This window comes from Taudactylus pleione, unplaced genomic scaffold, assembly GCF_031769625.1.
Source record: "Taudactylus pleione unplaced genomic scaffold, aTauple2 ptg000530l, whole genome shotgun sequence".
NCBI lineage: Eukaryota > Metazoa > Chordata > Amphibia > Anura > Myobatrachidae > Taudactylus > Taudactylus pleione.
Window position 1 is genome coordinate 512481 of NW_028284932.1, and position 288358 is coordinate 800838.

Below are 288358 nucleotides of genomic sequence, written 5' to 3' on the forward strand. Positions count from 1 at the left end.
TGTCGGAAATCCTGTCTTCCAAAAATTCGACCTGTGAGAAAGACAGTTCCATTAGTTTCTTCTGCCATTCCCAAGGAATATCAGATGTTCGCCGACGTTTTCTCTGAACAACAAGCAAATATCTTACCCCCTCATAGGGAATGGGACTGTCCAATTGAATTGATACCTGATAAGATACCACCTCGTGGTCGTACCTATCCGCTGTCCTTGCCTGAGACTCAAGCCATGACAGAGTACATCCAGGACAACCTGGCAAAGGGGTTCATTCGCCCCTCTACTTCACCTGCCGGAGCTGGGTTTTTCTTTGTTCGCAAGAAGGACGGTGGTCTAAGACCATGTATCGATTATCGAGGCCTTAATGACATTACTGTAAAGAATCGATACCCTCTTCCCCTGATTACTGAGTTGTTTGATAGGGTCAAGGGCTCTGCCATTTTTTCGAAATTAGATCTAAGAGGGGCTTACAACCTCATTCGTATCCGAGCTGGCGATGAATTGAAGACCGCTTTTAATACCAGAGATGGACATTTCGAGTATTTAGTAATGCCTTTTGGATTGTGTAACACCCCTGCTGTCTTTCAAAGTTTCGTTAATGAGATTTTCCGGGATCTGTTATATGTTTCGGTTGTTGTCTATCTGGATGACATACTGATTTTTTCACCCTCTGTGGCTAAACATCAAGAACATGTTAAAGAAGTTCTGACCCGTTTGAGAGAAAACCACCTTTACTGCAAACTGGAGAAGTGCGTCTTTGGAGTGCCCAGTGTACCTTTTCTCGGCTATGTAATATCTGGCTCCAGTTTAGAAATGGACCCCAAGAAGGTACAGGCAATTCTGGATTGGACCCGACCTCAGACACTGAAGGCCATCCAGAGATTGTTGGGCTTCGCAAATTATTATAGACTCTTCATTAAGGGATTTTCTACACTGCTGGCTCCCATTACAGCCTTGATCCGCAAAGGTGCTAATCCTGCCCAATGGTCACCTGAGGCAGAGTCTGCCTTTCATCTTCTAAAACAGGCCTTTATCTCAGCACCAGTTCTTCGACAACCAGATCTGGACAGGCCTTTTTTGTTGGAAGTAGACGCATCATCTGAAGCTGTGGGAGCAGTCTTGTCTCAACGTTATGAGGACAACTGAGTCCATCCGTGTGGGTTCTTTTCTAAAAAATTCTCTCCTGCCGAAAGGAACTACGCCATAGGTGAGCAAGAACTACTAGCTGTAAAGTTGGCGTTGAAGGAATGGAGATATTTGCTAGAAGGCGCCAAGTTTCCATTTACTGTATTTACGGACCATAGAAATCTCCTATTTCTCAAAAACCTCCAATGTGTGAGTCCTCGTTTGGCCCGCTGGGCAATATTCTTTGCCAGGTTTCAGTTCACCCTGACCTTCCGGTCTGGAGCACTTAATCAGAAGGCTGATGCCCTATCGAGATCTCTTCTCTGTGATGATCAATCTGAAAATCAAAGCAATACCCCTGTCTTGGAATCAAGAGTTTTCGCCACATTACAACTTCAGCCTCCTACGGGAAAATCATTTGTGGCCCCGGAATTAAGGAAGCAGCTTCTCACTTGGGCACATTCCTCTCGCTTTGCAGGGCACTCAGGCACTCGGAAGACCTTGGAGTTCCTGAAAAGACACTATTGGTGGCCTTCTATGAAGGCAGATATAATGGAGTTTATCTCTTCCTGCTCCTTCTGTGCCCAGCATAAATCATCACGACAAGCTCCAGCTGGGGAATTGCTTCCATTACCTACTCCATCACGTCCATGGACGCATCTCTCCATGGATTTCGTCACAGACCTGCCAGTCTCTCAAGGTTTCAACGCTATCTGGGTTGTAATAGACTAATTTTCTAAGATGGTCCACTATATAACAATGAAGAAGTTACCTTCTGCCCCTGACCTGGCACAGTTGCTTGTCCAACACATATTTCGTCTACATGGCCTTCCTGCTGAAATTGTCTCTGACCGTGGTGTGCAGTTTACTGCAAAATTCTGGAGGGCTTTGTGTTCTGTTCTTCAAGTGAAGTTAAACTTTTCCACGGCCTACCATCCGCAAAGCAACGGCTCCACCGAGAAAGTTGATCAAGATCTAGAGACTTTCTTAAGAATTTTTATGTCATCTTCCCAGGACAATTGGGCTGCCTTGCTGCCGTGGGCTGAGTTTGCACATAATGCTTCCTACCACTCGTCAACTAACCAAACGCCATTTCAGGTTGTATATGGCCTTCATCCTCGTGTTCCTGAATTCCGAAGCCTGCCTGTTTTCGATGTTCCGGCCGTGGAGGACACGTTGCGGAATTTTGCTGCCATCTGGACTCAAGTACGGTCTGATTTGTTGAAGGCATCCTCTCGCTATAAGACCCAGGCCTATAAGAAGCGTAGAATAGTTCCACGCATGCAAGTAGGAAACCAGGTCTGGTGGTCTACTCGGAACCTTCGTCTAAGAGTTCCGTCTATGAAATTCGCACCCTGCTTCATCGGTCCCTTCACCATAACAGAAGTCATTAATCCAGTGGCCTACCGTTTACAGTTACCCCATACCTAAAAATTCCCAATTCCTTCCATGTTTCCTTATTAAAGCCCCTAGTCCTGAATAAGTTCCATAATGCTCTACCTGCTTCTCCTCGAGTCCAGACAGAGAGAGGAGTTGAGTTTGAAGTCGCCCAGATCTTGGACTCTCGTCTGCGCAGAAGTCATCTTCAGTATTTGTTGGACTGGAAAGGTTACGGTCCAGAGGAACGTTGCTGGACCGATGCTCGTGATGTCCATGCTCCCATGCTCATCAGGAGATTCCATTCTGCCCATCCGGAGAAGCCTGGTGAGTGTCCTGAGGCCACCCCAAAAGGGGGGGTACTGTCATGGCCAGGGTATTTCAGCATGGCGCTAGGCGGGTGTTACCTGTGAGGTCATTGTGGCGCGGGCTGTCTGGTGGCGGAGCTGGTGTCTGGCGGGGGGCTTTGGCTGCGAGCGTTGTTGTGCGGCCCTGTTGTTACTCTGCGCTGGTGAGGCCTGGCGGCGTCTCCGTTCCGTTTGGAATGGGCGCCGCCATCTTGCCTTCTGGCCATGTGATGCGGCTGGCCAATCCTGGTGAGTCACATGTTCCCTCTGGCCAGTAACAGCACGGCATGGGGTATTTAGGAAGGGTCAGTGCCTTCCTTCTTTGCCAGTGCAACGTGTATCTCAGCCTAGCTGAGAGGGAGTTCTGTGCTTTCCTGTTCCTGTGAATTCGTTGTCTGCCAGTCTGCCTGTCAGCTCCATGTTCCCACTGGACAAACCCGCTTCCTCCATCACCCTTGCCCATACCTGAGTGCCTGAGCCTGCTGACATCCTGCGCTTCAGTTCACTACCTGCAAACCTGGCTTGATTATTTTCAGTTTCACTACCTGCACACCTGGACAGCTCTAATTGTTTCTACTTGGATATTAACCCTTTTGCTCCCACCACAGAACTCTTGTGCACATTTATATATTCCTGGACTTTTATTTACTGCCACATTATATGTCTACTCAAGCACTTATTAAAAATCCTAGTTTTATTTTCAAATCTGCTTCTGTGATCGCTCCTGCTACCACCCCGGGTCCACAATCAACCCAGAACATAACACTCTGTCACTCTGCCTTTCCTGTCTCTGACTTATTCTGGGTTGTCTTTTAATCTCCTGTCTCTGACTCTCTCTCACTCTGCTTCTCCTGTCTCTGATTCTCTCTCACTCTGACTCTCCTTTCTCTGCCTCTCTCTCACTCTGACTCTCCGGTCTCTGACTTATTCTGTGGTTTCTTTCACTCTCCTGTCTCTGACTTTCTCCTACTCTGCCTCTCCTGTCTCTGACTTATTCCGTTGTCTCTTTTGCTCTCCTGTCTCTGATTCTTTCTCACTCTGCCTCTCATTCTGGGGTCTCTTTCACTCTCTTGTCTCTGACTTATTCCTGGATCTCTTTCACTCTCATGTCACTGACTCTCTCTCACTCTGCATCTCCTGTGTCTGACTTTTTATGGGGTCTATTTCGCTCTCCTGTCTCTGACTCTCTCTCACTCTGCCTCTCCTGTGCTGACTCTCTCTCACTCTACCTCTCCTGTTTCTGAATCATTCCGGGGTCTCATTCACTCTCCTGTCTCTGAATCTATCACTCTGCCTCTCCTGTCTCTGATTTATTCCTGGATCTCTTTCACTCTCATGTCACTGACTCTCTCTCACTCTGTATCTCCTGTCTCTGACTTATTCCTGGGTTTCTTTCACTCTCCTGTCTCTGACTCTCTCTCACTCTGCCTCTCCTTTCTCTGACTCTCTCTCACTCTGCCTCTCCTTTCTCTCTCTCTCACTCTGCTTCTCCTGTCTCTTCCTGTCTCTCTCACTCTGCCTCTCATTCAGGGGTATATTTCACTCTCCTGGCTCTGACTATCTCTCACTCTTCCTTTCCTTTCTCTGACTCTCTCTCACTCTGCTTCTCCTGTCTCTGAATCTCTCTCACTCTGTATCTCCTGTCTCTGACTTATTCTGGGGTTTCTTTCACTCTCTTGTCTCTGACTATCTCTTACTCTGCCTCTCCTGTCTCTGATTTATTCCTGGATCTCTTTCACTCTCATGTCACTGACTCTCTCTCACTCTGTATCTCCTGTCTCTGACTTATTCCTGGGTTTCTTTCACTCTCCTGTCTCTGACTCTCTCTCACTCTGCCTCTCCTGTCTCTGACTTACTCTGGGGTCTCTTTCGCTCTCCTGTCTCTGACTCTCTCTCACTCTACCTCTCCTGTCTCTGACTTACTCTGGGGTCTCTTTCACTCTCCTGTCTTTGACTCTCTCTCTCTCTGCTTCGTCTGTCTCTGCCTCTCTCTCTCACTCTGCCTCTCCTGTCTCTGATTTATTCCTGGATCTCTTTCACTCTCATGTCACTGACTCTCTCTCACTCTGTATCTCCTGTCTCTGATTTATTCCGGGGTTTCTTTCACTCTCCTCTCTCTGACTCTCTCTCACTCTGCCTCTCCTCTCTCTGACTCTCTCTCACTCTGCCTCTCCTCTCTCTGACTCTCTCTCACTCTGCCTCTCCTCTCTCTGACTTATTCCGGGGTCTTTTTTGCTCTCTCACTCTGCCTCTCATTCTGGGCTATCTTTTGCTCTCCTGTCTCTGACTTTTTCTCACTCTGCCTCTCCTGTCTCTGACTCTCTCTCACTCTGACTCTCCTGTCTCTGACTTATTCTGGGGTCTCTTGCACTCTTCTGTCTCTGACTCTCTCTCTCTCTCTGCCTCTCCTGTCTCCGACTTATTCCGGGGTCTCTTTTGCTCTATCCCTGACCCTTTTCCACTCTGCATCTCCTGTCTTTGACTTTTTCCAGGGTCTCTTGTACTCTCCTGTTTCTGACTCTCTCTAATTGCCTCTCCTGTCTCCGACTTATTCCGTGGTCTCTTTTGCTCTATCCCTGACCCTTTCCCACTCTGCATCTCCTGTCTCTGACTTTTTCCAGGGTCTCTTGTACTCTCCTGTTTCTGACTCTCTCACTGCCTCTCCTGTCTCTGACTTATACCGGGGTCTCTTTCACTCTCCTGTCTGTGTATCTGCTGTTGAGGAGTGGAGCCTATAGCTACACTGGTTGACGCCATCTTCACCTTCTGGAGCTTGGTAAATTAATCAATAAATTTGCCTCCATAGGTCTGTATTAGGGATGAGTAGGTTTGGATTTTTGAAATCCGAACCCCCCTGATCTGAGCCGGGAACCGAGTCCGGCTCACGTTTTCCCGCCTGACTCGAACTGAAATTGAGGCAAAACGTCATCATCTCGCCTTCCGGATCTCGCGGGTTTTGGATACTGTAAAAGGCCCCCGTGTTGGCACCATTTCTCACTCTGGTTGTGGACAGTGAAGAGAGAGGGTGGGAGCTAGGGCTGGCTGGGCTGTTTTGTGCGCTGTTGTCCATAGGGGCTGTGTCCACTCAGTCCATAGGGGCTGGCTGGGCTGTGTTGTGCTGCTGTAATAGGGGCTGGCTGGGCTGTGTTGTGCTGCTGTAATAGGGGCTGGCTGGGCTGTGTTGTGCTGCTGTAATAGGGGCTGGCTGGGCTGTGTTGTGCTGCTGTAATAGGGGCTGGCTGGACTGTGTTGTGCAGTGTCCCATAAAGGCTGTAGTCCTGAAGGGGTGCTGTCCAGTGTTGTCCAGGGGTTGATCTGTCCATCAGGGGTGCTCCCCCAAAGTGCACTAAAAAAATGAATTTTTTTTTTCCCTGTGTTTGTGAATTGTGTGCGCAGTAGCCGCACGTGCATCAACAAAGGAGCGCCAAGCGTGCGCCTGTATCATATATAAAGGGCTGGCTGGCTTGACCGTTAAAGGGTGCTGTAACCCCCAAAGTGCACTCCAAACAAATAAAAAATAATTTTCTGTGTTTGTGAATTGTGTGCACTGTGGCTGCATGAGCATCAACAAAGGAGCAGTGCCAAGCGTGCAACTGTGTCCTATAGGTAAAGGGCCGGCTGGCTCATCTCTTAAAGGGTGGTGTAAAAAAATGTTTTTTCTGTGTTTGTGAATTGTGTGCGCTGTAGCCGCATGTGCATCAACAAAGTAGCGCCAAGCATGCACCTATGTCAAAAATCAAGGGCCAGCTGGCTTGACCATTAAAGGGTGCTGTAACACCCAAAGTACACTCCAAACAAAATAAAAAATTATTTTCTGTGTTTGTGAATTGTGTGCACTGTGGTTGGACGTGCATCAACAAAGGAGAAGCGCCAAGCGTGCGCCTGTGTCCCATAAGTCTGTTAAAGGGTGGTGTAACACCCAAAGCGCACTCCTAAAAAAATTAAAAATTATTATTTTCTGTGTTGTGAATTGTGTGTGCTGTAGCCGCACATCCATCAACGAAGGAGCAGCGCCAAGCGTGCACCTGTGTCATAAATCAAGGGCCGGCCGGCTTGACCATTAAAGGGTGCTGTGACCCACAAAGTGCACTCCAAAAATTTTTTTAAATTCTTCTTTTATGTGTTTGTGTGCTCCTTAGCTGCATGTATATATGAATATAACATAAATGGAGGACCAAACTTTGTCCCCTAAAAATAAAATAGGGAAAGATCAAGAACCACTTCCTCCTAGTGCTGAAGCTGCTGCCACTAGTCATGGCATATAAGATAAACTGCCATCAACTCTTCCAGGGAGACCAGCCTCCAGAACGTACAGAGGGACCTGTGGTGGTGGATTCCAGCAGGGACAAATTAATACTCTGTTAGGATGAAGATGTACACAACCCTGAAGAGGGTGAGGAATCGGTGGATGAGGAGGATGAGGATGACATCTTGCTTCCATAGAGTCAGTTTGTGCAGGGACAGATTAATTGCCAGCTTGTTTTGTGGGGGCCCAAACAAACCAATCATTTCAGCCACAGCCATGTGGCAAACCCTGGCGCTGAAATGATTGGTTTGTTAAAGTGTGCATGTCCTGTTTATACATCATAAGGGTGGGAGGGCCCAAGGACAATTCCATCTTGCACCTCTTTTTTTTTCTTTGCATTATGTACTGTTTGCAGCCTAGATTTCAAACTGCCATCCTGTCTGCCACTGCAGTGTCACACCTAGATGGGCCACGTGTTTGTGCCGCCCACTCGTGTCGCTTAGCATAGTCATCCAGCTACCTCGGTGCAACCTTTTGGACATAAAAACACTATTGTGAGGTGTTCAGAATAGACTGGAAATGAGTGGAAATTAAGGTTATTGAGGTTAATAATAGCATAGGAGCAGAAAAACCCACAAATTCTGTAATTTTAGCTGTTTTTATGCTTTTTTTTCAAAAAAATACAGATCCAAAACACAAAACCCAAAACACGGAAGGGTGGTTTTGGCAAAACCAATCCAGATCCAAAACACGAAGAAAGATCCAGATCCAAAACCTTAACACGAAAAGTGGCCGGTGCACACCCCTAGTCTGTAATGGGGCTACTTTAGCATCACAGCAGATATCTCCAATATCCACAGCGGTTCTCCAGAGATACATTTGGGGGATACATATTACTTGTAGATACCCCCTGAAAACATGAAGTCTCAGGGGGTATCCTGCAAATGTTAATTGATAAATAGGCCCTTAATCCTGTCTCTCTCTCCTAATTCTGTCCTGCTTCTCCTGTTTCTGACTCTCCCTGTCTCTCGCTGCCTCTCCACTCTCTGACTTTCCCTGTCTCTCACTGGCTCTCTGCTCTGACTTTCCCTGTCTCTCCGCTCTCTGACTTTCCCTGTCTCTCGCTGGCTTTCTGCTCTGACTTTCCCTGTCTCTCGCTGGCTCTCTGCTCTGACTTTCCCTGTCTCTCGCTGCCTCTCCGCTCTCTGACTTTCCCTGTCTCTCGCTGGCTCTCTGCTCTGAGTCTCCCTGTCTCTCGCTGCCTCTCCGCTCTCTGACTTTCCCTGTCTCTCGCTGGCTCTCTGCTCTGACTTTCCCTGCCTCTCCATTCTCTGACTTTCCCTGTCTCTCGCCGCCTCTCCGCTTTCTGACTTTCCCTGTCTCTTGCCGCTTCGCCGCTCTCTGACTTTCCCTGTCTCTCGCTGCCTCTATGCTTTCTTACTTTCCCTGTCTCTCGCTCCCTCTCCGCTCTCTGACTTTCCCTGTCTCTCGACGCCTCTCCGCTTTCTGACTTTCCCTGTCTCTTGCCGCTTCGCCGCTCTGACTTTCCCTGTCTCTCGCTGTCTCTCTGCTCTCTGACTTTCCCTGTCTCTCGCTGTCTCTCTGCTCTCTGACTTTCCCTGTCTCTCGCTGTCTCTCTGCTCTCTGACTTTCCCTGTCTCTCGCTGTCTCTCTGCTCTCTGACTTTCCCTGTCTCTCGCTGTCTCTCTGCTCTCTGACTTTCCCTGTCTCTCGCTGTCTCTCTGCTCTCTGACTTTCCCTGTCTCTCGCTGCCTCTCTGCTCTCTGAATTTCCCTGTCTAATGCTGCCGCTCCACTCTCTTACTTTCCCTTTCTCTTGCTGCCTCCCCAGTCTCTGACTTTCCCTGTCTAATGTTGCCGCTCCACTCTCTGACTTTCCCTGTCTCTCTCTGCTTTTCGGTGTCTCTCGCTACCTCTCCACTCTCTTTCTTTCCCTGTCTCTTGATGCCTCTCCTCTCTCTGACTTTCCCTGTCTCTCGCTGCCTCCCCACTCTCTGACATTGCCTGTCTCTCGCTGCTTTCGGTGTCTCTCGCTACCTCTCCACTCTCTGACTTTCCCTGTCTATCGCTGCCTTGCTGCTCTCTGACTTTATGGGGCATATTCATTTGAGGGTGAGAATATCAGAAATCCTGCACCTGCGAGGTTTTTCTTGCAGGTGCGGGAAATTTGCTATTCAATTAGGTAAGGGGTTTTTCGGGTTTTGAGAGCCAGGAAGTTTTTTTTCCTCGCACCTCCAGAGCAAGTCTGATTTTACTTAAAATTGTTAATTATAGGAAAAATCAGCAAGTTACTCTGGCGGCACCCCCCCTGAGGACTAATTAAGCAATTGGAAGTTTACAATTAGCTTAATTAGTCTTTAATTAGTCACCTTCTGAAGCGGTGTCTTCTGCATGCAGCATCGGGTCTGCAGCTGCGGTGAGTATGCAGTGTGTGTGAGTGTATGTGTGTATGAGTGTTGTGTATGTGAGCCCCAGTGTGTGTGTGCCCCCCCGGTGTCAGTGTACGCCCCCCATAATGGGCGCTGGAAAAACTACTTCTCCCAGCAGCCCTTGCTCTTCCCACCAGCACCCAGAGCCTCCCAACAGCCCCCTCCCCAGTGGCAAGAAGGAGGGGTGGCCTCTGGGAGCTGCAGAGACTACCGGAAACCCCAAGGCAGATAAATGTCATTTCAAAAAAAAATATGCGGCGCAAAGTTTTCAGAGCTGAAAATGCTGCACCGCTTATTTTTTTGCATACCGCAGATATCGGGAGCGCGCATTCCTGTGGTAATCCAAAATTGAGCACGAGAGGTGAGAGGTTTTATACCTAATTTAACCTTGCGCCCAATTGAATTTGCCCCTCCATTTATTGTCTCTCTCATTCTCTCCTGTACTTCTCTGTCTCTACGTTACCCATCCGTTTCTATTTTCTTGTCGCTGTCTCTCTGCCCTGTCCCGCTATCTGTATATCTCCCAGTTCCTGCCTCTCTCCCCTATATCTGTCTTGGAGCCTGATCCCCTACCGATCGCAACTGCAGTTACACACACACACTGCAGATTGTTGTGTACTGCTCATGCATCGCAGTGCGCGAACCGGAAACTGCAATAGGGACTGCGACCACAGTGACTATGAGAGTGACTATCTCACCTGTATCCTCCCTATCTCCCACCCCCTATCCCTATCTCTCCTGTATCCTCCCTATCTCCCACCCCTATCTCTCAGATGTATCCTCCCTATATCCCACCCCTATCCCTATCTCTCTCACCTGTATCCTCTCTATCTCCCACCCCTATCCCTATCTCTCTCTCCTGTATCCTCCCTATCTCCCACCCCTATCCCTATCTCTCTCTCCTGTAACCTCCCTATCTCTCAGATGTATCCTCCCTATATCCCACCCCTATACCTATCTCTCTCTCACATGTATCCTCTCTATCTCCCACCCCTATCCCTATCTATCTCTCCTGTAACCTCCCTATCTCCCACCCCTATCTCCCTCACCTGTATGCTCCCTGTCTCCCACCCCTATCCCTATCTCTCTCTCCTGTATCCTCCCTATCCCTATCTCTCTCTCCTGTATCCTCCCTATCTCCCACCCCTATCCCTATCTCTCTCTCCTGTATCCTCCCTATCTCCCACCCCTATCCCTATCTCTCTCTCCTGTATCGTCCCTATCTCCCACCCCTATCCCTATCTCTCTCTCCTGTATGCTCCCTATCTCCCACCCCTATCTCTCTCACCTGTATGCTCCCTATCTCCCACTCCTATCCCTATCTCTCTCTCCTGTATCCTCCCTATCTCACACCCCTATCCCTATCTCTCTAGTGTATCCTCTCTATCTCCCACCCCTATCGCTATCTCTCTCTCCTGTATCATCCCTATCTCCCACCCCTATCCCTATCTCTCTCTCCTGTATCCTCTCTATCTCCCACCCCTATCCCTATCTCTCTCTCCTGTATCGTCCCTATCTCCCACCCCTATCCCTATCTCTTTCTCCTGTATCCTCCCTAGCTCCCACCACTATCCCTATCTCCCACCCCTATCCCTGCCTCTCTCTCCTGTATCCTCCCTATCTCCCACCCCTATCTCTCTCTCCTGTATCCTCCCTATCTCCCACCCCTATCCCTATCTCCTGTATCCTCCCTATCTCCCACCCCTATCCATATCTCCTGTATCCTCCCTATCTCCCACCCCTATCCCTATCTCTCTCTCCTGGATCCTTCCTATCTCCCACTCCTATCCCTATCTCCTGTATCCTCCCTATCTCCCACCCCTATCCCTATCTCCTGTATCCTCCCTATCTCCCACCCCTATCCCTATCTCTCTCTCCTGGATCCTTCCTATCTCCCACTCCTATCCCTATCTCTCTCACCTGTATGCTCCCTATCTCCCACCCCTATCCCTATCCCTCTCACCTGTATCCTCCCTATCTCCCACTCCTATCCCTATCTCTCTCACCTGTATGATTCCTATCTCCCACCCCTATCGCTATCTCTCTCTCCTGTATCCTCCCTATCTCCCACCCCTATCGCTATCTCTCTCACCTGTATCCTCCCTATATCCCACCCCTATCCCTATCTCCCACCCCTATCCCTATCTCTCTCGTCTGTATCCTCCCTATCTCCCACCCCTATCCCTGCCTCTCTCACCTGTATCCTCATCTCCCACCCCTATCCCTATCTCTCTCTCCTGTATCCTCTCTATCTCCCACTCCTATCCCTATCTCTCTCACCTGTATCCTCCCTATCTCCCACCCCTATCCCTATATCCCACCCCTATCCTTATCTCCCACCCCTATCCCTATATCTTTCTCCTGTATCCTCCCTAGCTCCCACCACTATCCCTGCCTCTCTATGCTCCCTATCTCCCACCCCTATCCCTCTCTCCTGTATCCTCCCTATCTACAACCCCTATCCCTATCTCTCTCTCTCCTGTATCCTCACTATCTCCCACCCCAATCCCTATCTCTCTATGCTCCCTATCTCCCACCCCTATCCCTCTCCTGTATCCTCCCTAACTCCCACCCCTATCCCTATCTCTCTCTCTCCTGTATCCTCCCTAACTTCCACCCCTATCCCTATCTCTCTCTCTCCTGTATCTTCCATATCTCCCACCCCTATCCCTATCTCTCCTGTATCTTCCATATCTCCCACCCCTATCCCTATCTCTCTCTCCTATATCCTCCCTATCTCCCACCCCTATCCCTATCTCTCTCCTGTATCCTCTGTATCTGCCACCCCTATCCCTATCTCTCTCTCCTGTATCCTCTGTATCTGCCACCCCTATCCCTATCTCTCTCTCCTGTATCCTTCTTATCTCCCATCCCTATCTCTCTCTCCTGTATCTTCCCTATCTCCCACCCCTATCCCTATATCTCTCCTGTATCCTCCCTATCTCCCACCCCTATCCCTATCTCTCTCTCCTGTATCCTCCCTATCTCCCACCCCTATCCCTATCTCTCTCCTGTATCCTCCCTATCTCCCATCCATATCTCTCTCTCCAGTATCCTCTCTATCTCCCACTCCTATCCCTATCTCTCTCACCTGTATCCTCCCTATCTCCCACCACTATCCCTTTCTCTCTCTCCTGTATCCTCCCTATATCCCACCCCTATCCCTATATCTCTCACGTATGCTCACTATCTCCCACCCCTATCCCTCTCTCCTGTATCCTCCCTATCTCCCACCCCTATCCCTATCTCCCACCCCTATCCCTATCTCTCTCTCTCTCCTGTATCCTCCCTATCTCCCACCCCTATCCCTATCTCTCTCTCCTGTATCCTCCCTATCTCCCACCCCTATCCCTATTTCCCACCCCTATCCCTATCTCTCTCCTATATCCTCCCTATCTCCCACCCCTATTCCCATCTCTCTCTCCTGTATCCTCCCTATCTCCCACCACTATCCCAATCTCTCTATCCTGTCTCCTCTCTATCTCCCACCCCTATCCCTGTCTCTCTCACCTGTATCCTCCCTATCTCCCACCCCTATCCCTATCACGCACCCCTATCCCTATCTCTCTCTCCTATATCCTGCCTATCTCCCACCTCTATCCCTCTCTCTCACCTGTATGCTACCTGTCCCCCACCCCTATCCCTATTCTCTCTCCTGTATCCTCCCTATCTCCCACCCCTATCCCTGCCTCTCTCACCTGTATCTTCCCTATCTCCCACCCCTATCCCTATCTCTCCTGTATCCTCCCTATCTCCCACCCCTATCCCTCTCTCCTGTATCCTCCCTAACTCCCACCCCTATCCCTATCTCTCTCACCTGTATCCTCCCTATCTCCCACCCCTATCCCTATCTCTCTATGCTCCCTATCTCCCACCCCTATCCCTCTCTCCTGTATCCTCCCTATCTCCCACCCCATCCCTATCTTTCTCTCCTGTATCCTCCCTATCTCCCCCAGTCCCTGTATCTCTCCCCCAGTCCCTGTATCTCTCCCCCAGTCCCTGTATCTCTCCCCCAGTCCCTGTATCTCTCCCCCAGTCCCTGTATCTCTCCCCCAGTCCCTGTATCTCTCCCCCAGTCCCTGTATCTCTCTCTCAGTCCCTGTATCTCTTTCAGTCACTGTATTTCTCCCCCGTCCCTGTATCTCTCTCTCAGTCCCTGTATCTCTCTCTCAGTCCCTGTATCTCTCTCTCAGTCCCTGTATCTCTCTCTCAGTCCCTGTATCTCTCTCTCAGTCCCTGTATCTCTCTCTCAGTCCCTGTATGTCTCCCCCAGTCCCTGTATCTCTCCCTTGTCCCTGTCTTTCCCTCCTGCCTCCCTGACAGTGTGACGTCCGAGACTACCGTGTAACCGGTCGGAGCCACCTTAAGACAGTGACGTCAGGTCGCCATGGAGACGGATTACGCTACAAGGGCTGAGCCGGGATCTGGGCGGCCGCTGCTTCAGCACCACACTCTCCGCGGACAGCTCCGGAGCCAGCGCTGCTGCCTGAGCGATCCCCGCTGCTCCTCTCTGGCCGGGGGAGGAGGAGGGAGACAGGGGGCGCCCAGCACAGGTGAGAGGGGATATACAGGTACATATACAGCACATAAATATTATATATAGTATAGGTAATCACTGCCCAGGGGGAGGAGAGGGGAGACAGGAGGCGTCCGGCACAGGTGAGAGGGGATATACAGGTACATATACAGGTACAGCACATATATATTATATATAGTATAGGTAATCACTGCCCGGGGGGAGGAGAGGGGAGACAGGGGGCGTCCAGCACAGGTGAGAGGGGCTATACAGGTACATATACAGGTACAGCACATATATATTATACATAGTATAGGTAATCACTGCCCGGGGGGAGGAGAGGGGAGACAGGGGGCGCCCAGCACAGGTGAGAGGGGATATACAGGTACATATACAGCACATAAATATTATATATAGTATAGGTAATCACTGCCCAGGGGGAGGAGAGGGGAGACAGGAGGCGTCCGGCACAGGTGAGAGGGGATATACAGGTACATATACAGGTACAGCACATATATATTATACATAGTATAGGTAATCACTGCCCAGGGGGAGGAGAGGGGAGACAGGGGGCGTCCAGCACAGGTGAGAGGGGATATACAGGTACATATACAGGTACAGCACATATATATTATATATAGTATAGGTAATCACTGCCCGGGGGGAGGAGAGGGGAGACAGGGGGCGCCCAGCACAGGTCAGAGGGGCTATACAGGTACATATACAGGTACAGCACATATATATTATACATAGTATAGGTAATCACTGCCCGGGGGGAGGAGAGGGGAGACAGGGGGCGCCCAGCACAGGTGAGAGGGGATATACAGGTACATATACAGCACATAAATATTATATATAGTATAGGTAATCACTGCCCAGGGGGAGGAGAGGGGAGACAGGAGGCGTCCGGCACAGGTGAGAGGGGATATACAGGTACATATACAGGTACAGCACATATATATTATATATAGTATAGGTAATCACTGCCCGGGGGGAGGAGAGGGGAGACAGGGGGCGTCCAGCACAGGTGAGAGGGGCTATACAGGTACATATACAGGTACAGCACATATATATTATACATAGTATAGGTAATCACTGCCCGGGGGGAAGAGAGGGGAGACAGGGGGCGCCCAGCACAGGTGAGAGGGGCTATACAGGTACATATACAGCACATAAATATTATATATAGTATAGGTAATCACTGCCCAGGGGGAGGAGAGGGGAGACAGGAGGCGTCCGGCACAGGTGAGAGGGGCTATACAGGTACATATACAGGTACAGCACATATATATTATACATAGTATAGGTAATCACTGCCCGGGGGGAGGAGAGGGGAGACAGGGGGCGCCCAGCACAGGTGAGAGGGGATATACAGGTACATATACAGCACATAAATATTATATATAGTATAGGTAATCACTGCCCAGGGGGAGGAGAGGGGAGACAGGAGGCGTCCGGCACAGGTGAGAGGGGATATACAGGTACATATACAGGTACAGCACATATATATTATACATAGTATAGGTAATCACTGCCCAGGGGGAGGAGAGGGGAGACAGGGGGCGTCCAGCACAGGTGAGAGGGGATATACAGGTACATATACAGGTACAGCACATATATATTATATATAGTATAGGTAATCACTGCCCGGGGGGAGGAGAGGGGAGACAGGGGGCGCCCAGCACAGGTCAGAGGGGCTATACAGGTACATATACAGGTACAGCACATATATATTATACATAGTATAGGTAATCACTGCCCGGGGGGAGGAGAGGGGAGACAGGGGGCGCCCAGCACAGGTGAGAGGGGATATACAGGTACATATACAGCACATAAATATTATATATAGTATAGGTAATCACTGCCCAGGGGGAGGAGAGGGGAGACAGGAGGCGTCCGGCACAGGTGAGAGGGGATATACAGGTACATATACAGGTACAGCACATATATATTATACATAGTATAGGTAATCACTGCCCGGGGGGAGGAGAGGGGAGACAGGGGGCGCCCAGCACAGGTGAGAGGGGATATACAGGTACATATACAGCACATAAATATTATATATAGTATAGGTAATCACTGCCCAGGGGGAGGAGAGGGGAGACAGGAGGCGTCCGGCACAGGTGAGAGGGGATATACAGGTACATATACAGGTACAGCACATATATATTATACATAGTATAGGTAATCACTGCCCAGGGGGAGGAGAGGGGAGACAGGGGGCGTCCAGCACAGGTGAGAGGGGATATACAGGTACATATACAGGTACAGCACATATATATTATATATAGTATAGGTAATCACTGCCCGGGGGGAGGAGAGGGGAGACAGGGGGCGCCCAGCACAGGTCAGAGGGGCTATACAGGTACATATACAGGTACAGCACATATATATTATACATAGTATAGGTAATCACTGCCCGGGGGGAGGAGAGGGGAGACAGGGGGCGCCCAGCACAGGTGAGAGGGGATATACAGGTACATATACAGCACATAAATATTATATATAGTATAGGTAATCACTGCCCAGGGGGAGGAGAGGGGAGACAGGAGGCGTCCGGCACAGGTGAGAGGGGATATACAGGTACATATACAGGTACAGCACATATATATTATATATAGTATAGGTAATCACTGCCCGGGGGGAGGAGAGGGGAGACAGGGGGCGTCCAGCACAGGTGAGAGGGGCTATACAGGTACATATACAGGTACAGCACATATATATTATACATAGTATAGGTAATCACTGCCCGGGGGGAAGAGAGGGGAGACAGGGGGCGCCCAGCACAGGTGAGAGGGGCTATACAGGTACATATACAGCACATAAATATTATATATAGTATAGGTAATCACTGCCCAGGGGGAGGAGAGGGGAGACAGGAGGCGTCCGGCACAGGTGAGAGGGGCTATACAGGTACATATACAGGTACAGCACATATATATTATACATAGTATAGGTAATCACTGCCCGGGGGGAGGAGAGGGGAGACAGGGGGCGCCCAGCACAGGTGAGAGGGGATATACAGGTACATATACAGGTACAGCACATATATATTATATATAGTATAGGTAATCACTGCCCGGGGGGAGGAGAGGGGAGACAGGGGGCGTCCAGCACAGGTGAGAGGGGCTATACAGGTACATATACAGGTACAGCACATATATATTATACATAGTATAGGTAATCACTGCCCGGGGGGAGGAGAGGGGAGACAGGGGGCGCCCAGCACAGGTGAGAGGGGCTATACAGGTACATATACAGCACATATATATTATATATAGTATAGGTAATCACTGCCCGGGGGGAGGAGAGGGGAGACAGGGGGCGCCCAGCACAGGTCAGAGGGGCTATACAGGTACATATACAGGTACAGCACATATATATTATATATAGTATAGGTAATCACTGCCCGGGGGGAGGAGGAGGGAGACAGGGGGCGTCCAGCACAGGTGAGAGGGGCTATACAGGTACATATACAGGTACAGCACATATATATTATATATAGTATAGGTAATCACTGCCCGGGGGGAGGAGGGGGGAGACAGGGGGTGTCCAGCACAGGTGAGAGGGTATATACAGGTACATATACAGGTACAGCACATATATATTATATATAGTATAGGTAATCACTGCCCGGGGGGAGGAGGGGGGAGACAGGGGGCGTCCAGCACAGGTGAGAGGGGCTATACAGGTACAGCACATACATATTATATATAGTATAGGTAATCACTGCCCGGCGGGAGGAGAGGGGAGACAGGGGGCGTCCAGCACAGGTGAGAGGGGATATACAGGTACATATACAGCACATATATATTATATATAGTATAGGTAATCACTGCCCGGGGGGAGGAGAGGGGAGACAGGGGGCGCCCAGCACAGGTGAGAGGGGCTATACAGGTACATATACAGGTACAGCACATATATATTATATATAGTATAGGTAATCACTGCCCGGGGGGAGGAGGAGGGAGAAAGGGGGCGCCCAGCACAGGTGAGAGGGGATATACAGGTACATATACAGCACATAAATATTATATATAGTATAGGTAATCACTGTCCGGGGGGAGGAGGAGGGAGACAGGGGGCGCCCAGCACAGGTGAGAGGGGATATACAGGTACATATACAGCACATATATATTATATATAGTATAGGTAATCACTGCCCAGGGGGAGCAGAGGGGAGACAGGGGGCGTCCAGCACAGGTGAGAGGGGATATACAGGTACATATACAGCACATATATATAATATATATAGTATAGTTAATCACTGCCCGGGGGGAGGAGAGGGGAGACAGGGGGCGTCCAGCACAGGTGAGAGGGGCTATACAGGTACATATACAGGTACAGCACATATATATTATACATAGTATAGGTAATCACTGCCCGGGGGGAAGAGAGGGGAAACAGGGGGCGCCCAGCACAGGTGAGAGGGGATATACAGGTACATATACAGGTACAGCACATATATATTATATATAGTATAGGTAATCACTGCCCGGGGGGAGGAGAGGGGAGACAGGGGGCGTCCAGCACAGGTGAGAGGGGCTATACAGGTACATATACAGCACATATATATTATATATAGTATAGGTAATCACTGCCCGGGGGGAGGAGAGGGGAGACAGGGGGCATCCAGCACAGGTGAGAGGGGCTATACAGGTACATATACAGCACATATATATTATATATAGTATAGGTAATCACTGCCCGGGGGGAGGAGAGGGGAGACAGGGGGCGTCCAGCACAGGTGAGAGGGGCTATATACAGGTACAGCACATATATATTATATATAGTATAGGTAATCACTGCCCGGCGGGAGGAGAGGGGAGACAGGGGGCGTCCAGCACAGGTGAGAGGGGATATACAGGTACAGCACATATATATTATATATAGTATAGGTAATCACTGCCCGGCGGGAGGAGAGGGGAGACAGGGGGCGTCCAGCACAGGTGAGAGGGGCTATACAGGTCCATATACAGCACATATATATTATATATAGTATAGGTAATCACTGCCCGGGGGGAGGAGAGGGGAGACAGGGGGCGTCCAGCACAGGTGAGAGGGGATATACAGGTACATATACAGCACATATATATTATATATAGTATAGGTAATCACTGCCCGGGGGGAGGAGAGGGGAGACAGGGGGCGCCCAGCACAGGTGAGAGGACCTATACAGGTACATATACAGCACATATATATTATATATAGTATAGGTAATCACTGCCCGGGGGGAGGAGGAGGGAGACAGGGGGCGCCCAGCACAGGTGAGAGGGGATATACAGGTACATATACAGCACATATATATTATATATAGTATAGGTAATCACTGCCCGGGGGGAGGAGAGGGGAGACAGGGGGCGTCCAGCACAGGTGAGAGGGGCTATATACAGGTACAGCACATATATATTATATATAGTATAGGTAATCACTGCCCGGCGGGAGGAGAGGGGAGACAGGGGGCGTCCAGCACAGGTGAGAGGGGATATACAGGTACATATACAGCACATATATATTATATATAGTATAGGTAATCACTGCCCGGGGGGAGGAGAGGGGAGACAGGGGGCGCCCAGCACAGGTGAGAGGGCCTATACAGGTACATATACAGCACACATATATTATATATGGTATAGGTAATCACTGCCCGGGGGGAGGAGGAGGGAGACAGGGGGCGCCCAGCGCAGGTGAGAGGGGATATACAGGTACATATACAGCACATATATATTATATATAGTATAGGTAATCACTGCCCGGGGGGAGGAGAGGGGAGACAGGGGCCGCCCAGCACAGGTGAGAGGGGCTATACAGGTACATATACAGGTACAGCACATATATATTATATATAGTATAGGTAATCACTGCCCGGGGGGAGGAGGAGGGAGACAGGGGGCGCCCAGCACAGGTGAGAGGGGATATACAGGTACATATACAGCACATAAATATTATATATAGTATAGGTAATCACTGCCCGGGGGGAGGAGGAGGGAGACAGGGGGCGTCCAGCACAGGTGAGAGGGGATATACAGGTACATATACAGCACATATATATTATATATAGTATAGGTAATCACTGCCCAGGGGGAGGAGAGGGGAGACAGGAGGCGTCCGGCACAGGTGAGAGGGGATATACAGGTACATATACAGCACATATATATAATATATATAGTATAGGTAATCACTGCCTGGGGGGAGGAGAGGGGACACAGGGGGCGTCCAGCACAGGTGAGAGGGGCTATACAGGTACATATACAGGTACAGCACATATATATTATACATAGTATAGGTAATCACTGCCCGGGGGGAAGAGAGGGGAGACAGGGGGCGCCCAGCACAGGTGAGAGGGGATATACAGGTACATATACAGGTACAGCACATATATATTATATATAGTATAGGTAATCACTGCCCGGGGGGAGGAGAGGGGAGACAGGGGGCGTCCAGCACAGGTGAGAGGGGCTATACAGGTACATATACAGGTACAGCACATATATATTATACATAGTATAGGTAATCACTGCCCGGGGGGAGGAGAGGGGAGACAGGGGGCGCCCAGCACAGGTGAGAGGGGCTATACAGGTACATATACAGCACATATATATTATATATAGTATAGGTAATCACTGCCCGGGGGGAGGAGAGGGGAGACAGGGGGCGCCCAGCACAGGTCAGAGGGGCTATACAGGTACATATACAGGTACAGCACATATATATTATATATAGTATAGGTAATCACTGCCCGGGGGGGAGGAGGAGGGAGACAGGGGGCGTCCAGCACAGGTGAGAGGGGCTATACAGGTACATATACAGGTACAGCACATATATATTATATATAGTATAGGTAATCACTGCCCGGGGGGAGGAGGGGGGAGACAGGGGGTGTCCAGCACAGGTGAGAGGGTATATACAGGTACATATACAGGTACAGCACATATATATTATATATAGTATAGGTAATCACTGCCCGGGGGGAGGAGGGGGGAGACAGGGGGCGTCCAGCACAGGTGAGAGGGGCTATACAGGTACAGCACATATATATTATATATAGTATAGGTAATCACTGCCCGGCGGGAGGAGAGGGGAGACAGGGGCCGTCCAGCACAGGTGAGAGGGGATATACAGGTACATATACAGCACATATATATTATATATAGTATAGGTAATCACTGCCCGGGGGGAGGAGAGGGGAGACAGGGGGCGCCCAGCACAGGTGAGAGGGGCTATACAGGTACATATACAGCACATATATTATATATAGTATAGGTAATCACTGCCCGGGGGGAGGTGAGGGGAGACAGGTGGCGCCCAGCACAGGTGAGAGGGGCTATACAGGTACATATACAGGTACAGCACATATATATTATATATAGTATAGGTAATCACTGCCCGGGGGGAGGAGGAGGGAGAAAGGGGGCGCCCAGCACAGGTGAGAGGGGATATACAGGTACATATACAGCACATAAATATTATATATAGTATAGGTAATCACTGTCCGGGGGGAGGAGGAGGGAGACAGGGGGCGCCCAGCACAGGTGAGAGGGGATATACAGGTACATATACAGCACATATATATTATATATAGTATAGGTAATCACTGCCCAGGGGGAGGAGAGGGGAGACAGGGGGCGTCCAGCACAGGTGAGAGGGGATATACAGGTACATATACAGCACATATATATAATATATATAGTATAGTTAATCACTGCCCGGGGGGAGGAGAGGGGAGACAGGGGGCGTCCAGCACAGGTGAGAGGGGCTATACAGGTACATATACAGGTACAGCACATATATATTATACATAGTATAGGTAATCACTGCCCGGGGGGAAGAGAGGGGAGACAGGGGGCGCCCAGCACAGGTGAGAGGGGATATACAGGTACATATACAGGTACAGCACATATATATTATATATAGTATAGGTAATCACTGCCCGGGGGAGGAGAGGGGAGACAGGGGGCGTCCAGCACAGGTGAGAGGGGCTATACAGGTACATATACAGGTACAGCACATATATATTATACATAGTATAGGTAATCACTGCCCGGGGGGAGGAGAGGGGAGACAGGGGGCGCCCAGCACAGGTGAGAGGGGCTATACAGGTACATATACAGCACATATATATTATATATTGTATAGGTAATCACTGCCCGGGGGGAGGAGAGGGGAGACAGGGGGCGTCCAGCACAGGTGAGAGGGGCTATACAGGTACATATACAGGTACAGCACATATATATTATATATAGTATAGGTAATCACTGCCCGGGGGGAGGAGAGGGGAGACAGGGGGCGTCCAGCACAGGTGAGAGGGGCTATACAGGTACATATACAGGTACAGCACATATATATTATACATAGTATAGGTAATCACTGCCCGGGGGGAGGAGAGGGGAGACAGGGGGCGTCCAGCACAGGTGAGAGGGGCTATACAGGTACATATACAGCACATATATATTATATATAGTATAGGTAATCACTGCCCGGGGGGAGGAGAGGGGAGACAGGGGGCGTCCAGCACAGGTGAGAGGGGCTATACAGGTACATATACAGGTACAGCACATATATATTATACATAGTATAGGTAATCACTGCCCGGGGGGAGGAGAGGGGAGACAGGGGGCGCCCAGCACAGGTGAGAGGGGCTATACAGGTACATATACAGCACATATATATTCTATATAGTATAGGTAATCACTGCCTGGGGGGAGGAGAGGGGAGACAGGGGGCGTCCAGCACAGGTGAGAGGGGCTATACAGGTACATATACAGGTACAGCACATATATATTATATATAGTATAGGTAATCACTGCCCAGGGGGAGGAGAGGGGAGACAGGGGGCGTCCAGCACAGGTGAGAGGGGATATACAGGTACATATACAACACATATATATAATATATATAGTATAGTTAATCACTGCCTGGGGGGAGGAGAGGGGAGACAGGGGGCGTCCAGCACAGGTGAGAGGGGCTATACAGGTACATATACAGGTACAGCACATATATATTATACATAGTATAGGTAATCACTGCCCGGGGGGAGGAGAGGGGAGACAGGGGGCGCCCAGCACAGGTGAGAGGGGCTATACAGGTACATATACAGCACATATATATTATATATAGTATAGGTAATCACTGCCCGGGGGGAGGAGAGGGGAGACAGGGGGCGTCCAGCACAGGTGAGAGGGGCTATACAGGTACATATACAGGTACAGCACATATATATTATATATAGTATGGGTAATCACTGCCCGGGGGGAGGAGAGAGGAGACAGGGGGCGTCCAGCACAGGTGAGAGGGGATATACAGGTACATATACAGCACATATATATTATATATAGTATAGGTAATCACTGCCCGGGGGGAGGAGGAGGGAGACAGGAGGCGCCCAGCACAGGTGAGAGGGGCTATACAGGTACATATACAGGTACAGCACATATATATTATATATAGTATAGGTAATCACTGCCCGGGGGGTGGAGGAGGGAGACAGAGGGCGCCCAGCACAGGTGAGAGGGGCTATACAGGTACATATACAGCACATATATATTATATATAGTATAGGTAATCACTGCCCGGGGGGAGGAGAGGGGAGACAGGGGGCGTCCAGCACAGGTGAGAGGGGCTATACAGGTACATATACAGGTACAGCACATATATATTATACATAGTATAGGTAATCACTGCCCGGGGGGAGGAGAGGGGAGACAGGGGGCGCCCAGCACAGGTGAGAGGGGCTATACAGGTACATATACAGCACATATATATTATATATAGTATAGGTAATCACTGCCCGGGGGGAGGAGAGGGGAGACAGGGGGCGTCCAGCACAGGTGAGAGGGGCTATACAGGTACATATACAGGTACAGCACATATATATTATATATAGTATGGGTAATCACTGCCCGGGGGGAGGAGAGGGGAGACAGGGGGCGCCCAGCACAGGTGAGAGGGGCTATACAGGTACATATACAGGTACAGCACATATATATTATACATAGTATAGGTAATCACTGCCCGGGGGGAGGAGAGGGGAGACAGGGGGCGTCCAGCACAGGTGAGAGGGGATATACAGGTACATATACAGCACATATATATTATATATAGTATAGGTAATCACTGCCCGCGGGGAGGAGAGGGGAGACAGGGGGCGCCCAGCACAGGTGAGATGGGCTATACAGGTACATATACAGGTACAGCACATATATATATATTATATATAGTATAGGTAATCACTGCCCAGGGGCGGATGGGGGAGACAGGGGGCGCCCAGCACAGGTGAGAGGGGCTATACAGGTACATATACAGGTACAACACATATATATTATATATAGTATAGGTAATCACTGCCCGGGGGGAGGAGAGGGGAGACAGGGGGCATCCAGCACAGGTGAGAGGGGCTATACAGGTACATATACAGGTACAGCACATATATATTATATATAGTATAGGTAATCACTGCCCGGGGGGAGGAGGAGGGAGAAAGGGGGCGCCCAGCACAGGTGAGAGGGGCTATACAGGTACATATACAGCACATATATATTATATATAGTATAGGTAATCACTGTCCGGGGGGAGGAGGAGGGAGACAGGGGGCGCCCAGCACAGGTGAGAGGGGATATACAGGTACATATACAGCACATATATATTATATATAGTATAGGTAATCACTGCCCAGGGGGAGGAGAGGGGAGACAGGGGGCGTCCAGCACAGGTGAGAGGGGATATACAGGTACATATACAGCACATATATATAATATATATAGTATAGTTAATCACTGCCCGGGGGGAGGAGAGGGGAGACAGGGGGCGTCCAGCACAGGTGAGAGGGGCTATACAGGTACATATACAGGTACAGCACATATATATTATACATAGTATAGGTAATCACTGCCCGGGGGGAAGAGAGGGGAAACAGGGGGCGCCCAGCACAGGTGAGAGGGGATATACAGGTACATATACAGGTACAGCACATATATATTATATATAGTATAGGTAATCACTGCCCGGGGGGAGGAGAGGGGAGACAGGGGGCGTCCAGCACAGGTGAGAGGGGCTATACAGGTACATATACAGCACATATATATTATATATAGTATAGGTAATCACTGCCGGGGGGAGGAGAGGGGAGACAGGGGGCGTCCAGCACAGGTGAGAGGGGCTATACAGGTACATATACAGCACATATATATTATATATAGTATAGGTAATCACTGCCCGGGGGGAGGAGAGGGGAGACAGGGGGCGTCCAGCACAGGTGAGAGGGGCTATATACAGGTACAGCACATATATATTATATATAGTATAGGTAATCACTGCCCGGCGGGAGGAGAGGGGAGACAGGGGGCGTCCAGCACAGGTGAGAGGGGATATACAGGTACAGCACATATATATTATATATAGTATAGGTAATCACTGCCCGGCGGGAGGAGAGGGGAGACAGGGGGCGTCCAGCACAGGTGAGAGGGGCTATACAGGTCCATATACAGCACATATATATTATATATAGTATAGGTAATCACTGCCCGGGGGGAGGAGAGGGGAGACAGGGGGCGTCCAGCACAGGTGAGAGGGGATATACAGGTACATATACAGCACATATATATTATATATAGTATAGGTAATCACTGCCCGGGGGGAGGAGAGGGGAGACAGGGGGCGCCCAGCACAGGTGAGAGGGCCTATACAGGTACATATACAGCACATATATATTATATATAGTATAGGTAATCACTGCCCGGGGGGAGGAGGAGGGAGACAGGGGGCGCCCAGCACAGGTGAGAGGGGATATACAGGTACATATACAGCACATATATATTATATATAGTATAGGTAATCACTGCCCGGGGGGAGGAGAGGGGAGACAGGGGGCGTCCAGCACAGGTGAGAGGGGCTATATACAGGTACAGCACATATATATTATATATAGTATAGGTAATCACTGCCCGGCGGGAGGAGAGGGGAGACAGGGGGCGTCCAGCACAGGTGAGAGGGGATATACAGGTACATATACAGCACATATATATTATATATAGTATAGGTAATCACTGCCCGGGGGGAGGAGAGGGGAGACAGGGGGCGCCCAGCACAGGTGAGAGGGCCTATACAGGTACATATACAGCACACATATATTATATATAGTATAGGTAATCACTGCCCGGGGGGAGGAGGAGGGAGACAGGGGGCGCCCAGCGCAGGTGAGAGGGGATATACAGGTACATATACAGCACATATATATTATATATAGTATAGGTAATCACTGCCCGGGGGGAGGAGAGGGGAGACAGGGGCCGCCCAGCACAGGTGAGAGGGGCTATACAGGTACATATACAGGTACAGCACATATATATTATATATAGTATAGGTAATCACTGCCCGGGGGGAGGAGGAGGGAGACAGGGGGCGCCCAGCACAGGTGAGAGGGGATATACAGGTACATATACAGCACATAAATATTATATATAGTATAGGTAATCACTGCCCGGGGGGAGGAGGAGGGAGACAGGGGGCGTCCAGCACAGGTGAGAGGGGATATACAGGTACATATACAGCACATATATATTATATATAGTATAGGTAATCACTGCCCAGGGGGAGGAGAGGGGAGACAGGAGGCGTCCGGCACAGGTGAGAGGGGATATACAGGTACATATACAGCACATATATATAATATATATAGTATAGGTAATCACTGCCTGGGGGGAGGAGAGGGGACACAGGGGGCGTCCAGCACAGGTGAGAGGGGCTATACAGGTACATATACAGGTACAGCACATATATATTATACATAGTATAGGTAATCACTGCCCGGGGGGAAGAGAGGGGAGACAGGGGGCGCCCAGCACAGGTGAGAGGGGATATACAGGTACATATACAGGTACAGCACATATATATTATACATAGTATAGGTAATCACTGCCCGGGGGGAGGAGAGGGGAGACAGGGGGCGCCCAGCACAGGTGAGAGGGGCTATACAGGTACATATACAGCACATATATATTATATATAGTATAGGTAATCACTGCCCGGGGGGAGGAGAGGGGAGACAGGGGGCGCCCAGCACAGGTCAGAGGGGCTATACAGGTACATATACAGGTACAGCACATATATATTATATATAGTATAGGTAATCACTGCCCGGGGGGAGGAGGAGGGAGACAGGGGGCGTCCAGCACAGGTGAGAGGGGCTATACAGGTACATATACAGGTACAGCACATATATATTATATATAGTATAGGTAATCACTGCCCGGGGGGAGGAGGGGGGAGACAGGGGGTGTCCAGCACAGGTGAGAGGGTATATACAGGTACATATACAGGTACAGCACATATATATTATATATAGTATAGGTAATCACTGCCCGGGGGGAGGAGGGGGGAGACAGGGGGCGTCCAGCACAGGTGAGAGGGGCTATACAGGTACAGCACATATATATTATATATAGTATAGGTAATCACTGCCCGGCGGGAGGAGAGGGGAGACAGGGGGCGTCCAGCACAGGTGAGAGGGGATATACAGGTACATATACAGCACATATATATTATATATAGTATAGGTAATCACTGCCCGGGGGGAGGAGAGGGGAGACAGGGGGCACCCAGCACAGGTGAGAGGGGCTATACAGGTACATATACAGCACATATATATTATATATAGTATAGGTAATCACTGCCCGGGGGGAGGTGAGGGGAGACAGGTGGCGCCCAGCACAGGTGAGAGGGGCTATACAGGTACATATACAGGTACAGCACATATATATTATATATAGTATAGGTAATCACTGCCCGGGGGGAGGAGGAGGGAGACAGGGGGCACCCAGCACAGGTGAGAGGGGATATACAGGTACATATACAGCACATATATATTATATATAGTATAGGTAATCACTGCCCAGGGGGAGGAGAGGGGAGACAGGGGGCGTCCAGCACAGGTGAGAGGGGATATACAGGTACATATACAGCACATATATATAATATATATAGTATAGTTAATCACTGCCCGGGGGGAGGAGAGGGGAGACAGGGGGCGTCCAGCACAGGTGAGAGGGGCTATACAGGTACATATACAGGTACAGCACATATATATTATACATAGTATAGGTAATCACTGCCCGGGGGGAAGAGAGGGGAGACAGGGGGCGCCCAGCACAGGTGAGAGGGGATATACAGGTACATATACAGGTACAGCACATATATATTATATATAGTATAGGTAATCACTGCCCGGGGGAGGAGAGGGGAGACAGGGGGCGTCCAGCACAGGTGAGAGGGGCTATACAGGTACATATACAGGTACAGCACATATATATTATACATAGTATAGGTAATCACTGCCCGGGGGGAGGAGAGGGGAGACAGGGGGCGCCCAGCACAGGTGAGAGGGGCTATACAGGTACATATACAGCACATATATATTATATATAGTATAGGTAATCACTGCCCGGGGGGAGGAGAGGGGAGACAGGGGGCGTCCAGCACAGGTGAGAGGGGCTATACAGGTACATATACAGGTACAGCACATATATATTATATATAGTATAGGTAATCACTGCCCGGGGGGAGGAGAGGGGAGACAGGGGGCGTCCAGCACAGGTGAGAGGGGCTATACAGGTACATATACAGGTACAGCACATATATATTATACATAGTATAGGTAATCACTGCCCGGGGGGAGGAGAGGGGAGACAGGGGGCGTCCAGCACAGGTGAGAGGGGCTATACAGGTACATATACAGCACATATATATTATATATAGTATAGGTAATCACTGCCCGGGGGGAGGAGAGGGGAGACAGGGGGCGTCCAGCACAGGTGAGAGGGGCTATACAGGTACATATACAGGTACAGCACATATATATTATACATAGTATAGGTAATCACTGCCCGGGGGGAGGAGAGGGGAGACAGGGGGCGCCCAGCACAGGTGAGAGGGGCTATACAGGTACATATACAGCACATATATATTCTATATAGTATAGGTAATCACTGCCTGGGGGGAGGAGAGGGGAGACAGGGGGCGTCCAGCACAGGTGAGAGGGGCTATACAGGTACATATACAGGTACAGCACATATATATTATATATAGTATAGGTAATCACTGCCCAGGGGGAGGAGAGGGGAGACAGGGGGCGTCCAGCACAGGTGAGAGGGGATATACAGGTACATATACAACACATATATATAATATATATAGTATAGTTAATCACTGCCTGGGGGGAGGAGAGGGGAGACAGGGGGCGTCCAGCACAGGTGAGAGGGGCTATACAGGTACATATACAGGTACAGCACATATATATTATACATAGTATAGGTAATCACTGCCCGGGGGGAAGAGAGGGGAGACAGGTGGCGCCCAGCACAGGTGAGAGGGGATATACAGGTACATATACAGGTACAGCACATATATATTATATATAGTATAGGTAATCACTGCCCGGGGGAGGAGAGGGGAGACAGGGGGCGTCCAGCACAGGTGAGAGGGGCTATACAGGTACATATACAGGTACAGCACATATATATTATACATAGTATAGGTAATCACTGCCCGGGGGGAGGAGAGGGGAGACAGGGGGCGTCCAGCACAGGTGAGAGGGGCTATACAGGTACATATACAGGTACAGCACATATATATTATACATAGTATAGGTAATCACTGCCCGGGGGGAGGAGAGGGGAGACAGGGGGCGCCCAGCACAGGTGAGAGGGGCTATACAGGTACATATACAGCACATATATATTATATATAGTATAGGTAATCACTGCCCGGGGGGAGGAGAGGGGAGACAGGGGGCGTCCAGCACAGGTGAGAGGGGCTATACAGGTACATATACAGGTACAGCACATATATATTATATATAGTATGGGTAATCACTGCCCGGGGGGAGGAGAGGGGAGACAGGGGGCGTCCAGCACAGGTGAGAGGGGATATACAGGTACATATACAGCACATATATATTATATATAGTATAGGTAATCACTGCCCGGGGGGAGGAGGAGGGAGACAGGAGGCGCCCAGCACAGGTGAGAGGGGCTATACAGGTACATATACAGGTACAGCACATATATATTATATATAGTATAGGTAATCACTGCCCGGGGGGTGGAGGAGGGAGACAGAGGGCGCCCAGCACAGGTGAGAGGGGCTATACAGGTACATATACAGCACATATATATTATATATAGTATAGGTAATCACTGCCCGGGGGGAGGAGAGGGGAGACAGGGGGCGTCCAGCACAGGTGAGAGGGGCTATACAGGTACATATACAGGTACAGCACATATATGTTATACATAGTATAGGTAATCACTGCCCGGGGGGAGGAGAGGGGAGACAGGGGGCGCCCAGCACAGGTGAGAGGGGCTATACAGGTACATATACAGCACATATATATTATATATAGTATAGGAAATCACTGCCCGGGGGGAGGAGAGGGGAGACAGGGGGCGTCCAGCACAGGTGAGAGGGGCTATACAGGTACATATACAGGTACAGCACATATATATTATATATAGTATGGGTAATCACTGCCCGGGGGGAGGAGAGGGGAGACAGGGGGCGCCCAGCACAGGTGAGAGGGGCTATACAGGTACATATACAGGTACAGCACATATATATTATACATAGTATAGGTAATCACTGCCCGGGGGGAGGAGAGGGGAGACAGGGGGAGTCCAGCACAGGTGAGAGGGGATATACAGGTACATATACAGCACATATATATTATATATAGTATAGGTAATCACTGCCCGCGGGGAGGAGAGGGGAGACAGGGGGCGCCCAGCACAGGTGAGATGGGCTATACAGGTACATATACAGGTACAGCACATATATATATATTATATATAGTATAGGTAATCACTGCCCAGGGGCGGATGGGGGAGACAGGGGGCGCCCAGCACAGGTGAGAGGGGCTATACAGGTACATATACAGGTACAACACATATATATTATATATAGTATAGGTAATCACTGCCCGGGGGGAGGAGAGGGGAGACAGGGGGCATCCAGCACAGGTGAGAGGGGCTATACAGGTACATATACAGGTACAGCACATATATATTATATATAGTATAGGTAATCACTGCCCGGGGGGACAAGAGGGGAGACAGGGGGCGCCCAGCACAGGTGAGAGGGGCTATACAGGTACATATACAGGTACAGCACATATATATTATACATAGTATAGGTAATCACTGCCCGGGGGGAGGAGGAGGGAGACAGGGGGTGCCCAGCACAGGTGAGAGGGGCTATACAGGTACATATACAGCACATATATATTATATATAGTATAGGTAATCACTGCCCGGGGGGAGGAGAGGGGAGACAGGGGGTGTCCAGCACAGGTGAGAGGGGATATACAGGTACATATACAGGTACATATATATTATATATAGTATAGGTAATCACTGCCCGGGGGGAGGAGAGGGGAGACAGGGGGCGGCCAGCACAGGTGAGAGGGGATATACAGGTACATATACAGGTACATATATATTATATATAGTATAGGTAATCACTGCCCGGGGGGAGGAGAGGGGAGACAGGGGGCGGCCAGCACAGGTGAGAGGGGCTATACAGGTACATATACAGGTACAGCACATATATATTATATATAGTATAGGTAATCACTGCCCGGGGGGAGGAGGGGGGAGACAGGGGGCGTCCAGCACAGGTGAGAGGGGATATACAGGTACATATACAGGTACAGCACATATATATTATATATAGTATAGGTAATCACTGCCCTCGGGGAGGAGGGGGGAGACAGGGGGCGCCCAGCACAGGTGAGAGGGGCTATACAGGTACATATACAGGTACAGCACATATATATTATATATAGTATAGGTAATCACTACCCGCGGGGAGGAGAGGGGAGACAGGGGGCGTCCAGCACAGGTGAGAGGGGCTATACAGGTACATATATAGCACATATATATTATATATAGTATAGGTAATCACTGCCCGCGGGGAGGAGAGGGGAGACAGGGGGCGTCCAGCACAGGTGAGAGGGGATATACAGGTACATATACAGGTACATATACAGCACATATATATTATATATAGTATAGGTAATCACTGCCCGGGGGGAGGATGGGGGAGACAGGGGGCGCCCAGCACAGGTGAGAGGGACTATACAGATACATATACAGCACATATATATTATATATAGTATAGGTAATCACTGCCCAGGGGAGGATGGGGGAGACAGGGGGCGCCCAGCACAGGTGAGAGGGGCTATACAGGTACATATACAGGTACAGCACATATATATTATATATAGTATAGGTAATCACTGCCCGGGGGGAGGAGAGATGAGACAGGGGGCGCCCAGCACAGGTGAGAGGGGCTATACAGGTACATATACAGGTACAGCACATATATATTATATATAGTATAGGTAATCACTGCCCGGGGGAGGAGGGGGAGACAGGGGGCGCCCAGCACAGGTGAGAGGGGCTATACAGGTACATATACAGGTACAGCACATATATATTATATATAGTATGGGTAATCACTGCCCGGGGGGAGGAGAGGGGAGACAGGGGGCGTCCAGCACAGGTGAGAAGGGCTATACAGGTACATATATAGCACATATATAATATATATAGTATAGGTAATCACTGCCCGGGGGGAGGAGGAGGGAGACAGGGGGCGTCCAGCACAGGTGAGAGGGGCTGACAGGTACATATACAGGTACAGCACATATATATTATATATAGTATAGGTAATCACTGCCCGGGGGGAGGAGGGGGAAGAGAGGGGGCGCCCAGCACAGGTGAGAAGGGCTATACAGGTACATATATAGCACATATATATTATATATAGTATAGGTAATCACTGCCCGGGGGGAGGAGGAGGGAGACAGGGGGCGCCCAGCACAGGTGAGAGAGGCTATACAGGTACATATACAGTACATATATATTATATATATACTATAGGTAATCACTGCCCGGGGGCAGGAGGGGGGAGACAGGGGGCGGCCAGCACAGGTGAAATGGGATATACAGGTACATATACAGCACATATATATTATACAGTATAGGTAATCACTCCCCTGGGGGAGGAGGAGGGAGACAGGGGGCGCCCAGCACAGGTGAAATGGGATATACAGGTACATATACAGCACATATATATTATATATAACTCAGGTAATCACTACCCGGGGGGAGGAGGAGGGAGACAGGGGGCGCCCAGCACATGTGAGAGGGGCTATACAGGTATATATACATTATATACACTATACACACACTGCTATAAATTATATACACTACACAAACACTAATATACATTATATACACTATCCCCCCACTACTATACATTATATACACTATCCACACACTGCTATGCATTATATACACTATACATTATATACACTATACATTATAAACACTATACACACACTGATATACATTATATACATTATACATGCACTGCTATACATTATATACACTATACACACACCGCTATAGATTATATACACTATCAACACACTACCATACAATACATATACTATACACACACACCGCTATACATTATATACACTATACACACACTGTTATACACTGTACACACACCGCTATACATTATATACACTATACGCACACTATACATTATATACACTATACACACACCGCTATACATTATATACACTATACGCACACTACTATACATTATATACACTATACTCTCACCGCTATGCATTATATACACTATATACACACTGCTGTACATTATATACACTATACGCACACTACACATTATATACACAATACACACAATGTTATACATTATATACACTATACATTATATACACTATACACCCACCATACATTATATACACTATATCATACTGCTATACATTCTGTACACTATACGCCCACCATACATTTTATACACTATAACATACTGCTATACATTATATACACTATACACATTACTTTAAATTTTATACGCTATACACACACCGCTATACATTATATACACTATACGCACACTATACATTATATACACTATACATGCACTGTTATACATTATATACACGATACACACACTATACATTATATATACTACACACACTGCTATACTTTATATACACGATACACGTACTACTATACATTATATACATTATACATTCCCCTCCCTCACCTGTGTAGTTACACATTCCCCTCCCTGTGTGGTAATACATTCCCCTTTCTCACCTATGTGGTAACACATTCCCCTCCCATACCTGTCTAGTAACACATTCCCTTCCCACACCTCTATAGTAACTTATTCCCCTCCATCACCTCTATAGTAACACATGCCCCTCTCACTGCGTTAGTAACACATTCCCCTCCCATACCTGTCTAGTAACACATTCCCTTCCCTCACCTCCATAGTAACACGTTCCCCTCCCTCACCTCCATAGTAACACATGTCCTCCTTACTGCTATAGTAACACATTTTCCTCTCTAACCTCTGTAGTAACACATTCCCTTCCCTCACCTCTATAGTAACACAAGTCCCTCTCACTGCTGTAATAACACATGTTCCCCTCTCACCTCTGTAGTAACACATACACTTCCCTCACTATACAAATAGGGGAGCCACACCAACTGCCAGCGATGTTTGGCAGCACTTGGGGTGACAGTTGGTGTTTGAATATCATCTGTGATACAGCCACAACGAATCAGCCAGACAGGACATTGTACAGGGGGAGGAAACATTTTAGCCTATTTCACCCTCTTAGGAGTCGAAATCTGTTCTTTGTGGGCACCTACGTTATGGAAGGAATGTACTCCCTCTTTATGTTTCTAGGTCCAGGGGTTTGGGCTGGGCGTTGATGAGGCAGTAAGTCAGTCAGGATGTCTGATTTTATACATATAGATATAGTAATACCCAGGGGCAGAGGAGGGAGAGAAAGGGGGCGCCCAGCACAGGTGAGCACATGTGAGAGGGGGCTATACAGGTACATATACTGTACAGTACATATATATGGTGCTAGTTGAAGGGTTAATTCTACCCTATTGCTATAGCAGAGTCCATGCTACCAAAAGGGCTCGGTGCCCATCATTCAGTGGGTGAGACGATATCTCCCTCAGGGTACAGCATGTGGGCTCATGATTCATGTTACTACTGTGATGGAAAATGCTAACTGCTCTGATTATTATATACACTATCCACACACTGCTATACATTATATACACTATACACACGCTACTATACATTATATACACTATCCACACACTGCTATACATTATACACACTATACATTATACACACTATACACATGCTACTATACATTATATACACAATCCACACACTGCTATACATTATACACACTATACCTTATATACACTATACACACGCTACTATACATTATATACACTATCCACACACTGCTATACATTATACACACTATACATTATATACACTATACACACGCTACTATACATTATATACACTATCCACACACTGCTATACATTATATACACTATCCACACACCGCTATACATTATACACCCTATACATTATATACACTATCCACACACTGCTATACATTATACACACTATACACATGCTACTATACATTATATACACTATCCACACACTGCTATACATTATACACACTATACATTATATACACTATACACACGCTACTATACATTATATACACTATCCACACACTGCTATACATTATACACACTATACATTATATACACTATACACACGCTACTATACATTATATACACTATCCACACACTGCTATACATTATATACACTATCCACACACCGCTATACATTATACACCCTATACATTATATACACTATCCACACACTGCTATACATTATACACACTATACACATGCTACTATACATTATATACACTATCCACACACTGCTATACATTATACACACTATACACACGCTACTATACATTATATACACTATCCACACACTGCTATACATTATACACACTATACATTATACACACTATACACATGCTACTATACATTATATACACTATCCACACACTGCTATACATTATACACACTATACATTATATACACTATTCACACGCTACTATACATTATATACACTATCCACACACTGCTATACATTAAACACACTATACATTATATACACTATACACATGCTACTATACATTATATACACTATACACACGCTACTATACATTATATACACTATCCACACACTGCTATACATTATACACACACTGCTATACATTATACACACTATCCACACACTGCTATACATTATACACACGCTACTATACATTATACACACTATACACACACTGCTCTGATTATTATATACACTATCCACACACTGCTATACATTATACACACACTGCTATACATTATACACACTATCCACACACTGCTATACATTATACACACGCTACTATACATTATACACACTATACACACACTGCTATACATTATATACACTATACATTATACACACTATACACACGCTACTATACATTATACACACTATACACATGCTACTATACATTATACACACTATACATTATATACACTATACACACACTGCTCTGATTATTATATACACTATCCACACACTGCTATACATTATACACACTATACATTATATACACTATACACATGCTACTATACATTATATACACTATACACACACTGCTCTGATTATTATATACACTATCCACACACTGCTATACATTATATACACTATACACACACTGCTATACATTATACACACTATACACACACTGCTATACATTATACACACTATACATACACTGCTATACATTATATACACTATCCACACACTGCTATACATTATATACACTATACACATGCTACTATACATTATACACACTATACATTATATACACTATACACACACTGCACTGATTATTATATACACTATCCACACACTGCTATACATTATACACAGTATACACACACTGCTCTGATTATTATATACACTATACACACACTGCTATACATTATACACACACCGCTATACATTATATACACTATACACACACTGTTATACACTGTACACACACCGCTATACATTATATACACTATACGCACACTATACATTATATACTCTATACATTATATACACTATACACACACTGCTCTGATTATTATATACACTATCCACACACTGCTATACATTATACACACTATACACACACTGCTCTGATTATTATATACACTATACACACACTGCTATACATTATACACACACCGCTATACATTATATACACTATACACACACTGTTATACACTGTACACACACCGCTATACATTATATACACTATACGCACACTATACATTATATACTCTATACATTATATACACTATACACACACCGCTATACATTATACACACTATACACATGCTACTATACATTATACACACTATACATTATATACACTATACACACACTGCTCTGATTATTATATACACTATCCACACACTGCTATACATTATATACACTATCCACACACTGCTATACATTATACACACTATACACACACCGCTATACATTATACACACTATACACACACCGCTATACATTATACACACTATACACACACTGCTATACATTATACACACTATCCACACACTGCTATACATTATACACACTATACACACTCTACTATACATTATATACACTATCCAGACACCGCTATACATTACATTATATACATTATATACACTATCCACACACAGCTATACATTAATTATATACACTATACACACACTGCTATACATTATATACACTATACGTACACTACTATACATTATATACACTATACACACACCGCTATACATTATACACACGCTACTATACATTATATACACTATCCACACACTGCTATACATTACATTATCTACACTATACATTATATACACTATATACACACTGCTATACATTATATACACTATACACACACTGCTATGCATTATATATACTAGCCACACACTACTGTACATTATATACCCTATACACACACTACTATAGATTATATATACTAGCCACACACTACTATACATTATATACATTATACACACACCACTATACATTATATACACTATCCACACACCACTATACATTATATACACTATACACACACCGCTATACATTATATATACTATCCACACACCACTATACATTATATACATTATCCACACACCGCTACACATTATGTACACTATACACACACCACTATACATTATATACATTATCCACAGACTTCTATACATTATATACATTATACACACACTTCTATACATTATATACACTATACACACACTGCTATACATTATATATACACTAGCCACACACTACTGTACATTATATACCCTATACACACACTACTATACATTATATTTACTAGCCACACACTACTATACGTTATAAACATTATACTCACACCACTATACATCATATACATTATCCACACACTACAATACATTATATACACTATACACACACTTCTATACATTATATACACTATACACACACTGCTGTACATTATATACACTAGCCACACACCGCTATACATTATATACACTATATACACACCGTTATACATTATTTACACTATACATTATATACACTATACACACGCTACTATACATTAAACACACTATACATTATATACACTATACACATGCTACTATACATTATATACACTATACACACCACTAAACATTATATACACTATCCACACACTGCTATACATTATATACACTATACACACACCACTATACATTATCCACACACTGCTATACATTATATACACTAGCCACACACTACTATACATTATATACACTATACACACACAGCTATAGATTGTGTATACTAGTCACACACCACTATACATTATATACACTATACACACACTGCTATACATTATATACACTAGCCACACACTACTATACATTATATACATGATACACACACCACTATACATTATATACTCTATCCACACACTACTATACATTATATACACTATACACACACTGCTATAGATTATGTATACTAGTCTCACACTACTATACATTATATACACTATACACACACTGCTAAACATTATATACACTAGCCACACACTACTATACATTATATACACTATACACACACTGCTATACATTATATACACTAGCCACACACTTCTATACAATATATACATTATACACACACTACTATACATTATATACTCTATCCACACACTACTATACATTATATACACTATACACTCACTGCTATACATTATATACACTAGCCACACACTACTATACATTATATACATTATATACTCTATCCACACACTACTATACATTATATACACTATACACACACTGCTATCGATTATGTATACTAGTCACACACTACTATACATTGTATACACTATCCACACACTACTATACATTATATATACTAGCCACACACTACTATACATTATATACATTATACACACACCACTATACATTATATACTCTATCCACACACTATTATACATTATATACACTATACATTATATACACTATACACACACTGCTATACATTATATACACTAGCCACACACCGCTATACATTATATACATTTTGCACACACTGCTATATATTATATACACTATACACACACCACTATACATTATATACACTATCCACACACCGCTATACATTATATATACTATCCACACACCACTATACATTATATACACTATACACAGACCGCTATACATTATATATACTATCCACACACCACTATACATTATATACATTATCCACACACCGCTACACATTATGTACACTATACACACACCACTATACATTATATACATTATCCACAGACTTCTATACATTATATACATTATACACACACTTCTATACATTATATACACTATACACACACTGCTATACATTATACACACACCGCTATACATTATATACACTATACACACACTGTTATACACTGTACACACACCGCTATACATTATATACACTATACGCACACTATACATTATATACTCTATACATTATATACACTATACACACACCGCTATACATTATACACACTATACACATGCTACTATACATTATACACACTATACATTATATACACTATACACACACTGCTCTGATTATTATATACACTATCCACACACTGCTATACATTATATACACTATCCACACACTGCTATACATTATACACACTATACACACACCGCTATACATTATACACACTATACACACACCGCTATACATTATACACACTATACACACACTGCTATACATTATACACACTATCCACACACTGCTATACATTATACACACTATACACACTCTACTATACATTATATACACTATCCAGACACCGCTATACATTACATTATATACATTATATACACTATCCACACACAGCTATACATTAATTATATACACTATACACACACTGCTATACATTATATACACTATACGTACACTACTATACATTATATACACTATACACACACCGCTATACATTATACACACGCTACTATACATTATATACACTATCCACACACTGCTATACATTACATTATCTACACTATACATTATATACACTATATACACACTGCTATACATTATATACACTATACACACACTGCTATGCATTATATATACTAGCCACACACTACTGTACATTATATACCCTATACACACACTACTATAGATTATATATACTAGCCACACACTACTATACATTATATACATTATACACACACCACTATACATTATATACACTATCCACACACCACTATACATTATATACACTATACACACACCGCTATACATTATATATACTATCCACACACCACTATACATTATATACATTATCCACACACCGCTACACATTATGTACACTATACACACACCACTATACATTATATACATTATCCACAGACTTCTATACATTATATACATTATACAAACACTTCTATACATTATATACACTATACATACACTGCTATACATTATATATACTAGCCACACACTACTGTACATTATATACCCTATACACACACTACTATACATTATATTTACTAGCCACACACTACTATACATTATAAACATTATACTCACACCACTATACATCATATACATTATCCACACACTACAATACATTATATACACTATACACACACTTCTATACATTATATACACTATACACACACTGCTGTACATTATATACACTAGCCACACACCGCTATACATTATATACACTATATACACACCGCTATACATTATTTACACTATACATTATATACACTATACACACGCTACTATACATTAAACACACTATACATTATATACACTATACACATGCTACTATACATTATATACACTATACACACCACTAAACATTATATACACTATCCACACACTGCTATACATTATATACACTATACACACACCACTATACATTATCCACACACTGCTATACATTATATACACTAGCCACACACTACTATACATTATATACACTATACACACACAGCTATAGATTGTGTATACTAGTCACACACCACTATACATTATATACACTATACACACACTGCTATACATTATATACACTAGCCACACACTACTATACATTATATACATGATACACACACCACTATACATTATATACTCTATCCACACACTACTATACATTATATACACTATACACACACTGCTATAGATTATGTATACTAGTCTCACACTACTATACATTATATACACTATACACACACTGCTAAACATTATATACACTAGCCACACACTACTATACATTATATACACTATACACACACTGCTATACATTATATACACTAGCCACACACTTCTATACATTATATACATTATACACACACTACTATACATTATATACTCTATCCACACACTACTATACATTATATACACTCACTGCTATACATTATATACACTAGCCACACACTACTATACATTATATACATTATATACTCTATCCACACACTATTATACATTATATACACTATACATTATATACACTATACACACACTGCTATACATTATATACACTAGCCACACACCGCTATACATTATATACATTATACACACACTGCTATATATTATATACACTATACACACACCACTATACATTATATACACTATCCACACACCGCTATACATTATATACATTATCCACACACTTCTATACATTATATACACTATACACACACTGCTGTACATTATATACACTAGCCACACACCGCTATACATTATATACACTATATACACACCGCTATACATTATTTACACTATACACACACCGCTATACACTGTACACACATCACTATACATTATATAAACTATACACACACCGCTATACATTATATACACACACCACTATATATTATATACACTATACACACTACTATAGATTAGGGGTGAGCGGGTTCGGATTTCTGAAATCCGAACCCCCCCGAGCCCCCCTGATCCGAGTCCGATCCGAGTCAGGCTCGACTTTTCCCGCCTGACTCGGATCTGAAATCGAGGCAAAACGTCATCATCCCGCCTTCCGAGTCTCGCGGGTTTTGGATCCTATATAAGGTACCCGCGTCGGCGCCATTTTCTCACTCGGCTTTGGACAGTGAAGAGGGAGGGTGGGAGTTAGGGCTGTGTAGTGTAGTGTAGTGTAGTGCTGCTGTTGTCCACTACTTCAAAGTCCATAGGGGCTGGCTGTGTTGTGCTGTGCTGCTGTTGTTAATAGGGGCTGTGTCCACTACTTCAAAGTCCATAGGGGCTGGCTGTGTTGTGCTGTGCTGCTGTTGTTAATAGGGGCTGTGTCCACTACTTCAAAGTCCATAGGGGCTGGCTGGACTGTGTTGTGCAGTCAGTTCTCCATAGGGGCTGTGTCCACTCCAAAGTCCTGTGCAGTGTCCCAGTCCTAAAGGGGTGCTGTAGTGTTGTCCAGGGGGTGCTCTGTCCATCAGGGGTGCTCCCCGCAAGTGCTAAAAAAATAATATATTTTCTGTGTTTGTGAATTGTGTGCACAGTAGCCGCACGTGCATCAACAAAGTAGTGCCAAGCGTGCGCCTGTGTCATAAGTAAAGGGCCGGCTGGCTTGACCGTTAAAGGATGCTGTAACCCCCGAAAGTACACTCCAGTCCAAACCAAAAAAAAAATTATTTTCTGTGTTTAGCCGCACGTATATATCAAATCAATATAACATAAATGGAGGACCAAACTTTCTCCGATAAAAATAAAATAGAGAAAGATCAAGAACCACTTCCTCCTAGTGCTGAAGCTGCTGCCACTAGTCATGACATAGACGATAACATGCCATCAACGTCGTCTGCCAAGGCCGATGCCCAATGTCATAGTAGAGGGCACATACAATCCCAAATGGCAAAGTTCAGGAAAATGACCTTGAAAAAGACATTTAAATCAGCTGAAGAGAAACGTAAACTTGCCAATATGCCATTTACGACACGGAGTGGCAAGGAACGGCTAAGGTCGATCCCTAGTATGTTCATGACTAGTGGTTCAGCTTCACATGACGATGGAAGCCCTCCTCCCACTAAAAAAATTAAAAGAGTTAAGCTGACAAAAGCACAGCGAAGAACTGTGCTTTCTAAGAAGATATCACAAATCCCCAAGGAGAGTCCAAGTGTGGTGGTGGTTGCGATGCCTGACCTTCCCAGCACTGGACGGGAAGAGGTGGCTCTTTCCACCATTTGCACGCCCCCTGCAAGTGCTGAAAGGAGCACCCACAGTCCACTTGCTGATATGCAAATTGAAGATGTCACTGTTGAAGTACAACAGGATGAGGATACTGGTGTAGCTGGCGCTGAGGAGGAAGTTGGCGAGGAGGATTCTGATGGTGATGTGGTTTGTTTAAATCAGGCTCCGGGGGAGACAGTTGTTGTCCGTGGGATGAAAAAGCCCATCACGGTCATGCCTGGGCAGAAGACCAAACATTCCACCTCTTTGGTCTGGCAATATTTCTATCCAAATCCGGACAACAACTGTCTTGCCATATGTACCATATGTAAAGGTGAAATAAGTAGGGGTAGGGACGTCAACCACCTAGGAACATCCTCCCTTATACGGCACCTGCAGCGCGTTCATAAAAGTTACTGTCAAGTTCAGAAACTTTGGCTAAGACCGTAAGCAGTCCAGGGACAACTAAATCCCGTTGTCCTGTTGTATCCAAGCGCCTGCAAACCACACCGTCAACTCCCTCCTCGTCAATTTCCTCCTTAGTCAGGATCGGAAGTAGTCCTGCAGGCCATGTCACTGGCATGACTGACTCTCCTATCCGGGATTCCTCCGGAGGATCCTGCATTGCTACGCCTACTGCTGCCGCTGCTGCTGTTGCTGCTGCTGGGAGTCGTTCATCATCCCAGAGAGGAAGTAGGAACACCACTACTTTTACTAAACAATTGACCCTCCAACAGTCCTTAGCGAGGAGGATGAAGTACGACAGCAGTCATCCTGAAGCAAAACGTATAACTGAGGCCTTGACTGCTATGTTGGTGTTAGACGTGCGTCCGGTATCCGCCATTAGTGCAGTGGGATTTAGACAACTGATGGAGGTAGTGTGTCCCCAGTTCCAAATCCCTCTAGATTCCACTTCACTAGGCAGGCGATACCGAGACTGTACAGAAACGTCAGAAAAAGTGTCCTCAGTGTCCTGAAAAATGCCGTTGTACACAATGTCCACTTAACCACGGACATGTGGACAAGTGGAACAGGGCAGACTAAGGACTATATGACTGTGACAGCCCACTGGGTAGATGTATCACCTTACGCAGCAACAGCAGCAGCGTCACCAGTAGCAGCATCTCAGAAACGCCAGCTCGTTACAAGGCAGGCTACGCTGTGTATCACCGGTTTCAGTAAGAGGCACACCGCCGACAACCTCTTAGAGAAACTGAGGGAAATCATCGCCCAGTGGCTTACCCCACTTAGACTCTCCTGGGGATTTGTGATATCTGACAACGCCACCAATATTGTGCGGGCATTACATCTGGGCAAATTCCAGCACGTCCCATGTTTTGCTCACACAATAAACTTGGTGGTGCAGAATTTTCTGAAAAGCGACAGGGGCGTGCAGGAGACGCTTTGGGTGGCCCGAAAAATTTCTGGCCACTTTCGCCATTCAGCGACTGCGTGCCGAAGACTGGAGCGCCAGCAAACACTCTTGAACCTGCCCCGCCATCACCTGAAGCAAGAGGTTGTGACGCGGTGGAACTCAACCCTCTATATGCTTCAGAGGATGGAGGATCAGCAAAAGGCCATACAAGCCTATACATCCACCTATGACATAGGCAAAGGAGGGGGTATGCACCTGACTCAAGCGCAGTGGAGAATGATTTCCGTGTTGTGCAAGGTTCTCCAGCCCTTCGAACTTGCCACACGTGAAGTCAGTTCAGACACAGCCAGCTTGAGTCAGGTCATTCCCCTCATCAGGCTTTTGCAGAAGCAGCTGGAGAAAGTGAAGGAGGAGCTAAGACGGAGCGATTCCGCTCGGCATGTGGGACTTGTGGATGAAGCCCTTCATTCGCTTTGCCAGGATTCCAGGGTGGTCAATCTGTTGAAATCAGACCACTACATTTTGGCCACCGTGCTTGATCCTAGGTTTAAAGCCTATGTGGTGTCTCTCTTTCCGGCCGACACAAGCCTGCAGAGGTGCAAAGACCTGCTGGTGAACACACTGTCAGCTGAAGCGGAACGTGACACGTCAACAGCTCCTTCATTTTCTCCCGCAACTGGGGCTGCCAGGAAAAAACTTAGGTATCCTAAGCAACCCGCTGGCGGTGATGCAGGGCAGGCAGGACCAAGTTTGGACATCTGGTCCGGACTGAAGGACCTGGCAACAATTTCTGACATGTCTACTGTCACTGCATATGATACTGTCACCATTGACAGAATGGTGGAGGATTACATCGGTGACAGCATCCAAGTAGGCATGTCAGACAGTCCATACCTGTACTGGCAGGAAAAAGAGGCAATTTGGAGGCCCCTGTACAAGCTGGCTCTATTTTACCTGAGTTGCCCCCCCTCCAGTGTGTACTCCGAAAGAGTGTTTAGTGCAGCCGGGAACCTTGTCAGCGAAAGGCGTAGGAGGTTGCTTCCACAGAATGTGGAGAAGATGATGTTCATCAAAAAGAATTATCAGCTCTTCCAGGGAGACCAGCCTCCAGAAGGTACAGAGGGACCTGTGGTGGTGGATTCAAGTGGGGACGAGTTAATACTTTGTGAGGATGAGGATGTACACACTGAAGAGGGTGAGGAATCGGTGGATGAGGAGGATGAGGATGACATCTTGCCTCCGTAGAGCCAGTTTGTGCAGGGACACATTAATTGCCAGCTTGTTTTGTGGGGGCCCAAACGAACCAATCATTTCAGCCACAGTTGTGTGGCAGACCCTGGCGCTGAAATGATTGATTTGTTAAAGTGTGCATGTCCTGTTTATACAACATAAGGGTGGGTGGGAGGGCCCAAGGACAATTCCATCTTGCACTTCTTTTTTTTCTTTGCATTATGTACAGTTTGGGGCCTAGTTTTTCTAACTGCCATCCTGTCTGCCACTGCAGTGTCACTCCTAGATGGGTCACGTGTTTGTGCCGCCCACTCGTGTCGCTTAGCATAGTCATCCAGCTACCTCGGTGCAACCTTTTGGACATAAAAACACTATTGTGAGGTGTGAGGTGTTCAGAATAGACTGGAAATGAGTGGAAATTAAGGTTGAGGTTAATAATAGCATAGGAGCAGAAAAACCTACATATTCTGTGATTTTAGCTGTTTTTATGCTTTTTTTAAAAAAAATACAGATCCAAAACACAAAACCCAGAACCCAAAACACGGAAGGGTGGTTTTGGCAAAACCAATCCAGATCCAAAACACGAAGAAAGATCCAGATCCAAAACCAAAACACAAAACACGAAAAGTGGCCGGTGCACACCCCTACTATAGATTATGTACTGTATCCACACTCTGCTATACATTATATATATAATCTACAGACTTCTATACATTATATACACTATCCAGACACTACTATAGATTATACACTGTGGGCCTGATTCAGAGCCGGACGCTATTTGCGAACGGTCGTTCAGAAAAAGGGTCCGGCTATTTAAATTGAGCGCTCGCTCTTTGCGGTCTGTTGACGCCTCTGTCTGAGCAAGTGAACGAAACATGCACTCACTATTTTGTAAAGACGCCCCCTGGCCGCTCGCATCCTACGTCATCTCCACTATTTATTAGATTAATAGAGTACATCGAAAGGCGTCTGAACTGCTCGCAGTGCTTGTGGTAGGTTTTACTTCCCGCAATCATGAGAACAGTACAGGCTAAGAGACAACCAAGTGACGTGGCCGATGACCCTGCTTTTTTAATTATGCACACCCTTAAAACGCCCGTTTTGACCGTTTGGCACGCCTGCGTTCGGATCTCCACTCCCCGTTTTCAAGCACCTTCCCCTGTTACTACCCACAAACGCCTCATCCTGTCACTCAAATTAGCAGGCATTTGCTATATTTCGAGCGCACAATTTCCTACCGCAATGACTGGTTGGTACATGCGCATTACGACCCATACGCATGCGCAGATGTGCGAACATCGCTCGGAGCGAACGAGCGGCCGCTTACGAGCGGCTCTGAATCAGGCCCAGTATCCACACACTACTATACATTATATATATTATCTACAGACTTCAATACATTACATATAGTGTCCACACGGTACTATCCATTGCTTACACTCTCCACACACTGCTAGCGTTCCCGCTAGGCTGTTTTAGCGGGGCGCGGCGCCCTGCCCTCTTTCTGGAAGGCAAAAAGCGCCCTGCCCTAACAGCCTGCAGGAACTGTCTTCACCCGCGGGTCGCAGTGTCCCACAGGTGAAGAAATGTGCGGTGACCCGGTCACCGCCAGAGAATAGACGCCGGGTGCATGTGCCCGGCATCTATTCTCCCTGTCTGCAGGGCTTGGGGACTGCCCGGCGTGTCCGTAAGTGCCGGGCACGCCCCCAAGAGTGACGAAAAGGGGACGCGTCTTATAGACACGCCCCCTTTTCAATGACCACGCCCCCTTCTCGGACGCGCGCGCGCACGAACGTACCCTCTCTAGCTCCGGCGACCTGCCTCGCGCCGGAGCTAGAGTGAACACTACACTGCTATACATTATATACAGTATCTCTATAGGTGATATACTGTATCCACACACTACTATAGACAATGTACTGTATCCACACACCACTGAGCTTTATGTACAGTATCCTCTTATATACATTATATACATTATCCACACACTATTATAGATGATGTGATACACTATACACACACTGCTATACATTATATACACTATCCATACATTACTATACATTATATACACCATACATACACTACTTTACATTATATACACTATACACACACCGCTATACATTACATACACTATACACACACCGCTATACATTATATACTGTACACACCACTATACATTATATACTGTACACACCACTATACACTATATACTGTACACACCACTATACATTATATACACTATCCATACATTACTATACATTATAAACACTATGCACACACCACTATATATATATATATATATATATATATATATATATATACATACATATACATATACACACACACTATCCATACACCACTATACATTATATACACAATCCATACATTACTATACATTATATACACTATACACACACTACTATGCCTAATGTAAATTACCCACACACTATCCATACACCACTATACATTATATACACAATCCATACATTACTATATATTATATACACTATACACACACTGCTATATATTATATACACTATACACACACTGCTATACATTATATACACTATACTACACACTGCTATACATTATACACACTATACACACACTGCTATATATTATATACACTATACTACACACTGCTATATATTATATACACTATACACACACTGCTATATATTATATACACTATACTACACACTGCTATATATTATATACACTATACTACACACTACTATGCCTAATCTAAATTACCCACACACTACTATATATTATATACATACACTATACTACACACTGCTATATATTATATACACTATACTACACACTACTATGCCTAATGTAAATTACCCACACACTACTATATATTATATACACTATACACACACTGCTATATATTATATACACTATACACACACTGCTATACATTATATACACTATACACACACTGCTATACATTATATACACTATACACACGCTGCTATATATTATATACACTATACTACACACTGCTATACATTATATACACTATACACACACTGCTATATATTATATACACTATACTACACACTGCTATATATTATATACACTATACTACACACTGCTATATATTATATACACTATACTACACACTACTATATATTATATACACTATACACACACTACTATATATTATATACACTATACACACACTGCTATACATTATATACACTATACACACACTGCTATACATTATATACACTATACTACACACTGCTATATATTATATACACTATACACACACTGCTATACATTATATACACTATACTACACACTGCTATATATTATATACACTATACTACACACTGCTATATATTATATACACTATACACACACTGCTATACATTATATACACTATACTACACACTGCTATGCCTAATGTAAATTACCCACACACTACTATATATTATATACACTATACTACACACTACTATATATTATATACACTATACTACACACTACTATATATTATATACACTATACACACACTACTATATATTATATACACTATACTACACACTACTATATATTATATACACTATACACACACTGCTATACATTATATACACTATACTACACACTGCTATATATTATATACACTATACACACACTGCTATATATTATATACACTATACACACACTACTATATATTATATACACTATACACACACTGCTATATATTATATACACTATACACACACTGCTATGCCTAATGTAAATTACCCACACACTGCTATATATTATATACACTATACACACACTGCTATATATTATATACACTATACACACACTGCTATATATTATATACACTATACACACACTACTATATATTATATACACTATACACACACTGCTATATATTATATACACTATACACACACTGCTATGCCTAATGTAAATTACTCACACACTACTATATATTATATACACTATACTACACACTACTATATATTATATACACTATACACACACTGCTATACATTATATACACTATACTACACACTACTATATATTATATACACTATACACACACTACTATATATTCTGTTCAGGATGCGGTTAAAATACTAGAGGAGTGGATTCCGGTGGTCAGAATGTCGGCGGCGGAATCCCGAAGGTAAGTATTGGAGTTAGGGGGAGGGGTAGCGTTAGGGGTTAGGGTAAGGCATTAGTGGGAGGATTAGGCACTAGGGGGGAGGGTTATGGTTAGGCATTTGGGGGAGGGTTAGGATTAGGCATTAGGGGGAAGATTAGGCATTTGGGGGAGGGTTACGATTAGGCATTGGGGGAGGGTTAGGATTACGCATTTGGGGGAGGGTTAGGGTTAGGCATTAGGGGGAGGGTTAGGATTAGGCATTTGGGGGAGGGTTAGGGTTAGGCATTTGGGGGAGGGTTAGGATTAGGCATTAGGGGGAGGGTTAGGGTTAGGCATTTGGGGGAGGGTTAGGGTTAGGCATTTGGGGGAGGGTTAGGATTAGGCATTTGGGGGAGGGTTAGGGTTAGGCATTTGGGAGAGGGTTAGGGTTAGGCATTTGGGGGAGGGTTAGGGTTAGGCATTAGGGGGAGGGTTAGGCATTAGGGGGAGGGTTAGGATTAAGCATTTGGGGGAGGGTTAGGATTAGGCATTTCGGGGAGGGTTAGGATTAGGCATTAGGGGGAGGGTTAGGGTTAGGCATTAGCGGGAAGATTAGGCATTTGGGGGAGGGTTAGGATTAGGCATTTGGGGGAGGGTTAGGATTAGGCATTAGGGGGAGGGTTAGGATTAGGCATTAGGGGGAGGGTTAGGATTAGGCATTAGGGGGAGGGTTATGGTTAGTCATTTGGGGGAGGGTTAGGGTTAGGCATTAGGGGGAGGGTTAGGATTAAGCATTTGGGGTAGGGTTAGGATTAGGCATTTGGGGTAGGGTTAGGATTAGGCATTTGGGGGTGGGTTAGGATTAGACATTTGGGGGAGGGTTAGGGTTAGGTATTAGGGAGAGGGTTAGGATTAGGCATTAGGGGGAGGGTTTGGATTAGGCATTTGGGGGAGGGTTAGGGTTTTGCATTAAGGGGAGGGTTAGGGTTAGGCATTAGGGGGAGGGTTAGGGTTAGGCACTAGGGGAGGGTTAGGGTTAGGTATTAGGGGGGGCTAGGGTTAGGCATTGGGTTAGGATTAGGAATTTGGGGGAGGGTTAGATTTAGGCATTTGAGGTAGGGTTAGGCATTAGGGGGAGGGTTAGGATTAGGCATTTGGGGGAGGGTTAGGCATTTGGGGGAGGGTTAGGATTAGGCATTTGGGGGAGGGTTAGGATTAGGCATTTGGGGGAGGGTTAGGGTTAAGCTTTAGGGGGAGGGTTAGGGTTAGGCACTAGGGGAGGGTTAGGATTAGGTATTAGGGAGAGGGTTAGGATTAGGCATTTGGGGGAGGGTTCGGGTTAGGCATTAAGGGTAGGGTTAGGGTTAGGCACTAGGGGAGGGTTAGGGTTAGGCATTAGGGGGGGTTAGGGTTAGGCACTAGGGGGAGGGTTAAGGTTAGGCACTAGGGGGAGGGTTAGGGTTAGGCATTAGGGGGGCTATGGTTAGGCATTAGGGAGGGTTAGGGTCAGGCACTAGGGGGGAGGGTTAGGGTTAGGCACTAGGGGGAGGGTTAGGGTTAGGCATTAGGTGGGGCTAGGTTTAGGCATTAGGGGGGATTAGGCACTAGGGGGAGGGTTAGGGTTAGGCACTAGGGGGAGGGTTAGGGTTAGGCACTAGGGGGAGGGTTAGGGTTAGGCATTAGGGAGGGTTAGGGTCAGGCACTAGTGGGGAGGGTTAGGGTTTGGCACTGGGGGGAGGGTTAGGGTTAGGCATTAGGGGGAGGGTTAGGATTAGGCATTTGGGGGAGGGTTAGGATTAGGCATTTGGGGGAGGGTTAGGGTTAGGCATTAGGGGGAGGGTTAGGATTAGGCATTTTGGGGAGGGTTAGGATTAGGCATTTGGGGGAGGGTTAGGCATTAGGGGGAGGGTTAGGATTAGGCATTTGGGGGAGGGTTAGGATTAGGCATTAGGGGGAGGGTTAGGGTTAGGCACTAGGGGAGGGTTATGGTTATGTCTTATGGAGAGGGTTAGGATTAGGCATTTGGGGGAGAGTTCGGGTTAGGCATTAGGGGAAGGGTTAGGCACTAGGGGTGGGTTAGGGTTAGGCATTAGGGGGGGTTAGGGTTAGGCACTAGGGGGAGGGTTATGGTTAGGCACTAGGGGGAGGGTTAGGCATTAGGGGGGGCTATGGTTAGGGAGGGTTTGGGTCAGGCACTAGGGGTTAGGGTTAGGCACTAGGGGGAGGGTTAGGGTTAGGCATTAGGGGGGCTAGGGTTAGGCATTAGGGCAGGTGAGGTACTAGGGGGAGGGTTAGGGTTAGGCATTAGGGAGGGCTAGGTTTAAGCATTAGGGAGGGTTAGGCATTGAGGGGAGGGTTAGGCATTAGGGGAGGGTTAGGGTTAGGCATTAGGGGGAGGGTTAGGGTTAGGCATTAGGGGAGGGTTAGGATTAGGCACTAGCTAGGGGGTGGGTTAGGCAGTAGGGGGAGGGTTAGGATTATGCATTAGGGAGGGGCTAGGGTTAGGCATTAGGGGGGTGTTAGGGTTAGTCACTAAGTATCGGTATTATAACCCTGTTGGGATACTGACCGCGGGGATCCCGAACTCCAGCATCCCGTATCCATCCCATTATATACAGTGTCCACACACATTAGTATAGGTTATGTGTTATAGGTGATGTATACACACACACACACACACACATATATATATATATATATATATATATATATATTTTTTTTTTATATATAGTATCCACACACCACATATTATGTGCTGTGTCCATCCCTCCTATACATTACCTGCACACTACTGTAGTGTAGATAAAATACACCTATAGATCATACAGTATGTGGGGCACCTAGACAGAACTGTATTCATTGTGCAGCTCAGCTCCTCTCCTCAGTTTAGGCTGGCAGTGCAGGGGTTACCGGGGGGAGGAGTATTGGGGATTCCCCGGAATATCACTTAAGGTATTTTGCAGATACTACAATTTAGGAGCGATACAGATTCTCTTCCTAATCGTCACTAATGTCTCTGTGATCTCTGACTGTCACACATCTGGTAGTAAGTAAGACGTCTCGGCTGGCGCTCATTAATATGTGAATGAATAAAATGAATCCGGCACCTGAGCATAGTGAGGGCCGTGACTGAGGGCAGCGGAGGATCTCTATGCTCGCAGTTATCACCCTGATCAGCCTCAGTGATGGTGAAAGCGGTTATTGTGACGTATATTAGATTGATGAAGGTACATGTTGGTCGATAATCAGTGTCAGGTGTAATAATGATCTAACATAAAGGCATTGTATTATATTCCTACCCATTGTCAGAAGCTGGGAATAAGTATTTCATTTCTCATACCCCCTCCTCCTCTGCTCTTCACACTTGTTTTTCAATAGAAATCCCCTGGGATGAGACAATTATCTGCATTTTCTAAGATCATGTTATTACACTTGGAGGCAGATCACATTACTGTACATAGGGCCTTTCAGATGTGGACGTACAGTAAAAGCCATCACACCTGTGATGTCTCACGGATCGCAATTGCGAAAATATGCTAAAGACTCACCCGCCGTCCATTGCTGAGAGACACCCACTGAAAGCATCTCACATCCGCCATTCATGCACAAAGTGGGAAACATTGATCGCAGATCAGGCGGCCATTAACCTTCTGAGTAAGTCTAAGGTGCAACAGACAGCGGTTTCCAGACACGCAGAGCGCTCAACAAGGACACAGTGGGCCTGATTCAGAGCCGGACGCTCTGGCAGAGCGCTCGCTCTGAATCAGAGCCAGGCCCTCGGGTTTTGCAGAATGGCCTCCTGGCCGCTCGCATAGCTGTGGGTGACCCACAGCTATAGCGAGTGGCCAGGAGGATGGTCGCGATGGTCAAGACCATCGCGACCATCGGGCTTGCGACGAGACCCTGGTGATGAGACCCATCGGGCTTGCGACGAGACACTTGTGATGTCAGTGTGGCCGGCCCCAGACGGTAGGCGTTCCCCTGGGAACGCCTCCGTCTGGGCAGCCACTCCTCTGGCCCGCCCACCAAAGGGGGCGTGCTGTCACTCAACATCGACAGCACGCCCTCTTTGGTACGAGACCCGGAACGACTGTTTGCCCGTCATGGCATCACCTGGGCCCCCTCATGGCGTCACCACTTAATACACATAGTTGCTTTCACATCACATATTATGTTTGTATTTTTTTCATGTAATATTTCACATATATTTTAACCCCTTTTTACAACACTCGTTAATTAGTCTTACACACCTATACTTTACACTGCACTATCACTCAATTTTAAATTTTTCGTGTGATGCCCTGGGGAGGTCCTGGGCTGGACGTTTTTTGGGGTGCACTACGCCCCGGACGTGAACCTCTTAATGTTAGGGACTACTAGTGACAGAGAAGCTGTGACGAGGCCTAGCAGCTGCCCATGTATTTGCAAATGCATGCAACTAATATCTCTGAATTTCTATGACCATATAGTCTTCATATATTGTTGCAATTACTATTCAGTGTCTTGAGGAACAATAGGGGGTGAAATCCCCCTCCTTTTTCAACTGTCTGTATTACATGTGTCCTGAGAGTGAGAGGACACCGGGACTGTCTGTATTACATGAGTCATAATAGTGAGGGGACACCAGGACTGTGTGTATTACATGTGTCATGAGAGTGAGGGGACACCAGGACTGTCTGTATTGCATGTGACTTCAGAGTGAGGGGACACCGGGACTGTCTGTATTGCATGTGACTTCAGAGTGAGGGGACACCGGGACTGTCTGTATTACGTGTGTCCTGAGAGTGAGGGGACACCTGTACTGTCTGTATTGTATGTGACTTCAGAGTGAGGGGACACCGTGACTGTCTGCATTACATGTGTCCTGAGAATGAGGGGACACCGGGACTGTCTGTATTACATGTGTCCTGAGTGTGAGGGGACACCGGGAGTGTCTGTATTACATGTGTCCTGAGAGTGAGGGGACACCAGGACTGTGTGTATTACATGTGTCATGAGAGTGAGGGGACACCAGGACTGTCTGTATTACATGTGTTTTGAGAATGAGGAGACACTGGGACTGTCTGTATTACATGTGTCCTGAGAATGAGGGGACACCGGGACTGTCTGTATTACATGTGTCCTGAGAATGAGGGGACATCGGGACTGTCTGTATTACATGTGTCCTGAGAAAGAGGGAACACCGGAACTGTCTGTATTACATGTGTCCTGAGAGTGAAGGGACACTAGGACTATCTGTATTACATGTGTCCTGAGAATGAGGGGACACCGGGACTGTCTGAATTACATCTGTCCTGAGAATGAGGGGACACCAAGACTGTCTGTATTAAATGTGTCCTGAGAATGAGGGGACACCGGGACTGCCTGTATTACATGTGACCTGAGAGTGAGGGGACACCGGGAGTGTCTGTATTACATGTGTCCTGAGAATGAGGGGACACCTAGACTGTCTGTATTACATGTGTCCTGAGAATGAGGGAACACCGGAACTGTCTGTATAACATGTGTCCTAAGAGTGAAGGGACACTAGGACTCTGTATTACATGTGTCTTGAGAATGAGGGGACACCGGGACTGTCTGAATTACATGTGTCCTGAGAATGAGGGGACACCAAGACTGTCTGTATTACATGTCCTGAGAATGAGGGGACACCTAGACTGTCTGTATCACATGTGTCCTGAGAGTGATGGGACACCGGGACTGCCTGTATTACATGTGACCTGAGAGTGAGGTGACACCGGTAGTGTCTGTATTACATGTGTCCTGAGAATGAGGGGACACCTAGACTGTCTGTATTATGTGTCCTGAGAATGAGGGGACAACGGGACTGTCTGTATTACATGTGTCCTGAGAGTGAGGGGACACCGGGAATGCCTGTATTAAATGTGTCCTGAGAATGAGGGGACACAGGGACTGTCTGTATTACATGTGACTTCAGAGTGAGGGGACACCGGGACTATCTGTATTACATGTGACTTCAGAGTGAGGGGACACCGGGACTGTCTGTATTACATGTGTTCTGAGAGTGAGGGGACACCGGGACTGTCTGTACTACATGTGTCCTGAGAGTGAGAAAACTCCGGCACTGTCTGTATTACATGTGTGCTATGAGTGAGGGGACACCGGGACTGTCTGTATTACATTTGTGCTATGAGTGAGGGGACACCATGACTGTCTATATTACATGTGTCCTGAGAGTGAGGGGACACCGGGACTGTCTGTATTACATTTGTCCTGAGATTGAGGGGACACCGGGACTGTCTGTATTACATGTGTCCTGAGAGTGAGGGGACACCGGGACTGTCTGTATTACATGTGTCCTGAGAGTGAGGGGACACCAGGACTGTCTTTATTACATGTGACTTCAGAGTGAGGGGACACCAGCACTGTCTGTATCACATGTGTCCTGAGAGTGATGGGACACTTGGACTGCCTGTATTACATGTGACCTGCGGGTGAGGGGACTCCGGGACTGTCTGTATTACATGTGTTCTGAGAATGAGGGGACACCGGGACTGTCTGTATTGCATGTAACTTCAGAGTGAGGGGACACTGGGACTGTCTGTATTACATGTGTCCTGAGAGTGCGGGGACACCAGGACTGTCTATTGCATATGACTTCAGAGTGTTGGGACACCGGGACTGTCTGTTTTGCATGTGACTTCAGAATGAGGGGACACCGGGACTGTCTGTATTACATATGTCCTGAGAGTAAGGGGACACCGGGACTGTCTGTATTACATATGTCCTGAGAGTGAGGGGACACCGGGAGTGTCTTTATTACATGTGTCCTGAGAGTGAGGGGACACCGGGAGTGTCTGTATTACATGTGTCCTGAGAGTGAGGGGACACTGGGACTGTCTGTATTACATGTGTCCTGAGAATGAGGGGACACCGGGACTGTGTATTACATGTGTCCTGAGAGTGAGTGGACACCGGGACTGTCTGTATTACATGTGTCCTGAGAGTGAGGGGACACCGGGACTGTCTGTATTGCATGTGACTTCTGAGTGAGGGGACACCAGGACTGTCTGTATTGCATGTGACTTCAGAGTGAGGGGTCACCGTGACTGTCTGTATTACATGTGTCCTGAGAGTGAGGGGACACCGGGACTGTCTATATTACATGTGTCCTGAGAGTGAGGGGAGACAGGGACTGTCTGTATTACATGTGTCCTGAGAGTGAGGGGACATCGGGACTGTCTGTATTACATGTGTCCTGAGAGTGAGGGGACACCGTGACTGTCTGTATTACATGTGTCCTGAGAGTGAGGGGACACCCGTACTGTCTGTATTGCATGTGACTTCAGAGTGAGGGGACACCGGGACTGTCTGTATTACATGTGTCCTGAGAATGAGGGGACACCGAGACTGTCTGTATTACATGTGTCCTGAGAGTGAGGGGACACCGGGACTGTCTGTATTACGTGTGTCCTGAGAGTGAGGGGACACCTGTACTGTCTGTATTGCATGTGACTTCAGAGTGAGGGGACACCGTGACTGTCTGCATTACATGTGTCCTGAGAATGAGGGGACACCGGGACTGTCTGTATTACATGTGTCCTGAGTGTGAGGGGACACCGGGAGTGTCTGTATTACATGTGTCCTGAGAGTGAGGGGACACTGGGACTGTCTGTATTACATGTGTCCTGAGAATGAGGGGACACCGGGACTGTCTGTATTACATGTGTCCTGAGAGTGAGGGGACACCGGGACTGTCTGTATTGCATGTGACTTCAGAGTGAGGGGACACCGTGACTGTCTGTGTTTCTTGTGTCCTCAGAGTGAGGGGACACCGGGACTGTCTGTATTACATGTGTCCCGAGAATGAGGGGACATCGTGACTGTCTGTATTACATGTGTCCTCAAAGTGAGGGGACACCGGGACTGTCTGTATTACATGTGTCCTCAGAGTGAGGGGACATCGGGACTGTCTGTATTACATGTGTCCTCAGAGTGAGGGGACACCGGGACTGTCTGTATTGCATGTGACTTCAGAGTGAGGGGACACCGGGACTGTCTGTATTACGTGTGTCCTGAGAGTGAGGGGACACCTGTACTGTCTGTATTGTATGTGACTTCAGAGTGAGGGGACACCGTGACTGTCTGCATTACATGTGTCCTGAGAATGAGGGGACACCGGGACTGTCTGTATTACATGTGTCCTGAGTGTGAGGGGACACCGGGAGTGTCTGTATTACATGTGTGCTGAGAGTGAGGGGACACTGGGACTGTCTGTATTACATGTGTCCTGAGAATGAGGGGACACCGGGACTGTCTGTATTACATGTGTCCTGAGAGTGAGGGGACACCGGGACTGTCTGTATTGCATGTGACTTCAGAGTGAGGGGACACCGTGACTGTCTGTGTTTCATGTGTCCTCAGAGTGAGGGGACACCGGGACTGTCTGTATTACATGTGTCCCGAGAATGAGGGGACATCGGGACTGTCTGTATTACATGTGTCCTCAGAGTGAGGGGACACCGGGACTGTCTGTATTACATGTGTCCTCAGAGTGAGGGGACACCGGGACTGTCTGTATTACATGTGTCCTCAGAGTGAGGGGACACCGGGACTGTCTGTATTGCATGTGACTTCAGAGTGAGGTGACACCGGTAGTGTCTGTATTACGTGTGTCCTGAGAGTGAGGGGACATCGGTAGTGTCTGTATTACATGTGTCCTGAGAGTGAGGGGACACCGGGAGTGTATGTATTGCATGTGTCCTGAGAGTGAGGAGACACCGGGACTGTCTGTTTTACATGTATCCTGAGAGTGAACAATTGCACATGGCCCACTTGTTTTTTTTAATTAATTGTATAAAATTCAATTATAAATATAAAACCCCTTGTCATAGCAGAAAATACCTAAATACATAGAGGATTTATTCAGTTATTATAAACATTAGTATTGAATGTGCTCTGTATGTAGGCAGCACACCCTGATTATATCACATTACCTATAACTATTATTAAGTAAGGAAGAACATGTTCCAGGCTGTGGAATTCTGCATTGGCGTGCTGTGTGCACATTTCCTGTGTGTTGTTGGCGTGCTGTGTGCACATGTACTGTGTGTTGTTGGCGTGCTGTGTGCACATGTCCTGTGTGTTGTTGGCGTGCTGTGTGCACATGTCCTGTGTGTTGTTGGCGTGCTGTGTGCACATGTCCTGTGTGTTGTTGGCGTGCTGTGTGCACATGCCCTGTGTGTTGTTGGCGTGCTGTGTGCACATGCCCTGTGTGTTGTTGGCGTGCTGTGTGCACATGCCCTGTGTGTTGTTGGTGTGCTGTGTGCACATGTCCTGTGTGTTGTTGGCGTGCTGTGTGCACATGTCCTGTGTGTTGTTGGCGTGCTGTGTGCACATGTCCTGTGTGTTGTTGGCGTGCTGTGTGCACATGTCCTGTGTGTTGTTGGCGTGCTGTGTGCACATGTCCTGTGTGTTGTTGGCGTGCTGTGTGCACATGTCCTGTGTCTTGTTGGCGTGCTGTGTGCACATGTCCTGTGTCTTGTTGGCGTGTATGCTGCTTTTCCTGCTGGCGACTGTGCGGATGACATCTGCTACGTCTGCTCCAGCACTTAATGATGAGAAATGTTGTCACATTCTGTCGCTCTCTCTGTAAATATAATTCTCATTATTGCACCAACAGAGGAATGTGTCCAGAAAATATTGGCTTTGTTACATGGTAATGACAATAGCGCCAGACCGGCTGTGCAGTGATTTACTGTCGTCTGATCTGTATTAAAGTCACTGGGCTGTGAAATGATAGAAAGCTGCCCGGACTCTGGCTGCGCTCGGCCTCACTCTCTGCAGATTGGGAAAACTGAATCTATGTCGGAGTTGTGTTTATTAATGAGCGAAAGTTGTTGTATGATCAGGATAAAGTACTCTTCTAAAAACGTAGAAATGTTCTGTACTGGCACCCAGAGAAGGTAGCTGACTGCATAACTACTGTAGCAATGTAGCCATAGCCATCCCAGACTGATAGCCACACACTGTGATGCATTCCTATGTGCATTTAAAGCAGGGATGGGGACCCTCAGGTCCGGGGGCCGTATAAGACTAGCGGAATCTTTTGGTCTGGCCCTCGGAGCTTTTTCTGCTAGCCTCATCTGGCTAGCAGGGTGCCTGCAGCCAGAATCTATGCAGCAGTGCCACCTGGAGCGTCCTTGGGGTGATTCAGATGGTCACACCGCTGCCCTTACAGCTCCCCAGAGCCTCCTCAGGATGCTCCGGGCATTGCTGTAATCACCGGCGTTTGTGGTCCTGCCCCTGTGTGACATCACACGAAGGGGGTGTGGCCTGCACCCGGCCCGTGAATGTTATATATATCAAAATGGCCCTCAGCAGAAAAAAGGTTCCCCACCCCTGCGCTAGAGTATTATCATACAGACAGATTCAGTAATCCTGACCAGGAGCTGATCAAAGGTTCTGCCCGCCCTAGGCTAATGCATTAGTAGCCCCAACCCAACCCCCCAGGCACATCCTACAAGTGGTGTAGATATAAAATTTGACAGTGCTTGCCATCTTACTAACCACTATACAATAAATAGACCATTTCAGGGAATGCCATACTATACAGACAACGTCAATGTGCCTGCTATACAATACAGGGAGCATCCCTTTGCCTCCTGGCATCTGAAGAAGACAAGAGCCCCCATGGGGAAGAGTTTTATGCAAAGGGTCAAAAATAATACTGACCTCAACCTTTGCATATAATCTTACACCTTGCACAACCCAGACCTAAACATTAGCCTGTCCCAAACGGTTGTGCTTGGTCTAACATGAGCATCTAGATTCTACCTGTAGCACCGTAGGGCCCCTGTAGATGGCGCTGTCACCCTGCTCCTCCATCTGCCCTGTAATAATTTGTAGGTTGTGGGCTCATCTCATTGCCCAATTTGTATAACTGTGTCATTCCCCATTGCCCTATTTAGTAGATCTTTGGGATCCTATGTTCAGGAATCTCCCTGGTCCAGATCTTCGGGATCTCTATTGGCCGCACTCTTCTATGCTTGGTACATGTGGGACCCAAGCAAAAATAAGTAATATTCCTCTTGCAATATGCTGTGTGTTCTGCATAACTGCACCGCAGAGACAGTGGGCATTGGCATGTAGGTACATAGTGATGGTGTGTAGCTGGAAGTAGCTGGGTGACAGTGAGCATTGGCATGTAGGTACATAGTGATGGTGTGTAGCTATGTGACAGTGGTCGTTGGCATGTAGGTACATAGTGATGGTGTGTAGCTGGGTGACAGTGGGTATTGGCATGAAGGTACATAGTGATGGTGTGTGGCTGGGTGACAGTAGGCGTTGACATGTAGCTACATAGTGATGGTGTGTAGCTGGGTGACAGTGAGCATTGGCATGTAGGTACATAGTGATGGTGTGTAGCTGGGTGACAGTGGTCATTGGCATGTAGGTACATAGTGATGGTGTGTAGCTGGGTGACAGTGGGCATTGGCATGTAGGTACATAGTGATGGCATGTAGCTGGGTGACAGTGGGTGTTGGCATATAGGTACATAGTGATGGTGTGTAGCTGGGTGACAGTGGGCGTTGGCATGTAGGTACATAGTTATGGTGTGTAGCTGGGTGACAATGGGCATTGGCATGTAGGTACATAGTGATGGTGTGTAGCTGGGTGACAGTGGGCATTGGCATGTAAGTACATAGTGATGGTGTGTAGCTGGGTGATAGTGGGAGTTGGAATGTAGATACATAGTGATGGTGTGTAGCTGGAAGTAGCTGGGTGACAGTGGACATTGGCATGTAGGTACATAGAGTGTGTGTGTAGCTGGGTGACAGTAGGCGTTGGTATGTAGGTACATAGTGATAATGTGTAGCTGGAAGTAGCTGAGTGACAGTGAGCGTTGGCATGTAGGAACGTAGTGATGGTGTGTAGCTGGAAGTAGCTGCGTGGCAATGGGCGTTGGCATGTAGGTACATAGTGATGGTGTGTAGCTGGGTGACATTGGGCATTGGCATGTAGGTACATAGTGATGGTGTGTAGCTGGGTGACAGTGGGCATTGGCATGTAGGTACATAGAGTGTGTGTGTAGCTGGGTGACAGTGGACGTTGGTATGTAGGTACATAGTGATGGTGTGTAGCTGGGTGACAGTTGGCGTTGGCATGTAGGAACGTAGTGATGGTGTGTAGCTGGAAGTAGCTGCGTGGCAATGGGCGTTGGCATGTAGGTACATAGTGATGGTGTGTAGCTGGGTGACAGTGGGCATTGGCATGTAGGTACATAGTGATGGTGTGTAGCTGGGTGACAGTGGGCATTGGCATGTAGGTACATAGAGTGTGTGTGTAGCTGGGTGACAGTGGACGTTGGTATGTAGGTACATAGTGATGGTGTGTAGCTAGGTGACAGTGGGCATTGGCATGTAGGTACATAGTTATGGTGTGTAGCTGGGTGACAGTGGGCATTGGCATGTAGGTACATAGAGTGTGTGTGTAGCTGGGTGACAGTGGGGGTTGGCATGTAGGTACATAGTAATGGTGTGTAGCTGGGTGACAGTGGGCATTGGAATGTAGATACATAGTTATGGTGTGTAGCTGGGTGACAGTGGGCATTGGCATGTAGGTACATAGTGATGGTGTGTAGCTGGAAATAGCTGGGTGACAGTGGGCGTTGGCATGTAGGTACATAGTGATGGTGTGTAGCTGGGTGACAGTGGGCATTGGCATGTAGGTACATAGTGATGGTGTGTAGCTGGGTGACAGTGGGCGTTGGCATGTAGGTACATAGTGATGGTGTGTAGCTGGGTGACAGTGAGCATTGGCATGTAGGTACATAGTGATGGTGTGTAGCTATGTGACAGTGGTCGTTGGCATGTAGGTACATAGTGATGGTGTGTAGCTGGGTGACAGTGGGTATTGGCATGAAGGTACATAGTGATGGTGTGTGGCTGGGTGACAGTAGGCGTTGACATGTAGCTACATAGTGATGGTGTGTAGCTGGGTGACAGTGAGCATTGGCATGTAGGTACATAGTGATGGTGTGTAGCTGGGTGACAGTGGTCGTTGGCATGTAGGTACATAGTGATGGTGTGTAGCTGGGTGACAGTGGGCATTGGCATGTAGGTACATAGTGATGGCGTGTAGCTGGGTGACAGTGGGTGTTGGCATATAGGTACATAGTGATGGTGTGTAGCTGGGTGACAGTGGGCGTTGGCATGTAGGTACATAGTTATGGTGTGTAGCTGGGTGACAATGGGCATTGGCATGTAGGTACATAGTGATGGTGTGTAGCTGGGTGACAGTGGGCATTGGCATGTAAGTACATAGTGATGGTGTGTAGCTGGGTGATAGTGGGAGTTGGAATGTAGATACATAGTGATGGTGTGTAGCTGGAAGTAGCTGGGTGACAGTGGACATTGGCATGTAGGTACATAGAGTGTGTGTGTAGCTGGGTGACAGTAGGCGTTGGTATGTAGGTACATAGTGATAATGTGTAGCTGGAAGTAGCTGAGTGACAGTGAGCGTTGGCATGTAGGAACGTAGTGATGTTGTGTAGCTGGAAGTAGCTGCGTGGCAATGGGCGTTGGCATGTAGGTACATAGTGATGGTGTGTAGCTGGGTGACAGTGGGCATTGGCATGTAGGTACATAGTGATGGTGTGTAGCTGGGTGACAGTGGGCATTGGCATGTAGGTACATAGAGTGTGTGTGTAGCTGGGTGACAGTGGACGTTGGTATGTAGGTACATAGTGATGGTGTGTAGCTGGGTGACAGTGGGCGTTGGCATGTAGGAACGTATTGATGGTGTGTAGCTGGAAGTAGCTGCGTGGCAATGGGCGTTGGCATGTAGGTACATAGTGATGGTGTGTAGCTGGGTGACAGTGGGCATTGGCATGTAGGTACATAGTGATGGTGTGTAGCTGGGTGACAGTGGGCATTGGCATGTAGGTACATAGAGTGTGTGTGTAGCTGGGTGACAGTGGACGTTGGTATGTAGGTACATAGTGATGGTGTGTAGCTAGGTGACAGTGGGCATTGGCATGTAGGTACATAGTTATGGTGTGTAGCTGGGTGACAGTGGGCATTGGCATGTAGGTACATAGAGTGTGTGTGTAGCTGGGTGACAGTGGGGGTTGGCATGTAGGTACATAGTAATGGTGTGTAGCTGGGTGACAGTGGGCATTGGAATGTAGATACATAGTTATGGTGTGTAGCTGGGTGACAGTGGGCATTGGCATGTAGGTACATAGTGATGGTGTGTAGCTGGAAATAGCTGGGTGACAGTGGGCGTTGGCATGTAGGTACATAGTGATGGTGTGTAGCTGGGTGACAGTGGGCATTGGCATGTAGGTACATAGTGATGGTGTGTAGCTGGGTGACAGTGGGCGTTGGCATGTAGGTACATAGTGATGGTGTGTAGCTGGGTGACAGTGAGCATTGGCATGTAGGTACATAGTGATGGTGTGTAGCTGGGTGACAGTGGTCGTTGGCATGTAGGTACATAGTGATGGTGTGTAGCTGGGTGACAGTGGGCATTGGCATGTAGGTACATAGTGATGGCGTGTAGCTGGGTGACAGTGGGTGTTGGCATATAGGTACATAGTGATGGTGTGTAGCTGGGTGACAGTGGGCATTGGCATGTAGTTACATAGTGATGGTGTGTAGCTGGGTGACAGTGAGCATTGGCATGGAGGTACATAGTGATGGTGTGTAGCTGGGTGACAGTGGTCGTTGGCATGTAGGTACATAGTGATGGTGTGTAGCTGGGTGACAGTGGTCGTTGGCATGTAGGTAAATAGTGATGGTGTGCAGCTGGGTGACAGTGGGTATTGGCATGAAGGTACATGGTGTGTAGCTGGGTGACAGTGGGCATTGGCATGTAGGTACATAGTGATGGTGTGTAGCTGGAAGTAGTTGGGTGACAGTGGGCGTTGACATGTAGGTACATAGTGATGGTGTGTAGCTGGGTGACAGTAGGCATTGACATGTAGGTACATAGTGATGGTGTGTAGCTGGGTGACAGTAGGTGTTGACATGTAGGTACATAGTGATGGTGTGTAGCTGGAAGTAGCTGGGTGACAGTAGGCGTTGACATGTAGGTACATAGTGATGGTTTGTAGCTGGGTGACAGTAGGTGTTGACATGTAGGTACATAGTGATGGTGTGTAGCTGGAAGTAGCTGGGTGACAGTAGGCGTTGACATGTAGGTACATAGTGATGGTGTGTAGCTGGAAGTAGCTGGGTGACAGTAGGCGTTGACATGTAGGTACATAGTGATGGTGGGTAGCTGGGTGACAGTGGGCATTGGCATGTAGGTACATAGTGATGGTGTGGAGCTAGGTGACAGTGGGCATTGGCATGTAGGTACATAGTGATAGTGTGTAGCTGGAAGTAGCTGGGTGACAGTGAGCATTGGCATGTAGGTACATAGTGATGGTGTGTAGCTGGAAGTAGCTGGGTGACAGTAGGCGTTGACATGTAGGTACATAGTGATGGTGTGTAGCTGGAAGTAGCTGGGTGACAGTAGGCGTTGACATGTAGGTACATAGTGATGGTATGTAGCTGGGTGACAGTAGACGTTGACATGTAGGTACATAGTGATGGTGTGTAGCTGGGTGACAGTGGGTGTTGGCATACAGGTACATAGTGATGGTGTGTAGCTGGGTGACAGTGGGTATTGGCATGAAGGTACATAGTGATGGTGTGTAGCTGGGTGACAGTGGGCATTGGTATATAGGTACATTGTGATGGTGTGTAGCTGGGTGACAGTAGGCGTTGACATGTAGCTACATAGTGATGGTGTGTAACTGGGTGACAGTGGGCATTGGCACGTAGGTACATAGTGATGGTGTGTAGCTGGGTGACAGTGGGCATTGGCTTGTAGGTACATAGTTATGGTATGTAGCTGGGTGACAGTAGGCGTTGACATGTAGGTAAATAGTGATGGTGTGTAGCTGGGTGACAGTGGGCATTGGCACGTAGGTACATAGTGATGGTGTGTAGCTGGGTGACAGTGGGCATTGGCTTGTAGGTACATAGTGATGGTGTGTAGCTTGAAGTAGCTGGGTGATAGTGGGCATTGGCATGTAGGTACATAATGATAGTGTGTAGCTGGAAGTAGCTGGGTGACAGTGGGTGTTGGCACGTCGGTACATAGTTATGGTGTGTAGCTGGGTGACAGTGGGCGTTGGCATGTAGGTACATAGTGATGGTGTGTAGCTAGGTGACAGTGGTCATTGGCATGTGGGTACATAGTGATGGTGTGTAGCTGGGTGACAGTGGGTGTTGGCGTATAGGTACATAGTGATGGTGTGTAGCTGCGTGACAGTGGTCGATGGCATGTAGGTACATAGTGATGGTGTGTAGCTGGGTGACAGTGGGTGTTGGCATGTAGGTACATAGTGATGGTGTGTAGCTGGGTGACAATGGGCATTCGCATGTAGGTATATAGTGATAGTGTGTAGCTGGGTGACAGTGGGCATTGGCATGTAAGTACATAGTGATGGTGTGTAGCTGGGTGATAGTGGGAGTTGGCATGTAGGTACATAGTGATAACGTGTAGGTGGAAGTAGCTGGGTGACAGTGGGCATTGGCATGTAGGTACATAGAGTGTGTGTGTAGCTGGGTGACAGTAGGCTTTGGTATGTAGGTACATAGTGATAATGTGTAGCTGGAAGTAGCTGAGTGACAGTGAGCATTGGCATGTAGGTACATAGTTATGGTGTGTAGCTGGGTGACAGTGGGCGTTGGCATGTAGGTACGTAGTGATGGTGTGTAGCTGGAAGTAGCTGGGTGGCAATGGGTGTCGGCATGTAGGTACATAGTGATGGTGTGTGGCTGGGTGACAGTGGGCATTGGCATGTAGGTACATAGGGATGGTGTGTAGCTGGGTGACAGTGGACGTTGGTATGTAGGTACATAGTGATGGTGTGTAGCTGGGTGAAAGTGGGCTTTGGCATGTAGGTACATAGTTATGGTGTGTAGCTTGGTGACAGTGGGCATTGGCATGTAGGTACATAGTGATGGTGTGTAGCTGGAAATAGCTGGGTGACAGTGGGCATTGGCATGAAGGTACATGGTGTGTAGCTGGGTGACAGTAGGCGTTGACATGTAGGTACATAGTGATGGTGTGTAGCTGGGTGACAGTAGGCGTTGACATGTAGGTACATAGTGATGGTGTGTAGCTGGGTGACAGTAGGTGTTGACATGTACGTACATAGTGATGGTGTGTAGCTGGAAGTAGCTGGGTGACAGTAGGCGTTGACATGTAGGTACATAGTGATGGTGTGTAGCTGGAAGTAGCTGGGTGACAGTAGGCGTTGACATGTAGGTACATAGTGATGGTGTGCAGCTGGGTGACAGTGGGCATTGGTATGTAGGTACATAGTGATGGTGGGTAGCTAGGTGACAGTGGGCATTGGCATGTAGGTACATAGTGATGGTGTGTAGCTGGAAGTAGCTGGGTGACAGTGAGCATTGGCATGTAGGTACATAGTGATGGTGTGTAGCTGGGTGACAGTAGGCGTTGACATGTAGGTACATAGTGATGGTGTGTAGCTGGAAGTAGCTGGGTGACAGTAGGCGTTGACATGTAGGTACATAGTGATGGTGTGTAGCTGGGTGACAGTGGCCATTGGAATGTAGGTACATAGTGATGGTGTGTAGCTGGAAGTAGCTGGGTGACAGTGAGCATTGGCATGTAGGTACATAGTGATGGTGTGTAGCTATGTGACAGTGGTCGTTGGCATGAAGGTACATAGTGATGGTGTGTAGCTGGGTGACAGTAGGCGTGGACATGTAGGTACATAGTGATGGTGTGTAGCTGGGTGACAGTGGGCATTGGCACGTAGGTACATAGTGATGGTGTGTAGCTGGCTGACAGTGGGCATTGGCTTGTAGGTACATAGTGATGGTATGTAGCTGGGTGACAGTAGGCGTTGACATATAGGTACATAGTGATGGTGTGTAGCTGGGTGACAGTGGGTGTTGGTATGTAGGTACATAGTGATGGTGTGTAGCTGGGTGACAGTAGGCATTGACATGTAGGTACATAGTGATGGTGTGTAGCTGGAAGTAGCTGGGTGACAGTAGGCGTTGACATGTAGGTACATAGTGATGGTGTGTAGCTGGGTGACAGTGGCCATTGGAATGTAGGTACATAGTGATGGTGTGTAGCTGGAAGTAGCTGGGTGACAGTGAGCATTGGCATGTAGGTACATAGTGATGGTGTGTAGCTATGTGACAGTGGTTGTTGGTATGAAGGTACATAGTGATGGTGTGTAGCTGGGTGACAGTAGGCGTTGGTATATAGGTACATAGTGATGGTGTGTAGCTGGGTGACAGTAGGCGTGGACATGTAGGTACATAGTGATGGTGTGTAGCTGGGTGACAGTGGGCATTGGCACGTGGGTACATAGTGATGGTGTGTAGCTGGCTGACAGTGGGCATTGGCTTGTAGGTACATAGTGATGGTATGTAGCTGGGTGACAGTAGGCGTTGACATCTAGGTACATAGTGATGGTGTGTAGCTGGGTGACAGTGGGTGTTGGTATGTAGGTACATAGTGATGGTGTGTAGCTGGGAGACAGTGGTCGTTGGCATGTAGGTACATAGTGATGGTGTGTAGCTGGGTGACAGTGGGTGTTGGCATATTGGTACATAGTGATGGTGTGTAGCTGGGTGACAGTGGGTATTGGCATGAAGGTACATAGTGATGGTGTGTAGCTGGGAGACAGTGGGCATTGGTATATAGGTACATAGTGATGGCGTGTAGCTGAGTGATAGTAGGCATTGACATGTAGGTACATAGTGATGGTGTGTAGCTGGGTGACAGTGGGCATTGGAATGTAGGTAAATAGTGATGGTGTGTAGCTGGGTGACAGTGGGCATTGGCACGTAGGTACATAGTGATGGTGTGTAGCTGGGTGACAGTGGGCATTGGCATGTAGGTACATAATGATAGTGTGTTGCTGGAAGTAGCTGGGTGACAGTGGGTGTTGGCACGTAGGTACATAGTTAGGGTGTATAGCTGGGTGACAGTGGTCATTGGCATGTGGGTACATAGTGATGGTGTGTAGCTGGTGACAGTGGGCATTGGCATGTAGGTACATAGTGATGGTGTGTAGCTGGAAATAGCTGGGTGACAGTGGGCATTGGCATGCAGGTACATGGTGTGTAGCTGGGTGACAGTAGGCGTTGACATGTAGGTACATAGTGATGGTGTGTAGCTGGGTGACAGTAGGCGTTGACATGTAGGTACATAGTGATGGTGTGTAGCTGGGTGACAGTAGGTGTTGACATGTACGTACATAGTGATGGTGTGTAGCTGGAAGTAGCTGGGTGACAGTAGGCGTTGACATGTAGGTACATAGTGATGGTGTGTAGCTGGAAGTAGCTGGGTGACAGTAGGCGTTGACATGTAGGTACATAGTGATGGTGTGCAGCTGGGTGACAGTGGGCATTGGTATGTAGGTACATAGTGATGGTGGGTAGCTAGGTGACAGTGGGCATTGGCATGTAGGTACATAGTGATGGTGTGTAGCTGGAAGTAGCTGGGTGACAGTGAGCATTGGCATGTAGGTACATAGTGATGGTGTGTAGCTGGGTGACAGTAGGCGTTGACATGTAGGTACATAGTGATGGTGTGTAGCTGGAAGTAGCTGGGTGACAGTAGGCGTTGACATGTAGGTACATAGTGATGGTGTGTAGCTGGGTGACAGTGGCCATTGGAATGTAGGTACATAGTGATGGTGTGTAGCTGGAAGTAGCTGGGTGACAGTGAGCATTGGCATGTAGGTACATAGTGATGGTGTGTAGCTATGTGACAGTGGTCGTTGGCATGAAGGTACATAGTGATGGTGTGTAGCTGGGTGACAGTAGGCGTGGACATGTAGGTACATAGTGATGGTGTGTAGCTGGGTGACAGTGGGCATTGGCACGTAGGTACATAGTGATGGTGTGTAGCTGGCTGACAGTGGGCATTGGCTTGTAGGTACATAGTGATGGTATGTAGCTGGGTGACAGTAGGCGTTGACATATAGGTACATAGTGATGGTGTGTAGCTGGGTGACAGTGGGTGTTGGTATGTAGGTACATAGTGATGGTGTGTAGCTGGGTGACAGTAGGCATTGACATGTAGGTACATAGTGATGGTGTGTAGCTGGAAGTAGCTGGGTGACAGTAGGCGTTGACATGTAGGTACATAGTGATGGTGTGTAGCTGGGTGACAGTGGCCATTGGAATGTAGGTACATAGTGATGGTGTGTAGCTGGAAGTAGCTGGGTGACAGTGAGCATTGGCATGTAGGTACATAGTGATGGTGTGTAGCTATGTGACAGTGGTTGTTGGTATGAAGGTACATAGTGATGGTGTGTAGCTGGGTGACAGTGGGCGTTGGTATATAGGTACATAGTGATGGTGTGTAGCTGGGTGACAGTAGGCGTTGGTATATAGGTACATAGTGATGGTGTGTAGCTGGGTGACAGTAGGCGTGGACATGTAGGTACATAGTGATGGTGTGTAGCTGGGTGACAGTGGGCATTGGCATGTGGGTACATAGTGATGGTGTGTAGCTGGCTGACAGTGGGCATTGGCTTGTAGGTACATAGTGATGGTATGTAGCTGGGTGACAGTAGGCGTTGACATCTAGGTACATAGTGATGGTGTGTAGCTGGGTGACAGTGGGTGTTGGTATGTAGGTACATAGTGATGGTGTGTAGCTGGGAGACAGTGGTCGTTGGCATGTAGGTACATAGTGATGGTGTGTAGCTGGGTGACAGTGGGTGTTGGCATATTGGTACATAGTGATGGTGTGTAGCTGGGTGACAGTGGGTATTGGCATGAAGGTACATAGTGATGGTGTGTAGCTGGGAGACAGTGGGCATTGGTATATAGGTACATAGTGATGGCGTGTAGCTGAGTGACAGTAGGCATTGACATGTAGGTACATAGTGATGGTGTGTAGCTGGGTGACAGTGGGCATTGGAATGTAGGTAAATAGTGATGGTGTGTAGCTGGGTGACAGTGGGCATTGGCACGTAGGTACATAGTGATGGTGTGTAGCTGGGTGACAGTGGGCATTGGCATGTAGGTACATAATGATAGTGTGTAGCTGGAAGTAGCTGGGTGACAGTGGGTGTTGGCACGTAGGTACATAGTTAGGGTGTATAGCTGGGTGACAGTGGTCATTGGCATGTGGGTACATAGTGATGGTGTGTAGCTGGGTGACAGTGGGCATTGGCATGTAGGTACATAGTGATGGTGTGTAGCTATGTGATAGTGGTCGTTGGCATGTAGGTACATAGTGATGGTGTGTAGCTGGGTGACAGTGGGTGTTGGCATATAGGTACATAGTGATGGTGTGTAGCTGGGTGACAGTGGGCATTGGCTTGTAGGTACATAGTGATGGTGTGTAGCTGGGTGACAGTGGGTGTTGGCATGTAGGTACATAATGATGGTGTGTAGCTGGGTGACAGTGGGTGTTGGCATGTAGGTACATAATGATGGTGTGTAGCTGGAAGTAGCTGGGTGACAGTGGGCATTGGCATGTAGGTACATAGTGATGGTGTGTAGCTGGAAGTAGCTGGGTGACAGTGAGCATTGGCATGTAGGTACATAGTGATGGTGTGTAGCTATGTGATAGTGGTCGTTGGCATGTAGGTACATAGTGATGGTGTGTAGCTGGGTGACAGTGGGTGTTGGCATATAGGTACATAGTGATGGTGTGTAGCTGGGTGACCGTGGGCATTGGCACGTAGGTACTTAGTGATGGTGTGTAGCTGGGTGACAGTGGGCATTGGCATGTAGGTACATAGTGTTGGTGTGTAACTGGAAGTAGCTTGGTGACAGTGGGTGTTGGCACGTAGGTACATAGTTATGGTGTGTAGCTGGGTGACAGTGGGCGTTGGCATGTAGGTACATAGTGATGGTGTGTAGCTAGGTGACAGTGGTCATTGGCATGTGGGTACATAGTGATGGTGTGTAGCTTGGTGACAGTGGGTGTTGGCGTATAGGTACATAGTGATGGTGTGTAGCTGGGTGACAGTGGGTGTTGGCATGTAGGTACATAATGATGGTGTGTAGCTGGGTGACAGTGGGTGTTGGTATGTAGATAGATAGTGATGGTGTGTAGCTGGAAGTAGCTGGGTGACAGTGGGCATTGGTATGTAGGTACATAGTGATGGCGTGTAGCTGGGTGACAGTGGGCGTTGGTATGTAGATACATAGTGATGGTGTGTAGCTGGGTGACAATGGGCATTGGCATGTAGGTACATAGTGATGGTGTGTAGCTGGGTGACAGTGGGCATTGGCATGTAAGTACATAGTGATGGTTTGTAGCTGGGTGATAGTGGGAGTTGGCATGTAGGTACATAGTGATAATTTGTAGATGGAAGTAGCTGGGTGACAGTGGGCGTTGGCATGTAGGTACATAGTGATGGTGTGTAGCTGGGTGACAATGGGCATTGGCATGTAGGTACATAGTGATGGTGTGTAGTTGGAAATAGCTGGGTGACAGTGGGCGTTGGTATGTAGATACATAGTGATGGTGTGTAGCTGGGTGACAATGGGCATTGGCATGTAGGTACATAGTGATGGTGTGTAGCTGGGTGACAGTTGGCATTGGCATGTAAGTACATAGTGATGGTGTGTAGCTGGGTGATAGTGGGAGTTGGTATGTAGGTACATAGTGATAATGTGTAGCTGGAAGTAGCTGAGTGACAGTGAGCATTGGCATGTAGGTACATAGTTATGGTGTGTAGCTGGGTGACAGTGGGCGTTGGCATGTAGGTACGTAGTGATGGTGTGTAGCTGGAAGTAGCTGGGTGGCAATGGGCGTTGGCATGTAGGTACATAGTGATGGTGTGTAGCTGGGTGACAGTGGGTATTGGCATGTAGGTACATAGTGATGGTGTGTAGCTGGGTGACAGTGGGCATTGGCATGTAGGTACATAGTGTGTGTGTAGCTGGGTGACAGTGGACTTTGGTATGTAGGTACATAGTGATGGTGTGTAGCTAGGTGACAGTGGGCATTGGCATGTAGGTACATAGTGATGGTGTGTAGCTGGAAATAGCTGGGTGACAGTGGGCGTTGGTATGTAGATACGTAGTGATGGTGTGTAGCTATGTGATAGTGGTCGTTGGCATGTAGGTACATAGTGATGGTGTGTAGCTGGGTGACAGTGGGTGTTGGCATATAGGTACATAGTGATGGTGTGTAGCTGGGTGACAGTGGGCATTGGCATGTAGGTACATAGTGATGGAGTGTAGCTGGAAGTAGCTGTGTGAAAGTGAGCATTGGCATGTAGGTACATAGTGATGGTGTGTAGCTATGTGACAGTGGTCGTTGGCATGTAGGTACATAGTGATGGTGTGTAGCTGGGTGACAGTGGGTGTTGGCATATAGGTACATAGTGATGGTGTGTAGCTGGGTGACAGTGGGTATTGGCATGAAGGTACATAGTGATGGTGTGTAGCTGGGTGACAGTAGGCATTGACATGTAGGTACATAGTGATGGTGTGTATCTGGGTGACAGTGGGCATTGGTACATAGGTACATAGTGATGGTGTGTAGCTGGGTGACAGTGGGTGTTGTAATAAAGGTACATAGTGATGGTGTGTAGCTGGGTGACAGTGGTCGTTGGCATGTAGGTACATAGTGATGGTGTGTAGCTGGGTGACAGTGGGTGTTGGCATATAAGTACATAGTGATGGTGTGTAGCTGGGTGACAGTGGGTATTGGCATGAAGGTACATAGTGATGGTGTGTAGCTGGGTGACAGTGGGCATTGGTATATAGGTACATAGTGATGGTGTGTAGCTGGGTGACAGTAGGCATTGACATGTAGGTACATAGTGATGGTATGTAGCTGTGTGACAGTAGGCATTGACATGTAGGTACATAGTGATGGTGTGTAGCTGGGTGACCGTGGGCATTGGCACGTAGGTACTTAGTGATGGTGTGTAGCTGGGTGACAGTGGGCATTGGCATGTAGGTACATAGTGATGGTATGTAGCTGGGTGACAGTGGGCATTGGAATGTAGGTAAATAGTGATGGTGTGTTGCTTGGTGACAGTGGGCATTGGCTTGTAGGTACATAGTGATGGTGTGTAGCTGGGTGACAGTGGGCATTGGCATGTAGGTACATAGTGTTGGTGTGTAACTGGAAGTAGCTGGGTGACAGTGGGTGTTGGCACTTAGGTACATAGTTATGGTGTGTAGCTGGGTGACAGTGGGCGTTGGCATGTAGGTACATAGTGATGGTGTGTAGCTAGGTGACAGTGGTCATTGGCATGTGGGTACATAGTGATGGTGTGTAGCTGGGTGACAGTGGGTGTTGGCGTATAGGTACATAGTGATGGTGTGTAGCTGGGTGACAGTGGTCGTTGGCATGTAGGTACATAGTGATGGTGTGTAGCTGGGTGACAGTGGGTGTTGGCATGTAGGTACATAATGATGGTGTGTAGCTGGGTGACAGTGGGTGTTGGTATGTAGATAGATAGTGATGGTGTGTAGCTCAAAGTAGCTGGGTGACAGTGGGCATTGGTATGTAGGTACATAGTGATGGCGTGTAGCTGGGTGACAGTGGGCGTTGGTATGTAGATACATAGTGATGGTGTGTAGCTGGGTGACAATGGGCATTGGCATGTAGGTACATAGTGATGGTGTGTAGCTGGGTGACAGTGGGCATTGGCATGTAAGTACATGGTGATGGTGTGTAGCTGGGTGATAGTGGGAGTTGGCATGTAGGTACATAGTGATAATTTGTAGATGGAAGTAGCTGGGTGACAGTGGGCGTTGGCATGTAGGTACATAGTGATGGTGTGTAGCTGGGTGACAATGGGCATTGGCATGTAGGTACATAGTGATGGTGTGTAGCTGGAAATAGCTGGGTGACAGTGGGCGTTGGTATGTAGATACATAGTGATGGTGTGTAGCTGGGTGACAATGGGCATTGGCATGTAGGTACATGGTGATGGTGTGTAGCTGGGTGACAGTTGGCTTTAGCATGTAAGTACATAGTGATGGTGTGTAGCTGGTTGATAGTGGGAGTTGGCATGTAGGTACATAGTGATAATGTGTAGATGGAAGTAGCTGGGTGACAGTGGGCGTTGGCATGTAGGTACATAGTTATGGTGTGTAGCTGGGTGACAATGGGCATTGGCATGTAGGTACATAGTGATGGTGTGTAGCTGGGTGGTAGTGGGAGTTGGTATGTAGATACATAGTGATGGTGTGTAGCTGGAAGTAGCTGGCTGACAGTGGGCATTGGCATGTAGGTACATAGAGTGTGTGTGTGTAGCTGGGTGACAGTAGGCGTTGGTATGTAGGTACATAGTGATAATGTGTAGCTGGAAGTAGCTGAGTGACAGTGAGCGTTGGCATGTAGGTACATAGTTATGGTGTGTAGCTGGGTGACAGTGGGCGTTGGCATGTAGGTACGTAGTGATGGTGTGTAGCTGGAAGTAGCTGGGTGGCAATGGGCGTTGGCATGTAGGTACATAGTGATGGTGTGTAGCTGGGTGACAGTGGGTATTGGCATGTAGGTACATAGTGATGGTGTGTAGCTGGGTGACAGTGGGCATTGGCATGTAGGTACATAGTGTGTGTGTAGCTGGGTGACAGTGGACGTTGGTATGTAGGTACATAGTGATGGTGTGTAGCTAGGTGACAGTGGGCATTGGCATGTAGGTACATAGTGATGGTGTGTAGCTGGAAATAGCTGGGTGACAGTGGGCATTGGTATGTAGATACATAGTTATGGTGTGTAGCTGGGTGACTATGGGCATTGGCATGTAGGTACATAGTGATGGTGTGTAGCTGGGTGACAGTGGGCATTGGCATTTAAGTACATAGTGATGGTGTGTAGCTGGGTGATAGTGGGAGTTGGCATGTAGGTACATAGTGATAATGTGTAGATGGAAGTAGCTGGGTGACAGTGGGCGTTGGCATGTAGGTACATAGTTATGGTGTGTAGCTGGGTGACAATGGGCATTGGCATGTAGGTACATAGTGATGTCGTGTAGCTGGGTGACAGTGGGCATTGGTATGTAGGTACATAGTGATGGTGTGTAGCTAGGTGACAGTGGGCATTGGCATGTAGGTACATAGTGATGGTGTGTAGCTGGAAATAGCTGGGTGACAGTGTGCGTTGGTATGTAGATACATAGTGATGGTGTGTAGCTGGGTGACTATGGGCTTTGGCATGTAGGTACATAGTGATGGTGTGTAGCTGGGTGACAGTGGGCATTGGCATGTAAGTACATAGTGATAATGTGTAGATGGAAGTAGCTGGGTGACAGTGGGCGTTGGCATGTAGGTACATAGTTATGGTGTGTAGCTGGGTGACAATGGGCATTGGTATGTAGGTACATAGTGATGGTGTGTAGCTGGGTGACAGTATGTGTTGACATGTAGGTACATAGTGATGGTGTGTAGCTGGATGTAGCTGGGTGACAGTAGGCGTTGACATGTAGGTACATAGTGATGGTGTGTAGCTGGGTGACAGTAGGCGTTGACATGAAGGTACATAGTGATGGTGTGTAGCTGGGTGACAGTAGGTGTTGACATGTACGTACATAGTGATGGTGTGTAGCTGGAAGTAGCTGGGTGACAGTAGGCGTTGACATGTAGGTACATAGTGATGGTGTGTAGCTGGAAGTAGTTGGGTGACAGTAGGCGTTGACATGTAGGTACATAGTGATGGTGTGTAGCTGGGTGATAGTGGGAGTTGGCATGTAGGTACATAGTGATAATGTGTAGATGGATGTAGCTGGGTTACAGTGGGCGTTGGCATGTAGGTACATAGTTATGGTGTGTAGCTGGGTGACAATGGGCATTGGTATGTAGGTACATAGTGATGGTGTGTAGCTGGGTGACAGTGGGCATTGGCTTGTAAGTACATAGTGATTGTGTGTAGCTGGGTGGTAGTGGGAGTTGGTATGTAGATACATAGTGATGGTGTGTAGCTGGAAGTAGCTGGGTGATAGTGGACATTGGCATGTAGGTACATAGAGTGTGTGTGTAGCTGGGTGACAGTAGGCGTTGGTATGTAGGTACATAGTGATAATGTGTAGCTGGAAGTAGCTGAGTGACAGTGAGCGTTGGCATGTAGGTACATAGTTATGGTGTATAGCTGGGTGACAGTGGGCGTTGGCATGTAGGTACGTAGTGATGGTGTGTAGCTGGAAGTAGCTGCGTGGCAATGGGCGTTGGCATGTAGGTACATAGTGATGGTGTGTAGCTGGGTGACAGTGGGCATTGGCATGTAGGTACATAGTGATGGTGTGTAGCTGGGTGACAGTGGGCATTGGCATGTAGGTACATAGAGTGTGTGTGTAGCTGGGTGACAGTGGGCATTGGCATGTAAGTACATAGTGATGGTGTGTAGCTGGGTGATAGTGGGAGTTGGCATGTAGGTACATAGTGATAACGTGTAGGTGGAAGTAGCTGGGTGACAGTGGGCATTGGCATGTACTTACATAGTTATGGTGTGTAGCTGGGTGACAATGGGCATTGGCATGTAAGTACATAGTGATGGTGTGAAGCTGGGTGATAGTGGGAGTTGGTATGTAGGTACATAGTGATGGTGTGTAGCTGGAAGTAGCTGGGTGACAGTGGGCATTGGTATGTAGGTACATAGAGTGTGTGTGTAGCTGGGTGACAGTAGGCTTTGGTATGTAGGTACATAGTGATAATGTGTAGCTGGAAGTAGCTGAGTGACAGTGAGCGTTGGCATGTAGGTACATAGTTATGGTGTGTAGCTGGGTGACAGTGGGCGTTGGCATGTAGGTACGTAGTGATGGTGTGTAGCTGGAAGTAGCTGGGTGGCAATGGGCGTTGGCATGTAGGTACATAGTGATGGTGTGTAGCTGGGTGACAATGGGCATTGGCATGTAGGTACATAGTGATGGTGTGTAGCTGGGTGACAGTGGACGTTGGTATGTAGGTACATAGAGATGGTGTGTAGCTGGGTGACAGTGGGCATTGGCATGTAGGTACATAGAGTGTGTGTGTAGCTGCGTGACAGTGGACGTTGGTATGTAGGTACATAGTGATGGTGTGTAGCTGGGTGAAAGTGGGCATTGGCATGTAGGTACATAGTAATGGTGTGTAGCTGGGTGACAGTGGGCATTGGCATGTAGGTACATAGTGATGGTGTGTAGCTGGAAATAGCTGGGTGACAGTGGGCATTGGCATGAAGGTACATGGTGTGTAGCTGGGTGACAGTGGGCATTGGCATGTAGGTACATAGTGATGGTGTGTAGCTGGAAGTAGTTGGGTGACAGTGGGCGTTGACATGTAGGTACATAGTGAATGTGTGTAGCTGGGTGACAGTAGGCGTTGACATGTAGGTACATAGTGATGGTGTGTAGCTGGGTGACAGTATGTGTTGACATGTAGGTACATAGTGATGGTGTGTAGCTGGATGTAGCTGGGTGACAGTAGGCGTTGACATGTAGGTACATAGTGATGGTGTGTAGCTGGGTGACAGTAGGCGTTGACATGTAGGTACATAGTGATGGTGTGTAGCTGGGTGACAGTAGGTGTTGACATGTACGTACATAGTGATGGTGTGTAGCTGGAAGTAGCTGGGTGACAGTAGGCGTTGACATGTAGGTACATAGTGATGGTGTGTAGCTGGAAGTAGCTGGGTGACAGTAGGCGTTGACATGTAGGTACATAGTGATGGTGTGTAGCTGGGTGACAGTGGGCATTGGTATGTAGGTACATAGTGATGGTGTGTAGCTAGGTGACAGTGGGCATTGGCCTGTAGGTACATAGTGATGGTGTGTAGCTGGAAGTAGCTGGGTGACAGTGAGCATTGGCATGTAGGTACATAGTGATGGTGTGTAGCTGGAAGTAGCTGGGTGACAGTAGGCGTTGACATGTAGGTACATAGTGATGGTGTGTAGCTGGGTGACAGTAGGCTTTGGTATGTAGGTACATAGTGATAATGTGTAGCTGGAAGTAGCTGAGTGACAGTGAGCATTGGCATGTAGGTACATAGTGATGGTGTGTAGCTGGAAGTAGCTGGGTGACAGTAGGCATTGGCATGTAGGTACATAGAGTGTGTGTGTAGCTGGGTGACAGTAGGCTTTGGTATGTAGGTACATAGTGATAATGTGTAGCTGGAAGTAGCTGAGTGACAGTGAGCGTTGGCATGTAGGTACATAGTTATGGTGTGTAGCTGGGTGACAGTGGGCGTTGGCATGTAGGTACGTAGTGATGGTGTGTAGCTGGAAGTAGCTGGGTGGCAATGGGCGTTGGCATGTAGGTACATAGTGATGGTGTGTAGCTGGGTGACAATGGGCATTGGCATGTAGGTACATAGTGATGGTGTGTAGCTGGGTGACAGTGGACGTTGGTATGTAGGTACATAGAGATGGTGTGTAGCTGGGTGACAGTGGGCATTGGCATGTAGGTACATAGAGTGTGTGTGTAGCTGCGTGACAGTGGACGTTGGTATGTAGGTACATAGTGATGGTGTGTAGCTGGGTGAAAGTGGGCATTGGCATGTAGGTACATAGTAATGGTGTGTAGCTGGGTGACAGTGGGCATTGGCATGTAGGTACATAGTGATGGTGTGTAGCTGGAAATAGCTGGGTGACAGTGGGCATTGGCATGAAGGTACATGGTGTGTAGCTGGGTGACAGTGGGCATTGGCATGTAGGTACATAGTGATGGTGTGTAGCTGGAAGTAGTTGGGTGACAGTGGGCGTTGACATGTAGGTACATAGTGAATGTGTGTAGCTGGGTGACAGTAGGCGTTGACATGTAGGTACATAGTGATGGTGTGTAGCTGGGTGACAGTATGTGTTGACATGTAGGTACATAGTGATGGTGTGTAGCTGGATGTAGCTGGGTGACAGTAGGCGTTGACATGTAGGTACATAGTGATGGTGTGTAGCTGGGTGACAGTAGGCGTTGACATGTAGGTACATAGTGATGGTGTGTAGCTGGGTGACAGTAGGTGTTGACATGTACGTACATAGTGATGGTGTGTAGCTGGAAGTAGCTGGGTGACAGTAGGCGTTGACATGTAGGTACATAGTGATGGTGTGTAGCTGGAAGTAGCTGGGTGACAGTAGGCGTTGACATGTAGGTACATAGTGATGGTGTGTAGCTGGGTGACAGTGGGCATTGGTATGTTGGTACATAGTGATGGTGTGTAGCTAGGTGACAGTGGGCATTGGCATGTAGGTACATAGTGATGGTGTGTAGCTGGAAGTAGCTGGGTGACAGTAGGCGTTGACATGTAGGTACATAGTGATGGTGTGTAGCTGGAAGTGGCTGGGTGACAGTAGGCGTTGACATGTAGGTACATAGTGATGGTGTGTAGCTGGGTGACAGTGGCCATTGGAATGAAGGTACATAGTGATGGTGTGTAGCTGGAAGTAGCTGGGTGACAGTGAGCATTGGCATGAAGGTACATAGTGATGGTGTGTAGCTGGGTGACAGTGGGTGTTGGCATGTAGGTACATAATGATGGTGTGTAGCTTGGTGACAATGGGTGTTGGTATGTAGATAGATAGTGATGGTGTGTAGCTGGAAGTAGCTGGGTGACAGTGGGCATTGGTATGTAGGTACATAGTGATGGCGTGTAGCTGGGTGACAGTGGGCATTGGTATGTAGATACATAGTGATGGTGTGTAGCTGGGTGACAATGGGCATTGGCATGTAGGTACATAGTGATGGTGTGTAGCTGGGTGACAGTTGGCATTGGCATGTAAGTACATAGTGATGGTGTGTAGCTGGGTGACAGTGGGAGTTGGCATGTAGGTACATAGTGATAATGTGTAGATGGAAGTAGCTGGGTGACAGTGGGCGTTGGCATGTAGGTACATAGTGATGGTGTGTAGCTGGGTGACAATGGGCATTGGCATGTAGGTACATAGTGATGGTGTGTAGTTGGAAATAGCTGGGTGACAGTGGGCGTTGGTATGTAGATACATAGTGATGGTGTGTAGCTGGGTGACAATGGGCATTGGCATGTAGGTACATAGTGATGGTGTGTAGCTGGGTGACAGTTGGCATTGGCATGTAAGTACATAGTGATGGTGTGTAGCTGGGTGATAGTGGGAGTTGGCATGTAGGTACATAGTGATAATGTGTAGATGGAAGTAGCTGGGTGACAGTGGGCATTGGCATGTAGGTACATAGTTATGGTGTGTAGCTGGGTGACAATGGGCATTGGCATGAAGGTACATAGTGATGGTGTGTAGCTGGGTGACAGTGGGCATTGGCATGTAGGTACATAGTGATGGTGTGTAGCTGGATGTAGCTGGGTGACAGTAGGCGTTGACATGTAGGTACATAGTGATGGTGTGTAGCTGGGTGACAGTAGGCGTTGACATGTAGGTACATAGTGATGGTGTGTAGCTGGGTGACAGTAGGTGTTGACATGTACGTACATAGTGATGGTGTGTAGCTGGAAGTAGCTGGGTGACAGTAGGCGTTGACATGTAGGTACATAGTGATGGTGTGTAGCTGGAAGTAGTTGGGTGACAGTAGGCGTTGACATGTAGGTACATAGTGATGGTGTGTAGCTGGGTGATAGTGGGAGTTGGCATGTAGGTACATAGTGATAATGTGTAGATGGATGTAGCTGGGTTACAGTGGGCGTTGGCATGTAGGTACATAGTTATGGTGTGTAGCTGGGTGACAATGGGCATTGGTATGTAGGTACATAGTGATGGTGTGTAGCTGGGTGACAGTGGGCATTGGCATGTAAGTACATAGTGATGGTGTGTAGCTGGGTGGTAGTGGGAGTTGGTATGTAGATACATAGTGATGGTGTGTAGCTGGAAGTTGCTGGGTGATAGTGGACATTGGCATGTAGGTACATAGAGTGTGTGTGTAGCTGGGTGACAGTAGGCGTTGGTATGTAGGTACATAGTGATAATGTGTAGCTGGAAGTAGCTGAGTGACAGTGAGCGTTGGCATGTAGGTACATAGTTATGGTGTGTAGCTGGGTGACAGTGGGCGTTGGCATGTAGGTACGTAGTGATGGTGTGTAGCTGGAAGTAGCTGCGTGGCAATGGGCGTTGGCATGTAGGTACATAGTGATGGTGTGTAGCTGGGTGACAGTGGGCATTGGCATGTAGGTACATAGTGATGGTGTGTAGCTGGGTGACAGTGGGCATTGGCATGTAGGTACATAGAGTGTGTGTGTAGCTGGGTGACAGTGGGCATTGGCATGTAAGTACATAGTGATGGTGTGTAGCTGGGTGATAGTGGGAGTTGGTATGTAGGTACATAGTGATAACGTGTAGGTGGAAGTAGCTGGGTGACAGTGGGCATTGGCATGTACTTACATAGTTATGGTGTGTAGCTGGGTGACAATGGGCATTGGCATGTAAGTACATAGTGATGGTGTGAAGCTGGGTGATAGTGGGAGTTGGTATGTAGGTACATAGTGATGGTGTGTAGCTGGAAGTAGCTGGGTGACAGTGGGCATTGGTATGTAGGTACATAGAGTGTGTGTGTAGCTGGGTGACAGTAGGCTTTGGTATGTAGGTACATAGTGATAATGTGTAGCTGGAAGTAGCTGAGTGACAGTGAGCGTTGGCATGTAGGTACATAGTTATGGTGTGTAGCTGGGTGACAGTGGGCGTTGGCATGTAGGTACATAGTGATGGTGTGTAGCTGGAAGTAGCTGGGTGGCAATGGGCGTTGGCATGTAGGTACATAGTGATGGTGTGTAGCTGGGTGACAATGGGCATTGGCATGTAGGTACATAGTGATGGTGTGTAGCTGGGTGACAGTGGACGTTGGTATGTAGGTACATAGAGATGGTGTGTAGCTGGGTGACAGTGGGCATTGGCATGTAGGTACATAGAGTGTGTGTGTAGCTGCGTGACAGTGGACGTTGGTATGTAGGTACATAGTGATGGTGTGTAGCTGGGTGAAAGTGGGCATTGGCATGTAGGTACATAGTAATGGTGTGTAGCTGGGTGACAGTGGGCATTGGCATGTAGGTACATAGTGATGGTGTGTAGCTGGAAATAGCTGGGTGACAGTGGGCATTGGCATGAAGGTACATGGTGTGTAGCTGGGTGACAGTGGGCATTGGCATGTAGGTACATAGTGATGGTGTGTAGCTGGAAGTAGTTGGGTGACAGTGGGCGTTGACATGTAGGTACATAGTGAATGTGTGTAGCTGGGTGACAGTAGGCGTTGACATGTAGGTACATAGTGATGGTGTGTAGCTGGGTGACAGTATGTGTTGACATGTAGGTACATAGTGATGGTGTGTAGCTGGATGTAGCTGGGTGACAGTAGGCGTTGACATGTAAGTACATAGTGATGGTGTGTAGCTGGGTGACAGTAGGCGTTGACATGTAGGTACATAGTGATGGTGTGTAGCTGGGTGACAGTAGGTTTTGACATGTACGTACATAGTGATGGTGTGTAGCTGGAAGTAGCTGGGTGACAGTAGGCGTTGACATGTAGGTACATAGTGATGGTGTGTAGCTGGAAGTAGCTGGGTGACAGTAGGCGTTGACATGTAGGTACATAGTGATGGTGTGTAGCTGGGTGACAGTGGGCATTGGTATGTAGGTACATAGTGATGGTGTGTAGCTAGGTGACAGTGGGCATTGGCCTGTAGGTACATAGTGATGGTGTGTAGCTGGAAGTAGCTGGGTGACAGTGAGCATTGGCATGTAGGTACATAGTGATGGTGTGTAGCTGGAAGTAGCTGGGTGACAGTAGGCGTTGACATGTAGGTACATAGTGATGGTGTGTAGCTGGGTGACAGTAGGCTTTGGTATGTAGGTACATAGTGATAATGTGTAGCTGGAAGTAGCTGAGTGACAGTGAGCATTGGCATGTAGGTACATAGTGATGGTGTGTAGCTGGAAGTAGCTGGGTGACAGTAGGCATTGGCATGTAGGTACATAGAGTGTGTGTGTAGCTGGGTGACAGTAGGCTTTGGTATGTAGGTACATAGTGATAATGTGTAGCTGGAAGTAGCTGAGTGACAGTGAGCGTTGGCATGTAGGTACATAGTTATGGTGTGTAGCTGGGTGACAGTGGGCGTTGGCATGTAGGTACGTAGTGATGGTGTGTAGCTGGAAGTAGCTGGGTGGCAATGGGCGTTGGCATGTAGGTACATAGTGATGGTGTGTAGCTGGGTGACAATGGGCATTGGCATGTAGGTACATAGTGATGGTGTGTAGCTGGGTGACAGTGGACGTTGGTATGTAGGTACATAGAGATGGTGTGTAGCTGGGTGACAGTGGGCATTGGCATGTAGGTACATAGAGTGTGTGTGTAGCTGCGTGACAGTGGACGTTGGTATGTAGGTACATAGTGATGGTGTGTAGCTGGGTGAAAGTGGGCATTGGCATGTAGGTACATAGTAATGGTGTGTAGCTGGGTGACAGTGGGCATTGGCATGTAGGTACATAGTGATGGTGTGTAGCTGGAAATAGCTGGGTGACAGTGGGCATTGGCATGAAGGTACATGGTGTGTAGCTGGGTGACAGTGGGCATTGGCATGTAGGTACATAGTGATGGTGTGTAGCTGGAAGTAGTTGGGTGACAGTGGGCGTTGACATGTAGGTACATAGTGAATGTGTGTAGCTGGGTGACAGTAGGCGTTGACATGTAGGTACATAGTGATGGTGTGTAGCTGGGTGACAGTATGTGTTGACATGTAGGTACATAGTGATGGTGTGTAGCTGGATGTAGCTGGGTGACAGTAGGCGTTGACATGTATGTACATAGTGATGGTGTGTAGCTGGGTGACAGTAGGCGTTGACATGTAGGTACATAGTGATGGTGTGTAGCTGGGTGACAGTAGGTGTTGACATGTACGTACATAGTGATGGTGTGTAGCTGGAAGTAGCTGGGTGACAGTAGGCGTTGACATGTAGGTACATAGTGATGGTGTGTAGCTGGAAGTAGCTGGGTGACAGTAGGCGTTGACATGTAGGTACATAGTGATGGTGTGTAGCTGGGTGACAGTGGGCATTGGTATGTAGGTACATAGTGATGGTGTGTAGCTAGGTGACAGTGGGCATTGGCCTGTAGGTACATAGTGATGGTGTGTAGCTGGGTGACAGTGAGCATTGGCATGTAGGTACATAGTGATGGTGTGTAGCTGGAAGTAGCTGGGTGACAGTAGGCGTTGACATGTAGGTACATAGTGATGGTGTGTAGCTGGAAGTGGCTGGGTGACAGTAGGCGTTGACATGTAGGTACATAGTGATGGTGTGTAGCTGGGTGACAGTGGCCATTGGAATGAAGGTACATAGTGATGGTGTGTAGCTGGAAGTAGCTGGGTGACAGTGAGCATTGGCATGAAGGTACATAGTGATGGTGTGTAGCTGGGTGACAGTGGGTGTTGGCATGTAGGTACATAATGATGGTGTGTAGCTTGGTGACAATGGGTGTTGGTATGTAGATAGATAGTGATGGTGTGTAGCTGGAAGTAGCTGGGTGACAGTGGGCGTTGGTATGTAGGTACATAGTGATGGCGTGTAGCTGGGTGACAGTGGGCGTTGGTATGTAGATACATAGTGATGGTGTGTAGCTGGGTGACAATGGGCATTGGCATGTAGGTACATAGTGATGGTGTGTAGTTGGAAATAGCTGGGTGACAGTGGGCGTTGGTATGTAGATACATAGTGATGGTGTGTAGCTGGGTGACAATGGGCATTGGCATGTAGGTACATAGTGATGGTGTGTAGCTGGGTGACAGTTGGCATTGGCATGTAAGTACATAGTGATGGTGTGTAGCTGGGTGATAGTGGGAGTTGGCATGTAGGTACATAGTGATAATGTGTAGATGGAAGTAGCTGGGTGACAGTGGGCGTTGGCATGTAGGTACATAGTGATGGTGTGTAGCTGGGTGACAATGGGCATTGGCATGTAGGTACATAGTGATGGTGTGTAGTTGGAAATAGCTGGGTGACAGTGGGCGTTGGTATGTAGATACATAGTGATGGTGTGTAGCTGGGTGACAATGGGCATTGGCATGTAGGTACATAGTGATGGTGTGTAGCTGGGTGACAGTTGGCATTGGCATGTAAGTACATAGTGATGGTGTGTAGCTGGGTGATAGTGGGAGTTGGCATGTAGGTACATAGTGATAATGTGTAGATGGAAGTAGCTGGGTGACAGTGGGCATTGGCATGTAGGTACATAGTTATGGTGTGTAGCTGGGTGACAATGGGCATTGGCATGAAGGTACATAGTGATGGTGTGTAGCTGGGTGACAGTGGGCATTGGCATGTAAGTACATAGTGATGGTGTGTAGCTGGGTGGTAGTGGGAGTTGGTATGTAGATACATAGTGATGGTGTGTAGCTGGAAGTAGCTGGGTGACAGTGGGCATTGGCATGTAGGTACATAGAGTGTGTGTGTAGCTGGGTGACAGTAGGCGTTGGTATGTAGGTACATAGTGATAATGTGTAGCTGGAAGTAGCTGAGTGACAGTGAGCGTTGGCATGTAGGTACATAGTTATGGTGTGTAGCTGGGTGACAGTGGGCATTGGCATGTAGGTACGTAGTGATGGTGTGTAGCTGGAAGTAGCTGGGTGGCAATGGGCGTTGGCATGTAGGTACATAGTGATGGTATGTAGCTGGGTGACAGTGGGCATTGGCATGTAGGTACATAGTGATGGTGTGTAGCTGGGTGACAGTGGGCATTGACATGTAGGTACATAGTGTGTGTGTAGCTGGGTGACAGTGGACGTTGGTATGTAGGTACATAGTGATGGTGTGTAGCTAGGTGACAGTGGGCATTGGCATGTAGGTACATAGTGATGGTGTGTAGCTGGAAATAGCTGGGTGACAGTGGGCGTTGGTATGTAGATACATAGTGATGCTGTGTAGCTGGGTGACTATGGGCATTGGCATGTAGGTACATAGTGATGGTGTGTAGCTGGGTGACAGTGGGCATTGGCATGTAAGTACATAGTGATGGTGTGTAGCTGGGTGATAGTGGGAGTTGGCATGTAGGTACATAGTGATAATGTGTAGATGGAAGTAGCTGGGTTACAGTGGGCGTTGGCATGTAGGTACATAGTTATGGTGTGTAGCTGGGTGACAATGGGCATTGGCATGTAGGTACATAGTGATGGTGTGTAGCTGGGTGACAGTGGGCATTGGCATGTAAGTACATAGTGATGGTGTGTAGCTGGGTGGTAGTGGGAGTTGGTATGTAGATACATGGTGATGGTGTGTAGCTGGAAGTAGCTGGGTGACAGTGGACATTGGCATGTAGGTACATAGAGTGTGTGTGTAGCTGGGTGACAGTAGGCGTTTTTTATGTAGGTACATAGTGATGATGTGTAGCTGGAAGTAGCTGAGTGACAGTGAGCGTTGGCATGTAGGTACATAGTTATGGTGTGTAGCTGGGTGACAGTGGGCATTGGCATGTAGGTACATAGTGATGGTGTGTAGCTGGGTGACAGTGGGCATTGGCATGTAGGTACATAGAGTGTGTGTGTAGCTGGGTGACAGTGGGCATTGGCATGTAAGTACATAGTGATGGTGTGTAGCTGGGTGATAGTGGGAGTTGGCATGTAGGTAAATAGTGATAACGTGTAGGTGGAAGTAGCTGGGTGACAGTGGGCATTGGCATGTAGGTACATAGTTATGGTGTGTAGCTGGGTGACAATGGGCATTGGCATGTAAGTACATAGTGATGGTGTGTAGCTGGGTGATAGTGGGAGTTGGTATGTAGGTACATAGTGATGGTGTGTAGCTGGAAGTAGCTGGGTGACAGTGGGCATTGGCATGTAGGTACATAGAGTGTGTGTGTAGCTGGGTGACAGTAGGCTTTGGTATGTAGGTACATAGTGATAATGTGTAGCTGGAAGTAGTTGAGTGACAGTGAGCGTTGGCATGTAGGTACATAGTTATGGTGTGTAGCTGGGTGACAGTGGGCGTTGGCATGTAGGTACGTAGTGATGGTGTGTAGCTGGAAGTAGCTGGGTGGCAATGGGCGTTGGCATGTAGGTACATAGTGATGGTGTGTAGCTGGGTGACAGTGGGCATTGGCATGTAGGTACATAGTGATGGTGTGTAGCTGGGTTACAGTGGACGTTGGTATGTAGGTACATAGTGATGGTGTGTAGCTGGGTGACAGTGGGCATTGGCATGTAGGTACATAGAGTGTGTGTGTAGCTGGGTGACAGTGGACGTTGGTATGTAGGTACATAGTGATGGTGTGTAGCTGGGTGAAAGTGGGCATTGGCATGTAGGTACATAGTTATGGTGTGTAGCTGGGTGACAGTGGGCATTGGCATGTAGGTACATAGTGATGGTGTGTAGCTGGAAATAGCTGGGTGACAGTGGGCATTGGCATGAAGGTACATGGTGTGTAGCTGGGTGACAGTGGGCATTGGCATGTAGGTACATAGTGATGGTGTGTAGCTGGAAGTAGTTGGGTGACAGTGGGCGTTGACATGTAGGTACATAGTGAAGGTGTGTAGCTTGGTGACAGTAGGCGTTGACATGTAGGTACATAGTGATGGTGTGTAGCTGGGTGACAGTATGTGTTGACATGTAGGTACATAGTGATGGTGTGTAGCTGGATGTAGCTGGGTGACAGTAGGCGTTGACATGTAGGTACATAGTGATGGTGTGTAGCTGGGTGACAGTAGGTGTTGACATGTACGTACATAGTGATGGTGTGTAGCTGGAAGTAGCTGGGTGACAGTAGGCGTTGACATGTAGGTACATAGTGATGGTGTGTAGCTGGAAGTAGCTGGGTGACAGTAGGCGTTGACATGTAGGTACATAGTGATGGTGTGTAGCTGGGTGACAGTAGGCGTTGGTATGTAGGTACATAGTGATAATGTGTAGCTGGAAGTAGCTGAGTGACAGTGAGCGTTGGCATGTAGGTACATAGTTATGGTGTGTAGCTGGGTGACAGTGGGCATTGGCATGTAGGTACGTAGTGATGGTGTGTAGCTGGAAGTAGCTGGGTGGCAATGGGCGTTGGCATGTAGGTACATAGTGATGGTATGTAGCTGGGTGACAGTGGGCATTGGCATGTAGGTACATAGTGATGGTGTGTAGCTGGGTGACAGTGGGCATTGGCATGTAGGTACATAGTGTGTGTGTAGCTGGGTGACAGTGGACGTTGGTATGTAGGTACATAGTGATGGTGTGTAGCTAGGTGACAGTGGGCATTGGCATGTAGGTACATAGTGATGGTGTGTAGCTGGAAATAGCTGGGTGACAGTGGGCGTTGGTATGTAGATACATAGTGATGCTGTGTAGCTGGGTGACTATGGGCATTGGCATGTAGGTACATAGTGATGGTGTGTAGCTGGGTGACAGTGGGCATTGGCATGTAAGTACATAGTGATGGTGTGTAGCTGGGTGATAGTGGGAGTTGGCATGTAGGTACATAGTGATAATGTGTAGATGGAAGTAGCTGGGTTACAGTGGGCGTTGGCATGTAGGTACATAGTTATGGTGTGTAGCTGGGTGACAATGGGCATTGGCATGTAGGTACATAGTGATGGTGTGTAGCTGGGTGACAGTGGGCATTGGCATGTAAGTACATAGTGATGGTGTGTAGCTGGGTGGTAGTGGGAGTTGGTATGTAGATACATGGTGATGGTGTGTAGCTGGAAGTAGCTGGGTGACAGTGGACATTGGCATGTAGGTACATAGAGTGTGTGTGTAGCTGGGTGACAGTAGGCGTTGGTATGTAGGTACATAGTGATGATGTGTAGCTGGAAGTAGCTGAGTGACAGTGAGCGTTGGCATGTAGGTACATAGTTATGGTGTGTAGCTGGGTGACAGTGGGCATTGGCATGTAGGTACATAGTGATGGTGTGTAGCTGGGTGACAGTGGGCATTGGCATGTAGGTACATAGAGTGTGTGTGTAGCTGGGTGACAGTGGGCATTGGCATGTAAGTACATAGTGATGGTGTGTAGCTGGGTGATAGTGGGAGTTGGCATGTAGGTAAATAGTGATAACGTGTAGGTGGAAGTAGCTGGGTGACAGTGGGCATTGGCATGTAGGTACATAGTTATGGTGTGTAGCTGGGTGACAATGGGCATTGGCATGTAAGTACATAGTGATGGTGTGTAGCTGGGTGATAGTGGGAGTTGGTATGTAGGTACATAGTGATGGTGTGTAGCTGGAAGTAGCTGGGTGACAGTGGGCATTGGCATGTAGGTACATAGAGTGTGTGTGTAGCTGGGTGACAGTAGGCTTTGGTATGTAGGTACATAGTGATAATGTGTAGCTGGAAGTAGTTGAGTGACAGTGAGCGTTGGCATGTAGGTACATAGTTATGGTGTGTAGCTGGGTGACAGTGGGCGTTGGCATGTAGGTACGTAGTGATGGTGTGTAGCTGGAAGTAGCTGGGTGGCAATGGGCGTTGGCATGTAGGTACATAGTGATGGTGTGTAGCTGGGTGACAGTGGGCATTGGCATGTAGGTACATAGTGATGGTGTGTAGCTGGGTTACAGTGGACGTTGGTATGTAGGTACATAGTGATGGTGTGTAGCTGGGTGACAGTGGGCATTGGCATGTAGGTACATAGAGTGTGTGTGTAGCTGGGTGACAGTGGACGTTGGTATGTAGGTACATAGTGATGGTGTGTAGCTGGGTGAAAGTGGGCATTGGCATGTAGGTACATAGTTATGGTGTGTAGCTGGGTGACAGTGGGCATTGGCATGTAGGTACATAGTGATGGTGTGTAGCTGGAAATAGCTGGGTGACAGTGGGCATTGGCATGAAGGTACATGGTGTGTAGCTGGGTGACAGTGGGCATTGGCATGTAGGTACATAGTGATGGTGTGTAGCTGGAAGTAGTTGGGTGACAGTGGGCGTTGACATGTAGGTACATAGTGAAGGTGTGTAGCTTGGTGACAGTAGGCGTTGACATGTAGGTACATAGTGATGGTGTGTAGCTGGGTGACAGTATGTGTTGACATGTAGGTACATAGTGATGGTGTGTAGCTGGATGTAGCTGGGTGACAGTAGGCGTTGACATGTAGGTACATAGTGATGGTGTGTAGCTGGGTGACAGTAGGTGTTGACATGTACGTACATAGTGATGGTGTGTAGCTGGAAGTAGCTGGGTGACAGTAGGCGTTGACATGTAGGTACATAGTGATGGTGTGTAGCTGGAAGTAGCTGGGTGACAGTAGGCGTTGACATGTAGGTACATAGTGATGGTGTGTAGCTGGGTGACAGTAGGCGTTGGTATGTAGGTACATAGTGATAATGTGTAGCTGGAAGTAGCTGAGTGACAGTGAGCGTTGGCATGTAGGTACATAGTTATGGTGTGTAGCTGGGTGACAGTGGGCATTGGCATGTAGGTACGTAGTGATGGTGTGTAGCTGGAAGTAGCTGGGTGGCAATGGGCGTTGGCATGTAGGTACATAGTGATGGTATGTAGCTGGGTGACAGTGGGCATTGGCATGTAGGTACATAGTGATGGTGTGTAGCTGGGTGACAGTGGGCATTGGCATGTAGGTACATAGTGTGTGTGTAGCTGGGTGACAGTGGACGTTGGTATGTAGGTACATAGTGATGGTGTGTAGCTAGGTGACAGTGGGCATTGGCATGTAGGTACATAGTGATGGTGTGTAGCTGGAAATAGCTGGGTGACAGTGGGCGTTGGTATGTAGATACATAGTGATGCTGTGTAGCTGGGTGACTATGGGCATTGGCATGTAGGTACATAGTGATGGTGTGTAGCTGGGTGACAGTGGGCATTGGCATGTAAGTACATAGTGATGGTGTGTAGCTGGGTGATAGTGGGAGTTGGCATGTAGGTACATAGTGATAATGTGTAGATGGAAGTAGCTGGGTTACAGTGGGCGTTGGCATGTAGGTACATAGTTATGGTGTGTAGCTGGGTGACAATGGGCATTGGCATGTAGGTACATAGTGATGGTGTGTAGCTGGGTGACAGTGGGCATTGGCATGTAAGTACATAGTGATGGTGTGTAGCTGGGTGGTAGTGGGAGTTGGTATGTAGATACATGGTGATGGTGTGTAGCTGGAAGTAGCTGGGTGACAGTGGACATTGGCATGTAGGTACATAGAGTGTGTGTGTAGCTGGGTGACAGTAGGCGTTGGTATGTAGGTACATAGTGATGATGTGTAGCTGGAAGTAGCTGAGTGACAGTGAGCGTTGGCATGTAGGTACATAGTTATGGTGTGTAGCTGGGTGACAGTGGGCATTGGCATGTAGGTACATAGTGATGGTGTGTAGCTGGGTGACAGTGGGCATTGGCATGTAGGTACATAGAGTGTGTGTGTAGCTGGGTGACAGTGGGCATTGGCATGTAAGTACATAGTGATGGTGTGTAGCTGGGTGATAGTGGGAGTTGGCATGTAGGTAAATAGTGATAACGTGTAGGTGGAAGTAGCTGGGTGACAGTGGGCATTGGCATGTAGGTACATAGTTATGGTGTGTAGCTGGGTGACAATGGGCATTGGCATGTAAGTACATAGTGATGGTGTGTAGCTGGGTGATAGTGGGAGTTGGTATGTAGGTACATTGTGATGGTGTGTAGCTGGAAGTAGCTGGGTGACAGTGGGCATTGGCATGTAGGTACATAGAGTGTGTGTGTAGCTGGGTGACAGTAGGCTTTGGTATGTAGGTACATAGTGATAATGTGTAGCTGGAAGTAGTTGAGTGACAGTGAGCGTTGGCATGTAGGTACATAGTTATGGTGTGTAGCTGGGTGACAGTGGGCGTTGGCATGTAGGTACGTAGTGATGGTGTGTAGCTGGAAGTAGCTGGGTGGCAATGGGCGTTGGCATGTAGGTACATAGTGATGGTGTGTAGCTGGGTGACAGTGGGCATTGGCATGTAGGTACATAGTGATGGTGTGTAGCTGGGTTACAGTGGACGTTGGTATGTAGGTACATAGTGATGGTGTGTAGCTGGGTGACAGTGGGCATTGGCATGTAGGTACATAGAGTGTGTGTGTAGCTGGGTGACAGTGGACGTTGGTATGTAGGTACATAGTGATGGTGTGTAGCTGGGTGAAAGTGGGCATTGGCATGTAGGTACATAGTTATGGTGTGTAGCTGGGTGACAGTGGGCATTGGCATGTAGGTACATAGTGATGGTGTGTAGCTGGAAATAGCTGGGTGACAGTGGGCATTGGCATGAAGGTACATGGTGTGTAGCTGGGTGACAGTGGGCATTGGCATGTAGGTACATAGTGATGGTGTGTAGCTGGAAGTAGTTGGGTGACAGTGGGCGTTGACATGTAGGTACATAGTGAAGGTGTGTAGCTTGGTGACAGTAGGCGTTGACATGTAGGTACATAGTGATGGTGTGTAGCTGGGTGACAGTATGTGTTGACATGTAGGTACATAGTGATGGTGTGTAGCTGGATGTAGCTGGGTGACAGTAGGCGTTGACATGTAGGTACATAGTGATGGTGTGTAGCTGGGTGACAGTAGGTGTTGACATGTACGTACATAGTGATGGTGTGTAGCTGGAAGTAGCTGGGTGACAGTAGGCGTTGACATGTAGGTACATAGTGATGGTGTGTAGCTGGAAGTAGCTGGGTGACAGTAGGCGTTGACATGTAGGTACATAGTGATGGTGTGTAGCTGGGTGACAGTGGGCATTGGTTTGTAGGTACATAGTGATGGTGTGTAGCTGGGTGACAGTGAGCATTGGCATGTAGGTACATAGTGATGGTGTGTAGCTGGAAGTAGCTGGGTGACAGTAGGCGTTGACATGTAGGTACATAGTGATGGTGTGTAGCTGGAAGTGGCTGGGTGACAGTAGGCGTTGACATGTAGGTACATAGTGATGGTGTGTAGCTGGGTGACAGTGGCCATTGGAATGAAGGTACATAGTGATGGTGTGTAGCTGGAAGTAGCTGGTGACAGTGAGCATTGGCATGAAGGTACATAGTGATGGTGTGTAGCTGGGTGACAGTGGGTGTTGGCATGTAGGTACATAATGATGGTGTGTAGCTTGGTGACAATGGGTGTTGGTATGTAGATAGATAGTGATGGTGTGTAGCTGGAAGTAGCTGGGTGACAGTGGGCGTTGGTATGTAGGTACATAGTGATGGCGTGTAGCTGGGTGACAGTGGGCGTTGGTATGTAGATACATAGTGATGGTGTGTAGCTGGGTGACAATGGGCATTGGCATGTAGGTACATAGTGATGGTGTGTAGTTGGAAATAGCTGGGTGACAGTGGGCGTTGGTATGTAGATACATAGTGATGGTGTGTAGCTGGGTGACAATGGGCATTGGCATGTAGGTACATAGTGATGGTGTGTAGCTGGGTGACAGTTGGCATTGGCATGTAAGTACATAGTGATGGTGTGTAGCTGGGTGATAGTGGGAGTTGGCATGTAGGTACATAGTGATAATGTGTAGATGGAAGTAGCTGGGTGACAGTGGGCGTTGGCATGTAGGTACATAGTGATGGTGTGTAGCTGGGTGACAATGGGCATTGGCATGTAGGTACATAGTGATGGTGTGTAGTTGGAAATAGCTGGGTGACAGTGGGCGTTGGTATGTAGATACATAGTGATGGTGTGTAGCTGGGTGACAATGGGCATTGGCATGTAGGTACATAGTGATGGTGTGTAGCTGGGTGACAGTTGGCATTGGCATGTAAGTACATAGTGATGGTGTGTAGCTGGGTGATAGTGGGAGTTGGCATGTAGGTACATAGTGATAATGTGTAGATGGAAGTAGCTGGGTGACAGTGGGCATTGGCATGTAGGTACATAGTTATGGTGTGTAGCTGGGTGACAATGGGCATTGGCATGAAGGTACATAGTGATGGTGTGTAGCTGGGTGACAGTGGGCATTGGCATGTAAGTACATAGTGATGGTGTGTAGCTGGGTGGTAGTGGGAGTTGGTATGTAGATACATAGTGATGGTGTGTAGCTGGAAGTAGCTGGGTGACAGTGGGCATTGGCATGTAGGTACATAGAGTGTGTGTGTAGCTGGGTGACAGTAGGCGTTGGTATGTAGGTACATAGTGATAATGTGTAGCTGGAAGTAGCTGAGTGACAGTGAGCGTTGGCATGTAGGTACATAGTTATGGTGTGTAGCTGGGTGACAGTGGGCATTGGCATGTAGGTACGTAGTGATGGTGTGTAGCTGGAAGTAGCTGGGTGGCAATGGGCGTTGGCATGTAGGTACATAGTGATGGTATGTAGCTGGGTGACAGTGGGCATTGGCATGTAGGTACATAGTGATGGTGTGTAGCTGGGTGACAGTGGGCATTGGCATGTAGGTACATAGTGTGTGTGTAGCTGGGTGACAGTGGACGTTGGTATGTAGGTACATAGTGATGGTGTGTAGCTAGGTGACAGTGGGCATTGGCATGTAGGTACATAGTGATGGTGTGTAGCTGGAAATAGCTGGGTGACAGTGGGCGTTGGTATGTAGATACATAGTGATGCTGTGTAGCTGGGTGACTATGGGCATTGGCATGTAGGTACATAGTGATGGTGTGTAGCTGGGTGACAGTGGGCATTGGCATGTAAGTACATAGTGATGGTGTGTAGCTGGGTGATAGTGGGAGTTGGCATGTAGGTACATAGTGATAATGTGTAGATGGAAGTAGCTGGGTTACAGTGGGCGTTGGCATGTAGGTACATAGTTATGGTGTGTAGCTGGGTGACAATGGGCATTGGCATGTAGGTACATAGTGATGGTGTGTAGCTGGGTGACAGTGGGCATTGGCATGTAAGTACATAGTGATGGTGTGTAGCTGGGTGGTAGTGGGAGTTGGTATGTAGATACATGGTGATGGTGTGTAGCTGGAAGTAGCTGGGTGACAGTGGACATTGGCATGTAGGTACATAGAGTGTGTGTGTAGCTGGGTGACAGTAGGCGTTGGTATGTAGGTACATAGTGATGATGTGTAGCTGGAAGTAGCTGAGTGACAGTGAGCGTTGGCATGTAGGTACATAGTTATGGTGTGTAGCTGGGTGACAGTGGGCATTGGCATGTAGGTACATAGTGATGGTGTGTAGCTGGGTGACAGTGGGCATTGGCATGTAGGTACATAGAGTGTGTGTGTAGCTGGGTGACAGTGGGCATTGGCATGTAAGCACATAGTGATGGTGTGTAGCTGGGTGATAGTGGGAGTTGGCATGTAGGTAAATAGTGATAACGTGTAGGTGGAAGTAGCTGGGTGACAGTGGCCATTGGCATGTAGGTACATAGTTATGGTGTGTAGCTGGGTGACAATGGGCATTGGCATGTAAGTACATAGTGATGGTGTGTAGCTGGGTGATAGTGGGAGTTGGTATGTAGGTACATAGTGATGGTGTGTAGCTGGAAGTAGCTGGGTGACAGTGGGCATTGGCATGTAGGTACATAGAGTGTGTGTGTAGCTGGGTGACAGTAGGCTTTGGTATGTAGGTACATAGTGATAATGTGTAGCTGGAAGTAGTTGAGTGACAGTGAGCGTTGGCATGTAGGTACATAGTTATGGTGTGTAGCTGGGTGACAGTGGGCGTTGGCATGTAGGTACGTAGTGATGGTGTGTAGCTGGAAGTAGCTGGGTGGCAATGGGCGTTGGCATGTAGGTACATAGTGATGGTGTGTAGCTGGGTGACAGTGGGCATTGGCATGTAGGTACATAGTGATGGTGTGTAGCTGGGTTACAGTGGACGTTGGTATGTAGGTACATAGTGATGGTGTGTAGCTGGGTGACAGTGGGCATTGGCATGTAGGTACATAGAGTGTGTGTGTAGCTGGGTGACAGTGGACGTTGGTATGTAGGTACATAGTGATGGTGTGTAGCTGGGTGAAAGTGGGCATTGGCATGTAGGTACATAGTTATGGTGTGTAGCTGGGTGACAGTGGGCATTGGCATGTAGGTACATAGTGATGGTGTGTAGCTGGAAATAGCTGGGTGACAGTGGGCATTGGCATGAAGGTACATGGTGTGTAGCTGGGTGACAGTGGGCATTGGCATGTAGGTACATAGTGATGGTGTGTAGCTGGAAGTAGTTGGGTGACAGTGGGCGTTGACATGTAGGTACATAGTGAAGGTGTGTAGCTTGGTGACAGTAGGCGTTGACATGTAGGTACATAGTGATGGTGTGTAGCTGGGTGACAGTATGTGTTGACATGTAGGTTCATAGTGATGGTGTGTAGCTGGATGTAGCTGGGTGACAGTAGGCGTTGACATGTAGGTACATAGTGATGGTGTGTAGCTGGGTGACAGTAGGTGTTGACATGTACGTACATAGTGATGGTGTGTAGCTGGAAGTAGCTGGGTGACAGTAGGCGTTGACATGTAGGTACATAGTGATGGTGTGTAGCTGGAAGTAGCTGGGTGACAGTAGGCGTTGACATGTAGGTACATAGTGATGGTGTGTAGCTGGGTGACAGTGGGCATTGGTTTGTAGGTACATAGTGATGGTGTGTAGCTAGGTGACAGTGGGCATTGGCATGTAGGTACATAGTGATGGTGTGTAGCTGGAAGTAGCTGGGTGACAGTGAGCATTGGCATGTAGGTACATAGTGATGGTGTGTAGCTGGAAGTAGCTGGGTGACAGTAGGCGTTGACATGTAGGTACATAGTGATGGTGTGTAGCTGGAAGTAGCTGGGTGACAGTAGGCGTTGACATGTAGGTACATAGTGATGGTGTGTAGCTGGGTGACAGTGGCCATTGGAATGTAGGTACATAGTGATGGTGTGTAGCTGGAAGTAGCTGGGTGACAGTGAGCATTGGCATGTAGGTACATAGTGATGGTGTGTAGCTATGTGACAGTGGTCGTTGGCATGTAGGTACATAGTGATGGTGTGAAGCTGGGTGACAGTGGGCGTTGGTATATAGGTACATAGTGATGGTGTGTAGCTGGGTGACAGTAGGCGTGGACATGTAGGTACATAGTGATGGTGTGTAGCTGGGTGACAGTGGGCATTGGCACGTAGGTACATAGTGATGGTGTGTAGCTGGCTGACAGTGGGCATTGGCTTGTAGGTACATAGTGATGGTATGTAGCTGGGTGACAGTAGGCGTTGACATGTAGGTACATAGTGATGGTGTGTAGCTGGGTGACAGTGGGTGTTGGTATGTAGGTACATAGTGATGGTGTGTAGCTGGGAGACAGTGGTCGTTGGCATATAGGTACATAGTGATGGTGTGTAGCTGGGTGACAGTGGGTATTGGCATGAAGGTACATAGTGATGGTGTGTAGCTGGGTGACAGTGGGCATTGGTATATAGGTACATAGTGATGGCATGTAGCTGAGTGACAGTAGGCATTGACATGTAGGTACATAGTGATGGTGTGTAGCTGGGTGACAGTGGGCATTGGCACGTAGGTACATAGTGATGGTGTGTAGCTGGGTGACAGTTGGCATTGGCCTGTAGGTACATAGTGATGGTATGTAGCTGGGTGACAGTAGGCGTTGACATGTAGGTACAAAGTGATGGTGTGTAGCTGGGTGACAGTGGGCATTGGCACGTAGGTACATAGTGATTGTGTGTAGCTGGGTGACAGTGGTCGTTGGCATGTAGGTACATAGTGATGGTGTGTAGCTGGGTGACAGTGGGTGTTGGCATATAGGTACATAGTGATGGTGTGTAGCTGGGTGACAGTGGGCATTGGCATGTAGGTACATAGTGATGGAGTGTAGCTGGAAGTAGCTGGGTGACAGTGAGCATTGGCATGTAGGTACATAGTGATGGTGTGTAGCTATGTGACAGTAGGCGTTGGTATGTAGGTACATAGTGATAATGTGGTAGCTGGAAGTAGCTGAGTGACAGTGAGCGTTGGCATGTAGGTACATAGTGATGGTGTGTAGCTTGGTGACAGTGGGTGTTGTCATATAAGTACATAGTGATGGTGTGTAGCTGGGTGACAGTGGGTATTGGCATGAAGGTACATAGTGATGGTGTGTAGCTGGGTGACAGTGGGCATTGGTATATAGGTACATAGTGATGGTGTGTAGCTGGGTGACAGTAGGCGTTGACATGTAGGTACATAGTGATGGTGTGTAGCTGGGTGACAGTGGGCATTGGCACGTAGGTACATAGTGATGGTGTGTAGCTGGGTGACAGTGGGCATTGGCATGTAGGTACATAGTGATGGTATGTAGCTGGGTGACAGTAGGCATTGACATGTAGATACATAGTGATGGTATGTAGCTGGGTGACAGTAGGCATTGACATGTAGGTACATAGTGATGGTGTGTAGCTGGGTGACAGTGGGCATTGGCACGTAGGTACTTAGTGATGGTGTGTAGCTGGGTGACAGTGGTCATTGGCATGTAGGTACATAGTGATGGTGTGTAGCTGGGTGACAGTGGGCATTGGAATGTAGGTAAATAGTGATGGTGTGTAGCTTGGTGACAGTGGGCATTGGCACGTAGGTACATAGTGATGGTGTGTAGCTGGAAGTAGCTGGGTGACAGTGGGTGTTGGCACGTAGGTACATAGATATGGTGTGTAGCTGGGTGACAGTGGGCGTTGGCATGTAGGTACATAGTGATGATGTGTAGCTAGGTGACAGTGGTCATTGGCATGTGGGTACATAGTGTTGGTGTGTAACTGGAAGTAGCTGGGTGACAGTGGGCATTGGCATGTAGGTACATAGTGTTGGTGTGTAACTAGAAGTAGCTGGGTGACAGTGGGTGTTGGCACGTAGGTACATAGATATGGTGTGTAGCTGGGTGACAGTGGGCGTTGGCATGTAGGTACATAGTGATGGTGTGTAGCTAGGTGACAGTGGTCATTGGCATGTGGGTACATAGTGATGGTGTGTAGCTGGGTGACAGTGGGTGTTGGCAAGTAGGTACATAGTGATGGTGTGTAGCTGGGTGACAGTGGGTGTTAGCATGTAGGTACATAATGATGGTGTGTAGCTGGGTGACAATGGGCATTGGCATGTAAGTACATAGTGATGGTGTGTAGCTGGGTGATAGTCGGAGTTGGCATGTAGGTACATAGTGATAATGTGTAGATGGAAGTAGCTGGGTGACAATGGGCATTGGCATGTAGGTACATAGTGATGGTGTGTAGCTGGAAATAGCTGGGTGACAGTGGGCGTTGGTATGTAGATACATAGTGATGGTGTGTAGCTGGGTGACAATGGGCATTGGCATGAAGGTACATAGTGATGGTGTGTAGCTGGGTGACAGTTGGCATTGGCATGTAAGTACATACTGATGGTGTGTAGCTGGGAGATAGTGGGAGTTGGCATGTAGGTACATCGTGATAATGTGTAGATGGAAGTAGCTGGATGACTGTGGGCGTTGGCATGTAGGTACATAGTTATGGTGTGTAGCTGGGTGACAATGGGCATTGGCATGTAGGTACATAGTGATGGTGTGTAGCTGGGTGACAGTGGGCATTGGCATGTAAGTACATAGTGATGGTGTGTAGCTGGAAGTAGCTGGGTGACAGTGGGCATTGGCATGTAGGTACATAGAGTGTGTGTGTAGCTGGGTGACAGTAGGCGTTGGTATGTAGGTACATAGTGATAATGTGGTAGCTGGAAGTAGCTGAGTGACAGTGAGCGTTGGCATGTAGGTACATAGTGATGGTGTGTAGCTGGGTGACAGTGGGCGTTGGCATGTAGGTACGTAGTGATGGTGTGTAGCTGGAAGTAGCTGGGTGGCAATGGGCGTTGGCATGTAGGTACATAGTGATGGTGTGTAGCTGGGTGACAGTGGGCATTGGCATGTAGGTACATAGTGATGGTGTGTAGCTGGGTGACAGTGGGCATTGGCATGTAGGTACATAGTGTGTGTGTAGCTGGGTGACAGTGGAAGTTGGTATGTAGGTACATAGTGATGGTGTGTAGCTAGGTGACAGTGGACATTGGCATGTAGGTACATAGTGATGGTGTGTAGCTGGAAATAGCTGGGTGACAGTGGGCGTTGGTATGTAGATACATAGTGATGGTGTGTAGCTGGGTGACTATGGGCATTGGCATGTAGGTACATAGTGATGGTGTGTAGCTGGGTGACAGTGGGCATTTGCATGTAAGTACATAGTGATTGTGTGTAGCTGGGTGATAGTGGGAGTTGGCATGTAGGTACATAGTTATGGTGTGTAGCTGGGTGACAATGGGCATTGGCATGTAGGTACATAGTGATGGTGTGTAGCTGGAAATAGCTGGGTGACAGTGGGCGTCGGCATGTAGGTACATAGTGATGGTGTGTAGCTGGGTGACAGTGGGCGTTGGCATGTAGGTACGTAGTGATGGTGTGTAGCTGGAAGTAGCTGGGTGGCAATGGGCGTTGGCATGTAGGTACATAGTGATGGTGTGTAGCTGGGTGACAGTGGGCATTGGCATGTAGGTACATAGTGATGGTGTGTAGCTGGGTGACAGTGGGCATTGGCATGTAGGTACATAGTGTGTGTGTAGCTGGGTGACAGTGGAAGTTGGTATGTAGGTAAATAGTGATGGTGTGTAGCTAGGTGACAGTGGACATTGGCATGTAGGTACATAGTGATGGTGTGTAGCTGGAAATAGCTGGGTTACAGTGGGCGTTGGTATGTAGATACATAGTGATGGTGTGTAGCTGGGTGACTATGGGCATTGGCATGTAGGTACATAGTGATGGTGTGTAGCTGGGTGACAGTGGGCATTTGCATGTAAGTACATAGTGATTGTGTGTAGCTGGGTGATAGTGGGAGTTGGCATGTAGGTACATAGTTATGGTGTGTAGCTGGGTGACAATGGGAATTGGCATGTAGGTACATAGTGATGGTGTGTAGCTGGGTGACAGTGGGCATTGGCATGTAAGTACATAGTGATGGTGTGTAGCTGGGTGACAGTAGGCGTTGGTATGTAGGTACATAGTGATAATGTGTAGCTGGAAGTAGCTGAGTGACAGTGAGCGTTGGCATGTAGGTACATAGTTATGGTGTGTAGCTGGGTGACAGTGGGCATTGGCATGTAGGTACGTAGTGATGGTGTGTAGCTGGGTGACAGTTGGCATTGGCATTTAGGTACATAGTGATGGTGTGTAGCTGGGTGACAGTTGGCATTGGCATTTAGGTACATAGTGATGGTGTGTAGCTGGGTGACAGTGGGCATTGGCATGTAGGTACATAGAGTGTGTGTGTAGCTGGGTGACAGTGGACGTTGGTATGTAGGTACATAGTGATGGTGTGTAGCTAGGTGACAGTGGGCATTGGCATGTAGGTACATAGTGATGGTGTGTAGCTGGGTGACAGTGGGCATTGGCATGTAAGTACATAGTGATGGTGTGTAGCTGGAAGTAGCTGGGTGACAGTGGGCATTGGCATGTAGGTACATAGAGTGTGTGTGTAGCTGGGTGACAGTAGGCGTTGGTATGTAGGTACATCGTGATAATGTGTAGATGGAAGTAGCTGGATGACTGTGGGCGTTGGCATGTAGGTACATAGTTATGGTGTTTAGCTGGGTGACAATGGGCATTGGCATGTAGGTACATAGTGATGGTGTGTAGCTGGGTGACAGTGGGCATTGGCATGTAAGTACATAGTGATGGTGTGTAGCTGGAAGTAGCTGGGTGACAGTGGGCATTGGCATGTAGGTACATAGAGTGTGTGTGTAGCTGGGTGACAGTAGGCGTTGGTATGTAGGTACATAGTGATAATGTGGTAGCTGGAAGTAGCTGAGTGACAGTGAGCGTTGGCATGTAGGTACATAGTGATGGTGTGTAGCTGGGTGACAGTGGGCGTTGGCATGTAGGTACGTAGTGATGGTGTGTAGCTGGAAGTAGCTGGGTGGCAATGGGCGTTGGCATGTAGGTACATAGTGATGGTGTGTAGCTGGGTGACAGTGGGCATTGGCATGTAGGTACATAGTGATGGTGTGTAGCTGGGTGACAGTGGGCATTGGCATGTAGGTACATAGTGTGTGTGTAGCTGGGTGACAGTGGAAGTTGGTATGTAGGTACATAGTGATGGTGTGTAGCTAGGTGACAGTGGACATTGGCATGTAGGTACATAGTGATGGTGTGTAGCTGGAAATAGCTGGGTGACAGTGGGCGTTGGTATGTAGATACATAGTGATGGTGTGTAGCTGGGTGACTATGGGCATTGGCATGTAGGTACATAGTGATGGTGTGTAGCTGGGTGACAGTGGGCATTTGCATGTAAGTACATAGTGATTGTGTGTAGCTGGGTGATAGTGGGAGTTGGCATGTAGGTACATAGTTATGGTGTGTAGCTGGGTGACAATGGGCATTGGCATGTAGGTACATAGTGATGGTGTGTAGCTGGAAATAGCTGGGTGACAGTGGGCGTCGGCATGTAGGTACATAGTGATGGTGTGTAGCTGGGTGACAGTGGGCGTTGGCATGTAGGTACGTAGTGATGGTGTGTAGCTGGAAGTAGCTGGGTGGCAATGGGCGTTGGCATGTAGGTACATAGTGATGGTGTGTAGCTGGGTGACAGTGGGCATTGGCATGTAGGTACATAGTGATGGTGTGTAGCTGGGTGACAGTGGGCATTGGCATGTAGGTACATAGTGTGTGTGTAGCTGGGTGACAGTGGAAGTTGGTATGTAGGTAAATAGTGATGGTGTGTAGCTAGGTGACAGTGGACATTGGCATGTAGGTACATAGTGATGGTGTGTAGCTGGAAATAGCTGGGTTACAGTGGGCGTTGGTATGTAGATACATAGTGATGGTGTGTAGCTGGGTGACTATGGGCATTGGCATGTAGGTACATAGTGATGGTGTGTAGCTGGGTGACAGTGGGCATTTGCATGTAAGTACATAGTGATTGTGTGTAGCTGGGTGATAGTGGGAGTTGGCATGTAGGTACATAGTTATGGTGTGTAGCTGGGTGACAATGGGAATTGGCATGTAGGTACATAGTGATGGTGTGTAGCTGGGTGACAGTGGGCATTGGCATGTAAGTACATAGTGATGGTGTGTAGCTGGGTGACAGTAGGCGTTGGTATGTAGGTACATAGTGATAATGTGTAGCTGGAAGTAGCTGAGTGACAGTGAGCGTTGGCATGTAGGTACATAGTTATGGTGTGTAGCTGGGTGACAGTGGGCATTGGCATGTAGGTACGTAGTGATGGTGTGTAGCTGGAAGTAGCTGCGTGGCAATGGGCGTTGGCATGTAGGTACATAGTGATGGTGTGTAGCTGGGTGACAGTTGGCATTGGCATTTAGGTACATAGTGATGGTGTGTAGCTGGGTGACAGTGGGCATTGGCATGTAGGTACATAGAGTGTGTGTGTAGCTGGGTGACAGTGGACGTTGGTATGTAGGTACATAGTGATGGTGTGTAGCTAGGTGACAGTGGGCATTGGCATGTAGGTACATAGTTATGGTGTGTAGCTGGGTGACAGTGGGCATTGGCATGTAGGTACATAGACTGTGTGTGTAGCTGGGTGACAGTGGGGATTGGCATGTAGGTACATAGTTATGGTGTGTAGCTGGGTGACAGTGGGCATTGGCATGTAGGTACATAGAGTGTGTGTGTAGCTGGGTGACAGTAGGCGTTGGTATGTAGGTACATAGTGATAATGTGGTTGCTGGAAGTAGCTGAGTGACAGTGAGCGTTGGCATGTAGGTACATAGTGATGGTGTGTAGCTGGGTGACAGTGGGCGTTGGCATGTAGGTACGTAGTGATGGTGTGTAGCTGGAAGTAGCTGGGTGGCAATGTGCGTTGGCATGTAGGTACATAGTGATGGTGTGTAGCTGGGTGACAGTGGGCATTGGCATGTAGGTACATAGTGATGGTGTATAGCTGGGTGACAGTGGGCATTGGCATGTAGGTACATAGTGATGGTGTGTAGCTGGAAATAGCTGGGTAACAGTGGGCGTCGGCATGTAGGTACATAGTGATGGTGTGTAGCTGGGTGACAGTGGGCGTTGGCATGTAGGTACGTAGTGATGGTGTGTAGCTGGAAGTAGCTGGGTGGCAATGGGCGTTGGCATGTAGGTACATAGTGATGGTGTGTAGCTGGGTGACAGTGGGCATTGGCATGTAGGTACATAGTGTGTGTGTAGCTGGGTGACAGTGGAAGTTGGTATGTAGGTACATAGTGATGGTGTGTAGCTAGGTGACAGTGGACATTGGCATGTAGGTACATAGTGATGGTGTGTAGCTGGAAATAGCTGGGTTACAGTGGGCGTTGGTATGTAGATACATAGTGATGGTGTGTAGCTGGGTGACTATGGGCATTGGCATGTAGGTACATAGTGATGGTGTGTAGCTGGGTGACTATGGGCATTGGCATGTAGGTACATAGTGATGGTGTGTAGCTGGGTGACAGTGGGCATTTGCATGTAAGTACATAGTGATTGTGTGTAGCTGGGTGATAGTGGGAGTTGGCATGTAGGTACATAGTTATGGTGTGTAGCTGGGTGACAATGGGCATTGGCATGTAGGTACATAGTGATGGTGTGTAGCTGGGTGACAGTGGGCATTGGCATGTAAGTACATAGTGATGGTGTGTAGCTGGGTGACAGTAGGCGTTGGTATGTAGGTACATAGTGATAATGTGTAGCTGGAAGTAGCTGAGTGACAGTGAGCGTTGGCATGTAGGTACATAGTTATGGTGTGTAGCTGGGTGACAGTGGGCGTTGCCATGTAGGTACGTAGTGATGGTGTGTAGCTGGAAGTAGCTGCGTGGCAATGGGCGTTGGCATGTAGGTACATAGTGATGGTGTGTAGCTGGGTGACAGTTGGCATTGGCATGTAGGTACATAGTGATGGTGTGTAGCTGGGTGACAGTGGGCATTGGCATGTAGGTACATAGAGTGTGTGTGTAGCTGGGTGACAGTGGGCATTGGCATGTAGGTACATAGTGATGGTGTGTAGCTGGATGACAGTGGGCATTGGCATGTAGGTACATAGACTGTGTGTGTAGCTGGGTGACAGTGGGGATTGGCATGTAGGTACATAGTTATGGTGTGTAGCTGGGTGACAGTGGGCATTGGCATGTAGGTACATAGTGATGGTGTGTAGCTGGAAATAGCTGGGTGACAGTGGGCGTTGGCATGTAGGTACATAGTGATGGTGTGTAGCTGGGTGACAGTGGGCATTGGCATTTAGGTACATAGTGATGGTATGTAGCTAGGTGACAGTGGGCATTGGCATGTAGGTACATAGTGATGGTGTGTAGCTGGAAGTAGCTGGGTGACAGTGAGCATTGGCATGTAGGCACATAGTGATGGTGTGTAGCTGGAAGTAGCTGGGTGACAGTAGCCGTTGACATGTAGGTACATAGTGATGGTGTGTAGCTGGAAGTAGCTGGGTGACAGTCGGCGTTGACATGTAGGTACATAGTGACGGTGTGTAGCTGTGTGACAGTGGGCATTGGCATGTAGGTACATAGTTATGGTGTGTAGCTGGGTGACAGTGGGCATTGGCATGTAGGTACATAGACTGTGTGTGTAGCTGGGTGACAGTGGGGATTGGCATGTAGGTACATAGTTATGGTGTGTAGCTGGGTGACAGTGGGCATTGGCATGTAGGTACATAGTGATGGTGTGTAGCTGGAAATAGCTGGGTGACAGTGGGCGTTGGCATGTAGGTACATAGTGATGGTGTGTAGCTGGGTGACAGTGGGCATTGGCATTTAGGTACATAGTGATGGTGTGTAGCTAGGTGACAGTGGGCATTGGCATGTAGGTACATAGTGATGGTGTGTAGCTGGAAGTAGCTGGGTGACAGTGAGCATTGGCATGTAGGCACATAGTGATGGTGTGTAGCTGGAAGTAGCTGGGTGACAGTAGCCGTTGACATGTAGGTACATAGTGATGGTGTGTAGCTGGAAGTAGCTGGGTGACAGTCGGCGTTGACATGTAGGTACATAGTGACGGTGTGTAGCTGTGTGACAATAGGCGTTGACATGTAGGTACATAGTGATGGTGTGTAGCTATGTGACAGTGGGTGTTGGCATATAGGTACATAGTGATGGTGTGTAGCTGGGTGACAGTGGGTATTGGCATCAAGGTACATAGTGATGGTGTGTAGCTGGGTGACAGTGGGCGTTGGTATATTGGTACATAGTGATGGTGTGTAGCTGGGTGACAGTAGGCATTGACATGTAGGTACATAGTGATGATGTGTAGCTGGGTGACAGTGGGCATTGGCACGTAGGTAAATAGTGATGGTGTGTAGCTGGGTGACAGTGGGCATTGGCATGTAGGTACATAGTGATGGTATGTAGCTGGGTGACAGTAGGCGTTGACATGTAGGTACATAGTGATGGTGTGTAGCTGGGTGACAGTGGGTGTTGGTATGTAGGTACATAGTGATCGTGTGTAGCTGGATGACAGTGGTCGTTAGCATGTAGGTACATAGTGATGGTGTGTAGCTGGGTGACAGTGGGTGTTGGCATATAGGTACATAGTGATGGTGTGTAGCTGGGTGACATTGGGTATTGGCATGAAGGTACATAGTGATGGTGTGTAGCTGGGTGACAGTACATAGGTACATAGGTAGTGGGCGTTGGTATATAGGTTGGTATATAGGTACATAGTGATGGTGTGTAGCTGGGTGACAGTAGGCGTTGACATGTCCGTACATAGTGATGGTGTGTAGCTGGGTGACAGTGGGCATTGGCACGTAGGTACATAGTGATGGTGTGTTGCTGGGTGACAGTGGGCATTGGCATTTAGGTACATAGTGATGGTATGTAGCTGGGTGACAGTAGGCGTTGACATGTAGGTACATAGTGATGGTGTGTAGCTGGGTGACAGTGGGCATTGGCATGTAGGTACATAGTGATGGTGTGTAGCTGGGTGACAGTGGGCATTGGAATGTAGGTAAATAGTGATGGTGTATAGCTGGGTGACAGTGGGCATTGGCATGTAGGTACATAGTGATGGTGTGTAGCTGGAAGTAGCTGGGTGACAGTGGGCATTGGCATGTAGGTACATAATGATAGTGTGTAGCTGGAAGTAGCTGGGTGACAGTGGGTGTTGGCACGTAGGTACATAGTTATGGTGTGTAGCTGGGTGACAGTGTGCGTTGGCATGTAGGTACATAGTGATGGTGTGTAGCTAGGTGACAGTGGGTGTTGGTGTATAGGTACATAGTGATGGTGTGTAACTGGGTGACAGTGGTCGTTGGCATGTAGGTTCATAGTGATGGTGTGTAGCTGGGTGACAGTGGGTGTTGGCATGTAGGTACATAATGATGTTGTGTAGCTGGGTGACAGTGGGTGTTGGTATGTAGATAGATAGTGATGGTGTGTAGCTGGAAGTAGCTGGGTGACAGTGGGCATTGGTATGTAGGTACATAGTGATGGCATGTAGCTGGGTGACAGTGGGCGTTGGTATGTAGATACATAGTGATGGTGTGTAGCTGGGTAACAATGGGCATTGGCATGTAGGTACATAGTGATGGTGTGTAGCTGGAAATAGCTGGGTGACAGTGGGCGTCGGCATGTAGGTACATAGTGATGGTGTGTAGCTGGGTGACAGTGGGCGTTGGCATGTAGGTACGTAGTGATGGTGTGTAGCTGGAAGTAGCTGGGTGGCAATGGGCGTTGGCATGTAGGTACATAGTGATGGTGTGTAGCTGGGTGACAGTGGGCATTGGCATGTAGGTACATAGTGATGGTGTGTAGCTGGGTGACAGTGGGCATTGGCATGTAGGTACATAGTGTGTGTGTAGCTGGGTGACAGTGGAAGTTGGTATGTAGGTAAATAGTGATGGTGTGTAGCTAGGTGACAGTGGACATTGGCATGTAGGTACATAGTGATGGTGTGTAGCTGGAAATAGCTGGGTTACAGTGGGCGTTGGTATGTAGATACATAGTGATGGTGTGTAGCTGGGTGACTATGGGCATTGGCATGTAGGTACATAGTGATGGTGTGTAGCTGGGTGACAGTGGGCATTTGCATGTAAGTACATAGTGATTGTGTGTAGCTGGGTGATAGTGGGAGTTGGCATGTAGGTACATAGTTATGGTGTGTAGCTGGGTGACAATGGGCATTGGCATGTAGGTACATAGTGATGGTGTGTAGCTGGGTGACAGTGGGCATTGGCATGTAAGTACATAGTGATGGTGTGTAGCTGGGTGACAGTAGGCGTTGGTATGTAGGTACATAGTGATAATGTGTAGCTGGAAGTAGCTGAGTGACAGTGAGCGTTGGCATGTAGGTACATAGTTATGGTGTGTAGCTGGGTGACAGTGGGCGTTGGCATGTAGGTACGTAGTGATGGTGTGTAGCTGGAAGTAGCTGCGTGGCAATGGGCGTTGGCATGTAGGTACATAGTGATGGTGTGTAGCTGGGTGACAGTTGGCATTGGCATTTAGGTACATAGTGATGGTGTGTAGCTGGGTGACAGTGGGCATTGGCATGTAGGTACATAGAGTGTGTGTGTAGCTGGGTGACAGTGGACGTTGGTATGTAGGTACATAGTGATGGTGTGTAGCTAGGTGACAGTGGGCATTGGCATTTAGGTACATAGTTATGGTGTGTAGCTGGGTGACAGTGGGCATTGGCATGTAGGTACATAGACTGTGTGTGTAGCTGGGTGACAGTGGGGATTGGCATGTAGGTACATAGTTATGGTGTGTAGCTGGGTGACAGTGGGCATTGGCATGTAAGTACATAGTGATGGTGTGTAGCTGGAAGTAGCTGGGTGACAGTGGGCATTGGCATGTAGGTACATAGAGTGTGTGTGTAGCTGGGTGACAGTAGGCGTTGGTATGTAGGTACATAGTGATAATGTGGTAGCTGGAAGTAGCTGAGTGACAGTGAGCGTTGGCATGTAGGTACATAGTGATGGTGTGTAGCTGGGTGACAGTGGGCGTTGGCATGTAGGTACGTAGTGATGGTGTGTAGCTGGAAGTAGCTGGGTGGCAATGGGCGTTGGCATGTAGGTACATAGTGATGGTGTGTAGCTGGGTGACAGTGGGCATTGGCATGTAGGTACATAGTGATGGTGTGTAGCTGGGTGACAGTGGGCATTGGCATGTAGGTACATAGTGATGGTGTGTAGCTGGAAATAGCTGGGTGACAGTGGGCGTCGGCATGTAGGTACATAGTGATGGTGTGTAGCTGGGTGACAGTGGGCGTTGGCATGTAGGTACGTAGTGATGGTGTGTAGCTGGAAGTAGCTGGGTGGCAATGGGCGTTGGCATGTAGGTACATAGTGATGGTGTGTAGCTGGGTGACAGTGGGCATTGGCATGTAGGTACATAGTGTGTGTGTAGCTGGGTGACAGTGGAAGTTGGTATGTAGGTACATAGTGATGGTGTGTAGCTAGGTGACAGTGGACATTGGCATGTAGGTACATAGTGATGGTGTGTAGCTGGAAATAGCTGGGTTACAGCGGGCGTTGGTATGTAGATACATAGTGATGGTGTGTAGCTGGGTGACTATGGGCATTGGCATGTAGGTACATAGTGATGGTGTGTAGCTGGGTGACAGTGGGCATTTGCATGTAAGTACATAGTGATTGTGTGTAGCTGGGTGATAGTGGGAGTTGGCATGTAGGTACATAGTTATGGTGTGTAGCTGGGTGACAATGGGCATTGGCATGTAGGTACATAGTGATGGTGTGTAGCTGGGTGACAGTGGGCATTGGCATGTAAGTACATAGTGATGGTGTGTAGCTGGGTGACAGTAGGCGTTGGTATGTAGGTACATAGTGATAATGTGTAGCTGGAAGTAGCTGAGTGACAGTGAGCGTTGGCATGTAGGTACATAGTTATGGTGTGTAGCTGGGTGACAGTGGGCGTTGGCATGTAGGTACGTAGTGATGGTGTGTAGCTGGAAGTAGCTGCGTGGCAATGGGCGTTGGCATGTAGGTACATAGTGATGGTGTGTAGCTGGGTGACAGTTGGCATTGGCATTTAGGTACATAGTGATGGTGTGTAGCTGGGTGACAGTGGGCATTGGCATGTAGGTACATAGAGTGTGTGTGTAGCTGGGTGACAGTGGACGTTGGTATGTAGGTACATAGTGATGGTGTGTAGCTAGGTGACAGTGGGCATTGGCATGTAGGTACATAGTTATGGTGTGTAGCTGGGTGACAGTGGGCATTGGCATGTAGGTACATAGACTGTGTGTGTAGCTGGGTGACAGTGGGGATTGGCATGTAGGTACATAGTTATGGTGTGTAGCTGGGTGACAGTGGGCATTGGCATGTAAGTACATAGTGATGGTGTGTAGCTGGAAGTAGCTGGGTGACAGTGGGCATTGGCATGTAGGTACATAGAGTGTGTGTGTAGCTGGGTGACAGTAGGCGTTGGTATGTAGGTACATAGTGATAATGTGGTAGCTGGAAGTAGCTGAGTGACAGTGAGCGTTGGCATGTAGGTACATAGTGATGGTGTGTAGCTGGGTGACAGTGGGCGTTGGCATGTAGGTACGTAGTGATGGTGTGTAGCTGGAAGTAGCTGGGTGGCAATGGGCGTTGGCATGTAGGTACATAGTGATGGTGTGTAGCTGGGTGACAGTGGGCATTGGCATGTAGGTACATAGTGATGGTGTGTAGCTGGGTGACAGTGGGCATTGGCATGTAGGTACATAGTGATGGTGTGTAGCTGGAAATAGCTGGGTGACAGTGGGCGTCGGCATGTAGGTACATAGTGATGGTGTGTAGCTGGGTGACAGTGGGCGTTGGCATGTAGGTACGTAGTGATGGTGTGTAGCTGGAAGTAGCTGGGTGGCAATGGGCGTTGGCATGTAGGTACATAGTGATGGTGTGTAGCTGGGTGACAGTGGGCATTGGCATGTAGGTACATAGTGTGTGTGTAGCTGGGTGACAGTGGAAGTTGGTATGTAGGTACATAGTGATGGTGTGTAGCTAGGTGACAGTGGACATTGGCATGTAGGTACATAGTGATGGTGTGTAGCTGGAAATAGCTGGGTTACAGTGGGCGTTGGTATGTAGATACATAGTGATGGTGTGTAGCTGGGTGACTATGGGCATTGGCATGTAGGTACATAGTGATGGTGTGTAGCTGGGTGACTATGGGCATTGGCATGTAGGTACATAGTGATGGTGTGTAGCTGGGTGACAGTGGGCATTTGCATGTAAGTACATAGTGATTGTGTGTAGCTGGGTGATAGTGGGAGTTGGCATGTAGGTACATAGTTATGGTGTGTAGCTGGGTGACAATGGGCATTGGCATGTAGGTACATAGTGATGGTGTGTAGCTGGGTGACAGTGGGCATTGGCATGTAAGTACATAGTGATGGTGTGTAGCTGGGTGACAGTAGGCGTTGGTATGTAGGTACATAGTGATAATGTGTAGCTGGAAGTAGCTGAGTGACAGTGAGCGTTGGCATGTAAGTACATAGTTATGGTGTGTAGCTGGGTGACAGTGGGCGTTGCCATGTAGGTACGTAGTGATGGTGTGTAGCTGGAAGTAGCTGCGTGGCAATGGGCGTTGGCATGTAGGTACATAGTGATGGTGTGTAGCTGGGTGACAGTTGGCATTGGCATGTAGGTACATAGTGATGGTGTGTAGCTGGGTGACAGTGGGCATTGGCATGTAGGTACATAGAGTGTGTGTGTAGCTGGGTGACAGTGGACATTGGTATGTAGGTACATAGTGATGGTGTGTAGCTAGGTGACAGTGGGCATTGGCATGTAGGTACATAGTTATGGTGTGTAGCTGGATGACAGTGGGCATTGGCATGTAGGTACATAGACTGTGTGTGTAGCTGGGTGACAGTGGGGATTGGCATGTAGGTACATAGTTAAGGTGTGTAGCTGGGTGACAGTGGGCATTGGCATGTAGGTACATAGTGATGGTGTGTAGCTGGAAATAGCTGGGTGACAGTGGGCGTTGGCATGTAGGTACATAGTGATGGTGTGTAGCTGGGTGACAGTGGGCATTGGCATTTAGGTACATAGTGATGGTGTGTAGCTAGGTGACAGTGGGCATTGGCATGTAGGTACATAGTGATGGTGTGTAGCTGGAAGTAGCTGGGTGACAGTGAGCATTGGCATGTAGGCACATAGTGATGGTGTGTAGCTGGAAGTAGCTGGGTGACAGTAGCCGTTGACATGTAGGTACATAGTGATGGTGTGTAGCTGGAAGTAGCTGGGTGACAGTCGGCGTTGACATGTAGGTACATAGTGACGGTGTGTAGCTGTGTGACAGTGGGCATTGGCATGTAGTTACATAGTTATGGTGTGTAGCTGGGTGACAGTGGGCATTGGCATGTAGGTACATAGACTGTGTGTGTAGCTGGGTGACAGTGGGGATTGGCATGTAGGTACATAGTTATGGTGTGTAGCTGGGTGACAGTGGGCATTGGCATGTAGGTACATAGTGATGGTGTGTAGCTGGAAATAGCTGGGTGACAGTGGGCGTTGGCATGTAGGTACATAGTGATGGTGTGTAGCTGGGTGACAGTGGGCATTGGCATTTAGGTACATAGTGATGGTGTGTAGCTAGGTGACAGTGGGCATTGGCATGTAGGTACATAGTGATGGTGTGTAGCTGGAAGTAGCTGGGTGACAGTGAGCATTGGCATGTAGGCACATAGTGATGGTGTGTAGCTGGAAGTAGCTGGGTGACAGTAGCCGTTGACATGTAGGTACATAGTGATGGTGTGTAGCTGGAAGTAGCTGGGTGACAGTCGGCGTTGACATGTAGGTACATAGTGACGGTGTGTAGCTGTGTGACAATAGGCGTTGACATGTAGGTACATAGTGATGGTGTGTAGCTATGTGACAGTGGGTGTTGGCATATAGGTACATAGTGATGGTGTGTAGCTGGGTGACAGTGGGTATTGGCATCAAGGTACATAGTGATGGTGTGTAGCTGGGTGACAGTGGGCGTTGGTATATTGGTACATAGTGATGGTGTGTAGCTGGGTGACAGTAGGCATTGACATGTAGGTACATAGTGATGATGTGTAGCTGGGTGACAGTGGGCATTGGCACGTAGGTAAATAGTGATGGTGTGTAGCTGGGTGACAGTGGGCATTGGCATGTAGGTACATAGTGATGGTATGTAGCTGGGTGACAGTAGGCGTTGACATGTAGGTACATAGTGATGGTGTGTAGCTGGGTGACAGTGGGTGTTGGTATGTAGGTACATAGTGATCGTGTGTAGCTGGATGACAGTGGTCGTTAGCATGTAGGTACATAGTGATGGTGTGTAGCTGGGTGACAGTGGGTGTTGGCATATAGGTACATAGTGATGGTGTGTAGCTGGGTGACATTGGGTATTGGCATGAAGGTACATAGTGATGGTGTGTAGCTGGGTGACAGTAGGCGTTGACATGTCCGTACATAGTGATGGTGTGTAGCTGGGTGACAGTGGGCATTGGCACGTAGGTACATAGTGATGGTGTGTTGCTGGGTGACAGTGGGCATTGGCATTTAGGTACATAGTGATGGTATGTAGCTGGGTGACAGTAGGCGTTGACATGTAGGCACATAGTGATGGTGTGTAGCTGGGTGACAGTGGGCATTGGCATGTAGGTACATAGTGATGGTGTGTAGCTGGGTGACAGTGGGCATTGGAATGTAGGTAAATAGTGATGGTGTATAGCTGGGTGACAGTGGGCATTGGCATGTAGGTACATAGTGATGGTGTGTAGCTGGAAGTAGCTGGGTGACAGTGGGCATTGGCATGTAGGTACATAATGATAGTGTGTAGCTGGAAGTAGCTGGGTGACAGTGGGTGTTGGCACGTAGGTACATAGTTATGGTGTGTAGCTGGGTGACAGTGTGCGTTGGCATGTAGGTACATAGTGATGGTGTGTAGCTAGGTGACAGTGGGTGTTGGTGTATAGGTACATAGTGATGGTGTGTAACTGGGTGACAGTGGTCGTTGGCATGTAGGTTCATAGTGATGGTGTGTAGCTGGGTGACAGTGGGTGTTGGCATGTAGGTACATAATGATGTTGTGTAGCTGGGTGACAGTGGGTGTTGGTATGTAGATAGATAGTGATGGTGTGTAGCTGGAAGTAGCTGGGTGACAGTGGGCATTGGTATGTAGGTACATAGTGATGGCATGTAGCTGGGTGACAGTGGGCGTTGGTATGTAGATACATAGTGATGGTGTGTAGCTGGGTAACAATGGGCATTGGCATGTAGGTACATAGTGATGGTGTGTAGCTGGAAATAGCTGGGTGACAGTGGGCGTTGGTATGTAGGTACATAGTGATGGTGTGTAGCTTTGTGACAGTGGGCATTGGCATGTAAGTACATAGTGATGGTGTGTAGCTGGGTGATAGTGGGAGTTGGCATGTAGGTACATAGTGATAATGTGTAGATGGAAGTAGCTGGGTGACAGTGGGAGTTGGCATGTAGGTACATAGTTATGGTGTGTAGCTGGGTGACAATGGGCATTGGCATGTAGGTACATAGTGATGGTGTGTAGCTGGGTGATAGTGGGAGTTGGTATGTAGGTACATAGTGATGGTGTGCAGCTGGAAGTAGCTGGGTGACAGTGGGCATTGGCATGTAGGTACATAGTTATGGTGTGTAGCTGGGTGACAGTGGGCGTTGGTATGTAGGTACATAGTTATGGTGTGTAGCTGGGTGACAGTGGGCATTAGCATGTAGGTACATAGTTATGGTGTGTAGCTGGAAGTAGCTGGGTGACAGTGGGCATTGGTATGTAGGTACATAGTTATGGTGTGTAGCTGGGTGACAGTGTGCATTGGCATGTAGGTAGATAGTATGTTGTGTAGCTGGGTGACAGTGGGCATTGGCATGTAGGTACATAGTGATAGTGTGTAGCTGGAAGTAGCTGGGTGACAGTGGGCATTGGCATGTAGGTACATAGTGATGATGTGTAGCTGGAAGTAGCTGGGTGACAGTAGGCATTGGTATGTAGGTACATAGTTATGGTGTGTAGCTGAGTCACAGTGAGCGTTGGCATGTAGGTACATAGTTATGGTGTTTAGCTGGGTGACAGTGGGCGTTGGCATGTAAGTACGTAGTGATGGTGTGTAGCTGGAAGTAGCTGGGTGGCAATGGGCGTTGCCATGTAGGTACATAGTGATGGTGTGTAGCTGGGTGACTGTGGACATTGGCATGTAGGTACATAGTGATGGTGTGTAGCTGGGTGACAGTGGGCATTGGCATGTAGGTACATCGTGATGGTGTGTTGCTGGAAGTAGCTGGGTGACAGTGGGCATTGGTATGTAGGTACATAGTTATGGTGTGTAGCTGGGTGACAGTGGACGTTGGCATGTAGGTACATAGTGATGGTGTGTAGTTGGGTGACAGTGGGCATTGGAATGTAGGTAAATAGTGATGGTGTGTAGCTGGGTGACAGTGGGCATTGGCACGTAGGTACATAGTGATGGTGTGTAGCTGGGTGACAGTGGGCATTGGCATGTAGGTACATAGTGATGGTGTGTAGCTGGAAGTAGCTGGGTGACAGTGGGCATTGGCATGTAGGTACATAATGATAGTGTGTAGCTGGAAGTAGCTGGGTGACAGTGGGTGTTGGCAAGTAGGTACATAGTTATGGTGTGTAGCTGGGTGACAGTGGGCGTTGGCATGTAGTTACATAGTGATGGTGTGTAGCTAGGTGACAGTGGGTGTTGGCGTATAGGTACATAGTGATGGTGTGTAGCTGGGTGACAGTGGTCGTTGGCATGTAGGTACATAGTGATGGTGTGTAGCTGGGTGACAGTGGGTGTTGGCATGTAGGTACATAATGATGGTGTGTAGCTGGGTGACAGTGGGTGTTGGTATGTAGATAGATAGTGATGGTGTGTAGATGGAAGTAGCTGGGTGACAGTGGGTGTTGTTTTGTAGGTACATAGTGATGGTGTGTAGCTGGGTGACAGTGGGCATTGGCATGTAAGTACATAGTGATGGTGTGTAGCTGGGTGATAGTGGGAGTTGGCATGTAGGTACATAGTGATAATGTGTAGATGGAAGTAGCTGGGTGACAGTGGGAGTTGGCATTTAGGTACATAGTTATGGTGTGTAGCTGGGTGACAATGGGCATTGGCATGTAGGTACATAGTGATGGTGTGTAGCTGGGTGACAGTGGGCATTGGCATGTAAGTACATAGTGATGGTGTGTAGCTGGGTGATAGTGGGAGTTGGTATGTAGGTACATAGTGATGGTGTGTAGCTGGAAGTAGCTGGGTGACAGTGGGCATTGGCATGTAGGTACATAGTTATGGTGTGTAGCTGGGTGACAGTGGGCATTGGCATGTAGGTACATAGTGATGATGTGTAGCTGGAAGTAGCTGGGTGACAGTGGGCATTGGTATGTAGGTACATAGTTATGGTGTGTAGCTGGGTGACAGTGGGCATTGGCATGTAGGTACATAGTTATGGTGTGTAGCTGGAAGTAGCTGGGTGACAGCGGGCATTGGTATGTAGGTACATAGTTATGGTGTGTAGCTGGGTGACAGTGGGCATTGGCATGTAGGTACATAGTATGGTGTGTAGCTGGGTGACAGTGGGCATTGGCATGTAGGTACATAGTGATGGTGTGTAGCTGGAAGTAGCTGGGTGACAGTGGGCATTGGCATGTAGGTACATAGTGATGATGTGTAGCTGGAAGTAGATGGGTGACAGTAGGCATTGGTATGTAGGTACATAGTTATGGTGTGTAGCTGAGTGACAGTGAGCGTTGGCATGTAGGTACATAGTTATGGTGTTTAGCTGGGTGACAGTGGGCGTTGGTATGTAGGTACGTAGTGATGGTGTGTAGCTGGAAGTAGCTGGGTGGCAATGGGCGTTGGCATGTAGGTACATAGTGATGGTGTGTAGCTGGGTGACAGTGGGCATTGGCATGTAGGTACATAGTGATGGTGTGTAGCTGGGTGACAGTGGGCATTGGCATGTAGGTACATAGAGTGTGTGTATAGCTGGAAGTTGCTGGGTGACAGTGGGCATTGGCATGTAGGTACATAGTGATGGTGTGTAGCTGGAAGTAGCTGGGTGACAGTGGGCATTGGCATGTATGTACATAGTGATGATGTGTAGCTGGAAGTAGCTGGGTGACAGTAGGCATTGGTATGTAGGTACATAGTTATGGTGTGTAGCTGGGTGACAGTGGGCGTTGGTATGTAGGTACATAGTTATGGTGTGTAGCTGGGTGGCAGTGGGCATTGGCATGTAGTTACATAGTTATGGTGTGTAGCTGGGTGACAGTGGGCATTGGCATGTAGGTACATAGTGATGGTTTGTAGCTGGAAGTAGCTGGGTGACAGTGGGCGCTGGTATGTAGGTACATAGTTATGGTGTGTTGCTGGGTGACAGTGGGCATTGGCATATAGGTACATAGTTATGGTGTGTAGCTGGGTGACAGTGAGCATTGGCATGTAAGTACATAGTGATGGTGTGTAGCTGGGTGACTGGGCATTGGTATGTAGGTACATAGTGATGGTGTGTAGCTGGAAGTAGCTAGGTGACAATGGGCATTGGCATGTAGGTACATAGTGATGGTGTGTAGCTGGAAATAGCTGGGTGACAGTGGGCGTTGGTATGTAGATACATAGTGATGGTGTGTAGCTGGGTGACAATGGGCATTGGCATGTAGGTACATAGTGATGGTGTGTAGCTGGGTGGCAGTGGGCATTGGCATGTAAGTACATAGTGATGGTGTGTACCTGGGTGATAGTGGGAGTTGGCATGTAGGTACATAGTGATAATGTGTAGATGGAAGTAGCTGGGTGACAGTGGGCGTTGGCATGTAGGTACATAGTTATGGTGTGTAGCTGGGTGACAATGGGCATTGGCATGTAGGTACATAGTGATGGTGTGTAGCTGGGTGACAGTGGGCATTGTCATGTAAGTACATAGTGATGGTGTGTAGCTGGGTGATAGTGGGAGTTGGTATGTAGATACATAGTGATGGTGTGTAGCTGGAAGTAGCTGGGTGACAGTGGAAATTGGCATGTAGGTACATAGAGTGTGTGTGTGTAGCTGGGTGACAGTAGGCGTTGGTATGTAGGTACATAGTGATAGTGTGTAGCTGGAAGTAGCTGGGTGACAGTGGGCATTGGCATGTAGGTACATAGTGATGATGTGTAGCTGGAAGTAGCTGGGTGACAGTAGGCATTGGTATGTAGGTACATAGTTATGGTGTGTAGCTGAGTCACAGTGAGCGTTGGCATGTAGGTACATAGTTATGGTGTTTAGCTGGGTGACAGTGGGCGTTGGCATGTAAGTACGTAGTGATGGTGTGTAGCTGGAAGTAGCTGGGTGGCAATGGGCGTTGCCATGTAGGTACATAGTGATGGTGTGTAGCTGGGTGACTGTGGACATTGGCATGTAGGTACATAGTGATGGTGTGTAGCTGGGTGACAGTGGGCATTGGCATGTAGGTACATCGTGATGGTGTGTTGCTGGAAGTAGCTGGGTGACAGTGGGCATTGGTATGTAGGTACATAGTTATGGTGTGTAGCTGGGTGACAGTGGACGTTGGCATGTAGGTACATAGTGATGGTGTGTAGTTGGGTGACAGTGGGCATTGGAATGTAGGTAAATAGTGATGGTGTGTAGCTGGGTGACAGTGGGCATTGGCACGTAGGTACATAGTGATGGTGTGTAGCTGGGTGACAGTGGGCATTGGCATGTAGGTACATAGTGATGGTGTGTAGCTGGAAGTAGCTGGGTGACAGTGGGCATTGGCATGTAGGTACATAATGATAGTGTGTAGCTGGAAGTAGCTGGGTGACAGTGGGTGTTGGCACGTAGGTACATAGTTATGGTGTGTAGCTGGGTGACAGTGGGCGTTGGCATGTAGGTACATAGTGATGGTGTGTAGCTAGGTGACAGTGGGTGTTGGCGTATAGGTACATAGTGATGGTGTGTAGCTGGGTGACAGTGGTCGTTGGCATGTAGGTACATAGTGATGGTGTGTAGCTGGGTCACAGTGGGTGTTGGCATGTAGGTACATAATGATGGTGTGTAGCTGGGTGACAGTGGGTGTTGGTATGTAGATAGATAGTGATGGTGTGTAGATGGAAGTAGCTGGGTGACAGTGGGTGTTGTTTTGTAGGTACATAGTGATGGTGTGTAGCTGGGTGACAGTGGGCATTGGCATGTAAGTACATAGTGATGGTGTGTAGCTGGGTGATAGTGGGAGTTGGCATGTAGGTACATAGTGATAATGTGTAGATGGAAGTAGCTGGGTGACAGTGGGAGTTGGCATTTAGGTACATAGTTATGGTGTGTAGCTGGGTGACAATGGGCATTGGCATGTAGGTACATAGTGATGGTGTGTAGCTGGGTGACAGTGGGCATTGGCATGTAAGTACATAGTGATGGTGTGTAGCTGGGTGATAGTGGGAGTTGGTATGTAGGTACATAGTGATGGTGTGTAGCTGGAAGTAGCTGGGTGACAGTGGGCATTGGCATGTAGGTACATAGTTATGGTGTGTAGCTGGGTGGCAGTGGGCATTGGCATGTAGGTACATAGTGATGATGTGTAGCTGGAAGTAGCTGGGTGACAGTGGGCATTGGTATGTAGGTACATAGTTATGGTGTGTAGCTGGGTGACAGTGGGCATTGGCATGTAGGTACATAGTTATGGTGTGTAGCTGGAAGTAGCTGGGTGACAGTGGGCATTGGTATGTAGGTACATAGTTATGGTGTGTAGCTGGGTGACAGTGGGCATTGGCATGTAGGTACATAGTATGGTGTGTAGCTGGGTGACAGTGGGCATTGGCATGTAGGTACATAGTGATGGTGTGTAGCTGGAAGTAGCTGGGTGACAGTGGGCATTGGCATGTAGGTACATAGTGATGATGTGTAGCTGGAAGTAGATGGGTGACAGTAGGCATTGGTATGTAGGTACATAGTTATGGTGTGTAGCTGAGTGACAGTGAGCGTTGGCATGTAGGTACATAGTTATGGTGTTTAGCTGGGTGACAGTGGGCGTTGGTATGTAGGTACGTAGTGATGGTGTGTAGCTGGAAGTAGCTGGGTGGCAATGGGCGTTGGCATGTAGGTACATAGTGATGGTGTGTAGCTGGGTGACAGTGGGCATTGGCATGTAGGTACATAGTGATGGTGTGTAGCTGGGTGACAGTGGGCATTGGCATGTAGGTACATAGAGTGTGTGTATAGCTGGAAGTAGCTGGGTGACAGTGGGCATTGGCATGTAGGTACATAGTGATGGTGTGTAGCTGGAAGTAGCTGGGTGACAGTGGGCATTGGCATGTATGTACATAGTGATGATGTGTAGCTGGAAGTAGCTGGGTGACAGTAGGCATTGGTATGTAGGTACATAGTTATGGTGTGTAGCTGGGTGACAGTGGGCGTTGGTATGTAGGTACATAGTTATGGTGTGTAGCTGGGTGGCAGTGGGCATTGGCATGTAGTTACATAGTTATGGTGTGTAGCTGGGTGACAGTGGGCATTGGCATGTAGGTACATAGTGATGGTTTGTAGCTGGAAGTAGCTGGGTGACAGTGGGCGTTGGTATGTAGGTACATAGTTATGGTGTGTTGCTGGGTGACAGTGGGCATTGACATATAGGTACATAGTTATGGTGTGTAGCTGGGTGACAGTGAGCATTGGCATGTAAGTACATAGTGATGGTGTGTAGCTGGGTGACTGGGCATTGGTATGTAGGTACATAGTGATGGTGTGTAGCTGGAAGTAGCTAGGTGACAATGGGCATTGGCATGTAGGTACATAGTGATGGTGTGTAGCTGGAAATAGCTGGGTGACAGTGGGCGTTGGTATGTAGATACATAGTGATGGTGTGTAGCTGGGTGACAATGGGCATTGGCATGTAGGTACATAGTGATGGTGTGTAGCTGGGTGGCAGTGGGCATTGGCATGTAAGTACATAGTGATGGTGTGTACCTGGGTGATAGTGGGAGTTGGCATGTAGGTACATAGTGATAATGTGTAGATGGAAGTAGCTGGGTGACAGTGGGCGTTGGCATGTAGGTACATAGTTATGGTGTGTAGCTGGGTGACAATGGGCATTGGCATGTAGGTACATAGTGATGGTGTGTAGCTGGGTGACAGTGGGCATTGGCATGTAAGTACATAGTGATGGTGTGTAGCTGGGTGATAGTGGGAGTTGGTATGTAGATACATAGTGATGGTGTGTAGCTGGAAGTAGCTGGGTGACAGTGGAAATTGGCATGTAGGTACATAGAGTGTGTGTGTGTAGCTGGGTGACAGTAGGCGTTGGTATGTAGGTACATAGTGATAATGTGTAGCTGGAAGTAGCTGAGTGACAGTGAGCGTTGGCATGTAGGTACATAGTTATGGTGTGTAGCTGGGTGACAGTGGGCGTTGGCATGTAGGTACGTAGTGATGGTGTGTAGCTGGAAGTAGCTGCGTGGCAATGGGCATTGGCATGTAGGTACATAGTGATGGTGTGTAGCTGGGTGACAGTGGGCATTGGCATGTAGGTACATAGTGATGGTGTGTAGCTGGGTGACAGTGGGCATTGGCATTTTGGTACATAGAGTGTGTGTGTCGCTGGGTGACAGTGGACATTGGTATGTAGGTACATAGTGATGGTGGGTAGCTAGGTGACAGTGGGCATTGGCATGTAGGTACATAGTTATGGTGTGTAGCTGGGTGACAGTGGGCATTGGCATGTAGGTACATAGAGTGTGTGTGTAGCTGGGTGACAGTGGGGGTTGGCATGTAGGTACATAGTAATGGTGTGTAGCTGGGTGACAGTGGGCATTGGCATGTAGTTACATAGTTATGGTGTGTAGCTGGGTGACAGTGGGCATTGGCATGTAGGTACATAGTGATGGTGTGTAGCTGGAAATAGCTGGGTGACAGTGGGCGTTGGCATGTAGGTACATAGTGATGGTGTGTAGCTGGGTGACAGTGGGCATTGGCATGTAGTTACATAGTTATGGTGTGTAGCTGGGTGACAGTGGGCATTGGCATGTAGGTACATAGTGATGGTGTGTAGCTGGAAATAGCTGGGTGACAGTGGGCATTGGTATGTAGGTACATAGTTATGGTGTGTAGCTGGGTGACAGTGGGCGTTGGTATGTAGGTACATAGTTATGGTGTGTAGCTGGGTGGCAGTGGGCATTGGCATGTAGTTACATAGTTATGGTGTGTAGCTGGGTGACAGTGGGCATTGGCATGTAGGTACATAGTGATGGTTTGTAGCTGGAAGTAGCTGGGTGACAGTGGGCGTTGGTATGTAGGTACATAGTTATGGTGTGTTGCTGGGTGACAGTGGGCATTGGCATATAGGTACATAGTTATGGTGTGTAGCTGGGTGACAGTGAGCATTGGCATGTAAGTACATAGTGATGGTGTGTAGCTGGGTGACTGGGCATTGGTATGTAGGTACATAGTGATGGTGTGTAGCTGGAAGTAGCTAGGTGACAATGGGCATTGGCATGTAGGTACATAGTGATGGTGTGTAGCTGGAAATAGCTGGGTGACAGTGGGCGTTGGTATGTAGATACATAGTGATGGTGTGTAGCTGGGTGACAATGGGCATTGGCATGTAGGTACATAGTGATGGTGTGTAGCTGGGTGGCAGTGGGCATTGGCATGTAAGTACATAGTGATGGTGTGTACCTGGGTGATAGTGGGAGTTGGCATGTAGGTACATAGTGATAATGTGTAGATGGAAGTAGCTGGGTGACAGTGGGCGTTGGCATGTAGGTACATAGTTATGGTGTGTAGCTGGGTGACAATGGGCATTGGCATGTAGGTACATAGTGATGGTGTGTAGCTGGGTGACAGTGGGCATTGGCATGTAAGTACATAGTGATGGTGTGTAGCTGGGTGATAGTGGGAGTTGGTATGTAGATACATAGTGATGGTGTGTAGCTGGAAGTAGCTGGGTGACAGTGGAAATTGGCATATAGGTACATAGAGTGTGTGTGTGTAGCTGGGTGACAGTAGGCGTTGGTATGTAGGTACATAGTGATAATGTGTAGCTGGAAGTAGCTGAGTGACAGTGAGCGTTGGCATGTAGGTACATAGTTATGGTGTGTAGCTGGGTGACAGTGGGCGTTGGCATGTAGGTACGTAGTGATGGTGTGTAGCTGGAAGTAGCTGCGTGGCAATGGGCATTGGCATGTAGGTACATAGTGATGGTGTGTAGCTGGGTGACAGTGGGCATTGGCATGTAGGTACATAGTGAAGGTGTGTAGCTGGGTGACAGTGGGCATTGGCATTTTGGTACATAGAGTGTGTGTGTCGCTGGGTGACAGTGGACATTGGTATGTAGGTACATAGTGATGGTGGGTAGCTAGGTGACAGTGGGCATTGGCATGTAGGTACATAGTTATGGTGTGTAGCTGGGTGACAGTGGGCATTGGCATGTAGGTACATAGAGTGTGTGTGTAGCTGGGTGACAGTGGGGGTTGGCATGTAGGTACATAGTAATGGTGTGTAGCTGGGTGACAGTGGGCATTGGCATGTAGTTACATAGTTATGGTGTGTAGCTGGGTGACAGTGGGCATTGGCATGTAGGTACATAGTGATGGTGTGTAGCTGGAAATAGCTGGGTGACAGTGGGCATTGGCATGTAGGTACATAGTGATGGTGTGTAGCTGGGTGACAGTGGGCATTGGCATGTAGGTACATAGTGATGGTGTGTAGCTGGAAATAGCTGGGTGACAGTGGGCGTTGGCATGTAGGTACATAGTGATGGTGTGTAGCTGGGTGACAGTGGGCATTGGCATGTAGTTACATAGTGATGATGTGTAGCTGGATGACAGTGGGCATTGGCATGTAGGTACAGAGTGATGGTGTGTAGCTGGAAGTAGCTGGGTGACAGTGAGCATTGGTATGTAGGTACATAGTTATGGTGTGTAGCTGGGTGACAGTGGGCGTTGATATGTAGGTACATAGTTATGGTGTGTAGCTGGGTGACAGTGGGCATTGGCATTTAGGTACATAGTTATGGTGTGTAGCTGGAAGTAGCTGGGTGACAGTGGGCGTTGGTATGTAGGTACATAGTTATGGTGTGTAGCTGGTTGACAGTGGGCATTGGCATGTAGGTACATAGTGATGTTGTGTAGCTGGGTGACAGTGGGCATTGGCATGAAGGTGCATGGTGTGTAGCTGGGTGACAGTGGCATTGGCATGTAGGTACATAGTGATGGTGTGTAGCTGGAAGTAGTTGGGTGACAGTGGGCATTGACATGTAGGTACATAGTGATGGTGTGTAGCTGGGTGACAGTATGCGTTGACATGTAGGTACATAGTGATGGTGTGTAGCTGGGTGACAGTAGGTGTTGACATGTAGGTACATAGTGATGGTGTGTAGCTTGAAGTAGCTGGGTGACAGTAGGCGTTGATATGTAGGTACATAGTGATGGTGTGTAGCTGGATGTAGCTGGGTGACAGTAGGTGTTGACATGTAGGTACCTAGTGATGGTGTGTAGCTAGGTCACAGTGGGCATTGGCATGTAGGTACATAGTGATGCTGTGTAGCTGGAAGTAGCTGGGTGACAGTGAGCATTGGCATGTAGGTACATAGTGATGGTGTGTAGCTGGAAGTAGCTGGGTGACAGTAGGCGTTGACATGTAGGTAGATAGTGATGGTGTGTAGCTGGAAGTAGCTGGGTGACAGTCGGCGTTGACATGTAGGTACATAGTGACGGTGTGTAGCTGTGTGACAGTAGGCGTTGACATGTAGGTACATAGTGATGGTGTGTAGCTATGTGACAGTGGGTATTGGCATGAAGGTACATAGTGATGGTGTGTAGCTGGGTGACAGTGGGCGTTGGAATATTGGTACATAGTGATGGTGTGTAGCTGGGTGACAGTAGGCATTGACATGTAGGTACATAGTGATGGTGTGTAGCTGGGTGACAGTGGGCATTGGCACGTAGGTACATAGTGATGGTGTGTAGCTGGGTGACAGTGGGCATTGGCACGTAGGTACATAGTGATGGTGTGTAGCTGGGTGACAGTGGGCATTGGCATTTAGGTACATAGTGATGGTATGTAGCTGGGTGACAGTAGGCGTTGACATGTAGGTACATAGTGATGGTGTGTAGCTGGGTGACAGTGGGCATTGGCATGTAGGTACATAGTGATGGTGTGTAGCTGGGTGACATTGGGCATTGGAATGTAGGTAAATAGTGATGGTGTGTAGCTGGGTGACAGTGGGCATTGGCACGTAGGTACATAGTGATGGTGTGTAGCTGGGTGACAGTGGGCATTGGCATGTAGGTACATAGTGATGGTGTGTAGCTGGAAGTAGCTGGGTGACAGTGGGCATTGGCATGTAGGTACATAATGATAGTGTGTAGCTGGAAGTAGCTGGGTGACAGTGGGTGTTGGCGTATAGGTACATAGTGATGGTGTGTAGCTGGGTGACAGTGGGTGTTGGTATGTAGGTACATAGTGATGGCATGTAGCTGGGTGACAGTGGGCGTTGGTATGTAGATACATAGTGATGTTGTGTAGCTGGGAAACAATGGGCATTGGCATGTAGGTACATAGTGATGGTGTGTAGCTGGAAATAGCTGGGTGACAGTGGGCGTTGGTATGTAGGTACATAGTGATGGTGTGTAGCTGGGTGATAGTGGGAGTTGGTATGTAGGTACATAGTGATGGTGTGTAGCTGGAAGTAGCTGGGTGACAGTGGGCATTGGCAAGTAGGTACATAGTTATGGTGTGTAGCTGGGTGACAGTGGGCATTGGCATGTAGGTACATAGTTATGGTGTGTAGCTGGAAGTAGCTGGGTGACAGTGGGCATTGGTATGTAGGTACATAGTTATGGTGTGTAGCTGGGTGACAGTGGGCATTGGCATGTAGGTACATAGTATGGTGTGTAGCTGGGTGACAGTGGGCATTGGCATGTAGGTACATAGTGATGGTGTGTAGCTGGGTGACAGTGGGCATTGGCATGTAGGTACATAGTGATGATGTGTAGCTGGAAGTAGCTGGGTGACAGTAGGCATTGGTATGTAGGTACATAGTTATGGTGTGTAGCTGAGTGACAGTGAGCGTTGGCATGTAGGTACATAGTTATGGTGTTTAGCTGGGTGACAGTGGGCGTTGGCATGTAGGTACGTAGTGATGGTGTGTAGCTGGAAGTAGCTGGGTGACAGTGGACGTTGGTATGTAGGTACATAGTGATGGTGTGTAGCTTGGTGACAGTGGACATTTGCATGTAGGTACATAGTTATGGTGTGTAGCTCGGTGACAGTGGGCATTGGCATGTAGGTACATTGATTGTGTGTGTAGCTGGGTGACAGTGGGGGTTGGCGTGTCGGTACATAGTGATGGTGTGTAGCTGGGTGACAGTGGGCATTGGCATGTAGGTACATAGTTATGATGTGTAGCTGGGTGACAGTGGGCATTGGCATGTAGGTACATAGTGATGGTTTGTACCTGGAAATAGCTGGGTGACAGTGGGTGTTGGCATGTAGGTACATAGTGATGGTGTGTAGCTGTGTGACAGTGGGCATTGGCATGTAGGTACATAGTGATGGTGTGTAGCTGGGTGACAGTGGGCATTGGCATGTAGGTACATCGTGATGGTGTGTTGCTGGAAGTAGCTGGGTGACAGTGGGCATTGGTATGTAGGTACATAGTTATGGTGTGTAGCTGGGTGACAGTGGGCGTTGGTATGTAGGTACATAGTTATGGTGTGTAGCTGGGTGACAGTGGGCATTGGCATGTAGGTATATAGTTATGGTGTGTGGCTGGAAGTAGCTGGGTGACAGTGGGCATTGGTATGTAGGTACATAGTTATGGTGTGTAGCTGGGTGACATTGGGCATTGGCATGTAGGTACATAGTATGGTGTGTAGCTGGTTGACAGTGGGCATTGGCATGTAGGTACATAGTGATGGTGTGTAGCTGGAAGTAGCTGGGTGACAGTGGGCATTGGCATGTAGGTACATAGTGATGATGTGTAGCTGGAAGTAGCTGGGTGACAGTAGGCATTGGTATGTAGGTACATAGTTATGGTGTGTAGCTGGGTGACAGTGGGCGTTGGTATGTAGGTACATAGTTATGGTGTGTAGCTGGGTGACAGTGGGCATTGGCATGTAGTTACATAGTTATGGTGTGTAGCTGGGTGACATTGGGCATTGGCATGTAGGTACATAGTGATGGTTTGTAGCTGGAAGTAGCTGGGTGACAGTGGGCGTTGGTATGTAGGTACATAGTTATGGTGTGTAGCTGGGTGACAGTGGGCATTGGCATGTAGGTACATAGTTATGGTGTGTAGCTGGGTGACAGTGAGCATTGGCATGTAAGTACATAGTGATGGTGTGTAGCTGGGTGACAGTGGGCATTGGTATGTAGGTACATAGTGATGGTGTGTAGCTGGAAGTAGCTGGGTGACAGTGGGCATTGGCATGTAGGTACATAGTGATGGTGTGTAACTGGAAGTAGCTGGGTGACAGTGGGCATTGGCATGTAGGTACATAGTTATGGTGTGTAGCTGGGTGACAGTGGGCATTGGCATGTAAGTACATAGTGATGGTGTGTAGCTTGAAGTAGCTGGGTGACAGTGGGCGCTGATATGTAGGTACATAATGATGGTGTGTAGCTTGGTGACAGTGAGCATTGGCATGTAGGTACATAGTGATGGTGTGTAGCTGGGTGACAGTGGGCATTGGCATGTAGGTACATAGTGATGGTGTGTAGCTGGGTGACAGTGGGCATTTAGGGTGAGGAATATTCTGCAGACACACACGTAGGGAGAGGAATATTCTGCAGACACGTGTAGGGAGAGGAATATTCTGCAGACACACGCGTAGGGAGAGGAATATTCTGCAGACACACACGTAGGGAGAGGAATATTCTGCAAACACACGCGTAGGGAGAGGAATATTCTGCAGACACACCCGTAGGCAGAGGAATATTCTGCAGACACACGCGTAGGGAGTTGAATATTCTGCAGACACACCCGTAGGGAGAGTAATATTCTGCAGACACACGCGTAGGGAGAGGAATATTCTGCAGACACATGCGTAGGGAGAGGAATATTCTGCAGGCAAATGCGTAGGGTGAGGAATATTCTGCAGACACATGCGTAGGGAGAGGAATATTCTGCAGACACACGCGTAGGGAGAGGAATATTCTGCAGACACACGCGTAGGGAGAGGAATATTCTGCAGACTCACGCGTAGAGAGAGGAATATTCTGCATAGTGTATCTAAGACTGTTGCTCTTACAGTATCTACCCTGCATATAAGAGAGATGTGCGGACCGACCCCATTTTTAGATTTTGGTTTTAATTTTGGTAAGACCACCCTTAAGTGTTTTGGTTCAATTTCAGTTTTGGATTTCTGTAAAATTTATAAAAACAGCAAAAATCATGTATTTATAACCTGTTTACATACAATCCAAAATCTTTTAGACCCGAGCTCCAAGCTTACAGTTATACCCAAGTCTGGACTCTACTCGGACCCCCAAAGTTTGTGTGTGTTTGTTTTCAGTGAAACTGAGACGCTCATCTCTCTCTCTCTCTCTCTCTCTCCATTAATGTACTAATTCCATTATTTGCCCCATAAACGTCACAGTCTCCTTAATACCAGTCTCTGCAAATGTTCTGTGCAGACAGTATAGAGAGGGGCACACTGGCGGCAGCAGGCAGCAAAGAGAGGGGAACACTGGCGGCGGCAGGCAGTACAGAGAGGGGCACGCTGGCGGCGGCAGGCAGTATAGAGTGGGGCGCGCTGGCGGCAGCAGGCAGTACAGAGAGCGGCACACTGGCGGTGGCAGGCAGTACAGAGAGCGGCTTGCTGGCGGCGGCAGGCAGTACAGAGAGGGGCGCGCTGGCGGCAGCAGGCAGTACAGAGAGGGGCGTGCTTGCAGCAGCAGGCAGCATAGAGAGGGGCACCCTGGCGGGAGCTGGCAGCATAGAGAGGGGCACCCTGGCGGGAGCTGGCAGCATAGAGAGCGGCACACTGGCGGCGGCAGGCAGCATAGAGAGGGGCACACTGGCGGCGGCAGGCAGTACAGAGAGGGGCACACTGGCGGCCGCAGGCAGTATAGATAGGGACACACTGGCGGCCGCAGGCAGTACAGAGAGGGGCACACTGGCGTCGGCAGGCAATATAGAGAGGGGCACACTCGCGGCAGCAGGCAGTATATAGAGGAGCACACTGGTGGCAGCAGGCAGTATAGAGAGGGGCACACTGGCGGCAGCAGGCAGCATAGAGAGGGGCACACTGGCGGCGGCAGGCAGTATATATAGAGAGGGGCACACTGGAGGCGGCAGGCAGTATAGAGAGGGGCACACCGGCGGCAGCAGGCAGTATAGAGTGTGGCACACTGGCGGCATCAGGCAGTATAGAGAGGGGCACACTGGTGGCCGCAGGCAGTATAGAGAGGGGCACACTGGTGGCCGCAGGCAGTATAGAGAGGGGCACACTGGTGGCGGGAGCTGGCAGCATAGAGAGGGGCACACTGGCGGGAGCTGGCAGCATAGAGAGGGGCACCCTGGCGGGAGCTGGCAGCATAGAGAGGGGCACCCTGGCGGCGGCAGGCAGCATAGAGAGGGGCACACTGGCGGTGGCAGGCAGCATAGAGAGGGCCACACTTGCGGCGGCAGGCAGTACAGAGAGGGGCACACTGGCGGCCGCAGGCAGTATAGATAGGGACACACTGGCGGCCGCAGGCAGTATAGAGAGGGGCACACTGGCGTCGGCAGGCAATATAGAGAGGGGCACACTGGCGGCAGCAGGCAGTATAGAGAGGGGCACACTGGCGGCAGCAGGCAGTATAGAGAGGGGCACACTGGCGGCAGCAGGCAGCATAGAGAGGGGCACACTGGCGGCGGCAGGCAGTATATATAGAGAGGGGCACACTGGAGGCGGCAGGCAGTATAGAGAGGGGCACACTGGCGTCGGCAGGCAATATAGAGAGGGGCACACTGGCGGCAGCAGGCAGTATAGAGAGGAGCACACTGGCGGCAGCAGGCAGTATAGAGAGGGGCACACTGGCGGCAGCAGGCAGTATAGAGAGGGGCACACTGGTGGCCGCAGGCAGTATAGAGAGGGGCACACTGGTGGCCGCAGTCAGTATAGAGAGGGGCACACTGGCGGCGGCAGGCAGTATAGAGAGGGGCACACTGGCGGCAGCAGGCAGTATAGAGAGGGGCACACTGGCAGCCGCAGGCAGTATAGAGAGGGGCACACTGGTGGCCGCAGGCAGTATAGAGAGGGGCACACTGGTGGCGGCAGGCAGTATAGAGAGGGGCACACTGGCGGCAGCAGGCAGTACAGAGAGGGGCACACTGGCGGCAGCAGGTAGTATAGAGAGGGGCACACTAGCGGCAGCAGGCAGTGTAAATAACTCTGTGAAGATGTTACACTGTGGATAGCAGCGTAATCAGTGGCTTCAGAACATCAATGTGTCCAAACTGCGGCTCATTTAGTGGGGAGATAACACAAAAAAATGCATTTATACGTTTTCAATAAGCAATGGCTAAATAATACATGCCCCCCAGCATCCTTCTGTATCTCCGCATTACAGAGCGTCTTGTAGGAAATGTATAATGTATGAGGCAGCAGGAAAACACAAAGTGCCCTAAAAGACTGAGCCCCTCTACGGACCATTCTCCAACAAGCAGCACACAGGCATATTTCATCCCCTGGTCTGGGGAATATGGCGAACGCTATGAGGAAAGGGAAACTCGCCGGCCAGGAAAATCTATATTGATAGTTAAATGTCATCCTGCAAATCCAGTGTTGAGGCAACACATGCGGCCTCTCCCGTCAGCCGCACTTACACCGCTCTGTTACCAGCGTCTCGTAAGTGCCACTGGGTTCTAGCCGAGGAAACTGCATCCATACATCATGGGGAAAAGGCGCAGAGAACGGGAAACAATCACAGGATCATGAATAAAAAATCTTATTTCCAAGACTAAATGATGACAAATGAGGAACTAGGACATAGGGCCTGATTCAGACCCGCTCGCGAGCGCTGAGCGCTCGCAAGTGGGTCGATATTGGCCAAGTGTGCTTACGCACGAGGGAGCTGGCTCCGTCGTGCGCATGTGCGAGACCCGCATAGCGATGGGCAAGCCGTCGCTATGGGTCTTGCTACAAAGGTGGTGTGCTGTCGATGGTGAGTGACAGCACACCCCCTTTGGTGGGCGTGCCGGAGGCGTGGCTGCCCAGATGGAGGCGTTCCCATGGGAATGGCTACCGTCTGGGGCCGGCCCCACTGACATCACAAATGAGCCAAAAGCACTCCAGGGCTTGCGGCAGACGAGACCCTACCACAAGGGTCTCATCGCAAGCCCGATGGTCTTGACCATCGCGACCATCTTTTTGGCCGCTCGCTACAGCTGTGGGTGGTCACCCACAGCTATGCGAGCGGCCAGGAGGCCGCTCTAAAAAAAGAGAGGGAGGGCACTGATTCAGAGCGAGCGCTCTGAAAGAGCGTCCGACTCTGAATCAGACCCATATTCCCCAGTGCTGTACAGAGAATAGTCACACACATCAGCCCCTGAACCAGAGGAGCTTACAGTCTATGGGCCTCATTCAGCATGGATTGCATTTGCAACCGCGAATGTAGATCGGCCGATTCTAGCATACTGCGCATGTGTATACACCGCATTGCACATGAGCGACGATCGCAGGGGTGCCTTTCCTTTGGAACTCTGTTGCATGGGCATGCATAAATTAGCCACTGCGATTGCCTACGCAGCCTATGTAGTGACTACGTGCAACGAGCATTGCAGTTTCAGGTTAGAGCAGCTGTAATTGTGTAACGGGCCAATGTTTTCCGATGTTAGCGAAGTATACACAGGACTGTGAGCTATTACAGATGTGAGATAGCAGTAGTGGGTGTCTCTATGCTGGCTGAGCTGTGGCTGATGTTACAGATGTATACACAGGACTGTGAGGTATTACAGATGTGAGATAGCAGTAGTGGGCGTCTCTATGCTGGCTGAGCTGTGGCTGATGTTACAAATGTATACACAGGACTGTGAGGTATTACAGATGTGAGATAGCAGTAGTGGGTGTCTATGATGGCTGTGCTGTGGCTGATGTTACAGATGTATACACAGGACTGTGGGGTATTACAGATGTGAGATAGCAGTAGTGGGTGTCTCTATGCTGGCTGTGCTGTGGCTGATGATACAGATGTATACACAGGACTGTGAGGTATTACAGATGTGAGATAGCAGAAGTCGGTGTCTCTATGCTGGCTGAGCTGTGGCTGTTGTTACAGATGTATACACAGGACTGTGAGGTATTACAGATGTGAGATAGCAGTAGTGGGCGTCTCTATGCTGGCTGAGCTGTGGCTGATGTTACAGATGTATACACAGGACTATGAGGTATTACAGATGTGAGATAGTAGTGGGTGTCTCTATGCTGGCTGAGCTGTCACTGATGTTACAGATGTATACACAGGACTGTGAGGTATTACAGATGTGAGATAGCAGTAGTGGGTGTCTCTATGCTGGTTGAGCTGTGGCTGATGTTACAGATGTATACACAAGACTGTGAGGTATAACTTATGTGAGATAGCAGTAGTGGGTGTCTCTATGCTGGCAGAGCTGTGGCTGATGTTACAGATGTATACACAGGACTGTGAGGAATTACGGATGTGAGATAGCAGTAGTGGGTGTCTCTATGCTAGCTGAGCGGTGGCTGATATTATTGATGTATAGACAGGACTGTGAGTTATTATGGATGTGAGAAAGTAGTAGTGGGTCTCTCTATGCTGGTTGAGCTGTGGCTGATGTTACAGATGTATACACAGGACTGTGAGGTATAATAGATGTGAAATAGCAGTAGTGGGTATCTCTATGCTGGCAGAGCTGTGGCTGATGTTACAGATGTATACACAGGACTGTGAGGTATTACAGATGTGAGATAGCAGTAATGGGTGTCTGTATGGCTGAGCTGTGGCTGATGTTACAGATGTATACACAGGACTGTGAGGTATTACAGATGTGAGATAGCAGTAGTGGGTGTCTCTATGCTGGCTGAGCTGTGGCTGATGTTACAGATGTATACACAGGACTGTGAGGTATTACAGATGTGATATAGCAGTAGTGGGCGTCTCTATGCTGGCTGTGCTGTGGCTGATGTTACAGATGTATACACTGGACTGTGAGGTATTACAGATGTGAGATAGCAGTAGTGGGTGTCTCTATGCTGGCTGTGCTGTGGCTGATGTTACAGATGTATACACAGGACTGTGAGGTATTACAGATGTGAGATAGCAGTAGTGGGTGTCTCTGCTGGCTGTGCTGTGACTGATGTTACAGATGTATACACAGGACTGTGAGGTATTACAGATGTGAGATAGCAGTAGTGGGTGTCTCTATGCTGGCTGTGCTTGGCTGATGTTACAGATGTATACACAGGACTGTGAGGTATTACAGATGTGAGATAGCAGTAGTGGGTGTCTCTATGCTGGCTGTGCTGTGGCTGATGTTACAGATGTATACACAGGACTGTGAGGTATTACAGATGTGAGATAGTAGTAGTGGGCGTCTCTATGCTGGCTGTGCTGTGCTGATGTTACAGATGTATACACAGGACTGTGAGGTGTTACAGATGTGATATAGCAGTAGTGGGTGTCTCTATGCTGGCTGAGCTGTGGCTGATTTTACAGATGTATACACAGGACTGTGAGGTATTACAGATGTGAGATAGCAGTAGTGTGTGTCTCTATGCTGGCTGAGCTGTGGCTGATGCTACAGATGTATACACAGGACTGTGAGATATTACAGTTGTGAGATAGCAGTAGTGGGTGTCTCTATGCCGGCTGAGTTGTGCCTGATGTTACAGATGTATACACAGGACTGTGAGCTATTACAGATGTGAGATAGCAGTAGTGGGTGTCTCTATGCTGGCTGAGCTGTGGCTGATGTTACAGATGTATACACAGGACTGTGAGGTATTACAGATGTGAGATAGCAGTAGTGGGTGTCTCTATGCTGGCTGTGCTGTGCCTGATGCTACAGATGTATACAGAGGACTGTGAGCTATTACAGATGTGAGATAGCAGTAGTGGGTGTCTCTATACTGGCTGTGCTGTGGCTGATGTTACAGATGTATACACAGGACTGTGAGGTATTACAGATGTGAGATAGCAGTAGTGGGTGTATCTATGCTGGCTGTGCTGTGGCTGATCTTACTGATGTATACACAGGACTGTGAGGTATTACAGATGTGAGATAGCAGTAGTGGGCGTCTCTATGCTGGCTGAGCTGTGGCTGATGTTACAGATGTATACACAGGACTGTGAGGTATTACAGATGTGAGATATCAGTAGTGGGCATCTCTATGCTGGCTGAGCTGCGAATGATGTTACAGATGTATACACAGGACTGTGAGGTATTACGGATGTGAGATAGCAGTAGTGGGTGTCTCTATGCTGGCTGAGCTGTGGCTGATGTTACAGATGTATACACAGGACTGTGAGGTATTACGGAGGTGAGATAGCAGTAGTGGGTGTCTCTATGCTGGCTGTGCTGTGGCTGATGTTACAGATGTATACACAGGACTGTGAGGTATTACATATGTTAGATAGCAGTAGTGGGCATCTCTATGCTGGCTGAGCTGTGGCTGAAGTTACAAATGTATACACAGGACTGTGAGGTATTACAGATGTGAGATAGCAGTAGTGGGTGTCTATGATGGCTGTGCTGTGGCTGATATTACAGATGTATACACAGGACTGTGGGGTATTACAGATGTGAGATAGCAGTAGTGGGTGTCTCTATGCTGGCTGTGATGTGGCTGATGTTACAGATGTATACACAGGACTGTGAGGTCTTACAGATGTGAGATAGCAGTAGTGGGTGTCTCTATGCTGGCTAAGCTGTGGCTGTTGTTACAGATGTATACACAGGACTGTGAGGTATTACAGATGTGAGATAGCAGTAGTGGGCGTCTCTATGCTGGCTGAGCTGTGGCTGATGTTACAGATGTATACACAGGACTATGAGGTATTACAGATGTGAGATAGTAGTGGGTGTCTCTATGCTGGCTGAGCTGTCGCTGATGTTACAGATGTATACACAGGACTGTGAGGTATTACAGATGTGAGATAGCAGTAGTGGGTGTCTCTATGCTGGCTGAGCTGTGGCTGATGTTACAGATGTATACACAGGACTGTGAGGAATTACGGATGTGAGATAGCAGTAGTGTGTGTCTCTATACTGGCTGTGCTGTGGCTGATGTTACAGATGTATACACAGGACTGTGAGGTATTACAGATGTGAGAAAGCAGTAGTGGGTGTCTCTATGCTGGCTGAGCTGTGGCTGATGTTACAGATGTATACACAGGACTGTGAGGAATTACGGATGTGAGATAGCAGTAGTGGGCGTCTCTATGCTGGCTGAGCTGTGGCTGATGTTACAGATGTATACACAGGACTGTGACGTATTATAGATGTGAGAAAGCAGTAGTGGGTGTCTCTATGCTAGCTGAGCGGTGGCTGATATTATTGATGTATAGACAGGACTGTGAGTTATTAGGGATGTGAGAAAATAGTAGTGGGTCTCTCTATGCTGGCTGAGCTTTGGCTGATGTTACAGATGTATACACAGGACTGTGAGGTATTACGGATGTGAGAGAGCGGTAGTGGGCGTCTCTATGCTGGCTGAGCTGTGGCTGATGGTACAGATGTATACACAGGACTGTGAGGTATTACAGATGTGAGATAGCAGTAGTGGGCGTCTCTATGCTGGCTGATCTGTGGCTGATGTTACAGATGTATACACAACACTGTGAGGTATTACAGATGTGAGATAGCAGTAGTGGGCGTCACTATGCTGGCTGTGCTGTGGTTGATTTTACAGATGTATACACAGGACTGTGAGGTATAATAGATGTGAGATAGCAGTAGTGGGTGTCTATATGCTGGCTGTGCTGTGGCTGATGTTACAGATGTATACACAGGACTGTGAGGTATTACAGATGTGAGATAGCAGTAGTGGGTGTCTCTACGCTGGATGTGCTGTGCCTGATGTTACAGATGTATACACAGGACTGTGAGGTATTACAGATGTGAGAAAGCAGTAGTGGGTGTCTATGCTGGCTGAGCTGTGGCTGATGTTACAGATGTATACACAGGACTGTGAGGTATTACAGATGTGAGATAGCAGTAGTGGGTGTCTCTATGCTGGCTGAGCTGTGGCTGATGTTACAGATGTATACACAGGACTGTGAGGTATTACAGATGTGAGATAGCAGTAGTGGGCGTCTCTATGCTGACTGTGCTGTGGCTGATGTTACAGATGTATACACAGGACTGTGAGGTATTACAGATGTGAGATAGCAGTAGTGGGTGTCTCTATGTTGGCTGTGCTGTGGCTGATGTTACAGATGTATACACAGGACTGTGAGGTATTACAGATGTGAGATATCAGTAGTGGGTGTCTCTATGCTGGCTGTGCTGTGGCTGATGTTACAGATGTATACACAGGACTGTGAGGTATTACGGATATGAGATAGCAGTAGTGGGTGTCTCTATGCTGGCTGTGCTTGGCTGATGTTACAGATGTATACACAGGACTGTGAGGTACTACAGATGTGAGATAGCAGTAGTGGGTGTCTCTATGCTGGCTGAGCTGTGGCTGATGTTACAGATGTATACACAGGACTGTGAGGTATTACAGATGTGAGATAGCAGTAGTGGTTGTCTCTATGCTGGCTGAGCTGTGGCTGATGTTACAGATGTATACACAGGACTGTGAGGTATTACAGATGTGAGATAGCAGTAGTGGGCGTCTCTATGTTGGCTGAGCTGTGGCTGATGTTACTGATGTATATAGAGGACTGTGAGGTATTACAGATGTGAGATAGCAGTAGTGGGCGTCTCTATGCTGGCTGAGCTGTGCCTGATTTTACAGATGTATACACAGGACTGTGAGGTGTTACGGATTTGAGATAGCAGTAGTGGGTGTCTCTACGCTGGCTGTGTTGTGGCTGATGTTACAGATGTATACACAGGACTGTGAGGTATTACAGATGTGAGATAGCAGTAGTGGGTGTCTCTATGCTGGTTGAGCTGTGGCTGATGTTACAGATGTATACACGGGACTGTGAGGTATAATAGATGTGAGATAGCAGTAGTGGGTGTCTCTATGCTGGCAGAGCTGTGGCTGATGTTACAGATGTATACACAGGACTGTGAGGTATTACAGATGTGAGATAGCAGTAATGGGTGTCTGTATGGCTGAGCTGTGGCTGATGTTACAGATGTATACACAGGACTGTGAGGTATTACAGATGTGAGATAGCAGTAGTGGGTGTCTCTATGCTGGCTGAGCTGTGGCTGATGTTACAGATGTATACACAGGACTGTGAGGTATTACAGATGTGAGATAGCAGTAGTGGGCGTCTCTATGCTGGCTGTGCTGTGGCTGATGTTACAGATGTATACACTGGACTGTGAGGTATTACAGATGTGAGATAGCAGTAGTGGGTCTCTCTATGCTGGCTGAGCTTTGGCTGATGTTACAGATGTATTCACAGGACTGTGAGGTATTACGGATGTGAGATAGCGGTAGTGGGCGTCTCTATGCTGGCTGAGCTGTGGCTGATGTTACAGATGTACACAAAGGACTGTGAGGTATTACAGATGTGAGATAGCAGTAGTGGGCGTCTTTATGCTGGCTGATCTACTGGCTGATGTTACAGATGTACACACAACACTGTGAGGTATTACAGATGTGAGATAGCTGTAGTGGGCGTCACTATGCTGGCTGTGCTGTGGTTGATTTTACAGATGTATACACAGGACTGTGAGGTATAATAGATGTGAGATAGCAGTAGTGGGTGTCTATATGCTGGCTGTGCTGTGGCTGATGTTACAGATGTATACACAGGACTGTGAGGTATTACAGATGTGAGATAGCAGTAGTGGGTGTCTCTACGCTGGCTGTGCTGTGCCTGATTTTACAGATGTATACACAGGACTGTGAGGTATTACAGATGTGAGATAGCAGTAGTGGGCGTCTCTATGCTGGCTGATCTGTGGCTGATGTTACAGATGTATACACAACACTGTGAGGTATTACAGATGTGAGATAGCAGTAGTGGGCGTCACTATGCTGGCTGTGCTGTGGTTGATTTTACAGATGTATACACAGGACTGTGAGGTATAATAGATGTGAGATACTAGTAGTGGGTGACTATATGCTGGCTGTGCTGTGGCTGATGTTACAGATGTATACACAGGACTGTGAGGTATTACAGATGTGAGATAGCAGTAGTGGGTGTCTCTACGCTGGCTGTGCTGTGCCTGATGTTACAGATGTATACACAGGCCTGTGAGGTATTACAGATGTGAGAAAGCAGTAGTGGGTGTCTCTATGCTGGCTGAGCTGTGGCTGACGTTACAGATGTATACACAGGACTGTGAGGTATTACAGATGTGAGATAACAGTAGCGGGTGTCTCTATGCTGGCTGAGCGGTGGCTGATATTATTGATGTATAGACAGGACTGTGAGTTATTATGGATGTGAGAAAGTAGTAGTGGGCGTCTCTATGCTGGCTGATCTGTGGCTGATGTTACAGATGTATACACAACACTGTGAGGTATTACAGATGTGAGATAGCAGTAGTGGGCGTCACTATGCTGGCTGTGCTGTGGTTGATTTTACAGATGTATACACAGGACTGTGAGGTATAATAGATGTGAGATAGCAGTAGTGGGTGTCTATATGCTGGCTGTGCTGTGGCTGATGTTACAGATGTATACACAGGACTGTGAGGTATTACAGATGTGAGATAGCAGTAGTGGGTGTCTCTACGCTGGCTGTGCTGTGCCTGATGTTACAGATGTATACACAGGACTGTGAGGTATTACAGATGTGAGAAAGCAGTAGTGGGTGTCTCTATGCTGGCTGAGCTGTGGCTGATGTTACAAATGTATACACAGGACTGTGAGGTATTACAGATGTGAGATAGCAGTAGTGGGTGTCTATGATGGCTGTGCTGTGGCTGATGTTACAGATGTATACACAGGACTGTGGGGTATTACAGATGTGAGATAGCAGTAGTGGGTGTCTCTATGCTGGCTGTGCTGTGGCTGATGATACAGATGTATACACAGGACTGTGAGGTATTACAGATGTGAGATAGCAGAAGTCGGTGTCTCTATGCTGGCTGAGCTGTGGCTGTTGTTACAGATGTATACACAGGACTGTGAGGTATTACAGATGTGAGATAGCAGTAGTGGGCGTCTCTATGCTGGCTGAGCTGTGGCTGATGTTACAGATGTATACACAGGACTATGAGGTATTACAGATGTGAGATAGTAGTGGGTGTCTCTATGCTGGCTGAGCTGTCATACACAGGACTGTGAGGTATTACAGATGTGAGTTAGCAGTAGTGGGTGTCTCTATGCTGGTTGAGCTGTGGCTGATGTTACAGATGTATACACAAGACTGTGAGGTATAACTTATGTGAGATAGCAGTAGTGGGTGTCTCTATGCTGGCTGAGCTGTGGCTGATGTTACAGATGTATACACAGGACTGTGAGGAATTACGGATGTGAGATAGCAGTAGTGGGTGTCTCTATGCTAGCTGAGCGGTGGCTGATATTATTGATGTATAGACAGGACTGTGAGTTATTATGGATGTGAGAAAGTAGTAGTGGGTCTCTCTATGCTGGTTGAGCTGTGGCTGATTTTACAGATGTATACACAGGACTGTGAGGTATAATAGATGTGAGATAGCAGTAGTGGGTGTCTCTATGCTGGCAGAGCTGTGGCTGATGTTACAGATGTATACACAGGACTGTGAGGTATTACAGATGTGAGATAGCAGTAATGGGTGTCTGTATGGCTGAGCTGTGGCTGATGTTACAGATGTATACACAGGACTGTGAGGTATTACAGATGTGAGATAGCAGTAGTGGGCGTCTCTATGCTGGCTGTGCTGTGGCTGATGTTACAGATGTATACACTGGACTGTTACTTATTACAGATGTGAGATAGCAGTAGTGGGTGTCTCTATGCTGGCTGTGCTGTGGCTGATGTTACAGATGTATACACAGGACTGTGAGGTATTACAGATGTGAGATAACAGTAGTGGGTGTCTCTGCTGGCTGTGCTGTGACTGATGTTACAGATGTATACACAGGACTGTGAGGTATTACAGATGTGAGATAGCAGTAGTGGGTGTCTCTATGCTGGCTGTGCTTGGCTGATGTTACAGATGTATACACAGGACTGTGAGGTATTACAGATGTGAGATAGCAGTAGTGGGTGTCTCTATGCTGGCTGTGCTGTGGCTGATGTTACAGATGTATACACAGGACTGTGAGGTATTACAGATGTGAGATAGTAGTAGTGGGCGTCTCTATGCTGGCTGTGCTGTGCTGATTTTACAGATGTATACACAGGACTGTGAGGTGTTACAGATGTGATATAGCAGTAGTGGGTGTCTCTATGCTGGCTGAGCTGTGGCTGATGTTACAGATGTATACACAGTACTGTGAGGTATTACAGATGTGAGATAGCAGTAGTGGGTGTCTCTATGCTGGCTGTGCTGTGCCTGATGCTACAGATGTATACAGAGGACTGTGAGCTATTACAGATGTGAGATAGCAGTAGTGGGTGTCTCTATACTGGCTGTGCTGTGGCTGATGTTACAGATGTATACACAGGACTGTGAGGTATTACAGATGTGAGATAGCAGTAGTGGGTGTATCTATGCTGGCTGTGCTGTGGCTGATCTTACTGATGTATACACAGGACTGTGAGGTATTACAGATGTGAGATATCAGTAGTGGGCGTCTCTATGCTGGCTGAGCTGCGGATGATGTTACAGATGTATACACAGGACTGTGAGGTATTACAGATGTGAGATAGCAGTAGTGGGCGTCTCTATGCTGGCTGAGCTGTGGCTGATGTTACAGATGTATACACAGGACTATGTTGTATTACAGATGTGAGATAGTAGTGGGTGTCTCTATGCTGGCTGAGCTGTCACTGATGTTACAGATGTATACACAGGACTGTGAGGTATTACAGATGTGAGATAGCAGTAGTGGGTGTCTCTATGCTGGTTGAGCTGTGGCTGATGTTACAGATGTATACACAAGACTGTGAGGTATAACTTATGTGAGATAGCAGTAGTGGGTGTCTCTATGCTGGCTGAGCTGTGGCTGATGTTACAGATGTATACACAGGACTGTGAGGAATTACGGATGTGAGATAGCAGTAGTGGGTGTCTCTATGCTAGCTGAGCGGTGGCTGATATTATTGATGTATAGACAGGACTGTGAGTTATTATGGATGTGAGAAAGTAGTAGTGGGTCTCTCTATGCTGGTTGAGCTGTGGCTGATGTTACAGATGTATACACAGGACTGTGAGGTATAATAGATGTGAGATAGCAGTAGTGGGTATCTCTATGCTGGCAGAGCTGTGGCTGATGTTACAGATGTATACACAGGACTGTGAGGTATTACAGATGTGAGATAGCAGTAATGGGTGTCTGTATGGCTGAGCTGTGACTGATGTTACAGATGTATACACAGGACTGTGAGGTATTACAGATGTGAGATAGCAGTAGTAGGTGTCTCTATGCTGGCTGAGCTGTGGCTGATGTTACAGATGTATACACAGGACTGTGAGGTATTACAGATGTGATATAGCAGTAGTGGGCGTCTCTATGCTGGCTGTGCTGTGGCTGATGTTACAGATGTATACACTGGACTGTGAGGTATTACAGATGTGAGATAGCAGTAGTGGGTGTCTCTATGCTGGCTGTGCTGTGGCTGATGTTACAGATGTATACACAGGACTGTGAGGTATTACAGATGTGAGATAACAGTAGTGGGTGTCTCTGCTGGCTGTGCTGTGACTGATGTTACAGATGTATACACAGGACTGTGAGGTATTACAGATGTGAGATAGCAGTAGTGGGTGTCTCTATGCTGGCTGTGCTTGGCTGATGTTACAGATGTATACACAGGACTGTGAGGTATTACAGATGTGAGATAGCAGTAGTGGGTGTCTCTATGCTGGCTGTGCTGTGGCTGATGTTACAGATGTATACACAGGACTGTGAGGTATTACAGATGTGAGATAGTAGTAGTGGGCGTCTCTATGCTGGCTGTGCTGTGCTGATGTTACAGATGTATACACAGGACTGTGAGGTGTTACAGATGTGATATAGCAGTAGTGGGTGTCTCTATGCTGGCTGAGCTGTGGCTGATTTTACAGATGTATACACAGGACTGTGAGGTATTACAGATGTGAGATAGCAGTAGTGTGTGTCTCTATGCTGGCTGAGCTGTGGCTGATGCTAGAGATGTGTACACAGGACTGTGAGATATTACAGTTGTGAGATAGCAGTAGTGGGTGTCTCTATGCCGGCTGAGTTGTGCCTGATGTTACAGATGTATACACAGGACTGTGAGCTATTACAGATGTGAGATAGCAGTAGTGGGTGTCTCTATGCTGGCTGAGCTGTGGCTGATGTTACAGATGTATACACAGGACTGTGAGGTATTACAGATGTGAGATAGCAGTAGTGGGTGTCTCTATGCTGGCTGTGCTGTGCCTGATGCTACAGATGTATACAGAGGACTGTGAGCTATTACAGATGTGAGATAGCAGTAGTGGGTGTCTCTATACTGGCTGTGCTGTGGCTGATGTTACAGATGTATACACAGGACTGTGAGGTATTACAGATGTGAGATAGCAGTAGTGGGTGTATCTATGCTGGCTGTGCTGTGGCTGATCTTACTGATGTATACACAGGACTGTGAGGTATTACAGATGTGAGATAGCAGTAGTGGGCGTCTCTATGCTGGCTGAGCTGTGGCTGATGTTACAGATGTATACACAGGACTGTGAGGTATTACAGATGTGAGATATCAGTAGTGGGCATCTCTATGCTGGCTGAGCTGCGAATGATGTTACAGATGTATACACAGGACTGTGAGGTATTACGGATGTGAGATAGCAGTAGTGGGTGTCTCTATGCTGGCTGAGCTGTGGCTGATTTTACAGATGTATACACAGGACTGTGAGGTATTACGGAGGTGAGATAGCAGTAGTGGGTGTCTCTATGCTGGCTGTGCTGTGGCTGATGTTACAGATGTATACACAGGACTGTGAGGTATTACATATGTTAGATAGCAGTAGTGGGCATCTCTATGCTGGCTGAGCTGTGGCTGAAGTTACAAATGTATACACAGGACTGTGAGGTATTACAGATGTGAGATAGCAGTAGTGGGTGTCTATGATGGCTGTGCTGTGGCTGATATTACAGATGTATACACAGGACTGTGAGGTATTACAGATGTGAGAAAGCAGTAGTGGGTGTCTATTCTGGCTGAGCTGTGGCTGATGTTACAGATGTATACACAGGACTGTGAGGTATTACAGATGTGAGATAGCAGTAGTGGGTGTCTCTATGCTGGCTGAGCTGTGGCTGATGTTACAGATGTATACACAGGACTGTGAGGTATTACAGATGTGAGATAGCAGTAGTGGGCGTCTCTATGCTGACTGTGCTGTGGCTGATGTTACAGATGTATACACATGACTGTGAGGTATTACAGATGTGAGATAGCAGTAGTGGGTGTCTCTATGTTGGCTGTGCTGTGGCTGATGTTACAGATGTATACACAGGACTGTGAGGTATTACAGATGTGAGATATCAGTAGTGGGTGTCTCTATGCTGGCTGTGCTGTGGCTGATGTTACAGATGTATACACAGGACTGTGAGGTATTACGGATATGAGATAGCAGTAGTGGGTTTCTCTATGCTGGCTGTGCTTGGCTGATGTTACAGATGTATACACAGGACTGTGAGGTACTACAGATGTGAGATAGCAGTAGTGGGTGTCTCTATGCTGGCTGAGCTGTGGCTGATGTTACAGATGTATACACAGGACTGTGAGGTATTACGGATGTGAGATAGCAGTAGTGGGTGTCTCTATGCTGGCTGAGCTGTGGCTGATTTTACAGATGTATACACAGGACTGTGAGGTATTACAGATGTGAGATAGTAGTAGTGGGCGTCTCTATGCTGGCTGTGCTGTGCTGATGTTACAGATGTATACACAGGACTGTGAGGTGTTACAGATGTGATATAGCAGTAGTGGGTGTCTCTATGCTGGCTGAGCTGTGGCTGATTTTACAGATGTATACACAGGACTGTGAGGTATTACAGATGTGAGATAGCAGTAGTGTGTGTCTCTATGCTGGCTGAGCTGTGGCTGATGCTAGAGATGTGTACACAGGACTGTGAGATATTACAGTTGTGAGATAGCAGTAGTGGGTGTCTCTATGCCGGCTGAGTTGTGCCTGATGTTACAGATGTATACACAGGACTGTGAGCTATTACAGATGTGAGATAGCAGTAGTGGGTGTCTCTATGCTGGCTGAGCTGTGGCTGATGTTACAGATGTATACACAGGACTGTGAGGTATTACAGATGTGAGATAGCAGTAGTGGGTGTCTCTATGCTGGCTGTGCTGTGCCTGATGCTACAGATGTATACAGAGGACTGTGAGCTATTACAGATGTGAGATAGCAGTAGTGGGTGTCTCTATACTGGCTGTGCTGTGGCTGATGTTACAGATGTATACACAGGACTGTGAGGTATTACAGATGTGAGATAGCAGTAGTGGGTGTATCTATGCTGGCTGTGCTGTGGCTGATCTTACTGATGTATACACAGGACTGTGAGGTATTACAGATGTGAGATAGCAGTAGTGGGCGTCTCTATGCTGGCTGAGCTGTGGCTGATGTTACAGATGTATACACAGGACTGTGAGGTATTACAGATGTGAGATATCAGTAGTGGGCATCTCTATGCTGGCTGAGCTGCGAATGATGTTACAGATGTATACACAGGACTGTGAGGTATTACGGATGTGAGATAGCAGTAGTGGGTGTCTCTATGCTGGCTGAGCTGTGGCTGATTTTACAGATGTATACACAGGACTGTGAGGTATTACGGAGGTGAGATAGCAGTAGTGGGTGTCTCTATGCTGGCTGTGCTGTGGCTGATGTTACAGATGTATACACAGGACTGTGAGGTATTACATATGTTAGATAGCAGTAGTGGGCATCTCTATGCTGGCTGAGCTGTGGCTGAAGTTACAAATGTATACACAGGACTGTGAGGTATTACAGATGTGAGATAGCAGTAGTGGGTGTCTATGATGGCTGTGCTGTGGCTGATATTACAGATGTATACACAGGACTGTGAGGTATTACAGATGTGAGAAAGCAGTAGTGGGTGTCTATTCTGGCTGAGCTGTGGCTGATGTTACAGATGTATACACAGGACTGTGAGGTATTACAGATGTGAGATAGCAGTAGTGGGTGTCTCTATGCTGGCTGAGCTGTGGCTGATGTTACAGATGTATACACAGGACTGTGAGGTATTACAGATGTGAGATAGCAGTAGTGGGCGTCTCTATGCTGACTGTGCTGTGGCTGATGTTACAGATGTATACACATGACTGTGAGGTATTACAGATGTGAGATAGCAGTAGTGGGTGTCTCTATGTTGGCTGTGCTGTGGCTGATGTTACAGATGTATACACAGGACTGTGAGGTATTACAGATGTGAGATATCAGTAGTGGGTGTCTCTATGCTGGCTGTGCTGTGGCTGATGTTACAGATGTATACACAGGACTGTGAGGTATTACGGATATGAGATAGCAGTAGTGGGTTTCTCTATGCTGGCTGTGCTTGGCTGATGTTACAGATGTATACACAGGACTGTGAGGTACTACAGATGTGAGATAGCAGTAGTGGGTGTCTCTATGCTGGCTGAGCTGTGGCTGATGTTACAGATGTATACACAGGACTGTGAGGTATTACAGATGTGAGATAGCAGTAGTGGTTGTCTCTATGCTGGCTGAGCTGTGGCTGATGTAACAGATGTATACACAGGAGTGTGAGGTATTACAGATGTGAGATAGCAGTAGTGGGCGTCTCTATGTTGGCTGAGCTGTGGCTGATGTTACTGATGTATATACAGGACTGTGAGGTATTACAGATGTGAGATAGCAGTAGTGGGCGTCTCTATGCTGGCTGAGCTGTGCCTGATTTTACAGATGTATACACAGGACTGTGAGGTGTTACGGATTTGAGATAGCAGTAGTGGGTGTCTCTACGCTGCCTGTGTTGTGGCTGATGTTACAGATGTATACACAGGACTGTGAGGTATTACAGATGTGAGATAGCAGTAGTGGGTGTCTCTATGCTGGTTGAGCTGTGGCTGATGTTACAGATGTATACACGGGACTGTGAGGTATAATAGATGTGAGATAGCAGTAGTGGGTGTCTCTATGCTGGCAGAGCTGTGGCTGATGTTACAGATGTATACACAGGACTGTGAGGTATTACAGATGTGAGATAGCAGTAATGGGTGTCTGTATGGCTGAGCTGTGGCTGATGTTACAGATGTATACACAGGACTGTGAGGTATTACAGATGTGAGATAGCAGTAGTGGGTGTCTCTATGCTGGCTGAGCTGTGGCTGATGTTACAGATGTATACACAGGACTGTGAGGTATTACAGATGTGAGATAGCAGTAGTGGGCGTCTCTATGCTGGCTGTGCTGTGGCTGATGTTACAGATGTATACACTGGACTGTGAGGTATTACAGATGTGAGATAGCAGTAGTGGGTCTCTCTATGCTGGCTGAGCTTTGGCTGATGTTACAGATGTATTCACAGGACTGTGAGGTATTACGGATGTGAGATAGCGGTAGTGGGCGTCTCTATGCTGGCTGAGCTGTGGCTGATGTTACAGATGTATACAAAGGACTGTGAGGTATTACAGATGTGAGATAGCAGTAGTGGGCGTCTTTATGCTGGCTGATCTACTGGCTGATGTTACAGATGTACACACAACACTGTGAGGTATTACAGATGTGAGATAGCTGTAGTGGGCGTCACTATGCTGGCTGTGCTGTGGTTGATTTTACAGATGTATACACAGGACTGTGAGGTATAATAGATGTGAGATAGCAGTAGTGGGTGTCTATATGCTGGCTGTGCTGTGGCTGATGTTACAGATGTATACACAGGACTGTGAGGTATTACAGATGTGAGATAGCAGTAGTGGGTGTCTCTACGCTGGCTGTGCTGTGCCTGATTTTACAGATGTATACACAGGACTGTGAGGTATTACAGATGTGAGATAGCAGTAGTGGGCGTCTCTATGCTGGCTGATCTGTGGCTGATGTTACAGATGTATACACAACACTGTGAGGTATTACAGATGTGAGATAGCAGTAGTGGGCGTCACTATGCTAGCTGTGCTGTGGTTGATTTTACAGATGTATACACAGGACTGTGAGGTATAATAGATGTGAGATACTAGTAGTGGGTGACTATATGCTGGCTGTGCTGTGGCTGATGTTACAGATGTATACACAGGACTGTGAGGTATTACAGATGTGAGATAGCAGTAGTGGGTGTCTCTACGCTGGCTGTGCTGTGCCTGATGTTACAGATGTATACACAGGCCTGTGAGGTATTACAGATGTGAGAAAGCAGTAGTGGGTGTCTCTATGCTGGCTGAGCTGTGGCTGACGTTACAGATGTATACACAGGACTGTGAGGTATTACAGATGTGAGATAACAGTAGTGGGTGTCTCTATGCTGGCTGAGCGGTGGCTGATATTATTGATGTATAGACAGGACTGTGAGTTATTATGGATGTGAGAAAGTAGTAGTGGGTCTCTCTATGCTGGCTGAGCTTTGGCTGATGTTACAGATGTATACACAGGACTGTGAGGTATTACGGATGTGAGATAGCGGTAGTGGGCGTCTCTATGCTGGCTGATCTGTGGCTGATGTTACAGATGTATACACAACACTGTGAGGTATTACAGATGTGAGATAGCAGTAGTGGGCGTCACTATGCTGGCTGTGCTGTGGTTGATTTTACAGATGTATACACAGGACTGTGAGGTATAATAGATGTGAGATAGCAGTAGTGGGTGTCTATATGCTGGCTGTGCTGTGGCTGATGTTACAGATGTATACACAGGACTGTGAGGTATTACAGATGTGAGATAGCAGTAGTGGGTGTCTCTACGCTGGCTGTGCTGTGCCTGATGTTACAGATGTATACACAGGACTGTGAGGTATTACAGATGTGAGAAAGCAGTAGTGGGTGTCTCTATGCTGGCTGAGCTGTGGCTGATGTTACAAATGTATACACAGGACTGTGAGGTATTACAGATGTGAGATAGCAGTAGTGGGTGTCTATGATGGCTGTGCTGTGGCTGATGTTACAGATGTATACACAGGACTGTGGGGTATTACAGATGTGAGATAGCAGTAGTGGGTGTCTCTATGCTGGCTGTGCTGTGGCTGATGATACAGATGTATACACAGGACTGTGAGGTATTACAGATGTGAGATAGCAGAAGTCGGTGTCTCTATGCTGGCTGAGCTGTGGCTGTTGTTACAGATGTATACACAGGACTGTGAGGTATTACAGATGTGAGATAGCAGTAGTGGGCGTCTCTATGCTGGCTGAGCTGTGGCTGATGTTACAGATGTATACACAGGACTATGAGGTATTACAGATGTGAGATAGTAGTGGGTGTCTCTATGCTGGCTGAGCTGTCATACACAGGACTGTGAGGTATTACAGATGTGAGTTAGCAGTAGTGGGTGTCTCTATGCTGGTTGAGCTGTGGCTGATGTTACAGATGTATACACAAGACTGTGAGGTATAACTTATGTGAGATAGCAGTAGTGGGTGTCTCTATGCTGGCTGAGCTGTGGCTGATGTTACAGATGTATACACAGGACTGTGAGGAATTACGGATGTGAGATAGCAGTAGTGGGTGTCTCTATGCTAGCTGAGCGGTGGCTGATATTATTGATGTATAGACAGGACTGTGAGTTATTATGGATGTGAGAAAGTAGTAGTGGGTCTCTCTATGCTGGTTGAGCTGTGGCTGATTTTACAGATGTATACACAGGACTGTGAGGTATAATAGATGTGAGATAGCAGTAGTGGGTGTCTGTATGCTGGCAGAGCTGTGGCTGATGTTACAGATGTATACACAGGACTGTGAGGTATTACAGATGTGAGATAGCAGTAATGGGTGTCTGTATGGCTGAGCTGTGGCTGATGTTACAGATGTATACACAGGACTGTGAGGTATTACAGATGTGAGATAGCAGTAGTGGGCGTCTCTATGCTGGCTGTGCTGTGGCTGATGTTACAGATGTATACACTGGACTGTGAGGTATTACAGATGTGAGATAGCAGTAGTGGGTGTCTCTATGCTGGCTGTGCTGTGGCTGATGTTACAGATGTATACACAGGACTGTGAGGTATTACAGATGTGAGATAACAGTAGTGGGTGTCTCTGCTGGCTGTGCTGTGACTGATGTTACAGATGTATACACAGGACTGTGAGGTATTACAGATGTGAGATAGCAGTAGTGGGTGTCTCTATGCTGGCTGTGCTTGGCTGATGTTACAGATGTATACACAGGACTGTGAGGTATTACAGATGTGAGATAGCAGTAGTGGGTGTCTCTATGCTGGCTGTGCTGTGGCTGATGTTACAGATGTATACACAGGACTGTGAGGTATTACAGATGTGAGATAGTAGTAGTGGGCGTCTCTATGCTGGCTGTGCTGTGCTGATTTTACAGATGTATACACAGGACTGTGAGGTGTTACAGATGTGATATAGCAGTAGTGGGTGTCTCTATGCTGGCTGAGCTGTGGCTGATGTTACAGATGTATACACAGTACTGTGAGGTATTACAGATGTGAGATAGCAGTAGTGGGTGTCTCTATGCTGGCTGTGCTGTGCCTGATGCTACAGATGTATACAGAGGACTGTGAGCTATTACAGATGTGAGATAGCAGTAGTGGGTGTCTCTATACTGGCTGTGCTGTGGCTGATGTTACAGATGTATACACAGGACTGTGAGGTATTACAGATGTGAGATAGCAGTAGTGGGTGTATCTATGCTGGCTGTGCTGTGGCTGATCTTACTGATGTATACACAGGACTGTGAGGTATTACAGATGTGAGATATCAGTAGTGGGCGTCTCTATGCTGGCTGAGCTGCGGATGATGTTACAGATGTATACACAGGACTGTGAGGTATTACAGATGTGAAATAGCAGTAGTGGGCGTCTCTATGCTGGCTGAGCTGTGGCTGATGTTACAGATGTATACACAGGACTATGAGGTATTACAGATGTGAGATAGTAGTGGGTGTCTCTATGCTGGCTGAGCTGTCACTGATGTTACAGATGTATACACAGGACTGTGAGGTATTACAGATGTGAGATAGCAGTAGTGGGTGTCTCTATGCTGGTTGAGCTGTGGCTGATGTTACAGATGTATACACAAGACTGTGAGGTATAACTTATGTGAGATAGCAGTAGTGGGTGTCTCTATGCTGGCTGAGCTGTGGCTGATGTTACAGATGTATACACAGGACTGTGAGGAATTACGGATGTGAGATAGCAGTAGTGGGTGTCTCTATGCTAGCTGAGCGGTGGCTGATATTATTGATGTATAGACAGGACTGTGAGTTATTATGGATGTGAGAAAGTAGTAGTGGGTCTCTCTATGCTGGTTGAGCTGTGGCTGATGTTACAGATGTATACACAGGACTGTGAGGTATAATAGATGTGAGATAGCAGTAGTGGGTATCTCTATGCTGGCAGAGCTGTGGCTGATGTTACAGATGTATACACAGGACTGTGAGGTATTACAGATGTGAGATAGCAGTAATGGGTGTCTGTATGGCTGAGCTGTGGCTGATGTTACAGATGTATACACAGGACTGTGAGGTATTACAGATGTGAGATAGCAGTAGTGGGTGTCTCTTTGCTGGCTGAGCTGTGGCTGATGTTACAGATGTATACACAGGACTGTGAGGTATTACAGATGTGATATAGCAGTAGTGGGCGTCTCTATGCTGGCTGTGCTGTGGCTGATGTTACAGATGTATACACTGGACTGTGAGGTATTACAGATGTGAGATAGCAGTAGTGGGTGTCTCTATGCTGGCTGTGCTGTGGCTGATGTTACAGATGTATACACAGGACTGTGAGGTATTACAGATGTGAGATAACAGTAGTGGGTGTCTCTGCTGGCTGTGCTGTGACTGATGTTACAGATGTATACACAGGACTGTGAGGTATTACAGATGTGAGATAGCAGTAGTGGGTGTCTCTATGCTGGCTGTGCTTGGCTGATGTTACAGATGTATACACAGGACTGTGAGGTATTACAGATGTGAGATAGCAGTAGTGGGTGTCTCTATGCTGGCTGTGCTGTGGCTGATGTTACAGATGTATACACAGGACTGTGAGGTATTACAGATGTGAGATAGTAGTAGTGGGCGTCTCTATGCTGGCTGTGCTGTGCTGATGTTACAGATGTATACACAGGACTGTGAGGTGTTACAGATGTGATATAGCAGTAGTGGGTGTCTCTATGCTGGCTGAGCTGTGGCTGATTTTACAGATGTATACACAGGACTGTGAGGTATTACAGATGTGAGATAGCAGTAGTGTGTGTCTCTATGCTGGCTGAGCTGTGGCTGATGCTACAGATGTATACACAGGACTGTGAGATATTACAGTTGTGAGATAGCAGTAGTGGGTGTCTCTATGCCGGCTGAGTTGTGCCTGATGTTACAGATGTATACACAGGACTGTGAGCTATTACAGATGTGAGATAGCAGTAGTGGGTGTCTCTATGCTGGCTGAGCTGTGGCTGATGTTACAGATGTATACACAGGACTGTGAGGTATTACAGATGTGAGATAGCAGTAGTGGGTGTCTCTATGCTGGCTGTGCTGTGCCTGATGCTACAGATGTATACAGAGGACTGTGAGCTATTACAGATGTGAGATAGCAGTAGTGGGTGTCTCTATACTGGCTGTGCTGTGGCTGATGTTACAGATGTATACACAGGACTGTGAGGTATTACAGATGTGAGATAGCAGTAGTGGGTGTATCTATGCTGGCTGTGCTGTGGCTGATCTTACTGATGTATACACAGGACTGTGAGGTATTACAGATGTGAGATAGCAGTAGTGGGCGTCTCTATGCTGGCTGAGCTGTGGCTGATGTTACAGATGTATACACAGGACTGTGAGGTATTACAGATGTGAGATATCAGTAGTGGGCATCTCTATGCTGGCTGAGCTGCGAATGATGTTACAGATGTATACACAGGACTGTGAGGTATTACGGATGTGAGATAGCAGTAGTGGGTGTCTCTATGCTGGCTGAGCTGTGGCTGATGTTACAGATGTATACACAGGACTGTGAGGTATTACGGAGGTGAGATAGCAGTAGTGGGTGTCTCTATGCTGGCTGTGCTGTGGCTGATGTTACAGATGTATACACAGGACTGTGAGGTATTACATATGTTAGATAGCAGTAGTGGGCATCTCTATGCTGGCTGAGCTGTGGCTGAAGTTACAAATGTATACACAGGACTGTGAGGTATTACAGATGTGAGATAGCAGTAGTGGGTGTCTATGATGGCTGTGCTGTGGCTGATATTACAGATGTATACACAGGACTGTGAGGTATTACAGATGTGAGAAAGCAGTAGTGGGTGTCTCTATGCTGGCTGAGCTGTGGCTGATGTTACAGATGTATACACAGGACTGTGAGGTATTACAGATGTGAGATAGCAGTAGTGGGTGTCTCTATGCTGGCTGAGCTGTGGCTGATGTTACAGATGTATACACAGGACTGTGAGGTATTACAGATGTGAGATAGCAGTAGTGGGCGTCTCTATGCTGACTGTGCTGTGGCTGATGTTACAGATGTATACACAGGACTGTGAGGTATTACAGATGTGAGATAGCAGTAGTGGGTGTCTCTATGTTGGCTGTGCTGTGGCTGATGTTACAGATGTATACACAGGACTGTGAGGTATTACAGATGTGAGATATCAGTAGTGGGTGTCTCTATGCTGGCTGTGCTGTGGCTGATGTTACAGATGTATACACAGGACTGTGAGGTATTACGGATATGAGATAGCAGTAGTGGGTGTCTCTATGCTGGCTGTGCTTGGCTGATGTTACAGATGTATACACAGGACTGTGAGGTACTACAGATGTGAGATAGCAGTAGTGGGTGTCTCTATGCTGGCTGAGCTGTGGCTGATGTTACAGATGTATACACAGGACTGTGAGGTATTACAGATGTGAGATAGCAGTAGTGGTTGTCTCTATGCTGGCTGAGCTGTGGCTGATGTTACAGATGTATACACAGGACTGTGAGGTATTACAGATGTGAGATAGCAGTAGTCGGCGTCTCTATGTTGGCTGAGCTGTGGCTGATGTTACTGATGTATATACAGGACTGTGAGGTATTACAGATGTGAGATAGCAGTAGTGGGCGTCTCTATGCTGGCTGAGCTGTGCCTGATTTTACAGATGTATACACAGGACTGTGAGGTGTTATGGATTTGAGATAGCAATAGTGGGTGTCTCTACGCTGGCTGTGTTGTGGCTGATGTTACAGATGTATACACAGGACTGTGAGGTATTACAGATGTGAGATAGCAGTAGTGGGTGTCTCTATGCTGGTTGAGCTGTGGCTGATGTTACAGATGTATACACGGGACTGTGAGGTATAATAGATGTGAGATAGCAGTAGTGGGTGTCTCTATGCTGGCAGAGCTGTGGCTGATGTTACAGATGTATACACAGGACTGTGAGGTATTACAGATGTGAGATAGCAGTAATGGGTGTCTGTATGGCTGAGCTGTGGCTGATGTTACAGATATATACACAGGACTGTGAGGTATTACAGATGTGAGATAGCAGTAGTGGGTGTCTCTATGCTGGCTGAGCTGTGGCTGATGTTACAGATGTATACACAGGACTGTGAGGTATTACAGATGTGAGATAGCAGTAGTGGGCGTCTCTATGCTGGCTGTGCTGTGGCTGATGTTACAGATGTATACACTGGACTGTGAGGTATTACAGATGTGAGATAGCAGTAGTGGGTCTCTCTATGCTGGCTGAGCTTTGGCTGATGTTACAGATGTATTCACAGGACTGTGAGGTATTACGGATGTGAGATAGCGGTAGTGGGCGTCTCTATGCTGGCTGAGCTGTGGCTGATGTTACAGATGTATACAAAGGACTGTGAGGTATTACAGATGTGAGATAGCAGTAGTGGGCGTCTTTATGCTGGCTGATCTACTGGCTGATGTTACAGATGTACACACAACACTGTGAGGTATTACAGATGTGAGATAGCTGTAGTGGGCGTCACTATGCTGGCTGTGCTGTGGTTGATTTTACAGATGTATACACAGGACTGTGAGGTATAATAGATGTGAGATAGCAGTAGTGGGTGTCTATATGCTGGCTGTGCTGTGGCTGATGTTACAGATGTATACACAGGACTGTGAGGTATTACAGATGTGAGATAGCAGTAGTGGGTGTCTCTACGCTGGCTGTGCTGTGCCTGATTTTACAGATGTATACACAGGACTGTGAGGTATTACAGATGTGAGATAGCAGTAGTGGGCGTCTCTATGCTGGCTGATCTGTGGCTGATGTTACAGATGTATACACAACACTGTGAGGTATTACAGATGTGAGATAGCAGTAGTGGGCGTCACTATGCTGGCTGTGCTGTGGTTGATTTTACAGATGTATACACAGGACTGTGAGGTATAATAGATGTGAGATACTAGTAGTGGGTGACTATATGCTGGCTGTGCTGTGGCTGATGTTACAGATGTATACACAGGACTGTGAGGTATTACAGATGTGAGATAGCAGTAGTGGGTGTCTCTACGCTGGCTGTGCTGTGCCTGATGTTACAGATGTATACACAGGCCTGTGAGGTATTACAGATGTGAGAAAGCAGTAGTGGGTGTCTCTATGCTGGCTGAGCTGTGGCTGACGTTACAGATGTATACACAGGACTGTGAGGTATTACAGATGTGAGATAACAGTAGTGGGTGTCTCTATGCTGGCTGAGCGGTGGCTGATATTATTGATGTATAGACAGGACTGTGAGTTATTATGGATGTGAGAAAGTAGTAGTGGGTCTCTCTATGCTGGCTGAGCTTTGGCTGATGTTACAGATGTATACACATTACTGTGAGGTATTACGGATGTGAGATAGCGGTAGTGGGCGTCTCTATGCTGGCTGAGCTGTGGCTGATGTTACAGATGTATACACAGGACTGTGAGGTATTACAGATGTGAGATTGCAGTAGTGGGCGTCTCTATGCTGGCTGATCTGTGGCTGATGTTACAGATGTATACACAACACTGTGAGGTATTACAGATGTGAGATAGCAGTAGTGGGGGTCACTATGCTGGCTGTGCTGTGGTTGATTTTACAGATGTATACACAGGACTGTGAGGTATAATAGATGTGAGATAGCAGTAGTGGGTGTCTATATGCTGGCTGTGCTGTGGCTGATGTTACAGATGTATACACAGGACTGTGAGGTATTACAGATGTGAGATAGCAGTAGTGGGTGTCTCTACGCTGGCTGTGCTGTGCCTGATGTTACAGATGTATACACAGGACTGTGAGGTATTACAGATGTGAGAAAGCAGTAGTGGGTGTCTCTATGCTGGCTGAGCTGTGGCTGATGTTACAAATGTATACACAGGACTGTGAGGTATTACAGATGTGAGATAGCAGTAGTGGGTGTCTATGATGGCTGTGCTGTGGCTGATGTTACAGATGTATACACAGGACTGTGGGGTATTACAGATGTGAGATAGCAGTAGTGGGTGTCTCTATGCTGGCTGTGCTGTGGCTGATGATACAGATGTATACACAGGACTGTGAGGTATTACAGATGTGAGATAGCAGAAGTCGGTGTCTCTATGCTGGCTGAGCTGTGGCTGTTGTTACAGATGTATACACAGGACTGTGAGGTATTACAGATGTGAGATAGCAGTAGTGGGCGTCTCTATGCTGGCTGAGCTGTGGCTGATGTTACAGATGTATACACAGGACTATGAGGTATTACAGATGTGAGATAGTAGTGGGTGTCTCTATGCTGGCTGAGCTGTCATACACAGGACTGTGAGGTATTACAGATGTGAGTTAGCAGTAGTGGGTGTCTCTATGCTGGTTGAGCTGTGGCTGATGTTACAGATGTATACACAAGACTGTGAGGTATAACTTATGTGAGATAGCAGTAGTGGGTGTCTCTATGCTGGCTGAGCTGTGGCTGATGTTACAGATGTATACACAGGACTGTGAGGAATTACGGATGTGAGATAGCAGTAGTGGGTGTCTCTATGCTAGCTGAGCGGTGGCTGATATTATTGATGTATAGACAGGACTGTGAGTTATTATGGATGTGAGAAAGTAGTAGTGGGTCTCTCTATGCTGGTTGAGCTGTGGCTGATTTTACAGATGTATACACAGGACTGTGAGGTATAATAGATGTGAGATAGCAGTAGTGGGTGTCTCTATGCTGGCAGAGCTGTGGCTGATGTTACAGATGTATACACAGGACTGTGAGGTATTACAGATGTGAGATAGCAGTAATGGGTGTCTGTATGGCTGAGCTGTGGCTGATGTTACAGATGTATACACAGGACTGTGAGGTATTACAGATGTGAGATAGCAGTAGTGGGCGTCTCTATGCTGGCTGTGCTGTGGCTGATGTTACAGATGTATACACTGGACTGTGAGGTATTACAGATGTGAGATAGCAGTAGTGGGTGTCTCTATGCTGGCTGTGCTGTGGCTGATGTTACAGATGTATACACAGGACTGTGAGGTATTACAGATGTGAGATAACAGTAGTGGGTGTCTCTGCTGGCTGTGCTGTGACTGATGTTACAGATGTATACACAGGACTGTGAGGTATTACAGATGTGAGATAGCAGTAGTGGGTGTCTCTATGCTGGCTGTGCTTGGCTGATGTTACAGATGTATACACAGGACTGTGAGGTATTACAGATGTGAGATAGCAGTAGTGGGTGTCTCTATGCTGGCTGTGCTGTGGCTGATGTTACAGATGTATACACAGGACTGTGAGGTATTACAGATGTGAGATAGTAGTAGTGTGCGTCTCTATGCTGGCTGTGCTGTGCTGATTTTACAGATGTATACACAGGACTGTGAGGTGTTACAGATGTGATATAGCAGTAGTGGGTGTCTCTATGCTGGCTGAGCTGTGGCTGATGTTACAGATGTATACACAGTACTGTGAGGTATTACAGATGTGAGATAGCAGTAGTGGGTGTCTCTATGCTGGCTGTGCTGTGCCTGATGCTACAGATGTATACAGAGGACTGTGAGCTATTACAGATGTGAGATAGCAGTAGTGGGTGTCTCTATACTGGCTGTGCTGTGGCTGATGTTACAGATGTATACACAGGACTGTGAGGTATTACAGATGTGAGATAGCAGTAGTGGGTGTATCTATGCTGGCTGTGCTGTGGCTGATCTTACTGATGTATACACAGGACTGTGAGGTATTACAGATGTGAGATATCAGTAGTGGGCGTCTCTATGCTGGCTGAGCTGCGGATGATGTTACAGATGTATACACAGGACTGTGAGGTATTACAGATGTGAGATAGCAGTAGTGGGCGTCTCTATGCTGGCTGAGCTGTGGCTGATGTTACAGATGTATACACAGGACTATGAGGTATTACAGATGTGAGATAGTAGTGGGTGTCTCTATGCTGGCTGAGCTGTCACTGATGTTACAGATGTATACACAGGACTGTGAGGTATTACAGATGTGAGATAGCAGTAGTGGGTGTCTCTATGCTGGTTGAGCTGTGGCTGATGTTACAGATGTATACACAAGACTGTGAGGTATAACTTATGTGAGATAGCAGTAGTGGGTGTCTCTATGCTGGCTGAGCTGTGGCTGATGTTACAGATGTATACACAGGACTGTGAGGAATTACGGATGTGAGATAGCAGTAGTGGGTGTCTCTATGCTGGCTGTGCTGTGGCTGATGATACAGATGTATACACAGGACTGTGAGGTATTACAGATGTGAGATAGCAGAAGTCGGTGTCTCTATGCTGGCTGAGCTGTGGCTGTTGTTACAGATGTATACACAGGACTGTGAGGTATTACAGATGTGAGATAGCAGTAGTGGGCGTCTCTATGCTGGCTGAGCTGTGGCTGATGTTACAGATGTATACACAGGACTATGAGGTATTACAGATGTGAGATAGTAGTGGGTGTCTCTATGCTGGCTGAGCTGTCATACACAGGACTGTGAGGTATTACAGATGTGAGTTAGCAGTAGTGGGTGTCTCTATGCTGGTTGAGCTGTGGCTGATGTTACAGATGTATACACAAGACTGTGAGGTATAACTTATGTGAGATAGCAGTAGTGGGTGTCTCTATGCTGGCTGAGCTGTGGCTGATGTTACAGATGTATACACAGGACTGTGAGGAATTACGGATGTGAGATAGCAGTAGTGGGTGTCTCTATGCTAGCTGAGCGGTGGCTGATATTATTGATGTATAGACAGGACTGTGAGTTATTATGGATGTGAGAAAGTAGTAGTGGGTCTCTCTATGCTGGTTGAGCTGTGGCTGATTTTACAGATGTATACACAGGACTGTGAGGTATAATAGATGTGAGATAGCAGTAGTGGGTGTCTCTATGCTGGCAGAGCTGTGGCTGATGTTACAGATGTATACACAGGACTGTGAGGTATTACAGATGTGAGATAGCAGTAATGGGTGTCTGTATGGCTGAGCTGTGGCTGATGTTACAGATGTATACACAGGACTGTGAGGTATTACAGATGTGAGATAGCAGTAGTGGGCGTCTCTATGCTGGCTGTGCTGTGGCTGATGTTACAGATGTATACACTGGACTGTGAGGTATTACAGATGTGAGATAGCAGTAGTGGGTGTCTCTATGCTGGCTGTGCTGTGGCTGATGTTACAGATGTATACACAGGACTGTGAGGTATTACAGATGTGAGATAACAGTAGTGGGTGTCTCTGCTGGCTGTGCTGTGACTGATGTTACAGATGTATACACAGGACTGTGAGGTATTACAGATGTGAGATAGCAGTAGTGGGTGTCTCTATGCTGGCTGTGCTTGGCTGATGTTACAGATGTATACACAGGACTGTGAGGTATTACAGATGTGAGATAGCAGTAGTGGGTGTCTCTATGCTGGCTGTGCTGTGGCTGATGTTACAGATGTATACACAGGACTGTGAGGTATTACAGATGTGAGATAGTAGTAGTGTGCGTCTCTATGCTGGCTGTGCTGTGCTGATTTTACAGATGTATACACAGGACTGTGAGGTGTTACAGATGTGATATAGCAGTAGTGGGTGTCTCTATGCTGGCTGAGCTGTGGCTGATGTTACAGATGTATACACAGTACTGTGAGGTATTACAGATGTGAGATAGCAGTAGTGGGTGTCTCTATGCTGGCTGTGCTGTGCCTGATGCTACAGATGTATACAGAGGACTGTGAGCTATTACAGATGTGAGATAGCAGTAGTGGGTGTCTCTATACTGGCTGTGCTGTGGCTGATGTTACAGATGTATACACAGGACTGTGAGGTATTACAGATGTGAGATAGCAGTAGTGGGTGTATCTATGCTGGCTGTGCTGTGGCTGATCTTACTGATGTATACACAGGACTGTGAGGTATTACAGATGTGAGATATCAGTAGTGGGCGTCTCTATGCTGGCTGAGCTGCGGATGATGTTACAGATGTATACACAGGACTGTGAGGTATTACAGATGTGAGATAGCAGTAGTGGGCGTCTCTATGCTGGCTGAGCTGTGGCTGATGTTACAGATGTATACACAGGACTATGAGGTATTACAGATGTGAGATAGTAGTGGGTGTCTCTATGCTGGCTGAGCTGTCACTGATGTTACAGATGTATACACAGGACTGTGAGGTATTACAGATGTGAGATAGCAGTAGTGGGTGTCTCTATGCTGGTTGAGCTGTGGCTGATGTTACAGATGTATACACAAGACTGTGAGGTATAACTTATGTGAGATAGCAGTAGTGGGTGTCTCTATGCTGGCTGAGCTGTGGCTGATGTTACAGATGTATACACAGGACTGTGAGGAATTACGGATGTGAGATAGCAGTAGTGGGTGTCTCTATGCTAGCTGAGCGGTGGCTGATATTATTGATGTATAGACAGGACTGTGAGTTATTATGGATGTGAGAAAGTAGTAGTGGGTCTCTCTATGCTGGTTGAGCTGTGGCTGATGTTACAGATGTATACACAGGACTGTGAGGTATAATAGATGTGAGATAGCAGTAGTGGGTATCTCTATGCTGGCAGAGCTGTGGCTGATGTTACAGATGTATACACAGGACTGTGAGGTATTACAGATGTGAGATAGCAGTAATGGGTGTCTGTATGGCTGAGCTGTGGCTGATGTTACAGATGTATACACAGGACTGTGAGGTATTACAGATGTGAGATAGCAGTAGTGGGTGTCTCTATGCTGGCTGAGCTGTGGCTGATGTTACAGATGTATACACAGGACTGTGAGGTATTACAGATGTGATATAGCAGTAGTGGGCGTCTCTATGCTGGCTGTGCTGTGGCTGATGTTACAGATGTATACACTGGACTGTGAGGTATTACAGATGTGAGATAGCAGTAGTGGGTGTCTCTATGCTGGCTGTGCTGTGGCTGATGTTACAGATGTATACACAGGACTGTGAGGTATTACAGATGTGAGATAACAGTAGTGGGTGTCTCTGCTGGCTGTGCTGTGACTGATGTTACAGATGTATACACAGGACTGTGAGGTATTACAGATGTGAGATAGCAGTAGTGGGTGTCTCTATGCTGGCTGTGCTGTGGCTGATGTTACAGATGTATACACAGGACTGTGAGGTATTACAGATGTGAGATAGTAGTAGTGGGCGTCTCTATGCTGGCTGTGCTGTGCTGATGTTACAGATGTATACACAGGACTGTGAGGTGTTACAGATGTGATATAGCAGTAGTGGGTGTCTCTATGCTGGCTGTGCTGTGGCTGATGTTACAGATGTATACACAGGACTGTGAGGTATTACAGATGTGAGATAGTAGTAGTGGGCGTCTCTATGCTGGCTGTGCTGTGCTGATGTTACAGATGTATACACAGGACTGTGAGGTGTTACAGATGTGATATAGCAGTAGTGGGTGTCTCTATGCTGGCTGAGCTGTGGCTGATTTTACAGATGTATACACAGGACTGTGAGGTATTACAGATGTGAGATAGCAGTAGTGTGTGTCTCTATGCTGGCTGAGCTGTGGCTGATGCTACAGATGTATACACAGGACTGTGAGATATTACAGTTGTGAGATAGCAGTAGTGGGTGTCTCTATGCCGGCTGAGTTGTGCCTGATGTTACAGATGTATACACAGGACTGTGAGCTATTACAGATGTGAGATAGCAGTAGTGGGTGTCTCTATGCTGGCTGAGCTGTGGCTGATGTTACAGATGTATACACAGGACTGTGAGGTATTACAGATGTGAGATAGCAGTAGTGGGTGTCTCTATGCTGGCTGTGCTGTGCCTGATGCTACAGATGTATACAGAGGACTGTGAGCTATTACAGATGTGAGATAGCAGTAGTGGGTGTCTCTATACTGGCTGTGCTGTGGCTGATGTTACAGATGTATACACAGGACTGTGAGGTATTACAGATGTGAGATAGCAGTAGTGGGTGTATCTATGCTGGCTGTGCTGTGGCTGATCTTACTGATGTATACACAGGACTGTGAGGTATTACAGATGTGAGATAGCAGTAGTGGGCGTCTCTATGCTGGCTGAGCTGTGGCTGATGTTACAGATGTATACACAGGACTGTGAGGTATTACAGATGTGAGATATCAGTAGTGGGCATCTCTATGCTGGCTGAGCTGCGAATGATGTTACAGATGTATACACAGGACTGTGAGGTATTACGGATGTGAGATAGCAGTAGTGGGTGTCTCTATGCTGGCTGAGCTGTGGCTGATGTTACAGATGTATACACAGGACTGTGAGGTATTACGGAGGTGAGATAGCAGTAGTGGGTGTCTCTATGCTGGCTGTGCTGTGGCTGATGTTACAGATGTATACACAGGACTGTGAGGTATTACATATGTTAGATAGCAGTAGTGGGCATCTCTATGCTGGCTGAGCTGTGGCTGAAGTTACAAATGTATACACAGGACTGTGAGGTATTACAGATGTGAGATAGCAGTAGTGGGTGTCTATGATGGCTGTGCTGTGGCTGATATTACAGATGTATACACAGGACTGTGGGGTATTACAGATGTGAGATAGCAGTAGTGGGTGTCTCTATGCTGGCTGTGATGTGGCTGATGTTACAGATGTAAACACAGGACTGTGAGGTATTACAGATGTGAGATAGCAGTAGTGGGTGTCTCTATGCTGGCTAAGTTGTGGCTGTTGTTACAGATGTATACACAGGACTGTGAGGTATTACAGATGTGAGATAGCAGTAGTGGGCGTCTCTATGCTGGCTGAGCTGTGGCTGATGTTACAGATGTATACACAGGACTATGAGGTATTACAGATGTGAGATAGTAGTGGGTGTCTCTATGCTGGCTGAGCTGTCGCTGATGTTACAGATGTATACACAGGACTGTGAGGTATTACAGATGTGAGATAGCAGTAGTGGGTGTCTCTATGCTGGCTGAGCTGTGGCTGATGTTACAGATGTATACACAGGACTGTGAGGAATTACGGATGTGAGATAGCAGTAGTGTGTGTCTCTATACTGGCTGTGCTGTGGCTGATGTTACAGATGTATACACAGGACTGTGAGGTATTACAGATGTGAGAAAGCAGTAGTGGGTGTCTCTATGCTGGCTGAGCTGTGGCTGATGTTACAGATGTATACACAGGACTGTGAGGAATTACGGATGTGAGATAGCAGTAGTGGGCGTCTCTATGCTGGCTGAGCTGTGGCTGATGTTACAGATGTATACACAGGACTGTGACGTATTATAGATGTGAGAAAGCAGTAGTGGGTGTCTCTATGCTAGCTGAGCGGTGGCTGATATTATTGATGTATAGACAGGACTGTGAGTTATTAGGGATGTGAGAAAGTAGTAGTGGGTCTCTCTATGCTGGCTGAGCTTTGGCTGATGTTACAGATGTATACACAGGACTGTGAGGTATTACGGATGTGAGATAGCGGTAGTGGGCGTCTCTATGCTGGCTGAGCTGTGGCTGATGGTACAGATGTATACACAGGACTGTGAGGTATTACAGATGTGAGATAGCAGTAGTGGGTGTCTCTATGCTGGCTGTGCTGTGCCTGATTTTACAGATGTATACACAGGACTGTGAGGTATAATAGATGTGAGATAGCAGTAGTGGGTGTCTATATGCTGGCTGTGCTGTGGCTGATGTTACAGATGTATACACAGGACTGTGAGGTATTACAGATGTGAGATAGCAGTAGTGGGCGTCACTATGCTGGCTGTGCTGTGGTTGATTTTACAGATGTATACACAGGACTGTGAGGTATAATAGATGTGAGATACTAGTAGTGGGTGACTATATGCTGGCTGTGCTGTGGCTGATGTTACAGATGTATACACAGGACTGTGAGGTATTACAGATGTGAGATAGCAGTAGTGGGTGTCTCTACGCTGGCTGTGCTGTGCCTGATGTTACAGATGTATACACAGGCCTGTGAGGTATTACAGATGTGAGAAAGCAGTAGTGGGTGTCTCTATGCTGGCTGAGCTGTGGCTGACGTTACAGATGTATACACAGGACTGTGAGGTATTACAGATGTGAGATAACAGTAGTGGGTGTCTCTATGCTGGCTGAGCGGTGGCTGATATTATTGATGTATAGACAGGACTGTGAGTTATTATGGATGTGAGAAAGTAGTAGTGGGTCTCTCTATGCTGGCTGAGCTTTGGCTGATGTTACAGATGTATACACAGGACTGTGAGGTATTACGGATGTGAGATAGCGGTAGTGGGCGTCTCTATGCTGGCTGAGCTGTGGCTGATGTTACAGATGTATACACAGGACTGTGAGGTATTACAGATGTGAGATTGCAGTAGTGGGCGTCTCTATGCTGGCTGATCTGTGGCTGATGTTACAGATGTATACACAACACTGTGAGGTATTACAGATGTGAGATAGCAGTAGTGGGCGTCACTATGCTGGCTGTGCTGTGGTTGATTTTACAGATGTATACACAGGACTGTGAGGTATAATAGATGTGAGATAGCAGTAGTGGGTGTCTATATGCTGGCTGTGCTGTGGCTGATGTTACAGATGTATACACAGGACTGTGAGGTATTACAGATGTGAGATAGCAGTAGTGGGTGTCTATGATGGCTGTGCTGTGGCTGATGTTACAGATGTATACACAGGACTGTGGGGTATTACAGATGTGAGATAGCAGTAGTGGGTGTCTCTATGCTGGCTGTGCTGTGGCTGATGATACAGATGTATACACAGGACTGTGAGGTATTACAGATGTGAGTTAGCAGAAGTCGGTGTCTCTATGCTGGCTGAGCTGTGGCTGTTGTTACAGATGTATACACAGGACTGTGAGGTATTACAGATGTGAGATAGCAGTAGTGGGCGTCTCTATGCTGGCTGAGCTGTGGCTGATGTTACAGATGTATACACAGGACTATGAGGTATTACAGATGTGAGATAGTAGTGGGTGTCTCTATGCTGGCTGAGCTGTCACTGATGTTACAGATGTATACACAGGACTGTGAGGTATTACAGATGTGAGATAGCAGTAGTGGGTGTCTCTATGCTGGTTGAGCTGTGGCTGATGTTACAGATGTATACACAAGACTGTGAGGTATAACTTATGTGAGATAGCAGTAGTGGGTGTCTCTATGCTGGCTGAGCTGTGGCTGACGTTACAGATGTATACACAGGACTGTGAGGAATTACGGATGTGAGATAGCAGTAGTGGGTGTCTCTATGCTAGCTGAGCGGTGGCTGATATTATTGATGTATAGACAGGACTGTGAGTTATTATGGATGTGAGAAAGTAGTAGTGGGTCTCTCTATGCTGGTTGAGCTGTGGCTGATTTTACAGATGTATACACAGGACTGTGAGGTATAATAGATGTGAGATAGCAGTAGTGGGTGTCTCTATGCTGGCAGAGCTGTGGCTGATGTTACAGATGTATACACAGGACTGTGAGGTATTACAGATGTGAGATAGCAGTAATGGGTGTCTGTATGGCTGAGCTGTGGCTGATGTTACAGATGTATACACAGGACTGTGAGGTATTACAGATGTGAGATAGCAGTAGTGGGTGTCTCTATGCTGGCTGAGCTGTGGCTGATGTTACAGATGTATACACAGGACTGTGAGGTATTACAGATGTGATATAGCAGTAGTGGGCGTCTCTATGCTGGCTGTGCTGTGCCTGATGTTACAGATGTATACACTGGACTGTGAGGTATTACAGATGTGAGATAGCAGTAGTGGGTGTCTCTATGCTGGCTGTGCTGTGGCTGATGTTACAGATGTATACACAGGACTGTGAGGTATTACAGATGTGAGATAACAGTAGTGGGTGTCTCTGCTGGCTGTGCTGTGACTGATGTTACAGATGTATACACAGGACTGTGAGGTATTACAGATGTGAGATAGCAGTAGTGGGTGTCTCTATGCTGGCTGTGCTTGGCTGATGTTACAGATGTATACACAGGACTGTGAGGTATTACAGATGTGAGATAGCAGTAGTGGGTGTCTCTATGCTGGCTGTGCTGTGGCTGATGTTACAGATGTATACACAGGACTGTGAGGTATTACAGATGTGAGATAGTAGTAGTGGGCGTCTCTATGCTGGCTGTGCTGTGCTGATGTTACAGATGTATACACAGGACTGTGAGGTGTTACAGATGTGATATAGCAGTAGTGGGTGTCTCTATGCTGGCTGAGCTGTGGCTGATGTTACAGATGTATACACAGTACTGTGAGGTATTACAGATGTGAGATAGCAGTAGTGAGTGTCTCTATGCTGGCTGTGCTGTGCCTGATGCTACAGATGTATACACAGGACTGTGAGGTATTACAGATGTGAGATAGCAGTAGTGGGTGTATCTATGCTGGCTGTGCTGTGGCTGATCTTACTGATGTATACACAGGACTGTGAGGTATTACAGATGTGAGATATCAGTAGTGGGCGTCTCTATGCTGGCTGAGCTGCGGATGATGTTACAGATGTATACACAGGACTGTGAGGTATTACAGATGTGAGATAGCAGTAGTGGGCGTCTCTATGCTGGCTGTGCTGTGGCTGATGTTACAGATGTATACACTGGACTGTGAGGTATTACAGATGTGAGATAGCAGTAGTGGGTATCTCTATGCTGGCTGAGCTTTGGCTGATGTTACAGATGTATTCACAGGACTGTGAGGTATTACGGATGTGAGATAGCGGTAGTGGGCGTCTCTATGCTGGCTGAGCTGTGGCTGATGTTACAGATGTATACAAAGGACTGTGAGGTATTACAGATGTGAGATAGCAGTAGTGGGCGTCTCTATGCTGGCTGATCTACTGGCTGATGTTACAGATGTACACACAACACTGTGAGGTATTACAGATGTGAGATAGCAGTAGTGGGCGTCACTATGCTGGCTGTGCTGTGGTTGATTTTACAGATGTATACACAGGACTGTGAGGTATAATAGATGTGAGATACTAGTAGTGGGTGACTATATGCTGGCTGTGCTGTGGCTGATGTTACAGATGTATACACAGGACTGTGAGGTATTACAGATGTGAGATAGCAGTAGTGGGTGTCTCTACGCTGGCTGTGCTGTGCCTGATGTTACAGATGTATACACAGGCCTGTGAGGTATTACAGGTGTGAGAAAGCAGTAGTGGGTGTCTCTATGCTGGCTGAGCTGTGGCTGACGTTACAGATGTATACACAGGACTGTGAGGTATTACAGATGTGAGATAACAGTAGTGGGTGTCTCTATGCTGGCTGAGCGGTGGCTGATATTATTGATGTATAGACAGGACTGTGAGTTATTATGGATGTGAGAAAGTAGTAGTGGGTCTCTCTATGCTGGCTGAGCTTTGGCTGATGTTACAGATGTATACACAGGACTGTGAGGTATTACGGATGTGAGATAGCAGTAGTGGGCGTCTCTATGCTGGCTGAGCTGTGGCTGATGTTACAGATGTATACACAGGACTGTGAGGTATTACAGATGTGAGAAAGCAGTAGTGGGTGTCTCTATGCTGGCTGAGCTGTGGCTGATGTTACAGATGTATACACAGGACTGTGAGGAATTACGGATGTGAGATAGCAGTAGTGGGCGTCTCTATGCTGGCTGAGCTGTGGCTGATGTTACAGATGTATACACAGGACTGTGACGTATTATAGATGTGAGAAAGCAGTAGTGGGTGTCTCTATGCTAGCTGAGCGGTGGCTGATATTATTGATGTATAGACAGGACTGTGAGTTATTAGGGATGTGAGAAAGTAGTAGTGGGTCTCTCTATGCTGGCTGAGCTTTGGCTGATGTTACAGATGTATACACAGGACTGTGAGGTATTACGGATGTGAGATAGCGGTAGTGGGCGTCTCTATGCTGGCTGAGCTGTGGCTGATGGTACAGATGTATACACAGGACTGTGAGGTATTACAGATGTGAGATAGCAGTAGTGGGTGTCTCTATGCTGGCTGTGCTGTGCCTGATTTTACAGATGTATACACAGGACTGTGAGGTATAATAGATGTGAGATAGCAGTAGTGGGTGTCTATATGCTGGCTGTGCTGTGGCTGATGTTACAGATGTATACACAGGACTGTGAGGTATTACAGATGTGAGATAGCAGTAGTGGGCGTCACTATGCTGGCTGTGCTGTGGTTGATTTTACAGATGTATACACAGGACTGTGAGGTATAATAGATGTGAGATACTAGTAGTGGGTGACTATATGCTGGCTGTGCTGTGGCTGATGTTACAGATGTATACACAGGACTGTGAGGTATTACAGATGTGAGATAGCAGTAGTGGGTGTCTCTACGCTGGCTGTGCTGTGCCTGATGTTACAGATGTATACACAGGCCTGTGAGGTATTACAGATGTGAGAAAGCAGTAGTGGGTGTCTCTATGCTGGCTGAGCTGTGGCTGACGTTACAGATGTATACACAGGACTGTGAGGTATTACAGATGTGAGATAACAGTAGTGGGTGTCTCTATGCTGGCTGAGCGGTGGCTGATATTATTGATGTATAGACAGGACTGTGAGTTATTATGGATGTGAGAAAGTAGTAGTGGGTCTCTCTATGCTGGCTGAGCTTTGGCTGATGTTACAGATGTATACACAGGACTGTGAGGTATTACGGATGTGAGATAGCGGTAGTGGGCGTCTCTATGCTGGCTGAGCTGTGGCTGATGTTACAGATGTATACACAGGACTGTGAGGTATTACAGATGTGAGATTGCAGTAGTGGGCGTCTCTATGCTGGCTGATCTGTGGCTGATGTTACAGATGTATACACAACACTGTGAGGTATTACAGATGTGAGATAGCAGTAGTGGGCGTCACTATGCTGGCTGTGCTGTGGTTGATTTTACAGATGTATACACAGGACTGTGAGGTATAATAGATGTGAGATAGCAGTAGTGGGTGTCTATATGCTGGCTGTGCTGTGGCTGATGTTACAGATGTATACACAGGACTGTGAGGTATTACAGATGTGAGATAGCAGTAGTGGGTGTCTCTACGCTGGCTGTGCTGTGCCTGATGTTACAGATGTATACACAGGACTGTGAGGTATTACAGATGTGAGAAAGCAGTAGTGGGTGTCTCTATGCTGGCTGAGCTGTGGCTGATGTTACAAATGTATACACAGGACTGTGAGGTATTACAGATGTGAGATAGCAGTAGTGGGTGTCTATGATGGCTGTGCTGTGGCTGATGTTACAGATGTATACACAGGACTGTGGGGTATTACAGATGTGAGATAGCAGTAGTGGGTGTCTCTATGCTGGCTGTGCTGTGGCTGATGATACAGATGTATACACAGGACTGTGAGGTATTACAGATGTGAGATAGCAGAAGTCGGTGTCTCTATGCTGGCTGAGCTGTGGCTGTTGTTACAGATGTATACACAGGACTGTGAGGTATTACAGATGTGAGATAGCAGTAGTGGGCGTCTCTATGCTGGCTGAGCTGTGGCTGATGTTACAGATGTATACACAGGACTATGAGGTATTACAGATGTGAGATAGTAGTGGGTGTCTCTATGCTGGCTGAGCTGTCACTGATGTTACAGATGTATACACAGGACTGTGAGGTATTACAGATGTGAGATAGCAGTAGTGGGTGTCTCTATGCTGGTTGAGCTGTGGCTGATGTTACAGATGTATACACAAGACTGTGAGGTATAACTTATGTGAGATAGCAGTAGTGGGTGTCTCTATGCTGGCTGAGCTGTGGCTGATGTTACAGATGTATACACAGGACTGTGAGGAATTACGAATGTGAGATAGCAGTAGTGGGTGTCTCTATGCTAGCTGAGCGGTGGCTGATATTATTGATGTATAGACAGGACTGTGAGTTATTATGGATGTGAGAAAGTAGTAGTGGGTCTCTCTATGCTGGTTGAGCTGTGGCTGATTTTACAGATGTATACACAGGACTGTGAGGTATAATAGATGTGAGATAGCAGTAGTGGGTGTCTCTATGCTGGCAGAGCTGTGGCTGATGTTACAGATGTATACACAGGACTGTGAGGTATTACAGATGTGAGATAGCAGTAATGGGTGTCTGTATGGCTGAGCTGTGGCTGATGTTACAGATGTATACACAGGACTGTGAGGTATTACAGATGTGAGATAGCAGTAGTGGGTGTCTCTATGCTGGCTGAGCTGTGGCTGATGTTACAGATGTATACACAGGACTGTGAGGTATTACAGATGTGATATAGCAGTAGTGGGCGTCTCTATGCTGGCTGTGCTGTGGCTGATGTTACAGATGTATACACTGGACTGTGAGGTATTACAGATGTGAGATAGCAGTAGTGGGTGTCTCTATGCTGGCTGTGCTGTGGCTGATGTTACAGATGTATACACAGGACTGTGAGGTATTACAGATGTGAGATAACAGTAGTGGGTGTCTCTGCTGGCTGTGCTGTGACTGATGTTACAGATGTATACACAGGACTGTGAGGTATTACAGATGTGAGATAGCAGTAGTGGGTGTCTCTATGCTGGCTGTGCTTGGCTGATGTTACAGATGTATACACAGGACGGTGAGGTATTACAGATGTGAGATAGCAGTAGTGGGTGTCTCTATGCTGGCTGTGCTGTGGCTGATGTTACAGATGTATACACAGGACTGTGAGGTATTACAGATGTGAGATAGTAGTAGTGGGCGTCTCTATGCTGGCTGTGCTGTGCTGATGTTACAGATGTATACACAGGACTGTGAGGTGTTACAGATGTGATATAGCAGTAGTGGGTGTCTCTATGCTGGCTGAGCTGTGGCTGATGTTACAGATGTATACACAGTACTGTGAGGTATTACAGATGTGAGATAGCAGTAGTGGGTGTCTCTATGCTGGCTGTGCTGTGCCTGATGCTACAGATGTATACAGAGGACTGTGAGCTATTACAGATGTGAGATAGCAGTAGTGGGTGTCTCTATACTGGCTGTGCTGTGGCTGATGTTACAGATGTATACACAGGACTGTGAGGTATTACAGATGTGAGATAGCAGTAGTGGGTGTATCTATGCTGGCTGTGCTGTGGCTGATCTTACTGATGTATACACAGGACTGTGAGGTATTACAGATGTGAGATATCAGTAGTGGGCGTCTCTATGCTGGCTGAGCTGCGGATGATGTTACAGATGTATACACTGGACTGTGAGGTATTACAGATGTGAGATAGCAGTAGTGGGTATCTCTATGCTGGCTGAGCTTTGGCTGATGTTACAGATGTATTCACAGGACTGTGAGGTATTACGGATGTGAGATAGCGGTAGTGGGCGTCTCTATGCTGGCTGAGCAGTGGCTGATGTTACAGATGTATACAAAGGACTGTGAGGTATTACAGATGTGAGATAGCAGTAGTGGGCGTCTCTATGCTGGCTGATCTACTGGCTGATGTTACAGATGTACACACAACACTGTGAGGTATTACAGATGTGAGATCGCAGTAGTGGGCGTCACTATGCTGGCTGTGCTGTGGTTGATTTTACAGATGTATACACAGGACTGTGAGGTATAATAGATGTGAGATACTAGTAGTGGGTGACTATATGCTGGCTGTGCTGTGGCTGATGTTACAGATGTATACACAGGACTGTGAGGTATTACAGATGTGAGATAGCAGTAGTGGGTGTCTCTACGCTGGCTGTGCTGTGCCTGATGTTACAGATGTATACACAGGCCTGTGAGGTATTACAGATGTGAGAAAGCAGTAGTGGGTGTCTCTATGCTGGCTGAGCTGTGGCTGACGTTACAGATGTATACACAGGACTGTGAGGTATTACAGATGTGAGATAACAGTAGTGGGTGTCTCTATGCTGGCTGAGCGGTGGCTGATATTATTGATGTATAGACAGGACTGTGAGTTATTATGGATGTGAGAAAGTAGTAGTGGGTCTCTCTATGCTGGCTGAGCTTTGGCTGATGTTACAGATGTATACACAGGACTGTGAGGTATTACGGATGTGAGATAGCGGTAGTGGGCGTCTCTATGCTGGCTGAGCTGTGGCTGATGTTACAGATGTATACACAGGACTGTGAGGTATTACAGATGTGAGATTGCAGTAGTGGGCGTCTCTATGCTGGCTGATCTGTGGCTGATGTTACAGATGTATACACAACACTGTGAGGTATTACAGATGTGAGATAGCAGTAGTGGGCGTCACTATGCTGGCTGTGCTGTGGTTGATTTTACAGATGTATACACAGGACTGTGAGGTATAATAGATGTGAGATAGCAGTAGTGGGTGTCTATATGCTGGCTGTGCTGTGGCTGATGTTACAGATGTATACACAGGACTGTGAGGTATTACAGATGTGAGATAGCAGTAGTGGGTGTCTCTACGCTGGCTGTGCTGTGCCTGATGTTACAGATGTATACACAGGACTGTGAGGTATTACAGATGTGAGAAAGCAGTAGTGGGTGTCTCTATGCTGGCTGAGCTGTGGCTGATGTTACAAATGTATACACAGGACTGTGAGTTATTACAGATGTGAGATAGCAGTAGTGGGTGTCTATGATGGCTGTGCTGTGGCTGATGTTACAGATGTATACACAGGACTGTGGGGTATTACAGATGTGAGATAGCAGTAGTGGGTGTCTCTATGCTGGCTGTGCTGTGGCTGATGATACAGATGTATACACAGGACTGTGAGGTATTACAGATGTGAGATAGCAGAAGTCGGTGTCTCTATGCTGGCTGAGCTGTGGCTGTTGTTACAGATGTATACACAGGACTGTGAGGTATTACAGATGTGAGATAGCAGTAGTGGGCGTCTCTATGCTGGCTGAGCTGTGGCTGATGTTACAGATGTATACACAGGACTATGAGGTATTACAGATGTGAGATAGTAGTGGGTGTCTCTATGCTGGCTGAGCTGTCACTGATGTTACAGATGTATACACAGGACTGTGAGGTATTACAGATGTGAGATAGCAGTAGTGGGTGTCTCTATGCTGGTTGAGCTGTGGCTGATGTTACAGATGTATACACAAGACTGTGAGGTATAACTTATGTGAGATAGCAGTAGTGGGTGTCTCTATGCTGGCTGAGCTGTGGCTGATGTTACAGATGTATACACAGGACTGTGAGGAATTACGGATGTGAGATAGCAGTAGTGGGTGTCTCTATGCTAGCTGAGCGGTGGCTGATATTATTGATGTATAGACAGGACTGTGAGTTATTATGGATGTGAGAAAGTAGTAGTGGGTCTCTCTATGCTGGTTGAGCTGTGGCTGATTTTACAGATGTATACACAGGACTGTGAGGTATAATAGATGTGAGATAGCAGTAGTGGGTGTCTCTATGCTGGCAGAGCTGTGGCTGATGTTACAGATGTATACACAGGACTGTGAGGTATTACAGATGTGAGATAGCAGTAATGGGTGTCTGTATGGCTGAGCTGTGGCTGATGTTACAGATGTATACACAGGACTGTGAGGTATTACAGATGTGAGATAGCAGTAGTGGGTGTCTCTATGCTGGCTGAGCTGTGGCTGATGTTACAGATGTATACACAGGACTGTGAGGTATTACAGATGTGATATAGCAGTAGTGGGCATCTCTATGCTGGCTGTGCTGTGGCTGATGTTACAGATGTATACACTGGACTGTGAGGTATTACAGATGTGAGATAGCAGTAGTGGGTGTCTCTATGCTGGCTGTGCTGTGGCTGATGTTACAGATGTATACACAGGACTGTGAGGTATTACAGATGTGAGATAACAGTAGTGGGTGTCTCTGCTGGCTGTGCTGTGACTGATGTTACAGATGTATACACAGGACTGTGAGGTATTACAGATGTGAGATAGCAGTAGTGGGTGTCTCTATGCTGGCTGTGCTTGGCTGATGTTACAGATGTATACACAGGACTGTGAGGTATTACAGATGTGAGATAGCAGTAGTGGGTGTCTCTATGCTGGCTGTGCTGTGGCTGATGTTACAGATGTATACACAGGACTGTGAGGTATTACAGATGTGAGATAGTAGTAGTGGGCGTCTCTATGCTGGCTGTGCTGTGCTGATGTTACAGATGTATACACAGGACTGTGAGGTGTTACAGATGTGATATAGCAGTAGTGGGTGTCTCTATGCTGGCTGAGCTGTGGCTGATGTTACAGATGTATACACAGCACTGTGAGGTATTACAGATGTGAGATAGCAGTAGTGGGTGTCTCTATGCTGGCTGTGCTGTGCCTGATGCTACAGATGTATACACAGGACTGTGAGCTATTACAGATGTGAGATAGCAGTAGTGGGTGTCTCTATACTGGCTGTGCTGTGGCTGATGTTACAGATGTATACACAGGACTGTGAGGTATTACAGATGTGAGATAGCAGTAGTGGGTGTATCTATGCTGGCTGTGCTGTGGCTGATCTTACTGATGTATACACAGGACTGTGAGGTATTACAGATGTGAGATATCAGTAGTGGGCGTCTCTATGCTGGCTGAGCTGCGGATGATGTTACAGATGTATACACAGGACTGTGAGGTATTACAGATGTGAGATAGCAGTAGTGGGCGTCTCTATGCTGGCTGTGCTGTGGCTGATGTTACAGATGTATACACTGGACTGTGAGGTATTACAGATGTGAGATAGCAGTAGTGGGTCTCTCTATGCTGGCTGAGCTTTGGCTGATGTTACAGATGTATTCACAGGACTGTGAGGTATTACGGATGTGAGATAGCGGTAGTGGGCGTCTCTATGCTGGCTGAGCTGTGGCTGATGTTACAGATGTATACAAAGGACTGTGAGGTATTACAGATGTGAGATAGCAGTAGTGGGCGTCTCTATGCTGGCTGATCTACTGGCTGATGTTACAGATGTACACACAACACTGTGAGGTATTACAGATGTGAGATAGCTGTAGTGGGCGTCACTATGCTGGCTGTGCTGTGGTTGATTTTACAGATGTATACACAGGACTGTGAGGTATAATAGATGTGAGATAGCAGTAGTGGGTGTCTATATGCTGGCTGTGCTGTGGCTGATGTTACAGATGTATACACAGGACTGTGAGGTATTACAGATGTGAGATAGCAGTAGTGGGTGTCTCTACGCTGGCTGTGCTGTGCCTGATTTTACAGATGTATACACAGGACTGTGAGGTATTACAGATGTGAGATAGCAGTAGTGGGCGTCTCTATGCTGGCTGATCTGTGGCTGATGTTACAGATGTATACACAACACTGTGAGGTATTACAGATGTGAGATAGCAGTAGTGGGCGTCACTATGCTGGCTGTGCTGTGGTTGATTTTACAGATGTATACACAGGACTGTGAGGTATAATAGATGTGAGATACTAGTAGTGGGTGACTATATGCTGGCTGTGCTGTGGCTGATGTTACAGATGTATACACAGGACTGTGAGGTATTACAGATGTGAGATAGCAGTAGTGGGTGTCTCTAGGCTGGCTGTGCTGTGCCTGATGTTACAGATGTATACACAGGCCTGTGAGGTATTACAGATGTGAGAAAGCAGTAGTGGGTGTCTCTATGCTGGCTGAGCTGTGGCTGACGTTACAGATGTATACACAGGACTGTGAGGTATTACAGATGTGAGATAACAGTAGTGGGTGTCTCTATGCTGGCTGAGCGGTGGCTGATATTATTGATGTATAGACAGGACTGTGAGTTATTATGGATGTGAGAAAGTAGTAGTGGGTCTCTCTATGCTGGCTGAGCTTTGGCTGATGTTACAGATGTATACACAGGACTGTGAGGTATTACGGATGTGAGATAGCGGTAGTGGGCGTCTCTATGCTGGCTGAGCTGTGGCTGATGTTACAGATGTATACACAGGACTGTGAGCTATTACATATGTGAGATTGCAGTAGTGGGCGTCTCTATGCTGGCTGATCTGTGGCTGATGTTACAGATGTATACACAACACTGTGAGGTATTACAGATGTGAGATAGCAGTAGTGGGCGTCACTATGCTGGCTGTGCTGTGGTTGATTTTACAGATGTATACACAGGACTGTGAGGTATAATAGATGTGAGATAGCAGTAGTGGGTGTCTATATGCTGGCTGTGCTGTGGCTGATGTTACAGATGTATACACAGGACTGTGAGGTATTACAGATGTGAGATAGCAGTAGTGGGTGTCTCTACGCTGGCTGTGCTGTGCCTGATGTTACAGATGTATACACAGGACTGTGAGGTATTACAGATGTGAGAAAGCAGTAGTGGGTGTCTCTATGCTGGCTGAGCTGTGGCTGATGTTACAAATGTATACACAGGACTGTGAGGTATTACAGATGTGAGATAGCAGTAGTGGGTGTCTATGATGGCTGTGCTGTGGCTGATGTTACAGATGTATACACAGGACTGTGGGGTATTACAGATGTGAGATAGCAGTAGTGGGTGTCTCTATGCTGGCTGTGCTGTGGCTGATGATACAGATGTATACACAGGACTGTGAGGTATTACAGATGTGAGATAGCAGAAGTCGGTGTCTCTATGCTGGCTGAGCTGTGGCTGTTGTTACAGATGTATACACAGGACTGTGAGGTATTACAGATGTGAGATAGCAGTAGTGGGCGTCTCTATGCTGGCTGAGCTGTGGCTGATGTTACAGATGTATACACAGGACTATGAGGTATTACAGATGTGAGATAGTAGTGGGTGTCTCTATGCTGGCTGAGCTGTCACTGATGTTACAGATGTATACACAGGACTGTGAGGTATTACAGATGTGAGATAACAGTAGTGGGTGTCTCTGCTGGCTGTGCTGTGACTGATGTTACAGATGTATACACAGGACTGTGAGGTATTACAGATGTGAGATAGCAGTAGTGGGTGTCTCTATGCTGGCTGTGCTTGGCTGATGTTACAGATGTATACACAGGACTGTGAGGTATTACAGATGTGAGATAGCAGTAGTGGGTGTCTCTATGCTGGCTGTGCTGTGGCTGATGTTACAGATGTATACACAGGACTGTGAGGTATTACAGATGTGAGATAGTAGTAGTGGGCGTCTCTATGCTGGCTGTGCTGTGCTGATGTTACAGATGTATACACAGGACTGTGAGGTGTTACAGATGTGATATAGCAGTAGTGGGTGTCTCTATGCTGGCTGAGCTGTGGCTGATGTTACAGATGTATACACAGCACTGTGAGGTATTACAGATGTGAGATAGCAGTAGTGGGTGTCTCTATGCTGGCTGTGCTGTGCCTGATGCTACAGATGTATACACAGGACTGTGAGCTATTACAGATGTGAGATAGCAGTAGTGGGTGTCTCTATACTGGCTGTGCTGTGGCTGATGTTACAGATGTATACACAGGACTGTGAGGTATTACAGATGTGAGATAGCAGTAGTGGGTGTATCTATGCTGGCTGTGCTGTGGCTGATCTTACTGATGTATACACAGGACTGTGAGGTATTACAGATGTGAGATATCAGTAGTGGGCGTCTCTATGCTGGCTGAGCTGCGGATGATGTTACAGATGTATACACAGGACTGTGAGGTATTACAGATGTGAGATAGCAGTAGTGGGCGTCTCTATGCTGGCTGTGCTGTGGCTGATGTTACAGATGTATACACTGGACTGTGAGGTATTACAGATGTGAGATAGCAGTAGTGGGTCTCTCTATGCTGGCTGAGCTTTGGCTGATGTTACAGATGTATTCACAGGACTGTGAGGTATTACGGATGTGAGATAGCGGTAGTGGGCGTCTCTATGCTGGCTGAGCTGTGGCTGATGTTACAGATGTATACAAAGGACTGTGAGGTATTACAGATGTGAGATAGCAGTAGTGGGCGTCTCTATGCTGGCTGATCTACTGGCTGATGTTACAGATGTACACACAACACTGTGAGGTATTACAGATGTGAGATAGCTGTAGTGGGCGTCACTATGCTGGCTGTGCTGTGGTTGATTTTACAGATGTATACACAGGACTGTGAGGTATAATAGATGTGAGATAGCAGTAGTGGGTGTCTATATGCTGGCTGTGCTGTGGCTGATGTTACAGATGTATACACAGGACTGTGAGGTATTACAGATGTGAGATAGCAGTAGTGGGTGTCTCTACGCTGGCTGTGCTGTGCCTGATTTTACAGATGTATACACAGGACTGTGAGGTATTACAGATGTGAGATAGCAGTAGTGGGCGTCTCTATGCTGGCTGATCTGTGGCTGATGTTACAGATGTATACACAACACTGTGAGGTATTACAGATGTGAGATAGCAGTAGTGGGCGTCACTATGCTGGCTGTGCTGTGGTTGATTTTACAGATGTATACACAGGACTGTGAGGTATAATAGATGTGAGATACTAGTAGTGGGTGACTATATGCTGGCTGTGCTGTGGCTGATGTTACAGATGTATACACAGGACTGTGAGGTATTACAGATGTGAGATAGCAGTAGTGGGTGTCTCTAGGCTGGCTGTGCTGTGCCTGATGTTACAGATGTATACACAGGCCTGTGAGGTATTACAGATGTGAGAAAGCAGTAGTGGGTGTCTCTATGCTGGCTGAGCTGTGGCTGACGTTACAGATGTATACACAGGACTGTGAGGTATTACAGATGTGAGATAACAGTAGTGGGTGTCTCTATGCTGGCTGAGCGGTGGCTGATATTATTGATGTATAGACAGGACTGTGAGTTATTATGGATGTGAGAAAGTAGTAGTGGGTCTCTCTATGCTGGCTGAGCTTTGGCTGATGTTACAGATGTATACACAGGACTGTGAGGTATTACGGATGTGAGATAGCGGTAGTGGGCGTCTCTATGCTGGCTGAGCTGTGGCTGATGTTACAGATGTATACACAGGACTGTGAGCTATTACATATGTGAGATTGCAGTAGTGGGCGTCTCTATGCTGGCTGATCTGTGGCTGATGTTACAGATGTATACACAACACTGTGAGGTATTACAGATGTGAGATAGCAGTAGTGGGCGTCACTATGCTGGCTGTGCTGTGGTTGATTTTACAGATGTATACACAGGACTGTGAGGTATAATAGATGTGAGATAGCAGTAGTGGGTGTCTATATGCTGGCTGTGCTGTGGCTGATGTTACAGATGTATACACAGGACTGTGAGGTATTACAGATGTGAGATAGCAGTAGTGGGTGTCTCTACGCTGGCTGTGCTGTGCCTGATGTTACAGATGTATACACAGGACTGTGAGGTATTACAGATGTGAGAAAGCAGTAGTGGGTGTCTCTATGCTGGCTGAGCTGTGGCTGATGTTACAAATGTATACACAGGACTGTGAGGTATTACAGATGTGAGATAGCAGTAGTGGGTGTCTATGATGGCTGTGCTGTGGCTGATGTTACAGATGTATACACAGGACTGTGGGGTATTACAGATGTGAGATAGCAGTAGTGGGTGTCTCTATGCTGGCTGTGCTGTGGCTGATGATACAGATGTATACACAGGACTGTGAGGTATTACAGATGTGAGATAGCAGAAGTCGGTGTCTCTATGCTGGCTGAGCTGTGGCTGTTGTTACAGATGTATACACAGGACTGTGAGGTATTACAGATGTGAGATAGCAGTAGTGGGCGTCTCTATGCTGGCTGAGCTGTGGCTGATGTTACAGATGTATACACAGGACTATGAGGTATTACAGATGTGAGATAGTAGTGGGTGTCTCTATGCTGGCTGAGCTGTCACTGATGTTACAGATGTATACACAGGACTGTGAGGTATTACAGATGTGAGATAGCAGTAGTGGGTGTCTCTATGCTGGTTGAGCTGTGGCTGATGTTACAGATGTATACACAAGACTGTGAGGTATAACTTATGTGAGATAGCAGTAGTGGGTGTCTCTATGCTGGCTGAGCTGTGGCTGATGTTACAGATGTATACACAGGACTGTGAGGAATTACGGATGTGAGATAGCAGTAGTGGGTGTCTCTATGCTAGCTGAGCGGTGGCTGATATTATTGATGTATAGACAGGACTGTGAGTTATTATGGATGTGAGAAAGTAGTAGTGGGTCTCTCTATGCTGGTTGAGCTGTGGCTGATTTTACAGATGTATACACAGGACTGTGAGGTATAATAGATGTGAGATAGCAGTAGTGGGTGTCTCTATGCTGGCAGAGCTGTGGCTGATGTTACAGATGTATACACAGGACTGTGAGGTATTACAGATGTGAGATAGCAGTAATGGGTGTCTGTATGGCTGAGCTGTGGCTGATGTTACAGATGTATACACAGGACTGTGAGGTATTACAGATGTGAGATAGCAGTAGTGGGTGTCTCTATGCTGGCTGAGCTGTGGCTGATGTTACAGATGTATACACAGGACTGTGAGGTATTACAGATGTGATATAGCAGTAGTGGGCGTCTCTATGCTGGCTGTGCTGTGGCTGATGTTACAGATGTATACACTGGACTGTGAGGTATTACAGATGTGAGATAGCAGTAGTGGGTGTCTCTATGCTGGCTGTGCTGTGGCTGATGTTACAGATGTATACACAGGACTGTGAGGTATTACAGATGTGAGATAACAGTAGTGGGTGTCTCTGCTGGCTGTGCTGTGACTGATGTTACAGATGTATACACAGGACTGTGAGGTATTACAGATGTGAGATAGCAGTAGTGGGTGTCTCTATGCTGGCTGTGCTTGGCTGATGTTACAGATGTATACACAGGACTGTGAGGTATTACAGATGTGAGATAGCAGTAGTGGGTGTCTCTATGCTGGCTGTGCTGTGGCTGATGTTACAGATGTATACACAGGACTGTGAGGTATTACAGATGTGAGATAGTAGTAGTGTGCTTCTCTATGCTGGCTGTGCTATGCTGATGTTACAGATGTATACACAGGACTGTGAGGTGTTACAGATGTGATATAGCAGTAGTGGGTGTCTCTATGCAGGCTGAGCTGTGGCTGATGTTACAGATGTATACACAGTACTGTGAGGTATTACAGATGTGAGATAGCAGTAGTGGGTGTCTCTATGCTGGCTGTGCTGTGCCTGATGCTACAGATGTATACAGAGGACTGTGAGCTATTACAGATGTGAGATAGCAGTAGTGGGTGTCTCTATACTGGCTGTGCTGTGGCTGATGTTACAGATGTATACACAGGACTGTGAGGTATTACAGATGTGAGATAGCAGTAGTGGGTGTATCTATGCTGGCTGTGCTGTGGCTGATCTTACTGATGTATACACAGGACTGTGAGGTATTACAGATGTGAGATATCAGTAGTGGGCGTCTCTATGCTGGCTGAGCTGCGGATGATGTTACAGATGTATACACAGGACTGTGAGGTATTACGGATGTGAGATAGCAGTAGTGGGTGTCTCTATGCTGGCTGAGCTGTGGCTGATGTTACAGATGTATACACAGGACTGTGAGGTATTACGGATGTGAGATAGCAGTAGTGGGTGTCTCTATGCTGGCTGAGCTGTGGCTGATGTTACAGATGTATACACAGGACTGTAAGGTATTACAGATGTGAGATAGCAGTAGTGAGGTCTCTATGCTGGCTGTGCTGTGGCTGATGTTACAGATGTATACACAGGACTGTGAGGTATTACAGATGTGAGATAGCAGTAGTGGGTGTCTATGATGGCTGTGCTGTGGCTGATATTACAGATGTATACACAGGACTGTGGGGTATTACAGATGTGAGATAGCAGTAGTGGGTGTCTCTATGCTGGCTGTGATGTGGCTGATGTTACAGATGTATACACAGGACTGTGAGGTATTACAGATGTGAGATAGCAGTAGTGGCTGTCTCTATGCTGGCTAAGCTGTGGCTGTTGTTACAGATGTATACACAGGACTGTGAGGTATTACAGATGTGAGATAGCAGTAGTGGGCGTCTCTATGCTGGCTGAGCTGTGGCTGATGTTACAGATGTATACACAGGACTATGAGGTATTACAGATGTGAAATAGTAGTGGGTGTCTCTATGCTGGCTGAGCTGTCGCTGATGTTACAGATGTATACACAGGACTGTGAGGTATTACAGATGTGAGATAGCAGTAGTGGGTGTCTCTATGCTGGCTGAGCTGTGGCTGATGTTACAGATGTATACACAGGACTGTGAGGAATTACAGATGTGAGATAGCAGTAGTGTGTGTCTCTATACTGGCTGTGCTGTGGCTGATGTTACAGATGTATACACAGGACTGTGAGGTATTACAGATGTGAGAAAGCAGTAGTGGGTGTCTCTATGCTGGCTGAGCTGTGGCTGATGTTACAGATGTATACACAGGACTGTGAGGAATTACGGATGTGAGATAGCAGTAGTGGGCGTCTCTATGCTGGCTGAGCTGTGGCTGATGTTACAGATGTATACACAGGACTGTGACGTATTATAGATGTGAGAAAGCAGTAGTGGGTGTCTCTATGCTAGCTGAGCGGTGGCTGATATTATAGATGTATACACAGGACTGTGAGTTATTAGGGATGTGAGAAAGTAGTAGTGGGTCTCTCTATGCTGGCTGAGCTTTGGCTGATGTTACAGATGTATACACAGGACTGTGAGGTATTACAGATGTGAGATATCAGTAGTGGGTGTCTCTATGCTGGCTGTGCTGTGGCTGATGTTACAGATGTATACACAGGACTGTGAGGTATTACGGATATGAAATAGCAGTAGTGGGTGTCTCTATGCTGGCTGTGCTTGGCTGATGTTATAGATGTATACACAGGACTGTGAGGTATTACAGATGTGAGATAGCAGTAGTGGGTGTCTCTATGCTGGCTGAGCTGTGGCTGATGTTACAGATGTATACACAGGACTGTGAGGTATTACAGATGTGAGATAGCAGTAGTGGTTGTCTCTATGCTGGCTGAGCTGTGGCTGATGTTACAGATGTATACACAGGACTGTGAGGTATTACAGATGTGAGATAGCAGTAGTGGGCGTCTCTATGTTGGCTGAGCTGTGGCTGATGTTACTGATGTATATACAGGACTGTGAGGTATTACAGATGTGAGATAGCAGTAGTGGGCGTCTCTATGCTGGCTGAGCTGTGCCTGATTTTACAGATGTATACACAGGACTGTGAGGTATTACAGATTTGAGATAGCAGTAGTGGGTGTCTCTACGCTGGCTGTGTTGTGGCTGATGTTACAGATGTATACACAGGACTGTGAGGTATTACAGATGTGAGATAGCAGTAGTGGGTGTCTCTATGCTGGTTGAGCTGTGGCTGATGTTACAGATGTATACACGGGACTGTGAGGTATAATAGATGTGAGATAGCAGTAGTGGGTGTCTCTATGCTGGCAGAGCTGTGGCTGATGTTACAGATGTATACACAGGACTGTGAGGTATTACAGATGTGAGATAGCAGTAATGGGTGTCTGTATGGCTGAGCTGTGGCTGATGTTACAGATGTATACACAGGACTGTGAGGTATTACAGATGTGAGATAGCAGTAGTGGGTGTCTCTATGCTGGCTGAGCTGTGGCTGATGTTACAGATGTATACACAGGACTGTGAGGTATTACAGATGTGAGATAGCAGTAGTGGGCGTCTCTATGCTGGCTGTGCTGTGGCTGATGTTACAGATGTATACACTGGACTGTGAGGTATTACAGATGTGAGATAGCAGTAGTGGGTGTCTCTATGCTGGCTGTGCTGTGGCTGATGTTACAGATGTATACACAGGACTGTGAGGTATTACAGATGTGAGATAAAAGTAGTGGGTCTCTCTATGCTGGCTGAGCTTTGGCTGATGTTACAGATGTATTCACAGGACTGTGAGGTATTACGGATGTGAGATAGCGGTAGTGGGCGTCTCTATGCTGGCTGAGCTGTGGCTGATGTTACAGATGTATACAAAGGACTGTGAGGTAATACAGATGTGAGATAGCAGTAGTGGGCGTCACTATGCTGGCTGTGCTGTGGTTGATTTTACAGATGTATACACAGGACTGTGAGGTATAATAGATGTGAGATAGTAGTAGTGGGTGACTATATGCTGGCTGTGCTGTGGCTGATGTTACAGATGTATACACAGGACTGTGAGGTATTACAGATGTGAGATAGCAGTAGTGGGTGTCTCTACGCTGGCTGTGCTGTGCCTGATGTTACAGATGTATACACAGGCCTGTGAGGTATTACAGATGTGAGAAAGCAGTAGTGGGTGTCTCTATGCTGGCTGAGCTGTGGCTGATGTTACAGATGTATACACAGGACTGTGAGGTATTACAGATGTGAGATAACAGTAGTGGGTGTCTCTATGCTGGCTGAGCGGTGGCTGATATTATTGATGTATAGACAGGACTGTGAGTTATTATGGATGTGAGAAAGTAGTAGTGGGTCTCTCTATGCTGGCTGAGCTTTGGCTGATGTTACAGATGTATACACAGGACTGTGAGGTATTACGGATGTGAGATAGCGGTAGTGGGCGTCTCTATGCTGGCTGAGCTGTGGCTGATGTTACAGATGTATACACAGGACTGTGAGGTATTACAGATGTGAGATTGCAGTAGTGGGCGTCTCTATGCTGGCTGATCTGTGGCTGATGTTACAGATGTATACACAACACTGTGAGGTATTACAGATGTGAGATAGCAGTAGTGGGCGTCACTATGCTGGCTGTGCTGTGGTTGATTTTACAGATGTATACACAGGACTGTGAGGTATAATAGATGTGAGATAGCAGTAGTGGGTGTCTATATGCTGGCTGTGCTGTGGCTGATGTTACAGATGTATACACAGGACTGTGAGGTATTACAGATGTGAGATAGCAGTAGTGGGTGTCTCTACGCTGGCTGTGCTGTGCCTGATGTTACAGATGTATACACAGGACTGTGAGGTATTACAGATGTGAGAAAGCAGTAGTGGGTGTCTCTATGCTGGCTGAGCTGTGGCTGATGTTACAGATGTATACACAGGACTGTGAGGTATTACAGATGTGAGATAGCAGTAGTGGGTGTCTCTATGCTGGCTGAGCTGTGGCTGATGTTACAGATGTATACACAGGACTGTGAGGTATTACAGATGTGAGATAACGGTAGTGGGTGTCTCTATGCTGGCTGAGCTGTGGCTGATGTTACAGATGTATACACAGGACTGTGAGGTATTACAGATGTGAGATAGCAGTAGTGGGCGTCTCTATGCTGGCTGTGCTGTGGCTGATGTTACAGATGTATACACAACACTGTGAGGTATTACAGATGTGAGATAGCAGTAGTGGGCGTCACTATGCTGGCTGTGCTGTGGTTGATTTTACAGATGTATACACAGGACTGTGAGGTATAATAGATGTGAGATAGCAGTAGTGGGTGTCTATATGCTGGCTGTGCTGTGGCTGATGTTACAGATGTATACACAGGACTGTGAGGTATTACAGATGTGAGATAGCAGTAGTGGGTGTCACTATGCTGGCTGTGCTGTGCCTGATGTTACAGATGTATACACAGGACTGTGAGGTATTACAGATGTGAGATAACGGTAGTGGGTGTCTCTATGCTGGCTGAGCTGTGGCTGATGTTACAGATGTATACACAGGACTGTGAGGTATTACAGATGTGAGATAGCAGTAGTGGGCGTCTCTATGCTGGCTGTGCTGTGGCTGATGTTACAGATGTATACACAGGACTGTGAGGTATTACAGATGTGAGATAACAGTAGTGGGTGTCTCTATGCTGGCTGTGCTGTGGCAGATGTTACAGATGTATACACAGGACTGTGAGGTATTACAGATATGAGATAGCAGTAGTGGGTGTCTCTATGCTGGCTGTGCTTGGCTGATGTTACAGATGTATACACAGGACTGTGAGGTATTACAGATGTGAGATAGCAGTAGTGGGTGTCTCTATGCTGGCTGAGCTGTGGCTGATGTTACAGATGTATACACAGGACTGTGAGGTATTACAGATGTGAGATAGCAGTAATGGGTGTCTGTATGGCTGAGCAGTGGCTGATGTTACAGATGTATACACAGGACTGTGAGGTATTACAGATGTGAGATAGCAGTAGTGGGTGTCTCTATTCTGGCTGAGCTGTGGCTGATATTACAGATGTATACACAGGACTGTGAGGTATTACAGATGTGAGATAGCAGTAGTGGGGGTCTCTATGCTGGCTGTGCTGTGGCTGATGTTACAGATGTATACACTGGACTGTGAGGTATTACAGATGTGAGATAGCAGTAGTGGGTGTCTCTATGCTGGCTGAGCTGTGGCAGATGTTACAGATGTATACACAGGACTGTGAGGTATTACAGATGTGAGATAGCAGTAGTCTGTGTCTCTATGCTGGCTGTGCTTGGCTGATGTTACAGATGTATACACAGGACTGTGAGGTATTACAGATGTGAGATAGCAGTAGTGGGTGTCTCTATGCTTGCTGTGCTGTGGCTGATGTTACAGATGTATACACAGGACTGTGATATATTACAGATGTGAGATAGCAGTAGTGGTGTCTCTATGCTGGCTGAGCTGTGGCTGATGTTACAGATGTATACACAGGACTGTGATGTATTACAGATGTGAGATAGTAGTAGTGGGTGTCTCTATGCTGGCTGTGCTGTGACTGATGTTACAGATGTATACACAGGACTATGAGGTATTACAGATGTGAGATAGCAGTAGTGGGTGTCTCTATGCTGGCTGTGCTGTGGCTGATGTTACAGATGTATACACAGGACTGTGAGGTATAATAGATGTGAGATAGCAGTAGTGGGTGTCTCTATGCTGGCAGAGCTGTGGCTGATGTTACAGATATATACACAGGACTGTGAGGTATTACAGATGTGAGATAGCAGTAATGGGTGTCTGTATGGCTGAGCTGTGGCTGATGTTACAGATGTATACACAGGACTGTGAGGTATTACAGATGTGAGATAGCAGTAGTGGGTGTCTCTATGCTGGCTGAGCTGTGGCTGATGTTACAGATGTATACACAGGACTGTGAGGTATTACAGATGTGAGATAGCAGTAGTGGGGGTCTCTATGCTTGCTGTGCTGTGGCTGATGTTACAGATGTATACACTGGACTGTGAGGTATTACAGATGTGAGATAGCAGTAGTGGGTGTCTCTATGCTGGCTGTGCTGTGGCTGATTTTACAGATGTATACACAGGACTGTGAGGTATTACAGATGTGAGATAACGGTAGTGGGTGTCTCTATGCTGGCTGTGCTGTGGCTGATGTTACAGATGTATACACAGGACTGTGAGATATTACAGATGTATACACAGGACTGTGAGGTATTACAGATGTATACACAGGACAGTGAGGTATTACAGATGTGAGATAGCAGTAGTGGGTGTCTCTATGCTGGCTGTGCTGTGGCTGATGTTACAGATGTATACACAGGACTGTGAGGTATTACAGATGTGAGATAGCAGTAGTGGGTGTCTCTATGCTGGCTGTGCTGTGGCTGATGTTACAGATGTATACACAGGACTTTGAGGTATTACAGATGTGAGATAGCAGTAGTGGGTGTCTCTATGCTGGCTGTGCTGTGGCTGATGTTACAGATGTATACACAGGACTGTGAGGTATTACGGATGTGAGATAGCGGTAGTGGGCGTCTCTATGCTGGCTGTGCTGTGGCTGTTACAGATGTATACACAGGACTGTGAGGTATTACGGATGTGAGATAGCGGTAGTGGGCGTCTCTATGCTGGCTGAGCTGTGGCTGATGTTACAGATGTATACACAGGACTGTGAGGTATTACAGATGTGAGATAGCAGTAGTGGGGGTCTCTATGCTTGTTGTGCTGTGGCTGATGTTACAGATGTATACACAGGACTGTGAGGTATTACAGATGTGAGATAGCAGTAGTGGGTGTCTCTATGCTGGCTGTGCTGTGGCTGATGTTACAGATGTATACACAGGACTGTGAGGTATTACAGATGTGAGATAACGGTAGTGGGTGTCTCTATGCTGGCTGTGCTGTGGCTGATGTTACAGATGTATACACAGGACTGTGAGGTATTACAGATGTGAGATGGCAGTAGTGGGTGTCTCTATGCTGGCTGTGCTTGGCTGATGTTACAGATGTATACACAGGACTGTGAGGTATTACAGATGTATACACAGGACAGTGAGGTATTACAGATGTGAGATAGCAGTAGTGGGTGTCTCTATGCTGGCTGTGCTGTGGCTGATGTTACAGATGTATACACAGGACTGTGAGGTATTACAGATGTGAGATAGCAGTAGTGGGTGTCTCTATGCTGGCTGTGCTGTGGCTGATGTTACAGATGTATACACAGGACTGTGAGGTATTACAGATGTGAGATAACGGTAGTGGGTGTCTCTATGCTGGCTGTGCTGTGGCTGATGTTACAGATGTATACACAGGACTGTGAGGTATTACAGATGTGAGATAGCAGTAGTGGGTGTCTCTATGCTGGCTGTGCTTGGCTGATGTTACAGATGTATACACAGGACTGTGAGATATTACAGATGTATACACAGGACTGTGAGGTATTACAGATGTATACACAGGACAGTGAGGTATTACAGATGTGAGATAGCAGTAGTGGGTGTCTCTATGCTGGCTGTGCTGTGGCTGATGTTACAGATGTATACACAGGACTGTGAGGTATTACAGATGTGAGATAGCAGTAGTGGGTGTCTCTGGCTGTGCTGTGGCTGATGTTACAGATGTATACACAGGACTGTGAGGTATTACAGATGTGAGATAGTAGTAGTGGGTGTCTCTATGCTGGCTGTGCTGTGGCTGATGTTACAGATGTATACACAGGACTGTGAGGTATTACGGATGTGAGATAGCGGTAGTGGGCGTCTCTATGCTGGCTGTGCTGTGGCTGATGTTTCAGATGTATACACAGGACTGTGAGGTATTACAGATGTGAGATAGCAGTAGTGGGTGTCTCTATGCTGGCTGAGCTGTGGCTGATGTTTCAGATGTATACACAGGACTGTGAGGTATTACAGATGTGAGATAGCAGTAGTGGGTGTCTATGCTGGCTGAGCTGTGGCTGATGTTACAGATGTATACACAGGACTGTGAGGTATTACAGATGTGAGATAGCAGTAGTGGGCGTCTCTATGCTGGCTGTGCTGTGGCTGATGTTACAGATGTATACACAGGACTGTGAGGTATTACAGATGTGAGATAGCAGTAGTGGGTGTCTATGCTGGCTGTGCTGTGGCTGATGTTACAGATGTATACACAGGACTGTGAGGTATTACAGATGTGAGATAGCAGTAGTGGGCGTCTCTATGCTGGCTGTGCTGTGGCTGATGTTTCAGATGTATACACAGGACTGTGAGGTATTACAGATGTGAGATAACAGTGGTGGGGGTCTCTATGCTGGCTGAGCTGTGGCTGATGTTACAGATGTATACACAGGACTGTGAGATATTACGGATGTGAGACGGCGGTAGTAGGCGTCTCTATGCTGGCTGAGCAGTAGCAGACAGTAGCATATTTTCACAGATTAATTGCATGCAATTACGCAGGTGCAATCACACTTACGAAACGTGCTTAATCAGGCCCTTTTACATGTACACAGGTACACACACTAGGTTTATTTGTTTTGTCATGACCCAATGAACCTGCCAGTACTGTCTGAATATTGGAGGAAACAGATCACCCAGGAAACCCACGCAAACACGGGGAGAACATAGAAACCATACTTACCTACTCCCCCCCCCAAAGTTGCAGGAGACAAGATTTTTCAGGTTGTCCACCGCACCCCAGGTAGACTGGGTGGGCCACCCTTATCCAGAGAATTGTGAGTCCATAAGAAGGAGGCGGGGTCTAATGATGTACATAGCCCAGCCCCCTAAATGATCAGCTGACTCTCATCATCACTCTTCTCCATAGAGGAGAACTAAAATGTTGGGAAGTAAGTTACAAACTCTGAAAATCTACTTCTTTGATCAGAGTTTGACCCAGTGTTGTGAGGTAGCAATGCTAACTGCTGTGTCACCATGCTGCCCAATGATGATCTATTAATAAGTCACTGACATGGTGCAGCTCAGCTAGACGAGCTCTGACCAGGCCATGCTGATTGTAGCTCGTACAAATGTAGAGCAACCAGGAGCCTCTATGTGTACGTTACCCTTGTACCATCCTGCTATACTGTATGGCGTTACAGCCTCCACAAGTTCCCCTAAGCAGGGATTGTATGAGTGATGGTTGAAGGGGGGGTGTAAGTATGTGGAACCTCATCCTGTTGCGAAAATTGCATCATCACCTACCAATGGCTGCATTACTGATTATCACCGGCAGACAGAGACTCGCCAAGCTTTGCGGTATTATGTCAGGGAGAGGAACATAGATGGCAGATATATTATTTATGTCCTTATCATACCTGTAAGGGAAAAGAATTTACATTGCTGTGATTATTTTAATGGAATCTCCCCTCGAGTTCACAGTGATCAGAGGCATTAACTATCATTACACGTATATATGTCTATAATGGATTATCATTACACGTATATATGTCTATAATGGATTATCATTACACGTATATATGTCTATAATGGATTATCATTATACGTATATATGTCTATAATGGATTATCATTACATGTATATGTCTATAATGGATGATTATTACACGTATATGTCTATAATGGATTATCATTACACGTATATGTCTATAATGGATTATCATTACACGTATGTGTCTATAATGGATTATCATTACACGTATATACGTCTATAATGGATTATCATTACATGTATATGTCTATAATGGATGATTATTACACGTATATGTCTATAATGGATTATCATTACACGTATATGTCTATAATGGATGATTATTACACGTATATGTCTATAATGGATTATCATTACACATATATGTCTATAATGGATTATCATTACACTTATGTGTCTATAATGGATTATCATTACACGTATATATGTCTATAATGGATTATTATTACATGTATATGTCTATAATGGATTATCATTCTCCAAAACATTTATTACATTGCTTTAAAACTAACAATAAAGAGAATGAGAAGGAAACGATATTTCCATTCTAATAACCAACAACAGTGCTCGGCGCTTCCTGTACAGTGAGAAACCTGTGGAGTGAACCTTGTTTTCCAAATATATAAAAAAAAGTGAATTAATAGATTTAGTTCTATTTTTATTTTTAATCCAAGCAGTATATATTGGAGTTAAATTAAGGGTCATGGCCACTAGCAGGCCAGGCCATAGGTATTTGCCTGTACTATTAGCCATTTAGATTTGTAACGCCCAAGTATTGATGCTATATATAGAACATTGGGAATAAATATACTTCAGTGTCCCAGCTCTGATTTCTGTCGTGTTTCATAGAGTTATAGTTAAAGATGAGTTCTTAGAGAAATCCTGTCTCGTTTCCCCTCCAGGTGGCTGCACGACGTTTGCTGAGAGCCTCCGTTCCCTGAAGAATCAGATGAGTCAACTGAGGAATCGCTCAGCTACTACCAGACAAGCAGCACAAGTTACACAGTGAGTCTCTGTACCGCTAACATTTACCCAGCTCCCCCATTCAGCCGCTGAAGCCTTGTGTAAACGTGACGCCGTGTTACTGCCGTCACGTTGCTTCTCCTCTTCAGAACAAACAGAGCTATTTGGGGTCTTAGGAAAACTGAGCCTCTACCCACAGCGGACTCACAGGCGGAAGCTGACGGAGCTGCTCTCTTCCCAGCCATGAAATGATTTGACCTTTTGAAGCGTAATGCAGAGATTTCCGTGGTCTGTCGCTCTGTTTAATGAGAAATCATTTATCCCTTTCACCCTCATGCTCACAGGTTGCTGCCATGTGTCACGAAAATCCATGTTGTCGGCTGGATTGCTGAACATTAAGAGTTGTATATGGCATGAATCAGATGTAAGACATACAGTACATATTATACATTAGGGATATAAAACAAAATAATAGTTGTATGATAAGCTAGGACAGACTTAAAAATATAAACAGTTAATAAAACTAAACCTTTATATTTATTGGTACTTCTAACAAAATCAATGTTTAAACATAAAAGACCATGATGCAAAGCGAGAATTACTGACTACACTTCCCTCTTCTCTTCTCCAGTTCACAGTGCAGTTCCTGCATTGCAGCTGTGATTAAAGTATGGGGGAGCCCCCTGTGAGAGGAGGGCCCACTGTATGCGCCCCCTGAGGACCCCACCCTAATGCTGGCTCTGTGGCTGCAGGCTGGGAGGCAGATAGATAAAGCTGTCTGTCCGCTTGTGTGTAATTCACAATCATAGCGGGGAGCTCTCTCTGACCACCCCCCAGCTGGCTCCCCGATGCACGGAGCGAGCGTCCGCACACTCATTATAGATGCCCCCCGCCCAGCCTGCCCCTGCTCCAATGGCCCTAGAATCGTAGGGCTCTGGGGAGGTGCCCACTGTGCCCGTACGTTAAGATGGTCCTGTTATAAGCTTTTATAAAAGCTGTTCCATTATTACATTCTAATATCTAAATGATTATTTTGAGTTGGGAAACGATTGTTTAGGAAAGAAAGCTGCACTCTCACCCTTTCTCTATATTGCCCCGTCCCTGCCACTTTGAGTGGCGTCTGTTTTGCCAGAGTCGGGGCAGAGTAAGTATAGCCAACGGGAGGGTGGCATCATTGTTACATGTTTTGCTATCGCCACCATTGTTTGCTCACAAATGGATGTTGGAGCCATCGTTGGTGTGCGCATGCGCAATGGACATTAATAGTTATCTGTAAGCGTCACGTTCCCCGAACTGATATAATATAATCTAGATACATATAGAATGTGACACAACGAAGATTCTCTGTAAGCGTCACGTTCCCCGAACTGATATAATATAATCTAGATACATATAGAATGTGACACAACGAAGATTCTCTGTAAGCGTCACGTTCCCCGAACTGATATAATATATTCTAGATACATATAGAATGTGACACAACGAAGATTCTCTGTAAGCGTCACATTCCCCGAACTGATATAATATAATCTAGATACATATAGAATGTGACACAACGAAGATTCTCTGTAAGCGTCACGTTCCCCGAACTGATATAATATAATCTAGATACATATAGAATGTGACACAACGAAGATTCTCTGTAAGCGTCACGTTCCCCGAACTGATATAATATAATCTAGATACATATAGAATGTGACACAACGAAGATTCTCTGTAAGCGTCACGTTCCCCGAACTGATATAATATAATCTAGATACATATAGAATGTGACACAACGAAGATTCTCTGTAAGCGTCACGTTCCCCGAACTGATATAATATATTCTAGATACATATAGAATGTGACACAACGAAGATTCTCTGTAAGCGTCACATTCCCCGAACTGATATAATATAATCTAGATACATATAGAATGTGACACAACGAAGATTCTCTGTAAGCGTCACGTTCCCCGAACTGATATAATATAATCTAGATACATATAGAATGTGACACAACGAAGATTCTCTGTAAGCGTCACGTTCCCCGAACTGATATAATATAATCTAGATACATATAGAATGTGACACAACGAAGATTCTCTGTAAGCGTCACGTTCCCCGAACTGATATAATATAATCTAGATACATATAGAATGTGACACAACGAAGATTCTCTGTAAGCGTCACGTTCCCCGAACTGATATAATATAATCTAGATACATATAGAATGTGAAACAACGAATATTATCTGTAAGCGTCACGTTCCCCGAACTGATATAATATATTCTAGATACATATAGAATGTGACACAACGAAGATTATCTGTAAGCGTCACATTCCCCGAACTGATATAATATAATCTAGATACATATAGAATGTGACACAACGAAGATTATCTGTAAGCGTCACGTTCCCCGAACTGATATAATATAATCTAGATACATATAGAATGTGACACAATGAAGATTCTCTGTAAGCGTCACGTTCCCCGAACTGATATAATATAATCTAGATACATATAGAATGTGACACAACGAAGATTATCTGTAAGCGTCACGTTCCCCGAACTGATATAATATAATCTAGATACATATAGAATGTGACACAATGAAGATTCTCTGTAAGCGTCACGTTCCCCGAACTGATATAATGTAATCTAGATACATATAGAATGTGACACAACGAAGATTATCTGTAAGCGTCACGTTCCCCGAACTGATATAATGTATTCTAGATACATATAGAATGTGACACAAGGAGGGCTATAAACACTTTCTCTGGCTCTCGGCTCCTATAACCCCTCAGCTGCTCTGAACATGTCTCTAGATAGAGACAATCTGATCATTACATGTGTTTAAATATTCACCGTTGAGCCTGCTGGGTCCCCCGGGTCCTATGATTGGACAGACGTACAATCTCTCTCATTAACATGTAATTATCTCTTTAACGACTCTGTATACATGAGGGAGTTGTACGTGTTGTTTATATATTGCTTTGTTCTGTCCTCGGCCCCCAAAGCCCGTAGTTCACTTTACTCAGAATCATTTTGTATCAAATTGTTTCTCAACTGTTATCAGTGTTATTAATAGTTTTTGCACTGTCTATGTGTCTTCTGTACAGTATAACTGTCTATGTGTCTTCTGTACAGTATAACTGTCTATGTGTCTTCTGTACAGTATAACTGTATATGTGCCCTCTGTACAATATAACTGTCTATGTGCCTTCTGTACAATATAATTGTCTATGTGCCTTCTGTACAGTATAACTGTATATGTGCCCTCTGTACAATATAACTGTCAATGTGCCTTCTGTACAGTATAACTGTCTATGTGCCTTCTGTACAGTATAACTGTATATGTGCCCTATGTACAGTATAACTGTATATGTGTCTTCTGTACAGTATAACTGTATATGTGCCCTCTGTACAGTATAACTGTATATATGCCTTCCGTACAGTATAACTGTCTATGTGTCTTCTGTACAGTATAACTGTCTGTGTCTTCTGTACAGTATAACTGTATATGTGCCCTCTGTACAATATAACTGTCTATGTGCCTTCTGTACAGTATAACTGTATATGTGCCTTCTGTACAGTATAACTGTATATGTGCCCTCTGTACAGTATAACTGTATATATGCCTTCCGTACAGTATAACTGTCTATGTGTCTTCTGTACAGTATAACTGTATATGTGCCTTCTGTACAGTATAACTGTCTGTGTCTTTTGTACAGTATAACTGTTTATGTGCCTTCTGTACAGTATAACTGTTTATGTGCCTCCTGTACAGTATAACTGTCTATGTGCCTTCTGTACAGTATAACTGTCTATGTGCCTTCTGTACAGTATAACTGTTTATGTGCCTTCTGTACAGTATAACTGTCTATGTGCCTTCTGTACAGTATAACCGTCTATGTGCCTTCTGTACAGTATAACCGTTTATTTGCCTTCTGTACAGTATAACCGTCTATGTGCCTTCTGTACAGTATAACCGTCTATGTGCCCTCTGTACAGTATAACTGTCTATGTGCCCTCTGTACAGTATAACTGTCTATGTGCCCTCTGTACAGTATAACTGTATATGTGCCCTCTGTACAGTATAACTGTCTATGTGCCCTCTGTACAGTATAACTGTCTATGTGCCCTCTGTACAGTATAACTGTATATGTGCCCTCTGTACAGTATAACTGTCTATGTGCCTTCTGTACAGTATAACTGTCTGTGCCCTCTGTACAGTATAACTGTCTATGTGCCCTCTGTACAGTATAACTGTATATGTGCCTTCCGTACAGTATAACTGTCTGTGTCTTCTGTACAGTATAACTGTCTGTGTCTTCTGTACAGTATAACTGTCTATGTGCCTTCTATACAGTATAACCGTCTATGCATCTTCTGTACAGTATAACCGTTTATTTGCCTTCTGTACAGTATAACCGTCTATGTGCCTTCTGTACAGTATAACCGTCTATGTGCCTTCTGTACAGTATAACTGTTTATGTGCCCTCTGTACAGTATAACTGTCTATGTGCCCTCTGTACAGTATAACTGTATATGTGCCCTCTGTACAGTATAACTGTATATGTGCCCTCTGTACAGTATAACTGTCTATGTGCCCTCTGTACAGTATAACTGTCTATGTGCCCTCTGTACAGTATAACTGTATATGTGCCCTCTGTACAGTATAACTGTCTATGTGCCTTCTGTACAGTATAACTGTCTGTGCCCTCTGTACAGTATAACTGTCTATGTGCCCTCTGTACAGTATAACTGTATATGTGCCTTCCGTACAGTATAACTGTCTGTGTCTTCTGTACAGTATAACTGTCTGTGTCTTCTGTACAGTATAACTGTCTATGTGCCTTCTATACAGTATAACCGTCTATGCATCTTCTGTACAGTATAACTGTATATGTGCCTTCTGTACAGTATAACTGTCTATGTGCCTTCTATACAGTATAACTGTCTATGCATCTTCTGTACAGTATAACTGTATATGTGCCTTCTGTACAGTATAACTGTCTATGTGTCTTCTGTACAGTATAACTGTCTGTGTCTTCTGTACAGTATAACTGTCTATGTGTCTTCTGTACAGTATAACTGTCTGTGTCTTCTGTACAGTATAACTGTCTATGTGCCCTCTGTACAGTATAACTGTATATGTGCCCTCTGTACAGTATAACTGTCTATGTGCCTTCTGTACAGTATAACTGTCTATGTGCCCTCTGTACAGTATAACTGTATATGTGCCCTCTGTACAATATATAACTGTATATGTGCCTTCCGTACAGTATAACTGTCTGTGTCTTCTGTACAGTATAACTGTCTATGTGCCCTCTGTACAGTATAACTGTATATGTGCCCTCTGTACAGTATAACTGTATATGTGCCTTCTATACAGTATAACCGTCTATGCATCTTCTGTACAGTATAACTGTATATGTGCCTTCTGTACAGTATAACTGTCTATGTGTCTTCTGTACAGTATAACTGTCTATGTGCCTTCTTTACAGTATAACTGTATATGTGCCTTATGTAGAGTATAACAGTCTATGTGCCTTCTGTACAGTATAACTGTCTATGTGCCTTCTGTACAATATAGCTGTTTATGTGCCTTCTGTACAGTATAACTGTCTGTGGGCTCTATTTACTACAATCCGCATTGGTAATGCAGATTGTAGTGTGATATTACCGAGTGAATTCGCATTGTGAATTTAGGCAATATCACAGGGATTTACTACAAATCCCTTACAGGGACAGAGTTTGCGATAAAGCTCTGTCCCTGCTAATCCCCTTCGGAACCTTATCACGGTATTTTCACCAAAAATACCGTGATTAAGTGCCCGCGCATGCGCCGACCGGTCGCCCCTGCTACCTGCATGCTCCAGGCCTCCGGTGATGTTCTCCATTCCTCTGGTCAGGTGATCTCCCATACTGCACTGGGGCCCGATCACCTGATGACCGGGCAGCAGTGCACTGTGGGAGACCAGCTGACCGGAGGGGAGTCATCACCGGAGGCCCGATCACCGATCCCTGGAGTCAGGTAAGTAATTTTTTTTTTTTACTATTTTTTTTTTCTTTTTTCTACAGTAATCAGCTTGCGGTCTGTTTAGACCACACAGCTGATTACAGGGACCAACTCCCGGCTCCGCTCTTCCCGTTAGAGCAGGCCAGGAGTCCGGTAACCGGGGGAGACCCTGGATAACGCCACCTCCAGGTGGTGTTATTATCACAGGGCTTTCCCCGATATTTTTTTCACATTTATTTTTAGTAACTCTGGTCGGATCACATTTCCCATTACAGTTATGGGAAATGCGATCTGCTTTACTAAAAATAAGTGATACTTAGGGGTTGGAGTAGAATTTTACGAATTCTACTCCAATTGCCCTGTAATAACTATAGGTGATACTAAAATAATGTGAAAAGTGTGTGAAAACACCCTTTTTCACATTATTTTAGTAAAAATAATGTTGATAAATAGAGCCCTATGTGTCTTTTGTACAATATAACTCTATATGTGCCTTATGTACAGTATAACTGTATATGTGCCTTCAGTACAGTATAACTGTCTGTGTCTTCTATACAGTATAACTTTATATGTGCCTTCAGTTCAATATACCTGTATAGGTGCCTTCTGTACGGTATACCTGTTTATGTGCCTTCTGTACGGTATAACTGTCTGTGTCTTCTGTACAGTATCACTGTATATTAGGGGTGAGCGGGTTCGGATTTCTGAAATCCGAACCCCCCCGAGCCCCCCCGATCCGAGTCCGATCCGAGTCAGGCTCGACTTTTCCCGCCTGACTCGGATCTGAAATCGAGGCAAAACGTCATCATCCCGCCTTCCGAGTCTCGCGGGTTTTGGATCCTATATAAGGTACCCGCGTCGGCGCCATTTTCTCACTCGGCTGTGGACAGTGAAGAGGGAGGGTGGGAGTTAGGGCTGTGTAGTGTAGTGTAGTGTAGTGTAGTGTAGTGTAGTGCTGCTGTTGTCCACTACTTCAAAGTCCATAGGGGCTGGCTGTGTTGTGCTGTGCTGCTGTTGTTAATAGGGGCTGTGTCCACTACTTCAAAGTCCATAGGGGCTGGCTGGACTGTGTTGTGCAGTCAGTTCTCCATAGGGGCTGTGTCCACTCCAAAGTCCTGTGCAGTGTCCCAGTCCTAAAGGAGTGCTGTAGTGTTGTCCAGGGGGTGCTCTGTCCATCAGGGGTGCTCCCCCCAAGTGTTAAAAAAATAATATATTTTCTGTGTTTGTGAATTGTGTGCGCAGTAGCCGCACGTGCATCAACAAAGTAGTGCCAAGTGTGCGCCTGTGTCATAAGTAAAGGGCCGGCTGGCTTGACCGTTAAAGGGTGCTGTAACCCCCGAAAGTACACTCCAGTCCAAACCAAAAAAAAATTATTTTCTGTGTTTGTGAATTGTGTGCGCAGTAGCCGCACGTGCATCAACAAAGTAGTGCCAAGCGTGCGCCTGTGTCATAAGTAAAGGGCCGGCTGGCTTGACCGTTAAGGGTGCTGTAACCCCCGAAAGTACACTCCAGTCCAAACCAAAAAAAAAATTATTTTCTGTGTTTGTGAATTGTGTGCGCAGTACCGCACGTGCATCAACAAAGTAGTGCCAAGCGTGCGCCTGTGTCATAAGTAAAGGGCCGACTGGCTTGACCGTTAAGGGTGCTGTAACCTCCGAAAGTACACTCCAGTCCAAACCAAAAAAAAAATTATTTTCTGTGTTTGTGAATTGTGTGCGCAGTAGCCGCACGTGCATCAACAAAGTAGTGCCAAGCGTGCACCTGTGTCATAAGTAAAGGGCCGGCTGGCTTGACCGTTAAGGGTGCTGTAACCCCCGAAAGTACACTCCAGTCCAAACCAAAAAAAAAATTATTTTCTGTGTTTGTGAATTGTGTGCGCAGTAGCCGCACGTGCATCAACAAAGTAGTGCCAAGCGTGCGCCTGTGTCATAAGTAAAGGGCCGGCTGGCTTGACCGTTAAGGGTGCTGTAACCCCCGAAAGTACACTCCAGTCCAAACCAAAAAAAAATTATTTTCTGTGTTTGTGAATTGTGTGCGCAGTAGCCGCACGTGCATCAACAAAGTAGTGCCAAGCGTGCGCCTGTGTCATAAGTAAAGGGCCGGCTGGCTTGACCGTTAAGGGTGCTGTAACCCCCGAAAGTACACTCCAGTCCAAACCAAAAAAAAAATTATTTTCTGTGTTTGTGAATTGTGTGCGCAGTAGCCGCACGTGCATCAACAAAGTAGTGCCAAGCGTGCACCTGTGTCATAAGTAAAGGGCCGGCTGGCTTGACCGTTAAGGGTGCTGTAACCCCCGAAAGTACACTCCAGTCCAAACCAAAAAAAAAATTATTTTCTGTGTTTGTGAATTGTGTGCGCAGTAGCCGCACGTGCATCAACAAAGTAGTGCCAAGCGTGCGCCTGTGTCATAAGTAAAGGGCCGGCTGGCTTGACCGTTAAAGGGTGCTGTAACCCCCAAAGTACACTCCAGTCCAAACCAAAAAAAAATTATTTTCTGTGTTTGTGAATTGTGTGCGCAGTAGCCGCACGTGCATCAACAAAGTAGTGCCAAGCGTGCGCCTGTGTCATAAGTAAAGGGCCGGCTGGCTTGACCGTTAAAGGGTGCTGTAACCCCCGAAAGTACACTCCAGTCCAAACCAAAAAAAAATTATTTTCTGTGTTTGTGAATTGTGTGCGCAGTAGCCGCACGTGCATCAACAAAGTAGTGCCAAGCGTGCGCCTGTGTCATAAGTAAAGGGCCGGCTGGCTTGACCGTTAAAGGGTGCTGTAACCCCCGAAAGTACACTCCAGTCCAAACCAAAAAAAAATTATTTTCTGTGTTTGTGAATTGTGTGCGCAGTAGCCGCACGTGCATCAGCAAAGTAGTGCCAAGCGTGCGCCTGTGTCATAAGTAAAGGGCCGGCTGGCTTGACCGTTAAAGGGTGCTGTAACCCACAAAGTACACTCCAGTCCAAACCCAAAAAAAAATTATTTTCTGTGTTTAGCCGCACGTATATATCAAATCGATATAACATAAATGGAGGACCAAACTTTCTCCGATAAAAATAAAATAGAGAAAGATCAAGAACCACTTCCTCCTAGTGCTGAAGCTGCTGCCACTAGTCATGACATAGACGATAACATGCCATCAACGTCGTCTGCCAAGGCCGATGCCCAATGTCATAGTAGAGGGCACATACAATCCCAAATGGCAAAGTTCAGGAAAATGACCTTGAAAAAGACATTTAAATCAGCTGAAGAGAAACGTAAACTTGCCAATATGCCATTTACGACACGGAGTGGCAAGGAACGGCTAAGGTCGATCCCTAGTATGTTCATGACTAGTGGTTCAGCTTCACATGACGATGGAAGCACTCCTCCCACTAAAAAAATCAAAAGAGTTAAGCTGGCAAAAGCACAGCGAAGAACTGTGCTTTCTAAGAAGATATCACAAATCCCCAAGGAGAGTCCAAGTGTGGTGGTGGTTGCGATGCCTGACCTTCCCAGCACTGGACGGGAAGAGGTGGCTCTTTCCACCATTTGCACGCCCCCTGCAAGTGCTGAAAGGAGCACCCACAGTCCACTTGCTGATATGCAAATTGAAGATGTCACTGTTGAAGTACAACAGGATGAGGATACTGGTGTAGCTGGCGCTGAGGAGGAAGTTGGCGAGGAGGATTCTGATGGTGATGTGGTTTGTTTAAATCAGGCTCCGGGGGAGACAGTTGTTGTCCGTGGGATGAAAAAGCCCATCACGGTCATGCCTGGGCAGAAGACCAAACATTCCACCTCTTTGGTCTGGCAATATTTCTATCCAAATCCGGACAACAACTGTCTTGCCATATGTACCATATGTAAAGGTGAAATAAGTAGGGGTAGGGACGTCAACCACCTAGGAACATCCTCCCTTATACGGCACCTGCAGCGCGTTCATAAAAAGTTACTGTCAAGTTCAGAAACTTTGGCTAAGACCGTAAGCAGTCCAGGGACACCTAAATCCCGTTGTCCTGTTGTATCCAAGCGCCTGCAAACCACACCGTCAACTCCCTCCTCGTCAATTTCCTCCTTAGTTAGGATTGGAAGTAGTCCTGCAGGCCATATCACTGGCATGACTGACTCTCCTATCCGGGATTCCTCCGGAGGATCCTGCATTGCTACGCCTACTGCTGCCGCTGCTGCTGTTGCTGCTGCTGCTGGGAGTCGTTCATCATCCCAGAGAGGAAGTAGGAACACCACTACTTTTACTAAACAATTGACCCTCCAACAGTCCTTAGCGAGGAGGATGAAGTACGACAGCAGTCATCCTGAAGCAAAACGTATAACTGAGGCCTTGACTGCTATGTTGGTGTTAGACGTGCATCCGGTATCCGCCATTAGTGCAGTGGGATTTAGACAATTGATGGAGGTAGTGTGTCCCCGGTTCCAAATCCCGTCTAGATTCCACTTCACTAGGCAGGCGATACCGAGACTGTACAGAAACGTCAGAAAAAGTGTCCTCAGTGTCCTGAAAAATGCCGTTGTACACAATGTCCACTTAACCACGGACATGTGGACAAGTGGAACAGGGCAGACTAAGGACTATATGACTGTGACAGCCCACTGGGTAGATGTATCACCTTACGCAGCAACAGCAGCAGCGTCACCAGTAGCAGCATCTCAGAAACGCCAGCTCGTTACAAGGCAGGCTACGCTGTGTATCACCGGTTTCAGTAAGAGGCACACCGCCGACAACCTCTTAGAGAAACTGAGGGAAATCATCGCCCAGTGGCTTACCCCACTTAGACTCTCCTGGGGATTTGTGATATCTGACAACGCCACCAATATTGTGCGGGCATTACATCTGGGCAAATTCCAGCACGTCCCATGTTTTGCTCACACAATAAACTTGGTGGTGCAGAATTTTCTGAAAAGCGACAGGGGCGTGCAGGAGACGCTTTGGGTGGCCCGAAAAATTTCTGGCCACTTTCGCCATTCAGCGACTGCGTGCCGAAGACTGGAGCGCCAGCAAACACTCTTGAACCTGCCCCGCCATCACCTGAAGCAAGAGGTTGTGACGCGGTGGAACTCAACCCTCTATATGCTTCAGAGGATGGAGGAGCAGCAAAAGGCCATACAAGCCTATACATCCACCTATGACATAGGCAAAGGAGGGGGTATGCACCTGACTCAAGCGCAGTGGAGAATGATTTCTGTGTTGTGCAAGGTTCTTCAGCCCTTCGAACTTGCCACACGTGAAGTCAGTTCAGACACTGCCAGCTTGAGTCAGGTCATTCCCCTCATCAGGCTTTTGCAGAAGCAGCTGGAGAAAGTGAAGGAGGAGCTAAGACGGAGCGATTCCGCTCGGCATGTGGGACTTGTGGATGAAGCCCTTCATTCGCTTTGCCAGGATTCCAGGGTGGTCAATCTGTTGAAATCAGACCACTACGTTTTGGCCACCGTGCTCGATCCTAGGTTTAAAGCCTATGTGGTGTCTCTCTTTCCGGCCGACACAAGCCTGCAGAGGTGCAAAGACCTGCTGGTGAACACACTGTCAGCTGAAGCGGAACGTGACACGTCAACGGCTCCTTCTTCATTTTCTCCCGCAACTGGGGCTGCCAGGAAAAAACTTAGGTATCCTAAGCAACCCGCTGGCGGTGATGCAGGGCAGGCAGGACCAAGTTTGGACATCTGGTCCGGACTGAAGGACCTGGCAACAATTTCTGACATGTCTACTGTCACTGCATATGATACTGTCACCATTGACAGAATGGTGGAGGATTACATCGGTGACAGCATCCAAGTAGGCATGTCAGACAGTCCATACCTGTACTGGCAGGAAAAAGAGGCAATTTGGAGGCCCCTGTACAAACTGGCTCTATTTTACCTGAGTTGCCCCCCCTCCAGTGTGTACTCCGAAAGAGTGTTTAGTGCAGCCGGGAACCTTGTCAGCGAAAGGCGTAGGAGGTTGCTTCCACAGAATGTGGAGAAGATGATGTTCATCAAAATGAATTATCAGCTCTTCCAGGGAGACCAGCCTCCAGAACGTACAGAGGGACCTGTGGTGGTGGATTCAAGTGGGGACGAGTTAATACTTTGTGAGGATGAGGATGTACACACTGAAGAGGGTGAGGAATCGGTGGATGAGGAGGATGAGGATGACATCTTGCCTCCGTAGAGCCAGTTTGTGCAGGGACACATTAATTGCCAGCTTGTTTTGTGGGGGCCCAAACGAACCAATCATTTCAGCCACAGTTGTGTGGCAGACCCTGGCGCTGAAATGATTGATTTGTTAAAGTGTGCATGTCCTGTTTATACAACATAAGGGTGGGTGGGAGGGCCCAAGGACAATTCCATCTTGCACCTCTTTTTTTCTTTGCATTATGTACAGTTTGGGGCCTAGTTTTTCTAACTGCCATCCTGTCTGCCACTGCAGTGTCACTCCTAGATGGGTCACGTGTTTGTGCCGCCCACTCGTGTCGCTTAGCATAGTCATCCAGCTACCTCGGTGCAACCTTTTGGACATAAAAACACTATTGTGAGGTGTGAGGTGTTCAGAATAGACTGGAAATGAGTGGAAATTAAGGTTATTGAGGTTAATAATAGCATAGGAGCAGAAAAACCTACAAATTCTGTGATTTTAGCTGTTTTTATGCTTTTTTTCAAAAAAATACAGATCCAAAACACAAAACCCAGAACCCAAAACACGGAAGGGTGGTTTTGGCAAAACCAATCCAGATCCAAAACACGAAGAAAGATCCAGATCCAAAACCAAAACACAAAACACGAAAAGTGGCCGGTGCACACCCCTACTGTATATGTGCCTTCTGTACAGTATATCTCTTTATGTGCCTTCTGTACAATATAACTGTCTATGTGCCTTCTGTACAGTATACCTGTTTATGTGCCTTCTTTACAGTATACCTGTTTATGTGCCTTCTGTACAGTATTACTGTCTATGTGCCTTCAGTACAATATAACTGTATATGTGCCTTCTGTACAGTATACCTGTTTATGTGCCTTCTGTACGGTATAACTGTTTATGTGCCTTCTTTACAGTATACCTGTTTATGTGCCTTCAGTACAATATAACTGTATATGTGCCTTCTGTACAGTATAACTGTTTATGTGCCTTCTGTACGGTATAACTGTCTGTGTTTTCTGTACAGTATAACTGTCTATGTGCCTTCTGTACAGTATAACTGTATATGTGCCTTCTGTACGGTATAACTTTTTATGTGCCTTCTGTACAGTATAACTGTATATGTGCCTTCTGTACAGTATACCTGTTTATGTGCCTTCTGTACAGTATAACTGAATGCACCTTACCCCCATTATCTAACTGTTATATACTTGGAAAAATAAATCAGAGATCTATACAGTGGTGTATCTATAATGGGTGAAGTGTGCGGGGCACACGGGCGCCCGGGTCCAGGGGGGTTCCGCACCGCACACACTGCACCCATATTTTTTTTAAACTTACCTCCGAGGTCCCGCGTTGGGTGTCACTGCTGCTCAGAACACCGGGAAAATGGCCGCCACGGCCATTTTCCGGCGTTCTGCGCAAGTGCAGTAGACTCTGGGCACACTGTAGTGCCCGGAGTCTACTAATGCTCCGGTGGCTGGCCAGCCGCGTCAGTCGGCTGCCAGCCACCAGGGAGAGAGGAGGGGGCCCCGTACGAGGAGTGCACATGGGCCCCCTCCTCTCTTAAAACGCCCCTGGATCTATACATTCAAATGGGATCATCAGTGCCAGTTCCTTGCATTGGTTATAACTTATAAGGCACAATGATCCCTATGGCTACTTGCATTGGGTAAAAGGCACAATGATCCCTATGGCTACTTGCATTGGGTATAAGGCACAATGCTTTTTCAAAAGTAGGCAAGCGTGGCTATATATACATGGCTAATACACTGAATATACGGAATACATACGTGAGACTGGCAGTCCAACAGCGGCATCCCGATGCTGAGAATCCCGACAAGGGCTCGGTAAGTATACTAACTCCCCCTCCCTTCTTGCATTCTAACCCTCCTCCCCCACAGCCTAACCCTCCTCCCCCACAGCCTAACCCTAACCCTCCTCCCCACAGCCTAACCCTAACCCTCCTCCCCCACAGCCTAACCCTAACCCTCCTCCCCCACAGCCTAACCCTAACCTTCCTCCCCACAGCCTAACCCTAACCCTCCTCCCCACAGCCTAACCCTAACCCTCCTCCCCACAGCCTAACCCTAACCCTCCTCCCTACAGCCTAACCCTAACCCTCCTCCCCACAGCCTAACCCTAACCCTCCTCCCCACACCCTAACCCTCCTCCCCCACAGCCTAACCCTAACCCTCCTCCCCACAGCCTAACCCTAACCCTCCTCCCCACAGCCTAACCCTAACCCTCCTCCCCACAGCCTAACCCTAACCCTCCTCCCCACAGCCTAACGCTCCTCCCCCACAGCCTAACCCTAACCCTCCTCCCCACAGCCTAACCCTAACCCTCCTCCCCACAGCCTAACCCTAACCCTCCTCCCCACAGCCTAACCCTAACCCTCCTCCCTACAGCCTAACCCTAACCCTCCTCCCCACAGCCTAACCCTAACCCTCCTCCCCACAGCCTAACCCTAACCCTCCTCCCCACAGCCTAACCCTAACCCTCCCCACAGCCTAACCCTAACCCTCCTCCCCACAGCCTAACCCTAACCCTCCTCCCCACAGCCTAACCCTAACCCTCCTCCCCACAGCCTAACCCTAACCCTCCCCACAGCCTAACCCTAACCCTCCCCAAAGCCTAACCCTAACCCTCCTCCCCCACAGCCTAACCCTCCTCCCCACAGCCTAACCTTAACCCACCCTGTTAGTACCTAAACCTACCTTCCCCCTTGGTGCCTATACCTAACCCCCCCTCCCTGGTGGTGCCTAAACCTAACCCTCCCTCTCTGCGGTGTAAACCTAACACGCCCACTATACTTTTGTTCAGGATGCAGGCTGTCTGGATTCCGGCGCCGTTATTCTGGCCTCGGGTCGGGATTCCGGCGCCATTATTCTGGCCTCAGGTCGGGATTCAGGCGCCAGCATCCCGACTGCCAGCATCTTAACTACATCTTGAATATATGTATACTAGATATATTAATAGATATTTACAGAGATGGAAGCTAGAGAGAAATATAACCCTATATGATAACTGTTGCAGGGCGTAATATAGAAGACCATACTTTTTAGTCATACTGTAGGAAGTTGGAAGACATCTAAAATAAATAGAAAAAAGGGTATTTATGGTTCTCCAGGACAGGGAAATCGTAAGACTGCTCAGTAATGGAACTTGGACTTGGTGCAGGAGATGGACACATGGACAAAATAACTCTTCTTACTAATATAACTACATGTCAGGGCGTAAAAGTTGTAATAGGACATAAGCACGCCACATAAATTGATCTGAAGATGCAAAAAAACCTTTCTATGGCAAATGAGACCAGATTGATACTTTTGTTCTTTCTTTCCCTTCTCTAAAGTCCTTTCTTTCAAATGTTATACTGTATTCTAGGTGTACTCCTCTTAAATGTGTTAACCCAAAACTTGATATACTGTATATTTGTATGTTCTTCACCCTCTGCTACAAATGATCCTAACACGGTCTTTTTTCCCCATACAGTTGTAGCACTAGTTGTCCATCATGACTGAGGAGTCGGACTGCAGATTCAGCAATCTGAGCCAGGACCAAGTCACCATTCTAGATCAGGTCCTTACCGAGATTATACCCATCCACGGAAGAGGGAACTTCCCAACCATGGAAGTGAAGCCCAAGGATATCATCCATGTGGTGAAAGAACAACTTGTAAAAAAGCAGATTGTGATACGTGACATCCGCCTGAACGGATCCACAGCCAGTCATATCCTCATGCAGCAGAACGGGACCAGCTGTAAAGACTTGGACATCATTTTTGGTGTAGAGCTTCCTGGAGAGCAGGCGTTTCAGACCGTTAAGGAGATTGTCCTGGACTCTCTTTTAGATTTTCTGCCCAAATGTGTCAACAAGGAGAAGATCACAGCTCTCACCATGAATGAGGCATATGTCCAAAAGATGGTTAAGGTATCGACTGAACATGACCGCTGGAGTTTAATCTCCTTGTCCAACAACAGCGGCAAGAATGTGGAGCTTAAATTTGTCAACTCTTTAAGACGGCAATTTGAGTTTAGTGTGGACTCTTTCCAGATAATTCTGGATTCAATCCTAAATGTTTACACAGACGAGGACTGTGACTTGACCTCAGACTCCTACCCCGCCGTTGTTGCGGAGAGCATGTATGGGGATTTCAAGGAAGCCATGGGACATCTGAGGTCCCGACTCATTGCAACAAGGAATCCAGAAGAGATTAGAGGAGGTGGCCTTCTCAAATATAGCAATCTCTTAGTGCGTGACTACAAGCCAGCCGATGAGGCTGAAATTAAGTCCCTGGAGCGTTACATGTGTTCCAGGTTTTTCATCGACTTTCCTGACGTGGAGGAACAGCAGAGGAAAATCGAGTCTTACTTGCGCAATCATTTCATCGGAGAGGAGAAAAGCAAGTATGACTACTTAATGATACTGCGTTCCGTGGTGAACGAAAGCACAGTTTGCCTAATGGGTCACGAGCGTCGGCAAACTCTGAACATGATTACCATTCTTGCTTTGAAAGTTCTTGGGGAGCAAAACATCATCCCCAACGCAGCAAACGTTACGTGCTACTATCAGCCGGCCCCCTACATGAGTGACAGAAACTTCAACAACTACTACATTCCTCAGGGGCAGCCGGCGATCTTCTACCAGCCGTACCAGTTTCACATACACCTGCAGAGTGAACTGGTGTAACGGGTACTCACATCACATCAGAGAAATAAAGGTCTCAGTAAGAGCAAGCCCAAACCCCTCTTGTTGAATGACTATTTGTTGTGCAAAATATCACTTTAAGTAAATACTTTAGTATTGATTACTCCGACCATTACATTTGTCGCTATGGTCCATTTAAGTCTCTCCTAAGCGTAACTTTGTAAATCGTTTCTATGTAGACCTGCTGTGGCTTGAAAAGTGTCTACTGACAAATCTGAAATACTGTGATATAGAAATAGGTTCATTTGCTGTAAAAAAAAAAAAAAAATGAAATTTTATATTTTTAATGAATAACTCCGTGCCAATGTTAGGGTGCCATATGAAAAAAATATATTCTTACAAGGGTGGTATTGTATTATGAATGATTTTTAATGACATTTCTAATGATGTTACACTGTTTGTGGGCTGTATTTATCAATGAGTGCTTTTTGTTTTATGTCTTAATAATCTTTGCGTTGCTGTGAAATCTTTCCTCTCCCGTTGTTGTGGAACTGAAGTTTCCAGCTGTGACATAAAACGTTATTGGTGATCGTAGCTTACTAATGGCTGAAGAGCAAAGGTTACTTACCCGCATCTTTCTCACCTGTTATACCAATGATAATGCAAATAATGCTTAGTAGCGTAAACCATTAGTGCATTCTACAGTTTAATGCTGAGCTGCCCATTTTCATGTGATAACAGACTTATGGCGCAATCACTTGCCCTAATATTTGGTTGGCTGAAGCCTTATGCAAAAACATGTCACTCAGCTATAATAATGGTGTTATTCTGCCCTGGGGCTTTCATCATGGCGGAAATCTACATGTTTCCTAGAGAATGTAATATATATGGTTTTACAGCCAATGGCTGCTGAGGATGGATCCAAGCAGAACATAGAGCAAAGTTGTGTTCTCCAGGCAACAATTCTAGGAGAGATGATAGAGGGTGTTGTAGATACGCCAGCTAATGCCTCTAGAATCCAGCAGGGCGAGCAGGGATTACTGTACATATGTCTCGGGTAAAACCAAGGGGACAGGCAGATCCAGCTGCCCAGGTGTAATAGGTCTAACAAATGTGAGATAACTCGGTGTTATGTGTGTGATACATACTGGAACCAAATATTATCCTGATTCCCTCACTTTGGGCCTGATTCAGAGCCGGACGCAATTAGCGCTCGCTCGTCCAGAAAATAGGGGTGGCTATTCAAATCAACCATTCGCTCTTTGCGGTCTGTTCACGCCTCTAGGTCTGAACGAGCGAACCAAACTTGCGGTCGTTTTTTTTAAAACTACACCCCCTGGACGCTCGCATCCTACGTCATGTCCGCTATTTATTAGATTAATCGAGTACATCGACCAGCGTATGAACTGCTCGCTATTCTTGGGGTTGGTTTTTCCAACCACAATTTTGTGAGCAGTTCTGACTATAAAACAACCCAGTGACGTGGTCAATGACGCTGCTGTAGTAATTATGCACACCCATAAAACGCCCGTTTTGACCTTTAAGCACGCCTGCGATCGGATCTCCACTCCCCGTTTTCAAGCACCTTCCCCTGTTACCACCCACATACGCCTCATTCTGTCACTCAAATTATCAGGCATTCGCTATTTTGCGAGCACATGAATTTCCACCGCACTGACTGGTTCGCGCATGCGTATAACGATCCGTACGCATGCGCAGTTGGACAAACATCGCTCAGAGCGAACGAGCGGCCGCTTACGAGTGGCTCTGAATCAGGCCCTTTATCCAGAAGACATATCCTGTTGTTGTTATAGTTGTGCTGCTGCTGAAGGGTTATTACAACCTTGGCTGGAGTTGGTGACCATATATCTCCTTTTACCACCATTTAATATCATATTACCAACCCTCTAATCTGCTGTAAGGTATAAACCTGCAGAGAGGGTTAATGACATCATGTGTGAGTGTCTTTCTACACATGAATGGGCTGTGCGCAGTAATGGTGCGGGAATGAGACGATGTTCTGCGTCCATGCGCAGGAAGCACAGGCCCTCCAGACACTGTACCCCTTCAGCTCCGAGCAGTGTTTTGGGTGGATATGATTGGTCATCATGGGCATGCATCGCCATACCTCTCCCGTCTCCATGACTGTCCTTGAAGGTGGGCATCTGACTTAAAGCTTCCCGGGTCATTGCCCAACAGCCTGAGCATGGACAGGGGTCTAATTTGTAGCAGACTTTGCAAAACATATGGCCTAATTCAGAGATGTACCCTAACCCGATGGTTAGCGCACACCTCCGATGTTTAGGGGTGTGATCAGGCGCAGGACCCATTTTCTGCATGTGCATATGCGATCTCGCTCACAGTCCCCCCAGCCACAGGATGATTGACATGCTGCAGCGTTTGGGGGCGGAGTGGGGCGTGGCTGGCCAACGTACCTGGAAACGGGAGTGTGTCGCCTCCATTTTTCAGGAGAGTCGAGGTCAGGGTCTGCATCGGTGAATGCAGATTTCTTGGCCTTGCAAGTGACCAGGCACCGGACAGGCTGCGGTTAGCTTCAGCTTATGTAGTCTAGCCAATGAAGCAACCATTGCGGCTATCGGTCGCTATGGTGATCTGAGGCAGCGTTTACGTCTATTTCATACATTTTGTTGGACTGTATTGCACAGCCGCTTGTCTGCGTCTGTGCAATACCATCCATCTCTCAATCAGGCCCATGTTCTCTTATTATGCAGCGCTCCGGAATATGTAAATAATGGGCTATAACAAGGTATCCCAGTAATCCTGATCTGTAGCAACAAAATCATTTGTGTGATAAAATGTAGTTTTTATTTCATTGTCATTTTTATTTACCAAAGATGGATTTGTAAATGTTTCACAGAAGTGCCTGCATGCTGTAATCATCTCCATGGGACCATGCTGTAATCATCTCCATGGGACCATGCTGTAATCATCTCCATGGGACCATGCTGTAATCATCTCCATGGGACCATGCTGTAATCATCTCCATGGGACCATGCTGTAATCATCTCCATGGGACCATGCTGTAATCATCTCCATGGGACCATGCTGTAATCATCTCCATGGGACCATGCTGTAATCATCTCCATGGGACCATGCTGTAATCATCTCCATGGGACCATGCTGTAATCATCTCCATGGGACCATGCTGTAATCATCTCCATGGGACCATGCTGTAATCATCTCCATGGGGCCATGCTGCAATCATCTCCATGGGACCATGCTGCAATCATCTCCATGGGACCATGCTGTAATCATCTCCATGGGACCATGCTGTAATCATTTCCATTGAACCATGCTGTAATCATCTCCATGGGACCTTGCTGTAATCATCTCCATGGGACCATGCTGTAATCATCTCCATGGGGCCATGCTGTAATCATCTCCATGGGGCCATGCTGTAATCATCTCCATGGGGCCATGCTGTAATCATCTCCATGGGGCCATGCTGTAATCATCTCCATGGGGCCATGCTGTAATCATCTCCATGGGGCCATGCTGTAATCATCTCCATGGGGCCATGCTGTAATCATCTCCATGGGACCATGCTGTAATCATCTCCATGGGACCATGCTGTAATCATCTCCATGGGACCATGCTGTAATCATCTCCATGGGACCATGCTGTAATCATCTCCATGGGGCCATGCTGTAATCATCTCCATGGGGCCATGCTGCAATCATCTCCATGGGACCATGCTGCAATCATTTCCATTGAACCATGCTGCAATCATCTCCATGGGACCTTGCTGTAATCATCTCCATGGGACCTTGCTGTAATCATCTCCATGGGACCATGCTGTAATCATCTCCATGGGACCATGCTGTAATCATCTCCATGGGGCCATGCTGTAATCATCTCCATGGGGCCATGCTGTAATCATCTCCATGGGGCCATGCTGTAATCATCTCCATGGGGCCATGCTGTAATCATCTCCATGGGGCCATGCTGTAATCATCTCCATGGGACCATGCTGTAATCATCTCCATGGGACCATGCTGTAATCATCTCCATGGGGCCATGCTGTAATCATCTCCATGGGGCAATGCTGTAATCATCTCCATGGGACAAACTATATGAGAATTAGCTTATTGCTTACTATACCTTTATTTCATATGTACTGAAATTACTGCCTATGATGATTTGATGCTCAGATACACAGGGCGCCTCCTTCCGGTATAAAGGATTTATCCCCCTGTGCATTTGTTTATGTCTGTGTATGTGTATATGTGTGCATGAGTAGGTGTGTTTGTGTGTAGGTGTGTTTCTGTGCTTGTGTGTATGTGTGCAGGTTAGCATGTGTGTAGGTGTGTATGTGTGTAGGTGTGTATGTGTGTTTGTGCATGTCTTTCTGTGGTTGTGTAGGTGTGTGTTTGTGTGCATGTGTGTATGTGTGTATGTGTGTAGGTGTGTATGTGTGTTTCTGTGTATGTGTGTAGGTGTATGTGTGCATGTCTTTCTGTGGTTGTGTAGGTATGTGTGTATGTATGTATGTGTGTAGGTGTGTATGTGTGTTTCTGTGCATGTGTGTAGGTGTGTTTGTGCATGTCTTTCTGTGGTTGTGTAGGTGTGTGTATGTGTGTTTCTGTGCATGTGTGTTGGTGTGTTTGTGCATGTCTTTCTGTGGTTGTGTAGGTGTGTGTTTCTGTGCATGTGTGTATGCGTGTATGTGTGTAGATTAGTAATATATATATATATATATATATATATATATAGAAATGAAAGAACACGGCGCCAAAAGATAATAAGAACACTTACTTAGTTGAATAGGGAGAATTCCTTCTCATTAAAACTTGTACCATCAAACAGTCGTATTTAAGTTGTATATGCTTTTTTAAATATAAAAAGTATTTATATATAGCACTCCCCTATAGTGTGGGTGTCAGCTCATACAGAAGAGATACAGCAGTGGTGATCTGCTGTTATTAAACTTGTGGAAAAAATGAATCTGTTTAAAGGCGCCTACGTGCTAAACAAAGTGCTGTGCACACATAAATATTATTAATATTCTTCATCAAAATTTTTTTTAATTATCTGTGGTATTTAAACCGAAAAGTGCAATTGTGAAACAAATTCCTTAATATCAAATATAAAACAATATTACCATCTAATAAAGTGCGAGTGAGAATAAAATAGTACTCTGACTAAAATGTACATATAATAAATACACAAAGTTTATTTTAAGACAAAAAAAATAAATAAATGATACTGTGCAAGAATGGATGTGCTATACACAACAGTCACATATTTCTTATTGACCAGTATATAAGAGTATGCACAAATAAATAAACACTATAAAAAAGACATATCAATCAGTATCATTTAAAAAAGGATTCTGCGGCTTATCTGATAAAATGGTAGTGAGTTCATGAGAGGTAAGAGGAGCATCCAACGCGTTTCGGGAGTAATGCATGAGCGGAAGTGACGCACCTCAGGGGCGGATGTCGGAACCAGCCAGTGATGACATTTCCTAAACTGACCCGAGGAGAGGTCTCAAGACTGGCGGAAGTAATATAACGCGCTGGACTCATTTCAGACCTCACAGAATTAGAAAGTCATATTTTTTATTGAACTAATAGCACAATATCACTCTTTATTTCAGCCACATCAATATTAATCTATTTATTTGGTTCTTTGAATTTTGGTCACTGAATTAATTATTATACAGAAACCGAAAGTGACCTAATTGATTCTAAATTGAGGCTAGTTTGTCCCTATTAAGGGGTTTATAAACCAGACACCCCACAGGAGCTTTTCATTCCTTGAAGAAGTCTGATTGGCAGATGAAACGCGTTGGATGCTCCTCTTACCTATCATGAACTCACTACCATTTTATCAGATAAGCCGCAGAATCCTTTTTTAAATTATACTGATTGATATGTCTTTTTTATAGTGTTTACCTATTTGTGCATACTCTTATATACTGGTCAACAGGGCTGGATTAAGGTCTGTGGGGGCCCCTGGGCAACAAACGTGGGGGCCCTATTACGTGCCCCTTATGCAGTGCCCCCTATGCAATGCCCCCTGTAGTTATACCCCCAGTAGTAGTGTTCCCAATAGTAATGCCCCCTGTATAAATACCCCCAGTAGTAATACCCCTGTAGTTGTGCCCCCAGTAGTCATGCCCCCTGTGTGTGCCCAATAGTAATGCCCTCAGTAGTAATACCCCTGTAGTAGTGGCACCAGTAGTAATGCCCCCTGTGGTAGCGGCACCAGTAGTAATGCCCCCAGTAGTAATGTCCCCCCCGAGTAATGACCCCTACAGTAATCTCTCCCCCAGCAGTGGAAAAGCCGCTTGCGCTAAAGAGAAAAAAAAAACATACTTACCTTAAGCCCCGTTCCCGCTGCCTTCTGATCCGCTCGGCTGGCGCTGCTCCTCTGCACTATGGGAGAGACGCATGACGTCTCTCCCATAGTTCACTGCCTGAGCCGTAAGCTGGAGCTCACTTGTGAGCTCTAGTCTCCGGCTCTGGCCGCTGCTGCGGGGAGGGAGCCGGGCGCCGGCTGGTTACAATCTCAGCGGGCGCCTGGTGTCTCCGTGCGGCACCGGGGTTAGGTGTCCGGAGGAGGCAGAACTGGTTCCATCTACTCCGGTTCACTTTAACCCCGATGACTGGGTGTGGGGGCAGGGCTGCCATCAGAATTTGTGGGGCCCAGGACTTAGAAAATAGGCAGGGCCCCCCCTTCCCATATATAGCTCAGAAACCGTGAGCAAGAGAGCGAGAGAGAGAAAGAAATATCGGACGGCCCTCCAGATCTCAATAATGGAAATCACGACAAACTAAAGTAGTGAAGTCGTGATTTTCTTTATTGAGACCTGGGGTGCCATCTGTTATTTTTTGCTATATACGAGTTCCACTTGGAGGGGCACCAGGGCACGCTGTAGTGCTGCTGTGTTGAGTGCTGGTCTATATATATATATATATATATATATATATATATATATATTTATTTATTTTTTTACACACACACACATGTATATATATATATATATATATATATATAAAGTATGTATAATTATATATATATATATATATATATACACACACACAATTATTTATGTGTATATATATTAGGGGTGAGCGGGTTCGGATTTCTGAAATCCGAACCCCCCCGAGCCCCCCCGATCCGAGTCCGATCCGAGTCAGGCTCGACTTTTCCCGCCTGACTCGGATCTGACATCGAGGCAAAACGTCATCATCCCGCCTTCCGAGTCTCGCGGGTTTTGGATCCTATATAAGGTACCCGCGTCGGCGCCATTTTCTCACTCGGCTGTGGACAGTGAAGAGGGAGGGTGGGAGTTAGTGCTGTGTAGTGTAGTGTAGTGTAGTGCTGCTGTTGTCCACTACTTCAAAGTCCATAGGGGCTGGCTGTGTTGTGCTGTGCTGCTGTTGTTAATAGGGGCTGTGTCCACTACTTCAAAGTCCATAGGGGCTGGCTGGACTGTGTTGTGCAGTCAGTTCCAAAGTCCTGTGCAGTGTCCCAGTCCTAAAGGGGTGCTGTAGTGTTGTCCAGGGGGTGCTCTGTCCATCAGGGGTGCTCCCCCCAAGTGCTAAAAAAATAATATATTTTCTGTGTTTGTGAATTGTGTGCGCAGTAGCCGCACGTGCATCAACAAAGTAGTGCCAAGCGTGCGCCTGTGTCATAAGTAAAGGGCCGGCTGGCTTGACCGTTAAGGGTGCTGTAACCCCCGAAAGTACACTCCAGTCCAAACCAAAAAAAAAATTATTTTCTGTGTTTGTGAATTGTGTGCGCAGTAGCCGCACGTGCATCAACAAAGTAGTGCCAAGCGTGCGCCTGTGTCATAAGTAAAGGGCCGGCTGGCTTGACCGTTAAGGGTGCTGTAACCCCCGAAAGTACACTCCAGTCCAAACCTAAAAAAAAATTATTTTCTGTGTTTGTGAATTGTGTGCGCAGTAGCCGCACGTGCATCAACAAAGTAGTGCCAAGCGTGCGCCTGTGTCATAAGTAAAGGGCCGGCTGGCTTGACCGTTAAAGGGTGCTGTAACCCCCGAAAGTACACTCCAGTCCAAACCAAAAAAAAATTATTTTCTGTGTTTGTGAATTGTGTGCGCAGTAGCCGCACGTGCATCAACAAAGTAGTGCCAAGCGTGCGCCTGTGTCATAAGTAAAGGGCCGGCTGGCTTGACCGTTAAAGGGTGCTGTAACCCCCGAAAGTACACTCCAGTCCAAACCAAAAAAAAATTATTTTCTGTGTTTGTGAATTGTGTGCGCAGTAGCCGCACGTGCATCAACAAAGTAGTGCCAAGCGTGCGCCTGTGTCATAAGTAAAGGGCCGGCTGGCTTGACCGTTAAGGGTGCTGTAACCCCCGAAAGTACACTCCAGTCCAAACCAAAAAAAAAATTATTTTCTGTGTTTGTGAATTGTGTGCGCAGTAGCCGCACGTGCATCAACAAAGTAGTGCCAAGAGTGCGCCTGTGTCATAAGGGCCGGCTGGCTTGACCGTTAAAGGGTGCTGTAACCCCCAAAGTACACTCCAGTCCAAACCAAAAAAAAAATTATTTTCTGTGTTTAGCCGCACGTATATATCAAATCGATATAACATAAATGGAGGACCAAACTTTCTCCGATAAAAATAAAATAGAGAAAGATCAAGAACCACTTCCTCCTAGTGCTGAAGCTGCTGCCACTAGTCATGACATAGACGATAACATGCCATCAACGTCGTCTGCCAAGGCCGATGCCCAATGTCATAGTAGAGGGCACATACAATCCCAAATGGCAAAGTTCAGGAAAATGACCTTGAAAAAGACATTTAAATCAGCTGAAGAGAAACGTAAACTTGCCAATATGCCATTTACGACACGGAGTGGCAAGGAACGGCTAAGGTCGATCCCTAGTATGTTCATGACTAGTGGTTCAGCTTCACATGACGATGGAAGCCCTCCTCCCACTAAAAAAATCAAAAGAGTTAAGCTGGCAAAAGCACAGCGAAGAACTGTGCTTTCTAAGAAGATATCACAAATCCCCAAGGAGAGTCCAAGTGTGGTGGTGGTTGCGATGCCTGACCTTCCCAGCACTGGACGGGAAGAGGTGGCTCTTTCCACCATTTGCACGCCCCCTGCAAGTGCTGAAAGGAGCACCCACAGTCCACTTGCTGATATGCAAATTGAAGATGTCACTGTTGAAGTACAACAGGATGAGGATACTGGTGTAGCTGGCGCTGAGGAGGAAGTTGGCGAGGAGGATTCTGGTGATGTGGTTTGTTTAAATCAGGCTCCGGGGGAGACAGTTGTTGTCCGTGGGATGAAAAAGCCCATCACGGTCATGCCTGGGCAGAAGACCAAACATTCCACCTCTTTGGTCTGGCAATATTTCTATCCAAATCCAGACAACTGTCTTGCCATATGTACCATATGTAAGGGTGAAATAAGTAGGGGTAGGGACGTTAACCACCAAGGAACATCCTCCCTTATATGGCACCTGCAGCACGTTCATAAAAAGTTACTGTCAAGTTCAGAAACTTTGGCTAAGACCGTAAGCAGTCCAGGGACACCTATATCCCTTTTTCCTGTTTTATCCAAGGAATCGGTGGATGAGGAGGATGAGGACGACATCTTGCCTCCGTAGAGCCAGTTTGTGCAGGGACACATTAATTGCCAGCTTGTTTTGTGGGGGCGCAACCGAACCAATCATTTCAGCCACAGTCATGTGGCAGACCCTGGCGCTGAAATGATTGGTTTGTTAAAGTGTGCATGTCCTGTTTATACAACCATAAGGGTGGGTGGGAGGGCCCAAGGGCAATTCCATCTTGCACCTCTTTTTTTCTTTGCATTATGTACTGTTTGGGGCCTAGTTTTTCAAACTGCCATCCTGTCTGCCACTGCAGTGTCACTCCTAGATGGGCCACGTGTTTGTGCCGCCCACTCGTGTCGCTTAGCATAGTCATCCAGCTACCTCGGTGCAACCTTTTGGACATAAAAACAATATTGTGAGGTGTGAGGTGTTCAGAATAGACTGGAAATGAGTGGAAATGAAGGTTATTGAGGTTAATAATTGAATAGGAGCATAAAAACCCACAAATTCTGTGATTTTAGCTGTTTTTATTGCTTTTTTAAAAAAAAATACAGATCCAAAACACAAAACCCAGAACCCAAAACACGGAAGGGTGGTTTTGGCAAAACCAATCCAGATCCAAAACACGAAGAAAGATCCAGATCCAAAACCAAAACACAAAACACGAAAAGTGGCCGGTGCACACCCCTAATATATATACATATATACACACACACACACACATATTATATATATATATATATATATACACACACAAACACAATTAGTTTTATATATATATAGTGTATATATAGACACACACACACAGAAGCCTTCAGCCCTGCCCTGCATTTTCTGACTTGCTTACCTTTTTCCTTGAAGAAGGCTCAGAGTTCTTCCTTCTGACTTCTTCTATTCACATCCCCCGGCAGACGCTGCTCCTCGATCAACACGGCTCCTTCGACCTCTCACCTCAGCGGCGCAGCGTGACGTCATAACGTCATGAGCACTGACTACAGGGACGTCTTTAGTGTACATAGGGGCCGGCAGGTCTCTGTGTGCCCGGCTGTAGGAGCGGCCCGACCATTTACTTAAGGAGGACCATGTCTGCGGCCACTATCAGCGGCTGGCTGTGCCCGAGTAGTAGGAGCCAGCGGGCCCCCCCACCCCGTTCTGCCAGCGTCCGGGCCCGGGACTCAAGTCCCGGCCGTCCCCCCCTGATGGCGGCCCTGTGTGGGGGCCCTTCAGGTGTGGGGGACCAGGGACGATCGCCCCTGTCGCCCCCCCTTTAATCCGGCCCTGCTGGTCAATAAGAAATATGTGACTGTTGTGTATAGCACATCCATTCTTGCACAGTATCATTTATTTATTTTTTTTGTCTTAAAATAAACTTTGTGTATTTATTATATGTACATTTTAGTCAGAGTACTATTTTATTCTCACTCGCACTTTATTAGATGGTAATATTGTTTTATATCTGATATTAAGGAATTTGTTCCACAATTGCACTTTTCGGTTTAAATACCACAGATAATCCAAAAAAATGTTGATGAAGTTTATCAATAATATTTATGTGTGCACAGCACTTTGTTTAGCACGTAGGCGCCTTTAAACAGATTCATTTTTTCCACACATATATATATATAGTAATGCAACAACGGCACTTATTTCCATTAAAATCCTTCTTCCCTGGGTGCCCTTCCAAATGGTAATTGATGCTATTACATATAAGTCGTGCGAGTGCCATCGATTCTTTGTCTCTCTCTATATTTATATATTATCATTATTACTGTTGAAATATGGAGTGCGCTACTGCACAGCCTCTATGTTGTTCCTTTAGGAAAGTGCCAAGATGGCGTCCGTTTGGTCTTCTCTGCATGCGTTGCGCCATCTTATCACTGTGTAAGAGCACCACAGTGGAACACAGAAGAGAGACCCTGGTGTTTATCCTGTTATCACTGCCCACATAGAGTCACTGGCTGGTGACCCGTATGCTCTGCTCCACACTGGTCTCTTACTGTATATATGTGTGAGTGCGGCTGTACAAACATGACACTATACACTAAGCCAAAGTCCTGGGTAAATCCGGAGTCTTTAGTGCCGTCAGTGGATCCGTTGGTGTATTCTGCTTATTACTGCCAAACCGTACCCACATATCAACAATGACCTGTTCCTATAATAGCCGCCTCTACGTATGGAAAGCGATTGGTCGGATGTGAACACTGAGGTACAACATTGTCCGGCCGTGTGTTTAGGGTAAGTAGGAAAATCTGCCGGCACCACTGTGCCAGGATAACAGATAAAGGGGCATCAGTTTTACGTTCTGCAGCTGTGATTTGTACCCAGGTCCGGGCACAATGAGAAATTCCATTTACATTTTGAGCACCAATGAGATAATGTTAAAAGTGAAAGCAAAATATTTTACTATTAATTTGCAAAACAGAATTTCCGACCATACCTGGAGCACACGCCACTTTTATCCTAAACCGATACGCAACCAGCAAAAAGATGCAGCATGTAAAGTACACATGTAACACACGTGTACTGCTGAGAGGTACCATGTACTGTACCATTGTAATGTGAATATATAACCGCAATGAGTCTTATGTGTCTGCCCTGGAAATGCAATCTGTTGGGAGAGTTTCTGTGTGTGTTACAGAGAGGACTGTGGGGTAAATTTATTAACATTCGTGTTGGTCCCGATTCGCATTTTCGGATGATAATATCAGTTGTTTGCAATTGGGAATTTACTATCATTAAAGGGCTCCCCTGGCTCACTTCCGGTTCCGGGTTCATGGAGGACACAGCTCTGTGAGAGAGCTACGTTTAACTCCCGTCAACATTCCTTTTTCAAGGCTATAATAGCCTCTATTGCAGCACCTCCCTACTCCTCCTGACTTGCAGACCCGGCAGGACATCGGCAGAGCTGTCCGACTAGCCGTTGAATATAGGCAGACGCTGTTTACAGATGCGGGACTGCGGCCACGTGGCCGACGCCGTATAAGAGCCGCTGGTACAGGCTCCCCCCCATTGCCTGGAAGTACCTCCACAGTTGCCGTTCCGTGCAGTGGAGCTGTGGTCATGTGGGAGACGCCAGATGGGGAAGACAGCAAGATAAGATAAGTGCCGCCATTATAGGCCCCCCTTCTACCTGGAAGAGTCTTGCAAGCAATCGCTATTAGCAACGGGGTGAAACTAAGTGGGGGACGCCAGACGGAAGTGGCAGCAGGGACAGAGTCACTATTGCAGGCTTCCCTGCAACATTTACCAGCTCACACATACTCCGGGACTTATTAATAAATCGGTTTGGCAGTCTGACTCGCAAGGAGTGTCGGGCAGCTTTATTAGTAGCCGTGCTACAGCGGGACACGAGGGAGCTGATCAGCGCAGCTTGAACAGAGACAGGCCCTTCACCTGGACAGTGAGTCGGCTGAACGCAGTGAGAGGATTACTCAGTGTACTACCCCTAACTTATTCGTTACCCTTGCCCAGAAGAGGTCTGAGGCCCCTGTTGCTATACCTCTGTACAGATGTGCAGTCCATACTTGCCTACCCTCCTGATTTGGTCGGGAGCCTCCCGAAAATCGGGTGCGGCTCCCGACCTCCCGGGATGGCAGGCAAGTCTCCCGGCTGCCGTGGATCCCTCCTGTCTCACCGCAATAACTTCTATAACCCCGGCAGTGAAGGGGGGCGGTGACGCGATTCGCGTCATTTTGGCACCGCCCCCTGCTTCACACTGCCTGTAATCTCGGCAGTGTGTAGCGGTGGTGGGGCCAAAATGACACGCTCGCGTGGCTCCGCCCCCGCCCCGCCCGCAAAAACTTATCACCTGTCCGACCCCGCCCCCGTTTGCTGGCCACGCCCCACCAGTAATGCCGATCTGGCTGCTCCCTCCCGGAAGGGGCAACCAGATAGTCGGCATGTATGGTGCAGTCATTGGTCACGCTTATAGCTACTGCCATTGATTGACTCCTGACCGCAATACCATTACAGTTGACGCATTCTGCCTTATTATCCGGGGAGATGAAGACATTCTGCTCTTCCCCATTCTCTAGCTCTTAGATTGAGCTTCCCACAGAAATTAGGTGGGGTTTCATTCCTATATAAGTTTCCATAAGCATCTTATACTTAGCCACAGCTCTCCAGCTTGATACTGGATACCTGGTTGAAAGTTAATACTTTCTTCTATTCATAACCTTCAACACAAGCAGCGTGCAGAACTGTTAACCTTAATATATATAATTATCAACACATCTCAGTTGTGCTTGTATGAAGAAGTACCTGCAGACCCAAGCCTCAGCTATCCCCAAACCTCCACGACAAGAAAAACGCAGTGTAAATAACGGCATGGCTCCAGGTGACGAACCAGAGGCCACTCCACCAGCTCACAAAAAGGTTGCGGCTCATGTGGAAGATCAGACTCGCGGTCCTGCAGACTATTACTTACAGGGATGTCGTAGAAGCAATAAAAAGCATGATGACGCCTCTTCTCTCTCAAGCTGTGTCTGACATCAAAGATCAAATTCAGCAATTATCAATAAGGGTCTCTGACACAGAGAAGAAAATTAGGGGCCACATTCCAGGATGTATTTGATATTAAAGGGCAAATACAAGTTCTACAGAAAGATAATTATTATCTACGAAACAAGTTAGATGACATTGAGAATCGTTCTCGACGCAACAACATAAGATTAGTTGGTTTACTCTAATCGATAAAAGGCCCAGCACTTGCTCATTTCCTTAGAAATACTCTCCCTTCTCTCCTAGAAATTTCTGAGGTCTGTACAGACTTAGTTATTGAACGAGTCCACAGAATAGGACCCAATCCTGAACCGGCTGACTCGCGTCCCAGAGTGGTATTGTTCAGATGTCTCAATTACTTGCACAAGGTCGCCTTCTGGACAGCCTCGCGAGCAAATAAATCCATCATTTGGGAAGGAAACCGGCTATATATTTTCCAAGACTTCGTCGAATTATCCAGAGCTCGCAAGGTGTTTTCACCGTTGTGCTCACAACTAGTCAAGAATAAGCGCAAATTTGCACTCATTTATCCCGGTAGATTGAGGCTCTTTGAAGGAGATTCTTACAAGGATTTCACGAATCCAGATGATGCAGCCGGCTACCTTAATGAAGAAACCTGAGCTTCAGCTGGAGATATTTCTGACTTCATTCCACCTTGATATCTTTGTTAGCTTAATTTGATAAGATAAGTCATGGTGATTGTTTCTTTTTTTATGCTTTTGTTTTCTTTCAGCTCTGCATTTATCACAAGTCTGGACTCTAGTATTCTTTGTTAAGTACTATACTTAAGTGTTATATTGCTCTAGTAAGTTTCCTATATGCTCACTGTGGTCTCACATATATTAAGTGATTTCTCTATCTTTTTCTCTAAATATCCACAGCATATATATACCTTACATGATAGTTTTTTAGGTGCCATTATCATTATCATTATTATAGTTTTTATTATAGTTTTGATTATCGTCGCTATATAATGCTGTTACATATGTTAGCCGGGATGTTGTGGAGCCCTCCTACCCGGCATTCTTTGCAGATAATGTTGCTTCGTTTATTAATATTTAATATTTCAATCTTGATTTTCCTCAAAATTTTCGGAAGTTCCAGGGTCGGGAGGGTCTCCCAGGCCTCATCTAAGAATGGGGTATTGGGATACTCTCCTATCTCATTGATACTTTATAGATTGCTTTTCATAGATCTGTGCATTTATGTGTTTGTTGTCTCCCCTCCCAGCCCTTGTGTTTTGGCCCTCCCCCCCTTCTTTTCCATGCAGCAAAATGGATCTTTACCCGTAAGGGCATGGGACAGTCATCTTATTCGCTATACTGAGGAAGATGATAGAGCTTAGAGTGGGCTCCTGCAACATCGGAGGTATCAATTCCCCTGCAAAACATCGTAAGATACTTTTATATCTTTCTAAATTGCACATTGACATCGCCTTCCTACAAGAAACCCATCTCACACCACAAGAAATGACTAAGGCCCTCATTCAGAGCTGTACACTCTGAGCAGAGCGCACGCTCTGAATGAGGGCCGGGCTCCATGAAAATGGAGCGTCCTCCTGGACGCTCGTATAGCTGTGGGTCACCACCCACAGGCTATACGAGCGTGCATTGTAATGGCCGCGATGGTCGTGACCATCGTGACCATCGAAATTGCGAGCCGGAGCCTGCGGTTGAGGTTTTCAACCGCAAGCTCCGGAGTGATTTTGGCTCTATCAGAGCCAAAATCACTCCCACTGACATCACTAGTGATGTCAGTGGGCCGGCTTCTGACGGGAGGCGTTCCCGTGGGAACGCCCCCGTCAGGGAGGCACGCCCCCGGCACGCCCCCGGCACGCCCACCAAAGGGGGCGTGCTGTCAATCAACATTGACAGCACGCCCCCTTTGATCGGACACAACGAGCGAAGGCCTTTCCTTCGCTCGTCGCGTCTGGCGCATGCGTACGACGGAGCTCCCTCCGTCGTGCGCATGCTCAGTCCATAACATCGACCCACTTGCGAGCGGACAGCCGCTCGCGAGTGGGTCTGAATCAGGCCCTAAGTTACAAATGCTAGGGTGGGCGATCCTTGCAGCTGCCCCTTTCAATTCAAAAGCCAGAGGGGTTGTGATTCTCTATAGAAAAACTTGGCAGCTGGCTGTTTTCTCTACATACTCAGACCCAGAAGGTCACTATATAATTGCTTCCATTTCCTTCTCCATAAATTCACATTATGTAATGTTTACGCTCCAAATCAATATTCTAGAGCCTTTATGCAAAAATTACTAGCCGCATTGACTCCTTATTCCCATACATCTTTAATCGTGTGCGGAGATTTTAATTTAGTCTCCTCCCAACACGCCAATGGAGATTCCCTACCCACCTTTCCAACTCTCTCACTTTTTGTAATCATTTGGAGGCGGCTTGGGAGGACTACAAAATTCACAATGCCTCGTATGCTACTTCTGACCCTTCCCTTTTTTTGGCAGGCTGCAAAAGCGTTATTGAGGGGATTTGTTATTTCATATGTTTCCTCCCTTCGATCCCCGATATTCATTCTGGAATAAAACAATTCCACTGGAAATGGGGTATCTATATTGATAGTTTGGAGGAATCATCTCAGGTAAAAATATACAAACTTTTTGAATCAACAAATTGGTATTTATTGAGGAACTTGTAATGAGTTGATTAGTTGACTAATCTTCCAGTTTATTTCCATTCCCTTCCAGTATTCTCCCTTGATAGGTTGGTTTCCACAATGCTAATTTTGACTCAAATTTGTTAGGGGTGTTGAGATACTCCGGTGTTCCAGGCTCGATAATCGGTCAGTATTAATTGCTATGATCCTCAGTGCCGTATATTAAGCCCTGGTCCTTACGTCCAGTATATATTCTCAACCCTCTCCAGCTCTCCTCCTGTGTTTGCCTAATGTACCACACCTTCCCTTGTCCTGTTAAGTCTGAGTCTGTCTTATTCTGTCTATGTTTTATATGTCTTTCGTTACTCTTTTTTCTTTTTATTATATTTTTATTTTATTTTCTTTATTCCAACAGGATTCATTTTCTAATCAGGCTTTAAGATATCAGACCTTTACTATTCTCTGATATACCTTATAAGCAGTTGATAGATATATTAAGTTCTTATCTAACAGTTGTCACTAAGTCCTTGTTCTTATAGTGATCGGATTTAAGATTACATTATATCTAACAGTTAATACAAGATTTATATGTATTCTCGGCTATGTAATTTGCCTCTATAAACATCATTATATCACTGTTTGATTTATGGAACAAGATTCCTGTCTATTGTATACTCTGAAAAACTTAATAAAATGTATTTTAAAAAAAAGGGCTCCCCTGGCTATGACGTCAGCCCCACCCCCCCAATAGAAAGGGTCTGGTGCTGGTTTTAGTTATAGGGGGACCCTCTACGCAATTTTTTTTCCCCCTATAATTAAAACAAGGACTGGCCCTGCAGCCTGGTGCTTGTACCTAATTTACGGTGGAACCCTACACGTTTTGTTCCCCATCATTTCAGGTACCAGGACAGGCTGGCAAGTCTGGGGCTGGTTAGCCTTTTGGGTTGGACCCCAAGTCAATTTTTTTAAACAAATTTAACCCTAAAAAGAAAAAAAAAAGAACAAACTTTCTGCAGATATCTCACTGATATGTGCAGGCTGCTTGTTCGGGAGACAAATTCGACCACTTTAATCGGGACTTCAAATCGGACAGGATCAACCAAATACACCATCAATCAAAACGATCCTGTCAAAACCGGGACCTTGGTAAATACCTGATTTTAAAAGTGTAAAAAACGGCTGTTTTTGATCGATCCAAACCGATTTGAAAAACGGGACAAATCGGGACAAACACAGATCTTACTAAATTTACCCCTGTGTGTGTTACAAAGAGTTGTGTATTTTACTTAGAGGATTGTGTGTGTTACAGAGAGGATTGTGTGTGTTACAGAGAGGATTGTGTGTGTTACAGAGAGCTGTGTGTGTATTACAGAGAGCTGTGTGTGTATTACAGAGAGATGTGTGTGTTACAGAGAGGATTTTGTGTGTTACAGAGAGCTGTGTGTGTGTTACAGAGAGGATTTTGTGTGTTACAGAGAGGATTGTGTGTGTTACAGAGAGGATTGTGTGTGTGTGTTACAGGGAGGATTGTGTGTGTTACAGAGAGCTGTGTGTGTTACAAAGAGGATTGTGTGTGTTACAGAGAGATGTGTGTGTGTGTTACTTAGAGGATTGTGTGTGTTACAGAGAGGATTGTGTGTGTTACAGAGAGCTGTGTCTGTGTTACAGAGAGAATTGTGTGTGTTACAGAGAGCTGTGTCTGTGTTACAGAGAGGATTGTGTGTGTTACAGAGAGCTGTGTCTGTGTTACAGAGAGAATTGTGTGTGTTACAGAGAGCTGTGTGTGTGTGTTACAGAGAGATGTTTGTGTGATATAAAGAGCTGTGTGTGTTTCAGAGAGGATTGTGTGTTACAGAGAGAATTGTGTGTATTACAGAGAGGATTGTGTGCGTTACAGGGAGGATTGTGTGTTACAGAGAGGATTGTGTGTGTTACAGAGAGCTATGTGTGTTACAGAGAGAATTGTGTGTGTTACAGAGAATTGTGTGTGTTACAGAGAGGATTGTGTGTATTACAGAGAGGATTGTGTGTATTACAGAGAGCTGTGTGTGTTACAGAGAGAATTGTGTGTGATACAGAGAGCTGTGTGTGTTACAGAGAGGATTGTGTGTATTACAGAGAGGATTGTGTGTTACAGAGAGGATTGTGTGTGTTACAGAGAGCTGTGTGTGTTACAGAGAGGATTGTGTGTGTTACAGAGAGCTGTGTGTGTGTTACAGAGAGCTGTGTGTGTGTTACAGAGAGGATTGTGTGTTACAGAGAGAATTGTGTGTGATACAGAGAGCTGTGTGTGTTACAGAGAGGATTGTGTGTATTACAGAGAGGATTGTGTGTTACAGAGAGGATTGTGTGTGTTACAGAGAGCTGTGTGTGTTACAGAGAGGATTGTGTGTGTTACAGAGAGCTGTGTGTGTGTTACAGAGAGGATTGTGTGTGATACAGAGAGCTGTGTGTGTGTTACAGAGAGGATTGTGTGTGTTACAGAGAGCTGTGTGTGTTACAGAGAGGATTGTGTGTTACAGAGAGGATTGTGTGTGTTACAGAGAGCTGTGTGTGTGTTACAGAGAGGATTGTGTGTGATACAGAGAGCTGTGTGTGTTACAGAGAGGATTCTGTGTGTGTGTTACAGGGAGGATTGTGTGTGTTACAGAGAGCTGTGTGTGTGTTACAGAGAGGATTGTGTGTGTTACAGAGAGCTGTGTGTGTGTGTTACAGAGAGATGTTTGTGTGATATAAAGAGCTGTGTGTGTTTCAGAGAGGATTGTGTGTTACAGAGAGAATTGTGTGTGTTACAGAGAGAATTGTGTGTATTACAGAGAGGATTGTGTGTGTTACAGGGAGGATTGTGTGTGTTACAGAGAGGATTGTGTGTGTTACAGAGAGCTGTGTGTGTTACAGAGAGAATTGTGTGTGTTACAGAGAATTGTGTGTGTTACAGAGAGGATTGTGTGTATTACAGAGGGATTGTGTGTTACAGAGAGAATTGTGTGTGTTACAGAGAGGATTGTGTGTATTACAGAGGGATTGTGTGTATTACAGAGAGCTGTGTGTGTTACAGAGAGAATTGTGTGTGATACAGAGAGCTGTGTGTGTTACAGAGAGGATTGTGTGTATTACAGAGAGGATTGTGTGTATTACAGAGAGGATTGTGTGTTACAGAGAGGATTGTGTGTGTTACAGAGAGCTGGCAACTCAGCTGTATTCCACTTGCGGCTGAAGGGGCATCACTAGATGGTTATGAGGTGTTAGTTTAGATAGGGGCGTATCACTGACAGTGTGAGCTACTCGTCTCAGTGTTGTGTGCGCGCAGAGATCCGTCCGTTTCCAGACTTGCACCTCACACCGGAAACAGCTCTGGTGTAATTGCCATCTGATAACGATGACGGCTATGATGCAGCAAGGAGCCGCGTGGTTGCATAGAGGCGTAGAACGCTGCATACCGGCAAATACCCAGATTTAGTTCCATGCACGCAATGCGCAAGTCTGCATCGGACCCAATATGAGGCCGGTTTTCATACAGAGGGATTGTGTGTATTACAGAGAGCTGTGTGTGTTACAGAGAGAATTGTGTGTGTTACAGAGAGGATTGTGTGTATTACAGAGGGATTGTGTGTATTACAGAGAGCTGTGTGTGTTACAGAGAGAATTGTGTGTGATACAGAGAGCTGTGTGTGTTACAGAGAGGATTGTGTGTATTACAGAGAGGATTGTGTGTTACAGAGAGGATTGTGTGTGTTACAGAGAGCTGTGTGTGTTACAGAGAGGATTGTGTGTGTTACAGAGAGGATTGTGTGTGTTACAGAGAGGATTGTGTGTGTTACAGAGAGGATTGTGTGTGATACAGAGAGCTGTGTGTGTTACAGAGAGCTGTGTGTGTTACAGAGAATTGTGTGTGTTACAGAGAGGATTGTGTGTATTACAGAGAGGATTGTGTGTATTACAGAGAGCTGTGTGTGTTACAGAGAGAATTGTGTGTGATACAGAGAGCTGTGTGTGTTACAGAGAGGATTGTGTGTATTACAGAGAGGATTGTGTGTATTACAGAGAGGATTGTGTGTTACAGAGAGGATTGTGTGTGTTACAGAGAGGATTGTGTGTATTACAGAGAGCTGTGTGTGTGTTACAGAGAGGATTGTGTGTGATACAGAGAGCTGTGTGTGTGTGTGTTACAGAGCTGTGTGTGTTACAGAGAGCTGTGTGTGTGTTACAGAGAGGATTCTGTGTGTGTGTTACAGAGAGGATTGTGTGTATTACAGAGGGATTGTGTGTATTACAGAGAGCTGTGTGTGTTACAGAGAGAATTGTGTGTGATACAGAGAGCTGTGTGTGTTACAGAGAGGATTGTGTGTGTTACAGAGAGGATTGTGTGTGTTACAGAGAGGATTGTGTGTATTACAGAGAGGATTGTGTGTATTACAGAGAGGATTGTGTGTTACAGAGAGGATTGTGTGTGTTACAGAGAGCTGTGTGTGTTACAGAGAGGATTGTGTGTGTTACAGAGAGGATTGTGTGTGTTACAGAGAGGATTGTGTGTGATACAGAGAGCTGTGTGTGTTACAGAGAGGATTGTGTGTGTTACAGAGAGGATTGTGTGTGATACAGAGAGCTGTGTGTGTTACAGAGAGGATTGTGTGTGTTACAGAGAGGATTGTGTGTGATACAGAGAGCTGTGTGTGTTACAGAGAGCTGTGTGTGTTACAGAGAATTGTGTGTGTTACAGGGAGGATTGTGTGTGTTACAGAGAGGATTGTGTGTGTTACATAGAGCTGTGTGTGTTACAGAGAGGATTGTGTGTGTTATAGAGAGGATTGTGTGTTACAGAGAGGATTGTGTGTGTTATAGAGAGGATTGTGTGTGTTATAGAGAGGACTGTGTGTGTTACAGAGAGGACTGTGTGTGTTACAGAGAGGACTGTGTGTGTTACATAGAGCTGTGTGTGTTACAGAGAGGATTGTGTGTGTTACAGAGAGGATTGTGTGTGTTATAGAGAGGATTGTATGTTACATAGAGCTGTGTGTGTTATAGAGAGGATTGTGTGTGTTACATAGAGCTGTGTGTGTTACAGAGAATTGTGTGTTACAGAGAGGATTGTGTGTTACAGAGAGGATTGTGTGTGTTACAGAGAGGATTGTGTGTTATAGAGAGGATTGTGTGTGTTATAGAGGATTGTGTGTGTTACAGAGAGGATTGTGTGTGTTATAGAGAGGATTGTGTGTGTGTTACAGAGAGGATTGTGTGTGTTACAGAGAGGATTGTGTGTGTTATAGAGAGGATTGTGTGTGTTATAGAGAGGATTGTGTGTTATAGAGCGTTGTGCTTATTGCAGACAGTACCTAGGAAAATGAAACACTAAGCGACCACGTTTCAATGTATTTATTGTGTATAGATCTTATTTTTCTATTGAAGGATGTTCTATAGATGGCGGAAATGTTGTATTCCGTTTCCTATAACATTATTTTATGCAGACTGTAACGTGGGCACGGCTATATTAGCGACGTATGAAATGGTCACATTATTAGAATTAGTGTTATATTGTTTATCTATTTTGTTTGACTGAATCAGTGCTCAATGCTAAAAGTATGCAGGAAATAATCCTGTCTGCGGAGAACAGAGAACGCTATAAAGATGTCGGTCCCTCGCAGAGTGCGCAGCAGAAATCACCTTTATAGAGATATAAAAAAGGGACATGTTCACATCCTAAATAAAAGCCTCTTATAAGAAAGCAGTGTAGTCATTCAATCAGGTTTAGTACAGTTACTGTTCCCCATTGTGTCTGCTACATAACCTCCCATTTATTGCACAGAAAATAACCGGCATGGTGGTTTAAGGGCCTGATTCAGCAGCGTTTGCAGATGCAACTGAGTGCGCAGATCTGCCGATTGTTCACTAGTGCACATGCGTAAAAGCCGCACTGCGAATACAGATTACTTACCGACTTTGTATACATCCTTTCCAGGAGCAGTCCTGGAGAGCTGGGGGGGGGGCTGAGCCGGACTGGTGACAATTGGTTATTGTTGTGTATAAAACATTCACCTGTAACAATCTGACACTTCCAGGAGTAGACTAATATTTTACAACTGAGGAGGTAGAATGGGGGCAGGAAGTGCGCTCTCGCGTACGTGAAGTTCAGGAAGGACGTCTGCACGTTAATGCAGCACGTAAGCGTACATACACCTGTAAGAGCACATAGATCAGAGCGGGTGTAGGCACCGATGGCGGGGACTAGTAGTAACTCAGACACCTCCAAATGCCTACACCCCTGTATATGGTAGAATATACAGGACACATCTATATACTCCCAGGCCCTGCGGCGGCCCCCGTGGGGCACTGAAGGTGAATCCCACTTACCTGCAGATAGTATCATATCCTGTATTTATGTACCACCATTATTACAGACAAGGCTGTAATGTCAGGAATATACAGTAAGAGATATATGCCTCACCATGTTATATTACCGGTTATATTACACACAGGTTGTGCTCAGTTTGTGTTTCTGTGTCTTGTAGTGAGATTCTCATTATAAGCCAGAAGTTACCGCCTGACATAGGAGGTGATTTATTGTCTATTCATTGGTAATAAAATAGATGCTGTTTGGGGCAATCCTCTTCCTCTCTGAGAATACAGCAGCTCACTGTGACCCCTCATGAAGAACATAAATTATTTATATTCAGTTTCTCTATTTATCATATTCAATCTATCTGATACATGGATTATCTGTTACTGTGTCAGCATACGGTAGGTTTATTCCTCTGATACCCACACAATGCTCTGGGCGACTTACCTCTGCATGCCCGGTATTGGTGCCTTCTGATTGCGCACTGTGGTTACTAAGCGGATTTATGTCAGTGCTGGTGAATTGTTTGATCCCTTTTGTACTCTTTACTTTCACACAATCAATATTTTATCATCGAAGTCCATGTTCAGTGATGGGGGGAGGGGGATTGGGGGCTGGGGGACTTGTCTCTGACCTCCGCCAGGGACTGACGATAGGAAGATCCCATTTTGCAGCTCTACAGAAACAGACGTGAGTCCGACCCATCTTCTTATAGACCATTATATTTATTTATTACCAGTTATATGATACACATGTGATCACTGATGGTGCAATTTTATGTAAATGTGTATATATATATATATATATATATATATATACGCAGTACGCACACACACATATATTATACACACCCAGTAATATGGCTGCCTCACTCATCTATTGAATAAACCCTCCTCATTCCATCCGATGCTCTGCATGTCCCCTGGCAGAGAAAGACGTCATCTGTATCTCGTTATATTTACTTAATAAAGAAGTTTGCATGAGAAGTTTAGAACATAATCATATTTCTTAGGTAACTGTGTTGCAAATCTGCTTAGATGTAACATTATTTTTTCTAATGATGAATTATTTTGTGTTTGTGAATTCTAATTTCAGGCGGCAGCAACTGTTTGCTGATATTTTGTGTCTTCCTTTCTGTGTAAATGATTATAATCTGACAGAAGAGCATATTTTATGATTAAAGCACTGTGAGATGTTTATAAAATGGTGAATGTCTTCGTTGTTTCTTTTCTAGCCGCATTTAGCGCGTTTCGGTAAGAAATGATAAATCCAGCAATAGCTCAGGTTTGTGTCACTGAAATTACAGCTACAGAGAGAGATAATGGTACAAACGCAAAGTCCGCTCTGTGCAGCCATTATTTATATGATGATCCCTGATTAAGGGCCTGATTCAGAGCCACTCGTAAGCGGCAGCTTGTTCGCTCCGAGCGATGCTTACCCAACTGCGCATGCGTACGGATCGTTATACGCATGCGCGAACCAGTCAGTGCGGCCGGAATTCATGTGCTCGCAAAATAGCGAATGCCTGATAATTTGAGTGACAGAATGAGGCGTATGTGGGTGGTAACGGGGGAAGGTGCTTGAAAACGGGGAGTGGAGATCCGATCGCAGGCGTGCCAAACGGTCAAAACGGGCATTTTATGGGTGCATAATTAATACAGCAGCGTCATTGACCACGTCACTGGGTTATTTTATAGCCAGAACTGCTCGCAAAATTGTGGTAGCAAAAACCAACCACAAGAATAGCGAGCAGTTCATACCCTGTTCGATGTACTCGATTAATCTAATAAATAGCGGAGATGACGTAGGATGCGAGCGGCCAGGGGGCGTAGTTTCCCAAAAAACGACCGCAAGTTTTGTTCGCTCGTTCAGACCTAGAGGCGTGAACAGACCGCAAACAGCGAACGGTTCATTTGAATAGCCACCCCTATTTTCAGGACGAGCGAGCGCTAATTGCGTCCGGCTCTGAATCAGGCCCTAAGTCCTTTATAGCATCAATAACACAGTGGTTGTCGTACTCTAGATATCGGTAAATATACCACAGGTGACTATGGCGGCCATACACAATGCAGCCCATGCAGATTTGGTGCTTTTTGCGGACGGATCTGGGCTTTTTTAGGACTGGGTACGTACCAATGCCAAGTGCATGTATCTACACATTTCAACGTCTCCGGCAACTCAGCTGTATTCCACTTGCGGCTGAAGGGGCATCACTAGATGGTTATGAGGTGTTAGTTTAGATAGGGGCGTATCACTGACAGTGTGAGCTACTCGTCTCAGTGTTGTGTGCGCGCAGAGATCCGTCCGTTTCCAGACTTGCACCTCGCACCGGAAACAGCTCTGGTGTAATTGCCATCTGATAACGATGACGGCTATGATGCAGCAAGGAGCCGCGTGGTTGCATAGAGGCGTAGAACGCTGCATACCGGCAAATACCCAGATTTAGTTCCATGCACGCAATGCGCAAGTCTGCATCGGACCCAATATGAGGCCGGTTTTCATACTTTTAATACTTGATGAAACAAAAAGTAGTTTTAAAATCTGGACAAAGGAAAAATTACATACAAAAATAGTACAAGAAAAAAGTATACTCGAAAACGTTTGTTTTCTTTGATGTTTTTATGCAATTTCTTGTTCAAAAAATGAATCAAAAGAAAATGTTCTTATGAAATCAGTATGGTTTCATCTTCAGGTCTTCAATCGCCAGAAATCATAAAAATCATTAGAATCTGAAACTCACTTCTAATCCTAAATCTAGATTCTGTAAATTCCTTTATAAGCGAATGATGGAGCCGCAGGGGGCGGGGCCTGTTTAATGAGTACATATGGAAATACATATATGCCCAATAAAGTTTTCTGGCCTTACACAGAACATGGTAAAACATGAAACAACATCTTTATAGATGAAAATAATATATCAGATGGATTAGACATAGAATAATATAATATAACAGATGGGTTAGACATAGAATAAAATAATATATCAGATGAATTAGACAGAATTAAATAATATATCAGATGGGTTAGACATAGAATAAAATAATATATCAGATGGGTTACAAATAGAATCAAATTATATAACAGATGGGTTAGGCATATAATAAAATAATATATCAGATGGGTTAGACATAGAATAAAATAATATAACAGATGGGTTAGACAGAATAAAATAATACATCAGATGGGTTAGATGTAGAATATATCAGATTGATTAGACATAGAATAATATAATATATCGGATGAATTAGACATAGAATAAAATATATCAGATGAATTAGACATATAATTAAATAATATAACAGGTAGGTTAGGCATAGAATAATATAATATATCAGATGAATTAGACATAGAATAATAAAAAATATGAGATGGGTTAGATATAGAATAATATAATATATCAAATGGGTTAGACATAGAATAAAATAATATATCAGATGGGTTAGATATAGAATAAAAACAATAACAAATGGGTTAGACATAGAATAATATAATATATCAGATGAATTAGACATAGAATAAAATAATATATAAGATGGGTTAGACATAGAATAAAATAATATATCAGATGGGTTAGACATAGAATAATATAATATATCAGATGAATTAGACATAAAATAAAATAATATATCAGATGGGATAGACATAGAATAAAATAATATATCAGATTAATTAGACATAAAATAAAATAATATATCAGATGGGATAGACATAGAATAAAATAATATATCAGATTAATTAGACATAAAATAAAATAATATATCAGATGGGTTAGACATAGAATAAAATAATATATCAGATGAATTAGACATAAAATAAAAAAATATATCAAATGGGTTAGACATAGAATAAAATAATATGTCAGATAGGTTAGACATAGAATCAAATTATATAACAAATGGGTTAGACATAGAATAATATTAATATAACAGAAAGGTTAGACATAATAATATAATATATCAGATGGGTTAGATATAGAATAATATAATATATCAGATGAATTAGACATAGAATAAAATAATATATAAGATGGGTTAGACATAGAATAAAATAATATATCAGATGGGTTAGACATAGAATAATATAATATATCAGATGAATTAGACATAAAATAAAATAATATATCAGATGGGTTAGACATAGAATAAAATAATATATCAGATTAATTAGACATAAAATAAAATAATATATCAGATGGGTTAGACATAGAATAAAATAATATATCAGATGAATTAGACATAAAATAAAAAAATATATCAAATGGGTTAGACATAGAATAAAATAATATGTCAGATAGGTTAGACATAGAATCAAATTATATAACAAATGGGTTAGACATAGAATAATATTAATATAACAGAAAGGTTAGACATAATAATATAATATATCAGATGGGTTAGACATAGAATAATATAATATATCAGATGAATTAGACATAGAATAAAATAATATATAAGATGGGTTAGACATAGAATAAAATAATATATCAGATGGGTTAGACATAGAATAATATAATATATCAGATGAATTAGACATAAAATAAAATAATATATCAGATGAATTAGACATAAAATAAAATAATATATCAGATTAATTAGACATAAAATAAAATAATATATCAGATGGGTTAGACATAGAATAAAATAATATATCAGATAGGTTAGACATAGAATCAAATTATATAACAAATGGGTTAGACATAGAATAATATTAATATAACAGAAAGGTTAGACATAATAATATAATATATCAGATGGGTTAGACATAGAATAAAATAATATATCAGATGGGTTAGATATAGAATAAAAACAATAACAGATGGGTTAGACATAGAATAATATAATATATATCAGATAAATTAGACATAGAATAAAATAATATATGAGATGGGTTAGACATAGAATAATATAATATATCAGATAGGTTAGACATAGAATAAAATAATATATGAGATGGGTTAGACATAGAATAATTTAATATATCAGACAGGTTAGACATATAATAATATAATATATCAGATGAATTAGACATATATTATTTTATTCTATCAGATGGGTTAGAAATAGAATAAAATAATATACCAGATCGGTTAGATATAGAATTAACTAATATATCAGATGGGCTAGATATAGAATAAAAACAATAACAGATGGGTTACACATAGAATAATATAAAATATCAGATGGGTTAGACATAGAATAATATAATATATCAGACAGGTTAGACATAGAATAATATAATATATCAGATGAATTAGACATATATTATTTTATTCTATCAGATGGGTTAGATATAGAATAAAATAATATACCAGATGGGTTAGATATAGAATAAAATTATATATCAGATCGGTTAGATATAGAATAATATAATACATCAGATGGGTTAGACATAGAATAATATAATATATCAGATAAATTAGACATAGAATAAAATAATATATGAGATGAGTTAGACATACAATATAACACATGGGTTAGTCATACAGATGTGTCCACGGTCATCTTATGTCTATATGCCATGTAGTGCATTACATATGCCCGTGGCTGGTTGCAGGGAGATTTTTTCAGTCACAGAGTGGTGTCTTGAGTCACAGCTTGGTGTAATGAGATGCCGGGGAATGCAATACTGCTATTCGTCCACCAGGTGTCACTTTTGAAAAATGGAATTGCACATGCTTGAAGTCTCCAATGTATTGAAATGATGCTTGCTGTTCAAGTACTAATTTTTTGGATGCTTTTTTATCCCCGTCTCCATTGTACAGTACATTAAGGTATACTGGACAGCATCTTATATTATGGTGGATATATTTTTTACATCAGCAAGCCTCAGCATGATAATACATCATTTTATTAAACACTGCCCCCCCCCCATGTGGCGGCGATGTTTGACACTTACACAGTGCTGACATGTCGTACAAATGAACCGTGGCGTTGAAATCACCACTGAATTACAGGTGTCAGCACAGGAAAAGGTCTGTTTAGATTAAACACTGCTTGTGTGACTTGTGCAGAGCAATACCTGCCGTACCTCAGGGCCGAAACTAGGATTTTTGTCACCAGGGGCAAGACAGTAATTTGGCGCCCCTCATGTAATTCCCCCTGCAGTAGTGCCCATATTGTAATGCCCCCATAGTAATGCCCATATGTTAATACCCCCATAGTAATGCCCCTGTAGTGCCCACCATACAGTAATGCCCCTGTAGTGCCCATGCTCCCATATTAATGCCCCTGTAGTGCCCATGCTTTCATAATAATGCCCCTGTAGTGCCCATGCTCTCATAGTAATGCCCCTGTATTGCCCATGCCCCATAGTAATATCCCTGTAGTGCCCTTACAGTAATGCCCCTGTAGTGCTCATGCCCCCACAGTAATGCCCCTGTGGTAATGCCCCTGTAGTGCCCATGTCCCAATAGTAATGCCCCTGTAGTGCTCATGCCCCATTAGTAATGCCCCTTATTGCCTATGCCCCCATAGTAATGCCCCTGTGGTAATGCCCCTGCCCCCATAATAATGCCCCTGTAGTGCAGCTTATTAAAAAAAAAAATACTTACCTTGAACCCAGCTCCTGCATCCAGCGTCGCGTCCGGTCCGCCAGCTGCTCCTTGGAACTATGGGGGAGATGTCAATATGGGGGAGATGTTCGGGAGAGAACTCCAGCCTCTGGCTCCGGCTACACCGCGTCGCTGCAGAGAAGGAGCCGGGCGCCCGCTGGTAATAAATATTACCAGCGGACGTCCGGCTTGGAGCCTCTCTGCAGTGCCGGGCTGGAGGTCACTGGCACCAGGTACAGCGGCTCACCCGGTGCACGTGCACCTCCAGCCCCCCCCTAGTTGCAGCCCTGCTTACCTGTCACCCACACATTTCACTAATGTCCCTTGTTACGCTTGCTTTGCATTTTGTGCCATACAGGCAAATTTAAACCACTTTGAGTCCTATTAGGAGACAAATGTATATATGTAACATGATTATAACTGCAAGTACTGAAATACGCATACACAGAGTAATTGATGCAGGGTAGGGAAACACTATAATAAAAAAAAATCATTACAACCAGTGACATCACTATGTGGCTACCTTGGGCTAGTGCTATAGTTAATGCCAAACACATCGTCCAGCTGGGGTTTGAGCCCCATTAAGGACAGATACTGGATATATGTTTTAACATCTTCAAGTTTCAGAAATATAGCACCTGATTTTATTAAACACATTATTATTTTTTCTTACTTTTACTCCAGAATTGACAACCAGGTGGAACTACAAGTCCCAGCATGAAAAGCCCATCATTGTATGACACACTGAAGGTCAGTGCTGGATTAAGGGAGCAAGTAACCCCGGGCCCCTCTCTCACAAGGGGCCCCCCTGCACCAGTAGAAAACTTTGTGGTCGGTCCAGCACTGCTGCTGCTGTGTGCTGAGCAGGGCTCTGTATACAGTGTGCACTGCGGGGGCTGCTCTGCGGTTAGGAAGCCTCTTTCTCCTCTGAGCCCTCCCGGATGAAACTCCGCCCCTTTGCCTCCATTAAGCCCCACCCCTTTCCCCCACTCTACCCTGTGTTTAGCCTTGCCCTTCCTAGTCTCCACCCACCACCCAGTCCTCCTCTTCTCTCTCCCCTGAGTGCCCTGTCTATGGAAGAGCAGCCTGTCTCTCCCCTCTTCCAGATCTCTGCAGTGGCAGTCTGCTAAAACCAGGACACCATGATCTTCCTGCTGAGGTAAGTACAGTGTATGAGAAGGTTTAGGGGTATGTTAATGTAGTCTGGGGGTGGGGTTAATTAATGATATCTATGGGGGTAGTGTTATTGGGATGGGGGGTGTATTTTATGGGGGCTATATTACAGCAATCTGGTTGGTGGGGTGAGTGTGCAGTAGTATTATGAGGGGTATATTACTTCCATCTGGGTGATGGGGTGGGGGTGCAGTAATATTATGAGGGGTATATTACTTCCATCTGGGTGATGGGGTGGGGGTGTAGTAATATTATGAGGGGTATATTACAGCCATCAGGGTGATGGGGTGGGGGTGCAGTAATATTATGAGGGGTATATTACTGCCATCTGGGTGATGGGGTGGGGGTGTAGTAATATTATGAGGGGTATTTTACTGCCATCAGGGTGATGGGGTGGGGGTGCAGTAATATTATGAGGGGTATATTACTGCCATCTGGGTGATGGGGTGGGGGTGCAGTAATATTATGAGGGGTATATTACTGCCATCTGGGTGATGGGGTGGGGGTGCAGTAATATTATGAGGGGTATATTACTGCCATCTGGGTGATGGGGTGGGGGTGCAGTAATATTATGAGGGGTATATTACTGCCATCTGGGTGATGGGGTGGGGGTGCAGTAATATTATGAGGGGTATATTACTGCCATCTGGGTGATGGGGTGGGTGTGCAGTAATATTATGAGGGGTATATTACTGCCATCTGGGTGATGGAGTGGGGGTGCAGTAATATTATGAGGGGTATATTACTGCCATCTGAGTGATGGGGTGGGGGTGCAGTAATATTATGAGGGGTATATTACTGCCATCTGGGTGATGGGGTGGGGGTGCAGTAATATTATGAGGGGTATATTACTGCCATCTGGGTGATGGGGTGGGGGTGCATAATATTATGAGGGGTATATTACTGCCATCTGGGTGATGGGGTGGGGGTGCAGTAATATTATGAGGGGTATATTACTGCCATCTGGGTGATGGGGTGGGGGTGTAGTCATATTATGAGGGGTATATAACTGCCATCTGGGTGATGGGGTGGGGGTGCAGTAATATTATGAGGGGTATATTACTGCCATCTGGGTGATGGGGTGGGGGTGCAGTAATATTATGAGGGGTATATTACTGCCATCTGGGTGATGGGGTGGGGGTGCAGTAATATTATGAGGGGTATATTACTGCCATCTGGGTGATGGGGTGGGTGTGCAGTAATATTATGAGGGGTATATTACTGCCATCTGGGTGATGGGGTGGGTGTGCAGTAATATTATGAGGGGTATATTACTGCCATCTGGGTGATGGGGTGGGTGTGCAGTAATATTATGAGGGGTATATTACTGCCATCTTGGTGATGGGGTGGGTGTGCAGTAATATTATGAGGGGTATATTACTGCCATCTGGGTGATGGGGTGGGTGTGCAGTAATATTATGAGGGGTATATTACTGCCATCTGGGTGATGGAGTGGGTGTGCAGTAATATTATGAGGGGTATATTACTGCCATCTGGGTGATGGGGTGGGGGTGCAGTAATATTATGGGGGGTATATTACTGCCATCTGGGTGATGGGGTGGGGGTGCAGTAATATTATGAGGGGTATATTACTGCCATCTGGGTGATGGGGATTCAGAGGTGGATGGTCCTGCAGTAGCAGCCACTACAGTGTCTTGATGCTTTATGCCGCAGTCGGTAGGCATCTTATTGAGACACCCACCAGCCGTAAAACAAATCCGCCGATGTGCGCATGAAGACACCATCAATCGAACATCAACTGCACGATCAGATATTAGAGCTACCTTATGGTTGCTCAGAATGTCTGCGGCAGTGCCAGTGAAGCTGCGTCTTTCGATGCAGCACTGACACCTACACGCCCATCGCCATTTAAGTCCCCGCCCAGGATCACCTATTGACATTGCATAGATCTCCGTGCAATTCCAATATGCGTCCCCTGGCGGTAACCATTGCTGCGCCCACCTCTGAATCATGCTCACTATGTGGTGTGAGGGGTATAGTAATACCATCTGGGAGCAGATAGGGCAGAACATACATACACACACACATTATATTGTAACAAAATACATATTATATATATAAAGAGAGATAGAGATAATACATCTGCCTACCTCTATTAGGGCCCCCCTGTCTGAAGTGCCCCTGGCCCCCCATAGCCTTAATCCGGCCCTGCTGAAGGTGTGACTATAGCGAGTGCAACAATAGCGCCAATGTTGTGTGTGCGCGACTTGCTCTACATTATATCATACAGTGAATATGATTGTAAGGGGACACATGCAGTACAGTACCTGCTGGAACTACAAGGGGTATATTTACCAAAGTACAATTTTGCATTAGATTTTATGTTCTATGTAGCTCACCTGAAATTGAATAAAATCGAATGTCAAATCCCACATTTACTATAATTGTATTTTAGAAGCCTTTTCTAAATCAAATTTGATTTGGTTTAATTTTGAATAGTGATTTCTTGTTCAATTTTGGATGCCCAAGTCCAAATCGAACACAAAATCGAACACAATATCGAACTTCATTTTATTTTAATTTTAACACATTACAACCTTTTTACACACAGAAGAATGCACGGATCTCACTGATCTGTGCATGCATCTGTGTAATTCACACCTGTTCATGCTAAAATAGCCACAAAGAAGCAGGTCTATTATATTGGGGATTTGAAGTCCGATTTAGAGTTTACTTTGGTGTTCTCTTTCAAATAGAATATTAGTAAATGTGGGATTTGTATATTGGTCTAAAGTATTGATGTTTGATTTTGAGTGGGATTCGGTTTTATGTTTGATTTGACATTCGGTTTTGCAAATCGAATGTGAAATCACACAAAACTCAGAATCGAACATTAGTAAATAATATACCCCTATGTCCCAGCATGAAAAGCCCATCATTATATGACACGCTGAAGGTGCGAAATTGTACTGAAGGTAAGGTGTGACATTACACTGAAGGTAAGGTGCGACATTCTACTAAAGGTAAGGTGCGACATTACACTGAAGGTAATGTGTGACATTATACTGAAGGTAAGGTGGGACATTACACTGAAGGTAAGGTGCGACATTACACTGAAGGTAAGGTGCGACATTACACTGAAGGTAAGGTGCGACATTACACTGAAGGTAAGGTGCGACATTACACTGATGGTAAGGTGTGACATTACACTGAAGGTAAGGTGCGACATTACACTCAAGGTAAGGTGCGACATTACACTGAAGGTAAGGTGAGACATTACACTGAAGGTAAGGTGCGACATTACACTGAAGGTAAGGTGTGACATTCTACTAAAGGTAAGGTGCGACATTACACTGAAGGTAAGGTGCGATATTACACTGAAGGTAAGGTGCGACATTACACTCAAGGTAAGGTGCGACATTACACTGAAGGTAATGTGTGACATTATACTGAAGGTAAGGTGGGACATTACACTGAAGGTAAGGTGCGACATTACACTGAAGGTAAGGTGTGACTTTCTACTAAAGGTAAGGTGTGACTTTCTACTAAAGGTAAGGTGCGACATTACACTGAAGGTAAGGTGCGACATTACACTGAAGGTAAGGTGTGACATTATACTGAAGGTAAGGTGGGACATTACACTGAAGGTAAGGTGCGACATTACACTGAAGGTAAGGTGCGACATTACACTGAAGGTAAGGTGCGACATTACACTGAAGGTAAGGTGCGACATTACACTGATGGTAAGGTGTGACATTACACTGAAGGTAAGGTGCGACATTACACTCAAGGTAAGGTGCGACATTACACTGAAGGTAAGGTGAGACATTACACTGAAGGTAAGGTGCGACATTACACTGAAGGTAATGTGTGACATTATACTGAAGGTAAGGTGGGACATTACACTGAAGGTAAGGTGCGACATTACACTGAAGGTAAGGTGTGACTTTCTACTAAAGGTAAGGTGTGACTTTCTACTAAAGGTAAGGTGCGACATTACACTGAAGGTAAGGTGCGACATTACACTGAAGGTAAGGTGCGACATTACACTGAAGGTAAGGTGCGACATTACACTGAAGGTAAGGTGCGACATTACACTGAAGGTAAGGTGCGACATTACACTGAAGGTAAGGTGTGACATTACACTGAAGGTAAGGTGTGACATTACACTGAAGGTAAGGTGCGACATTACACTGAAGGTAAGGTGTGACATTACACTGAAGGTAAGGTGCGACATTACACTGAAGGTAAGGTGTGACATTACACTGAAGGTAAGGTGTGACATTACACTGAAGGTAAGGTGTGACATTACACTGGAGGTAAGGTGAGACATTACACTGAAGGTAAGGTGCGACATTACACTGGAGGTAAGGTGTGACACTCTACTAAAGGTAAGGTGCGACATTACACTGAAGGTAAGGTGCGACATTACACTGAAGGTAAGGTGCGACATTACACTGAAGGTAAGGTGTGACATTACACTGAAGGTAAGGTGTGACATTACACTGAAGGTAAGGTGTGACATTATACTGAAGGTAAGGTGTGACATTACACTGAAGGTAAGGTGCGACATTATACTGAAGGTAAGGTGTGACATTATTAGGGGTCAAGTGCAAAGTATGAATATACAGCATGTGGCGGAACGTGAGCTACAGGAAAAGAGAGACGCTCTTACGTTCAGACTAATTCGCCAGACATGTCAGTCAGCGCAGTCCATGTACTCTCAGTCACCTCCCCGCCTGCTGATCCTGGACGTGTCGCTCATGTATTATTTTTGTTCCCAGAATATAATCTCTGGCCCCAGCGCACAAGTCACTGCGTAGCAGAGCAGTATATGATCACTGACGCGTGGTATGTGACAGCGCAGACCTACAGTGTTTGGCATTGGAAGGGGATTCGGGACGTGACTCTTTATCTCGGCATGGAAATAATGAAACACCCAAATGCAACATTGACATGAATAAGAGCTGCTGTAGATTTCTCATTACTGTTGTTATATACAGATATATCATAGTTCTGTGATTGTACTGGGTAACTTAAGTCAGTGAGCAGCCTATGCACTAATAATTGCGGAACTGCAGCGATTATTAGTAGAGATGTGCGCCGGTCCATTTTCTAATTCATCGTCCATTTTGGTTTTTTTTTTTTCCAAAAATTGACAAAAAAGCTAAAATCACATAATTTGGGCCTGTTTTTGTTCCTACAGTATTATTAACCTCAATAACATTAAATTCCAGTCATTTCACTCTATTCTGACCACCTCACAGCTCACCATATCTTTTACCAATATAAGCCAAAGGCTGGCTGGCTAAACTAAGAAACAATCAGCGGCACAAACACACGACGGTTATTTCTGTTACAAATGTTTTGCAAATTAGTTATGATCAGTCTTTTTTAAAAAAAATGTTCCTCAAAATCTCCCCAACCATAAAAACAGCGTCACGTACCTGCAGGTTGGATGCAGTTCTGATCGCATACAGTGCGGTATACAATGTGGGTCAGATACAGTGTGGGCTGTATACAGAGCGGGATACAGTGGGGGCTGTATACAGAGCGGGATACAGTGGGGGTCAGATACAGTGTGGGCTGTATACAGAGCGGGATACAGTGGGGGCTGTATACAGAGCGGGATACAGTGGGGGCTGTATACAGAGCGGGATACAGTGGGGGCTGTATACAGAGCGGGATACAGTGGGGGTCAGATACAGTGTGGGCTGTATACAGAGCGGGATACAGTGGGGGCTGTATACAGAGCGGGATACAGTGGGGGCTGTATACAGAGCGGGATACAGTGGGGGCTGGATACAATGGGGGTCAGATACAGTGGGGGTTGGATACAATGGGGGTCAGATACAGTGTGGGCTGTATACAGAGCAGGATACAGTGGGGGCTGTATACAGAGCGGGATACAGTGGGGGCTGGATACAATGGGGGTCAGATACAGTGGGGGCTGGATACAATGGGGGTCAGATACAGTGTGGGTTGGATGCAGTTCTGATCGCATTCAGTGCGGGATACAATGGGGGTCAGATACAGTGTGGGCTGTATACAGAGCGAGATACAGTGGGGGCTGGATACAATGTGGGTCAGATACAGTGTGGGCTGTATACAGAGTGGGATACAGTGAGGGTCAGATACAGTGTGGGCTGTATACAGAGCGGGATACAGTGAGGGTCAGATACAGTGTGGGCTGTATACAGAGCGGGATACAGTGGGGACTGGATACAATGTGGGTCAGATATAGTGTGGGCTGTATACAGAGCGGGATACAGTGGGGGCTGGATACAATGGGGGTCAGATACAGTGTGGGCTGTATACAGAGCGGGATACAGTGGGGGCAGGATACAATGTGGGTCAGATACAGTGTGGGCTGTATACAGAGCGGGATACAGTGGGGGTCAGATACAGTGTGGGCTGTATACAGAGCGGGATACAGTGGGGGCTGTATACAGAGCGGGATACAGTGGGGGCTGTATACAGAGCGAGATACAGTGGGGGCTGTATACAGAGCGGGATACAGTGTGGGCTGTATACAGAGCGGGATACAGTGTGGGCTGTATACAGAGCGGGATACAGTGGGGGCTGTATACAGAGCGGGATACAGTGGGGGCTGGATACAATGCAGGGTCAGATATAGTGTGGGCTGTATACAGAGCGGGATACAGTGGGGGCTGGATACAATGTGGGTCAGATATAGTGTGGGTTGGTTACAGTGCAGGTCGGATACTGTACGGGTCACATACAGTACGGCTTGCAGGTCGCATACAGTGCGGGTTTCAGTGTGGGTTGGTTACAGGGAAACGGTATGATTGGTTGGAACCCCGACACCATCATCCCCGGCAGCAGTGGAAATCCCGATCATCCTCAGGTAAGTATTAGCTAACCTAGGGCCCCATTTAGAAACGCAGGGAAATACCAGCGGGAATTTTCGTTTAGTATCACTGTGATACAAACGAAAATTTCACTGGTATTTAGTAATACTGACCCCTCCGGCGAGGTCCTCTGCTGGGCTGCTGGCAGCCTAATGCTGCCAGCGACGGGGTTCCAGGGTCATGCGCGTGCGCGACGGTCCGTCTGCGCATGTACATGACAGGGAGACCCGGCAGTGCCTGGAAGGCTTCGTTGAAGCCGGAAAGGCACCGCCGGGTCTCCATTGCCGGCAATGGGGCCCGCATCGCTCTCGCCATCTTTTCGATGGCGAGAGCGATGCTGTACAAACAGCGGTAATCTAAGATTACCGCTGTTTACTAAATACAGCTAGATGATCGCTAAAGGGGTTATATTTCGTTTGTAAATGGGGCCCCTAATTCTATCCCCTAACCCTCCCTTAGGGGTGCCTAACCCTAACCTCCCCCCCAGTACCTAACCCTAATCCCCCCTCTAAGTGCCTAAACCTAACCCCCCCTTCCCCGCTGCCTAAACCAAGTCCCCCGGGGGGTGCCTAACCCTAACCTCCCCCCTTCCCCTAGCCTAAACCTAACCTCCAGGGGGGTGCCTAACCCTAACCTCCCCCCTTCCCCTAGCCTAAACCTAACCTCCCGGGGGGTGGCTAACCCTAAGTCCCCCCCGGGAACCCTAAACCTAGCCCTCCTCCCCGCGGCTGTCCGCGCACGGTGCACGGCGTCCTTTTGATCAGGATGCCAGGTGTCGGTCTCCCGGGTATGTCTAATGACAGGTGTCGGCATATCGACGCCTGTCTTTATACCCTTGCCGGAATATGACGGGAAGCCGGCTGTCGGTATTAGGTCCGCCGGCTTCCAGACTGCAGAGTGGGTCGGATGCAGCGTGGGTCGGATACAGCGTGGGTCAGATACAGTGTCGGTTGGATATAGTGCAGGTTGGATACAGTGTGGGTCGGATACTGCACAGGTCACATACAGTACGGGTTACAGGTCGCATACAGTGCGGGATACAGTGTGGGTTGGTTACAGTGCTGGTCGGTTACAGTGCAGGTCGGATACAGTGCATTTTGGATACAGTGCGGGTCGGATACAGTGCGAGTAATGGGCACTAGTGCTGTGGGCATTGTGTATAAGGGACACAAATGTGGGCATTGTGTAAAAGGGGCACTACTATGTGTGGTGTAATGTGAATCAGGGGCACTATGGGCCTGATTCAGAGCCGGACGCAATTAGCGCTCGCTCATCCAGAAAATAGGGGTGGCTATTCAAATGAACCGTTCGCTCTTTGCGGTCTGTTCACGCCTCTAGGTCTGATTGAGCGAACAAAACTTGCATACGTTTTTTGGGAAACTACGCCCCCTGGCCGCTCGCATCCTACGTCATGTCCGCTATTTATTAGATTAATCGAGTACATCAACCAGGGTATGAACTGCGAGCAGTTCTGACTATTAAATAACCCAGTGACGTGGTCAATGACGCTGCTTTTTTAATTATGCACACCCATAAAACGCTCATTTTGACCTTTAAGCACGCCTGCGGTCGGATCTCCACTCCCCGTTTTCAAGCACCTTCCCCTGTTCCCACCCACATACGCCTCTTTCTGTCACTCAAATTATCAGGCATTCGCTATTTTGCGAGCACATGAATTTCGGCCGCACTGACTGGTTCACGTATGCGTATAACGATCTGTACGCATGCGCAGTTGGGCAAACATCGCTCGGAGTGAACGAGCGGCCGCTTATGAGTGGCTCTGAATCAGGGGCACTATGTGTGGTGTGATGTGAATAAGATTGTGCTACTGTGTGGTGTAATTTGAATTGGGGATACTATTGTGTGACCACGCCCATTTCTTTTTGAAACCATGCCACTTTTTCGAGACCACACCCTTTTTTGCATCACTCACCTATGACACACAGGCCCTCATTCAGAGCCACTCGCTAGCGGCAGTACGCTCGTTCCGTGCGATGTTCGCACATCTGCGCATGCGTACGGTTTTTAGTACGCATGCGCGAACCAGTCAGTGTGGCCGAAAATCGTTGGTACGCAATATAGCGAGGGCCTGCTATTTTGAGTGACAGAATGAGGCATATGTGGGTGGTAACAGGGGAAGGTGCTTGAAAACGGGGAGTGGAGATCCGAACGCAGGCGTGCTTAAAGGTCAAAACGGGCGTTTTAAGGGAGTGCATAATTAATACAGCAGCGTCATTGACCACGTCACTTGGTTTTTTTTAACTCAGAACTGCTCGCAAAATAGCGGTTGAAAACACCAACCACAAGAATAGCGAGCAGTTCATACGCTGTACGATGTACTCGATTAATCTAATAAATAGCGGACATGACGTATGGTGCGTGCGGCCAGGGGGCGTTTTTATCAAAAAAACGAGCGTATGTTTTGCTCGCTCGTTCAGACTTAGAGGTGGGAACAGACTGCAATTTGCGAACGGATCATTTGAATAGCCACCCCTTGTTTTTGAACGAACGACCACAAATAGCGAACGGCTCTGAATCAGGCCCACAGTCCTTTAATTAAATAAGCGCCACCACTTCTCTAGGACCACTTTAAGCACTGGTGCTGGAGGTGTCAGTACTGCAGGTAGGGGCTGCCATCTTGCATCCGTTTTCAGCATTGAAGTCTATGGGGAAGCGCTGATTGGCTGAGAGCCCTGACTGATGGCTTTCTTAGCCAATCAGTGGTCAGCCCATTGATTTCAATGGAACTTTTTAAATTGTCGCCCGCGCCAAAACTGAGCGGGATCTCAATGTTTTGGCTCGGATAGGGATCCAAGGCAGACAGGGAGATTCCAGCAGTGGCTCAGATCGCCTCAGATCCCAGAAGAAAGGGTGTGTTCGGATTCCAAGGATTCCAAACGGCTCGTCTATAATTATTAAGGATCAAATATCTCCGCTATGTACAAAGGGGAACTCACAGGGACAGCGTTTGCGGTAACCGCTATCCCCGCAAGTTATATCCCCGGCATATTGTAGAAGTATTTCACATTTGTGGAAGACTTCTCCGGGTGAGACTTCCCATGCGCACAGTGGGCCTGTTTCAGACCCGCTTGCGATCGTTATGTGCTCGCGAGCGGGTCGATATCAGGCCACTGCGCATGCCAGAGCCAACTCCGAAGTGCGCATGCACGAGACCTGGCTAGCGACGGGCGCTCCGTCGCTCTGGGTCTCGCACCAAAAGGGGACGGCTGTCGATTTTGATTGACAGCTCACACCGTTTTAGAGGCGTGGCGTGGGGGTGGCTTCACAAATGGAGGCATTCCCTTGCGAACGTCTGCCGTTTGTGGGCGGCCCCATTGACATCACCAGTGATGTCAGTGGGAGAGCTTCTGGCTCTATTAGAGCCAGAAGCTCTCTGGGTCTTGCGGCCACGAGACCCTACCACAAGGGTCTCGTCGCAAGCCCGATGGTCACGATGGTCTTGACCATCATCCTGGCCGCTCGCAATAGCTGTGGGTGGTCACACGCCAAAAAAAAAAATGCCCTGATTCAGAACGAGCGTCCGGCTCTCAATCAGGGCCAGTGTCAGCTTCCGAAGCAGGCCAGGGGCTGCAGGGGGAGAGATTGAAAGATCTCTCTCCTGCTCCTGGATCCTCCGTAGGCTTAAAGCCGTTTAGAACATCTGAAGATGGTGTAAGCTACTGGGCCTAAACTGGTACATAGGGGTCAGATATTTAGCCCCCTTGACACTAATGGGGACTGCGATCTGCAGTGCTAACTAGAACTCTGTAGGACATGTCTGTGAAATCTCCTGCATGGTGTTATTAGTACAGTACATAGCAACAATTCATAACATTATGCAGAAAACGCAGTTTCTACATCATTGTATGAAATAAAGCTTGATACAGAAGCCCCTGAATCTCTTAGTGCGGATCAGTAGTCCCTTTTATCAGCTCCCCCTAATCCCATATGTCTGCAGAATGGTCGGAAGAATGTGACACAGTTGGGTGAGGCCTGCTATATACAGGTAGCAGCGAGAACAGATAACCCCAATGAGCTGAACACAGTAACAAATATATTTCTCCTTTGTGCTTGGTGAAGATGAGACGAGAGCTGCATAAGCTTAAGGATATATATGAGTCCTTAGTTTTTTGTAATTAGTTGGAATTTGGTCAACTGTTGCTAGGTAGAGTAGTTTGGGGGGTATATTTGGTTGGTTGGTTTCTGACCATGTGTCAGCTCATGGGAGTGGCTTATGTGGGCTTTATAAGGCTGGTGTACGTCCAGCAACTTCCTTTCTGGACGGTGTTTGTCCCTCGGTGCCATCCTAGACAGTGACTGGTGATATTTATTCTGTTTCTTTATTTATTCTATTTATTTTCTCCTTGTCTGTGTGTTCCCTGTTCTTTCCTTTTACTTTCTGTGTTTATTCTTTCTATCTATCTTTCTCTTTGCCTCATTTTCTCCTTCACTCCCCCCCTTCATGCCCCACCCTAAGCGCTCTGTTCCCCTTCCACGTTGACCTATATATCACCCCTCACAGCCCCTGGCAGTTTTCCTCCTCCGCCCCAGCCTCCCTGCCTTTACATTACAGCCCGGATCTTCCTCTCTCATCTGGCGCTCGGCCACTCCCCCTGCCGTGCGCTCATCCTTTCCAGGTCCCCGCCAGGTGAGCTGTCCCATCTCCCACGGGGATAACACCTGCCCCAGCACCTTCACCAGCTCCCCCACCTCTGTTTTCCCCTGCTGGTGTGGCCGTGGGTCCCTCTCGCAGTGCACCACCAGAGGTGCCTGTGCCGGCAGTGTCCTCTTCCACCTTCCGGGTGCCCCCCATCAGGGCCGGTTCTAGACATTGTGGAGCTCAGGGCGAAAGTTCACAGTTGCGCCCCCCCAAAAACAAAAAACAAAACCTATAACTTTTTGTAGACTATGTTCCTCTGCGCGCGCTGAAAGCACACGCGCTTCCAGAAAGGGGGCGTGTCATTGCGGAACACCCCCAATTCATCACACTGTGGGGCATGCCCAGCACCTATGAAGGTGCTGGGCTTCCCCCAAGCTCTCCCCTCGTGCGAATAATTGCCATGTGCAGTAATGCGCCTTACACAGTATGTCTTACACAGTAATGCCCTTTATAAATACATTATGCCACATGCCGTAATGCCCTTTATAAATACATTAAGCCACACGTAGTAATGCCCTGTATAACACATTATGCCACACGCAGTAGTGCCCTGTATAACACATTATGCCACACACAGTAATGGCCTTTATAACACATTATGCCACATGCAGTAATGCCCTTTATAAATACATTAAGCCACACGTAGTAATGCCCTGTATAACACATTATGCCACACGCAGTAGTGCCCTGTATAACACATTATGCCACACACAGTAATGCCCTGTATAACACATTATGCCACATGCAGTAATGCCCTGTATAACACATTATGCCACATGCAGTAATGCCCTGTATAACACATTATGCCACATGCAGTAATGGCCTTTATAACACATTATGCCACATGCAGTAATGCCCTGTATAACACATTATGCCACATGCAGTAATGCCCTGTATAACACATTATGCCACACACAATAATGGCCTTTATAACACATTATGCCACACGCAGTAATGCCCTGCATAACACACTATGCCACACGCAGTAATGCCCTGTATAACACATTATGCCACATGCAGTAATGCCCTGTATAACACATTATGCCACATGCAGTAATGGCCTTTATAACACATTATGCCACATGCAGTAATGCCCTGTATAACACATTATGCCACACGCAGTAATGCCCTGTATAACACATTATGCCACATGCAGTAATGCCCTGTATAACACATTATGCCACATGCAGTAATGGCTTTTATAACACATTATGCCACATGCAGTAATGGCCTGTATAACATATTATGCCATACGCAGTAATGCCCTGTATAATACATTGTGCCACACACAGTAATTCCCTTTATAATACAGTATCCCCTTATTCATGTTATGACACACAGTGGTGCCCCTTTTACACAATGCCCAAATTAGTGCCCCTTATACACAAGGTCCACAGTACTTAGTAGTGCCCCTAATACAATGCCCACAGTAGTAGTGCCCCCTATAGTAGTGCCCACATTAGTAGTGCCCCAGTAATAATGCCCCCTATAGTAGTAGTCATGATGTCCCTCCCATAGTGCTCTATGCGGGAGCCGGAGCTCTGGAGTGAGCTTAGGCTGCCGCTGCAGGGAGTGAGCCGGGTGCCAGCTGATAACATATATCAACGGGCGCCTGGCAACGCGGGGGGGACCGGAGCTGTTTTTTTTTTATTATGGGAATTTTTTTTTTTTTGCCTTCTGGGGACTCAGTGGCGCCCTCTAGGGGCCGGCGCCCCGGGCGACGGCCCTGTTAGCCCACCCCTAGAACTGCCAACATTTTGCAGACTCCATACCCACCCGCTGCCCCCCCCTGGGGTTGCCTCAGCCACGGCACCCCTTTTGTCAGCTGGCCCCTCCCCCTTCTCCACGTTTTCTGCTCCTTCTTTCTTATGCAGCAGTGCCATGCTGCTCCTGGGGGGGTTCATTTTTCCACCCCTCCTTTTTTGCCTAATAGGGGTTTGGTTGTCCCCTCTCTCCCTAGGCTCCTTCAGTGCCTGCCATTCTCCACCCATTTCGCCCCCTTCCCCCCATTTCCCCCTTTCCTGCTTTTCTCCAGCCTTTTCCTGCCTCACCCCTGCTTTTACCCCCACGGCCTCACCCTCCCAAGGTTTTCCTCCTTTTTTTCCCACCCCTCTTTTTTGCCCTCCCCTCACCCGACCTTTCCTTGGCCTAGGTCTCATCCCACTTTCCTCTCCTTGTCCGGGGGCTCATTTCCCTTATTGGGTACCTTCTTTTCCTCAACCTCCCCCCTTTTTTATTTACCTCGTGCAATTTTTCCCTTGTTTTTGCCTCCCTCCCTGTCTTGGCCACAGCAGTTCGCGGTGCAGCTATGGCGGTTCCGCACTCACCATTCCCTTTTTCTCCAGGGGTGTTTTTGGCCACCTCTCCTTCCCCCACTGCTCCTTCTCATGATTTATGCCTTTCCCCCAGCTCCGGTTCCAGGTCCCTCATCTGAGGTGTCCCATGATGTAGCCTTATATGTGTCACGCCGTAGTGTTTTGCCTAGTGTTCCCACGATGATGTCGGCCAGTGTTGGGGTCTCTAGTGGAAGTGCTGTGGTGGGTCTTGCCACGGGTGATGTGGTGATTGCACCTGCTGCTGTGCTTTCGGCGACTGGTGGTGATGGCATGCCAGGGTCTTCTGGTGCCCCTTCTATGTTATGTGATACTGACTCTTCAGGGTCTAGTGGTAGTAGTGCGCTATGCTGGTTGCACAGCGTCTAGATAAGGAGGCAGCTAAAACTTGTGTAAGTGTGTTAGGTTTGGTTAGCGGTCACACAGGAGGCTAAGTTGCTTGTGGATGGGGCGCAGGGAAGGGAGCCTAACCCTTCTTATAGTGCCGGTGTGGCCGTGCTCGCCAAGGGAAAGTGTTTTGCTTATAGCGATTCTCTGTCTTCTAGGGTAGCTTGGTGTTGTTTTTTCGCTATTCGCCACATTTGTAATGGCGGTCACCCTGCCAAAGATTGTAAGTCAGGATAAAGGGACGGTTCAGGGGGCAGGAGTTATGTTCCCCGATTTGACAAAGAAGGCCTATTCACCGGTGGTATTAGATGATTTGTCTAATGGTTGGGCTGGTATCCTTTGCGGAAAGATTCCCGATTTTTTGCTGGAGGGTTTTGGTACGGGTTTACGGTTACCTGTAGCTGGCGTATTGCATGTGATTGCCCCCACCACAACCCTGGAATTTGCATTCGGGCAGAGAGCTCTCCCATGTGGTACGACAGAAAGTGTTTGCTTAGTGGCTTTGGGCCGTGTGTCCGGGCCTTTTCTCCCTTTTCAGGACCTGTGCATTTCCCATCCCGGTGTTGTGCCTGAGAAGGTCCAGGGCCGATCTCGTTTATCCAGCATGTGTCATGTCCTCATGGGGCTCTGTGACCGCTGCAATCCCGCACTCGCTTTGCCTGATCCGGTACCAGTTATTCGATTGGCGATCGCTAAGGCAAAAGGTTTGCTCCAGGGGTTTTCAGGTCAAAATTGGTTGTTGAATTCGCTTTTTGCCTGCTGCCTTTGCACCCTGGGTCCCTACGTTTTATGGGGGGTTTTTTGTTTTTGTTTTGTTTTCAGTTAGATGGCCAATTTTTGTTGATAGTTCCCTTCCCATGGGCTGCGCTCTCTCATGTGCGTATTTTGAACAGTTTAGTTCTTCTTCCATTGGTGAATCCAGGCTGGTACGGGCCATGCGAGAACTACACATTATTTGGACGACTTTTTGTTCGTCGGCCCATCAGATGGTGCAGTTTGTGGGAAGGTTCTATTTTCGCTCAGACCCCTCTTCCGAGTGCTTGGAGTGCCGGTTGCCTTGGAAAAAACTGAAGGCCCGACTCCCTGCTTGTCTTACCTTGGAGTTGCTGCTAAGGTGCAGTGTTGCTAGTGCAGATTCAGTGTTTGGCTTCCCAGCAGTTTAAATTGCATCAGGGCAGTCGGTCCTAGGCTGCATTTAACTTTGCTTGCCAGACTATTCTGATGGGATGGGTTTCCCCGTAAGCTAGTGAGTGCTATTGTGGGGCCCTCCAACCCGCATTTCAGTGCCCGCCTATTCTAACTTTTCCAATAAATAGTGGCTGTTTAATTGTGGTTTGGCAGAAATATAAATTTTGGTGTGACACCCTGGTAGTGGTGCACAATATTAATAATCAGCGTTCCTCTTCCCCTATGGCGCTGCGTCTGTTGAGGTCCTTGGTTTTGAAGTGTTTGCAGGTGATTATTGTTTTAGGGCGCGACACATGCCGGGTATTGAGAATGGGATAGCGGATTCCCTATCCCGTTTTCAATTTAATAGGTTTTAGATGTTGGCCCCTGAGGCCAATCCGATTGGGCTGACTTTGTCAGTCTTCTGTCTGGCAGATTGTCAGGATGGACTAGTTGGTCTGGCCCGGAGGTCCCAGGCTCTACCTACTTTGTGGGGTTTACGTGGCAGTGTGGCGCGACTGGGAGACTTATCAGGTTAGGTTTCCTTCTGTGGGTAAGTCTTTGGATCAGCACTTGGTTGAGTTTGGGGCCGTTATCAGAGGAGCCGATCTAAGGTGGCCATGGCTTTCGCCCTAGTGGGTATTACTTTTTCTCTCGCGTTCATAACAGTCACCACCCCCAACAGAGTTGTTTCGTGCTGCATAAGCCCCTTAGGGGTTGGGCTATAGACAGCTCCATTGTAGGCTATTTTTGCTGCCCAGTTGATGTGGCACCGCTGCTGCTGCGTCTGGTAGCGGTGGTTTCATTGATTGCTTCTTCTGACTTTGAATCTGTTTTGTTCCAATTAACTGTTTGTGCTGGCTTTCTTTGGCGCGTTTTTTGATTAGCGAGCTTGTGGCATCTGGTAGGAGGTCTGCTGACTCCGGTCTATTACTTAAGCATGTGGTACTTCAGGCTGGGGCAGTCCTGTGCAAAATTACCCTCTTCTAAATCCGATCAGTTAGGCATTCGGTTACCATCAAGCCTCATCCTAATACTGAGATTGCCGCTTGCGCTTGGCTGGTTTATATGCGGGTCTGCGCCCGTCAGTCGGCCCGCAATGGTTATTGCACGCGGACTCCTCCCCCTTTGACTAGTTCCAGTTTGCTGCTGTGTGTAAGCGCTGCTTGGGGCAGTTGGGTTTGGATGTTGCACAGTATGGTACTCACGCTACTTGCGCAGCGGCCAGCGGGTTGCCTCCATCTGCCATTCAAGCCATTGGTAGATGGAAGTCATCCGCTTTTAGTCATATGTTAGATGTGATAAAGCTTTAAGTTGTGTTTCCTACCCAGAAATGTTGTTTACCCGCCAGTTTTTGAATGGCTCGCATTCAAAAACTGAGGGTGTGAAGGGATTTTAAAATTTTTCCTACAAATGGGCCTCAATTCAATTGGCTTATTATTCAGGGCTCACAGGAGGTTTTTTGTATTTTCTCCTTCACTTGGGTATTGCTACTAACATTCTCCCTCTTGTTTACCTCTCTATCCTTTTTCTATTATAGGTTCTGATTACTGCCGTTTTAGTCTGTTCTTTTACAGCTTGGTCCGTGTCTTCTGAGCAAGTGTGGCTTGTGGGCCATTCATTTATTTATTGGGCTGAGAAGCATGGAATGGAAAGAAGGGCGGCCGTCATGTTTGGTGTTAGGTGGCCATCAGGTTTGGTGGTTTGGGGTCCGAGGTATGCATTGGTCAGCTCTTTTGGACCTTATGTTTCTTCATCAGAAGCGCTGTGGGCGCCCGTCATGGTTTCATGGTTTGTGATTCACATTGGAGGGTATTTATCTGATCTTGCAGATGAAGGCTGACTTGGATGCCCTATGGTCGCTGTGGCATGGGGTGTGCCTGGTGTGGTCGGAAATTGTCCTTCACCATGTGTGGAGGTTTCTAGAGATCTTTTGGCCTTGGATAAGGCTTACAGAAAGATTAATAATGCTGTTCCTCGTTTTGCCTCTGGGTCTGGTGGTTTGTTGGTGTGGCACCTGAGTTTGCGACTGGAGCAGGCTCAAGTTTTTTGCTCTGATGGGGTACAACGTCAGAGTTAGGGTAGGTGTGTTTTTGGGTGCTGTTTCTTCTTTTTGGATGTGGTCTGGTGTTTTGGTTTGGATGGCAGGCTGCTGTTCTTTGAACCTGGCGGTGGTGAGAAGGTGCTACAAACCAGTGGCCACGTAAGGTGTATGAAAACGTTGTGGAGCACATTTCCTTTGAAGGGTCATAGTATGGCCTACCTCTGCGGGAGGACTTTGGGCGTCCGTCTCTGCGTACACGCTCATACTGTGCAGTATTATAGGGGGTTGTGAGTCTTCACAGCTCAGCTTACAATGACCACAGGGGGCGTTTCAGTCCCTCCCTAATATTGGTTATGTAACATATGGCTGGAGCTGAGTGTTTGTAGCATCCTTCTTTGCCTCCCAAAGTAAATGAAAAGCTCAGGGTCATAACTTCAATAAAAGCAAGTTATGACCATTTACCCAAAGCAGACTGTGGACCTGATTCAGAGCCGGACGCTATTTGCGAACGGTCATTCAGAAAAAGGGTCCGGCTATTTAAATTGAGCGCTCGCTCATTGCGGTCTGTTGACGCCTCTATGTCTGAGCGACATGCGCTCGCAAATTTGTAAAGACGCCCCCTGGCCATTCACATCATATGTCATCTCCGCTATTTATTAGATTAATCGAGTACATCGAAAGGTGTCTGAACTGCTCGCAGTGCTTGTGGTAGGTTTTACTTCCCGTAATCACTGCGAGCAGTTCAGGCTAAGAAACAACCAAGTGACGTGGTCGATGACGCTCCCTTACTAATTATGCACACCCATTAAACGCCCATTTTGACCGTTTGGCACGCCTGCGTTCGGATCTCCACTCCCCGTTTTTAAGCACTTTCCCCTGTTACCACCCACAAACGCCTCTTTCTGTCACTCAAATTAGCAGGCCCTCGCTGTTTTGCGAGCGCACGATTTCCGACCGCAATGACTGGTTGGCGCATGCGCATTACGACCTATATGCATGCGCAGATGTGCGAACATCGCTCGGAGCGAACGAGCGGCCGCTTACGAGCGGCTCTGAATCAGGCCCTGCGTCCGTGTCTTTATTTTAGTATAAGTTAGTTGTTATATTGTCTTTAATTGCAATAAAATTATGGACGCCTTAGAAAATGAAGCCAATTGCTTAGTATGACCGTCTCCATGTCGTCGGGCTCTGATAACTTCCACAAAAGCGTTACTTCACTACAACTTCAATTTCTGGATTAAGGTAAATATTCTACACGTTGGCTTTATTACCTGATTCTTCCATGTAACATAACTTTTACCCTCAGGCCCTAATTGTCTATCAGTCTCAGAGATGACTCATTTTATTATGGTTCAGATAATAACACAATGACGTGAACATGTTATCTGTGACATTTGGGGAAGAGCATCAGTCGCTGACCGATAAACATCACTTTACAGCTAAGAATAGTAAATCTCATTATGTTACAGCCACATTGCAATTATGCTGATTACTCGTACACCAATCTGCGTTTTACTTTGGGTATTTTGCTGTAACGTCTTCCCGTGGAAATTAAGGATCTAATTGTAAGTTTAATAAAATGAAAACAGATTTGTACAGGTGTAAAACAGAAACTACCTGTAGGATTCACATTCATATATTACATTTCTGCCAGATGCGGGAATATAAAACGTTCTGGCGGTGACATGAGACATATAGGGCCTTAATTTATGGCTGCGTCTTTTTAAAGAGTCGCAGCAGCAATAATATGCAAATGCTGGTTTCAGGCCTCCCCTTGTGCACTAACGTCCGCCGAACTGTGCCAGCCCTGAGACGCCCGCTCTCAGGGCCTGATTCAGAGCCGAACGCTGTGACCAGAACGCTCGCTCTGAATCAGGGCCCTCCTCCATGAAAATGGAGCGGCCTCCTGGCCGCTCGCATTGCTGTGGGAGACCACCCACAGCATATGCGAGCGTCCTTGATGATAGTCGCGATGGTCTTGACCATCGCGACCATCGGGGTTGCAATGGAGACCCTGCGGTAGGGTCTCGCTGCCGCAAGCCCTGGAGTGATTTTGGCTCTGTCAGAGCCAAAATCACTCCCACTGACATCACTAGTGATGTCAGTGGGGCCGGCTTGAGACGGTAGGCGTTCCCATGAACGCCTCCGTCTGGCAGGCACGCCCACCAAAGGGGGCGTGCTGTCAATCAACATCGACAGCACGCCCCGTTTGGTGCGAGACCCGGAGCGATGGAGAGCCCGTCGCTCGCCGGGTCTCGCGCATGCGCACGACGGAGCTCCCTGCGTCGTGCGCATGCGCAGTGGGGGAACATCGACCCGCTTGCGGGCGTCCTGCGCTCGCGAGCGGGTCTGAATGACCCCCTCAGTGCCCATGTATGCTGCAACATCACCGATGGTTCTGAACAATCCACCATCTACACCCCAATGTGTCCACCATCGACACTTACATCAGTCCAGGTGCAGTTTCTCCTCCTGAACTCCGTCTAAACATGGCCTCTGTGGCTGCGGCTCTGCGTCTGAGAACGCAGCAGCTGTACTGACACGCCCGATTTTATGCTCAGACCTTTTACTCTTAGATTCAGGGGAGGAACATTGTAAGTCTGGCAAACCCAAGCACTAAGACTCAGGGCCTGATTCAGACCCGGACGCTATTTGCGGCCGCTCGCTGGCTAAAAGGGGCCGGCTATTTAAATCATGTGCTCGCACTGCATCGTGTAAAGCCGCCCACTAAGTAATAGCGAGCGGCAGCACAATGCGCTCACACCTGTATAAAGACGCCCCTTTGCCACTCGCAACACACGTCATCTCCGGCAGTTGTAGGATTAATCGGGAACATCAAGAGCCATCGGAGCTGCTCGCAGCGCTTGTGGTAGCCTTTTCCCACCACATCATTGCGAGCAGTTCAGGCTAAAATACAACCTAGTCACATGTGTAATGTCGCTAATTTGCTGATTATACACAACCATTAAACGCCGTTCTGCCGGTCGGGCACGCCTACGTTCGCACATCCACACCCCCGTTTACAAGCACCTTCCCCTGTTACCACCCACAAAGGGCGCAATCTGCCACTCAAAATAACGGCCCGACTGCGGGCTACAGGCGAGCACTTTCCCATCGCAATGACTGGTTCACGCACGCGCATTGCGACGCATGCGCAGATTGCGTAAAATTGCTCAATGCGAGCGAGCGCAGCATAGCGTCCGGGTCTGAATCAGGCCCTCAGTCTCACCCAGAGGGCAGTGGTCTCGCCCTGGGGCTCAGTCCACTCACCAGTCCGTCACCTAAGCGGCGCTACCTGCTTTAGCCTCACTATTTTTTGCTTCCTATCTGTAAGAAATCATTATACATGGCTGAGAGTCATTACATATAACTGTTACATATATGTTATTATGGAAACAGTGGTAACACTGCAATTCTGTATGGTGGGTACCCTGGAATGGGAGCACAGTTATTACTAGGTGATGAAATGTAACTTGTCTATATAATTACAGCACCTCGGCATATGGGGGCTCTTGTATATCCGAGCTCCAGCCAGACTCAGTGACAGAAACATGACATAACTACAGCACTGGGCACATTTTGTAGATGATCATTAATGACTCAATTAAACCCGCTGATTGGGTCTCTGAAAACGAGCAGTCAAGAAAACATGCTCTGTACAGAACGGGCAAATAGTGAATAATTAACAGATTCCATTTAAGATATTTGTATAACAGAAAGTAGTTATATGAAACGGATCTCCCCCCCCCCCCCCCCATCTCTGCTCTACGAGGTCCTCATATGAGCTGGCACCAAAAAATAACCAATTACTAATTAACCGTCTTATCCCCTGGATGGGCCGCCATATATGAACGCCTGACTTAGTATTAGTGATGTGCGCCAACCCCCATATTTTGGTTTTGGTTTTGAATCCAGATTCATCTTTGTGTTTTGGTTTTGCTTCGGATCTGTGTTTTAAAAATAATAAAATAGTAATAAAAACAGCTAAAACGACGTCATTGGGCCCTGTCAGCAATCCAAAAGTCCAGTTCGGTTTTTAAATCAGAGTTCCAAACCGCGGGAAGATCCGAACCCGGGACTTGGTACCCCAAAGTGATTCTGAACTCTGGCTCGGTTCAACTCTGAACCCCTAAATTCGGTTGTTGTCGGTTCTCTGAGAACTGGACCCGCAAATCTCTAATTATTATATTATGAAGACTTTGGACCTCATTCAGAGTCTCTCGCAAGCGGACGCTCGCTCGCATCCAGCGTGTGCAAATTTTTCAAAGTGACGCCATGGGAAGCGATTGCTCGCCAAGCCATAAGCACACCCACTTTGGCTGTGCGAGCGATCGCTCTGTGTATGCAGACACCAAGTAGCGTATGTTGAGACGCCCACTAGCGCACGTCATCTCCAGGAAGTGTATTAAAACATTGGTACATCGAGCACCATCGGTAGCGATCGCAGTGCTTGTGGTTGCCTTACCCTGCCGCGAGCACAGCGAGGACTTCAGTGTAAAAAACAAGCATGTGACGTGTACTATGACGCTGCCTGTTAATTATGCACGCCTTAAAAACGGCGTTGAAACACTCAGACACGCCTGCGTTCGCACCTCCACTCCCCCGTTACTACTGGCCTGCCCCTGTTACCACCAACAAACAGCCTCTCCTGTCACTCATTCCACTGGGCTGTCTTTGCAGGGCGAACGAGCTGCGATCGCAAAGAGTAGTTAGCGCACGCACAGAACCATCAGGCCACTTGTAGTGTATGGATAAAGCAATTAGGAAAATGTGGATATGATTAACCCTCCCCTTCCTTACTGGCAATGGTGGACATGAATAATTAGATAGCAGAAAGGGGACAGCAGATAACAGATATGGGGCCTGATTCAGAGCCGACGCAATTAGCGCTCGCTCGTCCTGAAAATAGGGGTGGCTATTCAAATGAACCGTTCGCTGTTTGCGGTCTGTTCACGCCTCTAGGTCTGAACGAGCTAACTAAACTTGCGGTCGTTTTTTGGGAAACTACGCCCCCTGGCCGCTCGCATCCTACGTCATGTCCGCTATTTATTAGATTAATCGAGTACATCGAACAGGGTATGAGCTGCTCGCTATTCTCGTGGTTGGTTTTTGCTACCACAATTTTGCGAGCAGTTCTGACTATAAAATAACCCAGTGACGTGGTCAATAACGCTGCTGTTTTAATTATGCACTCCCATAAAACGCCCGTTTTGACCTTTAAGCACGCCTGCGATCGGATCTCCACTCCCCGTTTACAAGCACCTTCCCCTGTTACCACCCACATACGCCTCATTCTGTCACTCAAATTATCAGGCATTCGCTATTTTGCGAGCACATGAATTTCGGCCGCACTGACTTGTTCGCGCATGCGTATAACGATCCGTACGCATGCGCAGTTGGGCAAACCGCTCGGAGCGAACGAGCTGCCGCTTACGACCGGCTCTGAATCAGGCCCATGGCTCCTAACTGTGAAATCTATGTAGAAATGTCCAGTAATAGAAAATACATTATATTCTGATAATATATAACTTAGGGCCTGATTAAGGCCCGCTCGCAAGCGCACAGCGCTCGCAAGTGGCTAATTTTTTTGCCCCTTCCGCGCATGCGCCTCCTCTGGCGTGCACATGCGCGAGCCCCAGCGAGCGACTGAAGTTCAGTTGCTCCGGGGTTCACTACAAGATGGGGCGGCTGTTGATGGTGAGTGACAGCTCGCCCCGTTTTGTAGGCGGGGAGGGGGGGTGGTTAGGCATACGCAGGCGTTCCCTTAGGAACGCCTGGCATTTGGGGGCGGCCCTGCTGACATCACCAGTGATGTCAGTAGAGGACTTCCTGCTCTATTAGAGCAGGAAGTCCACTCGGGCTTGCGGGAGTCGAGACCCTACCACAGGGTCTCGTCACAAACCCAATGGTCGTGATAATCGTGACCATCTCCAGGCCGCTCGCACAAGCTGTGGGTGGTCACGCAGTGTGGATCATGCAGTGTGTACACCAAGCACTATGTATCATTACATCGCACCATTGTATACCGGATCATGCAGCGTGTACGGCACGCACTATGTATCATTACATCGCACCATCGTATACCGGATCATGCAGCGTGTATGGCACACACTATGTATCATTGCATCGCACCATCGTATACCGGATCATGCAGTGTGTATGGCACGCACTATGTATCATTACATCGCGCCATCGTATACCGGATCATGCAGCGTGTACGGCACGCACTATGTATCATTACATCGCACCATCGTATACCGGATCATGCAGCGTGTACGGCACGCACTATGTATCATTACATCGCACAATCGTATACCGGATCATGCAGCGTGTACGGCACGCACTATGTATCATTACATCGCACCATCGTATACCGAATCATGCAGCGTGTATGGCACGCTCTATGTATCATTACATCGCACCATCGTATACCGGATCATGCAGCGTGTACGGCACACACTATGTATCATTACATCGCACCATCGTATACCGGATCATGCAGCGTGTACGGCACGCACTATGTATCATTACATCGCACCATCATATACCGGATCATGCAGCGTGTACGGCAAGCACTATGTATCATTACATCGCACCATCGTAAACCGGATCATGCAGCGTGTACGGCACGCACTATGTATCATTACATCGCACCATCGTATACCGGATCATGCAGCGCGTACGGCATGCACTATGTATCATTACATCGCACCATCGTATACCGGATCATGCAGTGTGTACGGCACGCTCTATGTATCATTACATCGCACCATCGTATACCGGATCATGCAGAGTGTACGGCACACACTATGTGTCATTACATCGCACCATCGTATACCGGATCATGCAGAGTGTACGGCACACACTATGTATCATTACATCGCACCATCGTATACCGGATCATGCAGCGTGTACGGCACGCACTATGTATCTTTACATCGCACCATCGTATACCGGATCATGCAGAGTGTACGGCACGCACTATGTATCATTACATCGCACCATCGTATACCGGATCATGCAGAGTGTACGGCACGCACTATGTATCATTACATCGCACCATCGTATACCGGATCATGCAGCGTGTACGGCGCGCACTATGTATCATTACATCGCACCATCGTATACCGGATCATGCAGCGTGTACGGCACGCACTATGTATCATTACATCGCACCATCGTATACCGGATCATGCAGCGTGTACGGCACGCACTATGTATCATTACATCGCACCATCGTATACCGGATCATGCAGCGTGTACGGCACGCACTATGTATCATTACATCGCACCTTCGTATACCGGATCATGCAGAGTGTACGGCACACACTATGTATCATTACATCGCACCATCGTATACTGGATCATGCAGTGTGTACGGCACGCACTATGTATCATTACATCGCACCATCGTATACCGGATCATGCAGAGTGTACGGCACGCACTATGTATCATTACATCGCACCATCGTATACCGGATCATGCAGAGTGTACGGCACACACTATGTGTCATTACATCGCACCATCGTATACCGGATCATGCAGAGTGTACGGCACACACTATGTATCATTACATCGCACCATCGTATACCGGATCATGCAGCGTGTACGGCACGCACTATGTATCTTTACATCGCACCATCGTATACCGGATCATGCAGAGTGTACGGCACGCACTATGTATCATTACATCGCACCATCGTATACCGGATCATGCAGAGTGTACGGCACACACTATGTGTCATTACATCGCACCATCGTATACCGGATCATGCAGAGTGTACGGCACACACTATGTATCATTACATCGCACCATCGTATACCGGATCATGCAGCGTGTACGGCACGCACTATGTATCTTTACATCGCACCATCGTATACCGGATCATGCAGAGTGTACGGCACGCACTATGTATCATTACATCGCACCATCGTATACCGGATCATGCAGAGTGTACGGCACGCACTATGTATCATTACATCGCACCATCGTATACCGGATCATGCAGAGTGTACGGCACGCACTATGTATCATTACATCGCACCATCGTATACCGGATCATGCAGCGTGTACGGCACGCACTATGTATCATTACATCGCACCATCGTATACCGGATCATGCAGCGTGTACGGCACGCACTATGTATCATGACATCGCACCATCGTATACCGGATCATGCAGCGTGTACGGCACGCACTATGTATCATTACATCGCACCATCGTATACCGGATCATGCAGCGTGTACGGCACGCACTATGTATCATTACATCGCACCTTCGTATACCGGATCATGCAGAGTGTACGGCACGCACTATGTATCATTACATCGCACCATCGTATACCGGATCATGCAGCGTGTACGGCACGCACTATGTATCATTACATCGCACCATCGTATACCGGATCATGCAGTGTGTACGGCACGCACTATGTATCATTCTGTCACTCAAATTATCAGGCATTCGCTATTTTGCGAGCACATGAATTTCGGCCGCACTGACTTGTTCGCGCATGCGTATAACGATCCGTACGCATGCGCAGTTGGGCAAACCGCTCGGAGCGAATGAGCTGCCGCTTACGACCGGCTCTGAACCAGGCCCATGGCTCCTAACTGTGAAATCTATGTAGAAATGTCCAGTAATAGAAAATACATTATATTCTGATAATATATAACTTAGGGCCTGATTAAGGCCCGCTCGCAAGCGCACAGCGCTCGCAAGTGGCTAATTTTTTTGCCCCCTGCGCATGCGCCTCCTCTGGCGTGCACATGCGCGAGCCCCAGCGAGCAACTGAAGTTCAGTTGCTCCGGGGTTCACTACAAGATGGGGCGGCTGTTGATGGTGAGTGACAGCTCGCCCCGCTTTGTAGGCGGGGAGGGGGGGTGGTTAGGCATACGCAGGCGTTCCCTTAGGAACGCCTGGCATTTGGGGGCGGCCCTGCTGACATCACCAGTGATGTCAGTAGAGGACTTCCTGCTCTATTAGAGCAGGAAGTCCACTCGGGCTTGCGGGAGTCGAGACCCTACCACAGGGTCTCGTCACAAGCCCAATGGTCGTGATAATCGTGACCATCTCCAGGCCGCTCGCACAAGCTGTGGGTGGTCACGCAGTGTGGATCATGCAGTGTGTACACCAAGCACTATGTATCATTACATCGCACCATTGTATACCGGATCATGCAGCGTGTACGGCACGCACTATGTATCATTACATCGCACCATCGTATACCGGATCATGCAGCGTGTATGGCACACACTATGTATCATTGCATCGCACCATTGTATACCGGATCATGCAGTGTGTACGGCACGCTCTATGTATCATTACATCGCACCATCGTATACCGGATCATGCAGAGTGTACGGCACACACTATGTATCATTACATCGCACCACACCGTCTGCTGGGTCACACATCGTATAGTGTGTAACCAGCTTAAGGTATGCCAAGTACAATAAGGGCAGGTGTAACCAATTGCAGACAGATGCAGCCCCGTACAGTCAGCAGCCATGACTAGTGCAGGTACACACTTTCAGAAAGTCTCTAATAGAGATGAAACGCGTCAGTGAACTCTGCATTTCCTCCCCGTACCACATGATTGGGTGTCTGGTGCCCTGGATTCAGCAACTGGCTGCCCCATTCCTCAAACCCAGCGGGGCGCCCACCATGCTAGGGAGCAGGGGGCGGGGCTTAGGTGCCATCTCACGGAGCGCGCTTTGCAAGCTCCTGGGTCCATCCAGGGGGCCTCTGGGGGGTTACTGCCCCTGTTTTTTCTGTAGGTAGGGGTCAAGCTAGGAGGCAGAGTGTACAGGTTTAAGCCCATGTAGCCCTTGTGGTGGCTGTTTTTCAAGTATCTTCTGCCCCTTCCCCTGTGGCTGCTCCACCAGAGCCTTTATCTATTGTTTCTGCCCTATCTACGTTGGCTGCTGCGTTTGCACCATTTTTGTCAGCTTTGCTGGCAGGGGCAGCTCCAATCTACTCCTTTGTGCCCGTTAGTGCTAATGCTAAGAGAGGCCAAGGGAGGTCAGGTGCGGACAGTTGGGGCATACCTTGAGAATTTTGGCTCCTAGTCTGGTGCAGTAGGGTGTTGTGGTTGGGCTGATGCCCGAACGAACGGGTTGCTGAGTTTTTGTTTGACGGTTTTAGTTTTGGTTTTCGTTTACCAACTTGTGGGACTGTCGACGCAGGTTCACCTAGGAATCTAAAGTCTGCGTCTGAGTTGACTCACGTTGTGAAAGATAAGGTTACCAGTGAGGTTAGCATCGGGCACATGACTGGGCCTTTTAATGACCCCCCCATTGGGGATCTCGCTCTTTCCCCTGTGGGGGTGGTTCCCAAGAAATGCCCGGTAAGTACAGGCTCATTCAACATCTGTCTTACCTGCCAGGTTCATCTGTAATTGATGCCATACCAGTTGAGGTTGCCTCGGTGGTGTACCAGTCTTTCGACGATGCTTTGGATGTGATCAGATTTTATGGTCCGAGCGCACTGATGGCTGAGATAGATGTTGAGTCAGCTTTTTGCTTACTCCCTTTGCACCCTGAGTCATTGCGGTTTATGGGTTTTTGCCTGGACGACGGATATTACATAGACACATGTTTGCCTATGGGGTGTTCTGTGTCCTGTGCGTTTTTTGAGCGGTTTAGCACCTTCCTACATTGATGTGTGGAATTGTCTTGCGGTGGTCATGGGATAGCTCACTATCTTGATGACTTTCTGTGTGTCGGCCCTGCCGGTTCGGATAGATGCAATTATCTTTTGTTTTCGTTGCAAGCGCTGTTTTTTCATCTTGGAGTTCCCGTTGCTGCAGACAAAACTGAGGGCTCTTCCTCTTGCTTATAATTCCTTAGTATCGAGATCGATACCTGTGTAGGTTCTTGTTGTCTTCCCCAGGATAAGTTAGACAATTTGCCTCAATGCCATGGCGTAGTGCGCGGTTTTGAGTACAGTTACGCTGTAGTAGGCACAATCTCTCCAGGACCTTTTAAACTTTGCCTGTAAGGTTATACCGATGGGCAGAGTTTTCTCATGAAAACTGGAAAGGGCCACGGCTGGAGTCTCTAAGCCGAGACATTTGCTTCGGTTATCATCAGAGATTAATCGGAACATGTCTGTATGGGTCTTGTTTTTACAGGACTTTAATGGTGTCCGTTTGTGGATGTCTCCAGCCGCTGACAATTTCCAGCTGCAGCTTTTTAATGATGCAGCAGGCGCTACGGGTTTTGGTTGCTACCTCGACATATCCTGGTGTGTTGCTTGTTGGCCGGAGGAATGGGTGGTGAAGGGCTTGACTAAGGATTTGCTCCTTCTCGAACTCTTTCCTATAATAGTTTCCTTGGAAATCTGGGTCGATAGGTTGCGCAATCGTAGCATTGTGATCAGGTGTAACAACCTGGGCGTAGTGCACGCAATCAATCGGCAATGTGCAGCATCACCGCTCATTTTGCATTTGCTCGTGCAGCTGGTTTTGACATGTTTGCGCTATAACATCATGTTTAAAGCAAGGCACGTGCCGGGGGGCAGGGCCGGATTTTCCATTATGTGACCTAGGCGCCCGCCTAGGGCCCGTTGGGTCCCAAGGGGCCCGTGGTCGGGCCTCATGAAATCTGACCCTGGAGAAAACCTACTGCTCTGAGCACACACACAGGCACCACGTTCTGGGCTGGGCCCTGCTATGCCGGGGACAGGAGGAGGCGGAGTTGCAGCCCATCAGCTGGGAGCCCGGGGAAGGTTGTTATGGTTGGCTGTAATTCCCCTTTGTGCTAAGGACCTGGAAGTGACGTGAGTGAGGGCAGAAGTGCAGTTCCTGCCCATGACAGCCAGCTAAAGAAGAACTACGCTTCGGGCACGGTGGCTTGCTAGGCTCGCCACATGGTTATATTCCCCCTCTATGGCCACTTGTATGGCAGGGAATGACGCTGGACACGTGGGTGATGACGTCAGGGTCCTCTCGGTGAAGGGGATTTAGACATTACCATGTTGTTATTACCCAGCCAGGAGCTCTGATACTAGTACATCGCTAACAGGGCTAATGAAACCTTGCAATCAGTAGCTGCCCGAAATGAGTTTATTTACTGCCTGAAGGAGACCAGTGTCAGCGTGGCTCACTTCCCGCTCCTCGGTCCTCACCTCCAGTCTGCTGAGCTCCACCTCCGTGATGTGTGCAGTGTGAGCTGCAACATGCGCTGATCTAGCCTGCGATGCGGTAGCCCACCCGACACTGGTCTCCTTCATATAGAAGATAAACTAATTTTGGGCAGCTATTAATTGCCAGGGTTCATCAGCCCCCCGGCCTCCAGCAGTCCTCCCAGCAGCGTCACACAGACTGGAGACAGCCCCTCCTGTAGCAGTTTGTCTATCCCCTTCAAACAATATATATATATGCAGTATATGTGTGTATACATTAGGGGTGAGCGGGTTCGGATTTCTGCAATCCGAACCCCCCCGAGCCCCCCCGATCCGAGTCCGATCCGAGTCAGGCTCGACTTTTCCCGCCTGACTCGGATCTGAAATCGATCGTCATCTTCCCACCTTCCGAGTCTCGCGGGTTTTGGATCCTATATAAGGTACCCGCGTCGGCGCCATTTTCTCACTCGGCTGTGGACAGTGAAGAGGGAGGGTGGGAGTTAGGGCTGGCTGGGCTGTTTAGTGTAGTGTAGTGTAGTGCAGAGTAGTGTTGTGCTGTGTTGTGCTGTGCTGCTGTTGTTAATAGGGGCTGTGTCCACTACTTCAAAGTCCATAGGGGCTGGCTAGACTGTGTTGTGCAGTCAGTTCTCCATAGGGGCTGTGTCCACTCCAAAGTCCTGTGCAGTGTCCCAGTCCTAAAGGGGTGCTGTAGTGTTGTCCAGGGGGTGCTCTGTCCATCAGGGGTGCTCCCCCCAAGTGCTAAAAAAATTATATTTTTTCTGTGTTTGTGAATTGTGTGCGCAGTAGCCGCACGTGCATCAACAAAGTAGTGCCAAGCGTGCGCCTGTGTCATAAGTAAAGGGCCGGCTGGCTTGACCGTTAAAGGGTGCTGTAACCCCCAAAGTACACTCCAGTCCAAACCAAAAAAAAAATTATTTTCTGTGTTTGTGAATTGTGTGCGCAGTAGCCGCACGTGCATCAACAAAGTAGTGCCAAGCGTGCACCTGTGTCATAAGTAAAGGGCCGGCTGGCTTGACCGTTAAAGGGTGCTGTAACCCCCAAAGTACACTCCAAACCAAAAAAAATAATATTTTCTGTGTTTGTGAATTGTGTGCGCAGTAGCCACACGTGCATCAACAAAGTAGTGCCAAGCGTGCGCCTGTGTCATAAGTAAAGGGCCGGCTGGCTCATTTCTTAAAGGGTGGTGTAACCCACAAAGTGCACTACTCTCCAGCAAAAATAAAAAAATATTTTCTGTGTTTGTGTGCGCTTTAGCCGCATGTATATATCAACATAACATAAATGGAGGACCAAACTTTCTCCGATAAAAATACAATAGGGAAAGATCAAGAACCACTTCCTCCTAGTGCTGTTGCTGCTGCTGGGAGTTGTTCATCATCCCAGAGAGGAAGTAGGAACATCACTACTTTTACTAAACAATTGACCCTAGCGATGAGGATGAAGTACGACAGCAGTCATCCTGAAGCAAAACGTATAACTGAGGCCTTGACTGCTATGTTGGTGTTAGACGTGCGTCCGGTATCCACCATTAGTGCAGTGGGATTTAGACAATTGATGGAGGTAGTGTGTCCCCGGTTCCAAATCCCGTCTAGATTCCACCTGCATCCTCAAAGCAGCAGCGACAAGCGTGCGTCTGTCTGTTAAAGGGTGGTGTAACTCTCAAAGTGCTCCAAAAAATAAAAAACTATTTTTTAATGTGTTTGTGACTTGTGTGCGATGTATCCGCACTTGCATCCGCAAAGCAGCAGCGACAAGCGTGCGTCTGTCTGTTAAAGGGTGGTGACACCCTCAAAGTGTGCTACACAAACAATAAAAATATTCTTCTTCTTTTTTCTGTCTTTGTGAATTGTGTGGGCTGTAGCCGCACCTGCATCCTTAAAGCAGCAGCGACAAGTGTGCGTCTGTCTGTTAAAGGGTGGTGTAACCCTCAAAGTGCGCTCCACAAACAATAAAAATATTCTTTTTTTTTTCTGTCTTTGTGAATTGTGTGGGCTGTAGCCGCACTTGCATCCTCAAAGCAGCAGCGACAAGCGTGCGTCTGTCTGTTAAAGGATTACATCGGTGACAGCATCCAAATAGGCATGTCAGACAGTCCGTACCTGTACTGGCAGGAAAAAGAAGCAATTTGGAGGTCCCTGTACAAACTGGCTCTATTTTACCTGAGTTGCCCCCCCTCCAGTGTGTACTCCGAAAGAGTGTTTAGTGCAGCCGGGAACCTTGTCAGCGAAAGGCGTAGGAGGTTGTTTCCACAAAATGTGGAGAAGATGATGTTCATAAAATGAATTATCAACTCTTCCAGGGAGACCAGCCTCCAGAATGTACAGAGGGACGTGTGGTTCCAGCGGGGACAAATTAATACTCTGTGAGGATGAGGATGTACACACTGAAGAGAGTGAGGAATCGGTGGATGAGGAGGATGAGGATGACATCTTGCCTCCGTAGAGCCAGTTTGTGCAGGGACAGATTAATTGCCAGCTTGTTTTGTGGGGGCCCAAACGAACCAATAATTTCAGCCACAGTTGTGTGGCAGACCCTGGCGCTGAAATGATTGGTTTGTTAAAGTGTGCATGTCCTGTTTATACAACATAAGGGTGGGTGGGAGGGCCCAAGGACAATTCCATCTTGCACCTCTTTTTTTTCTTTGCATTATGTACAGTTTGGGGCCTAGTTTTTCAAACTGCCATCCTGTCTGCCACTGCAGTGTCACTCCTAGATGGGTCACGTGTTTGTGCCTCCCACTCGTGTCGCTTAGCATAGTCATCCAGCTACCTCGGTGCAACCTTTTGGACATAAAAACACTATTGTGAGGTGTGAGGTGTTCAGAATAGACTGGAAATAAGTGGAAATTAAGGTTATTGAGGTTAATAATAGCATAGGAGCAGAAAAACCTACAAATTCTGTGATTTTAGCTGTTTTTATGCTTTTTTTCAAAAAAATACAGATCCAAAACACAAAACCCAGAACCCAAAACACGGAAGGGTGGTTATGGCCAAACCAATCCAGATCCAAAACACGAAGAAAGATCCAGATCCAAAACCAAAACACGAAAAGTGGCCGGTGCACACCCCTAGTATACATATATATATATAGATATATGTGTGTGTGTATATACTGTGTATGTGTATATATATATATATATATATATATATATTCTCCAGGTCACTATTGTGTGGATGTTTATTTTCTTTTCTGTTCCCCCACCTTCTCCCTCTGCCCCCCCCCCCTTTCATCCCATCTCGCCCTATATCCCCCCTTACCTCCCATTTCCCTCTGTTCTTTCCCATGTTTTCTCCTGTGACATTCCAAGTGGGGTCTTCTTGTAACAGCCCTCAGTTTGTGTTATGGAGGTGCGCACGTGCGCTCTGAAAGAGCATCAATCGTCGTTGTTCTGGAGGCGCATCTCCCATCAGATCAGGTCCGGCGCTATGTGCCTCAGCACCCAGCGCCGTCCCATACTTCTCCCCCGGCCATACATTTTTCTCTACTGCCGGAGGGTGGGGATATCCTCCTCACGGACCCGGTGCCTCTGTGTGGCCGCACAGACCGAACATGCCTGGAGCTCCAGCGACACCTAATATATGCACAAGGTTGTTTGAGGCAGGGGGGCCCCAAACCGGCATCTTGCCTAGGGCCCCATGAGGTCTAAATCCTGCTCTGGCCGGGGGGTGAAGAATGAGATAGCCGATGCATTGTCACGGTTTCAGTGGGCTAGATTCCGATTTTTGGCTCCTGGGGCTGACGCTGACACTGTGCTTTGCCCCTCTTATGTTTGGCAGGAAATGAAGCCGGCGTGGAGGGCTTAGCAGAACAGTCTCTAGCCCGCACCACGCTGTGAGTGTATTGTCAGGCATGGAATGAATGGGAAGATTATTCCTGTAGCAGCAGGCAGGCAAATAAGAGTCAGCATGCTTTCTTTTATTTGGAGTCTTTGTTTAACCAGCAGATCCAGGGCTTCTGTTGTGCGCTCATCGGCTGGTATCGCGTTTTATTGTGAATTGAACGGCCTCCTTGACTTTACTAAAAGTTTTGTGATTGTGAAGGCTTTAAAAGGTTGGGCACGGGTCTCCCAGCCAGTAGCTGACCGCAGGCGGCCTGTGGACGCATATCTGCTTTCATCAGTGTTAGAGGCATTTTCTTCGTACAAGTCAGTTCTAATTCAAGTGGCATTTGCAGTGGCATTTTGCGGGTTTCAGAGCTGGTGGCATCTTCCAAACGTGTTGATGCCACCATGCTCCGCTCAGATGTCCTTGTGGGTAAGAGGTCGGTTCACTGTAGAATACAGCAGTTAAAGACCGACCAAGCTGGTAGGGGTAGGTGGATTTTGTTGGGTCCGTCTAGGGATGAACGGATCTGTCCTATGGCCCTGGCTATGCATTATGCGTTGTTGTGGTCAGATGTTCCTGGCTCGTGGCTCATGCATATGGACAGGACTCCGCTTACGAAGTACCAGTTTGCTGGTTTTTGAAGAAATGCGTATCGAGCCTTAGGATTTTGGAATCAATAGCATACAAACATTTCATTAGATGCTGAGAAGAATGGACCCATACCAATGCCGGTTTTGAGCCCTTTAACAAAGTATTATTTTCCCACTTCCTATTTGAAATGGTCACCAGCCAGGTAAGTAACTTATAGTTTCCATTCTCTAACTTGGAGACTTTGCATAGAGCTAGTCTGTGCATCAACTATGATAGTGTCCAGCTGGGACTGGCTTACTAACAGTCAGAGGCGTTTCTCTGTTACAGAGAGCTTACCAACCTTTGCTTCCTCACTTTGTATATAACACTCTGGGGCCCAATTTTTTAATGATCGAATTTGCAATGCGATCTGGGAACGACATTAGCACCCATGATTTGGGTGCGATCATACCACCCAGATGTAACAAACAGAACCCTCAGGGGCAGGGGCACAGAAAGAGCATCCTCTGTTTTTGCTAAAATAACCCCCACATCTTGAGACTAAAGGTTGGAGAAGAGCTGACAATAACCCCTATATGCTGTAAACAAGCCTAGTCTATCTACTAATCAAAATAATTTGTATTTTTTTTTATTTCTTATTAAGTTAATAATGATTTTTTTTATAAACTATATTCATCTCTAAAAGTGCCAATAATACAACTTTTGCACTGGCTAAATAACCCAGATTATTGTCGTGTCAACCCTGGTCGTGGCTCAGTGTAAAAGTGTCCCCAAAAATAACCCGGGTCCAGTGACTCGGAAAACCAACCCTGCTAGCGAGCAGGGTTAGACCCGGGAAGGGCCCGGGTTGCGGAGCAGTGTTAACAGGTAACCCGGGTCCATACATGCCTACCCTCCCGGAAGTCGCGGGAGGCTCCTGGTTTTTTGGGTATCCCCCAGGGCAGAATAAGGAGAATTTTCTTGCGGACCGGCGGGTCCGCGAGTAGGGGACGTGACCTAATGACATGATTCTATGAGAATTGCGTTATTTTGGTCCCACCCCTTAGTTAAATAGGTACCGTTCACAACAAATTGCAACAAGGGGGCGGGGCTTAATGGCGCAACCCTTTCCGGCCCCGCACCCAACACCTCCCACTTGCTTCTCCTCCCCAGGTCCCGTTTACAGGATAGGAACAGCCAACTCACCCAGAACTTTTCGTTTTGGTATAGTCCAAAGTCAAAGTTCCCCCACTCCCTTTAAACTCAGTATGGTTTATTTTTTACAAGTTCAGTCTCGTTATCAAACAGCCACAAATAGCCACAAACAGCCACAAATAGCCACAAATAGCCACAAATAGCCACACCTCGTATATCTGTGCGACAGACAGCTGAATGTACAGTATAAAGAGCAGAATTCTGGCCAGCTCAGGACACAATGCTCTGTTTCTATAACTTAATACTATGAAAAGTTATAACTTAGTTACACCTAAAGCATAAAATGATTGTGTTTAGGATTGTTAACACATTGAACACTGTGAAATAATATAACTTACAGCTGACGATGATTTTGCGAAATTTACATTGGGTAATCTAATTTCTATTATTCATTTTTGTTGCCATGGAAACAAAGTTTATGCAAAAAGTTATGACTACAGTACTCAGGTAATTATATCGTTAGTGTGCGGACACAAAACCTATAATCCGAACGCTGGCAAAATTGTCATGGCGACGACACTGTGATTGGGTCTTTTACAAGTAAAGGCTGGCAGGATAAAATAATTATAATGTGCGGTCAATAAATACACTGGAACCAAATGAAGGTGAATTCTTGAGAGTGAGACCATGTGTGGACCATGTTGGAAAATCACCTAGCTGGTGATTATACACCTTCCCCATCACCACCTGCATCTCTCATACACCCTCTTCAGTAACCGCTGGACTGCAGAGCTGACTTAGAAGTGAAACCGAAAGATTGCATAAGAAAAGAGGTGTGTTAAACCTCTAGGATGGGGGCCGGCATGTATGCAAATTACTGTTTAGAGTTAGCCTATCGTTAGCAGGGGCGGGTTTTCAATAGAGACATTATATAAGGGGCTAGAAGTGAGGGCCAAAGCCTCTTTGTTCCAGATTCCTCCAGGACAGGGAAGTGCATTTTGTCAGTTGTCATTTTCCTTAATAAAACTCTCTTAGTGCTTCTCCTTCTTCTCTTCTTCTCTCCTCCTTTTCCTTATTGTATTTAGTCTCTTTTCATTTACTTCATATCATTGCTTTTACTTTTCCTTTCTGTCCTCAGTCAGTGTCTTTTCTGATTTCTTGTTCTGCTGGGGGTGGGTGTAGCTATGTCCTGCCTAGTAATGAGCCTCCCCAGACCCTGGTCCCTGGCTCCACAGTGCCCCCATGTTATTAGGAGCTGCAGGTGTGGTTCCCCTATTGATAGTTCTATCCCCCCTCAGGCTGCAGCAGCTTTGTGGAAGGTGTGCCAGTGCGGGGGAGGGGTGCTTCCCTTTAGTCCTTAATGCCCCTGGTCAATATCATCTTTGTGGCTGCAGTGGCCAGCACCATAGGCAAATGCAGGAGGGGTTTATGAGTGCCTTGCCTGAACCCCCCCTCAGCCCACACCATGATGACTACAATAGAAATAGCATATAATACTAAAGTTGCATGTTTTTTAGGATCCCCTCAGTGTCACAAATGAAATAACTAGCACTACAGTCCCTGTTGATCTTTTAAATGTGTCAGCCAGTAGAAAAAGTTAAAAAGCCAGTAATGAATATTGTTGTGCACCAACTAGATCTGGAAAACATGCACTGTACGGGGTGCACTGATATGGATCACCTATTGGATCAATTATTAATACTGGATAATACACCATCCAGTACATAGGGGGACCAATCTGTGCATCTATGTCCAGGGCAGTGCATGGTTTCTTTTTCTGCCCTCTCCCAGATTCCCCAACTTGCTCATATGATCTGTAAAGGAGCCGGCACATGAAATAAAAAGATTCAGCTCAGACAGGATGGCTCTACTTCTACATATAATTACTTACTGTGTCTGCTGGTCCTGTATATGCCAGAATTATATCATTCAGTACATTCGTATGATGTATTTTATAGATGGTCTGTGCTGATTATGCCTCTTAATGGTAGAAAACAGTTGCAGCAAACAGTGTCAGTATTATGCTGGGCATTGAGGTATCATTGGGGGAATAGAATGCTTTAGTGATGCGTTATATGACAGTAAGGGGTAATGGCTTTGACACTGCTTTATTTATCTATAGCACCTAAGATCTAGCTTTTATCTCCTTTGAATCATTATTATCAGCCAATAGAGGAGATTGTATTATATACTGTATTCTGAGCATTTAACTTACAAAATAGACAGAATACATGTGCTACAGTGAATTTCTACAGGGTGCACAGCTTATTATTGCAATCACTGCCCCAAGCAGCTATCACCGGGAAGCTCCATTCTCAGCTATGCTCCTACTTCCACAAATATACATTGCTGGAGGTCACGCAGCCTTCGCGTCCTGCCTATGAGGGGTACAACGCGAGCAAAGCAGCTAGTTCAGTTCGTCAGGGCTAACAGCAGGCGTCTGGGGAAAATGCTTCGCCTTTAATAATTCCACATTAAAATGTCGTTTTCGTCACCTCTGCTTGCGATGTGGTGGCAATCACCCAGTTGCCAAGTGTTTCAAGGGGGGTGCCCAGCAGCAGCCTGCACAGCCAGCAAAAGGCACAAGTGCTAAGTAAAGTTCCATCCCCTGTCCGTGTCACAGCGATAGCAAAATGGTTGAGTTGGTACCCGGTTCTGCAGGACGCAGAATTTTCGTTAAAAGGCTTCAGTTTTGGTTTTCGTTTACCTATTTGCAGGGATGTCGACACATATTCGCCTAGAAATTTGAAGTCTGCCTTTGAATTGCCTCACATTCTTAGGGAAAAAGTGGCTGGCGAGGTTAGCGCAGGCGCATTGCTGGGCCTTTTGCAGAACCCCCATTAGGGATCTTGTGAATTCCCCGGTGGGAGTGGTTCCCAAGAAAATTCCAGGAAAATAAGGGCTCATGCAACATCTGTCTTATCCGCCAGGCTCGTCAGTAAATTATGCCATACCAGTTGAGGTTTCCTCGGTGGTGTACCAGTCTTTTGACGATGCTTTGGACGTCATTAGGTGTTATGGTCCGGGCGCACTGATGGCTAAGATAGATGTTGAGTCAGCTTTTCGTCTACTTCCTTTGCACCCAGAGTCATTCCAGTTTATGGGTTTTTAGCTTGGACAACGGATATTGCATAGACAAATGCTTGCCTATGGGGTGTTCTGTGTCCTGTGCGTTTTTCGAGCATTTTAGCACCTTCCTACACTGGTGCGCGGAATTTATTTATTTAATTTTTGCGGTAGTCATGGAATAGCCCACTATCTCGATGACTTTCTGTGTGTCGGCCCTTCCGGTTCAGGCAGATGCAGTTATCTTTTGTTTTCTTTACGAGCGCTGTTTTTTCATTTGGAGTTCCCGTTGCTGTGGACAAAACGGAGGGCCCTTCCCCTTGTCATTCCTGGGTATCGAGATCTGTACCTCGGTGGGTTCTTGTCGCATTCCTCTCGATAAGCCTGTCAAGTAATGCCATAGCGGAATGCACGGCTTCCAGTAGAATTACCCTGCGGCAGGCGCAATCCCTCCTGGGCCTGTAAAGTAATTCCAATGGGCAGAGCTTTTTCACGTAAATTGGAAAGGGCCACGGCTGGTGTCACTAACCGAGACATTTGCTACGTTTATCCTCAGAGATTAAGCAGGACCTCTCTGTCTGGGTCTCGTTTCTTCGGGATTTTAATGGCGTTCGGTTGTGGATGTCTCCAGCCGCTGACAATTTGCAGCTGCAGCTGTTCACCGACGCAGCAGGCACCACGGGGTTCGGATGTTACCTTGATGGCTCCTGGTGCGTTGGCCGTTGGCTGGAAGAATGGGTGGGAAAGGGTTTGACTAAGGACTTACTCCTTCTCAAACTCTTTCCCATAATGGTTTCCTTGGAAATCTGGGGGGAATGGTTACGCAATCGCAGCATCATTATCAGGTGGGACAACCTGGGCATGGTCCATGCGATACAATCAGCAACATGCGGCTTCCCTGCTGGTTTTGCGCTTGCTAGCGCAGCTGTGCTCACATGTTTGCGCTGTAACATCATGTTTAAGGCAAGACACGTTCCTGGGGTGGAGAATGAGATAGACGATGCGTTATCACGTTTCCACTGGTCTAGGTCCCGATCTGTGCCCCTGGTGCTGACGTTGTGCTTTGCCCCTCTTATGTTTGGCAGGTGATCGAGCCGGCATGGAGGGCTAAGCAGAACAGTCTTTAGCCCCCTCCACGTTGCGAGCATATCGGCAGGCATGGAATGAATGGGAAGATTATTCCCGTAGCAGCAAACAGGCAGGTAAGAGTCAGCATCGTTCGATGCTTTCTTTTATTTGGAGTCTCCGTTTGGCTGGCAGATCCAGGGCTTCTGTTGCGCGCTCTTTGGGGGGCATTGCATTTTATTGTAAATTGAAGGGCCAACCTGACTTTACTAAAAGTTTTCTGATAGTGAAGGCTTTAAAGGGTTGGGCACGGGTCTCCCGGCCAGTAGCTGACCGTAGGAGACCTGTGGACGCTCATCTGCTTCCGGCAGTATTAGGGGCGGTTCTCGGAGTGGCTCTTACTGCGTATGAGGCGGTCCTGATTCAAGTGGTGTTTTCGGAGGCTTTTCACGGCACCTTGAGGGTATCGGAGCTGGTGGCATCATCCAAATGGGTTGATGCCGCCATGCTCCTCTCGGATATCCTGGTCAGTGAGAGGTCTGTTCTCTGTAGGATTCGGCAGTCGAAGACCGACCAGACTGGTAGGGGTAGGTGGATCTCGTTGGGTCCATCTAGGGATGAACAGATCTGCCCCGTGGCACTAGCTATGCGGTATGAGTTATTGCGGCCGGATGTTCCTGGTTCATGACTCATGCATATGGACAGGACTCCGCTTACCAAATACCAGTTTGGTTGGTTTTTGAAGAGGTGTGTATCAGTTTTAGGCCTCCCGCCTCAAGATTTTGGTACACACTCGTTTCTGATCGGAGCCGCAACTTCGGCGGCAGCTGCGGGTTTCTCGGCATCAGAAATTAAGGCCCTAGGACATTGGAAATCGGATAGTTATAAAGGTTACATTCGACCTAGGCATGAAGGCCCTTTGTTTAAAGTCATTTCACAGTCTGTTCCGGTTACGTTTATATTTTATGCTTGCCTGATTTTTGTCTTGTCTCATGTACTGTCCTGTCTTGTCTGTTACCCCTGTCCGTCCTACTCGGGATTAGCTACTCGCCATTGCTGGCAATGGGAGTCTTGAGGGATTTTACAATTTTTACCTGAACTGACGGATTCAATTCGGCTATTCTCAATCATTTAATTAGGCCATAGTCCATCCCTCAGCAGGTTTTTATTTTACCTCTTGCCGAGTTCACCTGTTTTTTCCCAATTCCCCCCCACCCATTCTTCCCCTTTGTGTCTTCTGTTTGTCTCAGCCACTTCAAATAGTAAAGTCGGCGACCAATAGAAAATTTTTCTTTTTGGCAGATACTCACTTATGTTCTATCAGATCCCACTAATACACCATAAAATTTTATTGTTTTATGACAATTACTAATTTTTTATTTACTGCTTTCCTCCACCTTTAGGATTGCTCTTTGACACGCAGGACATTTGGGTTATAGGCCACTCATATATTTTCTGGGCTGCTAGGTTTGAGTTCAGATCAAGCTCCAATTTTTGAATATTCAGCTAGGGTCCGTTGGATAGGTTCCAGAGGTATGAGATGGCATTCCTTTTGTCCTAAACTGTTAGAGTATGCAAGGCTTTTTGGTAGGCCACGTATTTTGGTGGCTTATTTAGGAGGCAACGACTTAGGGCAGAGGTCCACTGTAGAATTACGAGTTGATATTGTCAACAATTTGGCGAGGGTGCTATCGGCCTGGCCCTTGTGTAAATTAATTTGGTCTTGCATTGTACCTCGACAGGTCTGGCGTGGGGTTAGGAGTTTTCCTGCTAATGACGAAGCTAGGAAGAAACTTAATTTCGCAGTTGCCAAATTTGTGATGGCCAATTATGGCCGTTTCATTTACCATAAGAACATTCAATTTCGATTTAGTTATATGTATAGACCTGATGGAGTTCATTTAACAGAGGAGAGTGTGTCATTGTTTATTGGGGATCTTTTTGAGGAGTTGGCGTTATTGGGGTAGTACTTGGTATGGTGGCGGTGCGGCGGTTCTATAAGCTGAACCTTGCTGTGGCGGGAAAGAACGGCAGTTCACCAGTCCAGGTGCAATTATGATTTAAGGGCGCTCCCTTCGTTGACTGGTAGTTGGCTGTACCAACCTAACGGGGGGCAGTATCATCACCTAAACGGATGGGTAGTCAAGTTAGAGGGTGAGCGTTACCTTTTGTGTTTGACATGGTTTACATGGTTATGTGTATGCACTCTGGGCGATCTACGCCTGCTATGTCTTTTGTTATTTGTGTGTGGGCATAGCAGATCTGGCTGATTTCTGGCCGTCCTTTCTTTGCCACCATACATCCTTAATTAATTTAAGAATTAATAAATAATATTAATTTCTCCAATAAATCGCCATCAAGTTATCTGCCAAATCCACGTCTCAGTGTCTTTATTTTATGTTAGTATGATAAGTGGTTTGCACACATGACAACACCTCATCCGATAGAAGGTTTAGAGGTTCCATCGCTTTAGTACTAGAGATACTTGGAGACGTGCGCGGACCCCCATGTTTTGATTCAGATTCAGTTTTGGATTTCTTGAAAGTTTTTAAAAACAGCTAAAATGACTGTGTGTAATTTGGCCCTGTGTATATGTAATCCAAAACCAAAGATCCGTATTTTAGAACCGAACTTACAGGTAGATCCAAGCCGGAATTCGGTTCGTCTTCAGGCCCTAAAGTTTGGGTGTGTTCGGTTTTCAGGAAAACCGAACTACTCATCTCTAGTAATTATACTGCCCCTAATTTCCAAGGAGAGTGCTAAGTTTTAAAGGTTTGTACTGTACATCGTGATATCTTTGTTTTTAATATTGAATGATATACAATACAATTATTTTTAGTCTGTATTTAGTTGCTGCCCTTCCCATCTGTTCTTATTCTAATCTTACTCAATAAAGCTCTGTATATTAGCCTATAAACTAGTACAAGACAAGGCTCTGTATATTAGCCTATAAACTAGTACAAGACAAGGCTCTGTATATTAGCCTATAAACTAGTACAAGACAAGGCTCTGTATATTAGCCTATAAACTAGTACAAGACAAGGCTCTGTATATTAGCCTATAAACTAGTACAAGACAAGGCTCTGTATATTAGCCTATAAACTAGTACAAGACAAGGCTCTGTATAATATTCAGCACCACATCAGCCTCTCCGGGTCCATATTAGGCTGGATACCAGATAAGGCTCTGTATATTATACTTAGGGCTGTATTCAATTAGCTGTGTTAAGTCCCGTCCATTTTGCCTGCCGGACTGTCCGCCTACATCGCGTGTTCCTGGAGAAAACACTTTTCGTGCGCGCGGCCGCTTTTCACCCTGTTCAATTCCAAAGGACGTAAAAACGCGTCCCGGCGAAACTCAAACAGGCGAAAAGTGCTGTCAGATTTGGAGAAATCAGCCTGACACCCACCAAAAGATGCCGTGACATGGGGGATCACTATGGATACCCCCTGAATAGCCCTGTTGAAGGTATTTGTTGTGCTTAAATGCTCTCAATAGCTGCTATTTAGCGTCTTTGCACAAGTGGTGAAGAAAAGCATTTAGCAGGTTTTTTTTACATTAATAAGTAGTCCCAGCAAATTTGGGGTACATGAAAAAGGGTGCAAGCATGGTTAAAAATCGCTAAAGTGAGGTTTTAAAAAACGTAAAAAAAAAATGCACCTTCCGCAAGCCCCTGCATTCAAAAAAACACCTGGGGCATACTTGGGGGACCCCCGGAGTTTATTTCGCTAGTTTTTAAGTTTGTCCCCCAACTTTGAACTTTTTCACACCCAAAATGAAAGTTTTTTGGGGTGATCTAAAGTATTTTTTAAAACTTTTTTTGATGCACTTTACCTTTGGGGAACCGTCCCAAGGCTGCAGGGGTGTTCCCACAACTTTGCACCCCAAACCCTCAATTCTGCACTTTTTTCCGCCTGCTTACAGAGGTGAATCTTTTCCGCTGGTTACAAGGCACAAACTTTTCGCACAGGCAAAAAGTCTTTGGAATTGAATATGGGGACCAGTTCTCCCCTAGCGAAATGAAGTCGGAACAGCATTATCACCAAATTGTATCAATCCCAATAGGTAGCCGGCTGTATGTTGGGTCAGACACCAGATTGAACAGGCCAATACACACATGGCACAAGTACTGATTGTGGCCCCAGCTTTCAGCAATGTGTACTTGTGTGTAGTGACCTTGTCCACTTAGTGACATCACCACCATATAGCATACAGCCAGCACCTATTGGGAGTGATAACATTTGTTGATAGTACAGAAGAAGAAGAAAAAAACTAAAAATTAAGAGTAACGCAGCAAATCTTCCTCTGACTTCAGCAGAGCATTATAAATGGTCTGGTTTGTGGTTGGTGTGCTGGGTGGGGGAGTAATCTCCAACTGGGCTGGGGGGGGGCTGACATAGGCACTTGGGGCAGGCGAATAAAGCAGTGGGTCTGCAATGTAGGTGGAGTCGTGTAAATTGTTGTTGAGGGACCTAACTAGAAGCTCACAGACGAGCCTGTGGAAATTTTTCTTAGTGACCTCATCCATTTTTCTAATGCGACTATTAATATGTGCAGTAAAATCGTCAATATCATCAGGGAGTTTCTAAAGGATGCTTTCAGCTTTTTGGAGAAACAAGTCCACCTGTTCTGTGTGCTGCTGCTTTCTTGCCTTTTTTTGGGTTTTTTTTTTTTTGGGGTGGTACCGAAGAAGATGGAGGTCCTGGTAGAATGGGTGTTGGTATTGGGGTCAAGTTTTCCACCTCGCTGTCCCCGAGAAAACTTTGGTCCGGCGTGGAGGACAAATCAGGTTCTTGGGTGGGAGTGTATATAGAAAAAAAAAAGAAAAGCAATATTATAGTCATGTTTTAACATATTTTTTTCTATTTTTCCAGTTTCCTAACACCGTGTAGGAGTGGAAGAGCATCGCTGAAGAATTTGAACATCGTTGGAATTTCCCTAACTGCGGAGGAGCCATCGATGGAAAATACATCTGCATCAACCAACCTGCCAACACCGGATCATATTTCAACTACAAAGGATTCTTCAGCATCGTTCTCATGGCAGTGGTGAATGCCAACTACGAATTTTTATTTGTGGATGTCGGCAAGAATGGCCGTGCTTCAGATGGTGGGTCCTTCAAACAGACGGCTTTCTACCAGAGACTCACCAACAAAACCCTCAACTTGCCATTACTGGATGAGACAAAGTACGGCCTAAATGACGTTTTTGTTGCAGAAGAGGCTTTTGCATTACATGAACATGTGATGAAGCCATTTGCACAGAGGGGCCTCACCAGAGAGAAGACTACAACTATCGTCTATTCCGGGCATGGCTCATTGTGGAAAATACGTTTTTTATAATACTCAGCAACCGGTTCCGCATTTTCCACACCACCATAAACCTATGTGTGGAGAAGATAGACTGGGTCGTGATGGCGTGCTGTGTGCTGCATAACGTTCTGCAAAGGAAAACTGCACAACGAGGACCAGTGCCAGCTAGATCAGAAGATGTAGGACCTCCGGAGGAGATTGCCCAGCACCACCAAATCCAACAACATCAACAGCACTTGCTAAAGAAGTGAGGGAGGAGTACATGGCCTATTTCAACGGACCAGGTGTGGTGCCATTGCAGGAGGACTGTCTGTGAGATAAATGACTATAGTGGACAATTGGGATTGAGCTACAAAAACAATAAAAGGTTTTGATTTGTGAACTGTGGCCCTGATTCAGAGACGGATGCTCTAAAAGAGCGCTCGCTCTGAATCTGGGCGTTTTTTTTTTTTTTTTTGTGCGGCCTCTTGGCCGCTCGCATAGCTGTGGGTGACTACCCACAGCTATTGCGTGCGGCCAGGATGATGGTTACGATGGTCAAGACCATCACGACTATCGTGCTTGCAATGAGACCCTTGTGGTAGGGTCTCGTGGTTGCAAGCCCCAGAGAGCTTCTGGCTCTAATAGAGCTGGAAGCTCTCTCACTGACATCACTGGTGATGTCAGCGGGGCTGTCCACAAATGGCAGACGTTCGATTGGGAACACCTCCATTTGTAAAACCACCCCCCGGCCACGCCTACAAAATGGGGCAAGCTGTCGATCAACATTGACAGCCGCCCCTTTTGTAGTGAGCCACGGAGTGAGAGATTTTCTCTCTCGCTCCGGGGCTTGCGCACGTGCAGTGTGGCCGCTGCACATGCACAGAGCACACCATCAGCCCACTCGCGAGCGCTCAAGCGCTTGCGAGTGGGTCTGAATCAGGCCCTGTGTCTCTACTTGCCAAAATTTCCGCCGATGGTCCACTCACTTCTGCCACCTCCTCGTCTCCCTCTCGCTTGGCCATCAGGACCACTGACTGGAATTGTGGCTCCTGTTTGCTTATGACGCTTATCAGGTGATAGTACCACAGTGTTGGCTGGTACACGTCATCGGTGCCTGCTCCGGATCTTTTTGAATCATCCACTTTTTTCTTTTCCTTTTATGTAGATGGTACGCATGTTTTGGATTTGTGGCGTACTGTTTCAAGGTCAGCATCCGCAATGACATTTTTGGTGTAGTCCAATAACTCCCCCAAAGCTGCCAATTTATGCGACTTGTGGTACTGTCGAAGGGATATCCGCCATAGACACTCCTTTGACTGGAGGATCTCTAGGAATATCGTCACAAACTCCCATTCACTATCCATAGACTTTGCTAGGAAGAAAAAATAATAAGGACATTTTATTCATCTACAATTGTGAATTGTTTTGTACATTTTTTATGTATTGCTACAGTTTTCCAGATTTTAAAATGTTTTATTTTTTTAGGCTTTTAATATGTTTTTATTTGTATTTTTAATTTTTTTACATGAATGTTATGTGTTTTTATATGTATTTTAATATGTTTTTTTCAGGATTTTAATGTATTTTTATTGTATTGTAATATTTTTTTAACTGGAGTGTAATGTCTTTTATAAGTATTGTAATATGTTTTTTGTTGTTGTTGCAATGTATTTATTTATGTTGTTGACATAGATTTGTTTATAGTGGTATATTCAAACATCATAAACAAATGTATCACAACAACAAAAACAAATTTTAGATATGTGTTGATGTTGTTGTAATGTTTTAATTTTTGTTGTTGAACTAAATTTGTTTTTGCAATTCTAAAGTATTTAGAGTGTTTTCATGATTTTAAAGTTATTTATTAGGTGGCATGTGACATTGATGGGTAGGTGGGTGGCACACATTGGTGGAGAGTGGGAGGTTAATGCATGACCCAGCCACCGCCCGCCTCATTCCAGAGGGCGGTGGTTGGGTCATGCATTTATGGGTGGGTGGCACACATTAATGGGCAGTGTGGCTTGCATTAAATACAGTACCAATACTCACCAAAGTGCTGCAATCCAGACTTCAGATGTGCAGGCTCTATCGTACTTCCTTCTTCTTCTATACACGATGCTGCACAAGATGGCGATTGGGCGTGTACAGGGTCCTTTCCGTCAAAATACACTACGTATGATGAATCATGAGATACATCGTGAGTAAAAAAAACTCACGATTTTGATCACATCGTGTCCCAGATTGGCAAATCTGCCCTACAGAAGATGCGATGTACGACAAGCGGGGACACGCATTGGCATCGTAATCGTGAATGGAAACTGATGATTTGGGCATATTTTTCACGATTTATCTTCACGATTCAGCAAAATCGGCCTAATCAGGTAAAAAATATCTGTGTGTGGCCAGATTTACTGTACTTGCCCTGTGCATGTCCACCACATGGCCACACCCTTACTGTACTTGGCCTGTGCTTGTCCAGCACATGACCACACCCTTACTGTACTTGGCCTGTGCTTGTCCACCACATAGCCACACCCTTACTGTACTTGGCCTGTGCATGTCCACCACATAGCCACACCCTTACTGTACTTGGCCTGTGTTTGTCCGGCACATGACCACACCCTTACTGTACTTGGCCTGTGCATGTCCACCACATGGCCACACCCTTACTGTACTTGTTTTGTGCTAGTCTGGCACATGACCACACCCTTACTGTACTTGGCCTGTGCTTATCCACCACATGGCCACACCCTTACTGTACTTGGCCTGTGCATGTCCACCACATAGCCACACCCTTACTGTACTTGGCCTGTGCTTGTCCGGCACATGACCACACCCTTACTGTACTTGTTTTGTGCTAGTCTGGCACATGACCACACCCTTACTGTACTTGGCCTGTGCTTATCCACCACATGGCCACACCCATACTGTACTTGTCTTGTGCTAATCCACCAAATGGCCACACCCTTACTGTACTTGGCCACCATATGGTCACACCCTTACTGTACTTGGCCTGTGCTTGTCCACCATATGGTCACACCCTTACTGTACTTGTTTTGTGCTAGTCTGGCACATGACCACACCCTTACTGTACCTGGCCTGTGCTTATCCACCAAATGGCCACACCCTTACTGTACTTGGCCACCATATGGTCACACCCGTACTGTACTGCCTGTGCTTGTCCACCATATGGTCACACCCTTACTCGGCCTGTGCTTATCTACCACTTCCTTGAACCTACGCCTAAGGGGAGATTTACTAAAAGTCATGTTGAGCTGCAATTACAAATCAGATCTTATCACCGGAGCATTCATTTCCCGCAGCAAATCTCAAGTTTACTAAGAATCCTGTTGGGCTGACAATTGTCAGACAATGGTGTTACTGGTCATGTTGTAGCATGTGCGAGTTCACTCGTATTGGCCATAAATTGCTCATGAATCCCCAAATCCCTGCAGCATGTCGAGCAGAAGCTTTAACAGATCGGTGAGATCTGTAAATACTGCTGCTTTTAAATAAGTCATTAAAGTGTTAAATTTAAAATAAAATTGACGTGGGGTCTCCCCTTCCAAGCTTAACCAGCCATGGGCTCTTTGAGCCGGCGCTGGTTTAACCACTTAACTGACGATGCTATTTTCCAAAAATCGCTCCAAAATTGTCGGGTTTTTTTATGAGTGAATTAAGTGAGGAACATCCATTTTAACTTATGCAAAATGGTTTCAGAAAAAAAAAGTTTTTTTTTCTAAGATTTGTAAAAAAAAAGGGTTTTAAAATAACTGAACATCGGAACCACCATCGGAACATCAGAAACATTGGAAACATTGCATCCATCGCAACGTTCAATTAGAGACCAGATACAGGAATCAGGTATGTCAGGTGCATTAGGGGGAGGTTAAAATTACTTTTCCCCAGTGGCTGCTCAGTTTTGCAGGTGCTGGGTGGGGGGTCCTGCTTTGCTGACTGATCAGCAGTGATTGGCAGCACAGCAGGCAGAGGCGGAGAGGTGCTGGCAAGCAGAGGGACCGGAAGGTCTGTCTGAGAGCAGCAGCTGCGGGAAGATTTTCTTCCTGCAGCCGCCCTCATCTTTATCTGTCTGGATGAAATTTTACATCCAGTACAGATAAAGAACTGCCTGG

General features: G+C 46.7%; 1 protein-coding gene across 1 annotated transcript; it reads left to right on the forward strand.

Moving 5' to 3' along the window:
* The first annotated feature begins 14002 nt into the window (after window positions 1-14002).
* Window positions 14003-209069, forward strand: LOC148501171 (terminal nucleotidyltransferase 5C-like). The gene is made up of 3 exons (XM_088450843.1): window positions 14003-14091; window positions 192132-192234; window positions 207795-209069. Exon 3 carries the CDS (start codon window positions 207816-207818, stop codon window positions 208989-208991), a length of 1176 nt encoding a protein of 391 aa, XP_088306969.1. The 5' UTR covers window positions 14003-14091; window positions 192132-192234; window positions 207795-207815; the 3' UTR covers window positions 208992-209069.
* The last annotated feature ends 79289 nt before the right edge of the window (window positions 209070-288358 follow it).

What these genes read in the sequence shown, in the direction of transcription:
- LOC148501171 (XM_088450843.1), top strand. Translation starts at nt 207,816, where the DNA reads ATGACTGAGGAGTCGGACTGCAGATTCAGCAATCTGAGCCAGGACCAA.